Source organism: Chelonia mydas, chromosome 6, assembly GCF_015237465.2.
Source record: "Chelonia mydas isolate rCheMyd1 chromosome 6, rCheMyd1.pri.v2, whole genome shotgun sequence".
Taxonomy (NCBI): Eukaryota; Metazoa; Chordata; order Testudines; family Cheloniidae; genus Chelonia; species Chelonia mydas.
Window position 1 is genome coordinate 70,386,629 of NC_051246.2, and position 212,690 is coordinate 70,599,318.

Sequence of the window (212,690 nt, forward strand, 5' to 3'; positions counted from 1 at the left end):
CTTGTTATGGATTAACTGAGTATTTTGTGGGAGGCACTGGGAACAGTCTCCTTCAAGAGAAAGCTGGATCTCATAGGTACCTTCCTTCACTTTCAAAGCATTTGAAAGAAGATACTTTAAAAATGAGTGAGCATTGAACTACTCCTCCAGATTGTGCTACTGTAGTTTTGGCTATTTTGTAATAAAAATTGTGCACAGAAGCTTAAGTCTCCCATTTTATAGTCTACTATACATTTTTTACAATTGTTATACTTACAAAGAAAATATAGCATATGATCTCAAAATGCTTGCAGAAACAAGCTTAGTCATTACATCATGTGCTTTAGCCATACTGAAACAGATCTTTTGCATTCTACCTTTAAATGTATGTATGACAGTTCCATTGGCTTGCTTCAAGGAGGTATGTGTGAACATATCAGGAAACTCCAAAGAGGAATTACACCTAAATAATAAGTTCTGTCATTTACAGATCATTGTCCAATTTTAATAATCACTTGTGACCAACTAAAATATCCCTTCTAGAACAGGGAGATATCCAACCATAAAGTCTCTAGTTAGACTAAGGTACAAATATACTGCCTCTATCACACAGGACTGGTAAAAAACAGAGCTTTCAACTGGTCATCTTTTCTTCTGCACAAATAAGATGTTTTATGGTGAAACTAAGCTTCTGAAGCTAGGATCTGATTCATTAGTGATCTGGGAGCTATCATAATGGATTCCTTTTTGCATCTCTCTCCACGTCAGTATCTGCTCTGCCAGCTCTTCAGTCTCTGTCACAAGCAAGTTAATTTTTGCCAGAGCATTGTCCTGGAATACAAGATGGGAGTTTCAGGAGTTAGGAGATACTAAAAGGTGGGTTAAGTAATCAAACGATGTAGCATTTTGAGGGAAAGATCATTACAGGAGATGGGAAAAGGAACCACCTCCACTACTCACCATGTTTTTCATGCTCAGGGGTATCTGAGGGATGCTCCTTATTGTCTGCAAGTGGCTTTCCAGTTTCTCAATGAAGGCCACTGCCAATGTCAATAACTCTGCTACATACCTTTAATTGGGGAAGAAATCCAAAAACAGGCTGTTCAAAATGATGCACAGTTTAATCTTAAGCCTCTCATTCCTGTCTTTCCTTGATTTTTTTCCTCTAACCCCCTTCCACAACAATTGTGGGAATTCCTGACCTCCTGCTGGAGAGGAAATCTCAGCAGAAACAATACAACTGAATCAGCAATGAAGGCACAGGCTGCAGGAGCATCATCATCTTTGCTTGTCAGCAAATGCTCTCTTTGGTGGCACTCAGTAAATTAAATACATGCCAGTGAAAGACATGGCTAGTTATGAAGAATATGTACCATATATCTATGGGCTTATCCATGTGTGGATGGTGAACAAGCTGCACAGAAGAAAGGAGACTTGGTACTACACTAGAATGTTATTTGGTTTTGGAGACTTGTTCTGAGCATACAACTTAAGTGTTATATGAACCCAGAATTTAAACACATCTATTTGAAAGATACAAGAAAAGCTGATTTGTGATCTGCTAGAGGAAAGACAGAACACATGCACAAAGGTTCAGTGTGTAAGAGAGTGTCATGGGACATGGCCACCCCACAGTACCCCCGCTGATCAAGCAAGACAGTCCTGGCACTCCCTTCCTTAGTGAGGGTCTCCACCCCACTCCATACACTGCTCTGTGCTGGACATGTGGTTTAGATCTCCGGTCAAGTCACAAACAACTTTAACCCCTTCCAAAGTAGCAAAAGTTCAAGTGAGAAGTCCCAACAAACAAGAAGGCTCTTCTGCTTTTCGGGGGCTTCTCTTCAGTGCTCCCTCTGGGCCACGTTCCCAGCCCATCTGGGCTGCCTTTGCGAGTCTTTCTAGCTCTGGAATAGAGCACTCAACCCCCCCCCAGGCTGGTTCCCTTGGAGTACCATTCTCAGCTCCTGTGCAACTGTTCTTTGTGTCCTTTCCTGCTCTGGAACAGAGCAATGGGCCCTTATGTTGGTTCCTTTGGAGTACCTGGTCTCTTGCAAACCCTGGCTGAGGGCCTTCCACAGGAACCTGCCCACACTATGTGGTTCCACCTCAGTCTGATCTCACTCAGCCCTTTCATAAGGCTATTAAAAGGGCCAATCACCATGTGACAGAGACATTACTCTCTTTCGATACCTTTTACAGTGACCAAAAAAACCAGTCAATTGCTAGCTTTTAGAAGTAGTTCTGTTACTATCAATTTTCCCCCCCGCCCCATCTTTCTCAGTAATGTATAGAATAATGGTTACATGTAGCTCAAATAAAGATCTCAGATATGGGAATTATCCTGGTTAAGGTTATTCAGTTACCGCTGTATACCATCAATACTGTTCTTCAGATTGGTTCAGACGAAGTCTCAAGTCAATTAGCGTTAGCTAAGAGCAGCTTACTGCCAGCTGCTACATTATGGAGAGGCTAGTCAACTATATTGCTAATACTATTTTGAAAAATGCAGTTAAATTGACGTCTTATTCCATTGGATTTTGGAAGAACAAAATACTTCCTTCCCAAACTCACAACTTAAAGGGGTCCATACATGACTTTTATGAAAGTTTGAGTGGTTTCATTGAATAGATTAAATTTTCATAAATGGGTCTTTTAAAAATACTTTTAAAACCAGTTTTCTAGCATTTTGTGGCCTCTCTAGAATAACAACATACTTGAAATTTCTTAAGTTTTCACCATATAATTCATTACTGACAATGTCTCCAATAAGGAGGTCCAAACCGAAAACACTGGAAAAATTGCTGCATTTGTGTACATAAGAGTTTATGTGGATTGGACTGTGAGATTATACCCCATATATTCTTAAGGAAATATGCTTATGATAGGGATATTGCATAAGATACATTTTATTCAAGATGGGTCTTGTAAGGTGTCATTGGAAAGGTTAGAATTTACTGAATCATAGAATTGGAAGGGACCTTGAGAGGTCATCTAGTCCAACCCCATGCACTCAAGGCAGGACTAAGTATTATCTAGACCATTCCAGACAGGTGTTTGTCCAAACTGCTCTTAAAAATTCCTAATGATGGAGAGTCCACCACCTCCCTAGGCAATTTATTCCAGTGCTTAACCACTCTGACAGTTAGGAAGTTTTTCCTAATGTCCAACCTAAACTGCCCTTGCTGCAATTTGAGCCCATTGCTTCTTGTCCTATCCTCAGAGATTAAGAACAATTTTTTTCCCTCTTCCTTGTAACAACCTTTTATGTACTTGAAAACTTATGTCCTCTCTCAGTCTTCTCTTCTCCAGACTAAACAAACCCAATTTTTTCAATCTTCCCTCATAGGTCATGTTTTCAAGACCTTTAATCATTTTTGTTGCTCTTCTCTGGACTTTCTCCAATTTGTCCACCTCTTTCCTGAAATGTGGTGCCCAGAACTGGACACAATACTCCAGTTGAGGTCTAATCAGCACGGAGTAGAGTGGAAAAATTACTTCTTGTGTCTTGCTTACAATACTCCTGCTAATACATCCCAGAATGATGTTTGCTTTTTTTGTAACAGTGTCACACTGTTGACTCATATTTAGCTTGTGATCCACTATGACCCCCAGATCCCTTTCTGTAGTACTCCTTCCTAGGCAGTCATTTCCCATTTTGTATGTGTGAAACTGATTGTTCCTTCCGAAGTGGAGTACTTTTCATTTGACTTTGTCCTTATTGAATTTCATCCCATTTACTTCAGACCATTTCTCCAGTTTGTCCAGATCATTTTGAATTTTAATCCCATTCTCCAAAGCACTTGCAACCCCTCCCAGCTTGAGATCGTCTGCAAACTTTATAAGTGTACTCTATGCCATTATCTAAATCATTGATGAAGATACTGAACAGAACCAGACCCAGAACCAATCCCTGCGGTTCCCCACTCATTATGCCCTTCCAGCGCGACTGAGAACCAATGAAAACTACACTCTAGGAACTATTTTCCAACCAGTTATGCACCTGGTGATTATCCAATTTGTATGCATGTATCATTTCTGTATCTAAAGTTAAGAATATTGACTATGTAACAATTACAACTGAGTGTGGACTTGGGAAACACCCACCAGACAACAGGCCATCAGCCTTGATGGGCCATTAGGAAGAAACAATAAGACTTGGAATATACTAATCTTTCTCCTTCCTGAGAGGCGTTGCTGGGACACTAGTAGGTCATGTGGTCATGTCACCTGGTACTAAACACCATCTTGGACTTCTAGTAAATTTCCTCTAAAAGGAGGGGAGGTCAAGACTGGGAAACAAAAGATTCCCACCTTACGTAAATCTTATTTAAGGCTGGAGAGTAAGTTGATCTTGGTTCACTCTTTGCTGAATCCCCACCCAGAATGACTGCTGGAAACACCTAAGGAACAAGGACAAAGGGAAAGGGGGAGGAGTACTGAACCCAGGCTGGAAAAGGGATCTGGTCTGTGACTGAGACACCTGAAGATTTAAGCTGCAAGCAGGGTAGCTAACCTTCAAGAATTTCTGCAACCTGCCCAAAATCAACATTTAGGGTGAGAAATTACTTCTTGAAACCAGTATAGTACCTTAAGCTTAGTATGCGGGTTTTGTTTTATTTGCTTAGTAATCTGCTTTATTCTGTTTGCTATCCCTTATAATCACTTAAAATTTACCTTTTATAGTTAATAAACTTATTTCTTGTTTATAATATAACCCAGTTTGTGCAATTCATATCGGGGGGGTAGGGAGGGAAGAAGCTGTGCATATCTCTCTCCTCATTGACGGAGAGGGCAAATTTTTATGAGCTTTTCTACACAGACTTTTCTACACAGCACAAGACAATATTATTTTGGGTTTACGCCCCAAAGGGGGTGTGCACTTGAGTGCTGGGCTGGTGCATCCCTACCTGTGCATGTGTGCTGCCAGAGGCCGGAAAGCTTAAATCAGCAAAACAGGGAGAGGGAGCCCAGGCTAGTGGAGAAGGCAGGCTCAGTGAAACCCCAGTACATCAGGTGGCAACGGGGGCGGGGGGGGGGGGGGGGGGGGGGGTGCAACCCATCACATTGACTAGCAGCATGAGTTTACTTTAGCAACTTTTTGATACAACAGTTGTGCTCCCCCTACCAGGGGTGATTGTCAGGCAAAAGTAGCTTATTTGGACACGAATACAGGGGCAGGCTACATGCTAACAGCTATTTTCTAAGAACTCACCTGTGGAATATGGCTTCAACAGGCAAGTTCTCTTGACACAAGGGCTTCATTAATCTCTGCCGGAGAGTCCTCTTCTCTTTCAGCACTGCTTCCAAGTGTTTATTCATAACTTGCAGAGCTTGGCATTTCTGAGCTACACAACAGAGGTAAATATCAAAGGGATACTGATTGGAAATTGTTTGACCAATGGAGCAAGAGCAGAAACTCATTCTGCATTGAGTTGACTCAGGTTTTCCAGCAGTTTTTCCACTGTGCAAGTGACAGGCTCAGGCTCTGGGAGGATAGCAGTAACCAGACTAGTCCCTGTTGAATGATTTAGGAAGTAGTACTAGGATATGTTCCAAAGAGGCTCAGGACATCTAGTCCTTAAAAAGGTATCACTTCAGTAACAAGCATGGTTTTAAGCAATCTGGTAGCTCCATCTAAAAATCCCTATATGACCTGCACCCTATAGTATTTTAGTAATAAGAATTTCCTTCAGGGTTGTGTCGTGGTGGACAAGAAGAAAAGATCCATAAAGACAAAGCAAAGAGGTGATCTTGCCCGAAACTACCAAAATAAAATCCCAAAAGTTCTTCTGAGTGACATTACATATGAATAAAGTATATACATCTGTTGAGTAACTGGGAAGGCAGCAGGTTTATGTGCAGCACTGCTGGGGCACAATGGTTTATGAATGCTCCCAGAACTTCTGCCCCCTGGGGCCTAAGATATTAAGTGGAATACCACAAAGGACACACACATGGTCACTAGTGTCATGGAGGGTTCTAGCTGCATTGCTGTGCGAACACCCTTTATTGGCTGACCACCCATCATAGCCTCAGGGGCCACTACACACCAGTGGATGACAAGGGCAATGGTAGTGATGAGAAACAGGGAACTCAATGGAGGTGAAACACATTTGATGACATCCAGGTCAAAGAGCCTAAAACTAATAATTGTTCCCCTGAACAAAGCCACTTACTCAGGAAGTATGGATGAGCAATATCTGCAGTTTCCTTTTCCAGTCCCAGGATTTCAGTTTCCAGGCTCTTCTACAAAAGGCATAAAAAATACCTACACTTGATTTTCATATGGTTTACTTTCTATTTACCTATATACCTGTGGATATCCCCCCCACCTCCTGAGCATGTATGTATTCAAAATAAGAATACCACATTCATCCTTCCATGTCTGTAAGAAATTTTTTTTTTAAAACAGATTAGTTTGTATGGTTGTGTTGAGTATCTGTGCACGAAGAGCTGAGTTTTGCATTTAATTCTTAATGCAGTGAAGCTTCTGATCATTTTTATTTCTTATGGGAATGAGTTCCATTGTCTAAGTCCAGTTCCTGCAAAAGTAGGCTTTCACACTCACAAATCTCTCCCGAGTACCAAACAGTTCCTTGGCTCCAGGGGAACACAGCTGCTTTCATAGGGGTGATCTTGGACAGACCTCTAATTTGATTTATTCAATGGGAAGCCAGTCCAGAATGTGGTTAATGTCTTCACATGCCCCGCGTTGCTAAACAGATGGACTGCTATATATTGTACCAGGTGGAACCTTTTCAGGTTTAATTCCTAGATATTAATTGCAGTATGTGAGCCAGGCAGTCACAAGTGTAAATAGGTTGAGAATCACTGGTCTAACCTCTTCTTCAGCTAAGCCAATGGGCATTTGGCTGTCTGCAGTGCTGTTTGATGGCATGACTTTCCCACTGTTAATGTATGCACTGGATAATTCAGTAGTTAAGCGTTACCACCAGACAATAGCAACAACAGAGAAATTCAGAATACATCTCACAGAACTTAAATCTAACAGCTAGTTTAGACAGTAGTGGGAGTCTAAGGAATGGAACTGTAAGAAAGGTACCATTAGGGGATGTATACACGTGAAAATTAATCCAGAATAAGGTAGGCTGTGAATTTAAAGAAGATTATTTTAAGATTAACTCTGTGTGGATAGGGAGTCTTATTCTGAATTATTTTAAACCACATCCAAAAAGGACTAAAGTAATTCAGAATAAGGCACTCTTATTAATTAGAGTATAAAGAGAATTAGAGAATAATTAGAGAATAAAGTAATTCAGAATAAGGCACTCTTATTAATTAGAGTATAAAGAGAATTAGAGAATAATTAGGAGCTAACCAAGAATAGGTCCCTGTGTAGAGAAGCCCCTATTTTGTTAAAGTGGAAGTGGTCCAGTTGCCTATACAAAAAACCAGTTGTTGTTTGCTGATCTAAGGAGAACAGATGTTCAGATCTGTTTCCCCAGTTTCTTCAAGAAGATTTAGATAAAGTTTGTTCACCAGATACAACGGGTTGCATCTTTGCAATTATTATGAAAGAAAGGAATTTTATATGGGTCTCTCTTTCCTTTGTGGTAATTCATTAAATTGTGACAAAGCTACCAACTGTTAAAAACTAAATTATTAACAACACCTGCCATTATATTTTACATATTATTCCTCTTCTCCAGCCTGCTTTATGCTTTCTACTATATAATGGTAAAAACACAGCATAAAAATGTGCTTTCTACATGGAGGGGGCAGTACAAAGGTAAAGAACAGTTAGTATGTTGTCTTACCCATCATATAGAAATATGCACCCCTGATACCGATGGATTTACCTGGTTTATTTCAGCTCGGATGTCTGCAATTTTCTCCATCTCAGTGAGGTGCACAAAGCATGGGGCTTGTTTAGCAGATAAATCCAACATCTCCTATTAAGGAAGAACAAGAGAGGGTGGTACCAGGTCAGTAGCAATAAGAAGTCACAGCAATTAGAACATTTTCAAGGTTATCAAGAATATTAGTGCAACTGGCAGGGTCTTTCTATGTGTTGCATTAAGTTTCTCCTAACATTAATGATTTGGGAAACATAAATCTTGCATAGGCAGCTGAGGAAACATTTCAGAAGGACAAAAATGGGCTTACAAAAATAAAAATTCTACAAAGACAAAGTCCTTACAGAAGAGTCTGGGAGCATCCTCCTTAAAGATTTGTTGTTTAAATCTATGGCATTGGAATGCATCTAAAGACAGAAGTTTACGCTTTAGAAGTATAAACAAGAGGAAGGGATACAGTCATCCCTGGCATGGACAGTTAACATTCAAAATTGAATGAAATTCATCAGAGACAGCCGGGAGGGATTTCTCTCTTCTTTCCCCTTTCAATTTTAACATTGTTTCTATCAGCATAAACATGGATTTATTATAAATGGCATCTTATTTGAAGACACACATTGTACTTTAAGGGGGAAAAAAATAACTAAACCCTCCAAACCAATGTACTAGGAAGTAGCATGGCTAGTGGAGAAGGCACTGAATCAGAAGACCAGAGTTCTATTCCCAGCTATGCCACTGATGTGCTGCATCACCTTAGGCAAAAGCACTTTACCGCTCTATATCTCAGTTTCCCCTTCCTCCTTTTGTCTATTTAGATTCTATTCTATATAATTTCTTATACCATGCTCATCACCATAGCATTTGAGCGACTTCCAGTAGTGTATTAAATAATGTGACTAACATGCCACAGGTTTGTTCTTTCATTTTCTCTCCTAGGGGAAGAAGTGTATGCAGTGTTCCTTTTGGAATTTATATACTGTATTCACATTCACACACAGCTCTGTGTTTATATTAGAGATGGCAAGGTCAGAGCAATGCTTCTTGCAAGGTGTGAAAGGTGGTAAGGTTTGGGATGGTCCTTAGTTACAGTGAAGTTCATTCCACAATCTTGGGTCAACCACCAAGAACACTCAGTCTGATCGTGAGAGCTTATCTACACTTACAATGCTGCAGCAGCATAGCAGCACCAGTGCAGCTCTACCGCTGTGGTGCTTAGTGAAGACACTACTATGCTGACAGGAGACCTTCTCCTGTCAGCGCAGGTACTCCAGCTCCCCAAGAGGCAGAGGAGAGGAAAGCCCTTCCATCAACAGAGTGCTGTCTACACCAAGGGTTAGGTTGGTATAACTCTGTCACTCACGGGTGTGGATTTTCCACATTCCTAAGCAACAGTTATACCAACATAAGTTTGTAGTATAGACAAGGGCTAAGCTCTTTAGGGATGGTCTCTTACTATCTGTTTCCATGGCTCTTAGTACAGTAGGGCCCCCAACTTTGTTGGAGTTTCCAGGTGCTACTATAATTCAAATAATAAAAATAATTCAATAAAGTGATTGTGAAAGGACTTATGCAACAAGCAAGATTATGCTACAAACAAGGTCCTTTGTTTTTTGTTTAAAATTTCCCAGAAATGTGTCAGTGTTTATTACCAAAACAACAACAACAACAACAACAAAAAAACAGGTGAAAAACTGTGCAAAATTAACTTCACAGTTTTCTAGGAAAATATCAGGGTTAATATTGGGGGAAGGGAGAACAGAAAAAAGGCACAAAGAGAAAAGTAAGAGTATTTTAAGTAAGGACAGTTTAATGCTGTGGTTTATTTCATGAACAGTACATTAACAGTATGTACACATGTACGTGTATCTTCCGCTACACTGTCTTACTTTAAGAGACAGCCTCACATTTACACTTAGACTAATTTATTATTAACAAACCTAGCTACCTAATTAATATACTGAAATTTCTTAAGACTCAATATTTCCATGTAATTGAGTGGTCCAAAATTCAGGTGAAAATTGGAAAAACGTGCATAATAGCTTTTGTAAAACCCAGGAATTTTTTGTTAAAAACTGAAAACAAAAGGGCCTTAACGACAAATAGTAACCCTGAACATGAACCTCTGTGCAGGCATCTGTCCACATGGCTCTCTGCACAGGATTGATAGGGAGATTAAATTTAACAGGAGTACTTGAAAGTGGAGGCATAGATCTATTAGACTATTTTGACAGTACAGATACAGGAATAAATGGAACCATTACACTTTATCCCTACGTTCCAAGAGCAGACTCAATGCTGCCCATTTAGATCTAGCACCTTCTGTTGACATTCATATTGTGCAAATGAAACCCTAGTAGCAGAAAGCCATCCAGAAGCAAATACCTGGAGGCACAGCAGACAACCACAGTGAGCAAATGTGTTCTAACTCAGCCTCTGAAAATTTTTTATTTTTATGTTCAAAAAAGATCTAAGGAGCTAAAGAAGATCAAGAACTACAGAACAAAGCCTAACAAAAGTTAGCTCTCCTAAAGCCTGTAATAGCAATCTGTTTTTTAGAGCAGACGTCTACATTTGCCACAGGCAATCCAGAGTGTAATCAGTGCTTAATGTAGGTTTCAGAGCACCAGCCGTATTAGTCTGTATCCGCAAAAAGAAAAGGAGTACTTGTGGCACCTTAGAGATTAACAAATTTATTTGAGCATAAGCTTTCGTGAGCTACAGCTCACTTCATCAGATGCATTCAGTGGAAAATACAGAGGAGAGATTTTATATACACAGAGAACATGAAACAATGGGTGTTACCATACACACTGTAAGGAGAGTGATCACTTAAGGTGAGCAATTATCAGCAGGAGAGAAAAAAAACAAAACAAAACAAAAAAACCTTTTGTAGTGATAATCAAGGTGGGCCATTCCAGCAGTTCACATTTGGGGACAATGTATACCTTCAAATCAGCAGCACTGCTACGGGTACCCACATAGCCCCATAGTATGCCAACATTTTTATGGCGGACTTAGAACAATGCTTCCTCAGCTCTCATCCCCTAATGCCCCTGCTCTACTTGCACTACATTGATTACATCTTCATCATCTGGACCCATGGAAAAGAAGGAATTCCACTATGATTTCAACAATTTCCATCCCACCATCAACCTCAGCCTGGACCAGTCCACACAAGAGATCCACTTCCTGGACACTACAGTGCTAATAAGCGATGGTCACATTACCATCACCCTATACCGGAAACCTACTGATGCTATACTTACCTACATGCCCCCAGCTTTCATCCAGACCACACCACACGATCCATTGTCTACAGCCAAGCTCTACGATATAACCGCATTTGCTCCAACCCCTCAGACAGAGACAAACACCTACAAGATCTTTATCAAGCATTCTTACAACCACAATACCCACCTGCTGAAGTGAAGAAACAGATTGATAGAGCCAGAAGAGTTCCCAGAAGTAACCTACTACAGTACAGGCCTAACAAAGAAAATAACAGAACGCCACTAGCCGTCACCTTCAGCCCCCAACTAAAACCCCTCCAATGCATTATTAAGGATCTACAACCTATCCTGAAGGATGACCCAACACTCTCACAAATCTTGGGAGACAGGCTAGTCCTTGCCTACAGACAGCCCCCCAACCTGAAGCAAATACTCACCAGCAACCACATACCACACAACAGAACCACTAACCCAGGAACCTATCCTTGCAACAAAGCCCGTTGCCAACTGTGCCCACATATCTATTCAGGGGACACCATCACAGGGCCTAATAACATCAGCCACACTATCAGAGGCTCGTTCACCTGCACATCCACCAATGTGATATATGCCATCACGTGCCAGCAATGCCCCTCTGCCATGGACATTGGTCAAACTCGACAGTCTCTACATAAAAGAATAAATGGACACAAATCAGATGTCAAGAATTATAACATTCATAAACCAGTCGGAGAACACTTCAATCTCTCTGGTCACACGATTACAGACATGTAAGTTGCTATATTACAACAAAAAAACTTCAAATCCAGACTCCAGCGAGAAACTGTTGGATTGGAATTCATTTGCAAATTTGATACAATTAACTTAGGCTTGAATAGAGACTGGGAGTGGCTAAGTCATTATGCAAGGTAACCTATTTCCCCTTGTTTTTTCCTACCACCCCCCCTCAGACATTCTTGTTAAACCCTGGATTTGTGCTGGAAATGGCCCACCTTGATTATCATACACATTGTAAGGAGAGTGATCACTTTAGATAAGCTATTACCAGCAGGAGAGTGGGATGGGAGGAGGTATTTTTTCATGCTTTGTGTGTATATAAGAAGATCTTCTACACTTTCCACATCCGATGAAGTATGCTGTAGCTCATGAAAGCTTATGCTCAAATAAATTGCAAAAAGAAAAGGAGTACTTGTGGCACCTTAGAGACTAACCAATTTATTTGAGCATGAGCTTTTGTGAGCTACAGCTCACTTCATCGGATGCATACTGTGGAAATTGCAGGAGAGTGGGGTGGGAGGAGGTATTGTTTCATGGTGTCTGTGTATATAATAATGTCTTCTGCAATTTCCACAGTATGCATCCAATGAAGTGAGCTGTAGCTCACGAAAGCTCATGCTCAAATAAATTGGTTAGTCTCTAAGGTGCCACAAGTACTCCTTTTCTTTTTGCGAATACAGACTAACACGGCTGTTACTCTGAAACCTGTCAAATAAATTGGTTAGTCTCTAAGGTGTCACAAGTACTCCTTTTCTTCTTACTTGATCACTCTCCTTACAGTTTTCAGAGTAGCAGCCATGTTAGTTTATATCCGCAAAAAGAAAAGGAGTACTTTTACTTTGTGTAAGGACCCATCCACTCCCAGTCTTTATTCAAGCCTAAGTTAATTGTATCCAGTTTGCAAATTAATTCCAATTCAGCAGTCTCTCCTTGGAGTCTGTTTTTGAAGTTTTTTTGTTGAAGAATTGCCACTTTTAGGACTGTAATCGAGTGACCAAAGAGATTGAAGTGTTCCTCAGATGTTCTTGTCAACTGCTGGAAATGGCCCTCCTTGATCATCATTACAAAAGGTCCGGGCACGCCCCCACCCTCCGGGGCTCTCCTGCTGGTAATAGCTCACCTTACCTGATCACTCTCGTTACAGCGTGTATGGTAACACCCATTGTTTCATGTTCTCTGTGTATATAAATCTCCCCACTGTATTTTCCACTGAATGCATCTGATGAAGTGAGCTGTAGCTCAAGAAAGCTTATGCTCAAATAAATGTGTTAGTCTCTAAGGTGCCACAAGTCCTCCTTTTTCTTAGTGCTTAATTTGTAATGCAAGAGGTGCGGGAGCTCGAGGAATTTTTTTACATTCATAACTAATACAGCTAGCTCAGAGGTGCTGGGGCTATGAACTGCCAAGCCTAGAGGACTCTCAGTCCTGCCACAAATTAAACACTGCAGTTTCCACGATATGCTATGCATCCGATGAAGTGAGCTGTAGCTCACGAAAGCTCATGCTCAAATAAACTGGTTAGTCTCTAAGGTGCCACAAGTACTCCTTTTCTTTTTACGAATACAGACTAACACGGCTGTTACTCTGAAATTAAACACTGCCTGTAATGCTCTTTAGGGGATGGGGGACAAGTAGCCTCTCACACCACGCCAGACGGGGCCTGCTCCAGCCTGGAGCGTGTCGGTGTCATCCACCCGGCCGGGCCAGGGCAGAGCCTGCTCCGCTGCCCGCTGTTGAGATGGCTCCTACTCGGGGCGCTGACGGTGGGGGCCGGACACCCACAGCTGGAAACCGGGGCGGCGGCACAGCAGCTGCTCTCCCGGGCGCGAAGAGCCCCCACGGGCCCGTTCGCGGAAGGGCCGCGCGGTTCCCCGGGAGAGGGGCCATGGCCCAGCCCCACCGCTCCTTACCTGGGTCACCACACCCGCCGCCAGGCACTTGGCCAGCACCAACCCCGCGGCAGTGGGCTGAGCCGCGTCCCAAGGGTTCGAACAGGCCATCGCCGCCTTCGCGTCCAAACCTGCCGCGCGCGCCCGCCCTCGCGCAGGAAGCTCCGCCCCCGCGCCGCTCAGGTTGGGGGGCGAAGCCACGCCCCCTTCGCCATGCTGTGTGTGGCATATCTGGAGCGGCGCTGGCGGCTGTGTTGCTGCCATGTTGGATGTGTCCTGTCGAGGGGCGCTGGCCTGGTTTCCGGTTCCGGGGCTCGCGGCGGCTGGGTGACTTCTCACGCCCAGCCAGAGCCGGTCCGTGGGTGGGCGGAGACGCGCGATGGGGAGTTAAAGCCGCGGCTGGGAGAGAGGGCGGCGGCGGCGGTAGGTGGGGAAGGTTTCCGGCCTGGCAGTCGCTGGGGCCGCAGCCAGGGGAGGGTGTGTGAGGTGCCCCGGAGACACCGGCTGCCCTGTGGCGCCCCCAGCCCCGAGCGGCGGCTCGGCTGGCCGGGCGAGACGGGGCAGCGCCGCCGCGGCGGCGGCCGATGGGCTCTGACTGGGGGCGGCGGCGTGAGGCGTCTCTGACTCTGTTACGGAGCCCGAAGCGGAGCCGCCTTTGGGCCTCCTCCCAGAAGGACTGGCCCGCGCCGGGAGCTCGCACCGGCTGGAGCTGCTCGAGCTCCTGGCGGTGGGGCGGTCACTAGCTTAATCAGTCGCCCTCCTTCCCCCTTGATACCGTAGAACCCAGGGGCGGCTGTTCTGTGGGCTTTAACTGGACACTGTCGCTATCAGGTGCTGAACTGTACGAATCCCTACATTTATGTAACGAGATTATCTGAATCCTCTACGAGACTCAGGGATCTAAGACCATGTCTTCGCTATGGGCGCTACTGTGGCATAGCCGTAGCGCCCTAGTTATGCTGCTGTAGCCAGACTATAGGGACAGGAGTGGTTTTCCCATCACTGTAGGAACTCCACCTCCCTGAGCTACTGGTAGCTAGGTTGATGGGAGCATTCTTCCATTGACCTTTAAACCGGGGGTTAGGTTGGCCTAGCTGTAGCACATAGATGTGGATTTTTCACATCCCTGAGCGCTGTAGCCATGTCCACCGAAGTTTTAAATGCAGACCAAGCCTAACATTGAATTCATGAAGCACTAATGCAGTCAGACAAGTGTGCATGCATATGAGTGATATAGTAACTGCTGTGGCGTTACTCCACTATAATTTGTCTTGACTAAAGTTTGTAGTGTACACATGGCTTAGTCTGACACTTCGATCTTGCCTTCCACTATTGCATGCTTCCCAACTTCCATGCCATTAATTTAGCATTCAGACAACTCTAAATGAAGGCATCTTAGTATGATAAATCGGGTTAATCTTATTAAGACCTATATTTTGTTAACTAGGGATAAGAAATATAGCTTGATACATTAAGCATACCATTCAGCATGTCCAGGTGAGCCATCATGGAAGAAAACTCTTATGCACAAAATGACTTTGTAAATTTGCTTTTTAACAGGAAAATTGGGTTCATGTAATCCAGTGCAGCGTGATTGAGAGAGACTGGACTGGGTTTGTGCCTTAAACAAAATCTGTATACTTGACACAAGACCAGCAAGATGGGAAATAGTGCCTTAAAAGCTCACTTGGAGACAGCCCAGAAAACAGGCGTGTTCCAGCTAACTGGAAAGGGTCTGTCTGAGGTAGTAGAACTCTTTGGCTACACATGTACATGACTAATTGTCTTAAGCAGGGACTCTATCTTTCTGTTTGGTAAAGTGCCATGAGCATTAATTGTGCTGTATAAATAATGCTTCAGGCACCTCTCTGTTGCATGGATCTTTGCTTTAGCAATCAGTGATGCTCCGCTTACCTGGAAACTTGTATTTCTTTATAATTTCTGGTTTTATATTTAAAACAAATATATTAAATCCAGGACTCTTAAAAGTTTATGCAACCAAAAAGGTGGCTTTCAGTAGAAAATCTTCACTTGAGAGCACAAGATAAGTTTTATAACTGTGTATATTTATGCAAGATATTCTGAAATTTGTGAAATACTTTTAAGGTCCCAATCCTGCACACACTTATTCACATGCTTAACCTTAGTCATGTGAATTGTCCCTTTGATTGGAACTGCTCAGGTGACAAAAGTAAAGCATGTCCGTAAGTGCGTACGGTTTTAACACGTTATCTGAGATTGACTTGATTTTGTTTGACCAGTTCCCAGAAAAATCCGAATCAGAGTTAAACAATTGCTGTTGAGTCTAGCTGCCGTATGTATGATGTCCAAGATAGCACGGCATCAGGCTACTTTTTGTGGATAGGGGGAGTAAAATACCTCTCTGATATATTTAATCTTCCTTTTCACTCCTCCCTTTCTTGCAATGGTGGGGGAGGGAATATGATAAATTGCTGCTATAATTTGCAGGGAAAAGCTAAAACATGAGCCTGCCCTCAAGGACTAGAACAGGTCCAAATTTCTGGGTCAAGATCCAGACTCCAGAGAAAATAATAAAAAAATTAATAATAATAAGTAAATTTTGGGATCCGTTCAAAAGCATCTGGTGGTCTGGATTTGGCCTGCGGTCTGCCCCTGGACTAGGAGATATTTGCAGATATTTGGTGCTGTTGCTGACTGTGAGAGTAGATGATTTAAAAAAAAAAAAAAAAATCCACCAGTGAATGATGTAACAATGTCACATGTGCTTTATGATGGCAAAGTATGTGAATAAGAGAGGAGGTAAGTTCCAAAGAGCAGACAAGTGTTACAGTAAGATGGAAGGAAATGTTTTTTTATAATCTATATAAAATAAAACAGAGAACTGAAGGAAGAAGGGGCTTTATTTAGCTTCCATCATGCTTCAAAAGGGGGGAAATAATCAAATAGCATAGGTTATTAATAGGCATTAAAGAGAACATAGAAATGAAAAGTTTTTTGTAAATGGTATTGTGCTATATTTCTATCCTCGCCCTTTTTTTCTTTATTTTTATCCTGTTTATTTAGACTGAACTCTGGACTAAGAATTAGTTTTCCTAGGAGTCTGTAAAATGTCCCTTGCATTTTTTTTATTTTTTATTTTTTTTTGTGCCATTGAAAAAAATTAACTTCATATATTATTTTTGCTTGAATTCGGTAAATCTCACTTTTGGTGATGGTGAGACACTGTGCATCATGTGGACTAATAAACTTGAACTGCAGTGTAAATACTGAAAGACTGATAACATGAAATTATATTGTCTATTATTAAGTTAAACCAGCTCTTTTAATGCTGTATATACTTTTTTTCCCCCCCCCAGTTTCCTGAAGACCTGCAGAAGCTAGCTAGCAACTTAAGGACAATAGACTTGTCAAACAACAAAATTGAGATCCTGCCACCACTGATGGGAAAGTTTTCTGTTCTTAAGAGTCTTGCTTTAAACAACAACAAACTGAGTATGAGTTTTTAATATTGTCACAGATTTCTAAAAAGAACTAGACTTCTTTGTTGTTGGTCTGACATTAAATGTGATAACTTGACTCTTACAAAATGCAAAGGGAAACACTGGTTGCTTAGACTAAAATCTCTTGGAATTCATGATCAGGAGAAAATTAGATTTGTTCAAAACTAGTTAGCAATTTTGTTATATTTTCACTCTTGCACTAACGTGTAAGTACTTAAAACCACATAACTGTGTGCTGTGAACCTGTCTGATCTAAAAGCTGAGGAAAGTCAGATAGTTTAGTACTTGCCTGGAAAACCTCTGAAGATGGTGTCCTGCAGAAAACAGTGCTTTTGATTCAGTGGGTGTCACTCCTGTTGGGCCAGCGTCCTGAAGACCAGCAAAGCTAGCAACTAGAATTAGGGGGTGCTGTGCTACTAGAGGTGTTGTCTTTTGGGTGAGTGATAAAACTAAGTTCTTGACCACCTGTAGTCATTAGCAATGCCATAGCATCCTTTATGGAAGTAAAGTGTTATGCCTCATGTCTTGGCCAAATTTCAACTCTACTTATATTCTGTTTACCTAAAATGAATGGGATGAACAAATTTAAACTAGTACTTCACTCCTAAACTTACTTCAAAAGTTTCAAAATGCGTTTAGTGTAGTGGTTTGGGAGAGAGGAATTTTGTCTTGGAAAATCCTATCAGAATAGTGTTGTATATTCCACACAGGAGCAGACTCGGCTTTTAATGGATATGAAAACTCGCAGTTTCCTCTGAATAGATTAGGTAATTTCTTTGTTCATAATTTTATTGTTAGCTGCTCTACCTGAAGAGCTGTGTAAGCTGAAAAAACTCGAGACCTTGCATGTGAATGGCAACCATCTGACGCAGCTGCCTGCCACCTTTGGACAACTCTTGGCTCTCAAGACCCTGAGCCTTTCTGGAAACAAGCTTCGAACTGTGCCCACCCAACTCTGCAATCTTCATCACCTAGATGTGGTGGATCTTTCAAGAAACCAGATCCAGAGTGTGCCAGACACAGTGGGGGACCTGCAGGCCATTGAACTCAATTTGAATCAGAACCAGGTCTGGAAACTGAGGCTTTAGAGGCATGTGGACTTAAGGCGTGATTGAGTCTTAAAGAATTAGTTCTCTCTGTGCCACAGAAGTCAGGACAGGCAGGTACCACTTCAGTGTGAGAAGAATGCCTTTTGGGTATGACAGTGGCGGAGGATCCATATAAATACCTAGCTAGTTTTCATCTACTGTGATATCTTCTATTGCCTGATGTGACTTACTGGGATAGCCTTTATAGGGTCAGGCTCACTTTGTTAAACAATAACTTTCCTGTTGTGAGATTAATGCCTCAGACATACCCACTCTATTCTGTTCTCCCACTCCACCACATGCATTGTAGTACTAAGCCCTTTATTCAAGTTCCCAGGTGGGCCCTGCTTTGAGGAGAGGTATCCAGATGCCAGTTGTCTGTGGTTGTGAAAATTGCATGGTGAATGAATCTTAGAATAAAAGGATTAAACAGTTTATTGGCTCTGCACAGCTTTTCAATCTCTTGCTATTTTAATTTGATTAATGTCAAATGGATTTGAACTCATGTCACCACTGCACATCACATGTGTACGGTATTAGAATTAAGGACAGCTTCACTTCCAGGGTCTCATTTTAGAAATACTCAAACTCTTTATATGGTTAAAGTCAGGAGGTATGATATTTCTTCAGAATTAAAATTATATAAAGTTGCTAGATGCTAGTCATGCTAGGAAAATAAGTAGTTCTCATTTCCTGTCATTAACCCAGTTAATCTACAAGCGACAATGTTGTTAAAGTGGCTGAGTAAACTGAAGTCAGATTGTGTAGTAGTTGTGAAACACAGATCAGTGTACTTATAAATAACAAATTATCAGTAAAAATGTACTGTGTTCAAGCTTTTTTTCCACTTTCTTCTTTTGGACCATGTCAGATTTCCCAGATCTCAGTGCAGATCTCTCACTGTCCACGCCTCAAAGTCCTGCGTTTGGAAGAGAACTGTCTAGACCTCAGCATGCTTCCTCAGAGCATACTCAGTGATTCCCAGATCTCATTGCTTGCAGTGGAGGGTAATCTCTTTGAAATCAAGAAACTCAGAGAACTGGAGGGCTATGACAAGGTTTGTAGAAAAATGTCGCCAGTGAATGTTTTTTGCTTTCCTGCTCATGAATGCATCTCAGGCTACTGGGGGATCAGAGTTCTGCTGGTGGATGAGACTTGCAACAGTCCACAAGTATCTTTGCCGCCATTGGCAGTAGATGTCATCTTTGGAAGGTCCTTATGCCTTGCCCATTAGATAACAACAAAGGACCTGTCTGTGGTTCAGGAACCTTTTCTGTTAATAGTGGGGAGAATGGCAAGGAATTTAAGCTGGTTTGATACAAAATAAATAACAGGGAAACTCTAATAGCGTTTTAGTGACATAGATGATAGGCCTGGGTCCTCCCCTATACGTGTGTAGAATATAGCTAGGATTTTAATGTTTTCAAGAAAAATCAGTTGTACTTAAAAGTAAGTATTTGCCCTTATTATTTTTAACTCAATTGTTTTATCACAATAGACTAGACTAGCATCTATCCCTGCTTCTCCCCCACCCCGAATTATTCTGGGGAAGCTTTACAGAAATGCTTCAATGAGAAATGTATTCTTGTGGATGTTTATCTTGTCTATTTAGGGTGACAAGTGAGAGTGGAAGACAGCTGGTGCTAAGATGGTGGTGCATCACTTGATCATCATAAGGCACCAAAGCACCTCCATTGAATGAGATAGGGTAGAGGCTAGGAATAATAGAAGGGGAATTGTCTACAGTATTTGCTTTTTAATTCACACAGCATCCTCTAAACCTGATAATGGGGTGCTTGGTCTCTGAGACAAATTACTGTATTGGCTTGGAGGCTGTAGGTAGTACCTATTTATGTAAATCTACAAATTCATTCAGCAGATGTTGATGACTAAAACTTCCTTGCTGCACGAATGGGATTGCTGTTGTAGTTCACCAGCAATAAAACCTCCAAATGACTTCTTTTCTGTGTGAAGTTAGGAATGGCCAGTTTCAGTATGGCTTTTGTATCACCGACTTTCCAATTTCAGAACAACAAACTTTCTCTTTGCTCTCTGCTTTTTAGTACATGGAGCGGTTCACAGCCACCAAGAAGAAGTTTACATGATGGACTGCTGTTCTGAGTCTGTATCATTGGACATAAAAGATGGTGACCAAAGCAGCATAATCAGCAGCACAGTCTTCTTGGAATGACAGCTTAAACCAAGATTGAAAGTTTTGGGCTTGATGATGGCAATGAGGAAACTGACAATATTCATTTCATAAGTCTGCTATGTTGCTGCCACCACCACTTCAAATAAAAATCTGATATTGGGAAATTGCAGCCTAGGCATTGAACTGTTAAATTTAGCTAGAAGCTCGTTATACTTCTGGCTTTCTCCCTTTTCAGGATGACTTATGTGGAGAAAGGAGTATATAGTTGATGAGGTAGAGGACATAAGCTTTTTTTTTCACAACAGTTGCTACTGCATCCTTATAAAGGGGAGTTAGCTGTTGTTTAAAGTGGGATACTTGCATCTAACATGTGTTTGCCTGGTAGTGTACTGCAGTTCTGCTACCACCATAATTCCAAAATATTAAATTATACTGCAGTACTTGCTGTAAATGTCCTCTAGCCTGGAGGTTAACTTTCACATATCTGTTGTAATACTAAAAATTGTGTACACTTCATGAAGCACAAATAGTTAAATGAGCTCACATGGTTAATTTATCTTGTCTATTTTAAATTAACTGCTTTAGTAATCAAATCTTGTTTCTATCATCTTTTCTCTTACCAGTTATATCAATTCACAGTACAATTTACAGGATGTCTAACTTATGGAGAAAACCACTATTCCCTTCTGCTTGAACATACTGCTATTTAATGGACTACTTGACAGGTTTTCTCTGTGTCTTCAGTAAAATGTAGTTTTCTGGAAAAACTGTTATCCTTGCACTGATGAGCCCTCACATCTGCAGAGCCATGTCTAAAACTTTTTCATCTTATTACAGCTGCCTTACTACCAAAAGCACCCAGCAAGAGCTAAAAGTGTATGCAATTATGTAACAAGTACTAAAATAGATTTAACTTGTGTATTTATTTTAGTAAAACACTTAAACTGTAGTTTAAATGTCTCAATTCTCACCATATTTCTGCCACTTCAATGTGATTATATTATTAAGCTTACCTGAAGAGTTTATTTTACCAATCTATATTAGATTTTTTTGTATAAAACTACTTGTGACAATCTAAAAATAAAGACACTCCTTTTGAAAAGAGAAAATGGCTGGTAGACAGTAAGCCTTTGAGGGACAAGTTAGTTAAATGCTATTACCTGTTCAAAAATGATTATGTAGAAATTCTACTAGAAAAACTTGCATAGTAAAAGACCAGTCCTCTGGGATTTCTAATAGGAGCAGTTCCTAAGGCATCATTTGTAAACTGCTCAAATGCTTAGTCAGTTCCATGGGTGGATGTACAAAAGATGTAAATATGGAGTAAGATGTAAAACCTTTCAAAGCTGCTGGGAAAGGTAGATCATGGAGAGGAAGTGGTTATACAGAAGATTCAATAGGAGTCAGATATAACAGTTGAAGTTGCAGAGTAAAGAGATATGTTGAGCAGACGGGCATTTAACTTTCACTACAAGAATGGTAGAGGGGTGTGTGTATGTGTATATATATATGCCTAAAGCAATGTCAGACATGGCAAGGAACTATCTAGCTGAATTCACAATAACACCCAGAGCTTGAAAAGCTCTGTACATACTCTACATTGAGTAGTGTGGTGAATTTTAAATCCCAGCATGTGGGAGCAGTTACTTTTTGAAGGATAACTTCCTCCATATTGGACTTGATTTGGTTTCTAATCTTCTTCACTAAAATCCACCACCTCTATGTGTGTGGTGGCTCTAGGGACAGAGCAGTACCATCATTAGCACAGGTAAAAGTGCTAGTCATCCTTAAACATGAGCTCAGTTCATTCAAGAAACAGTCAAGAAGTTTGAAAGTACATAGATAATGTATTAATTTCCCATCCTTCGAGTACTAATTTTACCTATATCTCAAGTAGCTAAACACTAAGTACATCTACACTTACTGGGGATCGACGCTGCAGCAATTGATCCACCAGGGGTCAATTTAGAGGGTCTAGTGCAGACCTGCTAAGTTGACTACAAATCACTCTCCCATCAACTCCAGTACTCTACCGGAATGAGAAGCGTAAGGTAAGTTGATGGGAAGAGTTATTAACGTAGCTGGAGTTACATAACTTAGGTTGTCTTAGCCCCATAGCATGTGTGGTGTGTGAACCCCAAGCTGGGGGAGGCTAGTCGTTCTGTACCCCTGCACTGGAGCCCAGAGTGTGTGTCTCCCCCCCAGCTTGTGCCTCTAGCCCCAGAGTGCCCCCTAGCCCTGGAGCAACAGGAGGGTGGGCAGTACAGCTGCAGCCTCCCCAGCACCAGGAGGGTGAGTGGCACAGCCCAAGCTGAGGCCATCCACAGGGAGACCGAAGCTGGGCTGAGCAAGAAGTGGGGGGGCAGGGGGAGCACGCCTGGGCACAGAGCATGGGGAGGGCCACACCTGGCTGTTTGGGGGAGGCACAATCTCCCCCAGCTGATGATACCTGCTGCCCATACCCTGTAGTGTAGGCCAGGCCTAACACCTACTTTCTGGAAAGCACAAGTAGATAAATATTATGTACATAAGTGATTGTGTGCCTTCCACTGGTAATTTATCTAGTTCTAAACTACTGCACGGTCTTGTAACTTTAAAAAAAGAGTTCACCATCCTGCTGCTTAACGGGAGTAGAACAAACATGTAAATTCTCCCATGTGGAAAGTAGGTTAGTACAGGAGTTCAACACTTGAAAGAGTAGGTGGTTTAAATGTGCATGTTGTTTGAGCCTTCTGTATGTACTAATAGACTGAAGCTTGTCTAGGGGCAGCACTCTCTTTCAAACAAGAGCCTTGAAGGCAACACCGTACCTGCAAGAGTATTTCAGATTCTGGCAGCCAGAAGCTAGACAATGTAATGTGGCCAGTGAACTAAGTACTACCTTTTAAAACCTGGCTTGGAGGAACAAAACATGCTCTTGCCCTCTCTAACTTGAAAAAAATTGATAGGTTGTTTAAGTAACAGCTGAGGAACAGCAGAAGCACCAATGAATGGTCTGTGCTACATTATACTTCAGGCAGTGCAGACCACCAATCCTATGAAGCTGTTCACTAGCTACCGATGTACTGAACACAGACACACAATCTTCCACTTTCTCCTACACAAGTAGTCCATATTAAAGCAGTAACATTCCTTGCTTGTTTATGGCTTGCACACAAGCAAGCTTCTTACATTCTTGGTGGTGTACTTATTTGCTACTCTAAGTTGTGGGCGGCCCTACTAGATGAGCAGTGGAAAAAATGGGGTAGGTTCCTTCCTTCCTTTTCCCTCAGCAATAGCAAAGTCCACAGGCTACTCCCACTTCTATTTGTTTGTGACATTCTTTCCTGAATAGTGCTTTTCTCTGGCATACATGGCAGGAAAGTGTTGCTCTTAAACAGGAACGCTGCCTGCTATCGCTTGTAGAAAGTGTGATCTCCTTCAATAGATGAATGGCAGCTGATAGCCAGAAAGTGTTTTTGGGGAATCTTTTTCAGAAATTAGAAAAACCTCAGCCTTTGCAGTGGACAATTTGACTCTTGCCTTCCAGCCTGAATTAGCACTTCTGGTGTAACTTTCCCTTTGCAGTGAGTCACTGTCACATACCAGCTAGACAGAATGATGACAGCTTTATAAAGCAGATTAAAGGAAAATAGCATGCAAGGGATCATCAGGCAAATAAAACAGTGAAAAGGTCTTTGAACAGATCCCACATCCTCAGGGTCACCATTACTTCTGATCAAGAGGGGAGTAGCTCCATTAGATGACACTGATACAACCTTCTTTTACCTCCTACAGGACAACCAACCACTTGTCAGACCAAAGGCAAAACAGGGGGGGAAAGGCATATAAGTCAGAGAGGAGCCATTTCACCTCTGTCACTTAGAACTGGTCAGCAGCTCTAGCCTTTTGGATGGATAGGTAACTTTTCAAACAGCTACATAAATCTAGCATTGTTCTATAATGTATATCCTTGTATTAATGTACATTGCTTCTACTAACGTAAGATTTCTGATCTACACGATAGATTACATTTTAGTGTAGTCAAATGTAATCTGTATATGCCTCAGAAGTCACCTTATATTTTCTTTATATGCTCCTCCCACTCACCCCTTTCAGCCACAGTTCATTTGTCCTTTTCTCTGTATTCCTGTCTGTGTGATGCCTCACAGTCCCTTCCAATTCTTTTGCACCTGTTTCCCCCTCAGCTGTACCCACATATGCAACATTTAAACCACCAGGCTGCTTCTTCAAATTCAGCCTAAATTAGTATTGACTGTAACTAACTGTATACGTAAAATGAGGCTGGCAGCTTCAAAGTATAGTACCTACTGGCCGCCTGTCCACAGCGCAAGCCACAATTGGCATTTACTGGTAGTGTCAGAAGACAAAAGATGGAATGATGAAACAACTGCAGTCATTTTATGGACAAGTAGGGAGACTACATTAGAAGAGTAGTACACTATACTAGAGGAGTAATTTACACACTTCAAAATTATGTTTATCCACCCTTGCCTTCTTCCTCCCATCTCAATGCTGTTGCAATCTTATCTACAATTATCCACCACCTTTTGTCTCCTTTATCTAGCCTTTTAATTTTTCTCCCCAGCTGTATTTGCATAGTATTTTAGGATACTATTTACAAAAAAGGCACTTCCCAAACTAGAATTTTGTTGTGGCAGGTCAGGAACAAAAACTGGAGTACTTCTGATAGCACTACAAGTTGGGCTATGCAGACAGACAGCTCAGGCTTTGTAGAATATAGTGGTGTTTAAAGGTGTAGTATAGGAAAAAGGGGAAATCCCTAGAGTTCACTTAGACTGGATTGAGGAGGAGTTGGTGGACATTTTCCATCACCAGAACTTTCATTTGGCAAAATTTTCCAAAAAAAAAAAAAAACACCGTTCAGTGCTGATTCTGCTTTGGCATCCTAGGACAGGGAAAGCTGGATCTTTCAAAATCAGCTTTGAGACGATGGAAAGAAAGATGGAGACACTTCCCATAAGCAACTGCTTGCTAGTAATTACAACTTTATACAACACTTTAGGTAAGGAGTATGCCAGGGTATGAATGGAGAATTATTTTAAAAAGGAACAATTTCTGAACCTGCTCCCACCACTTGGGTTCTCCACTTTTCAATACCGGGACCTCCAAGTAAAGATGAAAGGTTAAAATTGCAGGAAGTGAAAACTTAGTGGTAACTACTTCGTTCTCTCAAATTGTCCAAAGGCAGCAGATTGGGCTGTTTATAGGTTAAAACAATATTAATTAATGGCAAGTACTTAATAGTAAACAAACTAATTGAGTTCTATATTTTTTCATACACAATACACAACAGTTTAACAATTAGCAACTGAAATAATCATCATCATTTTTAATGCCATTAAGAATCAGATTTGCTTTGAGAAAAATGCATATAAATTGTTTATTCTGTCCAGCAAGTATGATGAACAAGAAAGTATGATGTGTAATAAGATAAATGCTTCTAACAGGCAACGCCAAAAGACAGTATTGTTGTGCAGTTTGCTCTGGAACATTAAGGCACTGACTCCCTCAAGGACCCAGATCTGTGTCCGTTACAAAACAAATGTTAATATTCAGCTAAAAACCAAGCTATATCCCAGTGCTATATCACATGGGCACACAAGAGTTGTAGGTGAATCCCAGATAAGCTACATAAACATGAATAGTATCATGCAAGGCACAATTTTAAGCTGGGATATTAATCTTCCATGTACCCCTGACACAACATCCTCTTAGCCAATGTACCTAGTATCTGTTGTAATAGCTTGGGGAATGAGACATGAGGTAAGATGTTGTAATAATGAAAGGGAAGGGGAAAAAAGTGTTCCAAGGAATTACAGCAGAGGAGTTCTGCAATGTTATATGTGGAACAACAATTTAAGTCTTCCATTCCCAGCAGTATATTGCTACTTTTAAGTTAAAAAAAGAAGCAAAAGGCATGCTCTGTACAAAGGTTCTTTCAAGTAAGCCTCTTAAGTTGGTATAAGGAAGTGTTATTGGGTACTGGAATCCCTTAAGCTTTCACATGCTGGGGGTTTTATTGTACCAGTAGGTAATGGCACCACAAATGCCTCTTTGCTACTCATGTTTTGTGTATATATATCCTTAGCTACTTATAGGATTAATGTACAGTTAATTAAAAATCCATTTTCCTTCCAGCTGTTTTGGAAGCCACAGAGGACAACATGCAACCCCAGAGAAATTTCCATCACTCACAAAAGGTTGTGTCTCTTAAGCCTTATTCAGACTAGATTTTCCATAAAATTTGACCTGGCTTTCTGCTTATTGTATATAGCAGTCCCCCCTTTTCTTTGTCATAGTCAGAATTCATTTATAGTAGCCCCTGCAGTAAACTGATAACTGGGATGCATAGTTGTGTTGCACTCCCATCATTTAAGGAGTTACCAAATTACTCAACTAAATCTTTGCAGGTTAAAGTCCCATCTCTCTGCCCTGGGATTTTCTACCCCCGCCCAAAAAAAAAAAAAAAAAAAAAAAACACGCATGTTGGACAACTACTCTGCAAAGAATAAATAAGCTTGAATGTGATTAATTTGGTCATTCCTCAACTAAAATCACTAGAGAGGGAAAAAAATTCCAAACAAAAACATTCAAATATCACAGCTTACATTACTGGAAATTATCAATTTCCCTTTCAGCCTACACAAAACTCGTAACTACTTCACTCCACCTCTCAAATCGGAACCGTTAGAATCTTGAGAATAAGATTGTCTAGGTTTATTGGAAGACAAAACATGAATCCACATCTAATTTCCCTGTGAACAATTTTGTTTTTTGACTCTAGCTGATTAAGGTATTCTCCATTATGAGAAGGAACCTCAATTACCACCACAGACAACCTGGATTTGGAACATTTTACATTACAGATTCTGAAGTCCAATCCATAAACTGATTATAGTAAAGATAGAGCAAGCATCTTATTCCTAGAACAGGGTAAGAAGGGAGGAACAGAAGTAGTTCCTTCATATGAAGCATTCATTATAGCAAGGTAGTATTTTAAATGTTCTACTTATTGCGACATGTTGCCAAGCAAAAATTTAACTTCACGAAACATAACTTTTTGAATAAGTGGGACAGCAGCTATCAATTATATAACTTAATTTAAATTAAGATTAGGTGGGAAAGTAGCACATGCATAGTTCAGAACTATCATGCAGAATAGAGGGTGAATTATGTATACATGGGTTAAAAACTAAAAGACTAAGAAAAACTGTACTTAAATGTGTGAAGAAATTCCCTCATTCATTATTTAATATACATTCAGAGGTTTAAAAAGCTACCCCTAACACACTGTGGGAGAACAGAACTTGGTGAGATTTGTGGTACTGCAGTGGAGAAAGGTACAACCCAAATTCCAGGGAGAACTGATCGAGGTAAATTTGATATGGAATCCAGATGGGAAATTTGCATGCTTACTATAGGAGGTCAGATTCAGAGTTTGTCTGATGTTTTCCTGGAGACTTAAGTTTTCAGTTAATCTTAAATTTTTATCTAAAGCTTTGTTGAGCCTACTTTTAAAGGAAATATTTAGAAGCTCAATACAAAATCTTTTCCATTGCATAAATATGTAAACAGAGTTATTTTCTTCTGTTCAACAGTAAAATAGGTGCATGGTGTTTAAAATCAATTATATACACAATACAAGTATTACCAGAAACTGCAGCATAATTTTTAACCACGGTCTCTACATCAACATCACTTTGCATTCAAAGAATGAAAATGCATGTGTTCCCCTCCCATTTCCTTCAAATTACAGTGTGTGTGTTTTGAAGCCCTCAACCCACAAGTAGCCAGAGGGCCAGAACGTCTTAAATTTGGTAGTTTATATATGGATTGGAAATTAAACTAAGTGTCCGTAAAACTATGGTTATCCTACTAAACTAAGAAATACATGTAATAAGCATGACCAAGTTTCTATTTGAGTGAGAATGCACAACTCTAAGTAATTAAAAAAAACCCAAACTTGTGAAGTCTCCTCTCCAACCTTTCCACAATTATGAATCCAAAATTATACCACCCTGTTTATTCCATTTTAATAGAATACTTTGTGTTGTGAGGGAGGAAAAGAGAAAGTTTTACAGCTTTGAGAATGTTCTAAGCCATGAGCAGTTTAAGAAAGGTAGGGCAGATGATTAGGAGCTATGTTGCTGCTCTGATGGAGTCAAAGCAAAATGTGCACACAAGGATAAGAAAAGGAAGTACTATAAAAAGCAACCTGCTTCACTCGCTTCCCGAATCCACTACCCCTGTTTTGAAATACAGAAAATTTCACAGATATGAAAATGGTGACTTGCAACTGGAGATAGACACTGGACAATGGCAGAAAGCTCATTAATTGATGAGTTTCTTGGCTCTGGCATTGGCTTGCTCAATACGATCTTTGTTGGTATCCGCCTGAAAAAGGAAAAGCATGTGTAAGAATTGCAGGTAACTGAAGACTAGATACTAAGAAAGTCTTAACAAACATTTTTAGTCTAATGTTAAAATTGATCTAATACATAGCTTAAGGAAAGAGTTTTTATACATCTGGGTATAATGCTTAAATTGTCCAAAAGTACAAAGGTTGGTTTAAAAAAAAAAAAAAAGGTCAAAAACTATGTCAAAATTTCTTTATGGGCTTGACCACAGAAGTGCAAGATGCTACCATTCGGATAGGTAGGAGGAAGACAAGAGCTCTTACCGATTGGCTCAGCAGGGGCTGGTAGTTTTGCAAAGGCAGAATGACCAGAGGGAAGAAATCCAATCTCTCTAGCTAGCCCCTCAAGGCAACTCAGTAAATAAAACGACTGGCTTCAGTGAATTAGAGGAATTAAGGGAAGAGAGTTGAGGGTGTGGAGGAGAATCCACCACCAAAACAAAAATAGGATTTTTCTCCCTAATACTTAATGTCTTCCATAGAAAACAGCAATCCTCAGAGCTCCTGTGGCACAACATCTGAACGTTAAAAATATACCACAGTACTCAGCCCTTAGCATATAGGAGAAATTAAGCCATTCCCCATTTATGCAAAATGAGCAAAAGGATGCACTGCCAACTGAAAATGATTAATCTAAAACACTAAGGAAAGACAATTGGTAAGGTATTTTGTGTAAAACAGACTCCCACGAGTCTTTTGCATGTACTGTTGTCATAACACTATGTCCTTGGCAAAAAATTTATGGTAAGATCACAAACACCTATAATTAAACTAAAGCATCCAAGAATCAGCCAATTCCATCAGACAATTGGCAGTGTTCTTACATCTCAAGAAAAGAGCCAAGCTCCATAGATTTTGAGACAAGAATGGACTATTATGCAAGTCAGACTAGATGATCATAACACAGGCCACAGAACCTGACCCAGTCATTTCAGCATTAAGCCCATAGTGTCTGGTTGAGCCAAAGCATCTTTTAGACAGACATCCAATCTCGGTTTAAAAAAACATCAAACTCTGGAGACTGCACTACATCCTTAGATAAGTAATTCCAATGGTTAATTTCCCTGTGTACTTTATTTCTAGTCTGATTTTATCTAGGCTGAGTTTCCAGCCATTTAATCCTATGTCTTTGTCCACTAGATTAAAAAGTATTTTACTGTCACAATGTTGCCCCCCTGTAGATACTTACAGACTGGTCAAGTCACCTGTTAACCTCCTCTCTGCTAAACTAATAATAGGTTGAGTTTCTTTAGGCTAGTAAGGCAGGTTTTCCAGACCTCGAATCATTCTTGTAGTTCTTTTCTGCACATTTTCCAATTTGTCTACAATCTTTTTAAAGTGTGGGTATAAGAATTGGACAGTCTAAATAAAGCCATATACATTGGCAACACCACCATTCTACTGTATATTCCATAGCAAAAACCCTATATTAATGCATAGGTAAAGGTTGCTTGGTGTTCTGCAACAGGATAACATACCACTGAGTTGAGCAAAACTCAAACTTCTGAAAACCAGGAAATGCACAGTTAAGATTGCCATGCAACCTTCTCTCTGTCCTCTTTCAGCAATGCCCCAATATGTCCTGTTATCACACATCTTTACTCTACCAACCCCACAGCTGCTGAAATGTAGAAGCTCTTCACCTCCTTTTACAGCCCATTCACTCTCACCCAGAAGATCCCATCTAGCACTATTAAAAGGACAAAAGGAAAAAGTTATCCACGTCACCTTCCCTCTGTTTCCATCAAGCTAGCAATAGCCAGTGGGAATTATTTGCATACTCTCCAAACATGTACCTACTCTAAATGGTGGAGGCAATAGTTGGGCCTGCTTGGTAGAAGTGTGTTTGTGATACGAGGTTTACTTTGAGGTGTGTGGCAGAGCCTTGATTATAAGAGGAGATCTGTTTTGCACCCTCTGACACGTGTGAGTAAAGGGAAGAGCTGCATGTATACCTTCAGGATCCAGCATGCATCATTTCAATGCGGAATAGTTTACATTATAATTAGCAGGGTACAGGAGTTTTATTACCAAGTGTGTTAGCAGTGAGTCTGGACATGAAAGCAGTGTAAGTATTTACTATCTACATGCACTCCTGGTAAAATGAGTGTGGTCCGTGTCAGGCATAGCTGTACTGAATTGTGGAGGCAGTAGTTAGCTCTGCTTCATAGAGGTGTGTTTGCAAGATCTGTGGAATACTCTGAGGTACGTGTCAGTCACAGCTCTGTCAAGAGATCTATGTTTTGTACCCTCATGTGTGAGGACAGGGAAGAGGTGCATGTTCAGGATGCAATATGCTTCATCATTTCTATGCAGAATTGTGCAGATTGTCAATAGCAGAGCATAGGGCTTTTATTATAAAGGATATCATCAGCAGTGAGGTGGAATCTGAAACGATTCTAATGCTTTAATGATTGTTAAATGAAAATGAGATGGTATCCTGTGAGTAAGCATAAGGGAGTTGTAAAAGCCTGTGAAGTGGTTTCAGCTTTGGGAAATTGGCCCTTTTAAAAAACAAACAAACAAACAAACAAAAAAAAACCACAACACCAAATATAGATATTACTGGTCAGGACTATATTCAGTTGGTAAATAAATGTAATTAGATCATCACCACTTCTAATAGGCAACCACTAATTTTTAATTAGGTGATCAATTAATCTTTATCTGTCAGAATGAGGTCTAATATAAAAGTACTGTTAGTAGGGTGTAATACTTTGTTAGAGAGCTATAGATAAGTTTTAGCAACTCAAAGAAGTTTTTCTAGTCATAAAGTACCAACATAAAGACCTCCTTCATACATCCCCCAGATAGAACTCCCCTACGTAACAGTTACCCTTCCCCCCCATACACACACATTGTAGATAGAGGTTGAAAGAGCCATCCTCCAGTCTGATTTAGTGGTCTATAACAGACTCCCATCAGTACCCAATCTTGTGATTTGTCAGTTACAACACTAATCCATAAGCATTCCAGGTCCTGTACTTCTGAATTGTGTAGACAGAGAATACCAAGGACATGCAATGATTTGAACACGTAAGATACTGAATATGTTCAGGAACTGGTAGTAAAAGTTTAGTATGGTATGATTGCATACGCCTGATGCACTTGATCACTACAAATGTTCATAAAGGCAGCATAGTGAACCCATTAATTTAAATTTAAAACTGCTGCTACTCTGAAACCTGCCATTAATTTAAGAGTATTCCATAATTCTTCTCTTGCGTCACTATATCCAAGATGGAGATGGCAAGAACAGGATTATTTGGTTCTTACCTTCTCATTTATCCGGTCTATTTGCTTGTTTTGTGAATCAATCTCATTGCCCATATCCAAGGCCAGGTTTTTCAAGTTCCCCAGGATATTTCCCACCTGAGTGAGATTTTCATCCATCTCCTCCTCTCTGGCATCGTTTGTTATCCTATTGAAAAATATCAGGAGACCCCTGTGTTCAGGAACCAGAAAGTTGCTTCCCCACTGCCAAAATGTTGTTCAATAAACTCCCACTAAAACATTTCTCATCACAACCCACATTTTCAGAGCAGGGGCTATTAAGCCAGAGAAGGGGGGCTGCTTCACTTTAATCCCATCTATTCAAGCATGCAGCCTGCTACTATTTCTCCTTAAATTAATTTTTCTGAAAGAAATTGGACAAGGCAGTTTCGTTAAAATGGCCTCAAAATTCAAAATAAAGAGCCACTGGCAGATTATGCTCTACTGTATTAGAGAGGGATTCAAATTCTGTGTCAGGTGCCCTTTCATTATGTGACAGAGCAAATCCAAATGCAACATTCACCACAATAATTGGAGCACCAAGCTCATATGCATCCAGGGGCTAATCAGGTATAGTAACTATTCCCACCACGGCATGCTAGGAGCAGTGAAACTGCAGCTATAAATCCCCAAGTGAAAGCAATTCACCAAAGGGCTTCCTTCCCAATTGACAGTAAGGATTTAATGTACAGCCACTCTAGTTGAATGCATTCTGGGAGGAAGAAACTGACTTAAAAGGTATCTAATGGCATACATGTTTGGGGGAAGATGGACAAACGTACCGTGTAATATATCCCCCACTTGCTCCTCCAGTGGTCTGTGGCTGATTATTTGTTACACGTCCAGGCTGGCTGGATACAACATGGGCTGTTGAGTTCTCCACACCATCACCCCAGGTTGACTTGTATGACTTACCAGACTCAAAGTTCTTTGTTCTACCAAAAAGAGATAAACCCAAATATATGCTAGATCAACAGAGGGAAAAGAGAGGACACCAGATTTTTTTTCCCCAGGTGGTAAGGGAGAGAATTATTTCTTTCAGGGTGGGATTTTCAAAGGCACCCAAGTGATTTCATAGAAGTGTAGGACTGGAAGGAATCTTAATAGGACATCTAGTCCAGTCTCCAGGACTCAAGGCAGGTCTAAGGAATAACTAGACCATTCCTGACAGGTGTGTGCCTAACTTCTTAAAAACCTCCAATTCATCTCCAGTGATTGAGATTCCACAACCTCCCTAGGCAATTTGTTGCAGTGCTCATCTATCCCAACAGCTGAGAAGTTTTTCCTAAGGTCCAACCTAAACCTCCCTTGCTGCAATTTAAGCCCATTGCTTCTTGACTTGTCATCAGAGGTTAAGGAGAACAATTTTTCACCCTCCATGTAATAACCTTTTATGTACTTGAAGACTTATGTCCCCCCTCAGTCTTCTTCAGAAGAAACAAACCCAGTTTTTTCAGACTTTCCTCACAGGACATATTTTCTAGACCATTTTTGTTGCTGCTCTTTGGACGCTCTCCAATTTGTCCACATCTTTACTGAAATGTGGTGCCCAGAACTGGACACAATACTCCAGATTGAGGTCTTATCAGCATGGAGTAGCATGGAAGAATTACTTCTCGTGTCTGGCTTGCAATGCTCCTGCTAATACATCCCAGAATGATGTTCAGATTTATTTTTGCAACAGTATCACATTTTTGACTCCTGTTTAATTTTCAGAGTAGCACCCGTGTTAGTCTGTATCTGCAAAAGGAAAAGGAGGACTTGTGGCACCTTAGAGACTAACACATTTATTTGAGCATAAGCTTTCATGAGCTACAGCTCACTTCATCCGATGCATTCAGTGGAAAATACGGTGGGGAGATTTATATACACAGAGAACATGAAACAATGGGTGTTACCATACACACTGTAATGAAAGTGATCAGGTAAGGTGAGCTATTAACAGCAAGAGAGCCGGGGGCGGGGAGGGGCAGACCTTTTGTAGTGATAATCAAGGTGGGCCATTTCCAGCAGTTGACAAGAACGTCTGAGGAACAGCGTGGGGAGGAATAAACATGAGGAAATACTTTTACTTTGTGTAATGACCCATACACTCCCAGTCTTTATTCAAGCCTAAGTTAATTGTATCCAGTTTGCAAATTAATTCCAATTCAGCAGTCTCTCATTGGAGTCTGTTTTTGAAGGTTTTTTGTTGAAGAATTGCCACTTTTAGGTCTGTAATCGAGTGACCAGAGAGATTGAAGTGTTCTCCGACTGGTTTTTGAAGGTTATAATTCCTGACATCTGATTTGTGTCCATTTATTCTTTTATGCAGAGAGACTGTCCAGTTTGGCCAATGTACATGGCAGAAGGGCATTGCTGGCACATGATGGCATATATCACATTGGTAGATGTGCAGGTGAACGAGCCTCTGATAGTGTGGCTGATGTGATTAGGACCTATGATGGTGTCCCCTGAATAGATATGTGGACACAGTTGACAGGCTTTGTTGCAAGGATAGGTTCCTGGGTTAGTGGTTCTGTTGTGTGGTGTGTGGTTGCTGGTGAGTATTTGCTTCAGGTTGGGGGGCTGTCTGTAAGCAAGGACTGGCCCGTCTCCCAAGATCTGCGAGAGTGATGGGTCGTCCTTCAGGATAGGTTGTAGATCCTTGATGATGCGTTGGAGAGGTTTTAGTTGGGGGCTGAAGGTGATGGCTAGTGGCGTTCTGTTATTTTCTTTGTTGGGTCTGTCCTGTAGTAGGTAACTTCTGGGTACTCGTCTGGCTCTGTCAATCTGTTTCTTCACTTCACTATTTAGTTTGTGATCCACTATAACACCCAGATCTTTTTCTACGGTTGTCCTTCCTAAGCAGTTATTTTCCATTTTGTATGCGTACAATTTTGTTTGTTCCTTCCCAAGTGCAGTACTCTGCTTTTGTCCTTATTGAATTTCATTCTTTTTACTTCAGGCCATTTCTCCAGTTTGTCCAGATCATTTTGAATTTTAGTCCCATCCTCCAAAGCACCTGCAACCCCTCCCATCTTGGTATCATCTAAAAAAACTTAAGTGTACTCTTTATGTCATTATCTAAATCATTTATGAAGATATTGAACAGAACCAGACCCAGGACTGATCCCTGCCTGCAGGACCCCATTGAAAATGCAATGGGCTTAAATTGCAGCAAGGGAGGTTTAGGTTGGACATTAGGAAAAACTTCTCAGCTATCAGGATGGATGAGCACTGCAACAAATGCTCGTGAACGACTGATAACTACTCTGGGAATGGTTTTCCAACCAGTTCTGCACCCACCTTATAATAGCTCCAGCTAGGCTATATTTGTTTAGTTTGTTTACGAGGTGGCCATGCAGGACAGTATCAAAGGCCTTACTTAAGTCAAGATATAACATGTTTACTGCTTTCCCCCACCCAGGAGGCTTGCTACCCTGATAAAGAAAGCTATTAGGTTGGTTTGTCATGATTTGTTCTAAACAAAGCTATGTTGACTATTACTTATCACCTTATCTTTTAGGTGTTTGCATACTGTTTGCTTATTTGTTCCATTATCTTTCTGGGTACTGAGGCTGACTGGTCTATAATTCCCTGGGTTGTCCTTATTCCCCTTTTTATAAATTGGCACTCTTTGCCCTCTGGAATCTCTCCTGTCTTCCATGAGTTTTTGAAGTCATTGCTAATGACTCATATCTCTTCAGTCAGCTCCTTGAGTATTCTAGGATGTATTTCATCAGGCCCTGCCGATTTGAAGACATCTAACTTGTCTAATTAAATTTTAAAATTTGTTCTTTCCCTATTTTAGTCTCAGATCCTATCTAATTTTCATTGGCATTCACTATATTAAACATCTGATCGCTACTAATCTTTTTGGTTAAAGCAAGAAAGACATTTTAGCACTTCCACCATTTCCACATTTTCTGCTATTGTCTCCCCCCACACACAATTGCCTAATGGGCATATCCTCCTCTTCTTGAGCAAAAGTCCTATTGAAAGTAAAAAGACCAGTGACTTTCAATAGCAGTTGTGCTGCAAAGTCATTAAGGCCTTGGCTATACTGCAGAGTTTTGTCACCCAAAGGCAGCTTTTGGCAGCAAAACAGTGGAGGTGTACACACTGCAATGCCACTTTTGGCAACAAAATAAATGTCTGCCAGGACCGCTCTGCTCACTGTTTTGAACTGGCTCCCCTGCATTCCTGCTACACAAGCATGTGCTCCTCCCTTGTTAAAGCTCCATGAAGATCTGACAGCTAAGGATGCCATTCAGCTCCCGCAACAAAAAGCAAATCATTATTACGGAATGCTGCTCTCTCCCACACTATGAACACAGAGGCAGGCAGAGGTGTAGGTAGGGTGTGTGTGCGAGAGAGAGAGAGAGAGGAGGGGGCAGGTGGGAGTTTCCCCCCACTCCCTGCCTCAGGACTGGTTGCTTCTGGTGGCTGTCTGAACTTGGAGACCGCATGCTGACACTCAACTCTCCCACACACACACACACTCTCACATACACACTCCCCCACCCCTCCAATCAAACTCTCTCCCAGTGGCATTGCCGTGTGTACACCCCACTTCCCTCCCTATGCACTTCAGTTGAAAAGCAGCTGGCAATCTAGTAGGGTGCCCATGGAACGATGGGATTGAGAAACCTGCATTATGTGACACTGTACCTGCCCCACGAGGCATTGCAAACCCTTCCCAAAGCACCCTACGGCCAGTTGCACAGTGGGATACCTACCACAATACACTGCTCTCTCTGTCAATGCAAGAGCTATACTATACTGGTATAGTTAAAGCAGTACAAAATGCTACAACTATCCTAATGTGGACACAGTTATATCAGTATAGTATATTCTCCTTTTAGTATGGAAATAAGTTATACCAGTGTAAAGCACCTTTGTAGCAATATAACTTCATTCACAGTAGAAGCTGTACCACTATAAATATTTAGAGAGGAAAAAGTTATCCCCTAACCAAAAGGGTTATGCTGGTACAAAAGCTGTATTTAGACCAGCCCTTGAGACACTTAAAAAAAAACCCAAAAAACCCACAGATTTTAATTGTCATTTTCTGCAACATCTTAAATACAAGACTATAGATGAACAGAGAAGCATAATTATTTTGCTTTGGACACAATCCTCAACAGGGGATGAGCAAGAGGTACCTTGAGGTTGAAGCAACCTTGGGAAACATTTATGCACTTGACTATCATTTCAAATGTATCCAAGGGATGATTTCCTGATGCCATCTCTCCTGGATTCTTCAAGGGTAGTTTTCCAGCAATAGATCGATGTGTTAAACACAGGATAACTTAAGTCATACTTACCATTATGATTTTAGTGCATGATCCAAAAAAAGCAAAGATGGCCTGATATGGCAAAAGCCCTATTATAATCAAGTATCTTATAGCAGCAGTGGCAAGGAGCTATGAAATATGAGTTAAAAAGGCAAGTAGTTCTATAGCCAAGTTAGAGAGATTATTAAAAAATTTAAAAAATTACACCTGTGTAAAATTTCAGAGAAGAGGTTTTGTAACCACCCCATACAAACTACGTGTGTTTGTTGGTAGTCTCACAAGTGAGATCAAGGATTAAACTGGCCATTAAGCCTGAACTACCCTCTTCCTTCTATTTCTTCATTGGGCCAAAACATTTGCAGGGCAGTATGGGGAAGCTTTCACTAGCACTATACCTATGCTGTAACTACAGGACTTCTGTCAGTGTGGCACCTTTCAAGAACACTAAGTTAAAGTTTAAAATTTTGCAGCACCTATTCAAAAAGTTTGCGATATAAAAGAAATGTCCTGAGAAGAAAAAATGATAATAGTATCAAATGAAGACTGATGCTCCCATTAGAATCTCTGCCCAAGTTTTAGCTGCCAAAATTCAGGCAACTTCACATTTGTTTACTGGGAACGAGGAAAAGGGCAGACAACTCTAGCTTAGAAGAATGCCTTAGTCTTTGGTCAGAGCCCATGTAATACCACCCTCAGCAGAGCTCTACAAATACCAGTGTAAACTGGTGCATTCAGTCACATTTCTGGTATGGAGCCTGGACAGATCAGATCGGATCCCTTTTGTTTATTCACCCAAAGGAACTTGCTTTCGTAAAAAAAATTCATTTCTACTACTTTTTACTTGTTAGAACCAAAGCAACACAATTATGGGAGAGCATGCTGATTCTATTTTGGTTTGTGCAGGATTAATAGAGATTGCAATTCTTCAACGGGGTTGCACAGTTGTAAGTAAAAGTAGAATTTGCCATACAGAATGATGCACAAGTCTGAACATGCAACTTCACTTTTACACCCCAGGTGGAGTTTTATGGTGCTGGACAATGAGAAAGATCAGCTTTTTATTTCTACAAGTTTGAGTGACTCACTGAAATACAAACATGACTGCCATGTTGCTATGTTTAAAGTAATTTTCCAAACTAGTACTCCATTTGTGTCTAACTGGGGGAAGTTTGACACCTTCCTGAAAAGGAAGCCAATATGTTTAAGATCCTGAAGATCAACTGGTACAGCCCTGGTATTTGATCCAGCCCCTTGAGGGGAGGCTGTAGAGTTACTAGGCTCCCATGCCTAATCCATTCTATAATGTGCTATCTATAGACATGAATGTTACACTGGAACACCACAAAACCACAGACAGTCACAACATGTCTTGCATGCAAACAGCATGCCCATGCAAACACGTACCCATTTAGAACATCACCTTAGACAGATGGTTAACAGTACAGGCTGTGTCACAAGATTGACCTTGTCCTAAAGTCCGCTTTCACCAGTTAATTGAATCCAGCTTCTAGTGTTTAGTCTTCATTTTTATTAAGTAAGTGGAAGGTGGGTATGTTAGGAGAGAATGGAAAAAAGAACAGTAAAAACCATCAAACATGCAAGCAAGTGGTTAGTGACAGTTTTTTTCAGCTGAAGTCCTTTGCTCTCAAAACAAAGTAGCTTTAAATAATCTAAATGAAGTAGGGGAAGAAAAAGACTAAAACATTTAGTTGTGGGCACTCTGGTGTTTAAATTTAGCCTGTGTGTGGAAGACTGGCTATCCTAGTGCTGACCATTTATGTAAGACACCACTCATAAGTGGGACATTGGGGTGAGAGGACCATCAGCATTTTTCAGATCCACTCAGTACAGGTTCCTGCTCTTGACCTCATCACTGCTTCCCTAATATACCTCAGCACACTCCAAACTTCACAAGCACCTCACCGTGAAAGTCACCTGCCGGAATTAACATACTTGGAAGTGCCACAAACTCCAACACAAATACAGAGTGGTCTTGATAGATGATCTGCTCAGATTCAATGGCACCAGATACCAGGTTTTTTGCCCAAGATGAATCACTTACTGGAAGTGGCCAATGTGACAAATTCAGAAACCTGGACATGATTATAATCGGAGATACTGACAGGATGCAAGTTACGTTAAGAAGAATGAAATTGCACATTGGTACAACAACTTTGTGTTGAGCTACAGGCCAGATCCAAGCTATTTACTTGTCAAACTGTTGAAACAGAAGTCTGAACTTTTAGTCCTGAAAACCTCATGCTCATTTTAATTTAGGATGATCACATAGCATTATGTTGTTCTGAATGAGACCCTCATGTAAAGGGCCTGAATGTACAGTTTAACTACCTCGCTTCCACTTCAAGCATTGAAGAGATCCAGGCTCTCTTTTTGGCCCACTGATAGGACCCACAATAAAAATTTGCAAACACAACTCACTTTGGCAAGTATACATACAAAGAGTCCTCTTTTTTCCCCTAGCACCCTAAGGGGGGGGTGGGGGGAAAGGGGGCCCGTTTAGCCATTTTTTTGTAAGATTCCCACAAATTCATTTAATACTTTAGAGCAGCTTAGAGATAACAACTAGTGGTAGCTCAATGGTAAAACTGCCTAGAGAGTACAAGACATCCCTCTCTGCTCTATTTGCTTTTGCTACAAATGTTTGAAACTACACCAGAAATGCCATCCAGCAGGATCTAAAACCCTTTTAACTGACATTTTCTGAGAGGCCAGTGATGACACTGATTACAATTAAGGCACTATGACAAAAGCTTGCAAAATAAAAAAATAAAAATAGAGAATGTAATAAGTAATGTGAGATTTTTAAAGCTGATAAGACCAAGGCCTATTCTCATTTTCCTTCCCCCACTCTGACACCCACATATACTCATCTGTAAAGTCTACTCAATGCTAGATCTTATTTGTCCTCTCCAAAAATAAATGCCATAATATGTTCACCTTCCTCTCACCCCATGCCAAGAAAAACAACAGAGTAGCCCAGCACATATTACCAGTCTTAATAAGCCAGTGTCCCAGCAACAGAGAAATACATTTGGGAAGAAGATTTCAAATTCCAATGCATCTTTATTACAAAGAGAGAAGAAAAAGTTGAAAACTGAAGTTATTTTTAAACACTAATATTGCTTTACTGCATATAAGCTTCAGGTAGGTTGGGATCCCATTATTTACAAATCTAAAAGGCGGTTACTGTGGGTGTGTTTTAGCTACTAATCCCTATCTAATGGTACACTCCTCAGCAAGCTGCAGTTATCAATTTCCCTAAAAACCACTTAGGGAAAGTTGACTATCAGTGTAGTTTTTACTCCAACAGCAAGTAGAAAGATTTTCTTTAGTTATTTCACCTCTGAATGTTCCCCAATAGGGTACTCTTTTTGTGGGATCCCAGAAATTCAGACCTGGGTCTGGATTTGTTAACTGACCTGTTGCAAGGACAGACACAGAGGCCACAACACTTGTTGAGCTCTGTCAAGGTCTTTTCAGCTTCTCTCATGTCCTTGTTTATTTGGTCCATGCCTTCTTCTATCCGGCTTAGTTGTTCTAAAAAAAGTAGTTACAAAACATACAAAAGTTTGAGAGATTAGACCTTATTGGAGGGGAAGCTTTTATCTGAAGTGTTTTAACATCTAAGCTACAAATTAGATCTGTATATTCAAGCCACTCGTCCCCTAAAGGGACTTTTTGTAGCAAAAGCAAACAGTGGCATATGCGGCAATAGAATTTTTGATTATATGTTTCCAGCAATCCTAAATTAAAAGCTTTCCCTCCCCTCCCCTCCCCCCCCCCCCCAGTGTAATAGTGATGTTGTCTGGATGTTTTAGATGTTATTAGCTGCTTTTAAAGTAAAGAAACATTATTTTGTCAGGGGGATGGGACGGGAGGTTCAATAGCAAAGTTAATTGCACAGCTTGCAAACTCTGGTGACATGAACCGGAGCTAAACCTTAAAATACTGTAATTGCACAAACATAGGAACATCTGACTAGTGAAGTAACCTCATTTCTATACCAAAATGAGTTACTGAGGCCAAAGACTGATAAATTAGGACACCAATCATAAGCACAGATATTACTGCAGACCATTAAGAGTTAATATTCACAACTCTGCTTTGCACACAGGTAGAATTCACCTCCTTGTTCATCCAGCCTGGTGATTGTCTTGATTCCTGCATCCTGGGACTGTAAAGAGAAAAGGAGGTTTGCAGAAACAACACTGCTTTCAGTATACCAGCACACAGTCAAAGGCCCTAGTGCTAACTAGAATAACACCTGCCCTGAACTACAATATTGGAATAATGGAAGCTTGCCATGCAGGCCACCACTAAGGGCAAGTTTACACTACTGCATTGTAGCACGTCTGGTGAAGACGCGCTATGTCGATGGGAGAGCGCTCTCCCATCGGCATAATTACTCCACCTCCCTGAGAGGCAGAAGCGATGTTGGTGGGAGAGCGTCTCCGACTCACATAAAACGGTGTCCACACTGGCGCTAAGTCGATGTAACTTACATCACTCAGGGGGTGTCGTTTTCACACCCCTGAGCAATGAAAGTTACATCAACTTAAGTGGTAGTGCAGACCAGCCCTTAGTGTCACATGATAGGACAGTGTAAAAAAAAAGTGACTACATAGTGACAATACTGCAGTTCTGGTTGAAATGGCACTTCTATTAATATCCTTTTTAGAAATGTACAGTGTTCTGAGAGTCTTTTTTGGACTGACAATTTTGCTGAGTCTCAGTGCAGAAGCAATTAAAAGTTGGTAGGAACCCCTTTTGAGTTATCTAAACAGGGAAAGGTATTTCAAGTGATTTGCTGTACTCAGATATTCAAACAGATCAAACTTGGCATGGACAAATCAATGAGAAATCAATTCCCAACCTCACCACCTACGTCACTGCCCAGTAGGTAAGACCTTCAAATAGGATGGCCGGAGTAGGCAGCGAAAGTGGTAGGACTTCCTCCTGGAGGAAGCCTTATGAGGCCAGTCTCTGGACCCTACACCAGATCAGCCACTTGCCCTTTGAAGTAACAAAGTAGCCTACATTCAATTTTAGGCCAGTCAAAGTCAACAGCAGCTCTGGCACTGGGGAAATCAATCCCAAAGCTTAGTCAGGGCTGAAGTGCTCAAGTTTTCAAATGGGCACTGAGGCGACATCAGTAGAGAGACCCCTGAGTCCAACTATTGAGCCTACAAAGGCAAAACTTTCTGGTCCAATGCAGATTTTCTCTAAGGATCCTTTAAAGTGTGGGGAGTTTAAAGGCGCTTGCAATTTCTCAAGTACTGAAGAAACCAGTATTAAGTATGTCACTACCACAGATTCCAGTATTGAAGAGCTTTGTTAAATTAGAATTAGCTGATGTGATACCCCATTAGTGCCAGGATCTTTCACAGTTCCTAAAATAGCATGTGCCACAGCACAAGGCAGTCAAGCATACTCTCAATCAAATCTTCATTTTGAGGATGCATCTTTGCAATCTTCAGCTGTCCTTAACTCTAAGAGCCAGTAAAAGCTCAAGTCTTCAGTGTTATTAAGTCTTGGCATATTTCTCAGAAAAGAAAGAAATTTTACTATGAATCCAAGAAGAATGCACACGAGATGCCTCCCATGACAGCCTTTGCCAAGGACGCCTCTCGGTTTGCTGGTAATGCCAGTCCCCATCCAACTCCTGGCTCACTGACAGCAGTCAATGAGGATGAGAAGTCCCAAGGCAGCTCAGACCTTCCCTTTGGGCATGGAAACAAAGAAAAAGATATACATCTCACACCCGCCCCCCTACTCTTCAGGTAGTGTGGTTGGCTCCTGGTTACCAAGCAGTCATGGCTGGATACAAGTTTCAACTTTGGGAACTGATGTTCAGTTTCCTTGCAGCTTCAGATGGAATTACTAATGGATTGCCAGATATTAGACTGTGAAACGTTATCCAGTTCCACTCTGTGTTGCTTCTATATGGTCTTGTATCCCAATAGTTACTTTACCTTTTAACACTGGTCACAAGACACCAACTATTTCTGACCTGTCAGACAACATGGAAGTGCAGGAGATTCAGCTGCAACCTGGAAAGCCGTCTACACAACTGTGGCTCTCAGAAGAGGAAGAGTTTCTCTTTAGATAGCCAATAATTTGTCTCCATATTCTGTATCCTTATAACTAGGTTATTTTTTAAAGCCCTAGTCTCCTCCATCTCTCAAGGTACACTTGTCTGCTATTTCACCTTATCTTCTGCCAGTAGACAGTTCTAGTGTTTCCAGTTATGACAGCATCAAAAAACTGTCTGAACTTCTTTTTCCAATTACTTTTGTTACAAATTACTATAACTGAAAGATCAGAGAAAAATATTTCTATTTTCTTCCAGTTTGTTTACTTTGTACATTTGATAAAGTATAGTCAATTTATTCTGAGATTGTTTGACATCACTGCTTCACCAAGTTGGAGCGCTTGCTAAATCTTTGGAAATGCACCCTTACCTCAATAGCCAGGCCAAGAATCCTCCTTGTGCTTTCCAAAGACTAGAAAGAGAAGATTTAACATATTGATTCTCTTACAACAAGATGTGCTTCACTAAGACCAGAAGTGGGCAAACTATGGCCCGCAGAACCATCCTGCCTGGCCCCTGAGCCCCCAGCCCCTCCCCCCCACAGCTACGCCATCATGCGGGCAGCACAGCTTGCACACGCCCACCTCCAATAAGCCTGTCCTGCTGCTCTGAGTGGCATGGTAAGGGGGCAGGAGGTCTCAGGGGGCGGGGTCCTGGGAGGCAGTGGACAGGGGGGTTGGAGTCCCAGTGGGGTGGTTAGGGGCAAGGGGTCCCGGCAGTTTGCAGAGGCACAGCCTTCCCTATCCAGCCCTCCATATCGTTTTGCAACCCCGATGTGGCCCTTGGGCCAAAAAGTTTGCCCACCGCTGAATAAGACTCTCAAACACTAAGCGTTCAATACAATAAAATACCTAGTGCACAAAAAAAGTTTTAGTATCCTGGAAATAAGGGATAAGCAACTATCCACACTTATATATCAGAGCTACAATGATCTAGGATTCTTCTCCATTAGCCATTATTCACACACACTAAGGTGAACAAAATAAACTTGAAACTTCAAGTGCTCCTCAGACACTAGGAAAAACTGCTCTGTGATATCTCAGGGACAATTACTATAGCTCGGCAAAGATCATAAAAAATAGGAGCATAACTTCAGGATCCTAAAATGTGTGTTTAAGCACCTGCCTGATTTTAAGAGGGTAAGCACCCCCCAGATTTCATTGGTCTCTATGGAAGTTGTAGGTGCTCAGCACTTTCAAAAAAAAAAAAAAAAAAAATCAGGCAAGTGGCACTTTAGGAGTGAAATTTCAGGCTCCTATTTAAAAAAAAACGAACAAAAAAAAACCTTGGCCCCAGCAGCTACAAGTTGAGAGCCAAGTGAAGATACAGAAGTTTGGGATGTTCAACTTTGCCCTTGCAATCTTCTTCCTCAGCTCCCCATACCTTCCTATTCTCCACAAGTTTACACTGTGTTAGGATAACCTATATATTAGGATCCTGAATGAGCCTTGGAAAAAAGTTTACCTCATCAGTGACTTGGTGGGCCCTCAATTGAATTTCTTCAGGTGACAGTTCAGTCATGATGAGATGTTGCTTTAAAAGGAGTTGATCAAAAGGAAGTAAGGTCTAGTCTCCTGTAAAAATCGAAACAGAACATTAACCCATAATAAAAAGTTCTGGAGATGGTTTGCATTAGTCTGTAGAGACTGCTACAAATGACACTTTTCAAGTGAAAAGATGATTGGAAGGCAACACACTGAGCTCAGAGTATAAAAGCATGCCTACTTCCTTCTGCAGAGTACAATGCTTGTATAGTACTAGGGGTTATTTAACAGAGCTATTCACCGTGTGTTACAAAACTGAGGTATGAGTGAAAAAACTCATGAACTAACCAGTAAATAAAGTATTTTAATGTTGGTTCTCTTTCTGCTATTGTTAAATCCCTGTCCTAGAAAGGATATTTACATTTCATGGGAAATTCTAGCTACTGGTCATTTCCTGAGTTCTTCCTAGACCAGAAAGTCTTAAAGTAAAAAAACCTCAAACAAGAACAGAAATCCGACTGATGATTTTGGAGTCAGGGAAAATGTTAACTATTGTGCCCAGTAGTCTCAAAGTACAAATTGCAGGTATCACTTTTCAGCATGCAGTGTGTAATGTACTTGAAAATAATGTTTAGTTATATACACAGCATCCAAGTATACACTGTTTCTATTCTGAGATAGCATTTCCTGGAGTCAACTGAAAACTCAACTCCTTTCAATTACAATAGGTGTTAGAAACTAACCCAGTATAAGCTTTCCTGAGACAGCTGTCTGCACAGCACCAGATTGGCTTTTAATCTAAGATTTGCACCACTCGCATGACCATTCTGGTAGCTGAATTTGCAATGGTCTGAGCTGACCATTTAATCACTGCATTTTAATACTTTTGTACACTGGCTCTCTCAATCTCTTCATCAAAAGTTTAGTAAAGCTCTGTTCTGGTTCTGAATTTGGACTGCTTTTCAAGATTGTCAATTTGAACTTATGTAATGGCAGAAAAAAAATGGAAGAGAAGCTGCAGAATATTTTTCTTCTTAAGAGATTAGTCAAAAGAAAAGGCTATTTGTCCAACAAGATTGTCCTTTTGTAAGTATTTCAAGTTAATATTAGTTCCATTTGACTCCATTTTCATCCTGCCTCTCTAGCAGGGATGGGCAAACTATGGCTCAGGGGCCATATCTGGCCCTTCAGATATTTTAATCTGGTCCTCAAGCTCCAGCCAGGAAGCAGGGTCTGGGGCTCTCCCCGCTCCAGCTGGGGAGTGGGGTTGGGGGCTTGCATGGCTCCCAGAAGCAGCGGCATGCCTCCCTCCAGCTCCTAAGCTAAGGCACAGCCAGACAGCTCTGCATGCTGCCCTGTCCGCAAGCACCACCCCCGCAGCTCCCATTGGCCAGGAACCACGGCCAATGGCAGTTGCAGGGGTGGTGCCTGCGGATGGGGCATCATGCAAAGCTGTCTGGCTGTGCCTCCACATAGGAGCCGGGGGGGGGGGGGGGGGGCCTGCCACTGTTTCTGGGAGCTGCTTGAGGAAAGCACCACCTGGAGACTGCACCCCCCAACTCGCTGCCCAGCCCCTATCCCCCCCTCCTTCCCTCCAAATCCTTTGGTCCCAGACTGGAGCACCCTCCTGCACCCCAAACCCTCATCCCCACCCTCACCCCAGAGTCCACAATCTCAGCTGGAGCTCTCACCCCCCCGAACCCAACCCCCTGCCTCAGCCCGGACCCCCCTCCCACACACTCAACTCTTGATTTCTGGCCCCACCACAGAGCCCGCACCCCCAGCCAGAGCTCTTACCCCCTCACGCAACCCAACCCCCAATTTTATGAGCATTCATGGCCTGCCATACAATTTCAGTACCCAGATGTGGCCCTTGGGCTACAATGTTTGCCCACCCCTGCTCTCTAGCATTGATTTTAATTTAGTAACAGCAAGAGCTTTATAGTCCAGATTGCTGTAACTGTAGGGCAGTGGCTCTCAACCTTTCCAGACTACTGTACCCCTTTCAGGAGTCTGATTTGTCTTATGTACCCCCAAATTTCACCTCATTTAAAAAAGTACTTACTTACAAAGTCAGACATAAAAAAAAGTGTCACAGCACACGGACTGAAAAATTGCTTAACTTTCTCATTTTTGCCATATAATTATAAATCAATTGGAATATAAATATTGTATTTACATTTCAGTGCATAGTATATAGAGCAGTATAAACAAGTCATTGTCTGTATGAAATTTTAGTTTGTACTGACTTCACTAGTGCTTTTTATGTAGCGTGTTGTAAAATTAGGCAAATATCTACATGAGTTGATGTACCCCCTGGAAGACCTTTGCATACTCCCAGAGGTATGCATACCACTTGTAGAGAACCACAGCTGTTGGGTAATGGCCAACGTTAATTACTGTGAATATCTTCCCAGATTTCTGCTTGTGAACTAAATGTACTACAATGAGCAATATTCTCTACAGTTTGCATGGATTAGATTTACTTTATGAAGAACATTAATTGCCTCATGCTAAGAAGGATCTTGAGCATTTGGAAAGCTTTGCTTATGAAAAGGGTCTGGTACCACCTCCCTCACCACAAAGCCCTCAGCATCTAAACTCAATGAAGCTTGACTTTCTCCAGCTAGACAGTGTTTTTGATAAATCCAAGGCACTCCATTTTTAAGAACCTGATCATACTGCCACTAAAGCACTTCTGCCTCCAGCCTAAAGAGAGGTCTTTTATACATGATCGATAGGTCAGAAAGCAACGGGTTAAGGAAAAGGAGAGAAGGGAAGGAAGAGTGGGCACAATAACCTTAGCACTTCAATATATCAAATAAAATGGCTCTTTAAGGACACACGTTATATAAAAGGTTAAGAGTAAATTAAAAGTTGTTCCATGGATCCATAAAAATAAAGGCTTCAATTGAGGTTGCTAAATCATCCTAACCTCATGCATTTGTGCGTTGGTGTTGCAGTACGTGATACACGACAATACCATTTGGAGACTGAAAAGCAATCCCTTATATGGATTTAAAGATGTGGCAACCCCCAGTCAGAACTTCATTGAAGGTTCTAGTCAGACTAGTAACCTGAAATTTATTCCTCTCCATCCACTGCTCTATTTATCATGCTTAAGAAACTGGTTTCAGTTTATACAATTGTGAAATAGTCATAATGTATCAATACCAGAAAAAGCCAAGAAGAACATTGGATACTAGACAATGGTTTGAAAGTATCAGCCTTCTAGCACCTTTTCGACAATCTTCGTTTCCTCTTTCACCCAGAACAATTGAGAAATGACTTTGTTTACAGCTTTCCTCGATGCTGTCTTGACACTGAAGCACCAAGTTCCTCAATATTAACCTACAGTACCTACATGCAGAATTTTTAGACAGAATGCAAAAATGCATGTATGTGCACTGGCTAACTATTATTCCACAGTAAGAACAAAGAATTTAAAACTGAGCCAGCATAAATTTGAAACCAAGAACACCCAATTTGAAGTCATCTGCAGAAGATACTGTTTTTCTACTCTGTAAAGGAAACATCCATGACCTCTGAAAAAGAATTATACATTGTACTAAAACTGGGGGAATTTCTTTTCCATCAATAGTAAATTTGCTAGCAATGCATTTTTTCAAGGCACCACAACTACACACAAATTTGGGTCGAATTCTGTTAAGTTTTGGCAAAACAAATTTGAAAAAAATTAAAACATTCGATTTCAACCATTTTGAAACAAAGTGTTTCAGCATTTCACTTTGAAATGGTGTTTCATTTAGAAATTTAGCTAAATTTGAAAACAAACGGTGAACACTTGAAAAGTACCCAAACAAAAAATGAAAAAAATTTCAATTAAATGAGACATTTGTTTTACCAAAAATTGGGGGGGGGGGGGAGTGTATTTTCCTTTTTGGCAAGAAAAACTGAAGAGTCAGTTTTAGTTCAAAACTGACACTTTTCCCCCCACATGGGATTTTTTGGTTCGGTCCCTGAACTGAAAAAAATCAAAATTATTCACTCAGCTTTTATACCCTTACCAGCCAAGTTGCTTCCAGAATTCCTTAGAATCTGAGGTGTTCTTATGTTGAGTATTATCTCATGTAATTATTCAGAGAGAATTCCCACAGCAAGGTTGTTTTAGCCCAAGAAAAACTAATCCCATATAGCAATTTTTTCACATTATGACTAATGGACTTTTTTTGTTAAGAAGTCTTCTACAGTGCACAGATATTGGAGTTTCACTTAAAGCATAAGAAAAAGTCACAAGCTTACAATGCCTCGTTTTCACTTCAATTTGCACCCACACAACTCCAGGCATATCATTTTTACCATAAGAGAGAACCCCAAAAGGCATGTACTAGCTGGTGAGAGGAAGTGGTACTGCTGGCTGCAGGTCCTTTCCAGTCACGGCTAAATGAAACAGTAAACAAAATTAAGGATCTTTACACCTTTGTTTTTCTAAGGCTGAATGGCATTTCCCCCCCCTTTCCTCTTGAAGCCAACCTAGCCACGTGCTAGTTCCTAAACATTACCATTATAGTGAACTAGAACAGGAGTACACAAATGTTAGTTCCTTAGACAGCCTTATAATGAAGTACATTTTAAGGGAAGCTTCACAAGAAGCTAGTCTATGAATTCAATCAGTTTAGATAATGTTCATCGTCTCTTTAAAGCTATCGTTGTTTTACTTGGTGTACAAGATCATCCCTGACAAATTCCATCACAGATGGATGTGGGGAATAAGACTATGTCCCAACAGTAACATTGGAGAGAATACAGTTTTGACAGATACTGAAAACAGAAGAGAAAGAGTATTACCCAGAAAGCTATATAGGAAGAGTTTCCTCATCATACATCACATTTTGTGGAATCCATGTTTCTACTCCCAATCACTTCCTTCCCCGACCTCCCCCCACCAAAAAAAAAAAAAAGAATCGGAGACTATACAGAATCTCAACTGATTTATTTTTAAAGTGTTAAATGCTCATTTTGTCAACCACAAATCTCATCAGGGCAGGCAATATGTAGCTGGTACTTTCCTTATTGTTTAAGTACCCCATATCTTGGTTGGCACAAGCTAGACCACCACTCCAAGGGGGCAAGTTTGGCTCTCTTACAGTAAGGGACAAACTGAAATGCATTAACAGAACACTAACTTATAGGTGAGAGTTTGCTTTTCTTAACTTCTGTTACACAGTCCTAGTAGGGCTCCCTCTGCTAGGGCCGATCAGGCTGCTGTGTTGTGTCCTATCATACTGGGCCCCACGTGCTCTTAAGCTTCTGTTGGTCTGAGTAGGCTGTAGCATAGTCTCTTTCCTTGGCATCTCTGGCAAACTTCTGGTCACAGATTCTGTCTGTTCTCCCTTCACAGAAATGGTTCTTATGACCCACCTGCCTTAGACCACCCCAGGACCAGAGCTAACCCAGAGTCCCCAGCAGCCTAAGCACACCCTTTCCCAGAGCTCCAGCCTTGTAGGTGCTCAGAGTTTACAGTTCACCTCTTCAGGAACACCTGACAATGAAAGCAAACAGACAGTTTATGCCAGTTTACTTAATTTATTTGGTTAGCCAAGCAGTTAACTATCTTGCAACACTGATGCCCAATATTAATCTATTTTCTGAGCCGCTTATCTTACAGTTCCCACACACAACGTAATCATTGCAAAAAAAAAAAAAAAAAAAAAAAAAAAAAGGGGAAGCAGAAACACTAGACATCCCTTTGTTGCACAGTATCTCACTGCCAACCCAAACCCACTGTTTCTCAGAACACAATGAAAATTGGAATGATTAATCCTTATGAAATCAGGCAAGTTTCCCTATACCCATAAGCAGATCAGGTGTATACATTTAAGCAAAAAGTAAGATTTTCCTAGGAATTCATTTAAAGCCATCGTAAAAGGTAAGTAGTAAAGCTTTTTACTTACAGGATAAATAGATCAATTAAGTCTGGTACTGGTAACTGTTGAAGCCATCACTAAGGGTACCTCGACACTGCACACTCCTTACGGCATCAAGCAGAGTGCATACACTGCATGCCCCCAGCATTAGTATAAATAGTGTAGACAGGGAGGCACTGCTTAGGTGACAAAGACATGCCTGAACCCAGTGCCTATGGACCCTACATGGCTCCCAACACACCCAAGCAGTGCCTTCCAGTCTACACTGCTATTTTTAGCAGCGTAGTGCCCAGCTGCTGGAGCCTTTCCCCTCCACAGGGAAAGGCTCCTGCAGTGGGAGGCAGCAGGCAAAGGCTCTGATAGCTCCCTGCTGCCAGAGCATTTCCTAGCCACAGGGAGCTGCTAGAATAGGGGTGGGCAAACTTTTGGCCCAAGGGCCACATCTGGGTGGGGAAATTGTATGCAGGGCCATGAATGTTGGGCTGGGGCAAGGGGTTGGAGTGCGAAAAGGAGTGTGGGAGAGGGTTCTGTGTGCAGGAAGGGGCTAAGGGCAAGGGGTTGGGGTGTAGGAGGGGCATGGTACGGGGCTCAAGGCAGGGTGGCAGGAAGGATTCGGGGTGCAGGCTCCGGCCCGGCACTGCTTACCTCAAGTGGCTCCAGGGTGGCAGCGGCACACAGCTAGGGCTAAGGCAGGCTCCCTCCCTGCCCTGGCCTCGCGCTGCTCCTGGAAGTGCCCAGGATGTCCGGCAGTGGCTCCTGGGGGTGGGGTAGGGCAGGGCAGGCAGCTCTGCCGTGTGCTGCCCTCGCCTGTGGGTATCACCCCAGAAGCTCCCATTGGCCATGGCTCCCTGTTCCCGGCCAATAGGAGCTGGGGGGGGCGAGGGGGAGGGCAGTGCCTGCTGGCAAGGACAGCACATGAAGTGCTCTGCAGCCCCAAGGATGTGGTGCCAGCCGCAGGGAACCTGCCTTGGCCCCGCTGTGCCACCAGGCTGGCAATCCCGCGGGCCGGATTGAAAGCCCCGACGGGCCAGATCCAGCCTGCAGGCCATAGTTTACCCTCCCTTGTGCTAGAGCCTTTCCCTGCTGCTTCCCTCTGCTGGAGCCTTTCACTGAGATGTGTAGCATGCAGCTTGCTTTTGACTGCTGTGCGTAGCTACATATACCCTACATGCTGCCACCAGTGAGGTGCAGCACAGATGTAACTGGGGGGGCGCGGGGGGAGTTGCAGGACACTGCTTTAAATATTAGCAATGGCATCAATTGAAGGAGTAATGTCAGGTCTTGGTATCAACTTTACTGCTACCCTGCAAAGAAGAGGGCTCCCCTGTAAAGGGTCAGTGCCAAGTTGATGGGAGACACCATCACCACATGGCCTGCAAATCATAACGGCCACACCCTCTCCCCGGCCATAGTAAAACAAGTTCTATTTACAGTATGAAGGTTCCAAATTTGATCACAAGTTTTATTCAACAGTTGTCTTTGGCATAGAGTAGAACCTCAGAGTTACAGACACCTCGGGAATGGAGCTTATTCGTAACTCTAAAACGTTTGTAACTCTCAACAAGATGTTATGAGATGCTCCTCAGGGCAGACTGCTCAGAGTGGGAGCTCACAGCTATGCCCGTGAACATCAGCATCTTCACCACCTACCTGTAAGTGGCTGCCCAGCAAATGGGGGTGTGCACAGGCAGCTGGTTCTAGCCCCTGGCTACAAGCGTGATGAATAAGACACCCTGGGACACCATAGAGTCAGTGGTACATGTGTGGCCCTTTAAAACTGAGCTGCTCCTCCAGAGTGCAGTGTGCAGGCAGGAGCTTGGGCTCCAGCAAACACTCCAGGCCAGGTTCCAGCAGGAACTCAGGAAGTTTCTTTCCTGGAGGGGGCAGGAAAGAAACTGTGCTTGTAGCTTACAGGAAAGCTGCAGATCCCAGCACTGCTCCTGCTCTGCCTTCTTGGGGGCTCATAGCTGTGCCAGTGAAACTCAGCAACTTCACCTCCTACCTGTAAGTGGTGCTTCCCACATGGCAAGTAGGTGGTGGGGCGGGGACAGGCAGCCCCGATGTGCCTACCTTTAAGATGCAATACAGGCACAGTACAGTATGTTGTTGTTTTTTTGTCTCTGCTGCTGCCTGATTGCTTACTTCCGGTTCCACATGGTGTCTGATTGACCAGTCAGTCCATAACTCTGGTGTTCATATCTTTGAGGTTCTACTGTAGTAGAAGTTTCATACTTGTCAAATAGGTGAACTTCACCAGCAAAATGACAGGAGTTAATATATAGCACCATATTTCCATGTAGCTATTCAGAGGTCACATGGCTGTAAGCCAAAGCACAAGAAACCAAGAAGATCTTAAGGTCTGTAAGTCAGATAAAACAGAACTTAGGTAAGTCACAGCTTCTAGGCCTCTGACAACCCTGTTTAAAACAACTGGGTAAAAGCAATACCTCAATGAAAGCTAGATACTGCATCTAGTCTGAGCTTTTTATTATATAAAAGTTTGCTTTAAAAAGTGGACATGTAAGCAGTGATGTCGAAAAAAAAAGTTTGGCTTTCCACAAACTTTTCAAAAATAAAATTTAACATTCCACATTTGGAACAAAAGTGTATTGCTTTGAGTAAAGACAAGCTTATGAGTTTTAGAAAGGCATCCACACTTTTTCCATGATTTAGAACGCTAGTGTCTAGCAACTTCTGACTTCTACTGTTAGTGAAAACAAATTGAGTTTTCTTCTATGCACCCATTCCAAAGGAAATTGACTGATGTGAATTAACTAAATATTACAGCCATCTTGGGATCACTGCTCATGGTAACCATACAAAGATGCAGAAACCCTGTCTGATGTAGACGTTTTTAATTTACATTAACCTGCAATACATGGCTGTGCATCTTGCCAAGGCCACTCATGTCTGAACCATGCGCTCAAGCCAGTCTGAAGGAGGAAACAGGAGGTGTATGAAAAGCATTCCCTGGGGTCCACCAGTCTTAGTGGCAGACCAGCAAGGGAAAAAGGATGGGGAGAGAAACAGGGCCTTCAATCCTGCATTCCCAGTTGGGATGGTCTAGAAGACTCAGTCTAGCTTTGAGCCTTCTGACACAGAAGCTCCTAACCCTGGTCAGTAGGAGAGGCATGTGTACTTGTTCCACCTTCAGCAACTTCATGGATTCACTTAATTCAGGGGTCCTTCAGGTAAGGTGAGAGGTTAATGGCTCGATCCAGCCCTTAGAGAAGTATCTTAATTTTAGGGAAATTGGAGGGAAGATATAACTTTCTTGATATCTTTTTTATATCAATCCAAACTGTGAAAAAAATTTAGGCTCAGATCCACAGTCCATGCACCAATTCTGACACTGTCCGATACCGGAGAATTGTTACATGTATCTGTGTCATTTTAAATGTGGGGTTTATTTGCTTTTTTCTGAGGTTCTCTTGAATTTCAAATGGGCAGTGTCCAAGGGCTAACAATAGAGCGTCCATTAAACTTTGATGGTCTTCTTTTCAAATAGACTACTAAGAAACATACCCAACTATATGATGCAGTTTCAACATAAGGGGATTATGGATTGAACTCTAAGCCCTGGCATAGACTCAGACTCTAAGGTCAGAAGGGACTATCATGATAATCTAATCTGACCTCCAGCACATTGCAGGCTACAGAACTACATCCACCCACTCCTGTAATAGACCCCCTAACCTTTGACTGAGTTACTGAAGTCCTCAACTCTTGATTTAAAGACTTCAAGTTACAAAGAATCCACCATTTACACTAGTTTACACCTTCAAGTGATCCCTACTTACATGCTGCAGAGGAAGACAAAAAACTCCCAAGGTCTCTGCCAATATGACCTGGGGGAAAATTCCTTTCTAACCCCAAATATGGTGATCAGTTAGACCCTGAGCATATGGGCAAGACCCACCTGGGAAATAAGTCTCTATAGTAACTCAGAGCCCTCCCCATCCAGTGTCCCATCACCAGCCCCTGGAGATATTTGCTGCTAGCAGTTGCAGATCAGCTACATGCCATTATAGGCAGTCTCATCATAAACTTATCAAGCTCAGTCTTGAAGCTGATTAAGTTTTTTGCCCTCACTACTCCACTCCCCTTGGAAAGCTGTTTTGGAACATCACTCCTTTAATGGTTAGAAACCTTCATCTAATTCAAGCCTAAACTTGTTGATGGCCAGTTTATATCCATTTGTTCTTGTGTCCACACTGGTGCTTAACTTAAATTCCTCTCCCTCCCTGGTATTTATTCCTCTGATGTATTTATAGAGAGCAATAATATCTCCCCATAGCCTTTCAGTTAAGCTAAACAATCCAAGTTCTTTGAGTCTCCTCTTATTCCTTGGCTCATCCTAGTAGCCCTTCTCTGCACATTTTTTATACAAAGAAAGGTATTCCTACCAAAAAAACCCTATTTATTCCTCCATAAGGAAAGAGATTTCAGCTATCCTCACTCAAAAATATTAGCCACAGATACTTTAACATAGCAGTTTAAAGTAGAAGAAAGTCAATATTTGAAGAGTAACTCCCTGAAAACAAAATCCAACTCTCCACAGGGCAAACAGAACATGAATGGAAAGTAATGTATTACCATCAGCAGCTATGGTAAATTTTATGACCTACAAAAAAATGTACAAAGACTGAATTCTAGTGTCAAGATATCCAAAAACCAAGAAGTTCTAAACATGTAACTAAACAGAAAACACTGTTCACCCATTTCAGCAACAGTTCTCACTTTCTAACAGACATTATCTTGTAGACACATCCCCCTCAAACTCTTGTCCCAAGCCTTCCCTGAAGCAAATGGTGTTTGCTGAGACAACAAAGTAATCTTAAACCAGTGAAGCCAAGAAAGATGAGAAATTTCCTTGACTGCAATAAATATAGTACTTTAGTTATTATTCTGTCTCCCATGTGTAGATCTTTACATTAATATATCTTCCATCATTGCCTGTAACTTCCACTGCTCTAAGTTATCCAGGTCACTGGCATTTGGTGCTTATCTCCTGTATATTTCCAACCACTTCAATATTTGTGTCAACTTGTAAATTTTATCATAGTTAAATTTATCCAGGGATACATTTAACAATGATCACTTGAGCCTCTAACATAAGCAACTCTGATCACCTACAGTATTCCGTAGTGGATTTCAAGCTGTGGTCTGCAACAGGGAGTTTGTATAGTCCTCCTGAATTACATCATGAATCTAGAACAACTAAAAACAACCTCACAATTGAAGATTTCCATACTTAAGAAAAAAATGCTGCTAAGGGTAGGTGTGTTCAAACAAGATTTAAATTAGACTGTCAAAGATGACAGTTCAATCAACTTATGAGTCCCCTTCATCCTCTAGCCAAGTCCCTTCTCTCCCCAGACATGCCTCTCACACTATCCCCTCCCTCCCAGAAATGTCCCCTCCACCATACCATTTGCCCTCCCTCCAGTTCTGCTATTGCTCAGCTAATAATACAGCTTCACAAATTCTTCCTTCCTCACCAGTATCAGAGAACAAGCTATGCCTTGATGCTTGTTCCTCAAAAACAGATAAAGGGCTTTTCCTGGCAGATAAGAGTTCCCCCTTTTTTCTTGAGTGTAACCAATAAAGGGGTGAGGGAAAAGAAAATTAAGTTATCTGTCAGCCAAAGAGGATAGTTACTGCTGGAGTATAGAGAATGATGACAAAGCCAGCGTCTTACTACATCTTATGATTCTAACATTGCATGTTTGCCTTGTACAATAACTGTCCTTTTGGGGAGAGGCGAGAGAAAAATTGATATCCAATTTGTGAACGAAACTGGAAGAATTGCATAGACTGATTCAGCAGTAAGAAACTCCACACCCAACATCTGGCTATGGAATACTATCATCTCTAATTTTCCCACTTCATACTTCCAGGTTATGAGTAATCAGAAGTTGTTAGCCTCTAATGTCTGTTCAGTGGTCTGTGCTGGTGATTGTCATATTCCTAGGGAAAAAGAAAAAGTATATTTGGCACTGTAAGAAAAGAGACTAAATAAACATGAAGACTCACCTCAAGAGCTAATTTGCACTGCTTACATTTGAAGAACATTGGCAGGGCAGCATGAGGAAAACACGGCATACTAATTTTTATACTTTCTGCAAATCACATGGTTACTTTGGATTTATTTTGCTTTTAAAATAGACTATGCAACACTGATCTGATGAGCCCCACCTGGGGCATCCTCCTGCAGCAGACCATAGCGCAATCGTCAGGCCTGTCTCAGTTTCTCCATGAAATCCACCCGCACAAAGGAATATTATATTTCAGTGCAAATTCAAACCCTATATTCATATGGAGTGTCTCAGTTCACATATCACTCATAGTAAAAACAGCTCCTCTCAAATCTGCAAAGACAGACAAGATTACAACACAGTAGCTCTTCAAAGCCTTTCAAAGGTCACCGTTCACAGGTCACCCACCCGTCAAAGTTCTTTTAGCCCCTTTCCAGGGCCCTACTCTCCAGGCTGCCTGAGAGCTCCAAGAGTCACTCCTCTCCTGAAGTCTTCTCTCATTGCCTCAAGTCAGGTTTCCTGCCACAGAACTCCCCACAGTATTGCACTCAAGTCAGGCCTCCAGACCTGAGTGCTCCCCCTGCTCAGGGAACATCCCTCCAGACTCGCCCTTTGTTCTGGGCTCGGCTTCCTGCAGCAAGGGGACTTCCCATAGTGTTCCATTCACCAAGGTGTCCCTGCCTGCAAGTCCTACATCTACCCTTGAGCATCAACCCTCTTGTTTTGGAATCAGCTTCTCCTACCTAGGCTGGTTCTTCCCCTCCTTCCTGGGGGCCTCTAAACAAGCTCTCCTCTAACACAGCAAGGGTTCCCCAGCTCTGGCCAGTCCCCACTATCAACTTTTTGCTTTTCCCAATGCTCTCTGTACCAGCTCTCTCCCCTCTGCTGCTTCTCCACCTTAGGCAGCTGTGGCCACAACCAATGCTATGGAGATTTTTAAAAAAAAAAATAAAAAAAAAAAAAATATATATATATATATTTTAAATAAAGTTGTTTTAATTCCTCTAATGTTAGGAAATCTAAGATTATTTCTCTTCGACAGTTTTGTACTTCCTCCACTCCATTTTTGGCAGGTACTTATTTTGAGCCCTGTGGCTCTCTGTACACTGCAATAAGACACGCTGCGAGGGTTCCAGAGCCAGGCTCCAGCTCAAGCCCAGACATCTACACTGCAATTTTATAGCCCTGCAGCAGCCTGAGCCAAAGACAGCTGACATGGGCCAGCCATGGATGTTTTATTGCAGTGTACACATATCCTGTATTTTCTAAAAGCACGAGAGAATTTCCTTGTTTGTGTACTTCTGTAGTTATCAGCAGGACCTATCTCAGCTCTAGGAAGCACTCTTGCTGTTCTCCATCTATTTTTAGTATCATATTGAATGAGATTCAGGTGCTAAGAACACTAGTACCCCAATGATTAGGAAGAGATCCCAACACAAACCCTTAAAGTTCTCTCCACTTCCTTCTACTTTACAGGCACTCACAAAAATCATTTTGACTTTAATAGATACCAAACGTTGTACTAGCTCTAATCTTATTCTTTAATCCAACAGGATTGCTGGAGATATTTGCTTTGTACCATCCAACCAGTTTCCTTACTTTTTTGACTGCAGGTAGAGTGCCAAGAACCACAAGGCCATTTAGCACTACCTGTTCTCTCAGGTTAACAACCTAGTGTGTTAGAAGGTCAAGTAGCTTTAAATGCATTAGCCACATAACATAGCAAATTTTAATAGAAGTCATTCATTTGCACAATTTATAGTTTAAGAGTGATGTGCATTTAATAAGCATCACATCCAGTTAGAATGATAAGGGGGGGGAGGGGGAAAGATGTGTGGAATCAAATTTAATTTCCCCTCATGTAGCCAGATCTGTTCAATTTAAAGATTTCTGAAATAACGAGGAAATAAAATATTTCTGAACATCAAGACTGATCAACAATACAAAGCAAATAGCTCATCACTATTAACAAATCACGGTGCACGTTTTCTGGTCTTTAATGTCTCAACCTGGTAAATTACCTCATAACTCAGCTCATTATCTAGATTAAAAAAATTACAACACAGTTCATTTTAAGTCTACAGGCAGTTCCTTTTTCCAGTAATTGTCCCCAGTCTAGCACCTGCTTTTTCCTCCTAAATATTACATTTGTTAAAGCATCTCATTCACTAAGTTAGTAGGATTTCCCCTCTTTTGTATGTTGTACTCTCATGCCTTCCACAAAAGAGGGGGGGGGGAGAAGACTACATTCCATATAATATGGAAAGCATTTAGACTATACCTGTGTTTCCTCAGCTGGTGTGTTGTGACCCTCCACCCCTTCTCCAGAAAGGGGACAGGAGAGATCACAAGAGACAGTCAGAGGGTTGTGAGGCATTGAAATTTTTATTACAGTTCTCAAGCAGTGAAAACAAGATTTCCAGAATAATTTCAGGGCAGTGAACCAAAATCTTCTGTGTTTGAGGTCAAATGCAGTAATAGTTGTATTATTGTTTACAAAAGGCTTATTGTTACTTAGGGTTTTTTTTTTTTTTTTTTTTACTTTCATAATGGGGGGGTCCACAAAATTGTCTGAATTAAAAAAAGGCACTAGCTTGAGAAGTACTGGACTATACAAAAGTCTAATGTAGTACAATAGTTGATATCTTTGATCACTGAATACTCCTGTCTCTCCACAAGAACCTGGTGGGATGAATAAAAATACACTGAAATAGTTTATATCCTTCCTCTCAGAGCAGACCAGAGGGCAACCATTCCTCCACTGACAAACCCTCATCTGCAGAGTCCCACAAGGGTGAGTCCTGCCCCGCATACCATTCAACGTATCTAAGAAGCTGCTGGGAGGCATGATGAAGCAACCCAGGTTGAAGTGCCAGCACCACATGGATGTAGAGCTGGTCACCATCTAACAATCACCACCACCACCACACAGCTACTGCCACGTTTTGCCAAAACCAACATTCGGATAGAGAGCAGTTGGCTAAAGCTTTACCCTAAGACGACAGAGAATGCTGTTATGAAGTGAGAAATGCTTCACAGAACTTGCTTCTTCTATAACATCCCCCCATTATAAAGGGCATCTGTACAGAGATTAATAAGTCAATCTGTGACAAATACCCACTTCTATCTGCAAGTGATGACCCCAATTATTTCAGAAGAGTCACCAAAGAGCCATTATTGTTAGTGAAAAGCTCCTGTGCACCAGAAATACTGGGACATCAAGTAGGGGAATCACAAGTAAAAGTAGGGACATAGCATTCCAGCAATAGTCTCTCTGTTGCCCTAAACACAGATAGTACCATGTCCAGTTTCCAAGATGTGAAATTGAAAAGGGTTCAGCAGAGAGCCAGAAGAATATTCAAGGTCTGGAAAATGTGCCTTACAGCAAAAGATTAAAGAAGCTTAGTTTATTTAGTCTATCCAAGAGAAGATAAAGATAGATAAGACTTGGTCATGGTTTGTAAATACCTGCATAGGAAGATTTTTCTGAGAGAGCGCTCTTTGAATTTAGTATACAAAGGCATAACAAGATACAAGGCTGGAAGTTAAAGCTAGACAAATTCAGAATTTTAAGACAATGAGGGTAATTAACAATCAGAACAGATTAAGCATTTAGTTCTCCATCACTGGGAGTCTTTACATTAGAAGTGGGTCTGTACCTAAAAAATATGCTTAGTTAAACCAGACATCATGGATTTGACTCAAGGATCACTGGGTCAAGTTCTACTACCTATGTCCTTCCGATCATAATAGACCCTTCTGGCCTTAAAGTCTATAAATCCAGTCAATGTTTTCTATGGGATCTTTCCATTAGATTAATGGCAGATGTTACTTATGACAACAAAGGTAAGAAATTCTTAGTGGGATAATACAATTGACTGTGTCCCTTTGGACATTAATTTTACATCTAGACAGAAAAAAATTCTATGGAGCACAAAACTGCTGAACTATGGTAATGATACTAAATAGGCGTATGTAGCCCTGTCCCTTAATCAAGGGAATTAAAAGTTTTCCCAGAGTATAGGTTTAAAGATGTCATGTGTTGCAGAATAAAATGTTTGTGTTGAATTATTGCATTAAACCTTGTCAGGTGACTATACAAATAACTAACCTGATTTATCCTTTGTTTAATCTGGTGTGTTTACCAGTAAAAGTGAATAAGATTTACAAAACTCTCCTCAAAAGAAATTCCTTCACTAGCTCATTGATTTCTTGTGAAATTCTGCGCAAGCACCAGTGAAGAACGCAAGTAGAGTACACACAATCACACTTGACTAAAAACAGGGTAACACCAAACCGTAGGCTGCTGACAGGAGCATCTACAGGTATGATATATTTCCAAAGAAAGAAAGACAGGAAATAAGAGACAAACATGATTGTTTCAGCAACAAACTGGGACTCCTGAGCTGTAATCTCAGCTCTGACAGTGACTTTCTGTGTGGCCTCACTCATGTCATAACTATTCTGTGCCTTAGTTATCACAACTGAAAGAGAGAGACAATGGCTATCCCCAAAGGAATGCAGGGATTTAATATACTGATGTTTGCACAGAGATTTGAGATAAAAAGTGATGAGCAGTACTATCATAAATTTGAAATTAGGTGATTTAGAAGATAAAAACAGCTGACTTAGGACTACTACATCTTTTACATGAAAGAGTGCATGGAAGAAACATATGTGCTTTTTTAAATCCCTTAATTAGTTGAAAGGAGAAGAAACCTACTTATGTTATAGGCACAGCAGATTCCTGCTGCAGGACACTATGAAGTGTCAGCACCAGAACCTCCTCCCTCCCCCTCCCATATTCCCCTCCCCTCAAAGTCTGTCTCATATCCAAACAAGCAAAGCAACTGTAGGGGGGGGAGAGGGGGAGAACAAAAAAAAACCAAAGATACCATTCTGCACCCTTCCTGGCTTCTCTTATCAACTTCCTGAACACATTGTAAAGATGAGATGGCATTACCAGTGCCTGTTCTTCCAGCTGTCTCTTCTTGTAGTATGTTCAGCTTTTTACTTGTCCAAGCAAAGCCAGCTTTTTGCCCCTGGGAAAACCCCATGACCAGTGTATAAGAGCCCTCCCACGATTGGCTGGAAGACCATCTATTATACACAAATTTAACACCTTACTGTACAGTCGGTTGCTGTCCCAAATGTACTGAAAAGCACCTTTGATAATGTGCCTAGACTTACAGAAGGGTGAGGTACTCAAAGGGATGAATTTCCAGATCAGCACTGGGCCTCTCTCAGAATCCACTTGCCAGACCCTGATAAGCCAAAGAGCCCCCTCATCAGCACTGGGGACAGCCCACTTCTTTGTCCCCTGAAGAGCCTTCCTAGAGCAGCCACTCTAACCCCTGAAAGAAAAGGAGTACTTGTGGCACCTTAGAGACTAACCAATTTATAATACAGACTAACACGGCTGTTACTCTGAAATCTAACCCCTGAAGCGTTGTGAGGAGCAGAATAGATGTAATACATGTTTCTTCCAGCTGAATACTGAACTAATATCCCAATAGGATTATCAGTGGGCATCATATTGCTGAAGGCATGATATTATGTGTAATCTGCAAAATTAAGGAATATGCTCACTCAAATTCATGAGGTAGACAATGTCACTTTTCATGACAGAAGGGGTGTTAAACCCTGGTGTACTAGACTTACCCAGCCCCACGTAAATACATTACACCTTCCTAAATTTCCCTTGCAAATTCTACTTGATAGATTATTCGTTTGGCTATACTGCTGCTGTCTGTTATTAAACAGTAATTGTGTTCCATCCCAGATGAGGCTACAGCACATGGGTGAAGTGATCCAGTATTCTTTATGTACCTCTCAGACAATCCTACATGGCTCAGATAACTAAAAGTTTATAAAGCACCTCAAGACATTTGGATAAGAACTAGGGAAGAGTTGTTAAATATCTATGAAGCTTACTGGGGGTTGCTGCCTTGTCAGTTTGCTGACAGGGAGGCAGGACCTACCAGTTTTATGTTCTAAACCACTAAATATAGAAATTTTATTTCTTTTAAAAACTACCTGATAGCGTTTCTTAGGTACTGTGAGTTCATACAGAAAGCAAACAGGATCCCTCCCTTATAAAGGCCAGGGAGAAAGAATATCAAATTAGATGTTTAAAACCTAACATAGTACAAGATTCATGCCATTTATCATATGCTCCAGATCTGCACAAAGGTTTGATAAACCAACAATATAAGCATGGTTTGCATGTGCTGCAAAGGCAATGAGTAGCATAAGGGTTCCACATCCCTAAGAACCTTTCTTTCAGCAATCACCTAGTATAAAGACTTTCCCAAACTCTTTCTGCAGAGAAGAGGAGGCTCTATAAGGATAAAGAAACAAATTGCTCTTCTAAAAGCATCTTGAAGAGGGCAGCTGACATTCTTCAGTGTGAAGTGCCAATGATTAGGAACCATAGGAAAGGGATAATAAGACAGAAAATACCACAATGCCTCTATATAAATCCATGGTATGCCCACATCTTGAATACTGCATGCAGATCTCGTCACCCCATCTCAAAAAAAGATATAGTAGAACTGGAAAAGGTACAGAGAAGGGCAACAAAAAGATTAGGGGGATGGAACAGCTTCCATATGAGGCTAGATTAAAAAGACTTAGAAAAGAGATGACAAAGGGGGATAATGATAGCAGTCTATAAAATCTTGACTGGTGTGGACAACAGGGATAAGGAAATGTATTTACTCCTCCACATAACACAAGAACTAAGGGAAACCCAATGAAATTAATAGGCAGCAGGTTTTCAACAAACAAAAGGAAGTACTTCCTCACACAACACACAGTTAACGTGTGGCACTCTCTTGCCAAGGGATGTTGTGAAGGCCAAAACTATAACCGTATTAAAAACAAAACAAAAAAAAACCTATAAGTTCAAGCAGGATAGGTCCACCAATGGCTGTTAGCCAGGATCGTCAGGGATGTAATAACATGCTCCGAGTGTCCCTAGTCTCTGTTTACCAGAAGGTGGGAGTGGACGACAGGGTATGGATCACTTGACGATCACCTGTTCTGTTCATTCCCTCTGAAGCACAGGGCACTGGGTCACTGTTGGAAGACAGGATACTGGGCCAAATGGACCATTTGTCTGACCCAGTATCGCCATTCTTATGTTGCGGGCCATTCTTATTTCTAATGCTTAAACACTTATATTTTCTTCTCTATCTAGGTACGTATCTGCCACCCAGCATCATTTCCTGGAGCTCAGCAGTTCTCTCTTACACAAGCTAAACAGCACTCACTGAATGCATTATAAAAGGACACACTTTAAACAAATGTATCAGGAGATAATAAGCACATGACCACTGTTCCCTCTAAGCTGTGCACGCGCACACAGATCCTAAACCGTGGGCACCCAGCAAAACACCGCATGCACAAAAGTTTGCACAGAAGCACAACAATTTGCACAGAAGCAATTTTTTTGCACACACGGCCCATCAAAAATTAGAGGGAACATTGTACATGAGTGAACACACACACACACAGCTAAGTCACCACGGTGACTAGAACTGGAGATGTCGCCAACTCCCCACTACCTTTGTTGCTAGTAACTGGCGAAGCCTTTTAGCACAGCTGGCGCCTCCCCAGGAGAGGGCAGCACGATCACAGCTCCGCAGGACGGGGAGAGCCTCCAGGCCCGATCACTGGGCAGGAGCTCAGGACTCTGAAATCCATTCCCGGTAACTCACCGCCCCATCCCCAGCTCCCGTTCCGGCCTCACGCCTGGGGCCCGCACTAAGGCCAGGCTCATGGGCAGAGGGAGCCAGCCCATGCCTCGGGGAGCGAGCCCCTGCGTGGGGCAGCCCAGAGCGCTCTCCAGCCCAGCCACCAGCCCAGCCCAGCCCAGCCCAGCGCACCAGACCCGGACTCCGCCCTGCTCCCACCCCACCTCGAGCTGGGCAACACGGGCCGCCCCGCTCCCCGGAAAAACGGGGCGCCACACCCGGAGATTTCCGCCTCCTCCCACCTGCAGGCGCCGCTACCGCGCTGGAGTCCAGACTGCGAGCGGAGCCGTCGCTTTAATACCCCATCCCGAGTCTCCCCGCACCACAGACACCTGCCCGGGAAGCAGAGCCACCAACCCCACCGGAAGCGGAAACCAGCGCCGCCCACCTGACAACACAGCGGGGGAGAGTCACTTTCAAGATGGCGGAGAGAAAGGCACCTCGTCGGCCACACCCAGCATGGCGGCTGGCCCCATTCTCGCGAATCACCACCCAGCAGCGCGGAGAGAGAGCGAGAGATTGGCTAGAGCCGCGCGGTAACGAAATCGCCATTTCCCAGAATGCAAGGCGTTTGCTGTGCTCGCTGATTGGCTGCGGGAACGCATGCTCCTCTTGTTCTGCGCCGCGGTTCCCGCTCGTGTCGCGAGCGCGACTCGTCGTCGCTGTTTTCCTGTGGGAGCCGCGGCGGGCCCCGGGTAGGTGGTGGGGCCTGCTCGGTCCGAGCCGCGTAATGGACGGCGGGGCTGCTGCGCTGTTGTGGAACCAGGAGGACGCGGCCTGTGAGTACGGGGCTCTGTCGGCCTCCTCGCGGCTGTGTGGCGGGCAGGGGCTCGGCGGCTGTAGGTGCTGCCCCGTCGGAGGGGCTGGGATCGTTAATGGCTCAGGAATGTGGCGGCGGGTTATGGAGAGCTGGGAGGCTGCTGGGAACGTCGGGGGAGACAGGTATAGGAGGTGGCAGTGGGCTCCGTGGCGGTGGGAAGGCGGGCGGGACGGCTCTTGCACCGTAGAGAGAGAGAGCGAGTGCGTGTTCTTCCTAACGCCGAGCCTCTTGATCTTTTGCCATTGGGTTGAGTAGAATTTCTCTTGTTTTAAAGCAAACACCCATTTATAGATCTTTAACTCCTCACTGAGAGCCACGCTGGGTGCTAAATTCTGCCCGTAGGAGCCGCCCCGCTTTGTGCCCATCCTCGCTCCCTCCGTCACTCGGGTATATTAAGTTAAAGTCGGCACACACCTGAAAACAGGTGTGAACTTGCATCTAAATATGTCCAGTGGGTGAGCTCATTAGTGTGCAAATGTTAATTTGTTCTTGTAACATGCCAAAATATCATCAGGATGCATTTTGGAAGATGATGCATTTTAAAGTAAGCACTTACGCTTAAGAACATGTTAACCCACAAAAATTTCCCTTTTTTTTTTTTTTTTACATGTTACATGAACTCTTCTCTTCTGATTTCTGTTATGAACCCTTCAGCATATTTCTGAATTTCAGCTTCAGACTTTTACCCACAGTTCATATGTTTTTGATCAATCCTTTAAATGTAGTTTTGAAAGAAATGATAACTGACTTCATTTATTCTCTGGCTAATTGGCTCCTTTTGTTCCTTGAATTCTTTTATTTTACATGAGATACTGTTTCTTTCAGAGGAGGTCTAGGATCTGTGGTCTTCATGGACCAGATATGTTCTGAGGAATGGCTTGAAGGAGAAGGGGATTGAGGTGTGATGCATGATGTTCAGAAGTGGATTCTGGGCCCCTGTTTTTGGACCTTCCTGATAATGTCTGTCATTCCTCCATTCACTACTCGGTTGAGTCCCTCCTCTAAATATCAACACAGATAAATTCTTAGGGTATGCCTGTACTGCAAAAAGAAAATAAATAAATCCCAAACCCTGTGGCAGTGAGTCTCAGAGCCTGGGTCAACTGACTCAGGTGAGCTCTATGGGTCTAAGACAGGGGTGGGCAAACTACAGCCCATGGACTGGATCCAGCTCCCCAGCCATTTTAATCCAGTCCTCAAGCTCCTGCTGGGGAGCGGAGTCTGGGGCTTACTCTGCTCCGGTGCTCCAGCTGGGGAGCAGGATCAGGGGCTGCTCCCCACGGCTTCCGGAAACAGTGACATGGCCCCTTTCTGGCTCCTACGTGTAGGGGCAGCCAGGGAGCGCCGATCTGCACACTGCCCCTGCCCCAAGTGCTGGCCCCACAGCTCCCACTGGTCAGGAACTGCAGCCAGTGGGAGCTGCAGGGGCGGTGCCTGAAAATGGGGCAGCATGCGGAGCTGCCTGGCCGTGCCTCCACATAGGAGCCAGAGAAGGGAAGTACCACTGCTTCTGGGAGCTGCTTGAGGTAAGCACAGCCCAGAGCTTGCACCCCTGAGCCACTCCCCTCACCCCAACCCCAACCCCATGCCCCAGCCCTGATCGGCCTCCTGCACCCTGAACAAACTTCTCATTTCTGGCCCCACCCCGGAGCTCACACCCCCAACCAGAGCCCTCATCCCCTCCCACATCCCAACCCCAATTTTGTGAGTATTCATGGCATGACATACAATTTCTATTCCCAGATGTGGCCTTTGGACCAAAAAGTTTGCCCACCCCTCGTCTAAGGCCTCGTCTACACTACAAAGTTTTGTTAGCAAAAGTTATGCTGCTTTAATTAAATCCACTGTTACATATCCACACTAGCTCCTTGTGTCAGCAGAGTGCATCCACACGAACAGCTCTTGCATTGACAGAGCAGTGCACTGTGGTAGCTATCCCACTGTGCAACTGGCTGCAGGGTGCTTTGAGAAGGGTTTGCAATGCCTCATGGGGCAGGTTTCTCAATCCTACCTGCCAGGGGCATTTTAGTAGATTGTCAGCGCTTCTTCAGCTGAAGGGTAGGGTGGGGGTAAGGAGAGGAGAATGGTGTGTCTGGGGTGGGGGATTCAGCAGGCTGGCAGACCTATCCTGAGGCATGGGGAGGGGGACCCCCCCCCGCCACGTCAGCTCCTGACTCTGCTCTTCTGAAGCAACCCACTCTGCCTGCCTGTCTATGGTTCTGTGATTCCCACAGTCTCCTCAGCTGCCAGGATTAGCATCCTGAGCAGCTCTGTGAGTTCTCCACGCTGAGGAATGTCAAAGCAGTACAGCAGTCCCCCTCCCCTTCCTGCCTGACACTGTGTTCCTAATGCAGGTAAGAACAGGAGTATTCTACTTTAATGATTTGCTCTTTGATCCGCAAACAGAAGTAGCATACTCAGCTGTCAGATACTTCCTAGAGCTTTGAAAGGCAAGGCGCACATGCCTGCAGAGCATGCAGAGATCAAAACAGTGAGCAGAGCAGTCACAGGAGGCATTGTGGGATACTGGTGGAAGCCAGTTATGTCAACGAAACAGAGTCCACACTGAGGCTTTGTCACTTTGCCATAAGAAGTTGCCTCTTGTTAGGTGGTTTTATTTTGTCTGCAAAACAGCAGAGTTTTGCTGCCAGAAGTAACTCTGTAGTGCGTAGACCTCCCCTGTTTTGTCGGCATAAGGCAGCTTTTGCTGACAAAATTTTGTGGTGTAGACAAGTCCTAAAAGTAGCAGTGTTGACATTCTTGCTTGCACTGGAGCGTGGGCTTTGGGCTTTAGCCCCAGCAGGAACCCCTACACAGCTAAGTTTAGCTCCATAATGCAAGCCCAAGTCAAATGACCTGGGCTCTGAGACTTGCTGATTTGGGATTTTTTTTTTTTAATTTATTTATTTTATTTCTTTTTGCAAAGTAGGTGTACCCTTAGATCCCTGTCCTGTAAACAATGAGTTGATCACGATGTTGTATTTATATATTTACAATTTTTAAGCAAGTTTGAAGCCTACCAGTGCCATCAATCATTACTACAAAATAAAATTAACAGAATGATCCAGTCACAGTGCATTGTTTCTTTACTGTTGTTGATGGTCCTGCTGTTTCAGCCTCTGCTTTGCATTCAGTTTGTTTAGCGTGTTTCATGTGTTCTACAGTTGTCTGATTTTGAATGTAATCTACAGACTTGCTGCATACAGTACAAAACAGCACATTACCATCAGCGTGCACTTTGTCCTTGCCAAACTCAGTCTTCGGGGGTGATTTTTCAGGTTTTCAGCATCTTTTCATAACTTTCATTACTCATGTCTGTAGGCTGAAGTGAAATTTGAGATGCATTAAAATATGAACCCCTATATGCCATTGAGTAACCAGAAGCAATTTATTGGCGTATGGTTAGCTGTGTAAATTTAAAGCACATTCAAAAATCAACCCCAGGAGTTGGAGGTTGTGTACATTGAATAAGCGAAACTTGTACTTTCAGTAAACTTTAGTTAATGTTTTTATTTTTCCACAAAATCTAAAAACTTTTTTTTAAACAGAAAAATGCAAATTTCTCTTTTTTTTTCCATGGCAAATGGATTTCTAGGTTGCCTGCACATCACAAATGTGCCTCAACTCTGAACTGGAAGGATTATGAGAGGGTAACTCAGTTTCCATGGCCACTCTGCTGAAATTGCTAACAAGGGTGAAAGACAACTACTTTAAGCATTGGCATATGTGTCCCTCCGCCCCCTTCAATATAGACTAACGTCACATGTTTGATTTCATTAATAAGAGGTGTTCCAGTCTCATACTTCCAGTTCAGAGGCCAAGAATGAATCAGACCAGTGGCTGGCTGTAAACTAATGGTATCTTAATATCTGAATCACTGTGAGCAAAATATATTTCACTTTATAGTCAATATTTCTCTTATGAGGCCACCAGACTATCTTAATTTATATGACTCCCATATCCATCACTGAGAATAACACTTAGCACTTATGTATTGCTTTTCATATTCAAAGTGCTATACAAATGTTGATCTTAATTTATCTGCTCTGTAGGAATGTTGTAATCTTCATTTAACAGATTGGTAAAGTGAGTCAATTTACTTTGGTCTTACGTTTTATTAAAGTTTGTCTTTGCAAAATCGAATATTTGGGCCAAATTTAAATTCATAAAAGTCTCTTTTAGCATCAAGTAGTTGGAAGCTTCTATGATTAATTCTGCCACCAGGTGGTGATACAGGGTTTTTCTTTTTTTTTTTATAATCAGTTTTAGCAGGGCAACAGGAAAATTATAGAAGAAAATATTGTACATTGCAAGGAATTTCTCAATTTTGTAGAAGTTTTCCCCCCTTCTATGTTGTAACTGATTTTTCCATTAAATTTTACTAATTTTTTCTTCCAAATTCAAGATCCCTCTTCAATAAACAGCTATTGCTGGGAACAGATCAGAAGAAATCCTGTTCAAAGGTTTTCTTGAAAACTGGTGTTGAAAGATGGTTTAACTTCTCGCATAGATGAGAAGCATTTTTCAGATGTAGTGGAAAGTGTGATAGACATGAGGTGTCTATCATATTGCACCAAGCTTCTGTCACACTTTCTTGCTTTTGTTTTCTTTTGATATTGGAAAATGTCTGTCCCATCCACTTTAGTTGTTAAGATGTGCTCAGTTTCAGTTGAGGGAAAGTCATAGGGACCCATTGCCAGTAACTAATGGCTATTAACTTTTGTGTTGCAACTTCTGGGATCTTGAAGTATATCTGTACTAAATAAGGGAAACCCTTGCACAAGCACCCATAGCATGAAGAGCAGTTACCTGGCTCTTTTCCTTGCAGTGGAATAGTGTATCTAAACCCCAGTTCAACAAGGTACTTAAGCATGTGTTTAACTCTAACTTGAGTGCCTGGAAAAGCTGGTGTGGATGGATGCATGTTACACCATTTTGCCCACTATAATGCAGCCTTCATGTGTGACTGACGGGCTAATTGAAATCCTCATAATAAGGACTAGCAGACCTCTTTCCAGAAGCATCAAACTCCCCAATATTAGTTTTCACAGATGGTCACATATTGAAAAACACATTATCAAATGCCAACATATGCCAGCATGCACTCAACTTGCTATAATCAGTCTAACTTATAGGTGAATGGGATGGGATGCTAGTAATTAGTTGGCTAGCCTAGAACTCGGAATGCCTAGAACTCAGGATACCTGGATTTATTTCCCTGCTCCACAATAGGCTTCCTTTGTGACTTTGGGCAAATCACTTAATCTGTGTGCCTCAGTTCTTAAGTAGTAAAATGGGTATAATAGTTCCTCCCTACAAGGGGTTTTGTAAGGATAAATATATTACAAAAAAAATTGAGGCTTGGATGGTAAGGGTGAAACGTCTTAACACTTTAACACTGACGTTATTAAACTTTTACATCCACCTCTGACAAAAATATATTCACTTTTCTTTTGTCCATTACTTTTGAATCAGGGCTTCAAAAAATCTAAATTTGTACTGTTTCCAAAGCAACCTGGGCAAAAGTGTATATTTAGAAAACACTTCTTTAAGGTTCAGTTAAAAAATGGATGCATAGCTTTTGTTGTCCAGTTGCAGGTTTCAGATTTTGAGTCCCTAGGAATTAATTTTTTTATTTTTTTTTCTGAAAGAGAGCTTTGCTGTATAAGGAAAAACTGCTCTATGCAGAGTTTCAGAGCTGAATTGGTGAAGAGCACAATCTACAATACTTAAATAATTGGTATTATTAAACAGACATGTTGGTTAAAATATTGTTAGATAAGCAAGACAATTTATGCTAGTAACAGTTTAGATGACAAACAGAAAACTTTGAAACTCTCATTTACATTCTGTTATGCTATCTGTTTTCTTTTTGCATTTCAGAGGGCTTGGAGAATGAAAATAAAATGATCAGTTTCAATTTTGTATAGCTGTTTTAACTTTTTGGTTCTCATTTGTTTTGTTTAGCACTTTGAATACGCAGACTGTGTAGTTCAGTGTTGATGCTGCATACCCTGCAGGGGAATATTTAAATACAAACAGCCATCTTCCTTAAGTTAAAACAAAAAAAAAAAAGCCTACCTCTATTAATATTAAGCATCATAAATTCTTAATTATAGGGACCTGAATTTTGGGCCTAAGGTGCCCAGCAATGTCCCTTTTGCCATATTATTTTAGGTGGAAGTGTAAAGGTTTTGAAGGCTGAGTATTACTTCACAGAATCTTCTATGTGACTGTGAGCAGATGGGCAGAGTGACCTGAAATCGGATGATCAGCAATCTTTAAACTAAATATGGTGCAGATGAGCAGTAGTTCTTTGCAGTGCTTTATTAGAACTCAGCCCTTTTCACAGTCTCTTGCTCAAATAGGCTGAGAGTACTGCTGAAGTCAGCAGTGACCTCCCCCCATCTTTCCCTCCCTTAAGCCAACTAATACTTTTACCAAAGCCCTTTGTTGTGGATTACCTCTTTGTAATCCTGTCCCTTCCCCTTTCTTGTGGTCCTGCAAATACTACAGTTGCCTTAAAGATGGGAAGGCAATGGGACTCTCATTGGACTACAGAACTTGTTGATCAGTTGCTGGGGCAGAGTGAGGTCACTAATTTAGCAAAAAGAAAAGGAGTACTTGTGGCACCGTAGAGACTAACCAATTTATTTGAGTATAAGCTTTCGTGAGCTACAGCTCACTTCATCGGATGCATCCAACGAAGTGAGCTGTAGCTCACGAAAGCTTATGCTCAAATAAATTGGTTAGTCTCTACGGTGCCACAAGTACTCCTTTTCTTTTTGCAAATACAGACTAACACGGCTGTTAATCTGAAACCTGTCATTAATTTAGCAAAAGCACTCTGTACCTTCCTACCATAGGCTGAGAACAGCACCAAGGCAGTCTGCATTGCAGAGATGAACTTCTAGGTCTCCCAGGTTTTTCAAGCAATAGAACATATGTTCTGTCTGCTAGGACTGTCTAAAAGATGAATGTCCTTATGTGGGAGCTTGAACTAAAGATCTCTTTGAGAAGTCCTGAGGATTTCCAAGCAGCTGGTATGTTAGGCAGTCCTCACACTCCACTTCAGCTGTGGCTTTATATAGTCAGAATATTCAGCCATTGATCTGTAGCAAATTTAGCTTTGACATACATTTTTAACGTATGCTATTTGCCAAGGTTGGACATCTGAGCAGTAGTTATAGGCTAATGAATATTATGACAGGAAGTAGTTTAATGCCTTATATTTTCTATTTAGACCATTTTTGTTTGCCAGAAATGTTTTCCAGTCTCTTCATGTAAGAGATTTATTCCCTACGATTTGCTCTAGTTGATTCAATAAGTTTGTATTACTCATATACACTCTCACTTTTTAAACTTGCAAGCCACAGGCACATCAGAACCAACTTATCACAGTTAAGATGGCCCCAGATGATGGTAAAATGCATATTTTTCCTCTTTAAACCACAGTTTGGGAACATTATTTCCCTAAAATCCAAGTGTATGGAGCAAAGGAGCACTACCTCCTGATATTGAAACATCCAGCCTTCCCAGGTAGTACTCACAAAAATATGTCTCAAATTTCTTTTTGGTCATGGTTGATCCAGACTTTTATTTATATTATCATAACACATTTTCAACTCTTATCTTATATCTGAAGCTAGTCAGTAGATTGTTGGTGTCCAAGGCAAAAATGATTGACTCTGGCTAAGCCTGGAGGTTATCTAGTATTGAAAATGTATCAGTTATCTTTTTCCCTTTTAAAAAAAAAATAGCATACTTATATGGAAAGTTCTGCTTGTGCTGGAGTATTGAGCACCTGATTCTTTGTTTTAACTGCTTTACAGCTGGGCTGACTTGGGTACAAAGAAGGTCAACTGTCTTGACTGAAGTTACACATGGAGTAAATGGCTCAGCTAAGATTTGTACCCAAGAGCTCCCTGGATCTCAACACTGTTATGTAATCAGTAAGGCCAAGTTTGCACTATGCCACAGATGCATAGATATGGTGCCACCATAGTGTAAGCATGTCCTATGATGATGGAACGGATTTTTCCCATCACTGTAGAACTCTACTTCCTCAAGCGATGACAGCGAGGTCGATGGAAGCATTTTTTCATTGACCCAGCTGTATCTATGCTATGGTGCTCAGGCATATGGGTTTGTCACATCCATGCATGCCATAGCTATGTCACACTAAGTAGACCAAGCCTAAGGAAACTATTGTAGATAATACTTTAACTTATTGTACTTTTTGCACAACTTCAAAGCACTTTAGAAAGGTGAGTCTTGCAAAGGTTCCTTTGGAGGAGATGGGAGAAAATTAAGCAAGAGAAAGATAGTGACTTTCCCCAGTTTGTACAGTGAATCAGTGGCTGAGCTGGAAATAAAAGTTGGGTCTCCTGTCTCCTAGTCACCTACAATGTCCCTTGGAGCCTCTCTGAATGCTCCAGCTCCAAGAGTCTGTCTCTCTCTGCAGAGACACAACTGTTTGTGCTTTCATAGCAACAGCCAATAGTAATTGAATTCAGTTAGTATTTTTAGTACTCTGTAATAAGCAATGCCCAGTTGATTGGGCAGTTAGAGGGAGCCTTAAACTCTTCCTGTAATCGTGTATAGTTACCATGATATGTTTTAATTAGCCAAAGCAGGTGCAATTTTAGCTCTACTTGTTAAGTCATTTTAATGTTACACACTTACCTGGGGCCAATAGCCACACATACCCTGCTGACCTCTTTGTCCCTATTGTGTCCCATGTCACCCTTTTGCACTGATGTCTGACAAATTCCATACATGCTCAGCTAATTTGAAGCAATATCCTAAACACATGTGGACGTTATTCCATTAAACTACAACGTAGCACTGGTAAAGAATATTGGGAAAGCAGAACAGATTCTTACACAGAAGGAAGCCATCTGTAATCAGTTCAAGGATTAGCACCTCTGTTTTTCAATAATATCCTTATATTAATCACATTAAAATAAGTTTCTTGCATTTTAAAGAGATGTTTGTACTTTTGTCACTTGGATCTTACAATGAATAATGACTCATCTGTAGTAGAAAGTGTGCTGATCCATTCTGAGCTCCTGTTCTCACATGCTTATTAACATGCCATAAAATTATGCATAAGTGCAAAATTTTTCATAATTGTTCTCAGCCCAAATTTGAATTTCTTTTGAGAAGCATGGAAACATTTTGTTTAGCTGTTTTATGTACTTACAAAATTTGAACAGTTTTTTAGAAGTGTCTTTGAATAACCCCAAATGCTTGGTTCTAAAAGTTCACTTTGACCTCTAATGAAGGCAAGTGCATTTGGCATGCAAACATCTAATAGTCATATTCAGTTTATGACTTTCCACTAAACTTTGCCATACGGAGATGCTAAACTCTAGACCTGATCATGCTTTAGTACCTATTTCAAAACAAAGTATCCCAGATATAAATGTCTTTCAGTCATTAAACATTCAAATAAAGTGGTTATGTACCTGATAGTGTTTTCATGTGTATGTTAATTTTCCTTGTGAAGCAAATGTACATTTCAGTAAATGCAAGAGTGGCACACCAGTAATGCACGCTGAGTAACTGGTATACTTGGTAGTCTTCATGATTGAGTCTTTACATGTTTAAATGCATGCATGCATTTATTTCTGTATGATCAGGCCACGTTTTGGTTTTGTTTTGTTTTTAGAGGGAATGTCATTTACATTATGATGACTGTAAATTGAAATGACCGATGGGGAGACCATTCTGAGTTTTGGTTACACTGAACAGCTGTTAGTGACATTTATAGTTATCTACTGCAAAATACTAAATTGGGAGGAATGAAGGACTTTAAGGAACCATATTTTGAATTTCCGGTCATTTCATGAAATGCTGAATTAGAATGCAATTATTGCTCAGGGCTGGTTCAGGCATATATGGGCTCCACCTGCAAAGCCATTTGATTGGGCCCCACAACTGCAAGAGTCAATATTCATTGTGCATCCTATCCCTACCCAGCTATGTGCCTGAAACTTCTAAGCTATGCCAGATACTGAGGGTTTAATGTTGTCCTAGGGTAAGATTAAATAAAAATTTCTGAACTGCACTGTGTATTTGTCAAGAGAGTTTGGGGAATAGTGGTTGGAGATTCCCTGTTAAATTGGGGTCACTTATGACTATAAATTTTGCAGCCTTGGCTAAACTAGCCCTTATAGAAATGCTTATCTGTAAAATAGCAACACTTTGAAGATGGCTAAATAATGTCTTGTTCACAAGATTTATGTATGTCTGACAGCATTAGCACAGCACTGCATGATATTTTTTCTTTCCCCTGTCTGTTTCTCCTCACTTTAAGATGAGGGATACTTTTTGCCAGTCATTGATCTAGAAATGGGCAATATTTGTAGGGGACTGTCTATTTTTTTTTTTTCTGTTGCTTAGTGTTACTTAATGACTTGTGAGAATAAGAAGAGAACAATATTTTATCCTATTACATAAATAAATCTATCGCCATCTGTTATAACCTAGATTGTTATGAGCATGATGTCTGATTGAATTAGTTATTAAAGACCATTTTCTTTTATCATGGAAATTCATTTAATATATTTAAAAACACAAATTTAGCAAGTAGCATTTTTCTTCAATCTGTAGTTGCCTTTGTTTATCTACATTTAGCTCTTTAGGAAAATTCCTTAAGTATCTCTCTTGTGACCATCCAGACTATGATAGGTTTCAGAGTAGCAGCCGTGTTAGTCTGTATTCGCAAAAAGAAAAGGAGTACTTGTGGCACCTTAGAGACTAACAAATTTATTTGAGCATAAGCTTTCGTGAGCTAAAGCTCACTTCATTGGATGCATTCAGTGGAAAATACAGTGGGGAGATTTATATACACAGAGAACATGAAACAATGGGTGTTACCATACACACTGTAACCAGAGTGATCACTTAAGATGAGCTATTACCTGCAGGAGAGCCGGGGGGGGGGTAGAGGGGGGGCGTGTGTGTGCGTGTAAATCTTTTGTAGTGATAATCAAGGTGGGCCATTTCCAGCAGTTGACAAGAACATCTGAGGAACATCTGGGGGTGGGGGTGGAGGAAATAAACATGGGGAAATAGTTTTACTTTGTGTAATGACCCATAGACTCCCAGTCTCTGTTCAAGCCTAAGTTAATTGTATCCAGTTTGCAAATTAATTCCAATTCAGCAGTCTCTTGTTGGAGTCTGTTTTTGAAGGTTTTTTTGTTGAAGAATTGCAACTTTTAGGTCTGTAATTGCGTGACCAGAGAGATTGAAGTGTTCTCCGACTCGTTTTTGAATGTTAGAATTCTTGACGTCTGATTTGTGTCCATTTATTCTTTTACGTAGAGAGACTGTCCAGTTTGGCCAATGTACATGGCAGAGGGGCATTGCTGGCACATGATGGCATATATCACATTGGTAGATGTGCAGGTGAACGAGCCTCTGATAGTGTGGCTGATGTGATTAGGCCCTATGATGGTGTCCCCTGAATAGATATGTGGACACAGTTGGCAACGGGCTTTGTTGCAAGGATAGGTTCCTGGGTTAGTGGTTCTGTTGTGTGGTTGCTGGTGAGTATTTGCTTCAGGTTGGGGGGCTGTCTGTAAGCAAGGACTGGCCTGTCTCCCAAGATCTGTGAGAGTGATGGGTCGTCCTTCAGGATAGGTTGTAGATCCTTGATGATGCGTTGGAGAGGTTTTAGTTGGGGGCTGAAGGTGATGGCTAGTGGCATTCTGTTATTTTCTTTGTTGGGCCTGTCCTGTAGTAGGTAACTTCTGGGTACTCTTCTGGCTCTGTCAGTCTGTTTCTTCACTTCAGCAGGTGGGTATTGTAGTTGTAAGAATGCTTGATAGAAATCTTGTAGGTGTTTGCCTCTGTCTGAGGGGTTGGAGCAAATGCGGTTGTATCTTAGAGCTTGGCTGTAGACGATGGATCGTGTGGTGTAGTCTGGGTGAAAGCTGGAGGCATGTAGGTAGGAATAGCGGTCAGTAGGTTTCCGGTATAGGGTGGTGTTTATGTGACCATCGCTTATTAGCACCATAGTGTCCAGGAAGTGGATCCCTTGTGTGGACTGGTCCAGGCTGATATATGCCATCATGTGCCAGCAATGCCCCTCTGCCCCTCTCGTTACAGTGTGTATGGTAACACCCATTGTTTCATGTTCTCTATGTATATAAATCTCCCCACTGTATTTTCCACTGAATGCATCCGATGAAGTGAGCTTTAGCTCACGAAAGCTTATGCTCAAATAAATTTGTTGTGGCACCTTAGAGACTAATTACTCCTTTTCTTCAGACTATGATAGACTTTCTTCCTTGCCAAGCTAATTGCATGACTGCTTTCAGTGCTTCAAACCCCGCTTGCTTGTGGAACAAGAATCTGATCTCTCAGTACTTTTTTTTTTTTTTGGCTATGTAGTTTTTAGATGACTACTTAAAATAAATTATGTGCCAGTTGAAAATGTAAGCCATACATAGGTGTGAGAGGTGCTTTTTAAAGGGTGGGAGGAGACACAGGGACATTTCAGTATGGTCCTCTTGTGAGAAGGAGCTCTTATTTTTAATATCTTCAAGACAACTGGACTGATAGGAAACAGTGTCCAGGATCTCTTTTTCTATTTTCAGGTTTGGTTTAAAAGCTGTCCAATGTAGTCATGGCTCGAGAACGAAAATGCATACTCTGTCACATCGTGTACAGCTCAAAAAAGGTAAAAAATAAAATGGATTTGCAAGGCTAATGTCTTTGTATGTGGAGATCTGGCTGTATGCAGCATGGGAGAAACATTTGCTTTTTTTAAAAAAGAAACTGTAAAGATAACTTTTTGCATCAGAAACTGATAGAGATCTTCAGGTCTATTGAATGAAATAGAATTGTTTCAGTACTTCCTCATAGCCTCTTCCTCAGTACCACGTACTGGATATACAGTCTCATTAAGTATTAAAAATATTCATGGCTTTCAAGTTTTAATGTCATCTTTTTTATGATTATATTAAAAACTGTATGAAAGTTGTAAGTCAAGCCCTCAGAAGCCCCCTCAGCCTTAATTCTGTTCCCTTGTGCTTTCAGAGTGTGTCTTATGACATAATCATATTTTGGTCTTTGTGATGGGTCCTTACACCTTTCAATACGTCAGAAGGACGTTTATCAATTGAGGCAGCTCATTTTCTCATCATCATCGTTTGGTATATGCCTGTGGCTTGTTTACGGCATGTCTTCCAAACCCTGCACTGTAGATGGAATTTTTTTCCTTAGACTTTCCTGTAATGCTTATCAATGCAGTATCAGAGTGTCTCACAAACAGTAATTACTTTTATTTTCATAACACTTTAATAGGGACAAAGTGCTATTCCCATTTTATTAATGAGGATCTGAGAGGCAGAGAGAGAAGGATGGCCGTTTTTCCAAGTGTCTGTGTTCTACGCAGGAAAAGAAAATGGATCTTCTGGGTCTCATTCCTGTTTCTTAACATGTGTTCTTCCTCTTCTAGCAGACATCTGCCTCATTTGCAGCACGTTATACAATGACTGCAGTGAATGAGTCAGTTGTTTTAAATCCAAAACCAATTCACTGTGCATGTCTGAGTTCTGTCTAGAATGCTCACCGAATGAAACAGGTCCTGCAGAGCAAAGCAGTGTGTGTTGATATATAGTAACAGTGTATCATAGTGCATATACACACACAAGGGCAGAATTAAGCAGCCCTAATGTTGTAAATATTCTGACTTTTTGGGGGGGTGTTTAAAACAAAAAAGACTATTTATGTTATGGAATTTTTTTTTTTTAAGGAATAATTGTTGTACAGTTATTTTTCTGGAAAGGAGTGGAAAACATTGAAGTCAGAGCCCTTGCCTCATTCAGTGTACGCTTTTCTATATCTACCTTCAGGAGCTCTGCTTCCTTCTATATGAATCACAAAGATCAATCCTATGGAAGGAAACTTAGTGGGTAATTCCTCAGGGTGACACCACCATCAAAAGAGATAGAGAGGACCTATTAGAGCAGAATATATCCTCGTGCAGAGTAGAATGAATCATGAGTTATGCTTTTTTTTTTTTTCTTTTGTAGGAGATGGATGAACACATGAGAAGCATGCTTCATCACAGAGAACTTGAAAATCTGAAAGGAAGGTATGCGAATGATCATGAAAACTGCCGTTCAGTTCAGTTTACATGTCACACATTTGGGGAACTAAATAGCCTTATTTCCCACGCAAGCTAAATTGAATTTAAAGAGAGAAGATAGATTAAGAATTAACTGTTTCTATAAAGCACATTTCTTTGTGCCTTTCTAATAGATACTAAAGATCTTAATAGCCGTGAGGACATGTCCCTGTTAGGAGCATGGGATTTCTCCCTAAATCTATACAACTTGCTTCAACTGTTAGCTTGGGCTGTAGTTTGGTATTTTTCTACTTTCTTACAATATATCTGTTCCTATAATTAGTTTAAATTCAAATGCCTAATATGCTGGTGGGCTAAATCACCTGGAAAATCTAAATCATGGGGATCATAAATAAAATCTTATTTTTATTTAAAAAAAGAAGAGAAAAAAAGTTGTTGTGCAGGATGATTAAGACTCTGCAAGTTTAGAGTTAGACATTCCAATTTGTACTCAACCCCACGTTTAATCTGAAATTCAGACATTTAGTACGTAGAGGCTCCAATTCAGAACAGTGCCCCATTGTGATGGAAGCTGTACAAGCACATAGTAAGAGACATTCCTTACCTGAAGAGTTGACAATCTGATTAAATTAGAATGATGAAGGACAGGAGGGGAAATGGGCACAGCGAGTTGAAATGACTTGCTCAAGGTTGCACAGCAGGTTAATGGCAGAGCTGGGAGTAGAACCTAGTTCTCCTGAGTCCCAGGCAGTGTCCTGTTTTACTGTACCATACAGCCTCTGACCTTCAAATCAAGTATTTATACCATATGCATTTTTTTAAAAGTTTATGGTGGGATTCGCTCTGAGACTTTTTCCACTCAGCTTATCCAGAACACCTTGTCCAGTTCTGGGAGAACGCTTCATCCAATTCCCTGGGATCCAAAACACTGTTTGACTCTGGATTTCGTCACTCACATTCCTTTATTTGACATATAGCAAAGCTATCCTGAGTTGATCAAAGAGGGTATAGGCGGTACCACACATCCAAAGTTACACAGACAGCCTCTTCCTTTATATGCATTTACACAATATGTTGCATTTGCTATACATGAAATGATACACTTTTTGGATTGGCTTCGTTACTTTGCAGGAACCAATCTGTGTAAATCATTCTCTGTCCATATGCTGTTCACGTGGAAACTGATCTTTACATTCCAGGTTTATCTTGCCCATAGTCTCCATCAAGGTATTGTTGCTTATCTTAGTTAGCACAGACCTCCTGTCAAGCCCTTATTTACAATTTAACGTTCCATTCACCTTCCCAATTACGCTCACTAAGAAATTAGGCAAGTTACTTGTGTCAAGCCAGGCCTACAGTATATTTAAAAAATAACCCCCTAAAATCCAAATGATCCTTCACTCTCAAAGGCTAATGGTGTTCTAGATAAGCTGAGTGGAAAAGGGGGAATTCTGCGCCATTGCACATGCACAGAATGTATGTCTCCCACAGATTTCTTTGCTTCCCTGCAGAAAAATGACCTTCCCCTGCAGTATGTTTCGGGTGCCCAGGGCAGCCAGCAGAGAGGTAAACACTGTGGGGCAAAAGGCAGGACTGGGGAAGACCTGGCTGGTGGCTCCTTCCCTGTGCTAGGCTCAGCTGCTAGTCCCAGCTGGGCTGGGGAGGACGGGACTTCCTCTTCCCTTGCACAGCATCCGGGGCCAGGTCAAACCCACCCCAGATTTCTCCCCCAGCTGCAGGAAGCTCTGCAAACGCCCCCCTCCCCCTGCTTCTTGCACCCATTGCTCCTCAGCTGCATGGTGAGGGATTCCTGTACAGGGAGCTGCTCCCCCATATGCCCAACTCCTATGCATGCAGACCCCCTCATACCCAGACTCTCCCACCATTCCCTCTTCTTTTTTTGTCCTTCTCTATCTTCCCTGTTCACTCCTCTGTTCATTCTTTTTTTTTCTAATCTCTCTGTTCTGTTACCCTTCTGAATCACCAGTGATGCTTTTTTTAAAAAGCACTTCCTCACTCTGTTGTCTTTCCCCATTCTGCCCTATGTCTCTTTGGGAATAGGAAAGGCGTGAAATTGTGCCTGGAATCAAAAGCACCTTATTTCTGCCTCTCATCTGTTCTGATTCTCAGCAGTAGAGGACATGTGTTCTGTTGGTGAACAGCTGAGAAGTGGTTGCTCAGATACCCCTGTGTCATCAACATTAACTTTAGCAGTTTGTCTCAAGCTTCTATGTTCTGGCTAATTTTTAAAGTATTCCCTTTAGTGGATCTTTTCTTACAGCACGTGATAATGATTCTGAATACTTTAATAATTGCTGAGGCTGGGGTAGATTCAAGAGCTAAACATGGTGCAGATGGCAGCTTAAAAAAGTCTTAGTCTTCCATTTTGTGTTTGAATTTCTAGGGCACAGTTTCCCCCCAGCTGACAGCTCCTCTCTCAGCTACTGTTGAACTTTAAAGTCCTGCCACATTTCAGCTAACACTAGCTATCAGTTTAATTCTTTAAAAATTATATATAACGTACACATACACACACTTGACCTAGAAGTGCTTCAAAATGGATCATCCACATTGTGTAATAAACTTCCCCCTCATCAAATGGATTTATCCCAACATTCTTCAGGTTGGGCCCGGGGGAGGGGGTGAATCTGGTCTGGGGGGGGTTGTTCCCCCCCCCCCCGGGTTTTTGGGGATTTTTTATTTAACTGTATGCCTTTCATCACTTTTACCATCCGGAGATTAGATCATCTATTGAATTCAGTATTTAACTCTGTATTGTCATCCTGTTGTATTCTTTGTGAAATCTTGATTTTAGATGAAAAGGAAAATTTCAGATTTCCATTGTATCTGATATTGTGAAATTTCAAAAGGTTTAGTAACTTTGTAGTTTTCCATTTTCTTAGCATCAGAGATGAAAGAGCTTGATTTTAATGTCAGTCTTTCATTCTGCCTTCGAAGTGTTTCCATTACTTTTATCGGATCTCTTCCTACAAGAAAGGAATCTGTGCTCTGGCAGACCTAGTTCTTATACTTGAGAATCAAAATGGATAGTAAATTGTTTAGTTTACAACCTTTCTTTCTCTTTCTCAATTTGGACTTCTAGAAATCTACATGGAATTTCACAATTTATGTAAAAGACATGGGGTAGCCTCCAGGACGGAGACTTGAAGTAGCTCAGTACGTGGACTAGCTAATAGAGGGGACAAAGAGCTACACTGTTAGCATGGGTTACATTAACATTTATATTATCTATAGGCTTCAGGGTTAACACCCCATTGGCATGAGTCAGTTCACACTTTTGAGTTTGTCTGCAGAGGAAGACATAACTGCATTGGTTTAAACTTTGTTTGCATTTTTAAAGTTAATTTTGTAACCATGAGGGCTAAAATTGTAAGTGAAAAATTAAATTCTTGAGCACAATTGTGTGGCAAGAGGTGAACTCTGTAAAATACATTGCTCAATGGAGTACATGGGACCCTGGTTATAACTTCACTTTCCAATGAGACCATCGTATTTTGTAAGAATTCTGTTTTGGACAAGAATTCAGAAATCTCAGAGTGGTGTCTGCCTCACTCAAAGAGACTTAGCTTGAGCCTTTACATCTTGCCTCTGAAAACTAAGTCTCTTCATATGGGTTGGTGGTGGGTTCTAGCATTTTGTCACTTATCGCGTATATTCATCTAACTTCAGATTTTCTGCAAAATTCTCAGTTTTTAAACAAGCTCTTTCCTTCGGCATGTCTGGGACTCAGGATCTTGTGCTTGCGAAAAGATGCATCTGGTTCCATCCTAGTCTTGTGCTGCCTCTCTTTAGGGCTATTGAGCATTAAGCTGCCACTACCTTTCTCTCTCTTCTTGAAACCACTACTTTACTTTTTAAATGAAAATTTAAATTCTGGAGAAAAGTCACATTTACATGGAGACTGTTAAGTCCTCAGGTATATGGCTCTTGCCCTTGACTTGCATTTCTTCTTAGTGTTCTCCTATATAATGGGCAAGAAACTTCAGCAGTAATCTTAAATATTATGATACACATGATGTCTAGTTCCATGAGTGACTTCATGACTGTTTTCCAGCTAAAACTGAAAGTGCAATGGCACTTCAGTTTGGACAGAGATTATCCAGTGTACATACTGAAATACGCATCAGAAATAAGTGAGGTTCTCACACACTTTCATAGTGTGGGCCACTTTTGTTCTAGTCATAATGATGTCAACTATCTCCCTTGCTAAAGTTGAACAAACAGCATTCCTTTGGCTACTAGAGCTTCATTTCATGGAAAAGTACTGTTAGACTTTTTTAAATGTATTTTTTAGACTTTTATTGAAGCTTACCAGCTGAAAACAAGGAGAGTCATAACCATGTGATTAGCCATTTCTCCACAGACCATCTAGTGCAGGGATTCTCAAACTGGGGGTCATGACCCCTCGGAGTCATGAGGCTATTACATGGGGGGTCGCGAGCTGTCAGCCTTCCCCCACAGCCCCACTTCACCTCCAGCATTTATAATAGTGTTAAATATATTAAAAAAAAAAAAAAAAGTGTTTTTTACTTTATAAGGGGGGGGTCGCACTTGGAGGCTTGCTATGTAAAGGGGTCACCAATACAAAAGTTTGAGAACCACTGATCAGGTGGTGCAAGAGCCACTGTTTCGGAACTGCTGATTTGGAAGTTGGAGAGAGTGAAGAAGTGGAGAATCAATCCCCAGCCCTGCTACTTAACCTTGCCCAAAGTAACTCTCATTCTGCTTCAATCTACCAATCAGTAAAAGGGAATAATATTTACCTTACAGAGGAATTGAAACCTGTATTTGTGAAGGACTTTGAGATTTTCTAGAAATGTCAAGTATTATAATAGGTACCATTAGGTTTTTCCTTTATTTTTTTCTTTAATATTTTTTATGTCCAGTTAACAGGTCCTTACATTTAAAGTATAGCTCTACTATGATGAATAAGTATGTAAAAATGACATCCGTTTAGACACCTGCTCCCTGTTTGTTTGTCTGGTCTCTTTTGACAATTTTAGCAAAAAGTAAGCTTTACTATATTTTATTCCTAGCAATTCATAGCTAACACAGTTAGGAGAGTGAGCTGTATTCTGTACCTGCCTGTGCATAAGCAAAATTGTTAACCAACTTTCAGTTGGTTAAACTTGTGCTAAGCCACTGAAGATGAGGTAATACAGATGTCATACAGCATAATGTGACTTGCAGAATCTTTATTACTGTTGGTAAAGTGTGCAAAAGAAAGAACCCAGTCTGGTGCACGAATCCCAGGTTGAGTTTGTAGGGCTGACAGGAAGAAAAATATGTATTTTACTTACAATTGCACACTTGTTCTGCAAATTATTTGAAACTGAGACTCTCAATTTAAGTGTATAAAGTGGTGGTTGTATTAAACTTCCTCAACATATGGCCTGTTCGAGTGATCTGTTTAAATACCTTTACTGTGTTACTATAGATCACATTTTTACTAGTAGGAAAAAAATAGAAAAATGTCTTTTTTAAATCACTTGTTCATTTCAAAGCCCTTTTGAAAGGCACAGACCTTTATTTAACAGCCAGCTGGTGACCCTTTGTTAAGTATGGCTCAGATAAGGATGCTGTCTTAAAATCTTGTGGGTGGTACTTTTTTTTTTCTTCCCCCCCCTTCTGGATTTCTTTCATACTTTTAGAAACTGCAGAGGTGGAGGCCAGATTCTTGAGCCTCTGGTTCCTCTGATGGAAACATTTAACTGAATAATGAAGATGTTTCCAATCCATGAGATGGTGATTTTTCATCACTTCAGTAAGGGCAATTAGCGTATGAAGTGGAATAAAGCTTTAATACAAAGCAAGTTTTTTAATTTCATTTGGTATTAACCTTTTGATGTACAAGTTGAGTTTTCTAAATATATTAGATGTGAGCTAATGAACTGAGCTCCAGTCACTTATATTTCTGTTTTGGGAAAAGGCAGCAGAATTCATCTGTCCCAATGACTAGTCTAAATGTGGCTTTTAGTTTTGCTTTTAATCTTTACATGGACCCCAGGTTCCTCACCACTTCCCACTTTATTTCCATTCATATGTTTGGGCATTATAGTACATGATCTTTATATTTGAGACATAGGAGCATTCAGTGCTGCCTCTATAAACAAGATGGTGGGGTGCAAGAAAGCATTAGTGAGGCAGGCAGTGGGCACTATGTTAGTCCCACCACCCTATTTGCTTGGCTCAGAACACATGCTTTTTTTTCTGATCAATTTTATTTAACTTACCAATGGACCTATTTTATCTTTTACTTTTTTAACCATTAGACTAACTACAGGATTGATCATGCACTGTATGGTAGGCTTTTTAATAAACATTAAATACTGATTTGATTGTTTTTAATAGCAGTTTTACTGCAGTATTCACTGACACTTTAGTAAAACTATTTGTCTGACACAGCTGTCAACTTCCTGCAACTGAAATAATTTCTTATTTTTTAAGATAAGCCTTCTAAAGTAGAAAGCAGACCTCATTCATCATTTGAACCAAATAAAGTACAGTGAACTGAAGACCCCTCCCATCACTTGCTGTGCTATGGAGTCTTTAAATTCCAAGCAGAGGTCTCAGCTGTCCCAGTTTAGGTTACACTGTATTAGGATTGGCTGTAGCAGTATACCCCCTCCTCCCTCTTCTAGCTTTCACTGGGGGAAAGCATGAGGCAGAGATTAAATGTAGAAGCTGTCACCAGGCTTCTCCAGTGCAGCTGGCACCATGGATGTGCTTCAGAGCAGCTCTTGCTAGCTCTGTAAGCCCTCCACTCTGCCTCCTCTCACTATGTTTCCTCTGATAAGATTTTGAGTACAACAATCCAAGAAGAATTCCCTGACCCCCACCAATTTATACTGCTCTATTCCCAAGTTTTTTACCTCTTGATTGTTGGAACAAAATCTCTAAAAATTGACCACAAAAAGCCCCAGAAGTTGGGGAAAATTGCTATAGAAAAAAAGAAAAGCCAGAAAATTCAAATAGTTTTAGTGTATTGAGCAAAATTATAGTGCCTAGTGCACAAGCAATTGGTTAAGAAAATTGGCATATTCAGAGGAAACAGAGTAAGATCTGAGTTGTCTACCATGCCTGAGGGAAGGATTGAATGTCCATCCTCTCTCTCTTTCCCCAGGGACAGCAACCATAAGTGCCAGGTGTGCAGGGTGACAGTGGTTGGCTTGTCAGCATATGCCAAGCACATCTCCAGCCAGCTGCACAAAGACAATATCGATGCTCACGACAGAGAGGAAGACGAAGGGAAAGAAGAGGCTGATGAAGAGTACTTTGACAAGGAACTAATTCAATTAATCAAACAAAGGAAGGAACAGAACCGGTTAGTATTCTTCTTCTTCTCTTAAGTTACACGGTAGAATTCCTTTAAAGCTGTTGTGGGTATGGAGAAATGCTGCCAAGATAGAAGTATGTTTGAAGTGCAGTCTGCATGCAACCAGTATGCTGATCACAAGAGCAGTTTACAGTAACTACCTGTAGGATGCAGCTTGTGTGTCTAAACACAAACATTTCATTTATTATTTTTAGTTCTGATAGTTGTGAGGTTTACTGCAGTGCTTGGAAAATGAGGCTCAGCCTAGTCCACAGCAGAGGTGAAACAGTTTCACTTAGTGTCACAGGGCCTTGAAGTGGAATTCCTTGTGTGCTTATTAAGGATTCAAGATTATTCAACATCTCTGTGCAAATATTTTATATTCTAATAAGCATACAGTTGAATAAAATGTTGCAATAATTCTAGCAGCAGTACTAGTATCACTTCTTTGCCCTACAAAATTAGCCTCTCACAAACTGTTGTTGGGTATAACTTGATGCTTGTATTTTACAGTTCTGATTTATGATCTCTGAAACGAATTAGAATCTCTTATTTTGGGTAACAATGTAAATGTCATCCTGAAATGCACTGAAGACTTAAATTAAAAGCTTTTTCTTTTTGTTTAGCATTAGCTAACATTACTGTTCAGAGTGAATGGGTAAAATTATGCCACATAGTATATAAGATTTCTGTTTCAGCATTTATGCTGCATCTGACACTTTTGTGAGTGTGCATTGCTAGTGCCATGTTAATTGTATAATATACAGTTTAAAGAGTAAGAACATATTACTGTAACACTGTAAGGGGGGCATCAGTTTTTTTCTTTTTTAATATTATGTTATGTCTGGAGACCCCTACCACAGTGTAAAATAATTTTGAGCTCTTTTGACCTGACCAAGAGCACATAAACATTAGGTCATTGCCTGCCCAGTCTAGACCCTTTGGATACCAGCCAGGACTATGAAGGTTTTTAGGCTTTTCCCCTGTCCCTTCATTCTAATCAATAATTGTGCTGCATGGTACCCACTTTTGTGCTATGATGCTCAACATTGTGTTAGAGCTATTACATTCCTTGGCTATACTGGCCAGAGGAATGGGGTCTTCTGCACTTAGTGTTCTTTGCTCACTTTAAATCTTTTAAAATCTCCCTGTTTGAAGTGGCTCGGAGGTGAGGGGAGCGTTGGGTAGGTGGGAGTGTTCAGTTAATGATGTCCACAACAAAATTATTTCCCTCCAAACAGAATATAGTCGTCAGCTATTTGACTCAAAGATGCTATTATTTAGACACCATTTCTGTCCTGGCTTCTTATATTAGAGCTCACTTTCGCTTATGCAGTAATCCATATGACAACTTCACATCCATTTCACAGGAGGCAGAAATCACTTTAATGCATGCTGAAAGCTTAAAGGGAGATGGAACGTGAAGTTCTCAATTTATCCACAACCAGATGTTGTGGAGGCAAATGTTGTGGTATGAAACTTCCCCGTCTTGCCCTTCCTGTGACCTACAAGATTCCATTCTCTCTTAGGCCAGTTAACAAGGGTCTTTCACTTAAATTCCATTTTTGCAGGATAAATAGTCCTAGTGTTCAGATTGCTGACCTTGAGAACTGCACCACCAGCATTAAGGCAGCATTTATCTTTGAATGCATGTGTTGTTAGATCCACTTTGGGCTTGGCAGGATATCAAGAACAAATATAATCTTCGTTTATATCTGCCTGCTAGCAGACTACCAAAGGGCAATAGCTGTGTGCTCAAGGGAAGATCTTTCTAGGCCTCTTATTTCAAGGACAGGCTGAGGCCTCATTTCAAAACTAGACAAAATGTTTTTCTCATGTCTGAAACCAAGCTTGCTTAGGTCTTTAATACCTAGCTGTCGTACAGGAACTCTAGAAATCAAGAGTCTTATTGCTGTTTTCTCCAGCAATTCAAATAACTGTTTTCCTCAGCCTAACTTTCCTTCTAATCTTTACCAGTTCATCCTAACAGTAATACCTTGCACTTACAGGATATATAATCTTCAAGATCTTTTTAATGATTGCCAGGTAGGGAGAGAATGAATTTACCAATATTTTGCTCAAAGCAATTGCTTAGTCACACTTTGAGAGACATGGGTTGGAGAAAGAGCTTGTACAATAGGGAATATCTTGCCTTCTGCTCTTAACTTTTTGTTATAGTCCAATCACTGGCAAATTGAAAGAAGTATTGTCTCATTTTCACTTTGCAGTCTTCCCTTAATTAAAGTGAAAGTCGTTGCTTAGATGTCTCTTCTGGAATGGAGTAAAAACATCCCATGGGTGGTGGAATGATATAATTGGAAGTGCAAGGAAAAAGCTTAATTACAATACTTCGGTCAAAAATTTAAAGCATCTTTGTAAAATTCTGCTTGCCAGGAACAAGTAACACCTCCTCTTCTCCTCCTCCTCCCCCCCCACCCCAAGCAATTTGAAGCAATTTTGGGATGTAATGTTAAGTGTGGGGAGAGGATCTTGCACTTAACCTGACAAATGTTCATGACAGTTTTACAAAGATAAATTTAAAAATATCAGCTTTCCTTTCATGGGAGTGGAAAAGCAAATATGTATTTTACCACCCTGGAAGCTGAGTTTTGAATAAGAGAAGATGATGCAGCCTTCCACAGCATATTTGCTCTACAAGCTTGGAGAGAGCCAGTAGGGAGAGAAATGGGACCTAGCAACTAAATTAATCATTTCCATTTGATGTATTTAGAGTAGCTTTTTCATTGCAAGTAAAATAATATGCTAGGGTGCTATTTGATGCCAGTTTAAGAGAATTAGGAATCAGATTGGTGCAGCTCATGGATGTTAAATAAGCTAGTACTTTAAGCTTTAACTAGAAAATTAAGTCTGTAGCTCTTAAGGTTACAAAGAAACACTGCTCGTGTTTTGAAAGCTAAGTGATAAAAACATCATGAAACAATAATACTGACACACATCAGTTGGTCCCATTTATTTCAGAGGTGTTTGGACCACGAAGCCTGATGATGATGATGATTTAAATCTCCACCTTATAAAATAGGTCACTGCTGATCAGAGTACATAAGAGAGAGGTATAATGGTGTTTATGATCTGGGCAATCTGAGTGCTGTCTTGTTTTTGGTACCACCAAACGGTGAAGGTTTGGAGAGGGCCACCTCCTTTTTCCCCAGTCTGATCCCAAAAGATGATAAATCCAATTAATTACAGATTCAGTAGCACGGTATAGGTTCAGAATGCCATGTGATGGGACTTGAAAGGAAGAAGTTTTCTATCTTATGTCATCTTTTCTGCAAGCAACTTGGTTAAGTATTGGTAGCTATTTTTGTAACCTACCAAAGTAGTCTTAAAGCTTTTTCTGCCTATTAATAAATTGTGACTCTTGAAATGCCAGGGAAAGTGTCCCATTTGACCTCCCATCAATGCCTTTGCACTTTCTTTCTTCCTGTTGACTCATCACTTCCTGCATTTCCTCCTGAATCCATATTTACACCACAATACATCAAATTTGTGTACATTTACAAATGGGAAAAATACACCCCCACAGTCCTGTCCCCGCCCCCCACAAATGAAACTAACCTGAAACTTGCTAACCATTGCATGCCTTGTATTTTGTATTTGTATTACAGTAGCTCCTAGAGGCCCAAACCAAAATCAGAGGCCATGTTGCATCTTTTTTTTTTCCCTTCTTCCTTTGTCCCTTCCCTGAAGTGCTTAAAATCTTACATGTTTATACTGTGCTTAGCACAATGTGACCCCAGTCTTGGTTGAAGCATGTAGGTGATGATGTAATACAAATAAGTAGATGATCCAAATGACAGCATGATAACTGACTGTTTTGGAGGGGCCTTATGTGAATGAAACTTTTTTTTTTAATAACTTGATGACACTTACAATACTGATTTATTTTGCCATTTTTCACGTGGTCTTAATGTAAAATTGTTTGTTTAAAGATTTTTTTTTTTGGCTTGTTTTTTTTTTTTTTTTTTAACTGTACCCAATAGATGTGCAAGGGCTTTTTGGAGAGGTATTGTCAGTGTTTTCACTCTATGCAGGCTTTGTAGAAAAAACAAAAGAAGTTGGCTGTCTTAAGCAGACATCATTGCTAGAATGGATTAGACAAGCAGTAAGAACTATGTATTTTCTGCCCCAGAGGCAAAGTGCATAGCCACTTCCAGATATTAGTAGTTTGGGAAACCAGTGTCCTGCCAAACGACCTGAAGTTGCTAGTCTATGTGGCGGTATTGTTACCTACCAACCTGCTTTACATCTAAGGCTTAATGTGTGTAGATTTATTCTGGCAGATTTTTAGATCGTTTTGAATAGTTTGAGGCTTGTTACCTCTTTTACAAAGCTGGGATAGTTTGGGATATACTCTTCAGTCACTGAACAGACATATTTCCTTATGTCTTGTAGGCAAGTTGAAGCTTGCTGTCGAAACCAAGAAAAAGAACCCAATAATAGGCGACCACAGAGAAGGCGAGAAGAAAGAGCAGCTTATAAAGACAGAGAAACTTATGATTCATCCTTGTGGCACCATCAAGGCCCATCTCAGAAGGACTGGAAATGGGAAAACAATGGCTTTATGAATCCTAGGCAAGGCAAATTCGCACATTCTATAAAGAACCCTAATGCAGACAGGCACCTCAGTGGTCCCAGGGGATGCTCGGGATGGCATCAGAATGGTTCTGCAGGCCTTTCAGGTCAACATGATAACCATGGGAATTCTGGAGGTGTTTGGCATCCGAAAGGAGGAGGAGAAGTGTCAAACTGGTATCAAGATGTCAAAGGAAGAAATTCCAACTGGCGTTCTGAAGGAACAGGTGACTTTTCTATTTGGCATTTTAAAAACTCTGTAAGAAACTGGAAATCCAATCCTCAGGGTGCAAATGGCTGGAATTTTGGTGGCACAGGGGACACATATCCACTGGGAAAAAATAGGACTGCAAATCCTAGTTCCCACACAGAAGATGGGAGTGTTGCATGGAAAAAAAAACCCATTAAATATAACCAGGAAAGGTATACACGGCAGTGGCAGGCGAATGACCAATTGGATTTTACTAGTGATAAACTCCCTTCAGTGGGGGCACTGGATTTCGGTATTTCTGAACAACCAGAGAGTAAAATGTCCAAGATGAATGGAAAGAGTGGCAGCACTTCCAAAGATAAAATTCATCGATGGACTCCTTACCCCTCTCAGAAAGCCACAGACCAGCAGCCATGGTCTGAAGAGAATGTTCCTAAAACTTCAGAGAGAAAAAATTCTGTATCTCTACCTTTTCTCGAGACATCCATGAAAGGGATGGATCTTGAAATAGATACTACAAGCCTCCCAAAACTCATAACATGGGAAGAGACCCTTTTAAACCACCCCTGTTACAAGGCCACTGCTGACCACCTTGAATTTTGCAAGGTGAATGCAGACTGCCCCAGTGGAGGAAGACCTGACCAAGAGGAGGGCAGAAGTAACAGGATGCCATCACTGAAATCCCCACTCCTGGTTATTCCAGACATGAAGTTATCTTCCCAAAAGCAAGACCCAAAGAATCTCTTGAAAAATGTCAAGCTTCTATTATCTTCCTCCCCTGGAGAACTCCAGAACCATTCGAATGCACTAAACTTAGAAACTAATCGTTCCTCTTCTTATGTATCCAAGTTGCGCAGTGCTTGTAGCTTAAGAGACAGCAGAGATGTGCTTGACAGAAATCAGAGACAGCCTATTGATAGCCTAAGTGAAGAACTGAGAAAAGCCAAAGAAGAGTTGCAATCCAATCTTTCTCTGCAAAATCCTTACTTAAGTTCATACAGAGATACAGAGAGTAATCTAAGTGGTGGTCGGAATATAGAGGAACCCAGGAAAGGTTCTTCAAAGACTAATGAGCCTAGAGTTGATACATTGGAGGATGTAAGTGAAGAGTGTGAAAAGGCTGAAGCAAGGGTTGAAAAGCTAAGTCCTTTCATTAATACTTGTTCACCATGTGACCCTCAGGAGTGTGAACATGCTAGCACCAGAAAGGAAGGTGACACAGAAGCATCAGGCAAACCTCCCAATTCAAGTATTATAACTGATGAGCAAAAAGATTCTGAATCTCAAATGGAGTCAGTGAGCCCATCAGGCCTTCAACACAGCTTAAGTGATGAGCTGAAAACCTCTCAGGAAGGGAAAGGTGAAGATCCTATCAAATCAAATCATCATTTTGATATGGAAGGCTTTGAAAACAGTTTAGATCATGAGCTGCAAAAAGGAGGTGGTGGCCAACCTTCAGGCCCTCTTCTTCCTGAATTAAGTAAACTTGGCCTCCCTGCTTCCCTTCAAAGAGATCTGACACGACATATTAGTCTGAAGAGTAAAGTTGGGGCACATCTTCCTGAGCCCAACCTCAACAATGCACGGCGTATTCGAAATGTTAGTGGTCATCGAAAGAATGAGACTGAGAAGGAGTCTGGACTTAAACCAACCCTGAGGCAGATTCTTAGTGCATCCCGAAGAAACATAAACTGGGAACAAGTTATCCAGCAAGTAACAAAGAAGAAACAGGAACTTGGCAAGGGTTTACCAAGGTTTGTAACCTTTTAACTTTCAAACATGGATCTTGTTATATTTGAGTCACAAGACTCTAAAGACTGACTTCTGAAGAACTGCAGAGATGAATTCTACCATACCATATTTGTCTGTCTATAAAGACACACATACACACACACGAAGTTGATTCTGATCATAGTTTGTGACTAACAATTCAATGCATATGACACTCGGAGCATTAGGTTGTATTTTAAAGTTCTGTTAACTACAAAAATGTATAGGTATAATATGAACAATACTTTAAATGTATTGCAAGACCATTACTTGATTTTTTTGCATGAGATCAAATACTGAGAAGTACTTACATTGTCACAGGCAAGTTGAATGCATCCCTTGCTGTAATAATTCTATTTTTTTTAATTATTAGCAATTTGTACATTTTAAAAAAATATCCAGATAGTGATTCTCAATATCTTATACATTGAAACTGTCTTTAAGCTTAATGTGGAGACAAGTATTTTCAGTCTGTCTTGTAAACACAACATCTTATTGTCTCATCAGTCGTAGAAGCAGGTAATTCTGTAATGACTGTCTGAAAACTATAGTAGGTTTACTTCTCTGTTTTAAAATTCTGTTTCAGATCTGCCCTGTGTAAGAGGGTAGTGTGCTTCATGACAACTCCGACAAGAACTTCTGTACAGGTTTCTGACTTCAAACTAAGAGGGCCAAATTGACCTTCACTTTACCCTAGAGCTGATGAAAATCCTGCTTTTGTGTTTAAAAATAATATCATGGCTAAGCACTAGCTCAATAGTGAAGTTATGCAGCTGAGGGTCCTTCCTTTTTAGGTTACACAAAAGGCAGCACAACACTAGTGTTATCTTTTAGTCCATCCGTGTATACCTTGCTATATATTTAAGACAGATTTTTTTTTCCCCCCCCTAGATTTCTTTCAGTGCCTGTCTTCTGCTGTTATACATTTACAGTGTTTTTTGTTTGTTTTTAGGTTTGGCATAGAGATGGTACCCCTTGTTCAGAACGAACAGGAAGCTCTTGATTTGGGTGAAGAACCTGAGCTGTCTGGCCTAGAAGGATTCCAGTGGGAAGGGATTTCCATGGCAGCATCTGGATCAGCTAGGAAACGCAGCCTCTCTGAAAGCAGTGTTGTTGTGGACAGGACTGCTTCTGTTTATGGCTTCTTCAGTGACCAAGCCATAACAAAGGAAAGTGAGCAAAAGCAAATCATTCCAGTCTGCCATTCACATTTTATAGCACCTGTATATAAAACAAGTGCTGATAATGTGGCTGACTTCAAACAAGAGACATCCTCTCTCCCCTCATCACCATTCATGTCTGAAAGAACTGAAACTACTATCAATGGAAGGAGACACAGCCTACATACTCCCTCTGATGTTACAAGCTTCACAGTATTTACCACAAAACAAGATCAGGAGAGCCCAGAATGTAGAATATCACTTCTTGAAAACAAAAATGCATTAGAGCTCATAGGGGAAGGAAACATTTTGGCTTCAAATGGAGCTTCAGTGCTTGCAGGATCAAACTCTGTAGATGCAGCTACAGACAGCAGCTGTACATCTGGTACTGAGCAGAATGACAGCCAGGGAATTGGAAAGAAAAGAAGAGCAACTGGAGTAAGTGTAGTTCTGCATATCTTCAGGATATTAGCAATAGAAATGTTTCTCTTGTTGGTTTCATTAAAATTGGGATTTAATCATTGGTATTTTTAATAAGTCATGGTCAGGTCACAGGCAAGAAACAAAAAATTATGGCTCATGATCTGTCAATGACTTGTACCATAACTACCCCGATTGAATCTTAAGAACAGGTGCTGCTGCCGGGGTGGGAGGGAGCCTTGGGGGGCCCACAGCCACTCTGGCCACTGCTGGGGTGGGAGGGAGCCCCGGGGGGCCCGCGGTTCCTCTGGCCACCCTGGGACCGCTGCCAAGATTGGAGTCAGGGCGTGTGGGCTTACCCCACTGCACCCGCCTGGCATTCCAGCTGGGGAGCAGGCAAGCCCACTACCCAACAGGAGCACCAGCAGGGCAGAATGGGGTAAGCCCCCATGCCCGGACCCCGCTCTCCGGCAGGAGCACTGGGCAGAGTGGGGCAAACTCTCACGCCCCGACCCCACTACACCCCTCCCTCAACCAAGCTTCACAATCATCATTGGTGAGTACAGTATTAAATTGTTTTAAATTATTTAAAACTTATACTGCATATGTATGTCTCTTGTCTGGAGAAAAAAAATTCCCTGGAACCTAGCTGCCCCCCTGCCCCCCCCTGCCGCCCCAGATTTACATTAATTCTTATGGGGAAATTGGATTTGCTTAACATCATTTCAGTTAAAGTAGCATTTTTCAGGAACATAACTATAATGTTAGGTGAGGAGTTACTGTATATTTATAGGCACACTCTAATATTGGCCAGGACAAACACACTGATTCTTGGCATATCTTGTTTCCCTCTGTACAGTATCTGTACTGAAAGGATTGTGTTCACAGGACCTTTGTGGTGGTTTGACCCAGGATAGATATCCAGTACTACATAATTGCAAATATTTTTTGTCCTCTTAGATTCAGAGTGTGTTTTAACTGACTTAAAAAAAAAAAAAATTAGACAAGGTGGGATGGAAGATGCCTTCATGATACTTCTAGCTCTTTTTAAGATTTCCTGTGGTTTAAAGAATAGAAAACTGCCACTGACCAGAATGTCTAGACTTGGCCTCCTGCCTCTGGAAATGAGTGGCTTCAATAGAATGCTTATCATGTTTCAGGACCTACTAGGAATGTTAAGCAACCATGGAACAATCAGTTTTCTGGTAATGCCTGGTTTTATGGTTGAACATTTAAAAAGAGAAATGCACTTTTGTAGTAAGGGTTATCTTTAAAATTATACCACGGAGGAAAAAAACTGCTGAAAAACTTTTTTTTTTTTTTTTTTTTTTAACACCATGTGCTTCAGTAATCTTGTCTGTCTTGGGCCTAATGACTCTCTTTCTGTGTATATCCCTCTTTCATTTGAAACTTTATTTAGCATGGTATTTATCCCTTTCTAGATTATAACTAGTCTTATTTCCTCATTCATGATCTTATCACAGCAAACGACATTAGACAGACATGAAGGAGCACATCTTGGCCAAGCCTACTTGATCGACTTGGCAACTGAGTACCTAGAGCGCTGTCTGCTGTAGTATTTCATTGTCTCTGGGGGAAGCAGGAAACTTATTTTTAGCACCTTTCTCTCTTGAGAGAAGAGGCAACAAAGTATGAGTGAATGGTGTTATAACAAAATTCATCTGCATATGTTCTCTCCTCTGGCTATAATCTAGACTTGCCTGGGAAAGACACAGTAGATATTTAAATTCTTATTGTAGCTCTAGACTTTTGTAGGATGTAGACTTAAGTTTTAATTATATTGTTCTAACTTTAATGAATGAACTTTTCTATTTATAACTTTTAGGAGGGATCGTCTCCTGAAATCCCAAGTCTAGAAACAAAGAATAAAAGAAGGAAAATTAAAGGCAAAAAAGGTAAGTGATACCAGGTGTGTGTGGGAGGACACAGCATGAAGAGTTATGAGTATATGCCAAAGCTGCCTTGATAACATTTCGTTGTTAACAAAAGTTGGTTTGAGGCTTTTCTCCTCTTCACGGTGATTTTTGGTTTGCGCTTCCCCCTCCTCCGCCTCCCCCAGTTCCATGGCTGAACACTGAAAAGCCTGTGACACTCTACTTATCCTGAACACTGCAGTTCTGTGCCTTTGGCTGACTTGGGACATTGTGCTCACTAAAGGCATACAAAAGAGTGCCTGTGAAGATGTCAGCCAAGCTGTAACTGGATATTGACAGGTAGGCAATGTCGGGAGCAGAGCAAGAAAGTGAGAGTATTCTTGTTCTACTCCACCTCATTGTGTAAGATGGCTTCCTTAGTCTCTTCTTGCTCTCACACATTTGTAAGTGTGAGCTATGATCTACTTTTGAAGCTTTTCTAATATTTCTTTTGTATATAATGTGTAATGAAGTAAAAGTGTTACTGGGCTGAGTTCTAGGAAAAGATAAATTAAGAAATATTTTTGTAAAACATTTTGCTGTTCCTTTGGAATCTTGTTCCAACACCTGAATGACATTTTCCATCTCACAGAGAGGAAGGATGGCTTTGTTAAGGCATATGACTTGGAGTCAAGATATCAGAGTTCTATTCCTGGTCCTGCGTGTTTTTGATGTGATTTTTGGGGCATATCACTTAATTTTTCTTTGCCACAATTTTCTCAACTGTAAGAAGCAGGTGAGACTTTCCTCACATGTATGTTGAGACCAAATTGATTGTAAAGAATGTTGATTTCATCAAATGGATGATGATGATCGCAGCCTACCAACAAGAAATTTTGTTCTTCTCACCGACCTGCATTCCTCAAAAGATAAAGTCAGTTTCCATGATATGGCTGCAGCCGAGATGGCTAAATGGGTGCATTTTTTTTTTTTTTTTTTTTTTGTCACGTCAGGGAGATGGTAGCCAGTTCTGCTTACAGGATTTTGGGATTCAGATCATCATCATCATCATCCCCATCCTGATATATAGTCAGACTTCCCCCACTTTGTCTGTCTTGCTAAGAAGCAGATGCAGCTGATGCCTGTCTAGTGAAGCATCTGCTTTGTTCCCTGTTGCAGAGGCCTTTGGAGGACAAATGAGACTTCCTCCCAGAAAAGCTCCAGGGAAGTAGGGCCAAAAATACCTCGCCTGTGGCATTCTCCTTTAGCCTTTTGACTGTCTTTCTGTTCTTCCAATCCTGCTTCCCCTCCTGTTGGAGTACTGACTGACACTTCCAACTCATCATATGAGATTTAATGAGTTCATTGCTTAATGCTGTGATACAAAAAAGTCTACTAAGATGTCTCCACAAAAGTGACCTGCTAAAATGAATTGTAAAACATGAGCTGCACTCTAAATTGTGCTTATTTCTCTTACAGAGCGCTCTCAGGTAGACCAGTTGTTGTCTATTTCCCTGAGAGAAGAAGAGTTGAACAAGTCACTGCATTGTGTGGATGACCGCCTCTTGCAGGCTCGGGCTGCTCTGCAGGCAGCCTATGTTGAAGTTCAACGATTCCTTGTATTGAAACAGCAGGTAACTGCAGGCTTTTTGAGCTGGCTGAACTAGAAATTAACAGCCTTCAGTTGTGCTTGATAGGGCTGGTTAAATCACTTTTTCTCCTCCCTTTTCCCTCCCCCCCCAGATAACAATGGAGATGAGCACATTGAGGAGTCAGAGAATTCAGATCCTGCAGGGGCTACAAGGTACTGAGATTTAACGAAATTGCAGCACTGGCATTCTGACCTCTATTCTTTAAGCTTAAGCTTCTGTGCTGATCTTGTATTCAGTTTAACTTCGAATTTGCTCATGAAAGTTCAGGATAGGTTGGTACAACTTAGTAAGTTGCCCATATCCAGTTCTGTTAAGCCATTCCTGTGTTGCACAGTAAAGCTTTCTACTATTCAGACTGATCCAGGCTTTTCAAGAGTGTCATGTAGTACGCCCAGCAAACTCTTAATTGCAATGTTTTCCTTCTTGTCTCCATTTATTTCCTCTTGAACTGTTAACTGTTTTGGGGAAGTTTGGTTTTAACATATGGGCATTTGCTCCTTCTTTCTCTAGAAACCTATGAACCTCCTGAGAGGTCAGAACAGCTCACCTGCAGCATCTCAGATGAAAGAAGAATTAGCAGATCCATGTCAACAGCTGATCTAGCTCTTCCTCCTTCAGGTCAATTCTTCCCCCTTCTGGAGACTTCCTCATGTCTCTCCTCCCATACATCCGCTTCTGGTACTCCCTTGGGAGCCTCTCTCCGAGTGAGCTCCCCACCTGTGTTCCAGACCCCTGGTACTATCACAGCCAGCACTGTTCCTGATTCCTCCATACAAATTAAACAAGAACCTATGTCTCCAGAGCATGGAGGAGAAAGTGTGAATACTGTGCTCCATGGCTCTGTGTGCACTCCACAAGCAGAACTGCAGCAGAAAGATGGTATGTTGGTTTATCTTCTTTTTAAAAGACTAGTTTTATGAGAATGAGGAAAACCACTTTGTTGAAAGAGTAAAAGTTATTTAGGCTTCAAACCTGTAAGCTACTCTGCATGGGTGAATCCCCACTGACTTCAGCCATGGTAATTATCTTGCAGAATTGGGGCCTTTATTTGTAACAGACTTAAGTTACGTTGTTTTTTTTTAATTTGTTTTATTGATTTGGTTTAAATGTATATCACAGCTTTAAAACTAAAGGCTTATACTTCTGCTTCAAAACAAAAAAAAAAATAGAAGGCCAGGACTTGCATGCAGTAATCTCTTTAAAATGGCGTGTGTATATATAATATAGTATTATGGTGGCTAGTGAGATTGTATTTGCTTCTAGTCCGTATTGTAACTGGAAGCAATACAGCACTGGTAGCCACCTACCCAGTGCAAAAACTGCTTAAGCAAGAGATTTAAACACACTTTTGGCCAAACTAAATTAAGGATCTTCTGAACAGGGGGTTAAAAAAAAAAAAAAATCCTCCATTACTCTTGAGTTGTAAGTGGGATTTAATAACTAGATTCAGAGGTTGCGTAGTTAATACTACCCACTTTTCATTGCTTGAAATCTGAATTACTGTGAGTGGTATTAAATTCTTTTCATTATTCTCTGTATGGCCTTGATCCTGCCAACATATATGCTTAGTTTTACTTGCATCAGTGGTCTTATTGAAATGAACGGGACTGCTAACATGAGTAAAGTTAAGCATGTGTTTAAGTGCTAGCAGGATAAAGGTCATGTTTGTAAAATTGAGATCTTGAGTTGTATCTGGAATTAGTGTGATAAATTGTTTATAACATTTTTAAAACTAAAGAGCGACATAAAAGTTCCTGAGCTCCAGCTTACTTTTAAAGGGATTTAAGCCCAAGGAACCTAAATCCCACTCATTTTTTCCCAATGAAATGCAGGCACTTTTCTGCAAATCTTACCCTCGGTATCTACCTGGGCTAGACCAGGGTGAAACACACACCTAACCAGTGTTTGACCTTTCTTCTCCCAGCTTAGGGAAATCTCAGTGAAAGAAAGGTAGAAAAAAACCGCAAGTTTTTTTGTTAAATTAAACATACTATATGTTGTACTTCATAAGCATATTTATTTCTCAAACATAAACCATACATTGTCCAAAGTAAAGCTTACAGTTTTGTATATAAAACAGAAGAGTCCATGGTCTAATTTTTTTTGCAGTTTCAGATTATTTTTTCCTAGTGTGGATTCTTGTAGCTATTACATTTATGTTCAACTATGTTGCATTAATCTGGATATATTTAATTCATTATATTTTCCTTTTACTTTTTCACTTGTAGCATTTAGTAGAGGACCTGTACGTCTAAAGATGTATAGAAAAAATATATCCAAGGCAAAGTATTGCAGTTGTTAGTTTAAATTGCTTACATTGTTTTACACTGAATGTGGTGTTCAGTCTAAAACAAGGATGCCAACTGCCTTATCAAGTTAAGTATTTGCCTTTCCATTTTTAATAGCTTAAGCAGTTCGGGATTTTGGCATTTTGCGGGGCATCAAAGATGAACAGAGGACTGCTCCTGCATGAAGCTAATGTTGAGGAGCTGCTGGAGGGTATGGGACAGAGACTTAAGTGATTGCTGCAGCTGCAATGTCATGATGTCTCTCTTGCAGAATTGTCAAACTCCGTGCTTCTATTATGAGTTCAATGGCTTGTTTAGTGGCACAGTTCAAGTTAAAGAATTGGATTAAACTAATTTTTCTACCTTTTGAGATGAGCATGAATCTTGCTACTTAACTCTTTGCAATGCTTACATTTAACTTTAGAAGAATTGTTTTCATAACTTCCGTCCATTCAGTTGTATGCTTCCTACTACTTTCTTTTTTGATACGTTTAGTCTAAACTGTAGGTTGGTATTTGATAGTCAAATTAATTTCTGTTTGCAGTATTGATCAGTTTTCATATCACACACACATAAAATGAGCAACGGCCACCTTGTGAATTCAACACTAGAAAAAATGCAATGAGCTAACCCATTTTACAGAGATTCACCAGTGGATGTCTTGCCCCCTTTCCGTAGATTTATATCTAGCATTCCAAATTCCCCCAAAATTCAACTCTACATCCTTGTCTCTTTAACATGCAGATGAGTTGATTCCACTCAGCTATGCGCCTCTCTCCAACCTCCTTTCACTTCCTATTTAGGAAGTTCTGTAACACCTGTAGTTTCCTAATAGGGATAGCAAGCACCTTGATTTCATCAAGTCCCATTTTAAAATAGCTACAGTTTTTTGTTCACAGTGTAAATTAGAAAACTGCTTTTGTTTAATAATAATAATTAATTTTAAAAAGCCTTTCAATTATGTTAAATACGTAGTGACAGAAATTTAAAAAACACTGGGAATCAAACACTGATAAAACCAGTTGAGGTTTTTTTCCCCGCTGGGGTGGTTGAATGGCAGTAGGCACCTTGGTTTCTACCAGTTATATCTAGGATGTGAATTTAACAGTTTGCGTGCATCCCCTCCACCCCAATGTTCTTATTTGATATGGTCACAACTGTTTAAACCTTGCTTAAATATTTGTTTGTTCTGCCTAGATGTGGATCTAAGAGCATGCATGTGTATATCAGCAGTGGTCAAAAATAACTTAAATTGCTCAGAAAAATAACTTTTCATTAATTTGATAATTATGCTCTCTTCTCAGCAATTGCCTGAAGAGACGCCTTAATTATAAAATTAGAAAGCCTGGGATGGCCAATTGGAGCACATTTAAAGTAGAATAATTTAAAGGGTCATCCCAGGGAATCAGATGTGTACCATCTTGTCTCTGACTGAAAACTGTCAACTTTTCAGGAAGGTTGCAGAAGATTTAACTTATCTTTTTCCCAAGAGATTTCTAAAGAGAAATATTTTTGTAATGCTGTTAGCTTCTCCTTTCTGGCGAGAGCCTGTCCCATGTGGCATGAATAGGGATTGTTGGAATTAATAGTATTTGACATTATTAATATGGGAGACCAGCAGACTCTGATTTAACCATAAATTCCTTTATTAAATCCAAAGGTCAAATGACAGGTTTCAGAGTAACAGCCGTGTTAGTCTGTATTCGTAAAAAGAAAAGGAGTACTTGTGGCACCTTAGAGACTAACCAGTTTATTTGAGCATGAGCTTTCGTGAGCTACAGCTCACTTCATCGGATGCATAGCATCCGATGAAGTGAGCTGTAGCTCACGAAAGCTCATGCTCAAATAAACTGGTTAGTCTCTAAGGTGCCAAAGGTCAAATGGTATTTTATACAGTTGCTCTAAACATGCCTAACTGTCTAAAAATAAGCAGTCACTAACACAGTACAGTAACCAAGTATTCATGAGCGTATGATCAGTATACTTACAAATAGGCCAGACCTAGGGAAAAGTGTCTCATCCTGGTGTGCTCTAGCATGATCAAGTAGGGTCTGACAAAGAGCCATGCATTTGAAAGTTCTCTACTGTTCAGCTAACTTGTTAGCTTTAGCAAAAACCCAGTTTGAAGCAGTTGTTTTCCTTCCTCATTTCCTCCCCCTCCTTGCTTACCAACAGAACAGTGGGAAGGTTTTTCTTTTTCTTTAAGACAGTTTGTCTTGTTACTGCAGCTGTTCATTTAATCAGTTACTTTTTGAACAATACATTTTTCCAACACTAAGTAATATTACTTATTCTCATAGCCTTCTTTTACTTGCTGATTGTGGCCGTCTCTGTACCAGTCACAAACCAAATATATATTATTTTCTTAACCATACCTATGCTAATTAAATTTTCATAATTATCCCTACATTCCCCAACTTAAAACCTGCATACCTATATAGGTTTTACTGTATTAAGCATTTAAATTCATTTGATAAATGACCAAAATTGGATTGACTGTCTCTACCATGGATATAATCCCACATTGAATGCTTGTTCCCCCCAGGAGGGGCTAGCCAATTCCCTGTTACACTTTCCTGTTTTGTTGTTGTTTATTCAACAAGGTGTTCAGAGGTTCTGGCCACTAAACTTTTAAGATCCAAGCTTAAAGAAGGAATGGAATTTCCAGACTCAGGTACTGCCTTTAAAGCATCCTTCTGCAATTTAAACGTTGCCTATATTTCAGTTACATTATCAAAAAACTGGCAGCTGATATGTTTTTATTTATCACCACATGAAATTCAGGTATGAAACAGCACATAGGGCAATTAAAATAACATACCCTGGGTCCATGCCGGATGTGGTCCCCCTTCATCCATCACACAATACATTCTCAGTAGAGGTAGCTTTTTATTTTACCAGATTTCCACATCTCAACTGTACTGAGCAATTTATAGACTGGTCCCCCACCTTGTAAGCCCCCATGCCAGCAATTCTGTCTGTAAGACATTAAACCTACACATGTGAGTTTATCCTCCAGGTGCAAACAGTAGTACAAGTCTGGGGCTTTTCAGATCTTGTCATTGTCTTGCAACAGTATTTGAGGAGGGAAAACAAACTTTACACCATGTGGGCTGCCGTGGTTTCACATTTAACTTCATGATATTGGACCTTTGTTAACTTTCTTACCATGCACCAACTGATACCACCTTTCTTGAGCGTACCAAATTTAACTTTTTTTCTGTGGTGATGAAAGGGCAAGTTTTCATGCTCCGTATCATTTAAGGCTGCATTTACTTTATATAGCAGGTTTCAGAGTAGCAGCTGTGTTAGTCTGTATTCTCAAAAAGAAAAGGAGTACTTGTGGCACCTTAGAGACTAACCAATTTATTTGAGCATAAGCTTTCGTGAGCTACGAAACGGATGAAGTGAGCTGTAGCTCACGAAAGCTTATGCTCAAATAAATTGGTTAGTCTCTAAAGTGCCACAAGTACTCCTTTTTATATAGCAGGTATCCCCCACATACTGAACGTTATCATTAGAACACATTGACAATCCCATACTTCCTTTAAAAGCAATAATGTGTATATTATATACCATTAAAGTTTCTTTAATGAGTCCTTGGTATTGCTCATTCAGTGAATGCAGTACATTTTCTGCAAGCTTCTGTTTAAATGCTTGGTCATGTTCCCAAAACGTGTCTCTCAGCTTGGTTTCAGAGTGACATACCAATCCCAGACAGCTCATATCCCATGCCTTTTCCACGAAGCTCCTTCACGTTTCATTACTGCCCCACCTTGACAGGCTTATGCATTTTAATACACATTTGTGTCCAGAAAGTCCTTTCAACAGTTCTTAACCATATTTCACCAAATTCTAGTGGGCACAATCCATTAGATAACTGCAGTATGTGCAGTAACACTGGCACATAAATAAATTGAACATCATTGTACAACACTTCTTTGAGGAGTCTTAATACTACTAAATTACTGGGGTCTGCCTCCACCCTGGAGCATTCTGGCTTTTCCTTCTCTATGTATGGTATTTGTAGCACCCTTATTCCTACCCTCCTTGATTTCCAAAAGGGTACATATTGATATGCTCATTTCTTGTAAAATTTAATCAAGCACAAAATGTATAATGCCCCTCATGTCTATTCCTTAAATAGGGATTCACAATCACCATGTTTTCATCTGTTGTCAGGCCACTTGCAGAATTGTATGTGATATCCAGTGATATTGTTTCTTCAGGTAGATGCAGACATGTATTCCACTTAGGGGTGTGCATGCCCAGCGCACTGGAGTCAGATATTTTGCCTAGCAGTACCCATAGAGGGGCAGCACTCATGGCTCTGGCCCCTCCCCTGTTGATATGAGGCAGCACTTCCCCAACTCTCCTCAGTGTCTTCTCACCACCTGTGGGTGGAGCTGGAGCTCTGTGTAGTTCAGTCTTAGCCTAGTTTTTTATCATATGTAGTTTGTGTTAGTAGTTTAATGTTCATGTTAGTTAGTTTTAGTAGCTTTTCCGCTGGTGATGCCCTCACTGGGGTTCAAACACTGTCTTTTGTGTGGGGGAGCGACCCCGAGCAGCAATCACCACATGCAGTGCCCGCTTTGTCTTGGCGAGGCCCATCTCAAAGAGCATAGTTCGATCTGCAGATCATTCAAGAAAAGGACTCGGGTGGCCCAGGACCTTCACCTCAAGAAGCACCTGCTTGAACAGGCCATGTGGCCTGATCTGGTACCAATGTCCTCATCCAGCCAACAATCACCCTCTTTTTCTGAGTGCGGCCACTTCACTTTTGGGAACAGGCACACCTCCAAAGAGGTTGAGGAGACATTCCTCATCAACTGCACCAAGGAAAAGGTCACATAAGACCAACTGAGATCGCTTCAGGTCTCGGGGTGACTCTTCTGCCTCCCCCAGAAAGAGTGTGGACCAGTACAGGGCCAGCATTGGCAGGCAGCTCCAACCCTTCCCTGGTTCCGAGTGGGAGGGGCAGAAACTTTGTACCATCTACTCTGGTTCCAGCCTCTGCTGTCAGTTGAGTCTGGTACTGATGAGGGAGATGCTGGTACTGACTGTGTCCATGTCATCAGCATACCAGGCAGCCACAGACCTCCTCTGCCTTTTGTTGATTCAAGATTTTTCCAGGGCTGCACCACCTTAGCCACTCCAATGGAGCAAGATGCTGAACCCTCGTTTGTGAGCACCATATCCCAGTGCTCCCCTTCCAGAAGTAGGGGTAGAGCCAGTATCAGAATCTGTATGGGGAACCCTGGTACTGGGAATCTCGGCACTGTCAAATGTGCTTCCGTGACAGCTTTCACCAGCCTCTGCCACTATTCAAGTCTGCACAGACACTGTCTTCGGCACCGACATGTTCAGTACCAATGATACTGCCTCCATCAGAAGCACCACTTCCTACCTCGTTCTGGGCAAGGGATGAACGGATCACCTATTTGCTCCCTCTGTCTTGCTCTTCACTTGTCGCTGGGATCCCAAGAGTCCTACATCCAAGTTGAGGTTTTCATCCTCGCGCTCCGCATCATGCAGTGAACACCAAGGATCACTAATGGACCGTTTATAGTCCCCAAGATTGTCATCCACCACTTGGTTGGGATGGAGGTCCTTGGCCAGGTGCCTACTGGCTACCAGTGCCCTGTCCATATCAGTGACCCCTTGCAGTCAGTGGGTTGCCCCTCATTCTCAGAGGTCCTGCTCTTCACCTCGTTCATAGGCAAAATCACTTGCTAGATCTGCATTGGTATCTGCAGACGTCAGCCATCATTCTCCCTGTGGAGCCTCTAGAATATTCTTGTCTGGGTGCATCATCCCTGTGACAAGATCTGGCCTTGGCTCAGTTAAGAGCCTCTGCTTTTTTGTCTCCAGATGAGACTGCACTACTGAGTTCATCCTTCCCTTTGATACTGGAGGACTTTAAGGCATATCAAGACCTTTTGCGCCATATGGCTGCGCCATGTGGCTGCACCCTTGGGCATCCAGGTGGAGTTCCTGCATGAGACCCCCACACTGTGTGGTGGACGTTTTGCAGTCATCTGCCCCTTGCAGAGTTGCTATCCCAATCAATGTGCTTCTCAAATTGGCTGAAGCCCTTTGGAGTACACCAGCCTTGATACCACCAGCAGATAAGCACATGGAAAAGTGTTGTTTTGTTCCAGTTGAAGGAACTGAGGGGTTCTATTCACATCTGGCCCTCAGTTCCCTAGTGGTGACCGTGGTATACGACAGGGCATAGCAGGGCAGATTCGGGTCTGCTCCTAAGGACAGAGACTCTACATGATGGGATCTTAAGGGCAGGAAAGTCTACATATCCTTGTCTCTACAGATGTAAATCTTTAACCAACTTGTTGTCCACATATGATTCCTTAATTGGATAGCTATGTCTGGGTTCACAGACCAGCCGCCCAAGGTCTCACAGGAGGAGTTTGGGGCTTTTGTCAATAAAAGCTCCTTGGTGACCAAAATATTCTTGAGGTCTGCCCTTGATATTGCAGATGCTTCAGCCAGGGTGATGTCCTCTGTGGTCACTGTGAGGAGGGCTTCCCGGCTGCTAAATTCCGGCATTGCACCTGATGTTCAACAGAGTATTGAGGAGTTGCATTTCGACAGCCGAAACCTGTTCTCTGACAAGACCGATGACATGCTTCACTCCTTCAAGGATTCTAGGACTTCCTTGAGATCCATCGGGGGAGTGCGCCACCTGCACTGAGGCAAAACCGTGGTGCTCAGCACCAGCAGCAGCAGTATCGTCCACAGTGTACCTTTGTGCAGCCCTTTTCCCTGGAGCAGTAGGACTACCCTAAAAAGCAGGATAGATCCCACAAGCGAAAGTGGTCGGGCTCAAAGTTCGGCCAGCCTACACACCCTCCCTTGGCTTCTAAATGCCTGTTTTGACTCCTTGTTCCAGTCCATTGCTCCTTCCTCCTCGTCGTCCTGCCCCTTTGGGGACAGACTGGCCCCTTTCTTACAGTGCTGGGGTCTCTGTTACTTCCAACAACTGGGTCCTGCACACCGTCAGATAGTCTCCACTCGTCCTCCATCTCTTTTCAGGGATCCTGTCATGACATTGCTCACCAAGCAGGTCAGCTCCCTGCTGGCATTGGGAGTGGTGGAGGAAGTTCCGCTGAAACGGCTTCTACTCCCAGTACTTCCTGATACAGTAGACGCTCATTAGTAGCAACATATCAGTGCCCTTTTGCTATGTTGCTCCTAAGTACCTGTTGCTGTTACGGGGAGTGTTGTCTGACTAAAGGCACTCTGCTTTTTCTGATCCGTAAAACAGCTACAGTACACGCTAACAATCTATAATGTAACAGAATATATGTCTTATTACTACAGTATTACATTAGTTTACATACTGTACATTTTAAATGTGCATTTGTAGCCTACCACCATATTATATCAAGAAAGCGGTATTAATTGAGTTAATCTTAGAAAAGTATCCAGTTTTATTTTTTTTTAAAAAAAATCAAACATCAACTATGACAAACACAACCTTTTGCTCTTACTTGTAAACATTTTTTGTACTCCTACTTAACTGTAATGCTTTGTACGTGTTGTAAGTTGTCCTGATTAAGAGCATCTACTAAGCAAATAAATAATACTTTTAATTTAGGTTAGTACAGTATGCAAGTAAGTGGAGCATGTGATGTCGCATCACAAACGTTGCTCTTATGTGGTGGCTATGTTGCTGTTACCGAGTGGACTATTCACGGTAGGGAAAGTGTGACCATGGGAAACGTTGCTAATAAGCAGCAGTTGCTCTTACAAGGTTTTGCGTCAAACAAGTGTCTATTGTACCCAAATTCAGGGGAAGGATGAGACCCATCCTCTACCTTTGCGGCCTCAACAAACATCACATATAAGATTCCAAATGTGTTTGGGTTTTTTTTGTTTTTTTTTTTTGTTTTTTTGACTATCCTCCCCATATTATCTCAGAATGATTGGTTCGCTGCTCTGGACCTCCAGGATGCTTACTTCCATGTGGCAAGTCTGCTGAACCACAGGAAGTTCCTGCACTTTGTTGAAGGAGAATACCATTTTCAATATATGGTCCTGCTATTCAGCCTCTTCTGCTTCCTGAGTTTTCACCAAGTGCCTGGTCGTGTTTACTGCATATTTCAGGAGAAAGGGAATCCACCTCTTCCTGGTCAGTGATGACTGGTTGCTGTGGGGCAGATCCAGAGAGGAAGTTCTTGCTCACATCAGGACCACATTGTGCTTGCTTGACCATAGTGGCCTCATTCTAAATGCCAGAAAGTCAATCGACTCCCACTCAAAAAAAAAAAAAAAAAAAAAAATGCGTACCTGTTAGATTCCACAAGATCTAGGGCTTACCAACCGACCACTTTCAGGCAATTCCATGTCTTCCTCAGTCTGCAGTCTCAGCCTTCTACAGCCGTCCGGATGTGTCTGAGCATGTAGGGCCACATGTTCACTTGTACACAGGTGATTCAGTTTGCAAGGCTATACCTCCATCCCTTCAAATGTGGCTCAAGATGGTCTACCACCCCAACTGTCATTCACTGGACAGGCTGGTTTGTCTCCCTCCGCTAGTCCTAAACTCCTTACAGTGGTAGACGTGCCACAGAATGTTTTGTGTGTACAACCTTTCATGAGTAGTGTTCCAGAGTATTCAGATTCTAACCTCTAAACTGTATTATTAAATCTATTCACCTAAATTTGGGTTGTTGCTGATTTTATACTCTATGTATCATATGACTTTTAAAAAACTAACTTTGTATCTGTGGATAATCTAAGCATTATACCCAGATGTACAGACACACTTTTCCCAACCTATATATTATATCATTTTTTAACATTAGCTTTAATAACATTTTTACACCTGTACTGCACAGGTTCAGCCTGAATGGGGAGAGCCCAAACAGCAAATCCTGTGACTACAGTCCCTTCTTGGTGATAGGACAACCCCATAACATATATTGTCCTATTCTCAGCATACAGCCTTTCAGAATTTAAATTACACCTCTACCCCGACATAACGCGACCCGATAACACAAATTTGGCTACAACGCGGTAAAGCAGCGTTTTGGGGGGTGGGGTTGCGCGCTCCGGTGGATCAGCGCGTCAGCGTGTCTGGCTCCGACACGCTGCTCTGAGTGGTGTGTTAAGGGTGCCAGGCCGGGGCCGAGGGGTTGGATAAGGGTCTTGCGGGGGCAGTCAGGGGATGGCGGGGGTTGGATGGTTCGGATGTTCTGGGGGTGGGGAGGTCAGGGGATGGGGAATGGAGGTGTTGGATAGGGCGTAGGAGTCCTGGGGGGGCCTGTCAGGGAGTGGGGGTGTGGATAGGTATCAGGGCCGTCAGGAGACAGGGAGCAGGTGGTGGGGTCCTGGGGGTGATTAGGGATGGGGGGGGTCTCTGGCTGGGATGATTTAGTTGGATTGGCCCTGCTTTGAGCAGGGGGTTGGACTAGATGACCTCCTGAGGTCCCTTCCAACCCTGATATTCTATGATTCTGTGATTCTGAAGGGGGCTTAGATAGGTGGTGGGATCTTGGGAGAGGTGGTTGGGGCGGGTGGTCTCTGGAAGGGGTAGTCAGGGGACAAGGAGTGGGGAGGGTTCTGAGGGATCATTCGGGGCAGGAAGTGACTATTAATAACAGAAATGCTCGAGGCCAAAGCAAGTTCGATATAACGCAGCAAGATTTTTTTTGGCTCCCGAGGACCACGTTATATCAGGGTAGAGGTATATGTACTGCACATGGCAAAGGGTTAGGGCTCCCTTTTTAGAGAATTTCTCCAGGACACTCTAGTGGAGTACCACAATTAACATTCCTGTTGGTAAGGGTGAAGCAGCGTTTGAGCGGACAGACTTCAGTTTGGTGGTCTTCCAACAGCAAGGGCCACTAGTCTAGGTCTAGACACTGTACCATTTTTGATTTTACCAGACAAAAGATACTTTGAGAGTATGAGCAAGGTACAGTTTTATGCATCCCTACCCCACCAGATATCTAAAAATGTTAGAGCCCACCAAATAGCCAATAAGTATTTTTTTTCCCCACACAGAGTTTACTGCTTTTCAACTTCATTAAATACCTTGGGAGTATAAGAAATCCTTTCTTCTTTGTCATGATATCCTGAGTTAACAAAGGTGAAATAGTTGTGTCCCTGGTTGCTACAAACAATCCAAAAGGTTTTGTGTAATGTAGGGTATCCGATGAAGTGAGCTGTAGCTCACGAAAGCTTATGCTCAAATAAATTGGTTAGTCTCTAAGGTGCCACTAGTACTCCTTTTCTTTTTGCAAATACAGACTAACACGGCTGCTACTCTGAAACCTGTAGGGTACTAGGAACTGGAGCTTGTGCTAAAGCCTCTTTTAATTTATACGTTGCCTGGGTATGCTGGGGGCGTCCATTCCCACTCTACCTTTTTCTGTAGGAGCTGGTAGAGCGGGTGCGGTGATGGCTGCATGATCAGGGATTAAAGCCTGACAAAAGCTGTAATGCCCAGCAGCGATTGCAGTGCTGTTTCAGAAATAGGGCCGCTCTAAAATCACTTGCACCTATTTATCTGGAGCCCGCAGCTGGGTTGTGTGGTTAGTCCCAGGAAAGAAGCCTCTTGCTTTACTAGCTGGGAATTTGTTGCTAGGGAAAACTATCTCATCCTAGTGTGCGTCAGCATGATCTGGTAGAGTCTGTTAAAGAACCATCAGATTCATGGCTTTCTTTATAAACTTCAGCGAACTTGCTAGCTTTAGTAAAAACCCAATTTTGAAGCAGTTTATCCTTGCTGCTTTCCTTCTTCCAAGGCTTTTCCTTTCTTATCTCCTCCCCACCTCCTTGCTTACCAGCAGAACAGTGGAAAGGTTTATGCTTCTTTCTTTTAAGACTGTTTCTTTGTCTTGTTACTGCTACTTTTCACTTAATCAGTTATTTTGAACGATACATCTTTCCCACGCTGTAAGTAATAAATAATATTATTTATTCTCATGACCTTCTTTTACTAGCTGACTGTGGCCTCTTCTGTACTAACACAAACCATAAAGCAGATATATTATCTCCTTAAGCTAACTTTAAGTCTTTTAATTTCATAACTGTCCTTTCAGGGATCCAAAATAAAATGTCTAAATAGCTGTTGCAAGTGCACTTTGTTTCGGGATAAGTTTGTTCTTAAGGTGAATTCCACTTGATATGCTAATGACTTTTTAAAAAAGTGTTAATAGCTGATTGGCCTTACTTTGAAATAAGAAACCGACAAGGCTTGCATAATGAACACAAGAAGTATGTGCACTTCTTTCAGTATTCAGAAAACATTCTACTTTTTAAACATACAGCTATGTTATGGATGTAAATTTTCAAATAGATTGTAATCATTCGTGCAGCTTATTAATAATAAACCAAGGGGGGTTTTATGCATAAATATGAATTACTGCAGAGTGAACACATTGTTCATCTCTTTTCTTCAGTAGATATCGGCCAGAAAACTTCCGTGTACCCAGTTATCTCCGCAATCATGTCCCTGTCAGAGCTGACTGCTTGTTTCCAACAGACTAATCAAGATGTTCACAAGGCTGCCTCAGATAAGGGCCGGACCATACTATCACCATCTACTCTCAACAAACAAAAAGGGGCGATTGAAACCCTGACTGAAATCACCTTACCAGAACAGTGTAGCAGCTCTGTTGCAAATCAGTCTCTCTCTTTAGAAACACCTTTGGACAAAGATCCAACACTACCAGCAGAACAGCCTGAGCATCTGGCAGAATCCACTCTGGTCTCTGCAGAGAACAAAGGAAAAAAGAGAAGGAAAAAGCTAAGGAAGAAGAAAACATTGCGAGCAGCCCATGTACCTGAGAACAGTGACACAGAACAGGATGTTATTGACTCTAAACCTGTTAGGAAAGTCAAGAGCGGGAAGGTGCCCACAGCGGGAAAGGTTACTACATCCACCTTTCCAAGACAGGAGGATGGGGGTACTACTCATGAAGTAGAGAGGAACAGAGATGATAATGAGAGTGATGCCTCTCTGGAATTAGTAGAAACTGCAAACCCCCAGTTTGAGGTGGTGGCCATCAACTCATCAGAGTCAGGAGATGAGAAACCAGACAGCCCATCTAAGAGGGACACCATGAGATCCTCAGAGCAAGCTTCAGTGGAGGCATCTCGCTCTGGTTATGATGAAGTGAGCTCCACCAGTGAGATTGGCACAAATTATAGGGATGGCATCAGTAGAAGGTGAGGTGGAAAGTGGGATTATACTAGATCAGGACAGATTTCTCACATAAAAAAGGTCTTCCAAAATTTTAATTCAAGGGCCATTTTTTCCTTGTGTGAAAAGCTTAAAACACGGTGAAGTGGGAGCAAATCTCATTCCTCAATACTTCCAGCACTGAAATGAGAAAAAATGAAGATTTATGCCTGTACGTGCTGGTAGTTTAACTATCTGAATCTCTTCTCCATGTGCATACAAAAACAGTGTTCATGCACTGTTCCTTACTAACTTCTGCAGTAAGTAAAGTAAGGCCCCCTTCAGAGAGGAGTACTTTTTTTTTTTTTTTTTAAAGGAAAATTGCATAGGGCTGTTAGCAGTGAGTACTTTCATAGCCCACAGAGGACTCCTATACTTTCCTTACAATACTTCTGATAAAATATCCTATTCTGGAGTATCACTGAAGTTCTCTAAGTACATTTCACTATCTTTCCTGAATACCAACAAGCAAAGTCTAATCTCTCTACTCTTTATTTTACAGTGTTGCTGAGACTCGCCCTTCCATATCACCAATGAGATGCTCAAAGAACTCCTCAGGTATATTATTGGTGTGCTTTGCTACGTTAAATGGGTATAGGATATCTTCTGGAAATTTGAGTTACAGTCCAAATGTGCTTGCAAAATACTACTGTTCTTTTTGCTCTTCAGAACTTAAACTCAAAATAAGAGTGGAAGACACTGCATAACGATAGTCAACATGGATCACTTACCCTATTCCTCATTAGGTGCACTGTGCCTGTTTACCTTCTGATCCACAGTACCTTTCGGGTGGTGGGGTGAATTTTAGTAACTTGCGTAATGTAACTGTTTGGCTATGTAGAAAGTCCCTCTTCTGGGGATAAACTAGTACAAATGCTAAAATACAGACAAGGCCCTCCTTCCTCCCAGGATTCAAACAGCTGCCTCAGTGGTCATAAGAGTTCATCAGTTCTTGTCCCTGATTGCTGGGGTAGATATCAGATTTTTCCCCTCCCCTGAGCTCAATAATCTTTGCAGCTTCTCCTTAGGCTCCATTAGTCCTTTTGGTGCACGTGTGTTGCTCACTCACCTGCGCCTTCCCTGAGCTACAGCCACAGTCCTTAAATTGTGGAGAGTGGCCAGCTCTAAGCCCAAGACTGTTCTGCTCCACTACTTTCCAGGGACTGTGTAGGCCTTTTCCGTGGTCTCTTTAAACAGCCCTCTGCCAATCCCTATCTAGGCTCCTTTTCCTGTTCCCACAAGGAACAATTACCTGTCTCTCTTCTGATGAGCTTCACCAGCAAGCTGTTCTATGCCCTGGATTTCTCTGCTGCTAGCCTTTCCAGGTCAAGCCCTGTTACCAGCTTCATTTCCAGATTTCTTCTCTGGGCTATTTTGGAGACATTTCTCAGCACATCTTGTGCCTTCTGGGCATCACCTCATAGTGAGAGAAGGCTGTCTGCTTTTATAGCTCATTATGCAGTCACATGACCCCTTGGTGATTCATGTGCTCCACCTGAGAACTACAGCTCTTAGTCCCTGACTTTAAAGGGACTGAGGCCCCATAACTGGCATCCTGACCACCCCTGCTAGAGGTCTATTACATTTTTTTGGTTGGTTGTTTTACTTGCGGACCTTTTTGCAAAATGTGATGATAGTCAATAGTACGGATTGTCTTATTACTTATGCAAAGTTCGTGTGAATAAAACATTCTGATTGTTAAAGCACAAGCTTTGATAACTCTCCATTCTGCAGAAGTGTCTTCAGAGCCAGGTGAGGATGAAGAACCTACGGAGGGGAGTTTTGAGGGACACCAAGCTGCAGTGAATGCTATTCAGATATTTGGGAGTGTGCTTTACACCTGCTCAGCAGACAAAACTGTCCGTGCCTACAATCTGGTTGTAAGTAGGGTTGTCATGGAGAGAACGTATTTTGCAGTCTTTAGATTTTTGTAAAGCCCTTTTTTGTGTTTAGAAGAAATCTTCTTAAGGAATCATTTATAGTGGGTTTTTTGTTTTGGTTTGTTTTTTAATCATCTATAAAGTTCCCAAACTTTCTGTAATAGTAATGGCCAGTCCAAACTAACCCCATTAGGGCTTTTGCATGCTTGCTTCCAGCATGAGAAATATGGCTTGGTGAAAGATTTTATGTAGAAAATGTTCTTGAAGAGAAATTGTATATATTTTTCTCTTTAAAGAGAAGCTTGGTTTTCACTGCCTTTTTAAGGATGTCAGTTAGTTAGCAAGTACCATTCGAGACGAGAGGAAGTTTAGTCACTCCCTGTTGCCCATTGGGGTTGGAGAAGGTATGTTAGTCAAATGAGAATTGGTCTATAATCCTTTCGCAGAGGCCGGAGTTTGTGACCACCACCACAAAACCAACAAACCTTAAACAAAAAGCCTTCTTTCATTTCTTGTAGGATATATTTTTATTAGGAAGATCTACTGAAATACTTGCTGACCATAGCTTAATAAATTCTTACAAATGATAAGCAATCAGAGTTCAAGAAAACTGCCAAAGATACAAAGCTATATAGGTAGTGCATTCAGACACATAAAAAGGCATAACATTTTAAAGTAAAATCACACCACCAAGGATCTTCAGATCTTGTTCTTTAATCCAGTGAATTAATAATAATACTTGATAATAGGGTTTTTTTTTTTTTTCATCCATAGATCTCCAAAGTGCTTTACAAGAATGGGACTAGACCAGTGGTCTCCAACCTTTTTACACCTAAGATCACTTTTTGAATTTAAGGGCAACCCAGGATCTACCCTGCCCCACTCAGTCACTTGCTCTCCCCCACCCTCACTCACTTTGACCAGGCTGGAGGAGGGGGTTGGGGTTTGGGAGGGGGTGTGGGCTCTGGGCTGAGGGGTTTGCAGTGTGGGAGGGGGCTCTGGGCTGGGGCAGTGTTGGGGTAAAGGAAGGAGTACAAGGTGCTGGCTCTGAGAGAGGGGTCAGGGCTGGGGTAGGGGGTTGGGGTCAGTGGTGTAGCCAGGTGGAGAAACAGGGGGAGCAGAGATTTTAAAAAAGGCGCCACTCGCTAGTACTCACCCGGCAGCGCTCCGGGTCTTTGGTGGTGGGTCAGGCGGCACTCTGGGTCTTCAGTAGCACTTCACTCGCTCCAGTCTTCGGTAGCACTGAAGGCTTCCGCCACCGCAATGCCACTGAAGACCGGAGCGAGTGAAGGTCCCAACGCCGAAGTGCTGCTGAAGACCCGAAGCGCCGCCTGACCTGCCGCCAAAAACCCGGAGCGCCGCCGGGAGAGTAAAAAATTTAGAAGGTGCCAAAGAATTAATAAGGCATCACTTCTGCTCAGTGGGGGAGCGGACGCTGCCCCGTTCCCGCCCTAGCTATGCTTCTGGTTGGGGTGTGGGGGGAGTACTGGGTGCTGGCTCTGGGAGAGGGCTCAGGGCTGGGGCTTGGAGTGCAGGAGGGTGTTCAGGTGCTTGCTCCGGGAAGGGGCTCAGGGCTGGGGGTTGCGGTGCGGCCTCCCACTGGGCAGCATTTACCTCCAGTGGCTCCTGGTCGGTGGCACAGTGTGGATGCCACTAAGGCAGACTCCCTGCTTACCTCGGCCCCACACCACTCCTGGAAAGGGCCAATACGCCTCTGCAGCCCCTGGGAGGGGAAACTGGGGGCGGGCGGCACATGGCTCTGCACGCTGCCCCTCTCTGCAGACACCGCTGCCACAGCTCCCCATTCACAGCCAGTGAGAGCTGCAGGGGTGGTGCTTACAGGCAGGAGCAGCATTCGGAGGGCGACCCCTGCCGTGCCCCTGGGGCCCTGCTGGCCGCTTCTGGGAGCTGCATGGGCTGGGGCGGGCAGGGAGTCTGTCTTAGCAGCAGCCCCACTGCGCAGCCGGAAATAGCAATCAGTGGGGAGATCCTCCAGGATCAACCAGTCAATTGTGATCGACTGGTTGGTGACCACTGGACTAGATCTTTGGTTTCCTGGTTCTCTGGACCAGTGGTTCTCAACCTTTCCCAACTACTATACCCCTTTCAGGAGTCTGAAGTCTGAGCCCTGCTGCCTAGGGCCCAAGTATGTAATTTAGCTTTGTGGGGTCCCCTGTGGCATGGGGCCCCAGGTAATTGCTCTGCTTGCTACCTTCTAACACTGGCCGTGCATTTGCAACCCCTCCTATATCCATTCTACAACCCCCTGGGTGTTGTGACCTCTAGGTTAAGAAACACTGATCTAGATGAGTTGATGCACCTCCTGGAAGATCTCTGTGTTCCCCCAGGGGTATGCATACCCCTGGTTGAGAATCATTGCTCTGAACTATGCTGCTTTTCTAGACTCCTTTTATCCTGACAGTACTTGCACAATCTATACTGTGTAAGTGTGCTGGGATTTCTTTGGGACTAAAATTATAACAGTGTATTGTTCATTATGAAATTTGGATAAAAATCTGGTGTCCCTCATTACATCTTTCTTTTGCTGAAGTAAACACCACTGTAGCAGGAAATGTGTGTGTGGGAGGGTGGGGGGTTGTGAGGCTCCCTGGGGTACCAAGGTTGTGAGGCAGCTTGCTATCACCTGCCTTGAGCATGAGGAAACCTTGTGGTTTCCTGTCAGGGCCAGCTCCCCAACTCTGCCAGCCACAGACAGCACAAGGATTCTCCTCTCAGCTGACGCAGGCTCTGCCATCCCTTTGCAGGTTAGCAATAGATATACTCCAACCCCTAGGTGTGTCCCTGGAGTCCTCAGCCCCTTAACCACTGGACAGTCACATAATTCCCAGATCCTCTGCTCCCAAAGGAATAGTACACCCCAGTTTACCAGTTGCAACCTGGATCACTGTTCCACTCAACACCTTGCACTTAGATTTGTTTATAGTGAAAACAAGAATTAAGTTTATTTAATAAAGAATGGAAATTTGAGAAGAAGGAAGTGGGGTTAATGGACCTAAAGGGTTACATATAAAATAAAATCATAACACTTATTCTAGAGCTTAAACATATTTAACAAGAGGGCATCTTGTTAAATAAGGTACTGTTTATCCAAAGTCGTCGTCACCACATTTTTCAACTAGGATGGCTGAGACCCTCCTTTTATGAGACCAAACCCACTGGCAGCTTGTCTTCCCAGATGAAGGATGCCAGGGCATCTTTCTGCACACATAGCTATATTAGACCAGTCCTTTTTGTTTTGTTTACCTGCAAACAGGTTTCCCTTCCTCGCTGTTTACCTCTTCCTGTTAATTTCTTCTCTTGAAGTCCCTGCACTCTCTTCATGAGCATTTGATTCAGTATCCAAATATACTTCCAGTATAAGACACACAATTAACAATGCTCAGCCAAGGATATAAGTATCTGCTACCTCCTTTCTGGCGGAATCTGTCTTAGGGTATGCCATCTCTGGGTGACCTGCCTCTATCTCCAGGCTTTAAGAACATAACTTCCAGTATATATAGGTATCTCCTTACATATTATCTGCACATACATTTTGCAAAGATTATGATGATCAGTGTGATACAGGCTTTCAGTAGGGATCTCACATGATATTCTTTGATGAACTACCACACCCAGGGAATCTGTGTAACCCTTACGCATCTCTGTGCCCCCTGCCAGCTAGCATCAAGAGTTCCTTGGGTCACAGAATTCTGTTGCTTTGCTGGGATCTGAGAGTATGTGTAGATTTGTGTAAACATTAGGTAGAGGGAGAAAATTAACCTATATTATAGTCTGCACGTTAACAGACTTTGTGCTCTACTTTTAGAACAGGAAATGTGTGGGTGTCTTTGAAGGACACACTTCCAAAGTGAACTGTCTCCTGGTTACTCAAACAAATGGGAAGAACGCAGCCCTCTACACTGGCTCTAGTGACCACACAATCAACTGTTACAATATCAAGGTATTCATAAACATGGTATTAAACTTTGCACCTTTGTGTGAGAATCTCAAGGGGCTTTTCAAGCATAAATGAACCAAATCTTTCAAATCCCCATGAGCTAGATATTAGCCCCATTCTACACATGATGAAACAAAGTGACCTACCCAAAGTCACACATCAAGTCAACGGCAGAAACAGAAATATAACAAAGTTTTCTTTGGACTCCCAGTTCTGAGTGTATGTGTTGTGATACAAAGATTTGGACAGTATGAGTTGGTATGGTTATTCAAATTATCCCAGACAAGTGCCAATAAAAACGTATTACCACATTATCATATTTTGTGTGCTACATATTTTATAGAAACTACTTTAGAAATGTTTGAGTTTAAAAACAGGTACTTTTTTTGGTATTCTTTTAGCTTTTAAAGTCAAGTTCTCTGATGCAGTGAGTCTTCAGTGTACAGGCTTTTGAAGTGGAAACCATTATGAATTTTACAAACCTCTTAAAAACAAACTAGTAGATATTCCATATATAAATGTCAGTAGTTAGATCAGTATCTTATGTTGTGGAGGGGGTGTATACTATTTGACGTCAGGTTTATTGCCCTAATGAATTGTGAGATGTCATGTGGTCCAGGACAAAATATTAACTTTTGTGGGCTTCTGGCCAATGTAATTGAAGGAAAAGTTGCACACTCCCTGGTGGACATTCTAAATGTTTGGAATATTAATACTCCTGGCCAAAGATGAATTAGTGGGCTAGGTGCAGGTGAGCTAGTCAAAAGGGATAAATTGTATTTATCATGCACTTGGATAAATTCTGGTATATTAAGTTTCTATGACTGACCCAGTATTCGTCTAAGTTTCTGTATCTGTTTTCCAGTAACTTAATAATGGCTGGTTTGTGAACAATATCACTGTGCTGCCCCATTCTACTGGCCAGTTTTTGAATTCAGTAGGCTCTTTGCTCAGGCATAGAGGGTAATGGCAAGTTAAATGAAGTAAGCAGAGGTAATTGAGGTGGAAGACAGCCACTTGGAAGTGCACATCTCAGTTAACTTGTATTTTTTTCTGACTTCCTCAGTAGTCTATGAAAAGTGCATTTCACTTGGGAGTATAGGCAATACAGCTCTCATGGGAGTCAGTGGTGTTCTGAGAGGATGACGCTGAGCTTCTCATACCAGAGGCAAAGGAGCAAGTTGAAAGAGAGCTGCTTAATCTGGCCTCTGTCAGGGATCAATGAAAGGAAGGTCTGTCTCCTGAAATTGAGAGTGAAAGTGGTCCTTGACCTTGAAGGATTGTGGAGTAGATGTCTGCTTCCTATGGACAAATTGTTTTAGGTCACTGATCTGTGGAAAGATAATATCAGCTGACTATCATTTATGCCACTTCCCCTATGGGGAAGTTACTAAGGAAGTTGAGTTGGGGTGGGAGTGAGCTCTTGGAACAAGAGCTTCACACAGACAGAAGAACTTCTCCATTACTGGAGAGAAGCAACACAATTCATAGGCAAGACAAATGGCTCATTTCAATTTTTCCCAGTTATCTAAAAACAGTCTCCCAGTTTTTCCACTAATGACAAAAGCTGAAACTATTTGTTTCTTGTCAGACCAAGGAGTGCATGGAGCAATTTAAATTGGAAGACCGGGTGCTCTGTCTGCATAGTAGATGGAGAATCCTGTACGCAGGCCTGGCAAATGGCAATGTGGTCACTTTCACCATAAAGGTCAGTGTATTTGAAAACTGGTGTGTCAACCCATATTGAAACAGTTTTAGCAGGTGGTATTCTCTTTTCTTCCCACTCTCATTTCCAATTCCATTTTGTCTCTTGAATAGCAAGAACATTCATAACTATTGCATATCAAGATAGCAGTTAAGTCATTTCTGTTTCAGTATTTACCTGTCCCTGGATGAACTTTCTCCCCTTCACCTTCTTCCAGCTACCCCCTGTGTCCTCAGAAGAATTCCCCTGCCTACCGCCAGGTTCCCTGGAGCTGAACTTTTGTGGGTGATAAAGGCTTAATGGCACTTGCTTCTCTGTGTGCTATGACTCCTCCTCACTAAGACTTGAATGGGGTCACTGCAGAGTGTACGAGATACAAACCTAGGAGAGAGGTATCCAAACAGACCTCTTGTTTGGCAGAAAACTAACCATGAGGCCACAGAATGTTTTAAGTAGAAACACAAACTTATCTCATTATTTGCTTAGTTTGACTCCAGGCTCATTGCTCAAAACTAACCTAGCAAAATAAGCTCATATTTTAAGGAGATCTAAAAAGAGGGCTTGTTCTGAGAGCTCAAGAGCAGAAGTATCATGCCAGTGAACCTCAAATTATCTTCACAGAATTTTCACACTAAACGTGAACAAACACACTTCATAATCGTGTGGTACTTAAAGAATAATGAAATATCTAAGTTCACATGCCTCATCTAGCAATTCTGTTCTTCTACCACTGAAGAATGACTGACTGTTTCTTACTACTGGTCAAATTGTAAGCACAGCTCACTGGAAAGAAGCTAAATGAATTTGTAATGCAAAACAAACTGTTACGATAAATTAGGAATACTTGTTTAAAGGATATCGGAGGGAACAAAGAATTAGCTTTAGATTTTTAGATTATATTTTTAATCTTAAACAGTATTCCATCAGTAGTGGTGGTTGCACCTTTTTGTCTTTTTAGGTATGTACAAGAGTAATATCAGATACGCCTTCAGTCTGAGGAATCATATCCTTGAAGAAGGAAGGACTCAGTGGTCTACATTCCTTTCAATCTTTTGACTTCTTTATTTTGCAGAACAACAAGCAAATCGATACCTTTGAATGCCATGGCCCTAGAGCAGTCAGCTGTCTAGCCACGGCTCAGGAAGGAGCACGCAAGTTGTTGGTAGTGGGGTCCTATGACTGTACCATCAGTGTGCGGGATGCTCGAAATGGACTGCTTCTACGAACTCTTGAAGGTCATAGCAAAACTATACTCTGTATGAAGGCAAGTACCTTGGGAAGTAACAGTTTTTGACAAATGATGTAGTCACTATATGTTAAGGGGACTATTTACTTCCATCTGATATTTGAGAGACTTTAACGTTTTGATATTCCCATAGATCAGGGGTTCTCAACCTTTTTCTTTCTGAGGCCCCCGCAACAGGTGATAAAAATTCCACACCCCATGTGTCACAACAACTGTTTTTCTGCATATCCGGTATATTAAAACCAGGGCCTGCGTGAGGGGGCAGCAAGCAGGGCTATTGTCTGAGGCGCCATGCAACAGGGGCCCCGCAAAGCTAAGTTTCTCGGGCTTCAGCCTCAGGTGGTGGGGTTTGGGCTTGGGCTTCAGCCCCGGGCAGCAGGGCTCAGGCTTTCTGCCTTGGACCCCAGCAAGTCTAATGGCGGCCCTGCTCTCTGATTTATTTTGGCAGACCCCCTGAAACCTGCTTGCGGCCCCAGACCCCTGGTTGAGAACTGGTGCCATAGGAAATTTTATCTGTATTTTGACTAAAAATAAAAATCCATTCATTTGTGAAAAGTTTCCCCAACTTTGAGCTCCTTCTGCTGGCCTTGCTACCACAATTGGTGCGTTTCCTAGTGCTGCTGCTATTGCGCTTCATAGCACTAGTGTACACAAGAGGGATGTTGATTTCAGAAGCGCAAGGGGGCGGTGGAACAATCATCTTGCCAGAAGGAAGAAAGGAAACTCACCTATTTTGCCTGTAATTCACTCTGGAAATTTTGAAAAAATTAGCTCCATTGAGAAAATACTCACAATGTCCCTTTAGACATGTCCCCGTCTTCTCTTCTCCCCCTCCCCCCTCAAAAAAAAAAAAAAAAGCCTTTTCTATATGCAGAAATGTGATTTTTGTGATGGAAATAGTTGTACTGATTCAATCCCACTCGTAGTGTGGATGCTGATATACCAGTGGAAAGCTGCCTTAGACTGGTGTATAGGAATAGCTCTACTGGTATAACTGCATCCACCCTAGGAGGGCTGTATCACTTTAAGTATATAGATAAAGTGGCACAACTTCTTTTGTGTAGACATACCTTTAATGGTCGATAGTAATGTGCCCACCCTAATATAAAGCATGGTACATGTGTGTTCTACATTACTGGCCAGCTCTGTCCCTGACCTGCGCTTTTTTTCACATTAACTTGCTCCTGCCATCTGCACGCATATTGGAGCACATTTATGTCGTCTTCAAACTTTTTTTGCTTAGTTTTGTGTGCTTAAAAAGCGCCAGATAGGTGACAGCGCAGGGTGTTGATGCCTTATGTCCACAGAGCAGAGTTGCAGATGCAAAGCACAATTTTCCCAACAGAGCCTCACTGTCTTAATCCTGTGATGAGGTGAATCCTTTTTTTTTAATGGGCAGAATCTGGTTCAATCTTTCTGCCCATTCAGTCCTGCGATTCTGAGATTACCGGTCAGTTTGTGTGTGTGATTGTTTTTGTATTGTGAACTCTGAGATCTGTTTGCTAGGAACTGAACTGAGATTACTAACTCGTTTCACGTAAATTGCTAGTCAGCCACTTGCTGCTAGCTGGAGCTGGATTTTAACTAGTTATTGAGGGGTGAAAGCCTGGATGGTTCTGGGATTGGTAGTCTGGTATGAAGGTGTGACATTACCCAGGGTACTGTCTGGACTGTTGAACAGCTGTGTCCCCTCAAATCTCCAACCTGGGGTGCCTGTTACACTGCTTTGCTGTAAGAGCAACCACTCCTGGTCTGCTTACACACAGCCTCCAGCATGTAAACTACTCCCAGTTATATTGTACAAGTGCTATAGCCAGCCACTCCTGAACTGCGCTGCAGAGTAACACCAGCAAATTCGCAGTCCCAGAGTTTCCCCCAGAAATGTGCGTCTTATCCTGCCCAGCACTCTCATGGAAAATGCAAGTTTATGTATGTACAAATCCTGTTATCTCAAATGGTGTTTCCGAAACACTTCAGTCCAAGCACACTGGTTTAGATAAAACAATAAAACAAATTTATTAACTACAGAAAGATGGATTTTAAGTGATTTACAAGTAATGAGGCATAAAAGTAAGATTTGGTCACAAGAACATAAGTTAGATATTAGTTGCATTTTACTTTTTAACAAGCTAAACGAATTTAAAGCAAAGGTCTCTCTCACCACGTTCTTCAGCAGTCTTTCTGGCTGGATTCTTTTTGGCCAGGACCCCTCTCCCAATTCAGTATTACTTTCCTTGTTGTTCAGGTGGTGGTGATGCCCTGGGCAGGCAGACAGGGAGGAGTCTCTTAGGGTGTGTGTTCCCCTTATAGTTTTCTTTTTCTTTGAAAATCCTCTCCAGCTGAGGTTAAGGAGACAGAAAGTCTATGGAGACTCAGCTGTTTCTTTGCCAAGATGTAATTTTCTTGCTCTCACCTGTTTTCCTGCCAAAGAAAGGCCTTGACCAGATGATAGTCCATTTGATGTTGCTGACGCTTGGCTGAGGCGTGGGTTTCCTTTTTCTTTCTGAGGAACTGTTTGTGGCTTTTTTTGTTGTTGTTGCAGGCTTGGATTGTCTCAATAATATCACACAGTAGACTTATAACATTACACACAGTATACCCATTTTACCAGGACAATAAGGATCAGCACATTGAGTTTTCAAATGATACACCTCACAAGGCATATTTTGCACAAAACTTACAGGTATTGTAAGGGATGAACATAAGGGTACAGATTGTCGTAGAAGCCTATCTACTACTTAAACAATCTGATGCTTTAAAGTAATTGTACTGGGTGAGTTTCATTGTCCTGTTCAGAACAGATTTTGCTGGTCCCCTAGCTTTTAAAGAAAACAATGGATTTTACAATAAAGCTGATAAATAAGCAGTTTATTTGACCCAAACACACATAATTATATCTTTGCCCGGGATGTGGGATGAATCTTTTAAAATAAAAATCGCAATTGTTGGATATATGTATATATTAGGGCTGTCAAGCGATTAAAAAAATTAATTGCTGTTTAAAAACAATAGAATACCATTTATTTTACATGTTTTTGGATGTTTACTACATTTTCAAATTAATTTCAGTTACAATACAGAATACAAAGTGTACAGGGCACACTATATTTTTGATTACAAATATTTGCACTGTAAAAAAACAAAAAAAATTGTGTTTTTCAATTCACCTCATACAAGTACTGTAGTGCAATCTCTTTATCATGAAAGTTGAACTTACAAATATAGAATGATGTACAAAAAAACCTACATTCAAAAATAAAACAATGTAAAATTTTAGAGCCTACAAGTCCGTTCAGTCCTACTTCTTGGTCAGCCAATCATTCAGACAAACAAGGTTGGTTACAATTTACAGGAGATAATACTGCCTGCTTCTTGTTAACAATGTCACCGGAAAGTGAGAACAGGCATTCGCATGGCACTGTTGTAGCTGGTGTTGCCAGATGCCCTAAAGTTTCATATGTCCCTTCGTGCTTCAACCACCATTTCAGAGAACGTGCTTCCATGCTGATGATGGATTCTGCTTGATAACGATCCAAAGCAGTGCGGAGTGATGCATATTCATTTTCATCATCCGAGTCAGATGCCACCAGCAGAAGGTGGTGGTGGGGTTTTTTTCTGGCTTGGGTTCTGTAGTTTCTGCATCAGAATGTTGCTCTTTTAAGACTTCTAAAAGCATTCTCTACACTTCGGTCCCTTTCAGATTTTGGACAGCACTTCAGATTCTTAAACATTGGATCAAGTGCTGTAGCTATTTTTAGAAATCTCACATCAGTACCTTCTTTGCGTTTTGTCAAATCTGCTCTGAAAGTGTTCTTAAAACGAACATGTGCTGGGTCATCATCCGAGACTGCTATAATAATGAAATATATGCAGAATGCAGGTAAAACAGAGCAGGAGACATTCAGTTCTCCCCCCAAGGAGTACAGTCACAAATTTAATTAACACTTTATTTTTTTTAACAAGCATCATCAGCATGGAAGCATGTCCTCTGGAATGATGGCCGAAGCATGGAATGGGGCATATGTTTAGCATATCTGGTATGTAAATACCTTGCAACGCCAGCTACAAAAGTGCCATGCAAACGCCTGTTCTCACTTTCAGGAGACATTGTAAATAAGAAGCAGGCAGCAGTGTCTCCGGTCAATGTAAACAAATTTGTTTGTCTTAGCGATTGGCAGACTAAGATGTAGGACTGAGTGGGCTTGTAGGCGCTAAAGTTTTACACTGTTTTGTTTTTGAGTGCAATTATGTAACCAAAAAAAAATCTGCATTTGTAAGTTACACTTTCATGATAAAGAGATTACACTACAGTACTTGTATGAGGTGAATTGAAAAAATACTATTTCTTTTGTTTATCATTCTTACAGTGCATATATTTGTAATAAAAAAAATAAAGTGAGCACTGTGCACTTGGTATTCTGTGTTGGAATTGAAATCAATATTGAAAATGTAGAAAAACATCCAAAAATATTTAATGAATTTCAGTTGGTATTCTATTGTTATAAATGCGATTAGTTGCAATTAATTTTTTTGAGTTAATCGCGTGAGTTAACTATGATTGATTGGCTGTGTGTGTGTAATATATAGTGTATAAATGGCTCTGATTACCATTTGGGCAGCTTAATGTGTTTCCTAATGTTGTAGCTATACACTGAATAATTAATTTTTAAGGGGTTCTTCACACTGTATTAAGATTGGAAGGGGTAGAGGATACAGGAGGAAGTATTTGTGAAGTCAATATGCCTTAGTGAAATATATTGCTACACCTCTACCCCGATATAACGCAAATTCGGATATAACGCGGTAAAGCAGCGCTCCAGGGAGCGGGGCTGCTTAACCTCATTGTATCTGAATTCGTGTTACCACAAGAGGTTTCTCTGTGCCCCACCACTTACTTGCTGTGGCCCCCCCCACCTCACCTCCGCCTCCTCCCACAAGTGCACCGTGCCGTTTTGCTTTTCCCCCCTCCCTCCCAGGCTTGCTGCACCAAACAGCTGATTCGCGGTAAGCCTGAGAGGGAGGGGGGAGAAGCGGAGCGGCAGTGACACGCTCAGGGGAGGAGGCGGAACGGAGGTGAGCTGGGACGGGGAGCGGTTCCTCTCCCTGCCCCGATATAACGCAGTCTCACCTATAAGATGGTAAGATTTTTATGGTTCCCGAGGACCGCGTTATATCGGGGTAGAGGTGTACTTTAAAGTAAGCAAATCCTTACTCAAGTAGTGTGTACGTGTTGTTTCACTCATATATCAAAAATGATCCAGAAGTCAAAACTAACTGTTTTGTTGTCCTCTTTAAAAGGTTGTGAACGATCTGGTGTTCAGTGGCTCCAGTGACCAATCTGTCCACGCCCACAATATACATGTAAGTCATTCAGATACTTGAAACCCTAAATAGCTTTTACTGTTGAGGTGATAAAAGCAATGAGAATTTCTTTGGACGCCCATATGCTTAAGAGGATATGGTGACTCTTACGCTACTTTGTATAGCACCTTTCTATTTGAGGAACGCAAAGCACTTTGTAAACATTATCCTTCATTCCTAGGATATTGAAAAATTGGGGAGGGTACAGAAAAGAGCAACAAGAATGATCAAAGGATTTGAAAACTTGCCTTTTAATGAGAGATTCAAGGAGTTCAATATATTTAACTTTATCAAAGAGAGGGTTAAGGGGTGATTTGCTCACAGCCTATAAGTACCTACATATGGAACAGAAGGCTCTTCAGTTTAGCAAACAACTGTATTACAAGATCCAGTGGCTAAAAGTTGAAGCTAGACTAATTTAATCTAAAAAATAAGGCATGCATTTTCAGCAATGAGTAATTAACTATTAGAACAACTTACCAAGGGTTATAGTAGGTTTTCTATCACTAGAAATTCTTTAATCAAGATAGGATGTTTTTCTAAAAGATATGCTCTAGTTCAAACAGGAACTAATTCAGAAAAGTCTGATGTCCTGTATTATTCAGGAGGTCTGACTAGATGTCGGTGGGTCAACTGCAGAGCTAGAAGTAGAAATCAGAAATCCTGACTTCCAATCCCCAACTCGCACCAATAGGATTACTCCCTTCTCTCTTTTGAAAATGCTGCCTTTGTTTTGAAACGGTATCACAGAGTAATTGAAAATGCCAAAAGCCATGATGCAAAGTGGTGGACACAGAATAATTAGTCTGGTGATGTATTTCGTGCAAATGGTAATGTGGTTAATTCTGTTTAGCAACTGCTGATTCTTCCTCTTAAACTTCGGGGGTGGGGGAGAAGGAGCATGTACCAGTTCCTAGTGGCTGTGGTAATATGGTTGCAAGTGTACTTTGTTAGAAATTATGCTTTACCAAATGGGGCAGAAAGTTGGAAATGAGGAAACTAAAGGATGTCTAGGAAACTGCTGCTGGTAACTTCAGGTCACGTTTTGGTTTGACTTTGGGTTTCTATAAGCTAGGTAAAAGGTACTGCAATTACTTTTTAAGTGAGATACATACATGAGAAATATATAATGTTCAGGTTGGCATGAGTAAGCATTTAAAACTTTGAAAAGGAGTTAGCCCAAGACTAAAGCTAGCACAGCGGTTGCAAAGGCAGTTTAAATAGGTACTGCTGGGAAGGACAGGAGAAAGATGGAGACTATCCCTTCGTCCAGAATCCCTTGGACCCAGAGCAGTGAAGGGGAGACCCTCATTTGGGGGCAGTAGGACCCATATGGCTGCCTACTCGGGGAATTCTGCACCTATAAAATATGCAGAATTTTAAAATATTGTGCGTAGAATTTTTATGTCAAAATAACACAATATAATCACTCCAGTTTCAATTATTTTGGTAATTTATTTCAAAATACCTGTCAACAAGTACGTCAACAATACAGACAACAACAAAAAAGAAAGTTTAAAGAAACCCCTATAACAACCCTGTTGTTGGGGGGCTCTGGAGGGAGCTGGGTGGAGACCCCAGAGCCCAGACACCTGCACTCCCATTCCCCAGAGCTTAGCTGCAGGACACCCCCCGGCCCAGACACCCTCAGAATCCAGACACAGGGCATCCCTCAGCCTAAACACACACAGACCCCTCCTGCCAGAGCCCAGCTGCAGGGCAGCCCCCAGACACCAGTCCTTCCCTCCCCCCCCCCACGAACCCCAGCCGTGGGGCAGCTCCCAGCCCAGACACCAGCACCCCCAGAGCCTTTCCTCGCCCCCCCCCCCCCACTTCTTTACTGTCCTCCTGGGGGTCATGGTGTGTGGCTCTGTCCTTCCTGACCTTTTGCCAGCGGTGGTTCGGTCTCCCAGGCCCTCTCCTTTCCCGGAAGAATAAGAATCAAAGAGCGTGCAGCCTCCAGCCCCATCAGGCTGGGTGCTCTGCTTACTGCGAGTTGGGCTCTGCAGAGTCTAGTGGCGGTCTAGTGGCTGTGGGAAAAGAAACCACAGGGAGGAGTTGGCCTGAGACTGAAGCCAGCAGAGCAGTTGTAGAAGCAGTTTGACCAGGGAGTGTCAGATGCTGCTAAGGTCATCACACTGCTTTCCGCAGTTTCCACACTGAACGTTCTTTCTCCTATGGTGAATGGCTGTTCATCATGTCTCCCCTGCCCTTCTTTTGTTTTTCCTTTTGGCAAATTCCCTCCATTGTAAAAAAACCAAAAAAACAAAGGATTTAAGTAACAAACGATAAATAAAAATAATCATGGCACTAACATGATGTTGCGCACTGTTACTCTGCTTGTATGTTGTATCCGTTTTCCTGCCTTATCTATTTAGATTGTAAGCTCTTTGGGATAGGGTATTTGTCTTATGATATGTTTGTATGGTGCTATATACAATGGGGCCTTGTTCTTTGTTAGCCCCTAGGCAGTTCTGTAACATAATGAATAATAAAACTATTATTTCAATGAGAAACCTGCAGACTTGCTGTTTGCATCTGTTTTCATGATTTAATGGATGTTCTTTCTTCCTTGTCTTGACACAGACAGGAGAGCTGGTACGAATCTATAAAGGCCATAATCATGCAGTAACTGTTGTGAACATCCTAGGGAAGGTGATGGTGACTGCTTGCTTGGATAAATTTGTCCGTGTTTATGAGCTACAGGTAAGAAAATAAATGATGTCCAGGAACAGAACTTATCTATTCTATTTTTTTGTACATTTCAGAAGCTCCAGAGCAAAATACCATATTAATTATCTTTACTTCCTAGTTTCCAGCCCCTCCCTCTTCTACCACTTAAAATTCTCAACCTTCTCCTTGACCAATTTGCTGTGGGGTTTTAAAATAATTCAACAGGTAATCACTTGCATGAGCCAGACTGGTTCTCTGGTTGCACTCATTTTAACTGTAGAAGAAACTGAAGTGTTTTTTTTTTTTTCCAAATGATTCTGGACAATTAGTTTTCTGTTCTTTGAAAGGCTGAGTGGCATGTAGTCTGTCCCTGTAAACTGAATCACCTTAATGGCCACTCCCTAGTAGTCCGTACTCTCATGCAGAAAACAGTGGGTGGATTCTCATAGTTTCTTGCATGTTGACTTGGCAGGAGCTGGGAGGACCAGTGAGGCAATATTCTCAGCCCCTGAAGAACAAATGCTTTTTATTGCTGAACAATCCCTCCAGATGATTAGTGGTGTTGACAGGCTCTGAAGGGAGTAAAAAAAAAAAAAAAAAAAGGCCTGAAAGAATAGACTGAGGGGAGAATGGTGGGATCCTTGCCATTAATTAAGAAATTAATAGCACACAGTACAACGTGGCACCCACGAGGACTTTAAAAATGTAGTCTCGTGTAATAGTCAGTGCTCCTAACTCTTAAAAAGTCACTATTGATTATGCGAGCCAATAAAAAATGCCTGCAAAATGTCATACTATTAAATGCCTGATGTTTCATTTTCTTTTCTTCCCAAGTCTCATGACCGTTTGCAAGTCTATGGAGGACACACAGATATGATCATGTGTATGACTATTCATAAGAGCATGGTAACTCTCCTCCTTTCATTGATCTAAAATAGAAAGTCTTGTTTGTTAGCTGATGATAGTGTTGATTTCAGATTTTATTGATATCAGTGGTAGATGATTTAATTATTTTAACTTCCCTTATTCTGCTAGAGAGAGGACCATTTAAAATGGTAGTCAAAAGAATAATAATAATTAATGAATAATAAAGAAAAGCTGTTTATATACCAGCTAAATACAGCAATGTAGCAATTCTGGAAAGTCGTTCATATGCTATATTGTGTTGGCAAGATTGAGCTGTTTGATTGCTAATATTGTAACATAATTTCATGACTATAGCTCTCTATCAGCCAGACATAAGACATTAATTTCATCTTCATAGTGTGCATCGTTACTATAATCAGAACAGTTCAAGAATTACTGAGGGTTTTAATACTTTAAGTGTGTCTGTCCTGTTTCAGACATTTTCTCCAGCAGCTATATGACTAGACTTAGTAGGACTTCACTCAGTCAAACCATTTCAAACTTTCAGGACCATACTTTCAAATTAACACATGTGAAGTGCATGAACATTTTTTAACTGACTTAGGTATACAAATACCATGATGCACATGCAGGTTAGGGTTTATAGTATACACAAAGATCTGAGTACTTGCCTGCTTAAGCTGGACACCTTTAAAAACTTGTGAATGTGCAGTTGAAAACTTGTTCCTGAACTTTGATAAAATGAGAGTTAAAATGGGAAGTGCTTAATATTTCTGATTTTCAAATTTGTAATAACAAAAGAGTGAAGTGTAGTAAAACTGGGAACCAGTGCACTATGGGAAATGCATTTTTTTTTTCCGAGCCCCGCTTCTCATGGGGCTGAAGTTGAGATTTAACTGTGCCCAAGCTGTGTGATTGTAGTCCAAGATTTATGCTGTACCATATTTCTGAGGTGCTTTAGGCATCTAGACACAAATGAAGACTAGCAGTCAGTGAAGTGTACTATACAATGGACATTCTCTCACGCTTCTGTATCTGTTTGAACACTAGGGTATAGTCCCTTCCCTGCAGCAGATAGATAATTGGTACCTTCTGATAGTGGAAATAAGAAATAACGCGTCAGTTTATCAGCTATCTGTTAGCTTTGTATTTCTCCAACACTACAAATTGAACCATTAGCCATCAGTTTACTGCTGTTTGTTAGAGCTCAGGAACCGCATACTTCTAGATGGTCTGTAAACCAGTTAGATACAGACCATTTACAGACCAAGTCCTGGAAATGTCTTTAAGGGACTCTGTCAGGTTGAAGAATAATTTTTTAATTTACCTGTTAATAAGACTACTAAAATTGAAAGAATTTTTACAATCTAATTTACACTACAAACAGCCAAAAAAAAAAAAAAAATTGTTTTGCATTTAGTTTGTATATGGAAATAGGCGAGTTAATTTCTCATTCTGGTTCTCTACGTGTTTCAGGGGTGCAGCAGAGTTTCTGAATCAAAACTCTTTCAATGACTGTTCAAATAACCATTTTTAAATCTTAAGTTTTGGATCTAAGAAGTGTTTCAAAATTGGAAGCCTTAAGTGCATAGGCTTTCCACTTCATATGTTTCATACTTGATCTTTTTGCCTGTTACCTCTTTAAAAACACATCTTTATTATTTTTTTCTCTTTCATAATTTTTTCTTCACAGATCTACACTGGCTGCTACGATGGCAGCATCCAAGCTGTGCGGCTTAATCTGATGCAGAATTACCGTTGCTGGGTAAGGAACAAAGCATTTCTAGTTTTCAGTTCTTTATCCTTCCTTATTATAGTTTCTAGACCAATCTCCTGTGTCTGGACAGAAATCAAGGGATGGAACAGATTCATTTTCATGATTTTTTTAGAGCACTCTTTCCGTTTAGCCAGTCACACATCTTTTAAGCTCCACTGTGAAAATAGTTTAACCTCTGGGAGCAGTTGCCTTGCCAGGAACCCTGTAGTAGATGGCAGGTGCTATGTTTTGAGGTAGATAAGTGATTGTTTTTAAAAATCTTTCTCTTATATTGCCTGTTTCAAGCTGAGTGTGTGGCACGTGCCGACTTCTGAAACAAAAAGCTTTTACTGCACCCACTGTGCATAGAAACACTTGCACTAATGTTAGTCTTGCATCTAAATCTTTTTTTTTTTTCTTTAAAAACAAAAACCTCTTACTTCCTGTTTTTCTGGCCCACTAGATATTTCCAGCTGCACAATGACGTTGTTTCCGATGAATTTTCATGCTGGCAAGTTTAATGGCTGTAAAGCTCCATTGAGAGCCCATTTGTTCTAGACTTAGCTTAACTAGAAAAGACAACACAGGGCCTTATACTACTGTTGCACCAAATTTCACTCCTCCCTAAAACTGGTGCTAATGGAATCATAGAATCATAATGTTCGAAGGGACAGCAAGAGTCATCTCATCTAAACCCCTGCCAAGATGTTGTTGCGGCTAAACCATTCACCCTCCTTTTGAAAACATCCAGTTAAGAAGCTTCCACAACCTCCCAAAGCAGTTTGGAGACATGGGCTCAGTAGTTTGATATGAGGAAGGATGAAGTATGGAGGCAGTGTGTGAGAGAAACTCTTTTTGGTGGAATATTATTGGGCAGCAGGGATGAAAGCATTATCTCACTTCTTTCTTTTCCCCTCCTCCCTCACCTCGCCCCCACGGCTTATTACAATACACTCTCCCACTAGTGGCATGGATGTTCACTGATATTTGGAGTTGTGGACCACCTGAAACAACACTTGCTGACAGATCACACCAACCCACATTTTCAGACCCTAAAATGTCGCTGGAAGAACTGCGATGCCTTCTTCACTTCCAGGAAAGGTTCCAAGCAGGTATGTGATGAAGAAATTGGATTTGCATGGTGGTCTGGCAAAAAGCAGAGTAAGAAAGTATACAGGATGATAGAATCTTAAATATAAAGTACAGACTATGTTACCATAATTTGGACTTCCTTATTTTCCATGTAGGACCCTACTAACGGTCAAATCCTACTAGCCTCAGTCATGCAGATAGTTTAATTGAATTCAGTAAAAATATTTATATAAGTAAGTTCAGCAGGACTTGACCCTCAATATACAATTCCCAGTGCAGCCTTAGTCTATTCTGAGACACCTGGTCATTTTGAAACAGTGTAAATAAGACACACAATTTGTTGTCGATAGTACCTACAATGTGGTTGGCATTTTCCAAACATTAAAGAAGCCACTGTGCTTGTGCTGAGGAATGGAAATTGGCTTTGTAAAGAAAAGCTTAACTGTTGCCTTTTTAACTGAGTTTTTATTCCATGATTTGCATGTCTTTTAAGTAGAAAATAATAATTTTTTCCTGGATGTTGTTTTTTCTCAACTTTTGGGAAGCATTCCTTCTTTGAACAGACCTAAAATGAACATGGCTGGTTTTGTTGAACAAATTAAATATAGATGATGCAAAGAGATTTATGAGTTGGTGTTAGCACAGCTGGGAGAATTGTGGTTTTCATTGGACAGAATGAGGAGAAAAAGGGAGTATGAGAGCCTGATGTTACCTGGATTAAAGTATAAAGGAAGATCTGCCATGCTTAGCAATAAAACCATTCTGATTCTAGGCAGTTTAAGCTGTTAGAGTCTGCTGCCTGTTTGTTGAATGCTATAAAAAGTACACAATGAAGAGAGGTTTGTTTGAGGACTGAAAAGCAGAACTGAAGTCTTTCATTGATCTTCTAAAATCTATATACAGTGAAAACAGCCCACCAGGAGCAAATCTCAAAAATTCTAGATTAAACTGTGGTTTGGAGATGAGAAGGAATATATAATCATAGGGCCAGACTTTACCACCTTCCTCACTTCTTTTTTTTTTAGGATGGGATTATTCACTGAACTGCATACCATTCAACATGAGCAGGGGTGGCAGAATGTAACGCAAATTAGTTGTATGAAAACTGATAATAGCTGGATGTCCTTTGAGATTACTGATGTACTTTTTATATTTTATACTTCAGAAAAGGGAAGGGAATTGGCCTCTAAAAGTATTCATAGTAAGGCTATGTTTTAGTCATGGGTATTTTTAGTAAAAGTCATGGACAGGTAACAGGCAGTTAACAAAAATTTACGGCCTGTGACCTGTCCATGACTTTTACTATATACCCCCGACTAAAATGGGGGGGGGGCGCGCTGCGGGTGCTGGGGAATGGGAGAGGGATGCTGTGGATGCTTGGGGGGGGGGGTGATGCGCTGTGTGGGGGGGAGGGGGCGGGGGTTGGTGGGACTGGGACAGGTTCCCTACCGGGCTCCTGGGAAGCAGCGAGCTCCAGCTCCTAGCTCCACCTGCTGCCTTTGCTCTGCCCCAAAACCTAGTTCTGCATCTTCCATTGGCTGGGAACCGCAGCCGATGGGAGCTGCGGGGGCAGTGCCTGCAGGCGGGGGCAGCACAAAGAGCTAGGAGCTGACGGAGGGGAGCTGAATCCCCCCTTCCTGTTCCCCCTTCCTGAGCCCCCACACACACCTAAACTCCTGCTGCTGGGGGTCGGGGGGGCCCAAGACTGCCCCAGCAATGGCCAGTGCAACTGGCAGCTCCTAGGCCAACCGCACAAGCCACTGCAGAAGTCACAGAATCCATGACCTCCGTGACAAACACCTAGCCTTATTCATGGCTATCAAGTTGTGCATGTAACTAGTATTTGCAATCATGTGATCTTACCAATTACCCTCATTCTCCCTCCACTGTTCTTCTTCCCCCATTCCCACCTACTGTTTGTTCCCTTGTTGCATCTTTAATTCTGCTATAAGCTCTTTGGGTCTGGAATCATGTCTCCTACATATTTTCACTCCTGGGGGGATTCTGCGCCAAAAAATAAGTTCTGTGAAATTCTGCATACTTTATATGTCAAAATAATGCAATATAATCACACCAGTTTCAATTGTTTTGGTACCTTATTTAAACTACAATACAGAAAAATCACAATAACTATTCAGCATTTCCTAAACACATGAAAGTTAAGTTACAGACACTTGGTAACTAATACCCTGCATTCCAGTTATAATCCTGGATTTTCATTTAAATTACATTACAGAATGCCAAACAGCAACAAAAAAAGTAGAATGTCATTTTAAATTGCTCAGACTTCCACACATGAAAGTCATACAGTTTTTCTAGTCATTGTCCTGGACTTGGCTGGGTACTTTGGGAAGTGGTTCGTTCTGATTGTCCTGACCTTTTATTGACTGTTAGGTAAATGTTTTATTTGCCCTCAGTCCTTTTTTTTTTTTTTTTTTTTTTTTTTTTTTTTTTTAAATGGATAAGTAAAACAAATCCTGAGCTGTAATCTAACCCCATTGTGCCACTTCGGCACAGGAAAAAAGTGAGAAAGCACATAGATCTTCTTAGCTGATTCCCTTTACTGTCATTTATAATAAGGCTCCTTTACATCACTCTGGCTATGTAAAAAGAAAAGGAGGACTTGTGGCATCTTAGAGACTAACAAATTTATCTGAGCATAAGCTTTCGTGAGCTACAGTTTTTGAGCTGTAGCTCACGAAAGCTTATGCTCAGATAAATTTGTTAGTCTCTAAAGTGCCATAAGTCCTCCTTTTCTTTTTTGCGGATACAGACTAACATGGCTGCTACTCTGAAATCTGGCTATGTAGGGAACCTAAAACTTTCACAGGTTTTATGCTCCTAGGGGAAATGACTGAGAATGGGACCAGTTAACTAATAATAGCAACATTAACAACATATAACCTTAACAGTCAGGCTGCTACATTTCTGCCTCAGAGAATGAGATCAATTAACCATCAACAGCAACTTTAACAATGTTACTAAGTACACAGTCAGGCGGCTAGTGCATCAGAGAATGAATCCGTTAACTCAGGCAGGACTGCTAAATTTGTGCCTCTAGCCTGCCTCATGCATAATAAAAAGCCTTACCCTTCCACACCAGTGAGGGATGGGGGCTTGTGGGTTTTTTTTTTTTTTCTTGATTTGAATTGTGTTGGAGATGGGATGCTTTATATTGTACATATTCATGTCTTGCTTGCTAGGCACCTTGATATGGATTGTAGGGTGTTAATGTCTTCTGCAAGCCAGTGATTTCTCAATGTGTTCAGAATGCTGTGCACTGGGGCTTCTAGAACCCTTTGCACTAGTTCTTTAATGACTTGTTCTCTGTTCCTCTCCCTCCAGGATGCTGCAGGACACATTGAAAGACATGCCAAGGATGACAGCAGAATCGACTCATGAAGCTTTTCACCTCCCATATTGGGAAGTAATTTTATACATCAGAACTATTCCATACATCATTCTCCTCTTGCCCTGTCCTCTTTCCTCCTCCTTTTCCTCCTTGGAGTGGAAAAAGGGAGTGGGGCCTAACTCTCTTTTACAGAGACTGCATGAGACATGCAACTCTGTAGAAATGGGAGCGGCCCATTAACACTCAGACCAAACCGTGTCTAGTTTTTTGTCCAGTTTTTATTCATCAGAAGACACTTTGAGCATCCCCTCTTGTCTGCCCATTTGAAGAAGTGCATTCTGTGCATCTAAGATTGGGCATTCAGAGGTATACTCTGACTGAGATAAAACTAGGTGCCAGCATTCACTAACTCACCTTCAAATGTGCAAGGATTTAACCAAGGCGAGTAGTGTTCAACTGTTTCATGTTGTATGCAAATCCCACACATACTTTCATTTTTTAGCCAATTTTAATAAAATATTTTCTAACGACAAGGACACAAGTTCCACAGAGAGTTATCACTGAATTTCCATTGCAAATTTTGGCTGTCCTCAGAAAACTTTATAGTATTTTAATGGGAAACTAGAATGAAGTGGTTCCTTTTTTTAATGTTAACTGCAATTTATGATTTGACGTTTTGAATATTCTTTGTGTAAAGGTTGCTCTGATCGGTAAAATGCACAGTGACTTCACAGGATTTCACTGTCCTGCACACTACAGTCTCGAAGGAGATTTGTGATGAGGGCAGATGCTTTTTTTGAGAGGTGTTCCAGCCGCAAAGCAGCCTGACTTCTTCCTTCATACACCCACTTCGTGATCTCTAACAAATTAAAAGACTAGAGACCTTAGTGCAAGACAGTACAGAGAATAATGCCAGCTTTGTATTTTGCATTTTGACAACCACTACTGTCTTGATACAACACCAGAGCTGGATTCCTGATTTTTGGTAGTTTATTTTGGCAGATTTCATAACTTACTTTAGTTGAGATCTTGCATAGAATTTTGTTGACTGGCACTGCAGTCCTGTCTTTTCATGGAAAGTCAGTTTACTGAGCAGACGCACAGGCGCCACACGTCTGAACGTCGCCATTTTGGTGTTGCTCAGTTTCAAGTGTAAACTGACTTTATTTGCATCAGCTTTGCAATCACTGGAGTTTATCATGGAAGCGTGCAACAAAGAGAGCTGCTGGGTGTGGAGCAGGATTTTAGAGTCCAAGGATCTCAAGCAGAAGCTGAGGGTACCAAGTGCGTATCATCTGTAGAAGACTTCATTCTACGAATGCTTTTAAGATACCACAAACTGCCATAGAGGGAAGGCCATGCTTGTTGTTTCTAGTGGTCTGATTTGCTCCTTACTTATTCCTGAGGAGGACTGAAATCTCATTTGTCCAGCAGGAACTGCAAAAGAGAAAAGGCTGTTTGTGGGATTGGTCTCTCCCTGCCCACTCTTCCCCCTCATCCCCCTCCCGCCCCAACACCTTCTAGGTCATGAGACTAAGTGAAGGTAGCAAAGGGTGATCTTCCCTCCCTTTTAATAATACCAGCTCATTACAGGAAAGTATGAGTTCTCACTAGATGTGCAAAGAAGGCAAAAAGAAACCTAGTGGCAGAAACTGCTTTTTTCATAGGCAAGTCCAGAACCTGAGCATATTCAAAGAGGTTGAATATGCTCAGAGTTTCATCTGGTGTCTCTTCAGTTACTGAGGTCAAGGCTTAAATATTCCTAATGCAGATTAATGTAATGTTATAGCCTTGCTTTTTGGTGACGGAGAAACCTTTTTTGTCCACCAAAGTGATTGAGGAAAGCCCGCCACATACTCTGTCTTGCTACTAAATCAAAGACTTCACTTTATTGAATCTCTGAAAATCATCCTTTTATGTTGTCTGACAGAGGGGTGAAAAATCTCTGTAGTTACACAAAATCAATATTTTTCTTGTCTCTTTAACTTTAGCAATGGAATAAAGTGCTCACCTTATTTCCTGAGCTGTAGGAGTCCTCATGGTTCAAAGACTTGTAAAGAAATAGGTTATTAATGTATTGATAAGTTTTTCCTTTGTGAAAAGACTTCTCCAAAGAAAAGCAGAGAATTGCCCTGGGGGCCTTGATGTTTTTGCTGTGGCCTATGGATGGAGTACTTTAAGTGCCAGTCTAATTCAAGGAGCTCTCTGAGCAGTGTAATTTTTGTGTGCGTGCGGTGGGATTTTTTGGCAACTCCTTTCACAGTGAAAGCAGTTCAAATTGGTGAAAATCTTAAAACACAAGGGTGTGGAAGGCTTACAAAGCACCTCCTAAATCACTGACTTTCACACAATAGGAAGGGGGCATGCAAAGGTGTGGAAGAAACTGAATTTTTTAGGATGTTAGTAGCAGAATGTGATTTGAAGTGAAGGTACAGAGCCATGTGTATTAAGGACAGGCTTGTGGAGTGCAGTGTTTGTACCATTCTGAGGACTGGTGTGCGCATGCATTTTGTTACTTTTCCATGTGGTACTTTGCATTCTTTCCCAATTTCTTTAATATGTTGGGAGACTGTTGATGACTGTTCACAAGAATGTGTGAATGTTCTTTTCACTATATTAAGTGTTGCAAGGCATGCAGTTCTCACACTTTTCATTTGTGTTCCTGACTACTTATAAGGGTGTGTGCGCGGGGGGGTGGGGGGGTTGTTTTTTTTTAATTTTAGTTGGATGAGAGTGAACAAAGCTTTCCAATTCTTTTTTTTCTTTCTTTTAAGTTCATTTCAAGACATCTTAAATCTTTTCTTTGGTTAACTTTTTTAAACTATCCTCCCAATGTAGTTGGAATTGATGAAATGTAGCCTTCTATTATGCCAGAAAGAGAGAACTAACTGTGGTTCCCACCTGGGTGCCTATGTTTGGTAGCTTACAAAGAAACAGATGTTGATTTAAATATTAGAATTAGTGGTGGTCAGGGGAAATTATATAGGTGGATGAGCTTTAAAAAAGTTTTAGCAGCATATTCATAAATTGTCTGTAGTTACTTTTGGGGTTCAGAGAAAAATGTTACACCATTTTGCTGCATCACAGCAAATTTCCATGAGAGAGCGCTAAGCCACAAAGCTATCATGAAGATCTGAACTTTCCCAAAGTTGAGGGGTATTTGGATATGGGGTTCAGTTTTGGGTCCATCTGTATTATCTACTTTCCTACCTGTTCAACTGGAAATCTGGGCGGATTGAATGTAATGATCACTTCGTTCGTCCAGGCACTAAGAAAATTGCAGGGACGGTAGTTGGTAAATTAATTTTTCATTAGGGCTTTAAATTTAAAATCTGGGTTTATTAGGCAAATTTGGTCCCCCTTCCCCTCCGCCCCCCCCCCCCCCCCCACACACACACACACAGGAGTCTGACATCTGGCATCCCTCCACTCAAAGGAGGACTAGAAATTGTCTTGGGAAAGGGGAATATTTGTTGAAAGAGTAGATCTCTCTAGGAAAGCAATACTACACATCTGAAGCAGTGTTGAAGACTGTTTTTATTTGGCTTTTCTTGAAAGGAAAGAGTTAAAAAATAAAGTAACTAGAGGAAAGTGGGGCTTTATTTTTATTTTTTCATATATATTGGCTAAGGGCTGTGTATGGTGTATAACTAAAATATGATGGTCTTGCTGGAGTGCATAGCACCATTTCCCTTCTCTTGACACCCCCCCTTCTCTCCGCCCCCCGCCCAACAATACTGATATTTTGCTTATGCCATGACCATGTTTAGTGGGTGTAAGTGCTCAGAACACGATCGTGTTGTGGTAACATCGGAACTATCTTATGTATCACAGAAGATAATCTTTCAGGAAACCTTTCCATTGTATATCTCTTCTTAAAAAAAATAAAATAAAAAAAAGACTAATCTGGGAATTCCACGTTTGCCTATTCCACCTCCAATCACAAGGAGGGAATAAATGGAGTAGCTCTAAAAAGTGTTATCATGTTCTAGCTATATCCCAGATTACAACTTCTTTGTTCTCAGAAAACAGCAGTTGAGTTGGTTGGTAGATTATCAATGTTATTGCTTTTCAGACATCTTTTCCCCTCCCAATCGCAGGGCTTTAATGGAAGAAATGGTAGCTAGTTGATGGTTTAGTGTTTCTCACCCCCAGCCCCCAAGACGCCTTAATTACTGAGCTGTGGTCAGCAAGGGCCATTTTGGAGGTAATGGGGGATTTTTCCGCCCATGGCAAAAGAAAATCTTTTCAATTCATCGATAGAAAAATGCATTAAATACCCCAGCTTCTGTTTGCCTTCTTGTGACAAGTGTTTAGAATGCAGACTTCAAAAATGCGTGGTCAAAATATAAGATGATAAATGGAATTCTTTGTCAAAGCCTGTTGTTAAACATCACAAGTTTGGCTGCAAGGTTTTCTGTGCATATTTGCAGACCTTCACACTGCAACACTACTGGATCAAAATAAACAAAGAACAACAACGAAACATAAATGCAAATCAAGTTCTAGCAAACACTGGATTCCTGTGGATAAATATGTGGTCATGACAGGATGACTTCCCTTTTGTAACTAAACACAAATACAAGATGAAATTTAAGACGTTTTCAGGTACGTATGGTACTATTACCTGGAGATTCTCTAGATAGTCCCAAATTGTAGAATATGCAAGAAAGATTATTGAAATTGTTTGTTATTGTTTGTAAAATATTTATTAGTAAAAATAAAGAGCAAACTGTGTAGGTAAAGTGGTTTTTTTAATATGTGCCTGCCAGCTTCTCCAACTTCATTTTGTTACAAACGTTAAACCTAATCTTTGGAAGAATGAAAGTGGGATAAACCAATGTGGCTCTTAAGTATTTCATAAGTAAAGCTGTGTGGATCATGTGCACAGAATGACTTGGCCTTTCCTCTTTCATTTTGGTGCAAAGCTGTGAACATATTAATGGAACTTTATAAGCAAAACCAAAAGAAAAGAAAAAATAAAAGTTCTTTATACTAAGATGTTCTGTCTGTCAGCTTAATTCTTCATTCTGAATGGAATTTAATTCCTTCACTGGATAATTTAGAATGATTTAATCTATCCACTGTGATAACTCTTATATGGAATGAGCAGAAAGTGTAACATTCATGTGTGCTTCCAATTGGGAATTAAAGGCTGTGGACTGACCACTGGACTGGAATCTAGATACCCTTGTGTTCTGGCCTGCCTTGCTAGAGTTGCCATGTCACCTTAGGCAAGTTACTTAACCTTTCTCTAATATTGAAGTACCTCATGTGGATGGTGAGGATTCGTAAATGGTCTTACAGCAGTTTGAACATAAAGGCCAACATTTTCAAACCTGGGTGCCTAAAGTTAGGTTTGTAACTAGATAGGCTCCTACATATTTTTTTCCAGTGGTGCTGAATGGTAAAATTCAGACCCTGAGAAGCAATCATTTGTCATTTAGAAGCATGAAAAACAAACTTAAATGAGACTAACTGCATTGCGTGGAAACTGCATCAAAAAGACCCAAACAAACCAGTCTTTGAATGCCATGGTAGAGGTGTATTGGCTAAATGATGTGGAGAAATCATTCATGCCCATAAAAATCAGACTGATCTCCAGAAGCCCCTAAACACACATTCCTCCAACATGCACATCTTTTTGCTCTTGCATATTGTGGCACTATTATTTTGAGAATCCTGCTATATCAAGGCAGCATGTGGCGCAATAAGGAGTGTGACTGCCTGAAACATGCCTGGCTTAATATCTAGTTATTTAGAGTCTCTAATTTCTTCTTAGGAGTAATTCTACGGGAGTAAATTGCTTGCATGGCACATCTCAGTATTATTTTCATAACTTAAAATATTTTTCAGTGTCTGAGAATATCAGAAGCTTAACCCCCTCCCCCCCCCCCCCCCCCCCCCCCGAACCTTTGCCATGGTTGAATGCACACCAAATTTTTGGGCTAATTCTATTAAAATGTTCTGGTGGCTCTGTTCCGCTGTATCCAAGAGTTCATGATTTGTTCATGAATGCTGATACCACATCATATAAACAGACTGTAATCATGACAGAGCCTAATGTCTTTGTTTTTCTCTGTATTTGCTCCATCTATGTGTTCTGGAGACTTTATATGTTGATTTTAAAGGGTTAATTTACAGATGCCTTTAAGTCAGAGGGAAATCAATATAAAAACCCAACACCTTTGTCATATAAGTAGCCTCAAGGCATCCTGTGTACAGCATAATTAAGCACTTTCCAGTCTTTCATTTTGCCTCTTCATTCCTGCAAAAAAGACAACGAATCAAACCACAAGCACAAGTATTTATTAGAGTGCATAAGTTAGAACTCTTTTAGATCTGAATTGCACCAAATTCTTTTTTTCCCAAAATAGTCACATTGAATGAAGACGCCTAGGAACCTCTTAGTTTATAAATGGACTTGGAGTCACCTTCCAAGATCAACAAAGGGTAAAAGTGGGTTTTAGGGTTGCAAAGAAGTAGTTTCTCTTTTTAAATCTCCATCTTGGGCATACTGTCAATCACAGAAGCCTCCCACTTAGCTGATTCCAGTAGTAGCTATGCACATAGCTAATCCTAATGTTTTTGGCCTTTCATCTCTTTGGAGAAAGGAGTTTGAGGTTTCTGATAAGCTTGCTTTTTCTCTGTTTAACTTAAACCCACAAGCCAATGCAAATGGGGGGCAGTGGGGGACACACCTCAAGACAACAGAGTAAGTTGATGCTAAGTAATTGACAAATTGCCCTTTTAAAAAGAGCTTCAAATCATGGAAGCTCCTTTCCATCTGACAACTCAGTGCTGAGACTAAGGCTGCTTTATAAACTGTAGTATAGATCCAAAGCTAACGCTCTAGGCCGGTATGAGGAACAAACAGTTGATACTGTAGAGTTCTAGATTAATACTAGTATGTCAGATAAAACTTACATTCACAGACTGACTTTTGTAAAAACAACGTTGAGACTGTAAAAGACCAGAAGTTGCTTGAATTAAAGTGCAGTTTTGTAAGCTTAAAAGCTGAAGGGTGCAGTTTCCATGTGAGACGGGAGCTAGGCAAACTTGCAATTAGTTGCTGGACTCAGTTCCACTGATAGCGTTATCTCAGGCTGTTGAGGAAGGGTTTGAAATAATACAATGGTACACAATGGGGCAATGTATAAAATAACAGGAAGTACTCCCTTGTTTGTGGAGTAGAAGGGTGTGTCTGTTCTAGAGAGTTGTAAGGCATCTTAGTCATAAATCACAAGGTATTTACAGGTGAGATTTTCAGAAGAGACTAAGGGAGTTAGTCACTCAGTTCCCATTGAAAATGGAGGGGAGTTAAACTCCATATTTTGTTGGTGCCTCATTTAATTGTCTTGTTTTCACACAAGGTACATCTACACTTCCAAAAAAAAAAAAGGGGGGGGGGGGCAGGGAGAATGTGGTGTTAACCTGGATTATCTACATGGGTTAAAATAGCAGTGAAGACACAGCAATGCACCTTTTAACGCAGGTTAGCAGCTGGAGTTCAGCCCCAGGCTGCCCCACTGCCTTGAATTTGAGCTGCTAACTCAAGTTAAAAGCCACACTGCAGTGTCTTCACTGCTGTTTTAACCCATGTAGATCGTCCAGGTTAAGAACACATTTATTCACATTCTATTGCATTGTAGACATATCCATAATGTCTTCATTACTTATGTTCTTGTACAACATCAACACTGGCCCACTGAGACATATGAAAAATACTAGATGGTTCAGCACATGAAAAAACCAGGATGAGTGTGATTTATGGTTGAGTACACTGTTGTGAAGAAGCAGCCCTAGCAATACTGAAACCACAGTTAGAACAGAGGAACTGAAGAGTGAGAAGATGGCAGTGGTGCCTATGAGTCACAGTTTAGCTACAGCTGTTGTCCTGCATAAGGACTAACTGTTGATTTGGAATTATAGCTATGGAGAGGTAGGGAAAATATTTTCCATATGCCAGTGTAGTATTGGAAAGGCATGTGCATTGTGTGGGGAGTGACTGAGGGTAACCTTACCATGCCATTGATGACCAAAGGTCAGCATTTTTAAGTTAAACCTTTGTTGCAAAACTAAAATGCCAGGGAGGCATTAATATATTAGTTTTTAGGTAGTGAGTCCAGTCACTTTGCTAAAGGGTATGGCCACCTATTTTTATATTGTGCCTTCTTCGAGTTCAGCATTGGAACGTGCAAGTTGCCTTGGGTAACCATTGTTCTTTGCTCTGTGGCTCCTAGCAGGGGAGGCAGCTGTGTTGGGAAGTCCTTCATATTCTGAGGTAAACGTGGCTGGTTGCTTCCAACAGAAATCCTGAGCGTTGTGGGCAGTGTTCATGCACAAGGGAAGGGAGGCCAGGTTGATTTAAGCATACATGGTGAGCTGCAGCCACTGAAAGAAGAGTGAAAGTTAAATAGCAACAGAAGTGATTTCAACGTGACTGGAGAACAATAGACCATTGCCATTCTCATCATTCACACAACAAAACTCAGAACTGATGATTCTTCAGTTACTGCCAGGTCTTGTTTCTATGAACTGTAACATGAAACTGCTCAGAGATACCCCCACATTTTAAAATAAGAATTTCAATGATTATGACTTTGGCATGGTCTGCAGAATATCTCTCGTGATTGGTGGTGATTATAGCCTAGTTCCTCCCCACACCAAGATTCACTCTCAGCAATTGCCCTTTCATGGGTATGGCCCTCTCCTGACTCTGCCCCACTAGCCAGCCATATAATAATGTTCAGATAGTTCATCATTGCACATAGTTGAAGTAGCCCCCATCCTTTCACTTTTTATCCACATGTCTGCTGTTCCTTTGGGACTGGCTGCTTTTCCCCCATGTGGTGTTCCCAAGGCCAGCTGCTTATATGGAATTGCAACAAGAATTTTGTGATGTAAATGCACAGATGGGAAGGCAAAGGAGTTAACTGGTTTTCTGGCTCCCTGACAACAGCTGAATTTCTAGCAGTGTGGACAGGGATTTGGTAACTCCCCCTGCCGTTCTCTCTCTCTCTCTCTCTCTCACACACACACCACCACCACCACCACCACCACCCCCCCTCCCAAAAATGCCAATTTGAGGTGAGGAGAGCATTCTTTGGAGCCTGACTCCTTCCCCTAAACATGCCCTGTGATAGCAAGCACTTCTAGAAGGGCTCATAAATACATGAATTCCAAATAATAGTGGGACTAGATTTAGGCCCATGCCATAGAGAATCATGCTTATATCTGGCCCATTTGGCTGGACCCTCATCACATAGCAGTTTCTGATCCCCACTAGGCCCATCTGTCTCCCCAGGAACCCAAAAGAGAGGAAGACAAATGCATTTTCGATGGTTCTATGGTGATATCAAGACTGGGAATGAGAGATTACAGTTGCACACAGTATGCTAGTGACTTCCAAAACCAAGAGTAGAGTGCATCCCCCACCTCCTTCCCCTCACAATTTAAATCAAAAACAGGGTTATAAAATGAAGTAGTGTAAATGGGATATAGTTATAGGTAGGTAGCAGCTTTCAACCCCAAAATAATTCATAAAAGGTATAGAAGACAGCTGGAGCCACTAAAATGCAGCCATTCCTGGAGTTGGAGGATAGCCGCCTGCTAACACTCACTACATCACCATGGAGAGGATGTTGGCTAAGGAGGTTCTTTCCGACTGTGGGGCCTATTTCCGGTCCTCCCTCCGTTCATGCATCCGGGCGGAGTTCCTCTGGGCAGCGTCCGCTGGCTCCCTTGACACCTTCAAGGAGCAGTGGGCGCTGTCCGGGGTTCTCTGCTTGTGTCCCCCTTCGGTTCCCTTTGTTTGACCCTTTGACCTTCACACCTGCCCAGTTAAATTTTTGGTTGTCCCCCATAATTATTTGAGTTCCTAGACCTTGTGGATCCTCCCCTAAGGCAGGGGGAGGGTCTTTTAACAATGGGCAGGCTTGTGCCCTCCTGCTTCCTGGTACCCAATAGGAACGCTCACTATGTTATGCAGCATTGTGGGCAGTGGCAATGGTCTGAATTTTGTCCCATGCTACTTGCTCAAACACCTCTCTTAATGCAAAGTCTCAGTGGATCCCTATTTTTTTTTTTTTTAATCTTACCCAAATGACTTGCATGGAGTAAGAACGCATGGACCTCACTTTACATACCATTAAAGGATGAAGGGCTAAATTCACCCTGCCGCCACCTGAGACAGTAATTATTGGGAGTCTATGTGTTTCAAGCCAGAAGCTTAAACTGAAACCATGCTTTCAGGCAGGCTCTTAAAAGTCCTTAGAGTAACTGCACTATAACTTTTTTTGGCCTACTCTACATAAAGGTGGTGTGAAGCTAACAGTTAACTGTCCCGGGATAAAATAAAACTTAAGGCTGTTTAAATGTATACACTTAGATGAAGAAGAGCTGCCATAGGCAAAGTTTCTCTGCCACATTTTTTTCTTCTGTATCTAGTTAAATCCTTGATAGGGTCTAACCTTTCATTTTGCCTCCACTCCAGGGTATACACTGTAGAAAGATATATCAGAGCTTTGTAACCATAGTACAATAAGCCTCACCTGAGATGTAAGGTGATAAACATTGCAGGTTTAGCCACCTTTCTCACCCTTCCTTGTTCCTTGGATATATTTCCATTTTCTCTCCAAGTCATTTAAGACAGTGGACGCATATTAAACTATGGAACACCGAGCCTGTCAGCTGAACTTTTTAAAAGTACATATGCCATAAAGGTGAGGGCTTATTTGAGAACTAGGGAGAGGCACTACCTTAGGGTAGGAGTAGGAGATTATTGTCCAAAATATTTTAAATGGTGTTTTTAGTTTTAAATTGTTTCATAAATTTCTAAAGTTCTTGGATGCACTTTAAATGACAAATTGTAAGAGATTTGGGTTGCAATCTGATTGTCTAATTTAGCTTATCCATCGAATGGTTTTATATTGCCATACGTCACTGTGTATCTGAGCATCTTCCAAATAAAATTGATAGCAGTAGCAAACTCTCTAGCAGACGTTATGGAGTCTCTTATCTTACCATTTAGACAGTAATGCCAGCTTAACTCTGACAAGACTCCCTTAAGCGTAAGGGTGACAAAGAATAAGAACAAAATTGATCAACCTGACCATAACCCAAGAAAAATACCTGAGTAAAATTATTTACCTCCAAGACGTTGAGTTTAATGATACCATCTCCATCTTTATCAAAGGCGTGGAATGCCCCTAAGGAAAGATAAATCAATACAAAGTACATACAATTACTATGGACAAAGTGAAGACCATCCTGTGTATAACAAACCAACTACAGTCCCAATCTGTTGTATAGAATTGTGCTGATAGTTATTCAGCTACTGGGCTTGTTAAGTGTCCCTGCTCTGTTGTTCCTCAGCTGCAGTCAACAAGGCACAGTTACTTATTTTCTTTTAGAGCACAAGCTTTCGTGAGCTACAGCTCACTTCATCGGGTGCATTCAGTGGAAAATACAGTGGGCAGATTTATATACATAGAGAACATGAAACAATGGGTGTTACCATACACACTGTAACCAGAGTGATCATTTAAGGTGACAGGTTTCAGAGTAGCAGACGTGTTAATCTGTATTCACAAAAAGAAAAGGAGGACTTGTGGCACCTTAGAGACTAACCAATTTATTTGAGCATAAGCTTTCGTGAGCTAACGCATCCGATGAAGTGAGCTGTAGCTCACGAAAGCTTATGCTCAAATAAATTGGTTAGTCTCTAAGGTGCCATGAGTCCCCCTTTTCTTTTCACTTAAGGTGAGCTATTACCAGCAGGAGAGCGGGGCAGGAGGTCGGGGGAAACTTTTGTAGTGATAATCAAGGTGGGCCATTTCTAACAGTTGACAAGAACGTCTGAGGAACAGTGGGGGGTAGAAGGGGGGAATAAACATGGGGAAATAGTTTACTTTGTGTAATGACCCATCCACTCCCAGTCTCTATTCAAGCCTAAGTTAATTGTATCCAGTTGCAAATTAATTCCAATTCAGCAGTCTCTTGTTGGAGTCTGTTTTTGAAGTTTTTTGTTGAAGAATTGCAACTTTTACGTCTGTAATCGAGTGACCAAAGAGATTGAAGTGTTCTCCGACTGGTTTTTGAATGTTATAATTCTTGACGTCCGATTTGTGTCCATTTATTCTTTTATGTAGAGACTGTCCAGTTTGACCAATGTACATGGCAGAGGGGCATGAATGCATCTGATGAAGTGAGCTGTAGCTCACGAAAGCTCAAATAAATTTGTTAGTCTCTAAGGTGCCACAAGTACTCCTTTTCTTTTTGCGAATACAGACTAACAAGGCTGCTACTCTGAAACCTGTCATTATGTAAGGCACTGAATTTAGCCGTATGGAGTGGAAATCTATCAACTTCATGAAAAAACTCATACAGATACAGACAGACATCATCTTCCTTTCCAAATGCAAACAGATGGACATCATACCAAAAGGACTGAAGGTAAAAAATCCATTATAACCTACATACCACACAGACTATGCTGACAGCTTGTGCCACACGCTCTCAAAGAAACTGCGGAATCACCTGATCAACATCCTCTACAGCAAACAGGGAAAGATTAAGAATGAGCTCTCAAAACTGGATACTCTCATAAAAAACCAACCTTCCACACAAACTTCCTCGTGGCTGGATTTTACTAAAACTAGACAAGCCATTTACAACACACACTTTCCTTTTTTTTTTGTAGAGAAGCACACTAAACTATCTAAACGCCACAAGGGGCCACAACAGTGGTTCCCTTAACCCACCCAGCAATATTGTTAATCTATCCAACTATACTCTTAGCCCAGCAGAAGAATCTGTCCTATTTCGGAGCCTCTCCTTCTGCCCCTCCACCCCCACAAACATGATGCAGTTCTGTGGTGACCTAGAATCCTATTTTCGATGTCTCCGACTCAAGGAATATTTCCAACACACCTCTGAACAGCATACTAACCCACAGAGACCTTCCTACCAAGACTACAAAAAGAAGGATTCTGGGTGGACTCCTCCTGAAGGTCGAAACAACAGACTGGACTTCTACATAGAGTGCTTCCGCCAACATGCACGGGGTGAAATTGTGGAAAAGCAGCATCACTTGCCCCATAACCTCAGCTGTGCAGAACACAATGCCATCCACAGCCTCAGAAACAACTCTGACATCATAATCAAAAAGGCTGACAAAGGAGGTGCTATCATCATCATGAATAGATCGGAATATGAACAAGAGGCTGCTGGGCAACTCTCCAACACCACTTTCTACAAGCCATAACCCTCCGATCCCACTGAGGGTTACCAAAAGAAACTACAGCATTTGCTCAAGAAACTCCCTGAAAAAGCACAAGAACAAATCCACACAGACACACCCCTGGAACCCTGACCTGAGGTATTCTATCTGCTAACCAAGATCCATAAACCTGGAAATCCTGGACGCCCCATCATCTCAGGCATTGACACCCTGACAGCAGGACTGTCTGGCTATGTAGGCTCCCTCCTCAGGCCCTATGCTACCAGCACTCCCAGCTATCTTCGAGACACCACTGACTTCCTGTGGAAACTACAATCCATTGGTGATCTTTCTGAAAACACCATCCTGGCCACTATGGATGTAGAAGCCCTCTACACCAACATTCCACACAAAGATGGACTACAAGCCGTCAGGAACAGTATCCCCGATAATGTCACGGCTAACCTGGTGGCTGAACTTTTGTGACTTTGTCCTCACCCATAACTATTTCACATTTGGGGACAATGTATACCTTCAAATCAGCGGCACTGCTATGGGTACCCACATGGCCCCACAGTATGCCAACATTTTTATGGCTGACTTAGAACAATACTTCCTCAGCTCTCGTCCCCTACTCTACTTGCACTACATTGATGACATCATCATCATCTGGACCCATGGAAAAGAAGCCCTTGAGGAATTCCACCATGATTTCAACAATTTCCATCCCACCATCAACCTCAGCCTGGACCAGTCCACACAAGAGATCCACCTCCTGGACACTACGGTGCTAATAAGCGATGGTCACATAAACACCAACCTATACCAGAAACCTACTGACTGCTATACTTACCTACATGCCTCCAGCTTTCATCCAGACCACACCACACGATCCATTGTCTACAGCCAAGCTCTAAGATACAACCGCATTTGCTCCAACCCCTCAGACAGAGACAAACACCTGCAAGATCTCTATCAAGCGTTCTTACAACTACAATACCCACCTGCTGAAGTGAAGAAACAGACTGACAGAGCCAGAAGAGTACCCAGAAGTTACCTACTACAGGACAGGCCCAACAAAGAAAATAACAGAACGCCACTAGCCGTCACCTTCAGCCCCCAACTAAAACCTCTCCAACGCATCATCAAGGATCTACAACCTATCCTGAAGGACGACCCATCACTCTCACAGATCTTGGGAAACAGGCCAGTCCTTGCTTACAGACAGCCCCCCAACCTGAAGCAAATACTCACCAGCAACCACACAACAGAACCACTAACCCAGGAACCTATCCTTGCAACAAAGCCCATTGCCAACTGTCTCCACATATCTATTCAGGGGACACCATCATAGGGCCTAATCACATCAGCCACACTATCAGAGGCTCGTTCACCTGCACATCTACCAATGTGATATATGCCATCATGTGCCAGCAATGCCCCTCTGCCATGTACATTGGTCAAACTGGACAGTCTCTATGTAAAAGAATAAATGGACACAAATCGACGTCAAGAATTATAACATTCAAAAACCAGTTGGAGAACACTTCAATCCCTTTGGTCACTCGATTACAGACGTAAAAGTTGCAATTCTTCAACAAAAAACTTCAAAAACAGACTCCAACAAGAGACTGCTGAATTGGAATTAATTTGCAACTGGATACAATTAACTTAGGCTTGAATAGAGACTAGGAGTGGAGTAAACTATTTCCCCATGTTTATTCCCCCCCTCCACCCCCCACGTTCTTGTCAACTGCTGGAAATGGCCCACCTTGATTATCACTACAAAAAGTGTCCCCCCTTCCCCGCCCCCCCGCTCTCCTGCTGGTAATAGCTCACCTTAAGTGATCACTCTGGCTACAGTGTGTATGGTAATACCCATTGTTTCATGTTCTCTATGTATATAAATCTCCCCACTGTATTTTCCACTGAATACATCCGATGATGTGAGCTGTAGCTCACGAAAGCTTATGCTCAAATAAATTTGTTAGAATCTAAGGTGCCACAAGTACTCCTTTTCTTTTTGTGAATACAGACTAACACGGCTGCTCCTCTGAAACCTGTTATTTTCTTTTGGGTTTATAAACTGTGCCTGTCATGTCATATAGTCCTTGAGCCCATATGTGAAATTATTAAAACAACACACTGACCTACCTCACATATAACCCCATAATCACATCCTCAAGTGAAACACTGAGATAATATATCAGCCTCACATGGCATACAACGGACTGAAATTGTCAGAGCAGTGAGGGAAGCAAAATGCATAGTTGAGGGCCCTCCTGCCTTTAGTAGCTGGATTCATACAGGGCCAGTTAGTTATAAGCAAGAATGACCATGCTATTGTGGCACGCAGGAGCGAGAGGAAATACCCAATAATAACGTACTCAAATAATATATGCAGCTGGAAAGAAAGAGAAGTGAAGATGCTGAAAAACTCTGCTCCCAATGGCTAATGATATTAAGCAGCTGCATTTCACTCCAGTTGTAGCTACCAAATAGCCTTCAATAGTAGCTTTATTTATGGGAATCTTACATTGCTGGAGCACTAATGAATAAGGTGACAATATTTCCCTATGCTGAATATGGGACACCTGGTAAAATTACTTGTATTCAAGTAAGTTCATGACAATGAGTCAGAACTATGCAGTATAAATGTTCAAATTAACATCAAGCTGACGGAACCCCAATTAAAAAGAAATACTGCATAGCTGAATTCTTCTTCTTTACCTTTTTATCTTTAAGGCTTTAGTGTTCACGGGGAAAGAGGTGACACACACACCCCTACTCTCCCCCCCCAACACACACATACCCATACCCTTCTCTCACACAGGGGCAGGGGGGTGGGGGTGACCGACCAACCAACCTGACCCTCCCTGTCTGGTGCTCTCCGCCCTCCATGCCTGGCTGGGGCCCTGGGACGGACCCGCCTCTCCCAGTACCTGGTGCTGTGTCTTCCTGAGGCAACATGTGGAAGGGGGGCAGATGGGGTCACATGCTTCCCCCCCAATTTCTGCCAGGGTTCACACCAGAATATGGCCAGCAGCAGCCTTTTGGCATTGTGTGGGATGGAAGGGACGGGAGCTGCTTCCAGCCATAGGGGAGGAGAGGAGGAAGGGATGACCTGGCCTGTGTCTTTGCAGAGCTCATCTCTTCCTCTCCCCTTTCCCCTGCCCCCCACCCGTGGCTGGAAGCAGTTTGTCCCTTCCTGCCCGCACAGTGTTGAAAGACAGCTAATACCTCCAGGCTGCTGCTGGCCACCGACATAACCCAGCTGCCTCCTGTCCCCCAGCTACAGGCAGGCACAAAGGGGTTAAGCCCTAAGGATGCATTGTGCTCCAGGGCCCAGGGAACCTGACTGCACGGGCATCAGCGAACCAGCCAGAGAGGTGCTCAGCAGGGGAGGGTGCCTAGGCGGTGGAGCAGCCCTGCGCTCCCTGGGGGCAGGACCCCGGGCAGTTGGGGGTGTGTGAAGAGGGTGCTAAGCCCCTGCCCGGGGGGGCTGCTGTGGAGCCAGCAGGTTCAGGGCGGGAACAGGCTGGAAATCGTTTCTCTCCCCCTCCTCCAGAGCTTAGCTGAGGGGCGGAGACTGGAGAATGCCCTGTGCCAGCACTGCATGGGGCATTGGCATATGCAGGGCTTGGCGCCTCCTGACCAGTGCCCTGGGCTGGAGGGTCTTGGGCTTTCCTGGGGCGCCACCCCAGCCAGAGGCACTGGGGGGAGGAAGGAGCCTGCTGGCCAGGCTGCTGGTGAGCTGAGTGCTCTAACCAAGGGTTGGTTCTCCTCACAGCACTGGGAGTGGGATGTGCCCTGCTGGGGTGGGAGGGATACAGAGGAGCAGTGGGGCTAGGGGGTGAAGAGGCAAAGCAGGGAGAGGACAGCGAGAGGAGGCATACGTAAAAGGCCGATGGGTGGGCAGCAGAGGCGACATGTAACCAGCTGCACCCTGGTGCCTGCCAGTACTTATCAGCTGCCGCGGCATGCAGCCAGCATTGGCTGGAAACGGGGCCCTGCTAGCCATGAGCTGCCATGCAGGGGGGGCTGCGCTGGTGGACCACCAGGGGAAGCAGCCGACCCCATGCACTGCAGCTTCGCCCCGCCACCAGCCTTGCACACCCACCCCCATTATCAGCCACTGAACCTCCCCCCTGGGCGGCTGGTGAGCAGGGATCTGACCAGCAGCAGGACCCACTGGTACTGATGGGTGGAGGCAGAAAATGCAGGACAATTTGCCTGTTTTTAAGAAAAAGTCAGGACACCTGCAGGAAGGCTTAAATAAGGGACTGTCCCTTTAAAAACGGGACATTTGGTCACCCTACTAATGAATATAAAACAGCTGCTGCTGTGAAGGAGCTTACAGAGCCTGAGACTCATAGCTTACAACATGAGAGAAGCACTGCAGAACAGAGGATGTTCATTACTGAAATCAACTAATTTTCTTAATGGTCACTGATATTAAGCTTTCAGCTGTGCTTTAGAGCACTTTTTGCCAGGGACGACCCAGGTGCTCCTGTGTGAGAGAGGGACAGCACACGAAGAAGTACAGTAAAAATTGGACAGGCACTTACTGAACATTCCTTCCAGTCGCACAAAGCAGCAGATAAAGCTGTCAAAGTCAATGTTCATGTTTCTGTCAGCATAGCGCATTGTAATGATGTCGTAGAGCTGCTTGTTGAGGCAGAATCCTGAGAAGGAAGAAAAACAGAAGACAGCTGTCCTTCAGCTCTTGGCACGGTTCTGGTACCAGACTGACACTGAGGAAAAGCTTTGTATGTAGTCATCAGTTCCTGGGCCTAAGCATATACCAAAGGTCCAAGCTGAGTGATCCAAGAAAAATAAAAATGCAGGAAGCTTTATTGTGTCAGGTTACTCTCTTAAAAGGAAACAACATTTTGAAATGACTGTTTGCAAGTGGCCAAAAGCGTGCTCATTACCTCCCATTATCACTGTGAAGAGAAGGTCCTTGCCACAAAGAGTTTAAAATCTAATTTAGATCTGATGAAATAAGGGGCTGGAGTAACAAAAACTCAGACAGGGATCAGTAAGGAAAGTAGGTGTTACAACAATAAACCTGTACAGTGGCAAAAAATAAATGACTAAAACATACAAACTCCAGCCTCAATATTACCCATCTACATACTGTATAGGAATGTGCAGTTAGTCAACCAGTGCAGCAGATTGGCTTATTAAAGGCATTTATATGAATCTGGGCATTGCTTGGGTCTGGTTACATGCATAGTCACACAGAATATGTGGGCTTTCAATATTAAGCATGGGTTTATAGTTTATTTTACATTTTATTCCTCTCCTAGTTTAGGAGAATTATTTAAAGAACAAAGAATATTATTTTAGGCTAATAATTTTACTAGCAAGAATGAGAAAACTGTAAAATGTACCGTATTCCTGCAGCATGTAAATCAAAACCCAGGTGTAGTTTGTTTTTATTTGTCCTTGGAAAACCAAAATTTGACGATTGAGGTTTTGCCAAAACCGAAATATAGCTGCCTGAGCAATGCACAAAATGTTGATGTAGAGACTTTACCAATGTCTTCACATTAAGGTTCATAACAAAGCTCATGAATTTCTGAATGATGAAATACTCTCCCTCCCTTAGCAGCAGTCACTGGTAATGGAATTTTTCAGGGCCAGTACAGTCTCTCTAGAAGCCGGTATGCTAATAAGTTTGGGAGAGATGAAGCAGCCACCTGGTCTGCAGGGTGAATGCTATTTAATTATGTTGCATACTTGGGGGTGGGCACGGACAGTACGGTTTTTTGAAGGGTACTTTCTTACTGAAGGGCAGGTGGAAATTGAAAGGTCCCCCATTATAAAGAAGAAACTAAAATAGACCCCCACCCCCCACCAAACTGGAACAGAGGCTTTGTGACTAAGGCACATGAGTGGGGGTCAAGAGATTTGGCTCAACTGTAGATTCTCTGTGTGACCTTGGGCCGATAACTGAACTGCTCTGTGACTCAGTTTCCATGTCTGTAAAGTGGGGATAATACTGTGCAGGTGGAAAAACTTTTAGTGTGCTTTAACTGTATTTGCACAATTTAAAAAATCCACAACAACTTCTATGAGGGTGAACCTTTACAGCCTGGCTGGAGAGTGGTGCCCTCCGCTAAGCAGCAGAAGCCCCACTTGCACTGGCTCCCGAGTCAGTGGGTATTCAGCACACCACAGGATGTGCGGCCTGAGGTTGCCACCTTCTCTTTCCCCTGCCCGTATACTCATACCCAGCGGAGGAGTTCTGCTGTTTGAGGTAAGTGCAACACTGCACCCCTGGGTGGTTTGTCAGAGCAGGGATAGAACCTGGGGCCTCAGCTTCTAAAAAGCATAGTCCTCCACTGTCTGAGCTAAAGGAGCCAGCTCCTAGCTGTGCCTGCAGCCACTGCTCCCTCAGGTTTTACATCCATGTGCGGAATGAATTTTATTATGTGCACCAATATGGAGGTGATGTGTGGCGGGGGTGGGGCCAAGGGGTTCAGAGTGGGCTCAGGGCTGGGGGTGTGGGCTCTGGGGTGGGGCTGGGGATGGGGAGTTTAGGGTGCAGGCTGCCCCAGGTCTGCGGCAGGGAGAGAGGACTGCCCCCAACCCTCTCTTGCCATGGCAGCCCTGGGGCCGGGGCTGGGGCCGGGACCGGGGCTGGGGCCAGGGGAGAGGCGCCTCTCCCTGCCGCAGCCCTGCACACCCCCTACCTCTCTTCTATCCAGTCCAGGCCCCTGCACGGCCCTTGATAGCCTGCTGTGAGGCCACACAGCTTAAAGGGAACGTAGCCTGCAACCAGCTCATCAACCTTTATATGACCCAGCCCCCATTGAGACGGACAGAATACCACACTGAGTGGATGAGGGTTATGGAAGTGGCCAGGCTTCATTTACTAAGGCTGGACAGCACTGATATAAGCAGTGAAAGGCTAAAGAGCAAACCATCTCCTCCCCTGATATAAAGCAGGTGGGAGATGCTGAGTTCCCCAATAACACTTCCCTACCTCACAGGGGCAGGGCTACCAAGTGTCATGCATCTTGCCACCCTGTCCCACCTAGGGTTGCCAACTCTCCAGGATTGTCCTGTAGTCTCCAGGAATTAAAGAATGATCTTTAATTAAAGATTATGTCACTTGATGAAACCTCCAGGAATATATCCAATTAAAATTAGCAACCCTAGTCCCACCTGTCTGCAGCTCAGCAGGCATCCCCTGTAATCAGCTGGGCTGTGAGCAAGCTGTAGGCAAAGAGCTACTATCATTCTTCCTGGTCACCAGGGGCCACTGTGGCTAGAAGCAGCCAGGTAACTTCTCTTATCTGTCAGTATCTGGCCAGCCAGGAGGGAACCCCAGGCCCAGACTCAGAGGAGGGGCAAGGGACTGTGGCAGCAATATCAGCAGGAGCAGGTAGGCAAGGGAAGGGAAGGGAAGGGGGATAAGAGGGGACAGAATGTGAGGGAAGGGGGTGAAGTGGACTAAATGGGGCAAGAACGGGGAGGGCTGAATAAGGGAGGCTGCTCCAGATTCCACCTACAACAACCCTCCCAGGCTACTCCAGGCTTGCTGTGTCAATGGCCCAGGAATGTCCCCCCACTGGCTCAGTAACGCCCACTGCTGCTCCTTGCCTCCTCCCTGCCCATGCTTGTGAGGTGTGTTAGGAACAGGTCCCCGCCTTCCTCACACCAGTTGCCACTAGTTGGCAGGAACCCTGGGGGAAATAGGTGACTTCCCACTCTTGAGAAATGTCACACATGGAGCTGCAAAAAGCTTGGTAGCTGTGCCAGGCAATTAATTAATGTTTGTAAAGCTCCCTGAGATCCTTGATGGAGAGTGCACAGGGAAGGCAAAATATTGTTTACCACTGAAAGGTAGAACTGGCTGAACAGAAGATTCAGTCTTTAAAACACAAAGTGTTTTCCTTGCAGCTTGGACATGTGAAAATTTGTCCAGGGCAACAGCTCAGTATCCAGGTTTTTCTAGGGCATATTCCTTTAAAAGGCTGCACTGTACTTCTCATTTTTGCTATATCGGTACAGGAAGGGTAGGAACAAGGGGAGAGCAAGAGAGCATGGATTTAGATGAATCCCTATCCAAAAATACAGGGCATTGAGTACTGTGCAATACCTGCATCTTTGACTGCATTACGCATCTCGTAACTGTTAATGGTGCCAGAATGATCTGTGTCATAATGTTTGAAAATTTTCTGGAAAAGAAAAAAATAAATATCAGGAATAAAGTTTGGTCATTTTGTAGAAAAACAAAGCTGATTGGGCCACTGAGTAGGGCTATGATTTTCACTCTAGTATCTAGGCTTCAAAAGCTAGACGAATTCCATACAGAGTAGAGTGGTGGGTCATTGAAGAATAATGATTGTCTGTGAAAGTTGTGTGTTCCATCCCACACACATTGAGGCAAGTGCGTATAAAGAATGGTGACACTGCAGTGCAGTTGTAAGGGGTGCTGCATTATTGTAGGGCTATCGCTCAAATGAGATGTTGTACCAAGGCCCTTCTTTCTTATATCTGTTGGCTGCCCAGTTAGAAATTGAAGATCCAGGGCCCTTTACAGAAAAAAGTTGGGAATAATCCCAGTGCCTTGGCTAATAGACCCTTTTGCTATATAAATCAGGTTGCAATTCCCAAGTCTCTGGGTGAGCCATCACAGAGTACATAATGATAATACAGTGATCATATAAGCAAATGTAACTGTCATCTAACTCAGTGGTTTTTCAACCCTAGGGGTCTGCAGACTATGTCTAAAATTTCCAAAGGGGTCCGCTCGTCCATTCAAAAAAATGTAGGGGTCCGCAAACGAAAAGAGGTTGAAAACCACTGATCTAACTCACTGCTTTGCAAACACTTTGGAATATCTAGCACATGAGAGGTGCTGAAAAAACTAACAAACCTATTTTGCTCAGTGCTGCATAACTCCAATTCCTCTGTAAACTGCATTGGCTGCCAGTAAACAATTCAGCACCTTAATTTTGATATATAGAAGCTATTTATAATCTAGACTTTAAACAGTTGATGAGTTGCCTTTTGCTCTATATTCACATCTTGTCAGGGACGGGTTGCCAGGTGGGTCTGCTCTTAGTCCCTGAATACTAGCAAGGAGGAGGATGCTGTGAGCTGTGTATTCCAATCAATTTATTTTATAATTATACGGTAAAAATGGGAAACTGAGCAATTTTTCAGTAAGTGTGCCGTGACACTTTTATATTTTTATGTCTGATTTTGTAAGCAAATAGTTTTTTAAATGACGTGAAACTTGGGGCACGCAAGAGAAATCAGACTCCTGAAAGGGGTACAATAGTCTGGAAAGGTTGAGAACCACTGTATTATACTGTGAGTAGATGCTTTGTGGGATTCAGAAAGAGAACTGTTTTGATAGAATAGTTATGTGAACATTGCCTCTATGGAAGAAGTACAGAATAAGAAAAACACAAGAAGTTCTCAACAATACCTGCCAGCTTTTCAGCTTATCCCAGAGGTGTCGAAACTCCTCTAAGTTTATTTTCCCTGAACCATCTGTCTGTGTTGTGAAAGTTCAGGTAAAAAAACAAATGTTTTAAGGGAAAGTTATCAAAACTCAGGTCAGAGTCCACTTCAAGAGAATATAAAATCTTATTTAGGATTTCCCTTATTATTAGAGGTGGGTGAATAGTACTGAAAAGTACTTTATGAACCCTTTTGTTAATTCTGAATTGCATTTAATTCCATGCTCATAAAATGTTGTCACTAGGTACAGAGCTCCTGCATTTGGTAGGAGAGGGGGTCCCTCCTGGAGATCTTTTAAAGTGTGTAGGATTGAGGTGTTCCAGTGCAGTGCTACTCAAAGTGGTGGTCCGCGGACATAGCCATCGGCTGCCGGTCTGCGCACACATTGGAAAAAAAAATTGCCGGTCCCCCACACCAGATAGCTTGAGAAGCACTGTTCCAGTGGTATCTTTTCAAATAGTTTCAAATGTGGAAATTTACACATGAAGTTGCCAATTTAACTTGCCAATTTAAGTTTCATCCTGAAGAATAAAGCTCCTTCTGTTTTATATTTTCCATCTCTCTTAAAAAATCCACCAAAACAACCTCAGAAATCCTATACAACATTCTATTAAGGTTGCATAGTTATGCACTCAAGTTGTATTTGCAAATTTCACTCTGTCCTTCTATGTATGTGGATAATAATCTTCTTTAATTACTTGATCACACATGATATATTGTGACAGGGTCGGGCCAGATGGCTATAGGAGAGTAATAGAAGGCAGATATATGAACTTTGTCACAATATCAAATACAACATATTATACAGTTTTTCTACCTAAAATGAATATGTACCATCTTGTAGTACTGTATATTATAGTGCATGCTCTGAGATTATCAAAATACTTTTATATAAAAAGTACACAGTAAGATGTACTTAACATATTACAAATTAAGGATAACAGAGAAATAGTGAAATTTTGCTGCATAAACTATAGTTACATTAGATATGATTTTTAAAGAAAAGATCTAATCTTTATGCTTCAGGACAAAAAGGTAACTAACGGCCAGGTTAGGAAGAAACTTCTGCAATGAGCTGGTTGTTGCATAATTGTCCACTCTGGAGTTTCTTCTGCTTTCAACTGAAGCATGTGATACTGGCCACTGTCAGGAAATAGGAATGTACAGAATATAAAGTATTGTTCTGCTTCCTTGTTATGTTATCTGATAAAACATGACCATGTAGATCATTGTTGCTACCACTGTTATATAATTGCAACAAATCTTGTACAAAGGTTGCCAAGTAAGGTATCTATGGAAAGGTTATCATTTGCTGAATATAATTATGCTATTTGTGTGCATGTATCATTTTTGTATTTGAAGTTATGAGCATTGGCTCTATACTGTAATTCAAATATGTTTGCTCCTGGGGTAATGCCCACAAGGTATTTAGCCTGCACATCTTGAAGGGACTATTCAAATTAAGTGGCTCATCAAGGAGCACTTAACTCACAATGGACCACGGGAGACACCTATCTACAGATAATGGACTTTCCTGCTATGAATAAGCGAAATTATGCAGGGACCTGTGATTTGCCCATGTGACTCCAAACTCCATCTTGCTACCTGTAATTTTCCACCAGCTGTGCTGAGGGCTTTGTTAGAAATAATGAATTTCTCTCCACATGGCAGAAGCTATAAAAAGCTCTGGAAACAGCTTTGCCTCTTTCCTGCTCAAGCCTCTGGACCATGGACTTATACTGATGGGAGCATTAAAACCAAGGGACTGAGGACCTTCCAATGAGTTGGAAGCAACCAGAGACATGACTTAAGACAGCAGTTTATTCCATCACTGCTACAAGCTTGAACCAAGAACTTTGCAATTATTGTATGTATTTGATTCCTTTAACCATTTTTATCTCTCACCTTTCTTTCTTTTTCTTTTTCATAAATAAACCTTTAGACTGTAGATAAAAAAGACTGGCAACAGTGTGATTTTTGGGTCAGATATGAGTTATATATTGACCTGACTATGTGGCTGGTCCTTTGGGATCAGAAGAACTCTTTTATTTGATTAAATTGGTTTTAAAGAACCACTCATCTTTAAGTCTAGTGTTTTCAGTGGTGATATAAGGACTGGAATGCCTAAGGAAACTGCTTTTCTGACTTCTTGTTAGCCAGTGTGGTGAAACAGAAGTTTAGTTTTGTTGCTGATTTGGTATATCGTAAGGGAGAATAACCTCCAGTTTGGGGGTGTATCTGCCCTATTTCTGCAGCAGTTTGTCCCGAATTTGGTATTCTTAGTTGTGACCCACAGAGGCACGGTTATATTCCCAAATTTACAAAGCTGTATTTCAGGTGGTTCTGCAGCAAGTAGTGCAAGAAACTTAATATATCAAATAATCATCTATGATTTGAGAAGGATACGTCCATTAAGGCAATCATGCTGCGGCAGGACTCCAGTGCAAACCCTTTTGTCTTCAGGTCTTTGTCTGAAAGAAATAATCCCAAATGAAGAAACTGTACAAATCAGCAAGTATGTCCTCCTATCTGATGTGACTCCATTCAAAGTACAAACCCTAAATCTACCTTTGACACCTTCCAAAAAATGTGTGACAGAGAAACTGACAGGTACTCAGGGCTATTACTGTTCCAAATTCTGGCTGAACTTTCTTCACCTCATATAGGCTAGATTAGCCCACACAGTGCTTTGAGTGAATCTCACTTTCTTTAGTCCTCGAACGAACACAGCCGTGATGTGAGAACTCAGTCCTAGACTAAATGGAAAGGACGCTACTGTGACCAAATTCAGTCTGCTGGAGTCCCAACTGGGAATCCCACTACAGTGATACTAGGAAGTTCTTAAACCATAACTGACATCAAGAGGCCACCAATGTGAAGATGACACTGCAGGCAATGTCACAACTAGAGAGTTCCTTGCTCAATAATATTCAAAGACTGATGAGGAGGTAGAAAAAAGCTCAAACTCACGTTTTTTTAAAACGTTATTCAGAACACTTCTAAGTTCGTCAGCACTGATCTCCATGTCCTGGACAGAAAGGTGCAGAGAATGCCACAAATTATAACATTCAGTATAGAGCAGAAAGGGGTGCAGAGCATGGATTTCTTAATAATGCTAAGTTTTTTTCTCAGTGATTTTAGGTGCTGCAATATGCAGCAGAGAAAGAAGTCCAAGTTCATACACAGTACAGATACTGGCCCAAATCTTTGGCTGGACTGTTGCCCAAATCACTGGTAAAATGATAATAATAATTAATAAAAAGCTGGTGTAGCTGGCCATAGGAAGATTAAAAGATTAAAGGGCAACTTAAAGGATCCCCCCTGCACTGGAGATGACCTGCCTTATCAGCTGCTGTGCCACCCTGCACATCCACCTGTTGGCACAGCTATCCAGGCTTGCTTGCACCCTGGGGATCCAAGTTAAAGCATTTCTGTCTTAAACAGGGGACTGGATCAGCCCCACAGCTGTCCCAAGATCAGGAGCTCGCCCAAGTTGTGCAATGTGTTTCTTAGTTTAGTGGACTTTTAGGATCTGAGCTATTCATAGAGAGTTAAAGTGAGAGGAAAACAACTTATTGGGCCTGATTGTCTCTTTTTACTTTTTCAAGTCTAAAATCAGAAGCAACTCCATGGAAGTCAGTGAAGTTACATTGGTGTAAATCAGTGCACAAAAGAACCATCAGGGCCATTAGCACTGTTTACACTGGCTAGGGAAACTGCTGACATCCTTCCAACAAGAACTATTTAAATGTGGTTTGCTGGAAGGATGCTTTGCCAGCTAGTTTAGATGGGGTCATGTTAATGGTCTAGACCCACTCTATCCTTGAGTCATACTGAGTTCAAATTTGTAAAACCCACGGGACATGCCTTAATGCTGGGATAGGTTGTGGGTATGTGCGTGTGCATGTACACAATTGTAGGTATTCTCTTTCTTGTTTTTTTGTCTTGTCTCTAACTCTCCTTCTTTTGCTCCTACATTCCTGCTTGTCATTCTTTAACTGTTTAAAAAACCGTACTAGGGGAATAAGTGTGAAACTTCTAGTGAAAAAAATATTATTTAAAATTACTCAGGCCACAGCTTCCCCTGCAAGTTCTAGAACTTCTGGCTTCCCAGTGTTAGTTTTCTGTCAGACAGAAATATATAATTTCATTTTTCTGAACTTTTAAAGTCAGTTTCATTCTGGTTCTGTTCAAAGACTGATTCTCTAGCTAACAGATATAGAATCAGAAGTGGCAATGAAAGTTTCTTTTCCGCAGCCCCACTCTGGAGAGATCTGCCTATAGGGGTGAAAGAGGGTGCAGTTTATTCTGTGCCCATTCAAACTGTCACCTCGCTGCTGAGACACAGAACCAGGTGACAAACAGTGCTAATTAAGTGATCCCCTATCCTCTGGGAACCACCACTCATTTCATACAGGCTATTGAACAGTCATTAGATGAACAGCCAGTAAATTCATGTCAAGAACACCTTGGGTCACACCTGACTCAATGAGCTAAAGGTAAAAGGTTTTCTATCCTATTACCAGGCCACCGAGCACTGCAGTTGTTGATCTGTTTCCATTTTTAATTTCCACAATTAAGCACCCACTGAGGAATATTTTATTTTTATTTATACATGTTAAGTGAAGTTGGTCAAGAAACTCCACATACTAGCAATGAAGCACAAAGCCAGCTTTAAATAAAGCTCCCTCTTATTTGCAAAAAGACTAAACAATGACAAGATATGGTTCCAAAACTACATTTAGGTCTCAGGCCTTCAGTGTATTACTGTACTGTGATTTGCTTGGTTTGAGACCTTGCCGGAGATCAGAGAGAGTTTCAAGTGTGTTTCGAATCTGCATAGAATCATAGAAGATTAAGAAAAGGAGTACTTGTGGCACGTTAGAGACTAACCAATTTATTTGAGCATGAGCTTTCGTGAGCTACAGCTCACTTCATCAGATGCATACTGTGGAAATTGCAGAAGACATTATTATATACACAGACACCATGAAACAATACCTCCTCCCACCCCACTCTCCTGCTGGTAATAGCTTATCTAAAGTGATCATCAAGATGGGCCATTTCCAGCACATTTCCTGGATTCCTGCAGGAAATGGCCCACCTTGATTATCATACACATTCTGAAGAGAGTGGTCACTTTGGATGGGCTATTACCAGCAAGAGAGTGAGTTTGTCTGTGGGGGGGCGGAGGGTGAGAAAACCTGGATTTGTGCTGGAAATGGCCCATCTTGATGATCACTTTAGATAAGCTATTACTAGCAGGAGAGTGGGGTGGGAGGAGGTATTGTTTCATGGTGTCTGTGTATATAATAATGTCTTCTGCAATTTCCACAGTATGCATCCGATGAAGTGAGCTGTAGCTCACGAAAGCTCATGCTCAAATAAATTGGTTAGTCTCTAAGGTGCCACAAGTACTCCTTTTCTTTTTGCGAATACAGACTAACACGGCTGTTACTCTGAAACCTGTCATAGAAGATTAAGGTTGGAAGAGACTTCCAGAGGTCATCTAGTCCAACCCCCTGCTCAAAGCAGGACCAACTCTAACTAAATCATCCTAGCCAGGGCTTTGTCAAGCCGGGCCTTAAAAACCTCTAAGGATGGAGATTCCACCACCTCCCTAGGTAACCCATTCCAGTGCTTCACCACCCTCCTAGTGAAATAGTGTTTCCTAATATCCAGCCTAAACCTCCCCCACTGCAACTTGAGACCATTGCTCCTTGTTCTGTCATCTGCCACCACTAGCTCCATCCTCTTTGGAATGGCTGTTGATTTAACTGCTCTCAAGGTTAGTCTGTTATGAAAGATAGAGACTTCGACTGTGTACTCACATCTCCAGCAATCTGCTGGAATATATTCCTGAACTGCTTCTCTTCTTCGCTGTCCTTGTCAGCATTTGTTGGAGTGGGCTGCAAAGACACAAATATAATGTTGATGGGCTGGTGTGAGGGCCTTTGGGAGAGAGCAGGGGATCTCTGGGGCCGGATCAATCACTCACTTGTGACTGTCTGAAAATCCTTAATGAATTTGGAATAACATTTCAACTCCCTTTTCCCTCCCCAACAGAGTAGAACTTTTCCTATTTCAGGATCATTCCTTTGGGAACTGCTCTGGAAAGCAGAATGCCCTACAGCAAGGAACTGTTATAGTGCTTGTTACATTTTCCTGGTAGCCTTTGCAGAGCGGACTGGATGTACCACCTTTCTGTAAGACCTTCTGAAGAAAGTTGTGCTAATATCACATACATTACTGTTAAAAAAAAAAATATCTACCAGCCATTCAATCCATTCACCAGGAGCAAGTAGTTTGTTTCTACAGCACATTTTGTAGTGCTTTGTCCAGTCTAGTTTGAAGCAAGTCAAGTGACAGGCCTTCCTCTCAGGAAACTATTCCACAGTTTAAGAGGGCTGTTAGAAATTTTTCTAATGCCTAGTAGATTTCAAAATGTTTAAAAATGTTCCCCAATAACCATCATGTAGGTTTACTTGCTTAACTTCATCCCATTGCTCTTGCTTATCCCTTTAAACAATTACTCTCACTCCTTGCTGTTTCTGTTTAAATATTTGATTTAATTTCCTATAAAGGAAATATTTGGAGCAGAGGCAACATGCATGCCTCCCCCACCTTTGCTGCGTGGATTGTACTGAGCATGCGCCCATGGACTGAGCATGCTCAGTAACATCTGCTGAAGCCTGCTGCCCACACTTCTCTCCCCACCCCCTCAATTGGCAGGCATGGAGCACGCATGTTGTGGGGAGATCTGCTCTTGGGTCAAGTGCACTTTACTTTGACAAGTTCTAGTAATGAAAATGCCCCTTTACCTATCTACTGACTAGAAGAATTTCAGTGAGGGTTCAGAGGCATAGATTATATATTGCCTGCAGCAGCCTTTTCCCCCAAGGCAGAATAGCCCATAGGGCAGCCTCTGTCTTTGACAGCCTCCTCTTTTTCTTGCACATGCAAACAAATCTGAGCGTTATTAAGGGACAATTACTCACATGTCCTTAAAAAGGAAGCTTCAACATTTTAGTTTTAATTTTGCCTGCTGTTGAGTAACACTAATTACATATTAAAATGCAAGTTTCCTCGTTGTAGTTAAAAACAAAAGACAGATAGTATATTGCTACCTCTCAGCCTCAGGCATTCCCTGAAAATCCCACAGCAAAATAGCCCCATTTTCCATGCAGAGAAACCAACACCCAGACTCTGAACAACCTTGACTTTGGTTCAGTGCCTGAGCATTGTTGCTTAGGTGCTTCTCTAATGCTTTATAGAGACTGAAATTAGAGCAAAAAGAAAAGGAGTACTTGTGGCACCTTAGAGACTAACAAATTTATTTGACCATAAGCTTTCGTGAGCTACAGCTCACTTCATCGGATGCATCCACTGAAAGCTTATGCTCAAATAAATTTGTTAGTCTCTAAGGTGCCACAAGTACTCCTTTTCTTTTTGCTAATACAGACTAACACGGCTGCTACCCTGAAACCTGAAATTAGAGTAATTCTCTAAACCTGAATTCTCCAAGGTTTCTTTCTCTAACAGCTAGCGAAAGGAAAAAGAAATACATGTATAACTGGTTCTACTCAATCTTTTCCCACCTGTCCCCAGGACAGCCTGGGTGGGATTCACTTTTTCAGTACACAAAATCCTATTGTAGAATCCAGATTCTTCATCTGCCCAGTGGATAGTTTATAAGAACAATCCAAGTCTTCTCTCTCTTGAACCTTTCTGTATTTTCTGGTTATTTGTTTGATAAGCCTAGAAGACTATAAACAAGACTTTCTTCCTCTGATTATGAAACTAAATCACAGCAGAGCCTATTGTGTTAGGAAGTAATGATACTACAAAGGAGAACAGTTGACAAGAGTTTCCTATTTATGCCACTAATACATTAGGGCTGGAAAGGGAAAAATAAGTCAGAGGGAAAAAATATAGATTTTATTTTAACACTTCTCTGATCTTTTAAATAAATATTTATACTGGAGTTATTTTTAGAAACAGCCCAATTTAGAACCCAACCATGCTGTAAAAACTGCAGCTTTGGGTGACCTGATTGCAACTTGGTAACCTCCCAACTTAGCTAACAGATGGTGTAGTCCCGTGGTATAGCTAGAACTAAACTGTGTTGTATTATGTTCCTGAACTATACTGGAACCCTGTCAAGTCCAAGGCTGTAGGATGATTTGAAGATACAGTTTAAAACAGTGTTTTCACTTCTACAATGCAACTTAATATATGTCAGAAAACAACTGTATTGTAATTGGGTCCCCACTATCATAGGAATTGTTACAGCATAGACAGGACCTAGAGCCTATGATTGACATTCTCCTTGCAACAACTGTTAAATATGGTTATTAATAGCAGTGTCTAGCATGTTTTTTCCTGACCATTGTGAAGAGGATTTTAAACTATTATGTAACCATGCTAGAGAATCAAGGGTACAGGCTACTCAGAGGGATGCTAGAGAATAGTTTGGCTAGCACAGTTTTCAGGAAAACAATCCTTGAACGGAAGGGGCAGGAAAACTCTACTCAGACCTTGCTAGCAGCAATTCTGTTCAGACTGTGCTAGCACCAACTACATATAAACCATGCTGGAGCAAGGTCAGGTCTTTACAGGGCTGTACCATGATTATAACACAATTTGATGCCCTCTGCACAATTTATAACGGTGTTAGAGCACTACTGCATTGTAAAATAGAATGCTGATACAATCACAGTAGAAATTGTACTGTAGACAAGCCTTCGTAATCAACAGGAGCCTCTTGAAGTCTACATGAGGTTATTTTCTACACACTGCCTGTACAACAGGTGCTGTTACAGGGAGATTGATCAGCAACTGATTGAATTACTTCCCTAATTGTAAAGGTGTCATCTTGTACAGTCTAGATCCCGGTAGTCAATAGACAAACCGTGGGCCAAATCCAGACCACCAGACACTTTTGAATGGACCATGAAATCTTTTCATTTATTTATTATCATTGTTATTGTTATTGCAGTGTGAAAAATGTTTCTCTGGAGTCTGGACCTTGACTATACCTTGACCAAGAAATTTGGACCTTGACAAAAAAATAGACTACCCCAGTCTAGATCATCACAAAAGATCAACATGATTCCTATGAAACGAACCACTCTCTCCAACATAGGCATAAAATCATTGCAGGGACGATCTCTTCCGTCTCAAATTCAATATATCCACCGACTTGACTGAAAGTTCTAATGCAGTGTAGTTGTTGCTGTGTCAGTCCCAGTATAGTAGAGACACCAGGTGGAAAGGTAATATCTTTTATTGGACTGTCTCTCACAGCAGAAGGTCCAACAAAAGATATTACCTCACCCACCTTGTCTCTCTGAAATTTCTAAATCAGCCAAAATTATGTCTGGATAAACCGTTATCAGCTTTAAAAGGGTTTTCCTTATCTCATAATTCTCAGTTTCCTGGCCCCCACCCAGCCACTTCCCCATGCTAGCCAGACCAAGCTCCATTTTCTTCATGCCAACTGGTACAGAAACCTCATCGCTTTTCTTTTTCTCATCTCTGCTCGTTTTTTTCTTCTCCTTGTCAGATGCTTCATCAACTCTCAACTCCTTATTGCTGTTTGCTCTGTCAGAAACAAAGATGATTGGCTAGAGAGAGGAGGAAGAGAGCAAAGAGAAGAGAAGTGGAAGTTACATAATAGAGGAGGGCAAAGTGTTTGAGAAAATCCATTCTGTGACCATGCTCATGCTGCAACAGCTCCCATCACAGAAAGGGTACCAAGTGTGGTAACAGCTGAGACTGCACCAAAGGTGGTTCTGAAGTTACTGTTCTCATCATGCTAAAAAGTGATACTCATGCTGTTAATACTCCTTATGCAAAAATAGGAATTAGTTCTCCTTGTACAGGAAAGCCATTTATGCAGTAAACACACCCTGGTTTTAGGAGCAAAAAAGAGGCCAGCCAGGTTCTTTGTTGTACTTTAATTAGTGTGACCAGATGCCCCGATTTTATAAGGACAGTCCTGATATCTGGGGCTTTGTCTTATATAGGCGCTTATTAACACCCACCCCCGTCCTGATTTTTCGCACTTGCTGTCTGGTCACCCTAACTTTAATAGCCCTCACACAGAAAGGGTGGCAACACTGCAGTAACAATAAAGGCCACCTGCACTACAATAACTCCCATGCAGAAAATGAGCTGAGTTGTTAGTATGGAAATGTTTTAACTTTGTACAGTGCATGTGTTTGATTCCTTCCCAGTACTGACTTGTGAGGCATTCAGGCGCAAAGCGCAATTGCTTTCTTTGCTTTTCTTTAATGTTTTCAAAGACAGAAAAGATTGCTCTGCCCTTGCCGGACATGCCGTATATTTTTTATGTGCTCACCTGATTTTGGGTGTTTTATGGACTAGGATGTAAATGGTAATTTGCAAATAACAGTCCAAACAGGAGTTTACCGAATTAATCCTTATAACTTGTTTCAATGGGGTTTATTTTTGCATCTCCCGAATGGAAAAATAGCATAATCCTCACATCACTACCTACTTTCAAGGTAGAGAATACTTTGTAGCTAAGTGTGTTGTAAGGGATGGGTGGGAGAAACCCATAGCTTACTAGAGAAGGGGGATGGCAGCTGGGTTAGACAGCTGGTGGGAGTTTGGGGAGCAGGACTTTGTGGCAGGAAGAGTGGCAGCATTTGACAGTAGAAGGTGGATACTAGGACATTTGTCTGGAGCAGGGTTGTGTTGTGCTGGAAAGGGGGATACGGGTGGAGAAGGGTCTGGAGCTGGGAGTGAAGGAGAGGGTTTATGGCGTGTTGGGGTAACAGGTCAGAAACAAGACCCAATTCCATGAGCTGCTGGACACCTTCAGCTGCCACTGAAAACAATGGGAGTCCTGGGTGATCAGCATCTGGATCAGGCCTATAGGGATGGAAAGTTTCAGAGGCGCTATCTTCTCTGAGCGAGCTGAGTACACTATCCTGCAAAGCTCTTATTAGCTATACAATAGGAAGACAAAGCCATCACTGCCTATGGTAGAGTATAATTGCAGAAAGCAGCAGGAAACTAGCTCTAACACCGATCAAGTTCCCATATGCAGATAACTCACTCTGACATTGGCAAAAAGCTCAAGCTTCTGTGATATCATCAGGCATTTAACAAGAGTCCAGCACCACTTTAATATAACCGCATGCTTGTTACCCTACTCAAGCCCAGCACTTTTCAGGTCTATTGAAGCAGAGACCCACCTTGCCTTTTTTCTTTTTCTGAACCAAAAAAAAAAGTGATATTAGTAAACACAGTTGTAGATTTAATATAAATTGTACAAAGTTATACTGTGCAATGTCGTTCTTGCTCTCTCTTGTTTATTTTTGCCATTTAGCTACATTCATACATCTTTCGCATCTGAGCTCCGTGGAGTGACATATAGAAAGGTAGGAATTGCCATACCAGATCAGATCAGTGGGTTCATCTCATCCACTGTCCTGCCCAAATTGAGAAACCTCCACCTCAGCTCTAAGTGTTCCCCTCTTTACAGTAAGCAGGGTACTGGAGATTGATACACCCGTGTCCACAAACCAATATCAAGATGGTGGGGCTATTTTAAGCCTACCAGTCTTGAAAGTGTTCATTTAACATTACAGAAAATGAAAGGGTGACTTAGTGGTAGGCAAGGGTCAATTAAATTATGTCCTGCCTGAGTTGAACTGAGTACCCATCATTCCTTCCATTTTATTATATCAGTCCTTGTCTTCCCCCTTCTGAACATGTTGCAGCTAGCTCAAATAAAAGAGTTAACAGTTTGTAGGGATAATTGATATTAATTAAAATCACTGCTACTGTTTGGAGACATTTGCAGAATACTGGTACTTATCATCACATGCTTTTTCAAAAGGAGCCACAAAAAAATATTGTTCTGACTTTATCAGATGAGAAGTCACTTTCACACTGAATACTCGACAGCACAATCTAGACTTTTTACAGGAAACTAGCATTCTCAATTCACAGATGAAGAGGTTTTCTGCAAGGCCTTTATTGTACGTTCAGTTACACTGCAAAATGAAGTTGGTGAGGACACGTGATGGTGAAATGTCCAGGTCTGGTTAGTGCCTAAAGCACTAGCCTTCCGTTACTGAAAGTAGGTTTCAGGTCTGGCATGAAGTCTTACGTCATATGATGTGGTCTCTCCATATCATAACGCCACCATACATAAAACATAAGAATGGCCATACTGGGTCAGACCAATGGTCCATCTAACCCAGTATCCTGTCTCTGACACCAGCCAGTGCCAGATGCTTCATAGGGAATGAACAAAAACAGAGCAGTTATTGAGTGATCCATCCTCTGTCATCCAGTCCTAGCTTCTGGCAGCCAGAGGTTTAGGAGCACCCAAGCATGGTGTTATGTCCCTGAACATCTTGGCTAATGATGGATGGATCTATTCTCTATCAACTTATCTAGGTTTTTTTTTAACCCAGTTGTACTTTTGGCCTTCACAGCATCCTGTGGCAATGAGTTCCATCGGTTGACTGTAGGGCTAAATGATAAGATAGCTGCTCAATTAGAGTTAATGGGAATTGATGTTAATGGGACCATGAGGTGCCTGCCCTTGGCCTCTTGTTACTTATTTTCTTAGATGTGACATTCTTTCCTACTTTCACATACAGAAGGGACCGGGGTAGTGACCCAGTATACTGTTTGTATGATATCAGACAGTAAAACATTGCATGTAATAAACTGAAAGCAAAATATACTCACAGAAGGACGTTCTGCTTCTATCTTGTTTTCAACTTCCCTAGAGAGAGGAAAAATTGTTTTGAAAGAAGAAAAGGGCCACCCTCCTACACTGTTTCTGTAGCTGGTTTGGAGAGAGCCACTTGAACTTTCAAATGAGAACTTGAGTTATGATTCAAATCGGCTTCTCTTTCTATAGTGACAAAGTCTAGACATGGCTCTCTGTTCACAAACTGAGCTGTGTATCCAAATACTGTCTATGAGAGTGTGCCACAGCATGGCATGCATCCTGTAAAATCTGAGGTTGGCAGTGCCAGTGAGTTTTGTCAGCTGGGGAAAACAAAACAAGCTAATTAGCTCTGAGCAAAGTGAAACCAGCTACCAAGTTTACTCATCTTTGGAGGAAGACAGGACCACCCAGGGAGTGTAACCTATCGGGGGAGTGAGGGATGAACACTAGAAAAGAAATAATTGCTTAATTCCATGATGTTTCCCTGATGGCCGAAGTTAGATCCAGCTCTCAAATTCAGGCAGGCAAAAAGTATCCTTCTTCCAAGGCATAAGAAACTGCTTCTTTTTCATAAGAGACCTAGAAACCTAAATAAAGAAGAACTGTGTGTGTGTGTGTGTGCGCGCGCGTGTGTGCGCGGGTGTAGGCGCGCACACGCAAGAAGTATGTGTGTTTGGGGGGGAATGGGGGGCCATGTGGTTCATCCGCTTCTTTAGAGTCAAATAACTGGCCCTTGAACTTACTCTGAAAGGCTTCTTTTTTCTGAGAAGACCCTCAGGATGAACTCTCCCTCCTGGTGAGGTTCATATGTCGATGGGATGATGACATACTCGTTGGGAGGCAGCCGGAAGCGTTCAGAGATTTCTCGCATGTTTATATATGACTTACTTCTAGCTTTGGAGGCATTGTAAAGGAAAAAATCCTTTTGTAAGTGCTGCTTGTTACCATGCATCTGTAAACAAAAGAATCAAACATCCCATCTTCAGCGTGATCTTACATAGCTCCCAGGCAGATCCCACACAGACAGCACATGACCTTGGCAGAAAATGCCTGTGCAATTAAAACTTTTCTTTGAAATACAAGGTACAGGAGGCTGGTAATAGATATAGACCCTTTTACCTTAAGTCACCAACTAGGTCCCCTCTAACTGGAAGTTGTTAGCATTTGATGGCTGCTGTGTGGCCTACCTGAAATGTGTTGGTGGTCTCATTTGTGTTGCTAAAATGATGGTATCCACATCACAAAGCCACAGTCACAAATGGCACTAACTGTTAACTTCTTGGAATTATCAGCACAGAGGCCAGGACTGAATGAGCCTGGAGAAAAAACTACCTTCTTAACCTCTACAGCAGAAGTGGGCAAGCTTTTTAGCCTGAGGGCCATATCTGGGTATGGAAATTGTATGGTGGGCCATGAATGCTCATGAAATTGGGGGTTGGGGTGCGGGAGAGCGTGAGCGCTCTGGCTGGGGGTGCGGGCTCTTGGGTGGGGCTGGGGCTGCAGGAGGGTGCTCCGGGCTGGGACTGAGGGGTTCAGAGGGCAGGAGAGGGATCAGGGCTGGGGCAGGAGGTTGGGGCATAGAGGGGCTCAGGGGTGCGGGCTCCAGGCAGCACTTATCTCAAGCAGCTCCCAGAAGCAGCGGTGTGTCTCCCCTCTAGCTCCTACACGGAGGCACGGCCAGGCGGCTCTGCACACTGCCCCATTCGCAGGTACTGCCCCTGCAGCTCCCATTGGCCTTGGTTCCTGGCCAATGGGAGCTGCGGGGGCAGCGCTTGGGGCACAGACACAGAGCCCCCTGGCTGCCCCTACGCTTAAGAGCCGGAGGAGGGATATACTGCTTCTTCTGGGAGCCGTGCAGGGAGGGATAGCTCAGTGGTTTGAGCATTGGCCTGCTAAACCCATGGTTGTGAGTTCAGTCCTTGAGGGGGCCATTTAGGGATCTGGGGCAAAAATTGTGGATTGGTCCTGCTTTGAGCAGGAGGTTGGACTAGATGACCTCCTGAGGTCCCTTCCAACCCTGATATTCTATGATAAGACCCGGATCCCATTCCCTGGTGGGAGCTCAAGGGCCAGATTAAAACATCTGAAGGGCTGGATGTGGCCCCTGGGCTATAGTTTGCCCACCTCTGCTCTACAGATTGTCCCTCCAGAAAGGGTTGAAGCATGTTGATAAGGGTCATTGGTGCACTGCCACTGCCATATATGTTCTCTGGATAAACTGAAGATTTCATTGTCCAGGGCTGTCAGTTGGGCACCTTTTACCAGCACTAAATTCAATTTAAAATCTAATTTGAATTAAAAGAGAATTCTCAAATTATTTTTGAGAATAAAATTTCTAATAACTTTTGCTAAATTCTACCCACAACTAGCTTAATTTTGCAATACTATTGTGCTGATAAAGAGATCAGATCCAAAAGAGTCTGGCTGTTTTACAGGATCAGTGTTTGTCCCCTGCTGTTTTCAGGCTCCAAGTGAGAGATCCGTTTCTCTTTATTACTGCTGCTTGCAAAGAGTCTACCTGCAGGGTTGTGGGCACTGTGACAATGCTCTGTTACTTCCAGGATCCCTGCAAGGCTGCAGGCTAATATAGCTTGTACTTTGAGCCGAACAGCAGGGAAACCTACTGCTGAATGATTCTTCCCTCATCAGCAAGTGTCAGGATGGCAAAATAAGAAGACAAGGTTTAACAGCCCAGTTAACAAGAGAAATATATAAAGATATATTTGTAATAAACTAGGCTGATTATGTTACACATAATATAAAATTAAGACACTGCCCTTTGGTGCTGGGCATGATGGAAGATGCAAAACCACCTAACTTCTATAGCAGCCTGGTGGGCAAAATGAAAATTCTGCACCAGATCAGTAAAAACTTCAATTTGTAATTAACTATGAAAATAATGCAATTAGTATAAATGGTGGATTCTCTGTAATATGAAGTCTTTAAATCATTATTTGAGGACTTCAGTAACTGAGCCTGAGGTTAGGGATCTATTACAGGAGTGGGCCGATGAGGTTCTGTGGCCTGCAGTGTGCAGGAGGTCAGACTAGATGATGGCTCTTTCTGGCCTTAAAGTCTGACTCTATAAGTACAGTATGCTTACATTAAATACTCTGATTTTATGTCCAGTTTACCTTTCTCTTTGTAGATTCTCAGTGTGCTACAGATTTTTTATTATTGGCAAGACATAACTGCATCATAACTGATGGGGGAAAGCTGCAGGTTTTGGCAGCTTAGTAGGGACGGTAGGGCTTTTGGGAAGAGATTGAGAGATGGTTTGGGATTCTGAGCTAAGCACATTTGCTAGCTGTTTTCTGCTGAAATGGTCAGCTGTAAAATAATCAGCAATGACAATATTCAAAATGTGATCCTGAAATTTCACAGTTAACACACCATCGAGATGGGCAGTTCATACCTCCCTTGGTGCTATTGTTCCAGACTATCTGAAGGCTCAGGTTTATTTGGAATCATAAGGGCTGGGAATATACATTTTTTTTAATGACAGCTTTAGGCTTTGGCTACACTAGCACTTTTGTCCGCAAAACTTTTGTCAGTCGGGGTGTGAAAAAAACACACCCCAACTAACATAATTGTCACTGACAAAAGCGCTGGTGTGGACAACTCTATGTCTGTGGGAGAGTGTCTGTGGGGGTGGTTTAATTATGCTGGCGGGAGAGTTCTCTCTGTGAGGTCTGTAGTGTAGACAAAGCCCTAATTTCCAGAAGATAATTCTGCAGCAAGGAGTGAATTCTGCAACTATATAGCAAGCTCCATGCTGCAGAAAACAGAGGAACCTGGCATATCTTTAGGAAGTAAAGAAAGCAGTCTGAAGGTTTTATAGGGTTTAGCTGCATGGAACACAATAGCCAGATGATGGCTATCGTTGGTCCATGGTATCAGACTGTAAAAGACATGAATGGGATCCATACTTAATAGATGAATATTGAGGAAAGGGAAAAGGAAAGAAAATATAAAATGAGAAATAAGAAGAGAAGATGTGAACTCACAATGTAGCTAATTGATACTCAAAGCAGAAAGTGTAAGACTGTCACTTGTGCTAAAACACTGAAAACAAGCCCAGCCAGCTTACACTGACAGGCACAAAAGTTATGTTATCTGAGAACTTTACACCAAGATGTCAATTCTTCTTCCATTCAGCTCATACCTCTTTTGGCACCTTAGAGAGAAACAAAGCAGGGAAACTGTTAGGGATGCAGGGGGAGTGCACTTATTTATTTTATCTAGCTTTATAAGAACACATAAAGTGTTCGTCCTAGTTTCTAGGCATGCTGCCATCAATTTTAAGTTCCTCAAATCACATAAACATTCTAACCAACCTCACTCCTTTACGTAAAAATAACCAACCTCCCTTCAAACTCTCTTGGGTCCCCTGCAAAGTAAATCAAGATTAACACTAAAACATAGGTTTGGAAAGTGCTGAACAACACCCTTTCCTATTGAAGTCAACAGGAAGTGAAATTGCTCAATACCTTTGAAAATCAGGTCATGTACTTCTATCTATCTCACCTCATACTTTCAGTGATTGTCATCACCATTACAGGGTACTGCCAGTGGCGATGCAGTATTTGATTCTGATAGGCGTAAATCCCATGACCAAAGAGAAGTTCGGGATGCTACTGAGGAGCAATGTGGGGAAGTCGGGAATGGGGATTGGAAAGGGATCTTTCTAGGTAAAGTGACACAAGGCAAATTCCTATCTGTAAGTTAATATGGACTAAATGAATACAGAGACCTGAATTTCCCTACTCTCTTAGTTCCATCCACTCTAGAAGAGTTTCTTTCAGGTACCAGATTCTCTCTCCAGCCACTGAATAGTAAAAGCTGCCACTCCTCATTCTTTCAGTACTGTTATGAGACTGCTTAGTCCCATTTACTGATAGGCATTACTGATACAATTTCTGGTTTGGTTTTAGACCAATCTTTACCATGAAAGGCCTGCCATAACAGACCTACTAGTAAATATTAGATAATACTTTATTCCCATTTTCTTGCATCTTCTCTGGAAGATGGATACATATGCTTGCCACAGGGATAATTTTTTAAAAGTAGTAGAAATCAACTTCTTGCTGGAATCCTTGAAAATCTTTGTGTTTAAAGGCAAAATCTACAGTTAATGTAAACTAGGCTACATTATAAAATTAGCTACAGTCCATGGAGGATTTGTACTGTTGGGCTGCAATTTGGGATCAGCTGAACTGTGTGGCACTGGCGAAATGAACAGCATCCTGGTAGTAATGGTACCTCATATATGGCAAAGCCAATAGTGAGGAGGTTGGCTCCGAGTTTGCGCTCTTTTCTTCTGTTTTTCTGCATCAGTGCAACCAGGAAGCTGCAGACAACCTCATTATCTTCAGGATCATCATCCTCCTCCAGGAGCTCCAAGCGATACTGAGGATTGGTCCAAAATGTATCTGCAAAACCCCAGACACCGCCCCCCACAAAATTAATATAAAACTTCAGTTCTTTAAGATGATACTCATTGGCTAAGACTGTTTTATCTTCTATTTATCTCCTGTATTCACTCCTGGTTTTCAGTTCTTGGTAGACAGGTCAAAAACTGAGTTAATCTCCTTTTTTACACATTCCTTGGGCAGAAGTTGATTTCTGCAAGCAAAGATGGAAGCTGGCCTATACAACAAGTGACTCTTCACCATATGACTCCTTTATGGGGCTATATTCGTATTTTGCATACTCACTGATATTAGTGCTGTTACTGATGGTGGACAGTTTGCTTTACCTTGTGTAGTAGCCATTCTACTGTATTCCATACAGCAGGGCTTCCCAACCTGTTTGAAAGAAGACTCCTGTTTCCAGTAAGAAGTATTACTGACACCCCAGTCATCAAGTCTTATTTGTCTTAGTACATTATAGCTTTACATCAGAAATTGTTTTTGGAATACAATGCCAAAACCTAATTGCTACGACTCCTCACCTCTCCAATATAATGTCTTACTTAACTTGTGGTGGGGAAACCTAGACTTGCAGTAAGATGAGCTAACAAAGAATAATCTGGTGTACTTTTCCTGTTTTTTCTCCATTTCCATGCAAAGAGGAACTTCTGCCAGATAAGCCAAAGCATCCATTCTACTCCCTGTTGTTGCCTTTGCTGGTTCAGAAAATAATTGATTTAATGGTTCATTTCACATTCTAGTGAAGATAGGATTTTATCAGATTGGCACTGCCCTATTTCAGAACATCCACCCCTTCCCAACAAACAATCTGCGAGGCAAACAAGAGTATCTTGCATTTATAGTATTTAGAGAATTTTGCATCTTTAAGCCCTTGCTGATTTACAAGCTACGCACTGTAAAACTGAAACTACCACTAACTTAGAAACCCTACCACATGTCTATAACTTCAGCCAACAATGAAATGCTGCTACCCCTATGTGAAATGCTGCAGTTGTTTTATGGCAACATTGCAAATGTGTACAACAACCGAGGACAGAAAGTGAAGACTATATATCTCACTGAAACTCCTGAGGAAACTGAAATTGGGAGAATGTAAATATCTACAATGAAATTAGGCAAGCACACAGAAGTTAACATCTGTTCTCTCACAACAGGTGCCACAGAATATTTGAACAACAACAAATAGTTAGGGCCTTTTGGGTTTACATCTCTTTCGGTAAAATGATACGTCCAGGAATATGGTGTTCCTTAATGCCATACTGTGCTGTTACCTCAGGACTCAGGAATGTGCCAACCACCAAATCAACAACTCAATTTTTGCAGAATCTGGATTTTTTCCTAGATCAAGTGCTGATTAGGCTGCTGCATGATTCTGCATAGCCTGTGAAATCTGACACAATCACAGGCCAAGGGAGTTTGGTTCTACTAGAAGAGATTTTATTCACCTGGATAATTGCGACAACCTCCTGCGGAGCAGCCTCTCACCCAACGCCCCTCATTGACTGAAACTGTCCAAGTTTGGAGCTTATCAGCCTCCAGAGTATCAGGTGTGAGGTTACACATCTCCAGCTTTGTGAAGTACCTCATGAAATCGTCAAATGACATCCTAGAGAAGCAGGGAGGGGGAAAGGAGAAAATAATGGGTATCCAAAGAATAGGGGTGGACAGATAAGAAAACTTGGATTCTGGGTTCATATGGAAAATGGATCCCATAAAACCAATTTCCCCACCCCAAAATCTCAATTATACAAAACGGCGTGTAGGGAATTAAGTTTATGAAGATTAAAGATCATGTCAATTTCTGTGCCCACCTCCTTGTGCACCACTTTGAAATTGTCCATATAATAGATGCTCTGTCATTCCTATTAATATGGAAACTTGGCAGTCCTTTTTCTTCCTGGTTCCACCCTGGTTGCTGTTTGACAAGGGCAGACTAATTAGATTCGTGGTGCCCTAAAATGCTGTGTGTATGGAAAATCCAACTGAATTTCCTCACCCTCTTGTCTCACTGCTGGAAGAGCATGACCAGGGTGGCTTGGACATTGACAGTATGACTGTGTAGGAATCAAAAGCATGAGTTTAAGTAGTCAATAATGGGTATCCACGAAAGCTTATGCTCTAATAAATGTGTTAGTCTCTAAGGTGCCACAAGTACTCCTGTTCTTTTTGCGGATACAGACTAACACAGCTGCTACTCCACAACTTTAGGATGTTTGAAATCTAGATCCAGATCTGCTTCTGAATTTTGTGGCTTGACATTACCTCCCATTTATTTATTTATTTGGATTTATTTAAAAATATCCGACACAAATTAAATCATTTATTTTTGTCTTCTAAAGATACAATAGGTTTGTGCTACCCAGTTTTTCCTCTCATAACATTCTCTTTGAATATGCCTCCTCTGTGTCACCTACAAGCTCCATCTACACTTGGAACTGGCGGTACGATTCCCAGCTTGAGTAGACATACTCATGCTACCTCTCATTGAGCTAATGCTCTAAAAACAGTAGTGTAGCTGCAGTAGCATGGGCAGCAGTCACTGGCGGCACAGGCTAGCTGCCTTGAGTATATCCCTTCCCCTCCAGACCTTATCGGTACATACTCAGGGCAGCTTGCCCATGCTGCCGCTTGCTGCTGCCTGAGCTACCCTGGCTATACTTCTATTTTTAGCACGCTAGCTTGATGAGAGCTCGTGCAAATATGTCTACTCAAACTGTGAATCACATCTCCTGCTCCAGGTGTAGATGTAGCCTTCTAGTGAATGCCTTCTGGAGGTGCAGGAGACACAGAGATATTGGTTGCCCTAGAGATTTTATACTGATTATTTCAGGATCTTTTAACTCTGCCAATAATCCAGAAGTACAGAGAATAATCCTTCTGAAATTAAGATTATTATTGTAGGGGACAGCATATACTGTCTTCTGGGCCAGAACATACTAGGTTCATATAGGGAAGCACATGCTCATCAGATCAACGGTAGTAAGAATGTCCGTGCAACCTTAACTTATGGAGTTATGGTTCTTTTTGGCATCTCTAGGAACTCTCATGTGTACCCAGTCAAGCACAGACATGGAAGCACTTCTGGGAAAACACAAGTTCTGAGATGGAAGAAGGTGTATCCTCACCAGAACTCTCCATCCTCTGCAATTCTGTACTGTAGTCGGATTTTCTCTGCTTTGTCAATTAAGTTCCATTCGTCTGAACTGCAAAAGAACAAACAGGAATCTTTTGCACTTTGCAATACACAGTTATTGAAGAAATTGTTAATACTTTATTGTAAGCCCTATTGTGTTCAAAGCCAACAGCCGGCACAAAAATTTCCAAATTCTTAATCATGTTACAGCCATGAATGGCAGGTTTTTTTGTTACTATATCTGCAACTATCCTAGTCAGTTTCCCTCTTCCTGCTCCCTTTAATGCTGATATGACAGACAAGTTTGATTCACTGTTCTTATTTTGTGCTATCAACTTTACCACAATCACTACTTTACCACTCCCCCACAGGCAGGCAAGTGCGCACACACTTCAGGTTTTAGTTCTATTTCATGCTTATGGCACTCAGCAATCTGCTGTACTGTCATTATTCTGTTTGGGTCAGAGATGGAAAGTGTTGCAAACTCCAGTCCTATTTTAAGAGCGATAGAGGGTCCTATTTGCAAAACTCAGTGAGGAATCTCTTTCCTTCTTTCACACACACGGTCTCTCTCTCTCTCTCAGATCCCTGTTCCTCCTGCTATTCAGTGCATTCATGGGCGGCACATGAACTGCCCCTGCGGGGAGGCTAGCCCCCACCTGGGCCCCTTGTGCCCGAGGCCCGTCCCCTACCCCCGCCAGAGCCCCAAGACCCACACTGTGGCTGCTGGCCCCCGAGCCCCAGGCCACCCCAGCCTGCCCTCCTGGGTGCCCCCAGCCCCAGAGCGCTGGGCGGGTGGCCCCAGCACTGGGCAGCCCAAGCACCGGTCCCGGCTGCCCCAAGTCCTAGGCCACTGGCCGGCCCACTCTAGCCCCAGCCACAGCCCGCTTCAGGGATGAGGAGCAGCCTGGGCTGGGGTCATGGTGGAAGAGTGGCAAGCAGAAGGCGGTCATGGGGATGGAGCATGGGTGGGGCCATGCCTGGCTGTTTGGGGAGGCTTAGCCTGTCCTCACCTGGGATGCCCGTTGCCCATGAGTACATATGAAGATTACCTCCCATTCCAAGTCACAGTCTTGTCTATGTCTGCAACAGAACTCAATAGGCAGGAGAAGCTCTTGGCTGAACTATTAAGCCATGCTCTTTCCTCTCTCCCTGTCATCAAGATTCCCCTTCCCAAGTAGATTTCATATTTTCTTAAAATCCCGTCTTGTCTAAAGTAGTCCCTCAGCTAAGCACTCAGTGCAGCCTCCAGAAAAATAGATACTTTCATATTCCAAGTACAGGTGTCAGTACAAGAGCACAGACACTGCATACACCTCATTTTCATCTTAGGATGCAATCACAGAACAAGCACAATGTGTTTAAAGTGGAATGACTTTTTTAACCACACCCTATAGATTCCTAGGTTTGCTTTTCACCTACTTGTCACTCCAGGCTCCTTTCCATTCCACTTGTCCCCAGGGGTTCCTTAGCCGCACTAGCTTTATTTTTCCTGCTTTAAATGATGTCTTGTTGAAAAAGAAAACACGATTGAATAAATTAATTAGTCTCGCATGGGCTCAGAAGGAAATGTACTACATGTTGAATCACTCATGCCCTCTTCCTACAGCACTTATGTATTCCTTAGAGGTCTTCTACCCCTCCAGTGATCTGACACTCTCCAAGCACAAGGCAGCATGAGTGCGGGCATATTGGAGTTCTCTTTGCGCCAGTATCCCTTGGTTTAACTTACTGTGCATTATCCACACTTCCCTCCCCCCAGCCAAGATTCTGATGGGTTTCTAACTCTTCCTTTTCAAGAAAACTTGTATTATTTTAATGTTTATTTTGTTTACAAAAACTCATAACTCTTATTTTCTCCCTGTTTTGACATATTGCTTGTCTGTCCTAAACAACAACATCTTCCTAGCTGTACGAAAGAATAAATCCATACATACCTCTTCCACTGCAGTAACTGAATAGGCATGTCCTTTGACTAGCCCACAAATCATGCGTGTCTCAAACTGCATTGGGACTATAGTCTGTAAAACATGGAATAAAAACAGTAAGAAGCACATAACAGACCCATTCCCATACTTAAGGAAGCCATGTTCTCCCTCTGCACCACACTAGGTCTCCAAATAGGTCACTTGGAAATTGGGACAATAACCATTTGCTTCTATTTCATAGGATCATAGATGTTAGAGTGGGAAGAGACTCATCTGTCATAGAGTTAATCTAACTGCAAGGTTAGGTTATAGTCTATCCTAAGAGAGGATATGCCAGATACAGACCAACGTACCAAAGGACGTGGTGGATTATCCATCACCTGAAGTCTTCAAATCAAGAATGGATATCTTTCTTAAAAAAAAGTTGTAACTCCATCATAAAATATGAGCTTGATGGAGGAATTACTGGGTAAAATTCTTTGACCTGTGCCATACAGGAGGTCAGACTAGTGATCCCTTCTGCAGTCAAAAGTCAATGAAATTATGAAACAGAATAAACTGATTTAAATTATTTTTTATCAAAGCTAATGTTAAAATGATCTAATACACAGGTTAAAGAGTTTCTATATATCTGGGTATAATGCTTAAGTTATCCAAAAGTACAAAGCTTGCTTTTAAAAGTTGTAAAATACATATAGTACATAATCTTCCCAAATTAAGGTTAATAAATGTATACTAATAATTTCCACAGTCCAGTGTGGGATCGGCTAGAGTGCGCACATCTAGAAGCGCCTCTCTCCCATTTCTGAAGATGACTGAATATGCATTTTAATGCATATTCATGCAGGGAGTCTTGTTCATTAACACTATATATGAATTAATGAGGGATCTAAAAGAAAATTCCAGATCTAACCACATCACAAACTTTGGTAAAGCTCATATTCTGATCTGAACTTTGTGGCTCAGGGCCATCACTAGTCTGAATACACATTTGTAGTGTCAAAAGGTAGCACTGTCACTCTGGATCTGGAGATTGAGCACATATATCCTGCCAAGCAATGCCAGGAGACCTGATTGTGCTCAGTCACTTCCTGGGCCGAAGAGTTACCTCACTAATTTGCATTGGTAACTGCAAGACTCACTGTGAATTTTGCCATCTAGTAATTGAATGAAATCAATAGAGACCATTAATAATTAAATCACAAAATGTACTTTGCTCATTTATTTTTAGTTTAGTTTACTGGTTTATGGGAACACCTCATAATGCACTAGTATATTTCCTACAGTATATTTACTCAAAATAATTAAATCTAATCAATATGAAGTTTCTCTACAATTTCTGCTATTCAGCCTTTGCTGAGAGGTGACAAAGTGGCAATTTTTTTTATTGGATTAGCAGGTTTCTACTGCATATCCTTTAGTAACATCAGAACCATTAGAAATACCAGAGTCAATAGTCTACATATTAGAATTCTCTTAACTTTATACCTTCCTATGCTCTTATACTGATGGTATTAAAATGTCTTATGTTATGCTCTGTTCCTACTTACTTATATTAACATGTATTCTCTTTTTCTTTGTAGATGCACATTATATTTCAAAATGATTTATAACAGCCATGCTTTAAAAAAAGTCTGACCAATTGAGTTTCAAGAGTGATGTGCTCAGGGGTTGAGTCTCAACCTACAGATGCTCAGGTCTCCTGAGAGATACTTTGAGGCATTAACCAGCAATTCAGGTACCTGACGTGTTTTTATTTCCTAAGCTGAGGATATCCATATATTGGAAAGAGAGAGAACTGAAGAGAGGGTTATAGTGGATATAAGCAACAAAAAGAAAGCCCAAGTGATCAAATTCATACGTATGAAATGAAATATGAAACTTTCCCCTCCTCCTCCACTATTTTTGTCACTGGAAAGGAACCTGAAATCACAGTAGTATAACAATATACGATGTATAAGAATTGCATGCACATGCCAAAAGCCATTCCATGAATTTCCGACGATAAATAAGACATAGAGGGGTAGAAATGGAGAATTCGTAGAGTCAGGTACCACGATAATGAGTCTGATCCAAACAACAAGATAAAATAGAATGAACCTGGCTGTCAAAATTATTTTCCATTATTTCCCTTCTGTGTCCATTTCCTCTTTCCTTCTTCCCCTTTTTTAACTTTAATATTCTTCCCATCTAACTTCCTCTCCAGCGCTCCTCTTTTCATTTCTCTATCCCCTTAATTTTTTTTGTTTTCCTCCCCTCTGCAATCCCCACCTTTTACAGTTTTTAAATTCTCATGTTGCTCCTGCCACCAGTCCACTGGTCCCCATCTCTGCTAAATTGACTCTTTAGGAGACAGCCAGTGACTTCCCAGTATCACGGCTTTGGATGGGTGGCTCAGCCATTTAGCACTCAGCCAAATAATATAGCAACAGGAATGGCAACTGCAGGAATAATTTTGTGAACTTCTACTAGTGTGTGGTACCAGAGGAGGAACTCTGGTACAGTGCCAGACGAATAGGCACAGTTTCAACACCCTGTGCTTGGAAATAAGGAGGGTCATTTGTACATGAGCCAAGAATATTTGCAAGAAATTACATAATTTGTATACATTTGTGTACTTCCCCAAGGAATTACATCATTTTGCAAGACTAAAAACTGATGTCAAACAGGAAAAGTTTTATTTCTCCTTCTGTCCTTCTTCTATTAACTTCTAAATTAATCTGTCTCTTTTGCACACTTCCTGACACTTTTTGTTGTTGCTTCTCTCGTGGGAGCAAGTTGTTCACACAAGTTCTAAGTTGTGATCTTAACTGACAGCTGCCTCTCTGGATGCTAAGAAAGTCTTTTGGGAGAATTATACCTGTCACTGCATCTTGAGAGGATTGAAATCATTTCGAACCTAAGAACACTCAGACATCCAATGATTTTTAGAACAATTTTTTAGTTATCTTCCAGCTGATATTTTATAACTCAGTGCAATGTGTAAAGAATTTGAAAACACAGTTGCTGTGCTTTTCTAACTGGTGTCATAAATATAAAGGGAAGGGTAACCACCTTTCTGTATACAGTGCTATAAAATCCCTCCTGGCCAGAGGCAACATCCTGTTACCTGTAAAGGGTTAAGAAGCTCAGCTAACCTGGCTGGCACCTGACTCAAAATGACCAATGAGGGAACAAGATACTTTCACATCTGGAGGGGGGGGGGAAGGCTTTTGTCTGGCTGTGTGATACCTTTGCCGGGATCAGATCAAGGATGCAAGCCCCCCAACTCCTGTAAAGTTAGTAAGTAATCTACCTAGAAAATGCGTTAGGTTTTCTTTGTTTTGGCTTGTGAAATTCACTGTGCTGGAGGAAATGTGTATTCCTGTTTTTGTGTCTTTTTGTAACTTAAGGTTTTGCCTAGAGGGATTCTCTGTGTTTTGAATCTGACTGCCTGTAAGATTATCTTCCATTCTGATCTTACAGAGTTGTTCTCTTATCTTTTTTTGTTCTTCTAATAAAGTTCTGTTTTTTAAGAATCTGATTGGGTTTTTTGGGTCTTAAAAATCCAAGGCTGGTTTGTGCTCATCTTGTTTATTCTCAAGCCTCCCCAGGAAAGCGGGTGTAAGGGCTTGGGGGGATATTTTGGGGAAATAGGAACTCCAAATGGTCCTTACCCTGATTGTTTGTTAAATCACTTGGTGGTGGCAGCATTTTACCTAATCCAAGGGCAAAGACTTTTAACCTAAGCTGGTAGAAATAAGCTTAGGGGGTCTTTCATGCGGGTCCCCACATCTGTACCCTAGAGTTCAGAGTGGGGAAGGAACCCTGACATATGGTTACACGGCGAAGAGTTAGGAGGCAGGGGACAGTGATTGCTGGAGGCATACAAACCCAGGCTGGCCTTTCATCCGTGCCTTGGAAGGTTAGAGTTGAGTCAGTCCTCAGCATGCTATTCACATTCTTCACCATTCGGGCAATTAGTTCCCCAAGATCACTTTGAGGCGCAGTCCTGTACGAGAAGCCCATATTGTCCTGGTACAGAAAATGGGAGAAAGAAGTGGTACATGGGAAGTGAATTAGCGAAGAAAGAGAGGAGGAGAAAAGGGAAAATGAAAGAAAAATGAGAAGGAGATGGAAGAAGATAAGCTTAATTAGAGAACTTCCATTCTCCTTCATTACATACCAGAGGTTCTGCTCTTTTATCTGTAGGGCTCAATGACACTAGAGCTCTAGTGCTACTATGGTAGCTCCATAGTCCTGAACTCGTATTGAAATGAGCTGTGCCTCTAACTACTATGATAGACTCAGTTCCGCTCAAAGGTCAAAGAGAAATGAGAGACTTGTAATTAGAGGGCACATCACTCTACTTACTTCACAAAAGCCATATGTTGCTGCTCACTTCTGTTCCACCTCCTTCCAAAAAGACATGGCAGCGTCCCAGCTGCTTACCTTCATTTGTGTGGGTGATACTATGTCACCATGCAATTATGTCATATGAAGCAGTGAAGTCATGGCCACAAATGACAACATGAGGCAAGATGGCAGTGTGGTGCAACAAAAGGTTAAAGTCCCAAGAAGCTTCTCCAGAAGATACTTCAGAACCCAAGCCCACTGAAATGTGTACGTTTCCCTCTTTTTTCCTGTTTTAACCTCTGCAACTAATGGTTCTGGAAAATCAGAACTTCATGAGATAGTCAGGAACCTTGCAGAAAAAGTCAAGTGGACTTATATAAAGGAATTAATTTGACTCCTCTTTCTTTCTCTGCCACCTCCACTTGTATGTACTTAGCTTGCAATTGCAATTCTTTCACTTATAAGTTTTGTTTATTTTTGTTCTTGTTTCAGCATCACTTTTCTGGAAGATTAGTCAATACCAGCGGCAGTGCGTTAATATGTCTCTCCCCCCGCCCTGCCCCCCATTGGATGTATTTCCTCTGGCATCAGGGCCAGGATATGGATTTGATCTTTTTAGGCTTTAAGAAAATTAAAGCCTCAGAAATACTGTGCTGATTAATATTGCTTTAAACTTCTATAGCTAGCTAGTGCTCTCTCTCTCTCTCTCGCTCTCTCACAAGCAGTGTACAAAGGCAGTGTATTCTAAAGGATAGACATGACTCAGGAGTCGCAGATTCTATTTCCAACTATGCCACTGGCCTACTGGGTGACCCTGGGCAAGTCACTCCCCCCCTCTCTGTGCCTTGGTTTCCCATCTGTAAAATGGGGATGATGATACTGATCTCTTTTGTAAAGCACTTTGAGATCTAGGGATGTGACGTGCTATATAAGAGCTAGGTGTTAGTATTACTAACATTAATAAGTTTATCCTCACAACACCCCCACCACATAAATATTCTTACATCTGTTTTAGAGATGGGCAAACTGAGGCATAGGGGGTTAAGTGACTTGCCCCAAGTCACACAGCTGGGGCCTCTCCTGCAAGCTGTTGTGCACAGCAGACTCTTCTGCTGCTGTTAAACCCACTGAAGTCAGTGGGGTTCTGTGTGGGTGTAGGAGTCCACTGGTGCAGAGCAACTCGCAGGATCAGGGCCTGAAGTCACAGAGTTGGGAACAGAGTCGATGTCTCCTAGCTCACAGTCCATTGCTCAGACCACAAAACAGGGCTTCTTTCCTTACTCCTTGTGGGACAAATCTTGAGGCCTTAATTTAGTCCATATTTAAGGCAACTTCCAGTGACTACAGTGGGAGTTGGTCTGCATATAGACTGAATGAAAACTGAGTAAAAACCTCAGGATTTAGGTCCCTATTCTTTATAAGCTATAATAAAGCTAAAAATTTCTAATATAACATTTTAGTTTTTTTGTGAAGCCTGAGGCAAAGGGGACATCTTTTGAACATCCCATGTTCTTCTTTGGGTGCGGACACTTTTTGTCAACTTTCCCAAGAGCCAGTTGTCAATAACGTACAGGAAGTTCCCCCCCTTCCTGGTGGAGTTTCTAAGTCAGACCGAACAGAGATCCTCTGGTCCTAGAAATAGACTGGCGCTATGCCAGTTTAGCAAAGCTCTCACAAAGACATCTGTGATTGTCCCCTGATTTAGAGACCCCACTCCTTTGCAATCCAGTATGCCTTATCCGCAATGTTCACATGGACTTACATCAATGGAGCAGGCCATGAGCGATCCTCTGTCCTTGGCATGTTTCATGATCTTGTATATATCTTTGGGTGCATCTTTTATCTCATAGAACTCTGTCACTCCTCCTGTGAAATCCTCCATGGCCTCTGTAGTATTGCCTCCTTTCAAAGCCTCATAGGACCCGTGGAGTCTTGGAAAGGGGAAAAAAAAGTTATGCTATAAACAATCCTGGTTCTACTTCATCAGTTTGGCAAAAGTCATGTTGAAAATTTTTAATAATTGTAATAATAATTTTAATGTGGGTCATTCACATATACCTACAAAAGTAAGTTGTTTGTTTTTTTAGAACTAATTGCTGACATCTGGTTAAATGGTAGGCCAAACTCTGGAAACTACTCTACAGTTTATTACATCCTGCCCCAAGTCTAAGCCACTAGAGTTAACTACATGAACACCACGGGGAAATGTTGTTTACATGTATAGATTTTCAAAGAGGGGCTTCTTCAAGAGAAATCCAACAAAATTTCTTCGTTATGGCTTGTCTCCACGTCTACTTGGAAGATAATTATGTTAACTGTGGTATAGAGACACATCATCACCTCCCCACACACAGCATATAACATAAGGCTATTGGAGGTGTATTGCAATTCTAAAGCATTCCTTTACTTTGCATAGGCCTTTTCCAGCAGAGCACTCCAGAATTCATTGCGCTGGGAGGATTTGGTGAAGACCAGCTGGTTGTTATATGTTGGTAAACAATCATCAATGACAACGTCCACCCAGTTTCCATAGCGCCAGAACTGAATAAAAGCAGACAGAAAAATGTATTAGTGAGTATGGTGGGAGGGAAATCTGGCTTAAGAGTTAGAAAAGCCATGAGGCCAGGGAATTCCAGTAGCTCAGTACTGTGATGAGTTTGGTCCATTTCCTAAACATTTTTGGAGATCTCTGCTAGGCATCTGAGGCCTGATTTCCAGAAGTGCTGAGTACCTACAACCCTAATTTATGTCAGTGGGAGCTCAACCTTGGTGTTAGAAGACTAAGAGACATAATATTTAGATGGTCATGAAGCACAAATTCAAAGTGAGGATCTCCTTCCTGCACCTTGTCCCTTTGGCCGTCCACCCAAAATGGCCATCTTAATCCACACCACCTTCTCTTTGCCCTTCCTACCCTAATTTCTGAAGAGTCTACCTCCTCCTCTCCTTGGAGCCTCATTCTTCCTGAATAGTAGCAATGGCTTCTGTGTGGTCCTGTAACTTGCAGACCCCCAAACACTGCCAGGATTACTGGGTTGGGTTTTCGGCCATGTGGAGCAGCATGGAGGACCTTGTGCTGCACTGGCCTTGTGTTGTGGTAGAATAAAGAACTTCAGTTTCCTGTAATCCCACACACTTTCACAGTAATCACCCATCCATCCAGATTGTAAACAGGAAGGTGTGGGGAGAGGTTGAGAAAAGACATTGTAAAACTGTAATGACAGCTGCAAGTGTGGTAGCTGGACTGAGTTCGCTCATGCACCATACACAGCACTACATAGAGTCTTTTCAGACGTAGGATCACAGGTAATGTAGAAAACAATCAATCAATCGGTGAATGATCAATTATTTTACAATAGGTCTTCAACACAGACCAGCTATTTGAGAGACTAAAAATAGGCCCCCTTTCCAGTTAACAGTTTATCTATAGTCCATGCAGTGGGCAGCATGGGACAGCTGAGCAATGAGAGGGAACACCTGTTGCTCTCTCTTACTGATGGGGCATATTAATTTGCAAATGTTTCAATGGTGATTTAATGCTCCTCAATTACTGTGGCAGGTTGCTTGTTCTGTGATTCTCCTAGAATAATCTGGCATGGCGGAATTTATTTCCTACATCTCCCCCGCCCTTGTCACTTGCACTGTCATCAGATAGATGAGACAAAGGGAACAATTTCTTCCTGGACTGTCAGAGCAACAAGTGCTCCATTTACCTCCCTGGATAATACCATCGCTACTCTACATGCTGCTCTTGGAAAGGACTCACCTGGAAGTGAAAGATCCCAGCATAGTTTTTTATGAAGGTCTGATCGTGAGGTATGACCCGGCAGAGTAGCTTTTCATTCAGTGTCAGGCAAGCAATGGCAGCTAGGAACCAGCAGTCACCTGTAAACCAGCAGAAGCAGCAGACAAAATGAAGGGTCAAAGGCATTAGGGCAAAGTCCTGTGAGACAAGTGGTCCATCTCCTCCAGCCACTAGAGTGTTTTGAGTGTATTATGATGTATTTTAGTGCATGCATAGCACATTAATATTGTATTAGGGAAGTGCCCATTAGCACAAATCAGGATTGGAGCTCCACTTGCTAAACACTCTACAAACATAGAGGGGGTATGATCCCTGCCCCAAAGGACTGAGAGGAGTCTGATTTGGTATAATTTACACTTTCCTCTGGCTTGCTCAGAATTTGTTACGCAAATTCACAAATCCTTAGCGTCTAGTACTTCTTTATTCTGTGAGGTTGCTTTAGTCTACACTGGCTGCAATGTCTGAACTCAGAACTGCCAGACCACAAAGTGCTCCAGCCATACCCTGTGGCACCTAGAATGCCTGCTGGGCCAGGCTTGGGGGCAGGAGTAGGTGGAATACAGCTGGCTATGTTGGCTTTACAACTGGGAAGTCACCGATCCAAATTGAATTCCCAGCTGACTGTTAAAGACAGCCTTCCATGCTAAGACAGAGCAGGGAGGAGGATCTGTGCCTCAATCTGGCTTTGGTGCATTTCTGGCTACGTTTTACACTTTGATTTTCCATTCTCAGGGCAACATTCCAGTTTTGCTTATCCTATTATTGTGAGGTTTATTTGCTGCTTTATCATACTGAAAAAACTCTTCTAATTTCAAGCCTGTGTCCATATTTACACAATTATATTCTTATGGTTTTTTAAAAGTTACATTTTAAAATAATAAACGTTATGCTAAGGTTTACTACCTCAATGGTGAGCTCCAGGGGGCAGCGACTATTTTCAAACTACTTGTGTGTACAGCCCCTAGCACGGTGGACCCTAATCTTTGATTAAAACCCTTAGGCACTACTGTAATATAAACTACAATGCCAGGTAAGTTTTCCTGCACAATCTCTCTCTTTAGAATCATAGAATCATAGAATATCAGGGTTGGAAGGGACCTCAGGAGGTCATCTAGTCCAGCCCCCTGCTCAAAGCAGGACCAATCCCCAACTAAATCATCCCAGCCAGGGCTTTGTCAAGCCTGACCTTAAAAATATCTAAGGAAGGAGATTCCACCACCTCCCTAGGTAACACATTCCAGTGTTTCACCACCCTCCTAGTGAAAAAGTTTTTCCTAATATCCAACCTAAACCTCTGCCACTGCAACTTGAGACCATTACTCCTTGTTCTGTCATCATCTACCACTGAGAACAGTCTAGATCCATCCTCTTTGGAACCCCCTTTCAGGTAGTTGAAAGCAGCTATCAAATCCCCCCTCATTCTTCTCTTCCGCAGACTAAACAATCCCAGTTCCCTCAGCCTCTCCTCATAAGTCATGTGTTCCAGTCCCCTCATCATTTTTGTTGCCCTCCGCTGGACATTTTCCAATTTTTGCACATCCTTCTTGTAGTGTGGGGCCCAAAACTGGACACTGGACACTTTCATGCTGCCTATACTCCTTTAACAAACTCTCTGTCCCAGGAACCAGGTTCTCACTTCCTTTCTTTTTCCTCCTCATAACTTACTCTTCCCTCAAGCCCCAAAACTCTAACCCATCTAACATTAAAGAAAACACACAAAGCTGGAACCATCCTGTAACCCGCTATACATATTGTGTTGTCTGTGTAAATTGTAAGGCCTTGGGGGCAGGGACTTGATTTTTTTTTAAATTGATCCTGTTCAGGACTGAGCATACTGTCAGCACGTAAAAATAACAAACGGCTTGTCTGTTATTGTAGAAAACATAGGAATAAAACATGCATTAGGTTCATTTCATCCTCTCTGCAGCAATTGTCCCTGAAGTCCTGCAGAACAGTAGGGGATTATTTAATATAACGGGCTGGTGGGTTATTACATCAGCAACAATTTAAAACAAGCAAACAATGGGCATGGCTACACTTGCAGATGTAGAGCGATTTGAGTTAAACCAGCCTTTGTAGAGGGCAGTACGGAAAGTGCTGCAATCTGTCCATACTGACAGCTTCAAGAGCACTGGCGTGGCCACATTTGCGGCACTTGCAGCGGCATTGGGAGCAGTGCATTATGGGCAGCTATCCCAGCATGCAAGTGGCTGCAACGTGCTTTTCAAATGGGGGGTGGGGTGGGGTGGGGTGGAGTGTGACAGGAAGTGTGTTGTGTGTATGTGGGGGGAGAGAGAGTGGGTTTTGGGGGGGCTGAGAGCATGTCAGCATGCTGTCTTGTAAGTTCAGACAGCTGCAGACCTCCCTCCCCCTCCCCGCCTCTCTCTCTCACACACAGCATTCCACAGTAATGGTTGCTTTGTCTTGGAGCAGATAAGCAGCCGGTTGTCAGAAACGGAGCTTTCAAAGGGCATATCCGCATTCCTGCAGCAATTCAAAAACAATGACAAGAATGGCCACTTGGCTCAAGGGGATTATGGGACATTTCCGGAGGCTGATCAGGGCGCAGCAAAGCTACACCTCGTTCACACTGGCGCTGCGGCGCTCCAGCGGGGGCACAGCAAACGTTATTCCACTCGCCGAAGTGGAGTACCAGCAGCGCTGTAGCCGCGGAGTCAGAGCGCTCCACGTGCCTTGCCAGTGTGGATGGGTAGTGAGCTAGTGCGCCCGGGGTTCCTTTATTGCGCTGTAACTCGCAAGTGCAGCCAAGCCCAATGTTGCTCTTACAAATTTATCAAAACTGTGGAGTCACAGCTGATGTTGTCAGGGCTGTGGGAAACTCACAGTGCATTGGCTTCTGATTTTGATGAATTGAGTCTGTGAGCTTGTAAAAGGAAAACAAGGAGCCTTTGGAACAATGCCTGTTGGGAGCCATGGGGAGGGTAGAGGTAGGATAACTTGGCCTAACCTTTGTCTGTGATGTGTGAAGTGATGAAGGGGTGAGGCAGAAACTGAAGCATTTCAAAGAGAAATGCTGCCTGAAACGTCCTAGTTCTTATACTTCCTCTTTCACCCGAATGGTGATTTCCAGTGTGGGTATGGGTATTTGAGGACTTTCCCCGCCTCTTCATCAACAAAAAGGGAAAGAGAGTTGATGGCTATTCTGTACTGAATTGTGGTAGGCCAGGTCTACGCCATAAACTTATATCAGTATAGCTGCATTGCTCAGGGGAGTGAAAAATCCACACCCCTGGGTGATGCAGTTATACTGACCCAACCTTGGTGTAGACCGTGCTATGTCAATGGGAGTGCTTCTCCCATTGCCATACCTACTGCCTCTCACGGAGGTACTGGGAAAAGCTCTCCCATCAGCGAAGTAGCATCTTCACTGAAGCGGCACAGCTACACTGCTGCAGTGTTTTAAGTGTAGATTTGCCTGTAGTGTGGAAGTAGGTTTGTGTTTAAAAGCCACTAAAAATTACCTTCACAGGTTGATGCTTGTCTGTTTGTGCCACTCTGTGGCAGCTGCACATAGACCTTTGGGCAAGCCCTGTGGTTTGAAGTACAGCCAACTCAGAGCCTTAGTAGCACCTTTTTAGAAAAAGTTTAAATAGTTTGTTTTCATTTTCAGTTTTAACAAATGTTGCTTACACTGTGGTGTTTGGAGCTTTAAGCACTGTGGCGACTGTGTGTGGTCACTGCACCTTTAAGGTTGCGTGGTCTGGCAGAGATCACAGCTGGCAGCAGTTGCAGCTAAAGCTGGAACCCCAGAATGAAGTGGAGTTGCATGTAGCTTGTAAATAAGGACTCAATCATTGTGCTAACTTGATCTGTTATTGTTACAGTCACTGTAGTTAGCTCACTTGTTTACATCTGAAGAGTTAACATACACGGTTTGAAAACTCAATGTAGATGGGCTTTACTGTCTTATACAATGGTTAAAAGTGGCGCAGAGATAAAGCGCCAAGTCTGAGTGCTCTGGGTTTGTTTGATATTTGCGAAGACTGGCTTTTCAATAGTGCAGAGAAATGTGCTTAGTAACATACACAAACATCTAGTCCAAAATGAACTGACCACTAATGGGTAGGGGAAAAGTGAGTGCACCAGAGGGACAGGGTATCATCAGATCAGAATAGCTTATGTGCAGTCCTGAGCATGTAAATGTGCACAGTTGCCATTTTCATTGTTTCTGTATACTCCTGCTGTAGGCTTTCTGTATATCTAGTATAACAGGCATAACTAGCTTTCTCTCTTTCAAAATGGACCCATCCTTTGCTCTGGGTATATGATTACTGCCTCTGAGTGATTATGATCCATGCACACAGCTAGTCTATGCTAAAATTTCCTGTTGCTGTTGCCTTATCTTCCCTTGCCCCATCCCTGCTTGTTCCTTTTAATCCACTTGTGCTACCTCTTGTCTTTCAGACTATAAATTTTTTGGAGCAGAGACTGTCCTTTAGTGTACATCTGCATGGTATGTAGCTCAATGGAGCTGTGACATGCATGAGGTGTCTAGGAGCCATTATAATGTAAATAATAAAATCGATTAAAAATCTGATTAATAAGCTGATTTTTAATAAGCTTATTAATAAGAATAAGCTGATTTTAGATTAGACTCTTCCTCATCCATTCAGCCTCTCACTACAAATAGTTGCCTCCCCTTTAGCTCACTCTGTCTCCTTAAGTCACTCTGTTCTTGAAAGCCTGGGAGAAAAGAGGCCTTGCAAAACACTGCCCTGCAATAAACTTCACAATATGAATAACAAAGTCCATGCACGCTGAGCAGCTTCTCTCTCACAGTCCTCATCTACAACCCTGCAGGACAGGGAGGCTTGGTTGAGAAGAGCTATGGCAAGGAAACATAGATGTTTTAAACTCCTATCTAGCAAGTAAAAGCTAAAGATAAACTCTGATGCAAATATCTGGGACTAAATAAGAAATCCAAAGCACAATACAGAAGACAAAATGTCATACCTAATTCTCCTTGACAAATATCAGTTCGGTTGGCTCCATCAATTATAAATCGTGGATTCTCACAGATTTCCTGTAAGATACAAACAAACATATGAGCAGGAAAAATGTGCTTTGTGCTGTCTGTATAGTAACCCGGGCCCCAGCACCTGCTGTAGTTTCGACTATAAGAAGGGTAATGTCAGGGCCTGCAACTGTGATGCAGCAGCATAGAATGCTGTCCTGGGGTGAGAGACAGCCCCTGAGAGGGCAGCTCCAGCTGGGGAGGGGGCTCGAAATCCAGTGGAGAGGAGGCAGCTGGAAACTGGTGAGAGAAGAAGGAGGTGAAAAGAGGCGGCGCTGAGGTAAAAAGGGATTTGCCAGAGGAAGCTGGATCGTGAAGGGCCGTGTGCGAGCAGCCCAGCTGCGAGGGTACAGAGCGTGTGACTGGTGAGTTTGACCATTGTGACGCTGACAGGGAATGCAGTTTGGGTGTGTGGGGAATGGGTGTGGCTCTCCAGGTGAGGAGCTTTCATTCCTGGGCAAACCTGTTGGAAAGAGGGGCAATCATTGCAGCAGCCAATCAAAGGAGCATCACAAGCCGGAGAGACGCATAGGCAGGACAGCAGGGGTGAAGCTTGACTTCAGCCAGGGAGAGGAAGAATCCCTCTTGGGATGACAGAGCATGTTCCTGACAAATTTATTTGACTGTGATGGCAATTTACATTTAATCATTTTCCGAAGCGCGTATTTGATGTTACTTCATGTTATTTATGTTCTTGCCAAATTTCTGGGTTTTCTTTTATAAAGTTTAAAATTGAAGGTTATCTCCATTGTACTGGTTTGCCTCTTCCAAGCCACACAGGAGGCATAGCCTATCTGAAGTCTGGGTCACTGCATCTATTTTCTATAGAAATGAAATAGGAGTTATGTCAATGTGATGGCCACAGAACCTACAGAAAAACCATCTGCTGCAGGGATTTGATTGCAGTTTCCTTTCAGAGGTGCTTTTTGGGGCCCTGTGAGGTCAGATGTGCAGAACTTCAGATAAAGTATAGCCTCCATCCAGAAGGGTTTGGTAACTGGAATTGGAGAGACCTCTTCTGGGCCAGCTGCACGGGTCATAGTTGCAAATACATTAACATTTTGAGAGGGGGATCAGATAGAAGAATTTTGTTCAAAGTGTGGGGTGGGGGCAGTTAAAATTGGGGTGGGATGAGGAAAGGCAGGATGGCAAGCCAGGGCTGGGAAACCAATGCAGTTCAGAAAAATTTAGGGCTACAGACAAAGGCGGAAAAGAACTCTCACAGAAAACTGGAAACATCACTGGGGTAGGTCACTTGTAGGGGATAAGGCTCACATTTTCAAAAGTGGCCACAGGTTTTGAGTGCTTAAGTTTGTAGGTGCCCAACTTGACACAACTAGGTGAAGATGAGCTGCCAGTGTGGAGAGAGCACTGATGCCATTTCGGGAAGAAAGGATCCCTGTAATGATCCCTCTTTAACTCCCCCTCCCCACTAGTCTGCTCTTTGAGTCCTCGCTTTATAAGTTGTGCTTTCCTTCATTTTTGTTAAAGATTTTCTACTTTTTTCCCTAGTTGCAATATTGAATTGCCAAAATTTCACTTGAAAAAGGTAATGCTGCAACAATCTGCCCCTTCAGGGCATGATTCTCCTCTGGCCTGCCCCTAGCATAGTCATTTACACCTGTGCAAAGTAAGTGTAACGTGCTCCCAGATCAGAACATTAATATTTTACACCCACTCTGCACAGGTGTAAATTACTAATGATTTGTCTACATTAGAGAAGCTAAACCAATTGGTGCCTCTTCAGTTGATTGAAAAGCAGCTTGCATCTATATTTAAAAATGCTTCAATAAATGGTTGCAGAGGCAGAAATCAGCGTAACTTACCTCAGAATTGTACCTAGATTGTAACGCAATTCAGGTAGAAACATTTTCATATGAGGTAACTGTTTGTTCCCTAAGCTGGACAAGGAACCATGCAACCCAGGCTGCAGGAGGAGGGAAGAGACGGCAGACAGCCCCATGTGGGAAGAGACTCCCCTATGTCTTAGCAGCCTTCATCCATGAACTTCATAGCTCAGGTTAGGGGGAAAAGGGACATACGCCAGCCACGGGAACCCATATGCAAGGTTGGAAGAAAAAGAGAGACCCCCAAGCAGAGCCCATCTCCCAGGCAAAGAGATGGTGGCAGGGAAGGAACTTCCAACCAGGTACCCAAACTCCTGAGATGGGGATAAAGAGAGAGATCTACTTAATGACTCCCATCTCCTGTGCTGGGGGGGGTGTGTGTGATAAACTACATTTGAGGATCCCATTTCCTGGGAAGTAGCAAGAGTGGGGAGAGAAGACGAGCTCCTCCCAGGAACCCCATTTTCTGGGTGCAGGGGAGAAGAGAGACCAGCAACTGTGGGTACAGCTACATAGGAAGTCAGGAATACTAGAGACAGGTCTTAGGTACCGTAGCTGCAGCCTGAAGCTTCTTCAGTATGAACAGCACAGTGATGGGCTTTCTGAAACTCATATTTCAAGTCTAACTGTTTCTTTGGTGTGAGAACATTTCTTCTCCTCCCCAGTAATTAGCTCAGGGATGCATTAATTTTGATGTAACTATCTGGATTATCCCCCTCGCAGAATTGAGACAAATGTCCAATAACGACAAATTTCTGGCCCTCCACAAGTCATCTCATTCTGCCGACTGCTGGGAAAGGAGAAAGTGGCCTTTATTTTCGTGCCTTAGTCATCTGGCTGGGGGATTAAATTCTGTAAAGTCAGCTGTTTGAGATATCTTATAACTTCTCTCCATCCACTTGATTTGTTGGAAACATTCTTCCTGACACTGCTGTCATGCTTGTCTCGAAAATTGGCATAGTGTCCTGTGGGAAGTTTCAGATTATAGGAGTACATTTTCTAACCCAGCCAATGTACTTCAGCCTGCTCCCACTGAAGTCAATGGTGAAACTATCATTGACTTCAGTAAGAACGAAACTAGACTCAGAGTACGGACTTCAGGGTTAGGCACATTGTATTTTAGTTAAATGTAGCTGGATATTTAAATACTTCCAAAGCTGCCAGTTAAAAAAGAAACATAAACACACCACTGTGACGTTTCCCTCTGGTGTTACATGGACGGGTGATCTGCTAGGTCACTCCAATCCTTGACTCGGGGAGCCAGCCTTACCCTGCTCTGCTGTGAGAACCCCCACTCCTGGGCTGTTCACGCACGGCCTCTGGCATGTAAGCTGCTCCCAGTTATTTGCAACTGAATGACACTAGCCAATATCTCTGGTCCCAGAAACAACCCTAGGAATCTCCGTCTTGCAGTGTCCAGTAATGCCTGCTGGATGCTGCAAACTTATATGAGTTTGTCAATTTAACAAAGAAATTGATATGTACCAGGCTTATTATCCCAAGGGGAGTCTCTGACATGCTTCAAACCAAATGCACTGCTTCAGGTAGAATAAACAAACAGATTTAGTAACTATAAAGATAGATTTTAAGTGATTATAAGTCAAAACATAAGTCAGATTTGGTCAAATGAAATAAAAGAAAAACGCATTCTAAGCTGATCTTAACACTTTCAATGCCCTTACAAACTTAGATGCTTCTCAAAACAGGTTGGCTGGCTGCTCTTCAGCCTTTGATCAGCACTTCAGTCCCTTGATGTGGTGTGTGTAGGTGTAGGTGGAAGAGAGAGCGAGCATGGCAAATGTCTCTCCCTTTTATCATGTCCTTTCTTCCCTTTTGGCTTTGCCCCTCCCGCCTTCAGAGTCAGGTGAGCCTTACCTCATAGCAGTTCCAAACTGACCAAACAAAGAGGGGTGACTCCCTCAAGAGTCTAATGCAGGGGTCGGCAACCTATGGCACGCGTGCCAAAGATGGCACGCGAGCCAATTTTTAATGGCACGCTGCTGTCTGCCGGGGACAGCAGCGTGCAATTAAAAATCCTGCCCAGCCCGGCCCACTCTTCTCCGCCTCCACCCACCGCTCTCTCCTTACAGGGCAGGCAAGCTTCCCCCTTCCCCCGCCTCTTCCCCCAGCGTGCTGGGTTCCTGCCCCTCCTTCTCTCCCTCCCTGCGGCCGATCAGCTGACGGCCCTTGCTACGGAGGGGGAGGGGGAAAAGCAGAACCGCAGCGGGCTCTCTACTCTGGGGACCTTGGCGAAGGGGGTGGAATTGGCATATCCCCTCCAGCCTCCTGCTGTGAGCCGCTCAGGGCAGGGGGCTGGGAGCATCCCCATGACCCCAGCCCACACTCCCAGCCCTCTGTCCTGACCCCTGCACCCCCTCACACATCCCCAGCCCTCTGCCCTGACCCTGAACCCCCCACACTCCCCATCCCTCTGCCCTGACACCTGCACCTCCCTCACACACCCCCAGCCCTCTGCCCTGACCCATGAACCCTCCTCACACACACCCAGCCCTCTGCCCTCACCCCTGCACCCCCCCACACCCCAGCCCTCTGCCCTGACCCTTGCACCTCCTTCACACACCCCCAGCCCTCTGCCCTGACCCTGAATCCCCCACACCCCCGAGCCCTGTGGCCCTGACCCCTGCACCCCCCTCACACACCCCCAGCCCTCTGCTCTGACCCTGAACCCCCCACAACTCCCAGCCCTCTGCCCTGACCCATGAACCCTCCTCACACACACCTCAGCCCTCTGCCCTGACCTCTGCACCCCCCACAACCCTAGCCCTGACTCTGGCACCCCCCACACATACCCAGCCCCCCCAGCCCCCTGCCCTGACTCCTACACCCTCCTCACACACCCATAGACCCCATGTCCTGACTCTGCACCCCCCACATCCCCATCCCCACCCTCACCCCCACCCTGAGCACCAAACGGGAGCTCCTGCACACACACCCCCACATTCCGACCTGCACCCCTCGCACCAAATGGGAGCTGCCCAGGTAAGTGCTCCACACCTAAACCTCCTGCCCCAACCCTGAGCCCCTTCTCTCATTCTAGCTCCTGGCCAGACCCTGCACCCCAACCCCCAGCCTGCTCCTTCACTCCCAGCCCTGTTCTCAGTGCACTCCCACCCTCATCTCAGTGCAGAGAGAGGAAGAGAATGGGCCAGAACCAGGTACCTACTCTATGTGGACAGGGCCGGGACCCCAGACCAGCAGCGGGCTGAGCGGGGCCGGCAGCCAGGACCCTGGCTGGCAGGAGCCGGCGGACGGAACCCCAAACCGGCAGTGGGCTGAGCCGCTCAGCCCACTGCTGGTCTGGGGTCCTGGCCGCTGGCCCCACTCAGCCCGCTGCCAGTCTGGGGTTCTGGCTGCCGGCCCCTTGCCAGCCGGGGTACCGGCCACAGGCCCCGCTCAGCCTGCTGCCGGCCTAGGTGAATGGAACCCCAGGCCGGCAGTGGGCTGAGCGGGCCGGGGTGTAAGATCAGCATTTTAATTTAATTTTAAATGAAGCTTCTTAAATATTTTGAAAACCTTGTTTACATACGACAATAGTTTAGTTCTATAATATAGAGACTTATAGAGAGAGACCTTCTAAAAAACGTTAAAATGTAGTATTGGCACGCAAAACCTTAAAGTGAATAAATGAAGACTCAGAACACCACTTCTGAAAGGTTGCTGACCCCTGGTCTAATGGATTCTTTTGTTGCTGCCTAGGCCAGCGTCTTTTGTTCCTGTGAGGCTGGACTGGGGTTGTCCCATATAGGGTGACCAGATGTCCCGATTTTGGGGTATTTTTCTTATGTAGGCTCCTATTACCCCCCACCCCCTGTCCCGATTTTTCACACTTGCTGTCTGGTCACCTTAGTCCCATACCGGTCCTGATGAGGTGTGAACTGCCTCTCTGCTCTTGGAGAGTTTTTGCCTGGGTTTGCTTTAAGCCATGAGGATACATTTTCAACCTCGTAACTATATACATGAAATTATAACCCATAAATATAACTATAACATCACTATAACAACAATGCTCAGTACATTGTGAGCCTTCCAAAGACACCCGTCATGACAGACTTTGCATTGGGTACCACACAATCATTTTACAAGGATGAACATGGGGGTGCTGGGTGTTCCCCCGAGATAAAGAGCGCCACAACCACCCACTGTGTAATTTCACATGGCATCATATTCAACTACAAATTGTACACAAAACAAAAGACAGAAATCGTACAGTGGTCATGTGGACAGATACAGGTGTAATATAAATATATTTCTGAGCTGAAGACAAAAGCAATATTCTGCAAACCATCTCATTTTCCTTACTACTCTCAAACGGCTCCCATCCCCCATAGGGAAATTTTGTAAAATTGCATATCATTGCTTGTACCAGTTCAACTCCTATTGTGGTAGTAATGCTGCCATCCCTAGTGCAGACCAGTTGCTGGTGTTTTAAGTATCATGCCGTCTAAAAGAATGGGGCAGAATGGGGCGGGGTGGGGGTGGAAAGAGGTGGGCAGGGATGGAGGCTTGGTGGTATGATAAATGGGTATGTAAAAGTACAGTACTGCAAGGGAGTCTTCCTATTAATATGTCAGTGTTATTGTATCAAAACAGGATTGCAGCAGGCCCCCTTTTCAATCTTTCATTGTGATGTAATGAAGTCCATTTCTCATGTCTGAATGCTATTGTAATATCTTTGGTAATTTCACATCGTTGTGTAATTTAATTTAAAGGGGAGCATTTAGTAACCTCATTCTGCAATCAGATGTACCCCCCGCCCCAATGGCACATTGCAATGTACCATCAAGAGACTTTAGCAAAGTCCCCACAGTGTCCTCACCAGGTGAAGTATCATAATGTAGATATCATAGCAGCCTCATCATGTGAGGTATTGTAATGCAATCCCTTTAGCATCCTCCTTGTATGATGGATTGTAGTGCAATTCCCTTTGCACACTTGTGGCACAGTGAATAGCAATATAATCCCATTAGTGCCTATTTTACTGGGTATAATGTGCCTTCAAGGCACATCCCTCGGTATACTGATGGCATAATGTATTGCAATGGGATCTTCTCTGCAACTCGATGATGTAGTTGGATAACCTGTGTTCCCTTGTGGTGCAATTATTATTTATTATGTGTACTGCAATAGTGCCTAGAGGCCCCAGTTCCACTGTGTACAAGACGGCTGGCACTTTACAAGCTTGTAACAAAGAGATGATCTCTGCCTTGAAGAGCTTACAGTCTAAGTAATATACGTGTAAGAAGGTGGCATATTCTGTAGTTCTTCACAGGAATGCGTGGCTCTTCTGTTGAAACCCCTGTTGCCAGATGCTTGAACCCTGCATAGAGATGCAGATGTATTTTTGCTGAGTCACTTCAAGTTTAGATAGGCAGCATGGTTTAGCAAGCTGAGCTGAAAAAATCAGGAATTCCTGACCTCTAATCCCAGCTCTGTCACTAGCTTGTTGTATAGCCTTGGGAAAGCCACTTAACCACATTGTGCCTCAGTTTTCCCATCTGTAAAATAGGGATAATACTTACCTACCTTACAAGTGTGTTATGAGAATTAATTAGTTAATGATCATAAAGACTCCAAAAATAAGTAAGGATACACCCACCTCCCCAAGAAGTACATTAACTGGACCATTGTTCTAATGTACAAGGTAATGTAAGTATTCACTTCAGAGCACTTTCTCCTGTAAAGTTTATTTTCTGCAGATAGGTCGCAGGTTTCTTTGGGGTTTTTTGTATAGTCTCTTCAAGATCTTGGGTCAGATTCTCAGCCCCAGTTCTGTTCTCTTTGTGGCACCTGAGAAGAGCAAAGGGGATTTTATGTGGCTGTAACTGGCCAGTTGAGAATCTGCCAGCAGAAGGGAATACGCAGTTGGTGAAAAGTCACTGGAGCCAGTTCTTCTATTAGTCTTCCCCAGCCACTGGGGGTGGGGGGGGACCGGGAGGGGGAAGTATGGAGGTGTGATGGGGTGCAGATGGAGCAGAGCTCTCCAATTCTCAGCCAGCATATGGTCACTTAGGAAGCAGTGCTAGATGTTTTAAGTTAGAACAACTCCTAAATGTTCTAATTTGCATTAGGACCAGGACAGCTTGAGAATCAGAGGGCTAAAAGCAGCTCCCTAATGATCTTGATCCAGTCCTGCGCTGAGTAGAAGGGAGAGGTGCAGTAGAGAATCTGGCCCTTGAGTTTCTCTTGTCTTACACTCTCAATTAGATGATTTGATCTTATGGAGTAACTGTGAGGTATTAATTATATACTATTCATGTAAACCAATTTAAAGTATAGTCTGAACATAAACACTGTGTGGGATCCTGCAATCCTTACTCTGGTAAAACTTTCAGAGATGTCAACTGAAGTTTTGCCTGAGTAAAGCCTGTGTGTATTCAGATCATGTTATGGCAGTCACTAGCTGACTAGAATTACATGCTTCTGTTCCCCTGTCCCTCTGACAAAGTTCACTGCTGCTGTATATGGCAGTCTGTCCTTCTGACAGTAACCCAAAGAGCAGTCCCCATGTCTTCATAGCACAGACCAATTATTTAAGAGGTAGAAGGTGGGGGATCAGATTTCTTTATGTTGTTAGTGGTTCCTGAGATAAGTGGCTTCAGGGCCAGATATCAGAGTGGTTGGTTCTTAGGCTGTGAACCCCCTGTCTCAGTTACAATAACTATTTAATTGCAACATTAATGCAGTGAGAATGTCACTGAGAAACCCTTCCTCAAATTGCAGTTCTATATTCCCAGCCTAAGTGGAGAGTTACCAAAATTCTGAGCATCCTGCACATGCAACATAGGCCTATATTCATGTAGTGAATTGAACTCAGGGCTGGAAGTCAGGAAGCCTAGATTCTATTCCTGTTTCTATCACGGACACTGTGGGACCTTGGGTCAATCACTTAATCTCTAAACCTCAGATTACCCATTTGAAGAACAGGGCTAATAATAAAGCACTTTGATATCTACAGCTGAGAAGTGCTAATTAGGTGTAGAGCAGTGATTCTCAACCAGGGGTACACGTACCCATGTGGGTATGCAGAGGTCTTCCAGGGGGTACATCAACTCATCTAGCTAGTTACCTCGTTTTACAACAGGCTACATAAAAAGCACTAGCAAAGTCAGTACAAACTAAAATTTCATGACAGACAATGACTTGTTTATACTGCTCTATATACGATACACTGAAATGTAAGTACAATATTTATATTCCAGTTGATTTATAATTATATAGTAAAATGAGAAAGTGAGCAATTTTTTAGTAATAGTGTGCTGTGACACTTGTATTTTTATATCTGATTTTGTAAGCAAGTCGTTTTTAAGTGAGGTGAAACTTGGGGGTATGCAAGACAAATCAGACTCCTGAAAGGGATACAGTAGTCTGGAAAGGTTGAGAGCCAATGGCGGAGAGCACTATTATTATTTATGATTAATACAAGAGATGCAATAACGTTTGCATGCTGCACAGCACCCGCTGCTATCATATTAATTTTTTTAATTCCTTCACTGTTGCCAGAATAATAATACTTGACACTTATATAGCACCTTCCATTCAAGAGTCTCAAAGGGCTTAGCATAATAATTAGTAGAATAAATAACATACGTGTAAGTATTATTTCCCATCCTATAGAGGGGGAAACTGAGGCACAAAAAGGTTACATGACTTGCATCAGGTAACTCAGCAAGTCACTGGCAGTGAGGAATAGAACCCATATCTCCCAGTCTTGTACTTTAATCTATAGACCTTGCTCCATTTAAAATGTACATTTATTCTTTCTGGGAGAACACCACATATATAACACACATATGGTAGTCAAGGAAAGGCAGCAGAGTTAAAGATGGTATTAGAATGGTCTCTCAGTACTTCCAAACTGTCTGACATTTTTTGTTTTGTTTTAAACTACAGCTTTTGAATTACCTGATTCTCAAACTATTTTTAAAATAACTACAATGTTCGAAGAATACCGTTGTAAATTTATCTATTTACAATCTTAACTCTATTTTAACAAAGCTTTCCCCGCTCCCCAGAATTTAAGTAAGAATGGAAGATGTCAGTGTCTTTATGGAATGGATATGTACTTCTGTAGTTTAGCCTTGAACTTCTGGTGGTTTGATGTATACTTTAATCCTTTAGCAGAATACCCTTGATGGCAGAATTACTGCATCATATTAATTTGTCTGTATGGCGTCCTATTATTAGCATATTGCTGCTATTCCTGTCTGTAACATTATCAGACAAGTTCTTCTCCTAGCAGGGAAGAAGCACATTTGAGCTGTGGTTCTAAATACCAGTGAAGCAAAGTCTTGGGTCAGTCTGCAGACTGCAGCAACAAATACAAGAAACTCTAGCTTCAGTTTATGGAAGGAGGAGGACTGGATTATAAGAGAAGCTGCTGATGTATCTGCTTCTGAAAGTTCACATGGAGAGAAAGGATCCTCTCACTATAATATGCTACAATATTTTGCATTTATATGCACTTTTCAAGATCTCAAAGCACATTACAATAGTGGGTGTTCTACCTTTTACACCTATGGAAACAGGCATAGAGAGGGTAAGGCATAATTTTTCAAAAAGTGTGAACTAATTTAAAGTTCCTTATCATTTGGTGTCTAATCTGAGACAGTGATGACCTGATTTTCAGAGGTGCTCAGCACCCACATGTGCATATTTACAGCTGAGTCTGCTCAACAGCTGCAGTGAGTCTCAAGTTGGTCCATCCAAACACTGTCACTCCAAATTAGTGGACATATTTGAGAATTTGGGCCTTACTGACTAGCCCAGCATCACACAGCACAGTGCCAGAGCCAGGGTTAGAATCCAGATCTCCTGACTTCAAGTGCCTTGCTCTAACCTCTCGACTATGCTGTCTCCTTTATATGAATGAAAATTAGCATTGAAACAGTGTGGAAAATAATTTAGGATCTGATATTTAGATTTTTAGGTTGCATTTCTGTGTATTGTACAACCCTGTGCACACTGTTGGCGCATAATAGTTATTATACAGCTCTCAAATTGCAGCAAAGATGATTCTATAAGGGTGGATTAAAGATCACTGGGATAAGGGCCCAAAAATCTGAGGGGTTCTAGAAACCAAAGGCTTAATCCTCCACCTTGTGCAGTCATTTATACCTGTGCAACATGGGTGTTAAATGTTACCCTTTTCAGTTTAACACTTTTATTTAGCCACATACCTTTATTCAGTTCTCCTCTGATATCCACTGACTATGCCACTACACGCTGCTGTATCACTTTACCTCCTGTAGAGGTATGAGAAAGCATCTCTCTTGCCAGTCAATTCAATTGCTGCTCCACTTAACTGATAACCAGATATTTCTAGGGAAACCCTGGGGCAGCAGATAGGCTAAATGGAAATGTTTTTAACTCACTCCAACATAAATTCTCCTTCTAGTTTTGATTGAACTGTCCTGCATTTTAAAGATTGGTTCTGCCTCATGCTCTGTCAATACATAGAGAGACGAACTTCAGTGATGTTGCATGAGATGTAAATCAATGCAGCTCTTATCCCAGACTCTATGGATTACTCCTGCATAAGATATCATTACAGGCTGGGACTAAATATCTTCCTGCCCTTCATTTTCTCACTATGTGGAGAAATAACTGTAATGGACCTTTACAGTCATCTTCTGGTTCTATAATACTCACATTCCAAGGCACTGGCCTTCTAGCTTTATGCTATCATCAGCTCAATCCATGATGTTTCATTATGGCACAAAAGTATGGGATAATGCTGCACATATGTAAAAGGAAGCCCATAACAATCAGGGATGGATACAAGCAAAATCCTCAGCATTTGGCCTTCACCCAGGTGAAGTAGTGAAACAGTAAACAGACAGCAACACAATGTACAGCTGGTCGGCTGCCTGTTGGATGAGCTGGGAGGCCTCACTTGGAAGGAAATATCTGGAGTGAGAGGAAAAACAAGAGTCCATCTAGGTCTGGGATTCAGGACCTTGGAGGGAGAATTCACTCTGAGGGGAAAGCTGGATAGGGAGAAGTCTGTTAGGAAGGGCAGAAATATTGGTGAATTTGGGACCCAGTAGACATTAATCCAACTTGGTAATTATTATAACCCCCCAATTCATGGCAGACAGATAATGGGATAACCAGCTTTGCCTTTAGGAACAAGTGATACTGGAAATCAATGATGAGATAATAAAATAAAAGAAAGTGGTCCAGATTCTGCTCTGTTACATCCATGCAACTTTTTTGACTTAACTGGACATGGGTATAATTCAGAGCTGTTCTTCCAAAGGTACTTCTGAAAATGAAAAGATGGGCCCAAGGGGCTATTTGTAGTGAAATAAAATTAAGAAACCCACCAGTAAAATAAAGTAGTGTTGAAAAAATAAATCTACGCAGGCCCCAGTGTGTGTGCTGGAGAAAGAGGAGAGGGTTTAAAATTTGTTTCGTTTGGTGTCTTCAGATGAGAAAATTCCAAACAAATCAGAGCAAGTAAAAGCCAATAAAAATACATTTCAAAAAATTAAAAGTTCCAAGTAATCAATCCAAGGTCCTATTGATTTTCAGGTGATTATTTATATTCTCTCTACACTTCCCTATCCCCACAGATCCTAGACAGTAATTTCCCAGTCCTAGAAAACAACTACAGAAATATGTTTCCAGTGTATAGTTTCCCCCAGAGGGAATGTGCTCAGTACAGATAACTGCATTGATTATATTTATAAATAGAAAAAGGCATTCAATGTTTTAATTAGACAGACCAGTTACTCACTGTGGGTCTTTTCCACTCAAATGTGATGGGTAGTTTCTGGCTGTAGAAGAGGGAGCTCTCATTAGGTGGGAAATCAGGATCCACATAAAGAATCTTCTTTTCCAGGCATTTCTTGTGGAGTTCTTCAAAGGTCTTTTCCCGCACTCCAATAATGGGCTGGTTGCGACTGATGATAGCCGAGTAGATACCCCCTGAACCTCCTCCTGTTTCAGCTGTTGTGCTAATGCTGGTGCTGGGAACTGACCCAGCCTCTGTCTGTTGAGCCAGCACAGCATTTATGGCCGACGGCATGGAAATCAGATTTGAACAAAATTGAAAAAGAAAGGAAAATAAAAAGGAAGCTCTTGCAACCTGGACAGAAACTACAGAAAAGAGGAAGTCACCGAAAAAAAAAAACAACCGTTGAACGGCTCTCTCTTTTGACTGCAAGTGCCCAAGTCACATTAAAAGTGATAAAATGTCATAGGATAGAGCAATTTGTACGTCTTCCTGAGCTTCTTGCTATGGTAATTTTATCAGCAATCAAAATTTGGTCCTTGACAGGAAACAAGAGAAATTGTTAAGTAACTTTTCTGTCTGGGGTTGGTGTGTCTACAGCATGTGTGTGAGAGTGTGTCTGTACCCTGGAGAGATTTCAACAAGGAAAACTAAAAATAAACATAGGGGGGTGGGGTGAGTGAGTGAGAGAGAGAGAGAGAGAGAGAGTCAATTTGACGTGCAGTTTCTTCCTATTCAGGGCTTGTTCTCAGAGGAGGATTGACATGGATAGGCTGATTCCCAATGCCACATAGGTTTTTTTTTTCAATTGCAAAAAATGGTGAAACTGCAAGTTACATTTACATTTTGGTTTTAAGCAGCATTTTATAGCATGTTCCTTATTGTTATGATGGGTCCTGACGTTACAAAGATTTATGTACCTGTTTAACTTTACTCATTGGCAGAGTCTTCTTTGCAAAAAAACGGTGTGCCTTTACACTGAGAGAGCCATCTTGACTTAAAGTCCTAGTGGGGACAAGGCACAGGTAATTTTTACTATGATGTAGCTAGTTGAGGTCAACCTTATGCCCTCCCCACCCCAGCTGTCAGGCTTAACTTGACTGGGTATGTCAAGCTATGGTGCCTTGTTTCCACTTAGATTTTACATTGAGATAGCTAACTTGACATAAAACACACCTCTTTTTATTTTATTTTATTTTTTTTGCAGTGAAGGCACAGCCATTGGCTTCAATAGGATTATTTACAGTATGTAGAGTTAAACACATATGTAAATATTTGCAGGATCAGAGGCTAAAATTATAGGAGAATAAGCTGCAGGTTTTTAATAGTTCACTCTTGGGTACCTACTTGAGACATCGGTATATTTAGAAAATTATCATGGCACAGCTGTCATACTGTGTGTCTAGCCAAAGACCTTATGGCAAAGCAACCCTTTGAATGGACACCTTACATTGCTCTTGAAATTCTGATATTGTAGGAAGAGTTCAAGTTTGACAATTCAATGTCTTAGATAAAATCGGAGAAGTCATAAGTCAAATCTAAGACTATACTCTAAATCTAGGAAAAAAACATATTCCTAGTGACATACATTAAATATAGCAGGACTTTGAATTCCTTTATAGGAATGAGTGTTCAACCATTAATGCATTCTGCACAGCCAGATAGATCAGATTCCCCAAATTATATAATTAGATTAATTGGCAATGAAAGATGAGATGGCATTTTTTCTACTTAAGCATATTTTATATTATTGATTTTAATTTTAAAAGTCCACACTTCAACTTTTCCAGTGAATGAGTGGAAAATGGGTTTCCCTTTGCAGACACATGTGGAAATTGGAACAGCTTACTTGATGACAAACACAAATGTTCACATGAAAGTTGTGCTGCAAGATGTCAGCTTTCAAGATAAACTTTTGTATTAAAACAAAAAGTCAAGCTATGTTTTTGGCAGGCAGTGTGATCTAATGGATAGGCCACTGGATTGAGAATCAGCAGACTTGGGTTCCCAGGTTTACCATTGAATTTGATCAAGTCATTTCACTTCTGTGCCTCCATTTCCCCATATGGAAAACGATACTCGCCCTTCTCTTTGAAAATGCTTTGGGATCTGTGGATGAAAAGTGCTCTATTATTATTTTAAAATCATGTTTATTTCTAGTCTTTGTCTCTGTCTGAAATTTCCAGTTAATACTTTGTGTGTGTATAATGAGAAATCGCTCACACATATTTCTTGGCACACTCCACTGCTGGCATTAAGTGAAATGAGAACTAGACTCTTTATCTTTAAACATGTATTGCTGGCTGTTTGCTATAGCTCTAGCTGTTTAAATGGCAACCTGTACATCTGCAGGTGGATAAGCCCTATACCCATCAAAATTTTATGTCACCAAGAAGTCTTAAATCATATGACAGCATATGTTTTATTTATGGCTAGTGACACTAGGGGCTGGACTCCAGCTCATTTATATGTCCTCAACCCATGTGTACTAAAGCTTGTTTGCCAAGACAGTGGTTTTTCAGGTATGGTTCTTAGTTCACTTGGATTACTTGCATCAAGTCATGTTGATGCAAATAATCTTTGAAGCTCAATGGACAGCTCTTGTACATCCACTAAGGCTGCATGATCTATAACTAATGCAGTCTGTAAGTCTGAATAACCTCTTAATAGAATCATAGAAGATTAGGGTTGGAAGAGACCTCAGGAGGTCATCTAGTCCAACCCCCTGCTCAAAGCAGGACAAACCCAACTAAATCATCCCAGCCAGGGCTTCATTAAGCCAGGCCTTAAAATCCTCTAAGGATGGAGATTCCACCACCTCCTTAGGTAACCCATTCCAGTGCTTCACCATCTTCTAGTGAAATAGTGTTTCCTAATATCCAGCCTAAACCTCCCCCACTGCAACTTGAGACCATTGCTCCTTGTTCTGTCATCTGCCCCCACTGAGAACAGCCAAGCTCCATCCTCTTTGGAACCCCCCTTCAGGTAGTCAAAGGCTACTATCAAATTCCCCCCTCACTCTTCTCTTCTGCAGACTGAACAAGACCAGATCCCTCAGCCTCTCCTCATAAGTCATGTTCCCCAGCCCCCTGATCGTTTTCGTTGCCCTCTGCTGGACTCTCCAATTTGTCCACATCATGTGGTGGGGGGCCCAAAACTGGACACAATACTCCAGATGTGGCCTCACCAGTGCCAAATAGAGGGGAATAATCACTTCCTTTGATCTGCTGGCAATGCTCCTACTAATGCAGCCCAATATGCCGTTAGCCTTCTTGGCAACAAGGGCACACTGCTGACTCATATCCAGCTTCTCATCCACTGTAATCCCCAGGTCCTTTTCTGCAGAACTGCTGCTTAGCCAGTCGGTCCCCAGCCTGTAGCGGTGCATGGAATTCTTCCGTCCTAAGTGCAGGACTCTGCACTTGTCCTTGTTGAACGTCATCAGATTTCTTTTGGCCCAATCCTTCAATTTGTCTAGGTCACTCTGGACCCTATTCCTACCCTCCAGCATATCTACCTCTCCCACCAGTTTAGTGTCATCTGCGAACTTGCTGGGGTGCAATCCATCCCATCATCCAGATCATTAAGTATTAATCCCCAAGTTACTAACAGTAGGTGTATGGACACGTGATTCCTTTCCCCCCAGTTAAGAAGCACTTAAGACGCTTTCACAAAATAGAGAGGGGAATCTGAAAACATCAGTTGCCTTTGGCAATCTCCTGAAAGCAGTTGTCTCAAGATGGGTTGTCCATCTGCAGCATTGGTCATTTCCTCCTTATATTTGGTCAGGAGTCTTGTAGGTCTCATATCGAACATGGCTTTGTAGGAGAGCCTGGCAGAAGATGTCTCTCTCTCTTTCCAGGATATTTTCAAGAGTGATCCAAAATAGTCAGATTGCAGACACCTCTTATTGCTTTGAAACACTCACTTTTCTGTGGGTATGTTTGTGTTCAGGTTGTGTTTTCCTCTAGTACAA

At 42.1% G+C, this 212,690-nt stretch overlaps 5 protein-coding genes across 19 annotated transcripts; 2 read left to right on the forward strand and 3 right to left on the reverse strand.

Annotated features, from left to right (window-relative positions):
* Nucleotides 1-202: 202 nt before the first annotated feature.
* HAUS2 (HAUS augmin like complex subunit 2) lies at nucleotides 203-14,111 on the reverse strand. The gene is made up of 6 exons (XM_037900397.2): nucleotides 13,714-14,111; nucleotides 7,800-7,892; nucleotides 6,156-6,225; nucleotides 5,192-5,324; nucleotides 940-1,048; nucleotides 203-810 (listed from the first exon to the last, which is right to left on the reverse strand). The coding sequence occupies exons 1-6, from the start codon at nucleotides 13,954-13,956 to the stop codon at nucleotides 652-654; spliced, it is 807 nt and encodes a 268-aa protein (XP_037756325.1). The 5' UTR covers nucleotides 13,957-14,111; the 3' UTR covers nucleotides 203-651.
* On the forward strand, nucleotides 13,889-21,363 carry LRRC57 (leucine rich repeat containing 57). 5 transcript variants are annotated; one of them, XM_037900399.2, is made up of 6 exons: nucleotides 13,889-14,019; nucleotides 15,253-15,436; nucleotides 17,031-17,166; nucleotides 17,973-18,241; nucleotides 19,134-19,319; nucleotides 20,326-21,363. In XM_037900399.2, exons 2-6 carry the CDS (start codon nucleotides 15,353-15,355, stop codon nucleotides 20,365-20,367), a joined length of 717 nt encoding a protein of 238 aa, XP_037756327.1. In that variant the 5' UTR covers nucleotides 13,889-14,019; nucleotides 15,253-15,352; the 3' UTR covers nucleotides 20,368-21,363. The 5 variants fall into 5 exon arrangements, with proteins under 5 accessions (XP_037756327.1, XP_037756326.1, XP_037756328.1 ...); XM_037900398.2 differs by having other exon boundaries at nucleotides 13,952-14,115; XM_037900400.2 differs by lacking the exon at nucleotides 13,889-14,019 and adding an exon at nucleotides 14,023-14,054.
* A 4,376-nt stretch (nucleotides 21,364-25,739) lies between these two features.
* Nucleotides 25,740-65,183, reverse strand: SNAP23 (synaptosome associated protein 23). 5 transcript variants are annotated; one of them, XM_037900408.2, is made up of 9 exons: nucleotides 64,928-65,061; nucleotides 56,785-56,860; nucleotides 44,983-45,092; nucleotides 43,889-43,930; nucleotides 41,553-41,601; nucleotides 40,847-40,964; nucleotides 32,910-33,062; nucleotides 32,131-32,275; nucleotides 25,740-28,832 (listed from the first exon to the last, which is right to left on the reverse strand). In XM_037900408.2, exons 3-9 carry the CDS (start codon nucleotides 45,037-45,039, stop codon nucleotides 28,770-28,772), a joined length of 627 nt encoding a protein of 208 aa, XP_037756336.1. In that variant the 5' UTR covers nucleotides 45,040-45,092; nucleotides 56,785-56,860; nucleotides 64,928-65,061; the 3' UTR covers nucleotides 25,740-28,769. The 5 variants fall into 5 exon arrangements, with proteins under 5 accessions (XP_037756336.1, XP_043403775.1, XP_027673963.1 ...); XM_043547840.1 differs by lacking the exons at nucleotides 56,785-56,860; nucleotides 64,928-65,061 and adding an exon at nucleotides 65,074-65,183; XM_027818162.3 differs by lacking the exon at nucleotides 56,785-56,860 and having other exon boundaries at nucleotides 64,928-65,083.
* ZNF106 (zinc finger protein 106) lies at nucleotides 65,068-142,013 on the forward strand. Of its 5 annotated transcripts, none has more exons than XM_043547830.1 (22): nucleotides 65,068-65,380; nucleotides 78,114-78,196; nucleotides 79,554-79,615; nucleotides 86,754-86,954; nucleotides 91,359-93,503; nucleotides 94,472-95,117; nucleotides 96,946-97,015; nucleotides 98,453-98,607; nucleotides 98,717-98,777; nucleotides 99,136-99,504; nucleotides 112,343-113,111; nucleotides 113,627-113,682; nucleotides 114,859-115,004; nucleotides 118,831-118,965; nucleotides 120,554-120,670; nucleotides 121,740-121,931; nucleotides 127,212-127,274; nucleotides 129,861-129,980; nucleotides 130,782-130,853; nucleotides 132,508-132,579; nucleotides 133,536-133,682; nucleotides 137,008-142,013. In XM_043547830.1, the coding sequence occupies exons 2-22, from the start codon at nucleotides 78,143-78,145 to the stop codon at nucleotides 137,062-137,064; spliced, it is 5,709 nt and encodes a 1,902-aa protein (XP_043403765.1). In that variant the 5' UTR covers nucleotides 65,068-65,380; nucleotides 78,114-78,142; the 3' UTR covers nucleotides 137,065-142,013. The 5 variants fall into 5 exon arrangements, with proteins under 5 accessions (XP_043403765.1, XP_037756329.1, XP_037756330.1 ...); XM_037900401.2 differs by having other exon boundaries at nucleotides 65,107-65,464; XM_037900402.2 differs by having other exon boundaries at nucleotides 65,120-65,464; nucleotides 112,346-113,111.
* A 1,290-nt stretch (nucleotides 142,014-143,303) lies between these two features.
* Nucleotides 143,304-209,576, reverse strand: CAPN3 (calpain 3). Of its 3 annotated transcripts, XM_037900404.2 has the most exons (24): nucleotides 208,718-209,576; nucleotides 196,051-196,120; nucleotides 191,038-191,156; nucleotides 189,679-189,812; nucleotides 189,034-189,202; nucleotides 186,810-186,950; nucleotides 182,946-183,029; nucleotides 182,431-182,516; nucleotides 181,001-181,078; nucleotides 179,321-179,481; nucleotides 177,706-177,875; nucleotides 176,609-176,620; nucleotides 173,187-173,395; nucleotides 172,458-172,494; nucleotides 170,948-170,965; nucleotides 169,235-169,348; nucleotides 165,554-165,631; nucleotides 162,693-162,750; nucleotides 162,129-162,193; nucleotides 159,688-159,756; nucleotides 158,350-158,428; nucleotides 154,805-154,921; nucleotides 148,166-148,224; nucleotides 143,304-145,408 (listed from the first exon to the last, which is right to left on the reverse strand). In XM_037900404.2, the coding sequence occupies exons 1-24, from the start codon at nucleotides 209,006-209,008 to the stop codon at nucleotides 145,382-145,384; spliced, it is 2,445 nt and encodes an 814-aa protein (XP_037756332.1). In that variant the 5' UTR covers nucleotides 209,009-209,576; the 3' UTR covers nucleotides 143,304-145,381. The 3 variants fall into 3 exon arrangements, with proteins under 3 accessions (XP_037756332.1, XP_037756334.1, XP_037756335.1); XM_037900406.2 differs by lacking the exon at nucleotides 169,235-169,348 and having other exon boundaries at nucleotides 208,718-209,573; XM_037900407.2 differs by lacking the exons at nucleotides 169,235-169,348; nucleotides 170,948-170,965 and having other exon boundaries at nucleotides 208,718-209,570.
* Between the last annotated feature and the right edge of the window lie 3,114 nt (nucleotides 209,577-212,690).

What these genes read in the sequence shown, in the direction of transcription:
- HAUS2 (XM_037900397.2), bottom strand. Translation starts at nt 13,956, where the DNA reads ATGGCAGCAACACAGCCGCCAGCGCCGCTCCAGATATGCCACACACAG. An exon ending in TCCGAGCTGAAATAAACCAG is followed by an intron (nt 6,226 to 7,799) that starts GTAAATCCATCG and finishes TGCCTTTTGTAG; the next exon opens with AAGAGCCTGGAAACTGAAAT. An exon ending in CCCTGAGCATGAAAAACATG is followed by an intron (nt 811 to 939) that starts GTGAGTAGTGGA and finishes CTTGTATTCCAG; the next exon opens with GACAATGCTCTGGCAAAAAT.
- LRRC57 (XM_037900399.2), top strand. Translation starts at nt 15,353, where the DNA reads ATGGGAAATAGTGCCTTAAAAGCTCACTTGGAGACAGCCCAGAAAACA. An exon ending in CTGGAAAGGGTCTGTCTGAG is followed by an intron (nt 15,437 to 17,030) that starts GTAGTAGAACTC and finishes TCCCCCCCCCAG; the next exon opens with TTTCCTGAAGACCTGCAGAA. An exon ending in AACTGGAGGGCTATGACAAG is followed by an intron (nt 19,320 to 20,325) that starts GTTTGTAGAAAA and finishes TCTGCTTTTTAG; the next exon opens with TACATGGAGCGGTTCACAGC.
- SNAP23 (XM_043547840.1), bottom strand. Translation starts at nt 45,039, where the DNA reads ATGACTGAACTGTCACCTGAAGAAATTCAATTGAGGGCCCACCAAGTC. An exon ending in TTCTTGGCCTGGCTATTGAG is followed by an intron (nt 41,602 to 43,888) that starts GTAAGGGTGCAT and finishes TTCTCTTTACAG; the next exon opens with TCCCAGGATGCAGGAATCAA. An exon ending in AGTGGGGGATATATTACACG is followed by an intron (nt 32,276 to 32,909) that starts GTACGTTTGTCC and finishes ATTTTTCAATAG; the next exon opens with GATAACAAACGATGCCAGAG.
- ZNF106 (XM_043547830.1), top strand. Translation starts at nt 78,143, where the DNA reads ATGGCTCGAGAACGAAAATGCATACTCTGTCACATCGTGTACAGCTCA. An exon ending in TCGTGTACAGCTCAAAAAAG is followed by an intron (nt 78,197 to 79,553) that starts GTAAAAAATAAA and finishes TTTCTTTTGTAG; the next exon opens with GAGATGGATGAACACATGAG. An exon ending in CTTGGCAAGGGTTTACCAAG is followed by an intron (nt 93,504 to 94,471) that starts GTTTGTAACCTT and finishes GTTTGTTTTTAG; the next exon opens with GTTTGGCATAGAGATGGTAC.
- CAPN3 (XM_037900404.2), bottom strand. Translation starts at nt 209,008, where the DNA reads ATGCCGTCGGCCATAAATGCTGTGCTGGCTCAACAGACAGAGGCTGGG. An exon ending in TTGAGTGGAAAAGACCCACA is followed by an intron (nt 196,121 to 208,717) that starts GTGAGTAACTGG and finishes TGTATCTTACAG; the next exon opens with GAAATCTGTGAGAATCCACG. An exon ending in TAATGCAGTCAAAGATGCAG is followed by an intron (nt 154,922 to 158,349) that starts GTATTGCACAGT and finishes CTTCCTTCTCAG; the next exon opens with GATTCTGCCTCAACAAGCAG.